A 286,987-nucleotide genomic window follows, 5' to 3' on the forward strand; every position below is an offset into this window, starting at 1 on the left:
GAGTTCTCAGCTGGATTATAAAGCACTGTCTGCCTTTATGTTCTTTCACCCCTAAACATCTCAAGGTGAATTTCAAAAATGAAATGTCATTTTCTTGCATGACCACTATTACAAAATTGATCATATTACTTAATATCATAAATTATGTGATGATTCTAATATTTGATCTATCTTGTTTGTATTAAAACTTTCAAAATTGATATACTTCTAGAAAATACTTTTCTACTATTGGTTTGATTAACTAAAATTTAAATAAGGCTCTTATATTTTCATATATGTCTTGAGTTTCTTATAAAAGTCTCAATATAAAAGACCCTCTCTTCATTAATTTTTTCTGCTAAACTGTTTGAGGAGACTGAGTCCATTTCATGTTTTTCATTTCCCTGTTTCCTTGATATTGTTTCCCTGTCACTTGTAATTACTGTGGAGCCAGAACTAACACTATAATTGCTGGAGTTCATGATCAAGTTTCATCCATGGAGGTGTAGCTTCACCCTACCTTACTTTAGAAGGATCCTATGCCCACAAAGGTGAGGGGACCACATGCTCACAGCTTATTCCTACATTGTACACATTTCCATCCAAAGGTTTTGATGACCGCTGCCTAAAGTAGTTAGTTTCTAGGAGTTGTGAACTGTGATGTTTTCACAGTCCTTCTGTATAGATTATCAGGTTTATACAGAAAAACTCATTCACTGAGGTTATTGGCTCTTTCTACGTAGTTAATGATGCCAAGGTTATGTATGCTTAGTGCTTTGTTTTCATCATCAGCTTTCAGAGAAATTAATTCACAGTTTAGCCAACTCTAGTACCATGGTTTATTTTTATTCTCCTCTTAATATCACATATCAGTCATAATTTTTTATTTTCATTGTCTGAACAATTGTGCTGATCATCTCACAGAAGCTAATACCACATGCTTTGCTGTGGGAGCCCATGTCCTGGGTCTGTGCCTTGACATACCCCTCCCAGAATTTCTTTAAGTTTTGCACCAATACATTTCAGAATCTTCTAGTTCATTTCCTGTAATGCTCCTAGGTTCTTTTTGGAGGTGAATGGTATTTAGAACCACTGGGAATATGTCATTTCAAAGGTCAAAGCTAGAAAATAATCTGTTTCTTGAAGGGAGAAAAAATAAAGATGTTTACTCTGATATTCCCAATTCAAATGTTAGTATCAGAGATTTGTCCTGATTTCTTTATTTTACACTTATATCTCTTACATTTATATTTCTTATGAATAATATTGTGCTTTATAATCACATTACAGTAATTGTGTACTATTTTATTCCTGAATAAATGTTAAATAGTTTCCAAAATGAAATGTAAAATTCATATTAATTCTACAATCATTTATTTATCAATCAGAAGCAATGCCATCATTTTGAAATGACTTCCATTTGTGGGAAGCTTACACTTTTTTCTCTGTGAATGGTTTTGTTTTATATTATTAGTATGTGTTGTTTGAAGCATCTTTCTCTGTGATCATATCCAACACTGAGTGACCTTTTAAGTCTACTTGTTCCTTTACTCCAGTTGATTTTCTCTACTCCTACTGCCATGGTTATTGTTTATGGAGGCACAGTGGTCCTGTAGGATTTGAGGATACCAAAACCACTTTAGTGCCAGCATTCAGAATTTAAGTATGAGAATTCAGAAAATGTGGGAGTCCTCATGAAGACAAATGTTTGAGTTGAAGTATATCTTCTCTGACTAGAAAAAGCGTTATTCTCAGAAAACCTGTGGCTCTTTCATTATGTTGATGAGTCTGATTGCTGGTTCTCTATAGAAAAGAAAAACCACATGAACTGTAGCAACAGTTAACAGCATGTTTTAAATATAAACTTCAGCTGATTGGAAAGAAAAGGGAATATTTGGGAAACAGAAATAAAAAGAAAAAGGAAAGTTAGCCCCCAGGTTCATACAAAAGCACTAACTAGACTTTAGGATTTGGGAATGAAGATGGCCTGGGATTTGGATGTCCAGGAAGCCGGGAACTGAGATCTCTAGGCAATAACTGTGAATTAGGACCAGTTCTTGGTACAGCTCATGCCCCAGTTGGTTAAAATACAAAATTACTCTGTTTACATTGTGTTACAGTTTGATGAATGTTGGCCCAAGATTCATGACACAATTAAGTGTAAAATAATCATAATCCAGCTATTGAAATTCTCATAGGCTAAAAGTCACTTAAATTACTTTTAATTTAAATTTACTTAAAAATATGTGACAAAAAAATTCAGCAACAGAAAGGTCACAAAAAATCATAAATAGAAGACTAAATTCTCGTATTCTTTAAATTAAAATATAAAATGACCATCATAATTAAGCAAAAGAAACAAATTGCTAAATCATAAAGAAGAAGATTGTTGAAATAGAAACCTGTTGCAAAGAAATCATTTAAAGCCGGTGTGATAGTATGTGCCTTTAATATCAGCACTCAGGAAACAAAAGTAGATGGATCTCTGTGAGTTCCAGGCCAGCCTGGTCTACATAAGGAGTTCCAGGCTAGAAAGGGCAAGATAATGAGACACTACTTCAATTAATTAATCAATTAATTAATTAAAATCACATCTCCCAGGAATGAAAATTGAAACTAAAACTAAAATGTGGTGAATGGCTAAATCATAGCAGAGCTTAAGTGGAGAAAGTGAAAAGAGAATGGGTAAGTGGAAGAGTGGGTCTATAATCAGGAGAAAGCTCAAAGAGATGGAGGGGTAGATCTTATCAAAAGATGGGTTGGGGATTTAGCTCAGTGGTACAGTGCTTGCCTAGCAAGCACAAGGCCCTGGGTTCGATCCTCAGCTCAAAAAAAAAAAAAAAAGAAAAGAAAAGAAAAGAAAAGAAAAGAAAAAGAAAAGAAAAAAGAAATTATCAAAAGACTTAAGAAACATGGAACATGCCAGGCAATGGTGGCACACACCTTTAATTCCAGCACTTGGGAGGCAGAGCCAGGCGGATCTCTGTGAGTTCGAGGCCAGCCTGGTCTACAGAGTTACAGGACAGGTTCCAAAGCTACACAGAGAAACCCTATCTCAAAGAAACAAACAAAACAAACAAGAGAAGAAGAAGAAGAAGAAGAAGAAGAAGAAGAAGAAGAAGAAGAAGAAGAAGAAGAAGAAGAGGAAGAAGAAGAAAGAAAAGAAAAAGACACACCTGGTCAGCATATGTGAAACTGTTGCTACCAAAAGGTGTTTTCTGGGAAGAAGAATGTTGAACATAACTGAAGGACTCAAGAACAAACAACAAACAAAACAACAAAACAGTAATGCCTTTAAAATGTCTAAAATGAAATGAATTTGATATTAGAACTATATAAACAAGCAGAGAATGAGAAGAAGGTAAAATATCACCCAAAGGAAACCAAAGATGAAAAGATGGTGAAATTAAATTCCAAAATACAGTAATTTATAAACTAAGATGGAGATTCGGGTGAAAACTTGAAAAGCCTTTCATTATTTGGCACAAGAGCATAAATATTGATAATATCTAGAAATCAAGAATGAATGTTAAATTTCTATGGGTAGCTGCTAGTAAATAGCCTATGAGCTCTAAACTAGGAGACAGAAGAGGGAAATACATGAAGGATAACGCAGTCGTAGACAGTAAGAAAGGAAAGAATGCAAAGAGTGTTGTTAAGTTCCCACCAAAAATGACAAGGGCAATAAGTATATTGGGATTTTCAAATGCTAATCAAATGATTCATTAATAAAATGATATTGTAAATTATATAATATTTGGAATTAGCAATGAGATTATCAGCTGAGTTCAAGGTATAAATACATACAGCTGATGTATTACTTAGAGGACTTTATAGCCATGGATATGGTCCCACAATTCCCACCACTTGGTATTAGAGTCCTTGTGTGATCCTGTCCACCTCAGTATGTGATATAGGGCTCATGACTTGCTTATCACAAATGGAATATGTTAGATGTCATAAAACAGACTGAGTTCCAGGACAGGCTCCAAAGCTACACAGAGAAACCCTGTCTTGAAAAAAACAAACCAAACAAACAAACATAAACAAAACAAAAGGATGTCAACAGTGCTGGAATATTGTGTTTTAACACTGTGTTCTGCTATGTTTTCTTGTGCCTTCTATTGAAGTTACCTGAAAAGCTGCCCAGTGGTAAATATAGGAGGGCAGACTCCAACCAAGAGTCAGAAATGAACCACTGAAGCTTCAACTGAACAATACCAGAACTGAAATCTGTCCACAACCACAGCAATGAAGATGGAGGCAGATCCTTCTGGCCAAGCCTTGCCAAGTCTGCCGTCTGGGCTGGTACATTACCAGCAGCTTCTCTAAAGTTTCAATAAAGCCTGAGGAGCCAACCAAGCCAAGCCCAGACTCCTGGCCACAGGAACTGGGATGCTGTTGCTTTAATCCACTGAGTTTTGTTTTATAATAATTATAAGAAATTTAATTTTTTATTTGAAAAGTATAAGAATTAAACTGAAGAATTTAAAAGCTAGAAAAGGAAAGAAGAGAATAAACTAAATGAAAGTCAAAGAAAGAAAACAACAAAGGAAGGAAACCTTGGGGGAAATAAAATCAAACAACGAACAGGAAAACCCATTATAACAGACGCTAAAGAAATCAGACTATTTTAAGAAAATACTTGAGAAAGCTATACTCCATTAGGTTAGAAAACTTAAAAGAAATGGACAAATTTTTAGGTTCAGCTGAACCACCAATGTTAACCCAGAAGAGATCAACAACATAAAAAGAACCTTAACAAGTAAGAAGGTAGAATAAGTAATAAAAACCCTTGCAGGTAAAAACAGTCCAAGTCCAGACTGATTCCCAGGTGAATTCTATCAGGTTTTCAAAGAACTACAACCAATACATCTCAAATTATTTAAAACAAAACAAAACAAAACAAAACAAAAAAACACCAGAAGCAGAAGTATCACTCTCAAGTCCTTATATGGAGCCAGTGTTACTTTAATATCCAAACCAGAAAACGTCATAACGCCAAGAGTACACTGTAGGCCAGTATCCCCAGTGAACATGAGTGAAAAAATTCTCAGTGAAATACCAGTAAACTGAATACTACAGGCATTTATCAAAAAGGTCATCCACCTTGATTAAGTTACTTTTATTTGAGATTCAGGGATGACTCAACATATTTAGTCAACAAATGTAATAAGTCATCTAAATAGAATTAAAAACAAAATTTACATGATCATCTTAACAGATACAGAAAAGATCTTTGACAAAATTTAACATTCATTCATTAAAATAAATCCTAGAAAAAGTAGGACTGGCAGATAAATGTCTCCACATAGTAAAGGTTATATACATGACAAACCTATAGCCAACATCATCCTAAATGGAGAAAAACTCAAAACAATACCAAGAAAATTAGAAATGAGACAGGACTGTCAAATGTTTTCCTTTTTTATTTATTTTATTTTATGTTCATTGGTGTTTTTGCCTACATGTATGTCTGTGTGAGGGTGTCAGATCCCTTGAACTGGAGTTAAAGACAGGTGTGAGCTGCCATGAGAGTGTTGGGAATCAAACCCAGGGCCTCTGGAAGAACAGATCAGTGCTCTTAATTGCAGAGCCATCTCTCCAGCCTCACTGTTCTCACTTTCAATACAGCGGTTTGGTATAATAGCTAAAGTAACAAGACAAGGGAAGGAGATGAAAGAGATACAAATAGGAAAGGAAGACATCAAATTGTCTCTATTTGCATTGTATATATGAAATCCCCAAACTCCATTTACTTCTAGAAATGATTGACATTTTCTGTAAAGTGGCAGAATAAAAAATTAGCTTACCAAAAAACCAGTAGCCTTTCTATATGCTAATAACAAACAGGCTGAGAATGAGATCGTGGAAACACTTACATTAATTAACATCCTCAAAACAATTAGAAGAAAACACCTAAGAATAAACATAACTAAGAAGGTGAAGGATCTCTACACTGAAAACTAAATATCTGCAAAAGATTTAGACACTAGATGATGGAAATACCTCCCATGCTCATGGTTTGATAGAACTAGTATTGGTCCAAATGACCATCCTACCAAAAGTAATTTAAAGGGTCAAGACAATATCAATCAAAATCCCCATGATATTTTCTACAGAAATAGAAAAAAGTCCTAAAATTAATATAGAACCACCAACTACCCTGAATACCCAAAGCAAGCTTAAGAAAAAAGGCATTGCTGGATGGGTTACTGTACCAGATTTTAAGATATATTAGTGAACTTTATTACTATAAATAACATGGTACTGGCACAAAAACAGATATGTAGACCAACGGGATGTAATGGAAGACTCAAACATAAGTGTACAAAACTACAGACATCTGATACTTGACCAAAATGCCAAAGACAGAATATTTAAGAAATGTGGGGGAAACTGGATGTCCACATGTAGAAGAATTAAAACTATTGTCTATATCTGTTACCCATCTAAAATCAACTCAAAATGAATCAAAGAACTCATTGCAAAACCTATAATGTTTAGACTGCCAGAAGAAAACATGTGCAGTACCCTGCAAGACATGGGTGCAAGAAAGTACTTTCTAACAAAGACTACATGTATTGGAAGTGATCGAGGAGCGGAAGAGGACTATTGTCAGTTATACATTCGTTCGAGGGTTAATACCCTGCATATACAAAGAACTCCAAACCTAAAGAGTTAAGAAAACAGATGACTTTATTTAAAAATAGAGCCATGCATCTGAAAGGGGGTTTTTTAGAAGAAGAAATGAAAATGACTAAGAAATATCTCAGAAAGTGATCAACATCCTTTAGGAGTCATGGAAATTCATTTGAGGTTTCATATTACCCTAGTCAGAATGGCTAACATAAAGAAAACAACTGATGATAAATTCTTTGGGGCATGTGGGGAAAGGCGAACCCACATTCACTGTTCATAGAATTGCAAACTGTGGCAGTCACTCTGGAAATCAGTGTTGAAAATTCTCAATAATCTAAAATGAGATATACCATATTGCCCAGCCACAACACTCTGGAAAATACACAAAGGACTTTATATCCTTGTACAGACACATTGCTCAGCTATGTCTATTGCTGACTTGTAGAGATCCACTCCACAATAGCTAGGAAATGGAAACAACTAAAGTGTCCTCCAAATGATCAATGAATAATAAAAATCTGGTAAAGGGAGTTATGCCACACCAGATGATAAATCTCCCCCTAAGATCTATATACTATCTTACAAAAATGCCAGTACCAGGCAGGGGAAACCTCCCTTCAAGTTGTTGGTCTGGGGTATCAAAGATACCACCAAGACAATATAGATTCTTGCTATTGCTCTTGGTTTCCTCCAAGAATTTGAAGGTGACTCTATTGTAAAGACACTGCATTCTTCAGACACAGCACTTGAAGGACTTGAGCAACTGACTTACAAACCTCCTCCCTGAGAACAAGCTCTCGTAGTATTTGAAGATGCTCTAAAAGCTGAAAAGGGTTAAAAACAATCAATAGTCTTACCCAGTTGTCACAGCTGCAAACCACAATGGCCAGGCTGGCTAGATGTCCCCAGTGATGCAATATTGACATTATTACCTTGGGGGAAACCAACACTATCTAATTGGACTTTAGTCTCATTCAATAGGAAATAATTCATACCTAGTACTGTAAACCTAGCTAACTACCCACAGGTAGAGAGGTCATATAACCTAGAAGAGAACCTGTTACTGCAAATTTCTCAAACAGTATAATCTCTAAATGCATTCTTAATATTTACCATTATATCCATAAATAAGTGTAGCTCTCATCTCTTTCAGAAAAGTTTATTTTGTAATAGATAGAGGCTATTATTAGTATCAACAACTAGTCAAAACACAGAGAATAAGTGATCATGGTATGACCGAGTTGGTACATCTACAGTGCAACTCCTACAACCAAGGTTCCACAAACTTTAAAAAAAGGGGGGAGATCAGAAATATAGTAAGAACCAGAAGACTAGATGCCTGAGATTAGATGGCATATTCTAGATGTGAAAGTGATACTGCACCCATGAAATCTCAACATTGTGTTTTGCACAAACAAGACAGGAATAAAGACCACATCACTTGACATACCAGTGTGGATGGGAAACATTTCACAAGCCCCACCTCTCGATGAAGAACTATAGGAAATTAATTGCTGCTGAAAGAAGAAGAATCAGCTTTTTTCAGGGACAAGCCTACTGATAGGTTTTCAAGTCACAAATAATCAACCCTAAACACATATACGTATGAGCAACAGTACACAGATTCAATAAGTTTTGTATACCTATACATATATATGTATGCATATATCTATGTATCTATGTAACAATTATAATTAAAGAAGAAAAAGTTGTGTATTTAACAGGGAAAGGGGGACATGGAAGAGTTAGAGTGGGAAGTGGGGATAGAAAAATATGTAAATATGGTACTCATGAAATTCTCAAAAACAAAAATTTAATTAAAAATATGTTTTGGCCAGTTCCATTAGTAAATTAACAAAAATAAAAGCATATTATCTTAAAATGGAATATCAGCTTAAAAATGTAGCTATGCAGTAAAGAAATCTCTCTTCATCTCCTCAGTGTGCATATACCTCATCAACCATTTTTTTTTTTTATTTGTTTGTTTGGTTGGTTGGTATAGAACTTTAGACTCCAAAGATAAGATAGGTAATAAAATATTCTCTTTAATTTTGTCAAATATAAATGGGCTGAATATTGTAACTGTAATTCTTACTTAATAACTGTTCTGTTATATATAGTTTTACTATATTAAAAGTTCTTCCTTTTCAATTAGACAAATAGGAGAAATGCTATAATCCTTCTGTACACCGTGAATATGTATTACTCTCATTGGTTAATAAAATGCTGACAGACTGGTAGCCAGGCAGGAAGTATATGCAGAACAGCCATACACAGAGGATTCTGAGAGGAAGGAGGATGGAGTCACAGTTGCCAGAAGATTCATAGCAAACAGGACTTGCTAGAGGACAGGTAAAGGACAAGCCACATGGCACAATGTAGATTAATAGAAATGACTTAATTTAAGTTGTAAGTGCTAGTTTGTAATAAGCCTGAGCTATTGGCCAAGTATTTATAAGTAATATAAGCTTCAATGTGGTAATTTGGAAGCAGCTGCTAGGACAGGAAAACTCCACCCCACCTATAGAGTTGCATTTTTTTAAGGAAATATGAACTCAACATTATTTATAACTTGTAATATAAATAAAAAACTTTTGTCTCTTATTTCATATTTGTTGTAGCTTTAGATGCTCTTACATGTTTTATACTTTACACATTTTAATATGTTTCAGACTGCATAATATTTGTACATTTTTGCATAGAATCATGTAACTGGTTATCTATGCACAAACATTCCAAGTTCTTTCAGTTTCTAGAAATGAAAACCTGTTGTTTTAACCACACAATCTGTAACTGAAGCTGTCATCATTGTTGCTACCAGTTGGTTCAGTGTTGAGCAGCTAAGCCTGGCTTTCCAATACACCAACATGACAATCCTCTTCACATAAGGAGTTCTGGCTCAGATTCTTGTCAGGATGTACTGTTTCTTCCTTTTTATAGTGTGAAGTTTTCAGATATCAACAGAACTCTAAAAGAATCCTGTTTTCATATCCAATTATATAAATCAGAGATGTAGCTTTCCAGGAAAGGTATTAATTATTTAAAATAAGTAATTTTTTTTTAAGAAAAATGAGACTTTACTTGGAATCAGAAGAAAATAAATAACAAAAGTCTTTCAGCATATAAGACATCCTCTTTTCCAATTTGTATCCCTTTGATTTCCTCAGTTGTTTTATTGCTCTAGCTGGAACTTCATGTACTATATTGAATATATAGGAGTGAATGGACAGCATTGTCTTGTTCCTGATTTTGATGACATTGCTTTGAATTTCTCTCCATTTTAGTTGATGTTGGTTATGGGTTTGCTGTAAAATGCCTTAATTATGTTGAAGTGAATCCCTTGTATCTCTAGTTTGTCCAGGACTTTATTATGAAGAGTGTTGGTTTTTTTGTCAAAGACCTTTTCTGCATTTAGTAAAATATCATTTCATTTGATTTTTATCTTTCAGTTTGTTTATGCAGTAGACTACCTTTATCTATTTGCATATGTTAAACCATCCCTGTATGAAGCCTACTTAACCATAGTGGATGATTTTTTTTCCCTTGGTGTGTTCTTGGATTTATTTTTTAAATTACTGTTATTAACATATTCTTTTCATTCTTCGGGAATTTCACATCATGCACTCCAAATCCCACTCATTTTCCAGTCCCTCTGTATCTGCGCTTCACCCTTGTAGTATCCTCCTTAAAGGAAAACTAAAAAAGAAATAATAAAAATAAAATTAAAAATTAAAAATGCAAATAAGAATGTTAATTAAAAGCAAACAAAACAAAAAAGCAAACAAGGGGAAAAAAAACCTCTCTCCACTCCTGTATCTTTTCTGCCTCTCTATCACCTCTTCATTCATTTTGGTGGCATTGGGAGCTGCTGTGCATCATGCAGTATATGTGGTACACCCTTCTGTCTAAACAGCCTTACTTGTAAATGTTCATTGTTTAATGTGTTATTGATCAGGTTCAAGGCCTCTGGCTTCTGGTATACCATCAATACTGGACCTCACCAAAACTCTTCTCAGATATCCTGCAGTTCCCCTGAGTCGTGGAGATCCTTTGGCTATGATTCCATAGGACCACTCCCTTCATGAGCCCCAGCAGGTCATACATAGATGGGATAGATGTTGGGAAGTGCCCACTCAAAGCCCTGCATGTGTGACTGGGTGATACTGGGTTTTTCTGACTTGGTCACTGGAACCAGCACCCACTTCAGATAAGTGGCAGAGCCATCTCTTTCATGCCTATGGTGAGGGGTGGGACCAATTTTCCCAAGTGTGAGGGTTATTAAGAGTCAGGGCCATCTTTCCTGAGCCAGAGTCATCAGGGTCTGTTATTCCATGGCTCAGCTCCTCCCTCATACACGTGGTTCAGTACAAGGTTCACATGGGCCCATGTGGTAACAAAGGCAATTGACATCAACACAAAGGATTTTCACATCTATTTTCATAAAGGAAATCAGTCTGCAATTCTCTTTATTTGTTCCATATTCATGTGGTTTGGGTATCAGGGTAACTGTGACCTCGTAAAATGAATTGAGCAGCATTGCTTCTGTTTTTGTTTTGGGGAATAATTTAAGAAGTATTGACATTAACTCTTCTTTGAAAGTCTGGTATAATTCTGTATTGAAACCATTTGGCCTTGGCTTTCTTTGGTTGGGAGACTTTTAATGACTTTTTCTATTTCACTAGGGGTTATAGTTCTGTTTAAATTGCTTATCTGGTCTTGATTTAACTTCGGTAGGTGGTACCTATTGAAAAAATTTTCCATTTCTTATAGATTTTCCAATTTGATGGAGAACAAGTTTTTAAAGTATGTCCTATGATTCTCTTCATTCATTAATTTAGATATTCTCTCCACCTGTTAGTTAATTTGGATAAGGGTTTGTCAATCTTAATGATTTTCTAAAGAAACCAACTCCTTTATTTCACTGATTCTTTGTATCGTTCTGTTGTTGTTTCTATTTTATTGATTTTTACCCCTGAGATTGATTACTTCTCGTTGTCTATCCACTTTGTGTATAATTTATTCCTTTTGTTTTAGAGTTTTCATACATGCTGTTAAGTTATTAGTATGTGATCTCAATTTTTCTATGTAGACACTTAGTGCTATGAATGTCCCTTTTAGAACTGGCTTCATTGTGTCCCATAGTTCAAGTATGCCTTGTGTTCATTTTCATTCAATTCTTTAATTTCTGTCTTGACCAATTTTTTTTTCATTTAGTGGTGAGTTGTTCAGTTTTCATGAATTTGTAAGCTTTCTGTTGTCTCTTTTGTTAATATCCAGCTTAAATCTGCAGTGGTCAGATAGGATGTAAGATGCTATTTCCATTTTCTTATATCCATTGAGACTTGCTTTGTGACCAAGATTGTAGTATAGTTTGGAGAAAGTTCCATGAGGTGCTGAGAAGAAGATATATTCTTTTGTATTTGTGTGAAATGCTCTCTAAATATTTGTTAGGTCCATTTGGCTTATGAGACCAGTTAGTTCCAGCATTTCTCTGTTTAGATTTTGTCTGGATGATCTGTCTTTTGGCAAGAGTCGGGTATTGAAGTCTCTTCCACTACCAGTATGTAAGGGTCTTTGTGTGGTTTTGGTATCAGAATAATAGCATTTTCATTAAAAGGAATTTTGAAATGTTCCTTCAGTTTCTGCTTTGTGGAATAATTTAAGGATTATTCATGGTAGTTCTCCTTTGAAGGTCCAACAGAATTCTTCATTGAATACACCTAGCCCTGAACATCTTTGGTTGAGAGATTTTTATGTTTGCTTCTGTTTTACTAGTGACTATGTGTCTGTTTAAGTTATTTGTTTTGTCATGACTTTGGTAGGTTTTATATAAGAAATTCATCCATTTCTTCTAGGTTTTCCAGCTTGGTAGAATACAGATTTTTTAAAAGTATATCCTTATGACTCTCTGAATATCCTTGATATCTGTTGTAATGTTTCCCTTTTCATCTCTGATCTTATCAATTTGGATCTTTTTATCATTCTTTTTGTTAATTTGGCTAAAATTTTGTCCATCTCTGTTATAGTGATTCTTTATATTCTTGGCTGTTGTTTCTATTCCATCAATTTCAGTTCTGGGTTTATTTCTTCCCATCATCTCTTTTTGGGTGTTATTTATTCTGGTCTTTCTAGAGCCTTCAAGTATCTTGTTAAGTTATTAATAAGATATCTAAGTTTTTTATTATTATGTAGGCAGTTAGTGCCTTGCCTCTTAGAACTACCTGCATTGTATCCCATAGTTTTGGATATGTTGTATTTTCCTTTTCATTCACTTTTAAAAAGTGTTAATTTTCTTTTTCATTTCAGCCGACTCAGTTTTGGTTCAGTAGTGAGCTGTTCAGCTTCCATGAATTTGTACACTTTCTGTTCTCCCTTGTAACATGCACTTTAAAAGGTCTTATTAAATTAAAAAAAAAAAGAGCCAGATATTGGGGTGAATGCTGAAAGATTTGAGAAGCAGAACAAGCCACATCTAACCTCACCTCGCTAACTCCTCAGCTGATCTTGTTTCCTCAAACTGAAAGCTTCTGAGTCCTCACCCAAATGGATCTTAGCTGAACTGCTACTCAAAAGCCTAAAAGATTAAAAAGCTTCTAGTTCCTGGTCCTCAAGCCTTATATACCTTTCTGCTTCCTTCCATCACTTCCTGGAATTAAAGGTGTGTCTTTCCCAAGCAAGACATGAGACCTAAAGTGCTGGGATTAAAGGTATAGGTCACCATGCCTGGCTTTGTTTCTGGTGTGGCCTTAAACTCGCAGAGATCCAGATGGATTTCTGCCTCTGGAATGCTAGGACTAAAGGTGTGTGCTACCACTGCCTTAGCTCTATGTTTAATATAGTGGCTGTTCTGTTCTCTGACCCCCAGATAAGTTTATTGGGGTGCACAATCTATCAACCACACTCTCTGTTGTGGATATCCAGCTTGCAGATGGCCATTTTCTGTGTCTTGCCATTCCTTTCCTCTGTGCTCATGTATGTCCTCATGCCCTCTTCTATAATGAGCCAGTCACATTGGATTAAGGCTCTGTCCTGTCATCCTATTTTACCTTAATGATCTCATGAAGTCTTGTGCATTAACATAGGTACAATCTATATTGAGCATATATTTGAAGGGAAGAACCAATTCAACCCACAGCAGTTCCCTGTTCAAAAATTTATCTGCCCAGATTTAAACTCCTTCCCATTACTCTCCCTTACACTCATTCATCTCCATCCCCTCAGCCCTTGTGTTTGCCAGAGACACTGAGCTCTTTTCTGCCCTGGCTCTACAGGAATGCTCTGCCTCCTGCTTTGCTTGGCTGCTTACCAGTATTTTTAATCTCAGTATAAGTGCTTCTTCTGCAAAGTTTGGGATCTCAAATTAGCCTCTCCTCTTTCATTGTATTTCAAATTTTCATTTCTTAGTGCATAGGTTTCACTTGCTTATGAGATCATTTAATAATACCTATAAAATATTTACAAAAGATAATTTACTTAATTAGACTCATAGAGATTGTAACTGTAAAAAATATTATTAGCTTTTTATTTTAGTCACATATTTTCCATTTCTAGTTCTCTTCATTCTCTTTAGTAGATCCACATTTCACTCAGTCCTGTTTCTTTCTGCTTGAAGGACTACATATCACATTTTCATTACACTGAAAAGAATGAATTTTCTTGACTTCTGTTATCCACAGAGGCATCAATCATATTAAATTAAAGCAAGGGATTTCTGAATGTATAATTTTATGTTTCTGCTTTGGCTAATTTTAACATCTATAGGATTTATAGTTATTTTTTCTCTCATTTTTAATGCTGGTAATTTTTACTTTCTCTTTCTTTATCTTTACAAGCATGACAGAGATAGGTTCTTTCAGGGAACCAAGTTTTGCTTACAATGATTTTGTTTATTCATTTTCCATTTATTTGAATGGGAGTGTAATTTTCTCCTTTCTTGGAACCTTTTAAAATTGAAACTTAGGCCACAGATTTAATCATCATTCTTCTAAAATAGATTTCTCTCCATAAACACTGTTTTGTGTATATTTTACAAAAGTTGATGAGTTTTCAATTTTTCTGAAAATGTTTTTTTTTTTTTTTTCTGGATTACTTCATTTTTCTTCATTGACCCATGAAGTATGAGTATGTTGCTTACTCTAAATAGTTAAATATTTTCCAGAACTATTTTAAATTTAATTTTGTTTTGTTAATAGAGCATGTTTTATATGCTTTCACTCCTTCAGTATGGCCCAGTAGACAGTCTCTGGGATGAGATGAGCATTTGTGTGCCTTGAAAACAAGCCGAGAATGTGGAGCACAGTCTTGGAATGCCAACGAGATTAAGTTGGTTGTTAATAGCACTATCCAAATTTGATGTATCTTTTATTTCCCACTTTCTGGCTGCTTACACTTTCAAGAGAGGATCAGTAAAATCCCATATATAACTATGGATGTATTTGTTCCATCAGTTCCTATTTTGTGTATTTTAAATCTGAGATTGTTGTACCAATAGAATTCTTCTCTGATGTTCCATGCTTACTCATCAGAGAAAGGCCATTTTTAAAAAATCATAGTAGTTCCCCAATATAAATAAATAGAAAAACATGGGACAAAATGTCATTGCCTCCCTCTCTACCTCTGACTTCCTCACTCCCATTTATCCTGAATGAATCCTGTGTCACCCTTTTGATAAAAACAAAACAAAACAAAACAGAAAAGCAACACAGCTTCTAAAAAAGTATTCTAAAGCTCTGACCCCACCTTCAAGTCATATTTTAACCCAGGGTCATTTTCACATGGAACTGTGTGTCTGTTAAATAATGAAAGTGGCTATTGCTTTTTAAACTATTTTATTAATCTTTTGCTAATTTCATACACTGTATTTTGAACATTTTTGTCTCCCTCCCCCATGGCCTTCCAGATTCACCCCCAATCCATACTCACATTACTTTGTGCTCTCATAAAAAAAAAAAAATAAAAAAAAAAAAAATCTAGTACCATTAACGCTGCCCATCTACTCTGGTGGGTAGCTAGACATCCACTGGAGCATTTTAGATCTATCAGTAGCTACATCTTTAAATAAAATTGCCTCTTCCTCTCTCAGGAATAGCTGGCAGTAACCAATAACTCCTTAGCTGTGGTGGAATTCATGCCCATCTTCTCTCTCCATTCTGGGATTTTTGTCTTGCTTGAATTGTACAGGTCGTATACAGGTGAAATCTACTGTGGGTTCTTATGTATGAATGCTCTGATATTTCCAGAAAATACTGTTTCCCTGTAGCCATCCACCACTTCTGGTTCTTGCAATCTTTCTGCCCACTCTTTTCCACTGACTCCTGAGCTTTAAAGGAGGATGTTGTGATACAGATGTCTCATTTAAGGCTGAGCCCTCCACAGTCACTTATGTTCTGTACCTTAACCAGTTATCAGTCTCTGTGTTAAAAACATCTACCACAAAGAAACTTCTCTGATGAGGTTTAAGAAATGCACCAATCTATGGATATAACAAGAAGTCCTTAGGAGTCAGTACAATATTGTGTCCCATTAACAGAATAATGGTAATAGCTCCTCCCCTAGGGTCACTGGTCCTTAGCCACAATAACTGCACAAGATATAGATTCCATTTTCTAGAGCAAGATTAAATCCAATCAGAAATTGGTTTCCTTCAGGACATTTGTGCCACTATTGAATCAGTGGGCCTATCTTGCCTATCAGGTTATTACTGTAGCTCATAGGGTTCGTGGGATGATAAGATTGATAATTATTTTTCTTCTCTGGTAGCAAGCATAGCACCTACTAGCATTATGCAAGCTATTCAGCAGGGATGAAGCTTCCAGGTCAATACCAGCTTTATTTATCCATGTGTTATGACTCAAGTATGTGATGACTTCAGCAGTAGGGTCTTATCATGACCATTGTACTCTGGAAGAGAAGCCAAGAGCAATTGTAATATCCTGCAGTACCTGGGGATCTATGGGACCTCAAGAGCCAACAGCTTCTCTATAAATAACGCTAAAGTGAGAAATCCATGGGAGTCTGCTTAAGGAGTACTAGAGAATTTATTAGGATAGAAATTGAGGAAGTACACTCACAAATACAGAACCGAGTAGACAGCTGAAATTGTCCTCTGATCTGACCTGGAGCAAGTTCACCTGGCAATTTGATAATACCAGGAAGCAGGGAGAAGGGACCTCATGACCCCTTTCCCTTTCCTTTTAATAGGTCAAGTACAACAGCAAGAAGCACCACCCTCTTCAGGCTGTATAGCCCAAGGTCATGGGTGGAGCAAATGCCACTACATTTCTCCTTTTTGCTTAAATAATAAGGTTCTAAACTTAATGCAAACTGTATACAATAAGAATGATTAGCAAGTATTGTCCAGCAAAAACAAAGGGTAATAATATAAACAAAAATGGAACTACAGCCAACAATAACAGTATCAAACAAGAAACACATGCTAAATGTCCAGAAATGTCCAGATCACAGGTAAATGGCAAATTACCAAAATGACTCTAAAAACTGTCCTATTCTAAAGATTCTAACTTTAGTATCTAAAATGTTCTTAGCTAAGATATGAGAGGATTATAACTGTAACTATCTAGTCTTCAACCCCATAAAAGACCGGAGAAGAAAAATAACATTACCTGAGTAAACAGGAAGTGCAAGTGAACAACTTCTGAAAATTGCAAGAATTGACAGAGACAGCTGGCTGCCTGAACAATCACCTAATGTTTCTCAGCACTGTAGGGTCATCCATTTTTGGCTACATGCCTAGAACATCTGAAAGATACTTTTCAGAAACAGGAATTTTGAAAGACCATTTTCCCCTGTCTTGGCAAAGTCCAGGAGTAACTTTTCCTTATGTCCTGCTCATCTGGAAAGGACAGCATACATACTGTCAGTAGTAGGGGCAAGGACAATTATTTGCCCACCAGGCCATTTTGTGCCAAGAAGAAAACAAACTTCTATATGGAGCATCTTAGAAACCCAACGTTTTCTCGAGTAGATCAGTGCTGCCAGGAGCAATCATGTCTCACATCAACAGAATTCTAAGTTATCAAAACATTTAAATGCCATATTCTCTAGGTCTATAAAGTGTTTGAAGATTACCTATCCATCTGATATAAGTTTCTGTAAATCTGGAAAACCTAACTAGCATCACTATAGATATGACACTCATGGGTGACTATTAATCTGTAAGTCTTATCTTACAGATTAGATAAGGAATAATATAAGGACTAAGGATTCACATTAACAGGGCAAGCAATCTGTAAACTGAGGTACAATATAAGAACAATGACCTCAAAATTGTGAGAAGACACAAAATATCTTAAATGGATGTACAACTGTATAGTGTAATAGGATAACAATATCCTTAATATGTATCAATTTACAAATATCCTAAACAAAGGTAGATCATACATACAATATGACAAATATAATTTTACATTTGTAAATATTTCAAATAGAAGCATGTGTATAATATGACAATTATTATTTTGAATTTGTATCAATATACAAATTATCTTAAATAGGAGTAGAAAATAGTTTACATTTGTGTCAATATACAAGAATCCATATCAGTGCAAATTATCTAAGGCTGATAGTTTGCTAATTTAGTTTATTATTAGTTACAATAATCTACCTTAATATATTATACCTATCCATTCCCCTTTTTTCTTTTCAAAAAAAGAATCCTGAGTCTAAGTATTTGTGAGTGTATTACCTCAATTTATATCCTAATAAATTCCCTCATACTCCTTAAGCAGACACTCATGGATTTATTGTTTTTCTGGTGCCCAATGCGGGGCAAGGTTTTCCACCTAAAACCTGAGAGATCTTACTAAAATGGAGCTAAGAGCAGCTTCCTAGTTCATATGTCTCACAGAGCTGCAATACAGAGATGCTCTGGCATTCGAGCTTGAGCTTGAGCATAGCATTGCAGATTCCCACTGCCAGTACACAGGGGTGTCTCCAGGCTGTGCAATGCACTGCATGGTAGATTTAGATTTTGCTTAGTACAGACTAAAAAAAAAAAAAAAAAAAAAAAAAAAAAAGGTTTCTGGGCCACACACTGCTTGATGAAGACATAGACTCACTGCTTCCCAGAGTCAGTGGTGAGCATGGCACCCAGAGCTGGCCCTAAATGCATCTCACCATGTTAAAAAGCCAAGAGGGGTGGAGTCAGCAGCCAAGGCTTCCACTTTGGTCCTAGCCATGCAACTTAGCAGTTTAAAATCTTTGCTATGGGATGTCTTTCTGTATGTGTGAATATGTGTGGCTCCCATTAGATAATAAATAAAGCTGTTTTGGCCTATGTCAAGAAACAGGCGGGATATCCAAGCACAGATACAGAGAAAAGAAAGGTGGAGTCAGGAGAGACACTAGCCCACTGCCCAACGAGCAACAAGATGTCAGCAGACTGGTAATGCCACAGCCACATGGCAACTTATAGATAGATTAAAATGGGTTAATTTAAGGTGAAAGAGCTAGCTAGGAAGAATCCTGGGCCATAGACCATACAGTTTGTAATTAATATAAGCCTCTGTATGTGTACTTGGGACTGAGTGGCTGCCAGACCAGGCAGGACACAGAAAAACTTCCAGCTACATAACCCAGGACACTTCCCCAGTCACTGAATCCAAACACTACTAAATTATTTTACTGGCATTGTTTGGATAAGATCACTCATATCTTAGAAACCAAAATGATCTTTCAGTTTCTACCTTTTTAATGTTATCTGCCTGGCGAGTGCATACAAACAAACATTGCGTGTACTCAAGTAGAATATCAAATGCAGTCAATTCACTATTGTTTTTGTTGCCTATTTGTTCATTGGCATGGAGAATGGACTCACAGAAGATAAACACAGGCAGAACCATTGAACTCCACCCCCTAGCCCAGCCCAGTATGATTAAGCATATTTAAACTCAAATAAAATTAACAGAAAGACAGATGTTATTGATAATTTAGAAAATAATCATGACACTTCAGGGTAAGGTAATGCCTAGGAATCATTCATTTGGGAGTAACTTTAGTCCCAAAGTCACACTTCAGACCATGCCAGAATAGTCTTACTACAAAAACACTTATTTGGGATACAACTTATAGAAATGTATGTATTTCCATCTCAAAGAGAGATTAGGTTTGGGAGGCTGGTAAAACTGAAGAATACATGCTATTATTTCACTATACTCATCAGTGTTTACTTTTCTGCGAGCAGGAATCTGAGCACAGCCACAGCTGTCTTTTTCTCTTGTGGTTTTACCACTCAGTACATTGGCAGGCCCATGGCACTGAGCAAGCATACAGACAGAGCAGATACGATTTGATATTGCTTTCTTTGTACGTGAAGTCATTTGGAAATCAAATACTGTTTGTAGGAGGCATGGAGGAGAGAGGTGAGGTGGTCACTGGATACAAAGCTATAGTTAGATGAGGAAAAGAAGCAAGGTGAGGACAGTCAATAATCATGTATACTTCAAACAGCCCAAAGATCTTAGTGTTAGCACACAACCTGACAATTATTTGAGATTATGGCGTTTGATCACTCTCCAATATATCCATGTACTGAAATATCATATGGTACCCATAGATATTTCTCATTACTGTTTATTAACTAAAAATAAAAGGTTTTTTTAATATAAGCATACTTTAATCATAGAAGGTTTGTTTTTAGAAAGAGCAAATCATCAATGTAATCAGCAATTCACTGTCTTAGTTAAATAAAAACTTCTTGGCTAAAATTCATGTATTTTACGACAGTCAATATTGGTGGAAGCTTTTCCTAGTGTCTACTATATTCAGTTTGCTTGGTTGTCTAAAACAAAATGAAAATGGTTCAAATAAATGTCAAAAGATCCATGCTTGGTTTCAACCACTTTTATTTAATCCTAATATCTAGATCTAGAAGTCCATATTCTTCCTGCTTCCTGGAACCACTCTTCAATTTCAAAACAAGGGAGTTGCAATATTTCTGTCATGTATTGGATCATGAGTAGTTAGCCTTTCTTGGAATTTTAGAAACTTTCAGAGGGTCTTTAAAAATTCTTGGTATCTCCTGTTCTGAACTTATTTGATTATTTATTTATTCATTCATTCGTTTCTTTGTTTGTTTGTTTTTTGGGGTTTTTTGTTTGTTTGTTTGTTTGTTTGTTTGTTTGTTTGAAACAAGATTTTTCTGTGTAGCTTTGGAGCCTTTCCTAGAACTCACTCTATAGCCCAGGCTGGCCTTGAACTCATAGAGATCCGTCTGCTTCTGCCTCCCCAGTGCTGGGATTAAAGGCATAACCACCGCCAGGCTTGAATTTATATTCTTGATACTCAAAGGTCAATGTCTGGATTGCTGTCTTAAAGTACTCATCCGATCATCTACATCATCTCCCTTCCTTTGTTTTCTCAAAGGACCACTAACGATAATACTGTGCATAACAGTTTAGGCTATCCGAAGCAAATTATGCACAAGAAGGTTAAAATTGACAGCCTTATAAAACTGAATGCTAGGCATCTATGCCTAGGATTCAAAGGTCATCTGTACTGAAGATAATTCTGCAGCAGTCTTACCTCCCTGCTGACTCCAGATGCTTCCTTCTTTCTGAGGGTTCCTCCTCTTAGCCCTAAAGTATTGTTTCCATCCCACTTTTCCTGCCTTCCATATCTGACTGTAAACTTGGAGTTTTTAGCCTTCCATTCAAGGGAAATAATGTCACTTACTTTGTAATATAAAAATATCATTTCCTTACCGGCCTGGACCTCACCTCTTTACAGTGTGCCCTACAGATTTTAGTGCTATGTACATTATTGTGCTGTGCAAAAAGAAAATTGTGCCCTAAGAGGAATCTTTCCTTTCTTCTAGTCCTGCCAGATTAAACTGAAAAGAAAATGAAAGGAAAGAAAAGATGGAAATAGATAAGGAAAGGAAGAGTGAGAGACAGGAAGAAGGAGAGGGGAAAAGGGGAGAGAAACAAAAAGAGAAGAAGAAATTAATCACATCTTTTCAATAAAGTTGCCAGTAAGGAACCTATTTAACACAGATCATCATGGAGAAGGAGCACACACTCTGAAATTCTTTCTAGAATTGAACAGCACTCAGAAGAAATGAAAATTTTACCCAAACTATATAATTTTCTACCCCTGTAGTGTGGCCTTTAAAATCTGCTCTGAAATGCATCAGCACAGACAGCAGGATGAAGATGAATGCATGTGTTAATTTTAATCCACACCATATGGGGGTGTCACTTACCCCAGTCAGGAATTTACTCTAAACATAAGATCAACTAGTATTATATTGGAAAGTACATACCATGAGACTATGAATACTTTTTTTTTATCCTCAAGTAATTATGCTACTAGTTTAGAGTGTTGGAATGGATTTGTGTTGGTGAGATTGTTGGCTTGGTCATTAGTATAGAGAACACTGGAAATGGTAAAAAGTAAGGCAAATTAATCACAAGAGTGGTAAACTGAGCGCAGAACTTTACATATTTCTACATGATCACTGACAAGCCCTCACGCACGCATGGTTTAGTCTTGGATTAAAGAAACCACAGTGGTAGAGTGCCTGTAAGCATGCACAAGCAAGCCGTTGCATTAAAGCCCCTGCTCTGTGAAAAAGAAAGGGGGGCTAACAGTTGTCAGCTGCCAGTTTCCAGGTTAATTATGACTTTACCTTTGGACCATTGCTACAGTTGGCTGTATGAGAAGCTCTATCCAAGGGGTTTGTAGATTCTTTTAAAGAAGTAGGAGAAGAATCTTCTTGGATCTCACAAGTGAGTTGTGTGGTGGTTTATGTGTTTACTTGTTCGTCCTCAGACTTTGTTCTTAGACAGCTTTCTCCAAAATAGATCATACAGAATTAGCTGTGAGCTTTGATTCCAGTACCTATAAATACCTACCAAAAAGAAACTAATAATTGTGCATGAGTCAACAGATTCAAATGGGTAGCCATGCCACAACTATAAAAGTGGCAGCATCTGCTCCCACCAGATGTTGTACAGGACTGGACACAGGACACAAACTTGATAATTATTTGATAAATGAGTAACTAGGGCCTTCTATAAATCTAAGTAGGCTGTTGAGTAAAATGCATTGTGTTTGGTCATTTTGTCACCATGGTGTGTCATAAATAAGTCTGGATATGAACATGATAGAATTGAAATTAGAAAGACTGACAAACCCCAGGACAGGCTTTACCAAGGAACACCTGAATTAGACTCTCTTCAGCAGGCAGGGATGATCACACACAAGAAACAGTTTTGTAAAATGGAATGTCTAAGAACCAAGGCAGAGCTGCCTGTTTTTCCCTTTATAATAAGAAATAAAAATCATATGAACCAAAATTGTGGCTTCTACATGGCCAAGGAAAGTACTAGAAAAAACATAATAGAAAGACATGTTAAAATAAAATATTACTTGAAAACAATAGTTGTTAAGCAAATGAGCACATAAATGTTTAAAAAACATTCTATAAATAGACTAACACCATTTCTTCTATCCATCTCTACATTAGGGCCTCTATTGATAAAGAAGCACCATGTTCATGGCTAATGCTTTAGTTGTAAAGTGTCTCTGTGGATCTGGAGAGGCTAAGAGTACTAGCTGGTCTTCCAGAGGACCCAGGTTCAATTCTCAGCACCTACACAGTGGTTCACAAACATCTGTAATTCCAGTGCCAGGATATTAAATGTCTTTTTCTGTCCTTTGTAGGCATGCAAATGGTACACAGACATACATATAGACAGACACTTATACTCATAATAAAGTATACTGTCTCAAAGTTAAGTAACTAATTAGCTAACTAATTAGTGATGAATCAGCAACTAACTAATGAGTAACTAATTAGTAACTAGTTAGCTAACTAAGTAACAAAAGGCTCATTTTTAACTACAAAGAACATTCAGAGATAAGCTTTTGGAAGACCTTCATCAGTCAGTTCATAAGCTGATGTATTTCCACTGTAAATCCTCTATTAAGAGATGGAACTGTGAAGGGTAGGGCCTAGATGGAGGAAGTAGCTTATTAAGAACAAGTCTTTGAAGGATGTGATGCTCTTGGCTTTCCTTACTGTCCTTTGCTTCCTGAAGGCCACAAGGTAGTCCAAGTCCATCTTGCCACATGTTCCTACTATGATATTCTAACTTACCATGGCCCCAGAACCAAGAAAGCAAGTGGTCATGGACTGAAACTTCTGAACCCAGGGTCTAAAACAAACATTTAATTATTCCACACTGTTTTCTCTAGTGTTTGCTACAGTGATAAGAAAAAAAAAAAAAGACACAATGGTCAAAGATCCCTCTTCAATTTCAGTTCTATTACAGTGATGTATCTCTCTAGAAAAAGTATAATGTAAGCTTTGTTACTATTGAATGTTGCAAGCCCAAGTCTGTCAATTTAATTTATTGTTTTGCATTTCTTTTATAACATTTGTGTGTGTGTGTGTGTGTGTGTGTGTGTGTGTGTGTGTGTGTAACAAATGTAGAGTTCAGAAGACAGTGCGTAAGAGTCAGTTATTTTCTTCCACCACTATGCAGCTGAGATTAAACTCAGGGCCTCAGGCTTGGTTGCCAGCCCCATAACCTGCTGAGCCATCTCTCCAGTCAACTTTTGCATTATTTCCAATATTTCTTATTTGTACACATTTGGCATCCTCAACATTGGAACCCAGATGTTCAAATACTGCCCTTGATTCTCAAGAAGCAAATGCCCATAATAATATCCTTCACAAGCAACCTGCTTCATTTGTCCATACTTCTGATAAACATGAGATTCTGAACTTACAAATCTGAAAGAAGACTTGAAGATAGTCTAAATGGCCTTCTTGCTTAACCATGAATATTGAAGTAATTCTGTTTGGCGTATTTGTTCAATGGTCATTATTATGAACATCTGATGTTGATCCTTATGCTCTATTAAAAAGAGGCATCAAAAGCTTTATACTCAGAAGTCTTTAATGTATTTTGGAAAACTTGATTCAGATATATAATACTAGAGAAGAGTAACTGGAAAATTCTCTAATTGGTGGATAATCTATTTTGGGACTCAAAGATTTCAGTCATTGAAGATTTTATATATGCTACTTTGTTTAAAGAATTATAATCACATAGAAAATTATAAAGGTCATAGTAAGATGGAATAAAGCAAGGGACATCTTGAAGAAAGAGATGTGAGGAAGAGCTGACAAGCTAGTTAGAGTGATGAAGGGTTTGAGAAGGTCATCCTTGACTAGGGATAGCAGAGGATAAAAATTAGCACAGTGAATCAAAACTGTGGGAAAACATGAGACACAGGGAACTGAGCCAGGGACTAACATCCCTGCTCAACATAAGAAACAGTACTTTCAGGCTGTGTATTACTATCATCTGAGGCTTCAAAAGAAGGGATGAATATATTAATATCCACTTTTTACTAAGGAGACCAAGTACACACATAAGCCCTCCAACAGCAGGAAGGAGTGGAAAACCAGAAAACCTCTAGGAGGAAACTTATTACATCATGGAAACAGTCAAGCAGGCTCCCCTGTCATTCGGGACAGGAGACCCCTTGTCACTAAGCAGAGGCCATACACTAGAGAAGCACAAGCTGTATCAACATGCTTTTTTTGGCATGTTTTTTTTTTAATCTCTTTATACTTTGTATTTATCCACATCTAAGCAAAACTAAAGGATCCCTCTTCATCCATGTGTGCATATACATGTGAAACTCAGAAAGCATCCTTGGGTATCATTCTTCTGGCACTGTGAATGTGTTATTTTGAGACCATATTACTGTATTACTGGTCTGACTGATCAGCAATCCCCAAGGATCCCCGGTCTCTGTTTCTTTAGTCCTGAAATTATAAGCACGATGCCTAGGATTGTTAAATAAGATTCTGGGGGTGAAACTCAGTCATGAACTTTATCAGTTGAACTACCTGTCATGGCCATGGCATTTCTAACATAAACACCAATTGCACAGCCACACTACATCTGTATTCCAGTGAAAACCATAGCCCCAAACAAGAGCCATTTCCAGGAAAGCAAGGCCTCTCTACTCATCTCTGTAGCTAAGTCACACCCTCAATTTTGTCAACCACCTGGATTCTGAATATTTGAGTAAAGAAATACTACATTAAAATAACACTTTAAAGGAAAAAGGATACAGAAAGAAAAGAAGAGGTTTTCTCTGTGTTTTTCCAAAGCTCCCCGTCTTAGAAATCTCCTTCCACTGCTCAAAATTCTCACTCTGCAGAAATCAGCCCTAGTATAAAATAATAGTATTAAATCGCCTAGGCCAACATGATCCATTTTCTGCAAAGTTCACCTGAAAAACCTACAATACTAAATGTGATTGCTTATTCTAATAGGATACACAGGAGAATTGAAAGTGCAAAGCCATCTTAAGCTATACGTTTATAGTTAGAGATTTGGCTTAGTTAAGAGCACTTACCACTCTTACTGAGAACCCAGGATTAATTCACAGAACCCACATGGTGCCTCACAACTATCTATAACTCAATTTCCAGGGATCCAACACCCTGTTCTAACCTCTGCAGGTACCAGGCGGGCATGTGATACATGCACAGATGCACAGGCAAAACCTTCATACATATATATAAAAATAAATAAATAAACCAATCTTAAAAAACAATCTGTCACAGGACTGAAGAGATGACTCAATGGTTAGTAGCATCTGCTGCCTAATCGAGAAGACAGGAGATTTGATCTCAGTACTCACACAACAATCTAAACATCATGCATGCTTGTGCCCAACTCCAAGGAAGGTAGGGAATGGAGAATCACTGAGGGTTGCTGGCTTTCAGCCTAGCTGAGAAGACACAAGCCCCAAGTTCAGGGAAAGAGTCTTCAAAGAAAACAGAGAAAGAGTGCTAGAGAGGCACAATGCTTCTTCTGGCACCCAGCACATGCACAGACATGCAAACCCACAGGTATAGCTACACATATGTTCACATAGAGAAACACATACATACACATATGCCAAAAAATTACATAAATAGATAAATCTTTTATCATCACCAGTCACACAACTGCACTCATGAGCTTTTGGCACCAGGGGTGCCTGAACAAGACCTGCCTAAGATTAAACCCATACACATTCTAGTAGGGATAACGAAGGAGATTGAGAGCCTCTACCCATAACTGAGGAGCTACGAATAGTTGATGACTTTGGAGTGAGAGGGTCAGTTTTCTTTAGCAGTTGCCACTGGTAGATGACTCTTCTTCAGTGTATGACCCCAAACCAAGGATTATATTGGCAGCACAAATTAGACTATGCAGACTATCTATAAAAACAAACAAACAAACAAAAACAAAAAAGGAAGAGGGGAAAGAGGAGATGGTGGTAATGGTACCAGGAGACATGTGGCATGCTCCTTTAATCCCAGCACATGGGAGGTAGATGCAGGTGAATTTGAGGCCAGCTTGGTCTACACAGGGAGTTGCAGGACAGCCAGAGATATGTAGAGAAACTTTGTCTCAAAAATCCAAATTAAAAAAAAAAAAAAAGGCACAAACCTGGTGTGGGATAGGGAGGTGGCTTGGATCTGGGAGGAATAGGAAGTGAATATGATCAAATACATTATATGAAATTATCTAGTAATTAATTATAGAATTATAGTCAGAGTGCATAGGACTTTTCTTTAGCATAATAAAAAATTTTGATACAGAAAAAAATTATAGAATTATACACTTTTTAAATTACCTGTCTTAGAAATGGGGGTCGAGCAGATAGTCTTCTGTAAAGACGAGCATTGATAGGCAAACAGGAGCGGTAGGAATTTGTAAACAGACAAGAATGTCATGCTCACAGATGTGCCTATGCAGGGAGGCAGGAAGGCACTGGTGTCAAATCTTACATGCAAAACAACTGGACAGGAATCACAGTTGTGTCATGGAAACAGGAAAATAAGTGCCACAGACCTGACATGTATCTGATCCTGCTGTTGTTTTAATGCCATTTTCAGCCTCTGAACAGAATAGATGCTGATTTTTATTGTGAGATGATACAAAATTGTTCCACAGTGCTTTAAAGTGACTTCAAAAGGCATGAGATGTTGCATTTTATCTCTACAGCAGCTGGTATAAAATGCAGAAATTGTCATATAGAACAATTTCCTAAAAGCTTTGAGCACATGTTCTAGTCAAAAAGACATTTTTGAAAGTATGATCATTAATTTCCTCTTCCTTACTAAAAAGCATGTTTAGCATCTAGTTAAATCTGATGCTGTGCAGTGCATTTTGCAAAGAGAAGTGCTGGTACTAGGAAAGGCAACAGCAAGAACACACCTCTATTCTTACCTCATGAGGATAAAACCATCACTTTTAGTTAACTGTCATCAATCAATTTTGGTTCACACAATTCTAATCCAAGTTTATCAAGTAAGTTATGTGTGTTGAAGATAAAAGAAATCAGTCAATTAATGTGATCTATGTAAAGATCATTCTCTGCTTTGAGGCCCTGGCCACTAAGATAGGTCCAACTTGCCAAGATGGCCTGCTGTGGAATAATCCTTCTGTACACTGTGTGAATTATGCTGTGGTTGGTTTAATAAAGAAGCCGCTTGAAAACAAACAAACAAACAACAACAACAATAACAACAACAACAAAGCCGGGTGGAGGTCGTGTACGCCTTTAATCCTAGCACTTGGGAGGCAGAGGCAGGTGGATCTCCGTGAGTTCGAGGCCAGCCAGGTCTACCAAATGAGTTCCAGGAAAGGCGCAAAGCTACACAGAGAAACCCTGTCTTAAAAAACAAATAAACAAACAAAAAAAGAAGCTGACTGGCCAATAGCTGGACAGGATAAGGTTAGGTAGGAAAACCAGACTAATGACACTGGGAAGAAGAAGGGTAGAATCTGAGGAGTCACCAGGAGATGCAGAGGGAATAAGATGTGATGGAGGACAGGTAAAGCCACAAGCCAGTACATAGATGAATAGAAACAGGAAATTTAATTTGTAAGATCTATTGGCGGAATGTTTATAATTAATGTTAACTCTCCATATCAGTTCTTTGGGAACTGGCAGGTAGGAAAGAAAATTTTGCCTACAAATGGAATACCAGTGTGGTGCAACTACATCACTTAAGACCTGAGAAAGCATAAAAAAGGTTCTAAGCACACAAAATGAAGCCAAACATGGCTTCCAAGACTTGTGTCTCTCACCCCAGACACAGTACAGAAACACATCTCCTGGCAGCTGCCAATACACCGTGAGCTAAGCCACATGGCTTGTTCCTGCAGTCTCTTACATGGGTTACAGTATAGAGAGGTGTTTCCAAGCCATTGCCTGAGGGCTTGAACCACTAGCTCCACCAGCATGCTGCATGGCAGGTTTGGGGTTTTGCTCATTCAGACAGAAAAGGTTACAGATACTAAGTAAAGACAGATTTAAATGGAAAAAAACCTCTAAGCAGGTTACAGTATGTTTAAAAATGTACAAAGGCTTGGGAGAGAAAAGAAAAAGGATATTGATAGTTATAATATATATACATATATAGTCTTAAAATAATAAAGTAAAATCCTTAAAAAGGGAGTAAAGTAATACAAAAGAAAAAAAAAGCCATGTATAGGAAAAAAAAAAAAAAAGAGGGTCTGGATCATGTATGTTACTGTGTTATCTTTAAATGTTTTGGTTGCAAAGAGACACTGGATTATGAAAGCTGTTAGATTAAGCCAACCTATATATGCAAAAAATATCTTGACTTCAAAATGGAAGTCAAAAGGTGTGTTGCTTTCGGGGAGAAGTTTTGCTTTTATTTCCACAGGAGATAAGAGGCTGTAGATAGATTCCAGGTTAAGAAAACCAGGTTTCTGAGAGTTCGAGGCCAGCCTGGTCTACAGAGTGAGATCCAGGACAGGCACCAAAATTGCATGGGAAAACCCTGTCTGGATAAACCAAAAAAAAAAAAAAAAAAAAAAAAGAAAGAAAGAAAAAGAAAAAAGAAAAGAAAGAAAGGAAATCAGGTTTGATTGGGAAGACTCTCTGAAATCCTGGTTACAGACATAAATATATATATAATAAACCTGGAAGAACTAAAAGACACATAACATATATTTTAAAATTATCTTCGGCTAACTTGTGTACAACACACATTCTATAATTGTATTAATACAAAAATATATATTACCTTTAAAAGTTTATGTATTTTCAGATGCCTTGGGGGATAAGATCTCTTGGATAAACTGGGAAGGATGGGGAAGAGGGGACGGGATAGGGGATGAGAACATAGGGAATGGGATGTGGAGTAGGGAGAGGGACCAAGAGGGGGAACAATGAAAGAGATACCTTGGTAGAAGGAGCCATTATGGGGTTAGGGAGAAACCTGGTGCTAGGGAAATTCCCAGGAATCCACAAGAATGACCCCAGCTGAGACTCCTTCACCTAATGGTGAAGAGGGTGCCTAAATGGGCCTTTCTCTGTAATCAGATTGGTGACTACCCCAATTGTCATTATAGAGCCTTCATTCAGCAACTGATGGGAACAGATGTAGGGATCCACAGCTGGTCACTGGGCAGAGCACCTGAAGTCTGGTCCAAGAGAGGGAGGAGGGATTGTATGAGCAAGGAGGGGAGGGTCAAGATCATAATGGGGAAAATCCACAGAGACAACTGATCTGAACTAGTGGGAGCTCACAGACTCTCAGTGGATTGCTAGGGAACCTGCAGGGGACTGAACCAGGCCCTCTGAATGTGAGTGACAGTTGTGTGGCTTGGTCAGCTTGTGGGGCTCCTGGCAGTGGAACCTGGATTTATCTCTGGTGCATGAAATGGCTTTTTGGAGCCCACTCCCTATGGTGGAATACTTTGCTCAGCCTTGATACAGGGGAGAGAGTTTGAGGCCTGCCTTAACTTAATATGCCATACTTTGTTGATGCCTCATGGGAGGCCTTACCCTCTCTGAGGAGTGCATGGGGGGTAGGGGGAGTAGGAGGATCAGGAAGAGGGGAGGAAGGGGGAACTGTGGTTGGTATATAAAATGAAAAAAAAATAATACAGGAAAAAGTTTATGTATTTTCAGAACAAAGGTACAAGACACTAATGAGAATGGATGGCCCAGATGAACCAACATCTCAGCATGCCTGTTGCAGTTTGTGAGTTCTGCATCCAGAACAGCTTCAAAAATGGTCCAGCTCACAAACTACTCTAGCCAAGACCTATCAAGTATCCTGATTTTCTCAAGGTTCTCCCAAAGTACCCACAGACAACAGAAAGTAGTCTAGAGAACATTCCCAAAAGATTGGTTATAAACGTTTATTATCATTTAAGGGGGTGGCTACAAGTTGTTATTGGTAATGGTCAGGAAACAAAACAGAACAAAGGAGATTAGATTCAATGATTTTGTTCTAAAAAGAAAATGGGGAGATACAGAAATAATAGGATAAAAGTGTAGATTAATGAATCTAGTTTTAAACTAAAAAAGCAACTACTAGTCATACACATTTTACATTGGTATGAATTTTGGCTTATTGATACAAATTTAAAGGTTTTTTTTTTACTATATTATTTGTTTCTACTCTTGTTTAAGGTATTGTGTTTATGCAACTCATTTAAAAATGTAGTGAATAATTAAGAAATACAGGTTAATAGTCATCTATAATCATCAAACTTGTAGTCATATCAAGTACATTTTCAACATTAAACAGATATATTTAGATAGATGATCTTCAAACACTTACTTCAAAGACACAGAATATAGCATTTAAAATGTTTTAATTACATAAGGCTTCTCTTGACAGTGAGACACATCTGTTCCTGACAGCACTGTTTACTTCAAAGATGATGGGCATTGCAGAAACTGTGTGGAGTTTACCTTTTTATTACAATCTAGCCATTTAGGGAGGGAAACTACCCTTGCCTCAATTGCTGACAGTACACTGTCACTTCCATTTCCAGCCCAGCTCTGACACTGCTTGTCTGTCTGTCTATACAGACTTCCAGACCTTTATGGTTAACTAGCATTGGAATTTAGGTGTGTGGCTCTGTTCCCAGTGTGGCTTTGAACTCACAGAGATCTAGACAGATCCCCTCCCGAGTGATAGGATTAAAAGCATGTGCTACCATTGCCTGACTTCTATGTTTACTATAGTGGTTGGCTTTTTCCTCTGATCCTCAGATAAACTTTACTGGGGTACACAGGTAAAATATCATCACATTTCTCCTTTTTTGTCTAATATAAAAACATTTTTTAAGTTGTAAGAAAACTATATACAATAAGTACAATAACTATGTACAATATATACAAGCAATAAATACATCAATAATGTCTATTAGTGCTATGAGATGTCTTTCTGTATGCTGTGAATATGTGATTGGTTTATAAATAAAGCTGCATTGGCCTATGGCAAGGCAGTTTAGAGGCAGGTGGGAAATCCAAGCAGATAGACAGGAAGAGGGAAGGAGAGGTAGAAGAGTCACCAGCTGCTGCCAGGAGAAGCAAATATGAAAGTACCAGTAAACCACAGCCATGTGGTAGCTTATAGATGCATAGAAATGAGTTAAGTTACAAGAGCTAGCTATCAAGAAGCCTGCTATATGCCATGCAATTGGTAATTAAATAACTCTCTGGGTAATTATTTTATAAGCAGCTGTGGGACCACAGGCTGGGCAGGACCAGAGAAACCTTCCAACTACATCTTAGTCTTGTTTAGTTTCCCTCTCTAGTCTCTTGTGGGTGTTTATGTTTTTCTTCAGTCTGAGGTATTCCTTCCAGTAATGTTCTGTGTAGTGCTTGCTGGCTTGGTGGTCATGAAATCTTTTAACCTGCATTTGTCATGGAAAATTTAGAAACTTTTTCTTCCTCCATTTTTTATAGATAGTTTTGACTAGCATATTAGGATTGTCAGTTGTGATCTGTCAAAATCTGAAATAAATCTTTTCAAGCCTTCTAGCTTTTTAAAGTTTCCATTGAAAAGTTGAGTCTTCCTTTATATGTGACTTGGCCCTTCTCTCTTGTAGCTTTCAATACTCCTTCTTTGTTCTGTATATTTTATGTTTTAACTGTAATGTAATGTAAGGAGTTTCTTTCCTGGTTCTGTCTATTTGGTATGCTGTGTGCTTCTGGATGGCCTTCTCTTTTCCCAAAAATGCTAAACCAGAGCTAGGGGCACAGGTGTGGACATTTCCCTCATCTCTAAATGGTGAAACTGGAGTTGCTGCATCTATGTGGTACTTTGGCAGTTCTGACAAGCACGTCCTATCTGTTATGGGAGAAACTCCGAAAGATTTTTTTTTCCATTCAATGTTTGCTTTGTTTTCATTGCTGTCTTCTTTCCCCAAATTAACTAGAAATACATTTTCATATTCTCAGGTTTCTCTCCATTATGTTCTGATTGTCATAAATCTAGACAATTTGTGGTATGAGGTCATTGGTCTAAACCAGTATCTTTAAACAATGAGAAAATGGCATGTGTGATTCAGTGAAATATTTTATCTAGGAAAATATATTATAAAGACATACATAGCTATCATTAATTAAACATTTGATATGTGCAAGAACTCAGTTAAAATTCCACATATAAACTGGGAATGGTAGCCCACAGGAAGCTGGGGCAGAGCTAATGTCATTTCAGAGCCAGCCTGGCAAGACAGAAAATCCCAGTCTCAAAAATAAAAGAAAAAAAAGCATTCTCTCTGTGGTCCTGACAGCTCTGGTGGAGGAAGTAGTGTCATATCATATGAAATCCACTAACACCATTTTCACAAGTTCTTTGTTAAGGTGCACTTTCATGGTTATACTACATGACCACACACATTTCTTTGCTAAAGATTGATCTGAGGACCCGGAACTATTTCTCTTCTGGGAATATGAGGACACAGGGAATGAATGACTTTTTTCTAAATATATTTGTTCCTTGGTTAGGCTTGAGAAGCATGGCTTTTGATTGGGCACAGATTCTCCAGATATTGCCCAATGATCCTTAGCTTCTTGTATTCACACTCAGAAATTCCTTTCCTTTGGATGTACAAGAGATTCAATGACTTGATGGTTAAATAGAGTTTGTAGGAAGAGAATGAATGCTCCTTACAGGATTATGTGTGGCATAATACCTCACATACATATTGAATGCTCACTTGCCAAATGAGTAAGGAAATGCATCATAGTGGAGTATCCTCCAGAAAGAGTCAGAGCAGAAGAGGTGAGGGAACCTCTAGCCAACCGCCAGCATGAAACTAAAGCCCTCAATCGAACCCCAGGAGGAACTGAATCCTGGGTCAATCTCCAGAGTGAGTTCAGACATTGTTCTTTTATATCAAATATTCCCTACGACCACACACCAGGTAAGCCCGCACATGAAATCATATAAGAAACTTTAGACTGGAGGATCTTGGAAAATTGATGACCAACAAAAGATAAATGTTAGTTGTGTTAAGCCACCAAGTAATGGAGTAATTTGTTATGTAGCAGTAGACAACTTGAAAAAAGCCTGTCGACAGTAGATAGAGCCTTAAACAATCATAACTCCTTCATTTTCAATACTCATGAGCAGCCCAGAGTTACTTGAAAATCTTCTGGGAGAGATATAGACTAGGGACAAAGGTAAAGTTAAGGACTTTAGGGAAATTTTTTATCTTGGATATCCACTTGGAAATTTCAGCCCCATAGTTCTGGTAATTAGGGGAGGAGAGTCTGAAGGCCAGGAGAAAGAGAGAAATCCTACCCCCAGGAATAGGCAAGTTGGGCTGTTAATTGACAGGAGTCCTTATCTGGAGTCTGTTTGACCTGTGAGAAGTAGATCCAAATCTCACAGCTCCCTGCTTACATGAATTTTTTAAGTTTACAAAAAGAGATAAAAGTTTTAGATACATTAACATTATCACTTGTGGTGGTTTGAGAGAAAATGCCCCCAAAGGGAGTGGCACTAATAGGAGGTGTGTCCCTATTGGAAGAAGTGTTGTTGTCCAGACCCTTAAAGATCATCAAAAGACCAAATCCGATGCAAAAGCAAAGAGTCTTTTCATTGTAAGTTAACTCGGCCCTCTCCATTCATCTGATGCAGCAGCAGAGCAGCAGAGACCCTGAGTAGCAATGGGGCAGGGTTTTTACAAGGGGTAAAGTGTGTGTGTGGGGGGGGGGGGGCTTGGGATCTACAGACTACATAGGAACAGGCAGGATTGATTTATGCGAGTGGCAATCACATTAGTAACTTTTCAATGGCTAGTGTTAGTTGGGGGTTTGTCAGGGCTACAGTTATTCATTTTGGGGCAGGCCTGGACAAGTCCCAGGATTTGTCCTTGAGCTGCTATGGAGGTCGGCTGGCCTAGTACATGCTGACTATGGGGGCTGGCTCAGTACCCCAGGCTTGGTGCATCCTATCTCCTTGCCCCTGCTGACAATGGCATCAATGAATAATTGTCTTTTGATCATGACCCTTCCAGAAACTGCTTCCTCAGTCTCAGGAAACTGAAATTGAGGCCTGATCTCTGAGAGAAGACTGAGCACCTGTTATGGCGTCTGATTGGTCCTTGCAAGTGTGTCACAGTTGGGAGGGGGGTTTGAGGTCTTTTCTCTCAGGCTTTATTCAGTGTGACAGTCAGTCAACTTCCTGTTGCCTCTGAGTCAAGCTGTAGGACTCCCAGCTCCAGCACCACATCTGCCTGCATGCCACCATGCTCCTCATCCTGATGATGATGGACTGAACCTCTGAAACTGTCATGAGCCACATCACTTAAATGTTTTCATTTGTAAGAGTTGCCATGGTCATGGTGTCTCTTCATAGCAATAAAGAAAAAAAAAAACTTAGCTATGACACTGTTGGTCATCTGTACTGAAATTCACATTGAAGAAAAACCAGTAGACACATCTTTCAGTCATAGTTAGGGTTTTTTGGGGACTATCTTAGTTAGGGTTTCTATTGCCATGCAGAGACACCATGACCACAGCAACTCTCGTAAGGAAAACATTTCATTGTGGTGGCTCACTTCCAGTTTCAGAAGCTCAGTCCATTATCATCATGGTGGAGAGCATAACAGTGTGCAGACAGATATAGTTTTGGCTACATCATGGTCAAAAGGCAACAGGAAGTGGACTGTTGCATTAGGAGTAGCTTGAGCATAGGAAAGCTCAAAGCCCACCCCTGTGGTGACACACTTCCTCCAACAAGGCCACACCTACTCCAACAAAACTATACCTCCTAATAGTGTCACTCCCTTTGTGGGGCATTTTCTTTCAAGTCACCACAGGGACCCAAAAATAATTCTGGGTTTAAAGCATGACCACACTTTCCTCTGTCCAGAGGCCTGGATATATAGATTGGACAGAGATTTTTAGGATGATTGACGAGCATTTTTTTGTCTATACTTAGAATACAACCAAAGAAAATCTCAAATTTTGAGCTTGTGACTATGATAATGAAATTTTTTTGTTGTTGTTGATAACCCTCGCCACCAGTGCAGCAATCCAAATCAAACCAAATCAGACTGAATTAGCAAAAGCCCAGGTTTAATGGGTAAAGTGTTCCCAGGTGGTTCTCCAGTCCCCCCCCACCCCCAGGAAACAGGAATGAGAGACCAGAAAACCATGTGTCTGTTTTCCGGATGCAGCTTAAATACCCTGTGGGTGTGGTCTTGAGCCTCTCTGGGGGAGGAGCCATGTTTGGCAGGCTTTGAAAGGCAGATTTGGGGAAAGAGATAGGGGAGGGGAGTTGAGGTGGATCTTCCACCAGAACATTTCAGACTCTTTGGGCATAGGGATCCCAGGGTGCCAAGAGTTGAGGTGGAGCTCCCACCCAAACATTCCAGACTCATTGGGCACTGGTTCAAGTCTGGCTACTTCCTGCCGTCATGGGATGACATGGGGAAATGGGGAGTCTGGAGTTGGTGAGCCCACATTCAGCAGGGGGTAAGCGTGGAAGAGCATCTGGTTAATTGTCATCCTGGAGACCTCAGGCATCTGTTTCTTGAGGAAGCAAAGAAGGCAAGTTTCTAGGGGAAAAAAATAGATTATTAACATCTGCCCCAGTGGTACTGCAAAGATGAATGCACAGGGCAGAAGAACAGATAGGCCGGCCCTTCATTGGGACATCTTGGAAAATGGGAGGGTAGAGAGTCCCAGTTGCTGGATAGACCATGTATCCTGAATAGGTGCCCACTTGAGCCTGGAGAGATGGTACCAGCATGGATGTCCCAGGAGCTTGGCAGCTGAGGGGGTGGTAAGGATCACAGTATAAGGTCCTGTCCATTGGGACTCAAGAGACTTAGGAGCTAGCTGTTTGAGGAATACTCTGTCCCTTGGGGAGAGTGAGGCAGGCTCAGGGGCAGTTGGGTCTGTTGGTGTTGAGGCAAGGAGATAGTTGTCAGCAGGTGAATGGAGAAGGGACCTCAGAAGGGAGAGGTAAGGGAGGTACTTGGCCAGTGGAGGACTTTGGGCCAGGAGGTGGTGATTGAGGAGGAAGGGCCTTCTGTAAAGGAGCTCCAAATGGCTCAGGCCTGTAAGAGATCGTGGGGTGACCTGGAGGCAGGTAAAGTCAATGGGGAGAAGGGAGAGCTAAGATAACCTGAATTCAAGGAGAGCTTGGTGAATTGTTGTTTGATGAGTCCATCTGCCTTCTCAACCTTTCCAGAGGATTGTGGATGACAGGAAATGTGGAACTTCCAGATGTTGAGAGCTTCTGATAGGAGCGCCATGACATTGCCAATCCTCGCTGGGTTGGTGTCCTCAAAGCTGGTGCAGAGGCTAACATATCTGGAGGGCCCCTGTGAATGGACCTGTGAAATACTCAGGAGAGAGTGTGGGGGCCAAGGTGAGTGTGGCCCCAAAGTGGCTGAGAATATTGTGACTAAGCAGAGGTGTAGGGCAAGCAGATATGACCAGAAAAGAGTGTGAGAAAAATCACCCTGCAAGAATGCAGGTAATGTCAGGGTTTTAAGTGGGAAGGAAGGGATCCTGTCCACCTCCATTGTTGCAGTAGCGCCCGTGCTACCACTACCCATTCACCATGTCTGAGTGAGGGGCTGTGGATTGAGAAACAGAGACAAAAGACAGCGGGTCACATGTGCCAGAGGATGCCCAATGCCCTTTATTGAAGAAGGGAAGAAACCTTAAATACAGGCTTACAGCACAATGGAAGAACCCCTGGAGGGCAGAAATTTGCTACTGAATGTTCTACATTCTTGCATCTAAGCTGTTTACACCAAAAGCAGGATACACTCAGGTGAGCATTCAGGAGGGTGGAGACCAGCAGGGAATCAGCATAGGGAGGAAACCTGGTTAAGGTCAGCAAGCAGGGCTGCAGTTACCCAACTTGGGAGGTTCCATGGCCCTACACTCCATGACAGAAATTGGCGAGGGAACTATAGTACCTGAGTGAGATGTCAAAACAGAATAGGTAACTCCTACGTCCTAAAGAAAGTCAATGGACTTACCCCCTACCTGCAGCGTCACCCTAGGCTCAGAGAGGGCAATGGGAGTCACCAGGTCTAGGTTACATCAGTTTTAAAAGCCATTTTCACCAAGTCCTGTAGGGGAGTTTGGGGACCTTCCTTAGCCTTTTAAAATTATTTTCTAATATCTGGCAATGACTGAGAAATGAAGTGAGTGACCAGGACCATGGCTCCCGCTGGGAAGGCCAGGCCAAGGCAAGTATAGGAAGAAACTGGGGAAAATTCGAGGGCATTATGCCAGTGTGTAGAAGAGGACCTGGATGTAAGTTGAGGAATTGGGGGGATGTGGGGGGATGGCAGGAAGGCAGGCGGGTAAGGAGGAGGAATTTATCCCAGGGGGGAAGAAGCGGGAGAGGTGGATAGAGGAGAAGTGGGGGAGGGACCAGTGTCTCCAGTGCCAAGGTGAGGGTGGAATTTTCAGGGTCCCAGTTCCTAGATAGGCAGGAATCTGGAGGCATCACGACCCTAGCCAACAAGACCGGTGCTGTGGGACACTGGCCGCTATAGAGAGGGCAGGAACACAGAACCCCAAAACCATGGATGTAGGGCAGTTTTGTCCGATTATCTCCAAGCTGACAAAAATTTTCAAGATCACAGAGGATGGAAAAATTCTAACGTTTAGCATACTGTGACCAGGCCTTAGTGCTCAGAGAAATCAAGTGTTCAGGACAGATGGTATCAGATAGCCCCAATTTGAATAGATTTTGTAAAAGACCCTGCAAGGGCATTTGGGGATCCAGCTTTGAATTGCAAGTGCCCATTTCATAAGTCTATGCCCAGGACCGGAAGCCTAGCACAATGGGTCCACTGTGGTAGGCCTTGGGTCAAAAATGAGAGTGGGTGGGAAATTCCCTTCAACAGAACATCTTCTGAAGAAAGGGTACCATGGAACAAAAGCAGCCCTTTGCTACAGAACAGGTTGGGGGCCTAGTGCAGCTGTGTCTTTGGCACGACACCCCGAAGAATGAAGAGACCCTGAGACTCTTACACAATGACTTGAAAAGGGTAACTTACCCAGTCAAAAGCAGATCTTAGTCTGGCAGAAAGTAGGTGTGGGGGAGAGGGGTGTTTTTCCATCATGGGGCCCTGACCCAGTAGGGAAAAATTAACCCCCTTGGTGGAACCTCTAGATGAAAGGTTTCCCCCCCCCCCCCCACAGATAAGCCTCTCTGCCAATGCAGCAATCCAAATCAAACCAAATCAGACTGAATTAGAAAAAGCCCTGGTTTAATCTGTAAAGAGTTCCTGGGCAGCTCTCCAGCCCTCCAGATTGGCGACAAGGATGAGAGACTTGAGAACCACAAGTCTATTTTCTGGGTTGCAGCTTAAAGAGTGGGAGTGGTCTTGAGCCTCTCTGGGGGAGGAGCCATGTTTGGCGGGCTTTGAAGAGGCTTTGGGGAAAGAAATGGGGGAGTGGGGTTCAGGTGGATCAGATAATAGTAGCAGTGCTTAACCGGGGCTAAATTAGTATTTTATCAGAATTCCATTGGTTAATATTAAATTTGTGATCTTCAGAACTTTTAATCTAACAATAGCATAGAGAGGGAAAGAAGTCTAAAACAGTTTTTATGTACCTTAAATCACTTCCTTAGATCTTTACAGTGTGTGTGTGTACACACACCTTAAATTACTTTCTTAGACCCTTTTAACTTACTTAAACTTTAAGCCATTTTTTTTCCATGCAGTCATTTACCATGGGACATAAGTGCTTGGTTTTTGAGAACTGTCATTGTAAACCAAGTTCTATTTTTTGTGTTTTGTTGTTGTTGTTGGTGGTGGTGGTGTTTTATAAAGGAATGGTAAAAAGTTACTTTGAAACCTTTCTGTGAGTTTATCTGTTTAAGGAGACCTAGCTGCTCCAGAAAAGCAGTGCCTGAGGCCTGATTTTTACATACGAAATGAACTACCAGAGCAGCTGCAGCCTTGTGGTAGGAGCGGTTTGCTTACTGCCCAGTAAGGCCAAAGGAGCTTCCTGGCACACTGGTGTGGCTTTTGTAGTAATGGTAGACAAAGCAGGCAGTTCCAGGCTGACACTTATCCAGGAGAGGAGAAGGGGAGAGAGAGATGGCCACATAGGCTCAGATTCCCAGATGAGAGTAATGCCTGAGACACGGAGAAAGTAGATGAGGAGAGGCTAATAGTTAGAGCACTTGGAGGGAAGAAGCAACTCTAGACTCTAGAATTTGGAGTCACGTTTGAGTCCCAGAAGCCAGCAGACACAAATGACGCATACATACCTCAGGAGAGTCAAATCAGCAGCTTGGTTTGGAGAGGCTGAGTCTATTGGCAAGGAGCTGACATATGCCAATCCTGTGCCTTTGGCACCAGATGAATGACAACTGAGGACATGATGGCTCCAAGGTATGGTGGAGAAGAGTTGATTGTAAACATAAATGGGGGAGGGAATCCAGAGGCATCTGGAAGGGGTCGCAAGTAACCGGATGAGCCATGAGAGGAGGGGGGATTGAAAGAGAAAGAGGAAAGAGAGAGCAAAGGGAATATCTGGGACTCAGAGGATCAAGGGAATAAGGGACCAAAGGACTGTTAGCCAAAATAGCTGAGGTTATATGGAGATCAGAGGCTGGGGGAAGGGAAGCAAACCGGCCCCCCTACACACACACCCTACACCCAAGTCCCCATGCTGTAGAGTTCAGGGTTGGGGACCAGGGCTTGCCAGGAAGACTCTGGAACAAGTAGGGATTGGGGGAAGACTAGGGGCCAGAGTCTGTTTTGACATGTTAAATAGGTACCTCAGTTAGCCATTGGTGGTGGAATTCAAGGAAATTGAAGCCTCAGCCTTGGAAATGGTGGTTGTGGTCACATCCTTTGATAAGGGAGGATCCCTATTTGTGAGAGCAGATTTGGAAGAATGCTTTTGGTTAGGCAAGCCATTGAAGGCTCTCCCAATTTCAATGCACGTCAAGGCAACACATAACTCAGAATCTCAATTTTAGGCCTTGCACCACTATGTGAATATGTATAGAGATGTGCATCCATGGAGTGCTTCAGGAAGTAGAGGACTCTGGCATGGAGGTACAGTCAGCTAAGTCAATGTAGAGCACCACTCCCACTTCCCTAGTCATGGTTAGACCACAGCTGCTCAAAGTGTGATCCTTTCTCCAGTGCAAATTGCTTATCATGTCTGCAATGAGGTAAGTTCAGAAATCCAGAGTAGGTCTTCAGATACTTTTGTAGTTATTGAACACATGTCTAATGGTACTAGGCACATGTGTAAAGCAAGCACATCACACTCAATATGGTTTCCCACCAAGGAATATTCACCTATAACCAACCAAGGTGGAAATGTGAATACTGGTCAACAGGAAGCTTATTTCATTAATGGTTAATTCTGCTCCTATGCTCCTATCCCAACTCCAATTAAATATAAAACATACATTGCAAGATTTGATGCCAAACCATAAAGGCTAGAGACAAGCCCTGCCACCCAGCAGTAAATATTACGGGAAAGATTTAATGTAAACAGCGGTGTATGGCACTGTTGATGGTTTCTTATAAGCTACATGGACTAATTTAGAAAGAGGGGAAAAGGCAGAGAAGCCTTCAAGGAAGTAATAACCCAGAGGTAAAAAATATTGATTAGGGAAAAATATTATCTTAATCAAAATATGTCTTTTAGCTGGAAGTTGTTTAGACTCCAGAAAGAGAAAACAAAATATGTTTCTAAGATGCACATTTTTTTTCCTTGTGTTATTTGTTGACTAATGACCATGGCTATCACTCAGCTCTTTGCTGTATAAATCAAAATACAGGCTTTAAAAATTCTGTGAGAAACCTTATTTATTAGTGTGATAAACACTAAGCAGAAGTAAGTATTTTCTAAATATCTCCACATATACCTGTGCCTTGTGGTGTTTTAAATTATATGGCCTGATAAATTTTGCTAGTCTGGCCACATGCTGTATTTTCTTCTAATGAGAACTTGTTACCTCTGCTCTTTGTCACCTGCCTTCAGAAACCAATAACTCAAAAGAGCTCTACTTCTACTGTATTTGTGTCATGTGTGAGCAACTCCTTTTGAATCTGCTTCCGGGTGCAAGCTGGACATCTCAAATAATGTGAATAAATGTTATTTCAATGTGCCACACATTCTTAAATTTTTATGTATCAAAGTGCTGTGTGTTTATGGTTTGCCATTTGGACATTGTTTAGCCATAGGAAAGTCTGTCATAGGGATGCATGGTCCCTTGCTTGCACTCCGTAGGTGGAGAAACCAAAACAGGATGTGCTAAGGGGTATGAGAGCAAAGTAACGTTGTCGTGTGCTTTCACTCTGGGCCTGCATTCATAACATGAAAAATTGATATGATAAATTTTACAATGAATCTAGCTTTTGTAGACCAGAAAATTTAGGTGTAATTGATTAGGGACTCAAATTATTCAGGAGACCAAATTCCATTGGAGCCTCTAATTACCATTTTCTGTGTAAATACTGGCTCTCCTTCCAACTTCCTTCAACTGGCCTGTGGATTTCCTTGCTTTGCTCTGAACACATTTGCAAAAACCTTTCTGTGTTTTTGAAGAGGCACAGTCTTTACTTGTGCCTCAAAAATGAGAGAGAGACAGAGACAGAGAGACACACACAGAGAGAGCACTATAATTAATTTTGAATCCATTTCCTCTCATCAAAATATGCAGAGAGCACCCCCTGTTGGCTGCCTAACAGCAGGAGACACACAAAGATGTCAACCTAGAGAGAGAACCCTGGTGATTTGGGTCCTGTACCAAAAGGGGGAGGGGAATCAATATTTGCTTAATGGAAAAAGGCAACATTGATAGGGAAGGAAGTTTTATTCTCTAACTTTCAATAGAATCTTAGAAGCACTGGGGGGAAACACTCTATTTCTTTATTCTTTGTTTTTTAAGCTTAAAATTAGGTTCATTTCTACTATTAAATAATTTTCTGAACAGAACACTGGGGTGGGGCTTCTTAAAATATACTTTTGTTTTGTCTGAGGCCACACTTCGCTTTTCACATTGTGTCTTTAATCTGTTCCAGTCAAAGGCTAAGAAATGTGCCACAAGTTTTACTCACCACCCTATTTTTACCTGGGCAGTGAAGAGACTGGAAACAGGAAAAAGAGACATAAGCTCATATGGTTCTCTTTGCTGTCTTGAACATAAAGTTAATAGAAACGTATTTGCCTTGTGTTTACAGTACATGTACTGTGATCCTAGCCCTTTAGTACTCCTGCTAAAATCTGAGCTTACTTGTCAATAATGAAGCAGAGATTTGATTTTAAAATACTATTTTAAAAGTGCAATGTTATGTTTTTCTTTAAAGAAAAACATTCTTTACCAATCCTGCCAATAGGAAAATAAGAAGCAATATTTTTCTCTAAGAAATCTCTTCTGTTTGAGAAATTTAAATATCCATGCTTTTATTCCCAGGTGTGTCTCCATATATGAAATTTAAATAGCCAATCAGTGTATGATACAGCAAGAACATTACAGTGCCTATGAAAGGACCTGATTTTTTTTAATTTAAATTAATTTATTTATTTTACATCCAACCTTAGTTTCCCTTCCCTCCTCTTTTCCCAGTCCCTCCTCCCACTTCCCATCTGCTCACCCACCTACCTCCATCCTCTCTTCCATTTATATTCAGAAAAGGGCAGGCCTACCACGGATATCAACAAATACCATGAATAAATATGGTGAGAGGGGACAGTCTTGTCATGTTCCTGATTTTAGTGAAATTGCTTTGAGATTCTCTCTTTAATTTGATGTTGGCTATTGGATTGCTGTATATTGCCTTTATCTCGTGTGGTATATCCCTTGTGTCCCTGATCTCTCCAAGACTTTTATCATGAAGGGGTGTTGGATTTTGTCAAAGGTTTTTTCAGCATGTAGTTATATGATTATTTGTTTTTTTTTTCCTTTCACTTTGTTTATATAGTGGATTGCATTGACAGATTTTCATATGTTGAACCATCTCTGTATCTCTGGGATAAAGCCTACTTGATCATGATGAATGATCTTTCTGATGTGTTCTTGGATTCAGTTTGCAAGTATTTTATTGAGTAATTTTGCATCAATGTTCATGAGGGAAATTGGTCTGAAATTCTCTTTCTTTGTTGAGTCTTTGTGTGGTTTGGGTATCAGGGTGACTGTGGCCTCATAGAATGAGTTTGGCAATGTTCCTTCTGTTTCTATTTTGTGGAAAAAATTTGAAGAGTATTGGTGTTAGCTCCTCTTTGAAAGTCCGGTAGAATTCCGTGCTAAAGCCATCTTGCCCTGGGCTTTTTTTTGTTGGGAGACTTTTTTTTCCGAGACAGAGTTTCTCTGTGTAGCTTTGCTCCTTTCCTGGATCTTACTCTGCAGACCAGGCTGCCCTGGAACTTCCGAAGATCCGCCTGCCTCTGCCTCCCAAGTGCTGGGGTTAAAGGCGTGCACCGCCACCACCCAGCAGGTTGGGAGACTTTTAATAACTGCTTCTATTTCCTTAGGGTTATAGTTATATTTAAGTTGTTTATCTGATCTTAATTTAATTTTGGTAAGTAGTATATATCAAGAAATTTGTTCATTTCTTTTAGATTTCTCAATTTTTGGATTACAGGTTTTTGAAGTATGATCTAATGATTGTCTAGATTCCCTCAGTGTCTGTTGTTTGTTATGCCTCCCTTTTCATTTCTGATTTTGTTAATTTGGATAGTCTCTGTCTTTTAGTTTGCATAAGGATTTCTCTATCTTGTTGAATTTCTCAAAGAATCAACTCTGTTTCATTGTTTTTTTTTTTTAATTGTTCTCTGTGTTTCTGTTTTATTGATTTCAGCTATCAGTTTGATTATTTTTTGCCATCTACTCCTCTTAGGTGTGTTTACTTTTCTTTGTTCTAGAGCTTTCAGGTGGGCTGTTAAGTTGCTAGTATCAGATCTCTCCAAGTTTTTTTTTGAAGGCACTTAGTACTATGAGCTTTCCTCTTAGCACTGCTTGCATTATGTCCCACAAGTTTGAGTACATTGTGCATTCATTTTCATTGAATTCTAGGAAGTCTTTAATTTATTTCTTTATTTCTTTGCCCAGTAGTAATTCAGTAGGGAAAATTTCAGTTTCCATGAGTTTGTAGGCTTTCTATTGTTTTTGTTGTTGTTGAAATACAGCTTTAATCCGTGGTGGTCTGATAGGATATAGGGAGTTATTTCAGTTTTCTTGTGTCTGTTGAGACTTGCTTTGTGACCAGGTATATTGTCAATTTTGGAGAATGTTCCATTAGGTACTGAGAAGAAAGTGTATTCCTCTGTGTTTGGGTGAAATGTTCTGTATATATCTGTTAGGTTCATTTGAGTCATAATGTCTGTTAGCTCCATTATTTCTGTTTAGTTTTCATCTGGATGGTCTGCCCATTGGTGAAAGTAGGGTATTGAAGTCTCCCACTATCAATATATGAGGGTCAACATGTGATTTAAGCTTTAGTAGTGTTTCCTTTACAAATGTGGGTGCCATTGTGTTTGAAGCATAGATGTTAACAATTGAGACATCATTTTGATGGATTTTTCCTTTGAGGAGTATGAAGTGTCCTTCCCCATCTCTTTTGGTTAATTTTGGTTTGAAGCCTATTTTATTAGACGCTAGAATTGCTATACCAGCTTGCCTCTTGGAGCCATTTGCTAGGAAAGTCTTTTTTCAACCCTTACTAAGAGGTAATGTCTATCTTTGATGTTGAGGTGTATTTCTTGTATGCAGCAGAAGGATGTGTTGTTGTTTGTTTTTTACTCTTTCTTGGGGGGCCCACCACCCAGCTCCCAAATAAATCACACAGAGGCTTATTATTACTTATGAATGCCTAGCCCTAGCTTGGCTTACTTTCTAGCCAGCGTTCCTTATTTCCTTTTGCCTCTGGGCTTTTCCCATTCTCTAACTTCTGTAAATCTTACTCTTACTCTGTGGCTTGCTGTGTAGCTGTGTGGCTGGCCCCCGGAGTCCTCCTCCTTCTCTGTCTCCTAGATCTTAGCTCTCTCTCCTCTATTTTTCTAGTTTTCTCCTTCTATTTATCTTCTCTGCCTGCCAGCCCCACCTATCCTTTCTCCTGCCTTGCTATTAGCCAGTTCTTTATGAGACCATCAGGTGTTTTAAACAGGAACACTAACACAGCTTCACAGAGTTAAACAAATGCAATGTAAACAAAAGTAACACACCTTAAGATATTCTACTACAAGGATGGATCTTGTTTTCGAATCCATTCTGTTAGTCCATGTATTTTTATTGAGGAATTGAGTCCATTAATATTGAGAAATGTCAATGACCAATGACATTTAATTCTTGTTATTTTGTTATAGTTGTTGATGGTGTGTGTGTGTGTGTGTGTGTGTGTGTGTGTGTGTGTGTGTGTATGTGTGTGTTTTCTGTTCTTGGGATAAGATTTGGGTGCAAGATTATTTATCGCCTGTGTTTTTTCTTGGGTGTAGTTAAACTCCTTGGGCTGGAGTTTCCCTTCTAGTATCTTCTGTAGGGCTGGATTTGTGGATAGATATTGTTTAAATTTGACTTTATTAAGGAATATTGTGTTTTCTCCATTCTATGGTGATTGAAAGTTTTGCTGGGTATAACAGTCTGGGATAGCATCTGTGGTCTCTTAGACTCTGTAGCACATCTCTTCAGGCCCTTCTGGCTTTTAGAGTCTCTGTTGAGAAGTCAGGTGTAATTCTAATATTTCTGTTTTTATATGTTTTTTGGCCTTTTTCTCTTGCAGCTTTCCTTGTTCTGTTTGTTTAGTGTTTGATTAAGATGTGGAAAGTAATCTTTCTTTTTGGGTCAATTTATTTGATGTTCTGCAAACTTCTTGTACCTTTATAGGCTTGACCTTCTCTGGGTTAGAAAATTTTTCTTCTATAAGTTTTTTAAAAATATTTTTGGGGCCTTTGAGCTGAAAATCTTCTTCTATTTCTATTATTCTTAGGTTTGGTCTTTTCATAGTGTCCCAGATTTCCTGGATGTTTTATGTCATGAATTTTTTAGATTTAACATTTTCTTTGATAAATGTTTCTTCTATTGTATCTTCAATGCCCAAATTTTCTCTTCCATCTCTTGTGTTCTGTTGGTCATGCTTGCATCTGTAGTTCCTGTTCACTTACCTAGATTTTCCATTTCTAGAATTCTCTGTTTGTGTTTTCCAGGCAGTGGTGGCACATGCCTGTAATCCCAGCACTCGGAAGGCAGAGGCAGGTGGATCTCTGTGAGTTCGAGACCAGCCTGGTTTACAAAGCTAAACCAGGACACGTTCCAAAGCTACAGAGAAACCCTGTCTCGGAAAAAAGAAAAAGAAAAAGAAATATATTGATTTCCTCCAATTTTTTAATTGTCCTTTTTCTTGATTTTTTAAAGGGTTTTATTCATTACCTCTTAAAGGACCTCTATCATCATCATAAAAGTTGGTTTTAGGTTGTCTTCTTGATCTTCAGCTGTGTTGGAATATTCAGGGCTTGCTGTAGTGGGATGGCTGGGCTCTAGTTGGGACATATTGCTCTGACTGTTGTTGATTGTGTTCTTATACTTACATTTAGGCATCTGGATTTGGAGTGATTTATAGGTCTAGGTGCCAATTTTTGGATTTGACTTTGTTGGACATTTGTTTTCTTCCTTGGGTTCTGTTTCCTCTCTGGTCTTGTGGCTGATGTGACCTGTCATTGAGTAGATGGTCTCTACCTGCATTGGGGGCTGTGTAGCATGAATCTTAAAAGGTCTTATTAATAAAAACAAATTCAGAGCCAGGTATTGGGGTAAACCCTGAAAGATCAGAGAGACAGAACCAGCCACAGCTACCCCACCTTGCCAATTCCTAAGCTGATTCTGTTTCCTCAGACTGGAAGCCTCTGAGTCCTCATCCAGAATGAATCTCAGCTGAACTGCTGCTAAAAGCCTAAAAGCTTAACCAGGCTCTATTTCCTAGTTTTCATGCCTTATATACCTTTCTGCTTTCTGCCATCACTTCTTGGGATTAAAGGCGTGAGTCACCATGCCTGGCTGTTTCCAGATGGATCTCTGCCTTTGGAATGCTAGGATTAAAGGTGCGTGTGCTACCATTGCCTAACCTCTGTGTTTAATATTGTGGCTCTTCTGTTCTCTGACTCCCAGATAAGTTTATTAGGGTGCACTATATTGGGGAACACAATATCACCACAGGGCTGGAATTCTGATGGCCTGACTGGCCTCTGGTCCAGTAGGCTATTGCTGCTCAAGTTTGGGGCTAGAGTTCTGGCTGTGTGTGTGGTCTCTGATCTGGCAATGGATCCTCGGGGATTCAGGATCCTGCCCTGGCTTCTGGTGGGATCGGAGGCTTCTGCCTAGTTTTTGGGGAGTTATATGTTATAGAGTGGTCTCTGGGGATCAGGATGCTGGCCTGGCCTCTGATGGGGTGGCCAGAGGTGTAGGCAGTGATATGGTGATGAGGAAAGGAGAAGCAATTGGAGTTATGCTGGGTGAGCACAGGTGGGGTGGGGAGTAGTCTTACCTGGGGTTCAGGATGCAGGCCTGGATCCTGGTAGAATAAGAGGCTTCTTCCAGAAGTGTGGGCCAGGGTATGCTCAGGACCTGATTTCTTATCCTGAGATTGACATTTTCTGTCTATAACAGTGCAACCCATATAAACTTCCCATGTTCCAACTTCCTCATCTGAAAAAGTCGCAAACTTGATCATTGATTTAAGATGCACGGAATATTGTATGCACAGCCAGGTGCTTGCACAAGATGATGTGTATGAGGGGGACTGGTAATTGTAAATGACTTTCTAATGCATCCCAATTGCTATGAAAATCAGTGAGTTGATTCATGGTGATGCATAAAAGTTCAGTTCTTATGTCTGATGGTCTAGGTCCTGATCCCATTGTGTCATTGACCATGTAGAGATGTTTGTATATTTTACTGATAATGAGCTTCCTTATACAGAAACACTGAGTTGAGTTTTCCAAGTGACATTTCCAAGCAATAACAAATGGGAGAAACAAGACTAGACCACATTCATGCACAAAAGGACCACACACCTGGAAAGAAAATGTATATAAGTTTTTTTTAAAGTAGTGTCATTTGATTTTGTTTCTTCATTTTAATCTCTATACCTTGAACATCCTTGGATGTCAGACTGAAGAATTTAGACTTTATCTTTGTTGTGTGACTTTTTCTGAATTGTCTCTTTCTATCCATCCTAGATGGGAAAACAATAGACTAAAGAAGCAATCCCATTCATATTCAATTTGGTGAACCGGAGTTTTGGGGAAATACATACAGAAGTGTGATGAGGGAATACTTACAAGGATCATGAAACAGATGCATCAGCAGAGAATCTCTTGCACCAGAGTGTATGGTGACTCATGAAGCCTGCATCACTCCCATTCCTCAAGCAGCTACACCACTGAAAGTTTCTTCTTCCCCAGTAGCTCTTTACTGCTTGTGTGACAATATAGAAGGGTGTTCTGAGTCATGTAACTGTCTAATTTCATGAGCTCAGGTGTGATTCCTTCCTCCCTCAAGGGGGGAACATTGCAATGTAGAGGAAACCATTATACAGCATTCTTACAAAGGAAAATTAGTGAAATATTTTACTCAGGGATAAAACATAGCCATGACTAAATTCTCAGGGTGTTAGGAAAACTTAAAGGATTGAAGACATGACTCAGTGGGTTAAGAGTGCTTGCTTCTGTGGAAGAGGACTGGAGTTCTTTCCCAAGCACCCACATAGCTACTCACAATCATCCCTATCTCCAGTTCAAGGGATCTAACACACTCTTCTGCCATACTCAGGCACCAGGTGCATATATAGCACACATATATACATGCAGGTAAGTATTCACAAGGATAAAATAAAGCTAAATATTCTTTTTAAAACCTAAGAAACAACCGTGCATGAAAATTAATACATTTTTCTAGGTTCCTATGATTGTATTTATCACAGGTGATGACCTACACAGCATTTCTGACTTTGATGTTGGATACTTGTGTTCTAATGTGATGTCCTTAGGATATAAAGCAAGGCTATTTTAAGAAAAGTAATAAATTAGAAATCAGAAACAGAAGCTTAATCCATGGCCACAGGTAAACCTTTCATGTTCCCAGTCATCTCCTCTTTTATCTCTTCTTCCTTAGAATTGGTAGAAGGGTTTGAAAACTATATACAGTGTTGAGAAAAAAAGCCATGTGGCAACAAAGTCAGCCAGAGATGGGCAACATGGTCTCTGCCAACAGAGGAGCTGAGCTTTATAATAGTAGAGTATGGCTACAAAGCAATTATAAATCAATAATGACATTTTAAATTTACTTTGTGAAAACTCAGTGTGGAATATTTCCACTCACTGTTGTATTTAATTAATTCATTGTCAATATGTGATAAGGTTATGCTAAACTTTGATTATAATTTCTAGAGCATTATAATTGTTGGTACACAAACTCATCCTTTAACTTTCCTTTTAGAGCTAAGGGCAAAAATGGGAGCGAGCCCTGGTTATTGGTAAAGGTCAGTTGCCATGATCACATAGCTCCTCATTATGAATCATGGAGTCTTAAAGACTTACAAAATCTCTAAATCTATAGGATGAAAAGAATGTAGAAGAATTATTGTTCAAGGGGAGGCTGTATTGGTTATTAAGGTGTATCATTTCCCTTAGAGACTCATGTTGTAATGCAGTTAGCAAACATACTCTCTACTTAAAAGTATGAATTGTCAGGACTGGGGAAATGACTCTGTGATTAAGTGTGCTTGCTGTTCTTGCAGAAAACCAGAGCTCAATTCCCAGCACCCATGCCAAGCAAATCACAGCTACCCGTAACCCCAGTTCCAGGGAATCCAACACTCTCTACTAGCCTCATAAAGCAATTGCATTTATGTGGACTCAGTGGGTATAAGCATGTATATATACATCTAACTAAAAAGAATTCTAAAAATCTTTTCTAATATGTGGATTGCTATGTGATCTTTAAAAACAATGTATGTTCCATCTTTGAAGCATCCATTCCATTCCTATCTTTATTTAGGAGTCCTTTCCCTAACCAGGGCAGACCCCTACACTAGGAGAGTGGTACCCAGTTTCAACTATTCTGGCAGGTGGTGGCCTGGTTTTTAATTTCTTGAAATCTACAAATATACTCTCCACTTTGAAAGAGACTCTTAGCTCAAAATGTATTTTTTTTTAGAAAGACTCACTGAGAAGCCTGAAGAAAAAAAAAAATACTAGCACAAGCCATGTACTTAGGCAGTCTCTTTCAAGCACCACTTAATGGCATTGAGCTGAACCCCGGATCAGGGTTTGAAGTCTGACGTGGCCACTCTCAGCTGTACAATCACAGATGCCCCAGGATAGGAGCATTTATGGCTCTGGGTTAGCCTCTATTATTGAGGAGGCTTGGGAAGGAAGAGAGGAAATAGGAAGGGCAGGCTATTTCTGTGAAGAAGAAGGGATTGAAAGAGGAGTGAGAAAGAAAGTTTAATGAAGGACGCTGCCATCTGGTTGGTCAAGAGGTGTCAGAGAAGGAAAACCCTACACAAGGCAATCTGTTGCCATGGGAAAACAGATGGCATATATCTGCTTGGAATTTTTCAGTGGTGGAGTACATTTTTCAGGGGTAAAGGGAAAGAGTAAAATTTAAAATACACAAAATAGCAATCATCCTTAGTGTCTGTGAAGTTAGTCCAGTATGTTCACACTAGACATCTAGCTGTGTAGCTCCTCTCATACAAGTTCAGCAGAACTGTCCCTTCACCTCTGGTTCATATTTTACATTTACTACAAGGTAATGGTTAAATTCACAATGACTATAGATACATATACAAATACATGTTGTAGAAAACATGCCTTCTGAACTATTGTCTAAACAGATTATATAGTGATGGTGTATTATTAATAATTTGGGGAGGGAAGTCAGGATCTTAGACACATTTAATTCATGAAAGAGTCTGATATAGGGTCTTAGAACTAACTCATGGAAACTCCTGGACAAGTGCTGTATCATATAATCCTTGGCATAACATAAGCCAGATGAAAATTTATGCAGAAATCTCCTGACAGTGAATGGTGACAACAAGCATTTAAACAGACTCAACTAGACACTACTGTATGTCACTGGCATCGGTGTACACGGTCCCATTAGAGCTCAGCTTTTCAGTAAAGTATAGCCTTATGCTATCTTAGTTTAGGTAGCATGAAGCAAGGAGCCAAACAAAAGTCATTTCCTTTGCAAGAATATATATCACATTTAACTGTTTAACCTTGGAGAACTTTGCTGGTTGAAATGCATGCTATCCTTCAGGTAGACCAGACCTTGCAGTTTCTGTTGTCTTGGAAGTTTTGTTGAGGCCTCTCCAAAGAGCAGAACATTCTGCAAATACCAAGGCGCTATCACAGGATGGAATGACTGTAGACACATTAAAGGCATTGACCAGTCAGCAATTTGCAGCATGGTGGGACTCAGAGCACAGCTTAAGGCTGTAACCCAAGTTCCCTCCAAGGGATGATATTATACTAAAATGGCTCCAGGTCTGTGAAGACCATCACTACCAGAGTCTGAATATTTTCTTCCATCCTGAGGCTAGCATCTAAGAGTCTTTGATGATATTTGAAAATTGTGAATCAGAGTATAAACTTGGAAAGATTTTCAGATTGTTGGAAATAGAAAAAAATGTAATTTATTTCAGTTAGTTAGAGGAAAATTTTCCTGTTGTGTGGTATTTTGACTGCCTTCTGATGTTCACGAGACTGACAATAAAGTTTGTTTTAAAACCGAGGGCAAAGCTAGCTACTAGATGACCAAGATTAACCATAGAGGTCTTGGAGGACTGAGGACAGATTGAGAAACAGGAAGTAGTAGGGCAGAGCATAGAGAGGGTCTTGGCTTTTTTGTATGAAACAAAAGAGAGAGAACATCACTGGCCACTTATCTGCTGCTTCTCTGATCACTCAGGTTCTTACCTGGATATCTGATTCCCAAGTTTTTATTCATAAAGAATAATTAGATAAACGCATCATCTGGCATTCAAATCAGGGCATAAAATCATGAGGTAGGCACTTGCCTCTGGCTTTGCAGCCACCAGAGCTGCCAACTCAGCTGGCTTTTTCTCCCTCACCCCAAACCCTCTTCATGGGTCTGGGAATTTTCCATTGCAGCCACTCTACCACAGTCTCCAGCTGCCACCCATTCCCAGCCCCAAACTCCACAGGTGCTTGGGCTCCAAATGCCATAGGAGTTAGCACCCACCACCCGCCAGCTCTGTCCTTCAGGCAACCCTGTGCCCTTACTTCCCACCACATATGCTTCTTCTGCACATTTCCACATCAACTTTTCAGGAGGCTGGCTTTCTGTGGATAACCTTCTCAGGCTGCTGCCATACCAGGTCAACTGCCTAGACACCCTTCTCAGGCTTCTATTGTTGCTGTGACTGCTGCACACTCTCAGCTACCAGGTATGCATGAGTTGTGAATAGCTGCAGCTGCCCTCAGCCAGGCTATACACCACCTGTGTTCTCTGCCCAGCCATGCTATGTAGCCTCATACACAGAAACAGCAGATCTGATGAGACTCCTGAGAATTCTTAAGGGAGGGAAGAATTAGTTTTAAAAAAGTTTCCCCCCCCCACATTAAAAATGGGAAACAATATTATGATGCAGAGAGTTGGGTCTCTATATAGTTCTGCTATGAGTGGTTTGAAAATGGAACAATTAAATGAAGGATAATCAACTTACAATTAAATGAAGGGATAATCAACTTAACTGGGATTGACATAATGTCAATTATAATCATTATCAGTTTGGTAATTCATTTTTTTATCCCTAAAAAAATTGTTTGATATTAGTGGCAAATATAAAAAATTGACTGATAAGGTACAATCATTAGAAAGACATACTAATGAAACTAAGAAAAATATTCACACAGAGAGGTGTTTAGAGAAGAAGCTACCACACCATTGCATTATAAAACTGAGGAGGAGCAGCCCAAGGTTATTAGGAAACCAACCTTAATTTATCCAATTACCATTCAAGAATGACCACCAAATGATGGGCACCTGCAAGGTTGTTCAGAAGTTAACTGGGATCCCATAGAAATGTTAGATTTGAAGAGGTTGAAGGAAACAATAGTTTCATATGATATGCATTCACCTTTTGTTAAGTAGATGTTAAATTCATGGGTCACACTGAACAGAATTACTCCACAAGACTGGAAAGATTTAGTTACAGCATATTGGTAGCTGGTCCTCAGTTCTAATGAAAAAGATGGTGGATAAATGAAGGTAAGGTCATAGAACAATGAGGTAGGGCTAGAGGTTATGAGATTTCCCAAGATAAAATTCTTGGTGAGGACCATTATGCTGATGTGGAAAGACAGAGTGAATTTGATGATCACATCTTGGCCCTATACCACACAAAAGTTATAAATGCTTGGGACAGGATTAAAAAATCAGGAAAATAGACTAACCCATTTACTAAAATTATTCAATGCCCAAAAGAAGCCTTCACTGATTTTTTTTTTTACAAAGATTGATTTCAGCTGTAAATAGAATGATATCAGATGCAGAAGCTAGACAAATATTAATTTAGTCATTGGCTTTTGAAAATTCTAATTCAGAATGCAAAAGGGTGATTAGGTTTTTAAAGGTAGGATCAGCACCCATAGATGAATGGATTAGAAATACAGCTGATACTGGATTTCATGCTTATGATGATACTTGGATTGGAGAAGTGATTTCTAAAATTTTTTAAGAAAAACCAAAAGGTTAGATGTTTTAATTGTGGTAAACTAGGTCATCTGAAAAGGGATTATAGGCAAAACATTCCTAGGAACAATGTTTTTTCTAGAGATAATCTAAACAGAAGGTCCCAGCCTTCTGGAATATGCAGAAGATATGGCAAAGGCTGGCATTGGACTAATGAATATAGATCAAAATGGGACAGGCAAAGTAACCCTCTGCTATCCGGAAATTCCTTAGTGGGCCTCTTGCAGGCCTTTCATGTCAAATTTGGCTCAATCATTCCCTATCAGTATTGGAGAAACTCCTCTACAGAGCAATTAAAGGATTTAATGCCTGTTGTGAAAACCACACTGTTCTGAATGACAGAACAGCTCATTTGATAAAACAAAATTTTCAGAAGAGACCATAAAACAAATATTTTGGCAAACTTCTATAAATGATCAAAGACCAAAGTTGAAAAATATAAATAAATGGCATTGAAATCAATGGTTTAGTAGACATAGGGATGGATGTAATATTAATTGCACTAAAATCTTGGCATCCAAATTGGCCTCTTCAGGAGGTGAAGCTTCTAGGGATTGGAACTTTATCTTAGGTAAAACAAAGTACAAGATGGCTTGAGTGTATAGAGCCAGAAGGACAAGGGGGAAAGTTAAAGCCATATGTGGCTAGCATAACAATGAATTTATGCTATGATTTGTTACAGAAATGGAATAACCAGATTAACATTCCTCCAATCTCAGAAACAAATCATAAACTAGCATATGATTCTAAGAAAAAAATTACAAGATAGTATCAAGAACAGTCTCACTTACCATTCAGGCTGTACATAAACAGGGCACAACAGCTGGTGATCTTTTAAAGGTACCAACATCCCTACCTTTAAAATGGTTAACTGACAGGCCTGTCTAAGTGGAACAATGACCTTTGACAACAGAAAGATTTCAGGTCTTAGAACATCTGGTACGAAAACAGCTAAATACTCAACATATTGAGGAACTGACCAGTTCTTGGAATTCTTCTACAATTGTCATTAAAAAGAAATCTGAAAAGTGGGGAATGGTAAGAGATCTAAGAGCTATTAATAAGATGGTTCAGCCAATGGGCTCTCCACAGCCTGAAATTCTCTTGCCTTCTCTACTACCTAAAGGAGGGTCTATTATAGTGATTAATTTAAAAGACTGCTTTTTTTAGTACACCTTTACAAGAACAGGATAGAGGAAAAGTTTGCCATTGCAGTGCCTACTTACAACAATTCCCAGCTTGTTAAAAGATATCAGTGGAAAATTCTTCCACAGGGATGTTTAACAGCCCTACCTTGTGTCAATATTTTGTAAACAGCCATTGGAAATATTTGTAATCAGTTTCCTCAATCTATAATTTACCATTATATGGATATCTTACTAGTGGATTTAAATGCAGATACCTTAGAGAAAATGTTTGAAGAAGTAAAAAATATTATTTGCCTTGTTGGGGATTGCAAATAGCTTAGAAAATTAAAATATGTACACCATACCATAGATAAATATTCAGGATTTCAATGGGCAACTGCTTTGAGTTCTGAAAAGACTGATTCTGTAATTATGCATTTATTAGAAGTTATGGCCATCATAGGGATACCTGTACAAATTAAGACTGACAATGCTCCAGCATATGTCTCTAGTAAAATGAAACAGTTTTTTGCATATTACAACATAAAGCATATTATAGGTATGTCCACACAATCCTACTGGACAAACAGCTATAGAAAGATCTAAGGTTATTTTGTTATACTGTATATATATATTTCTACTTTTGTTTAAGATATTTTTGTAATTGATACAAATTTAAGGTTATTTTTGTTAGAACATACTGGACATGTTTCTACTTTTGTTTAAGGTATTGTACCTATGCAGCTCATTTAACAATGTAATATAAATTTCTAGTCTTTGAAAGTTATCAAACTATTTAAGATAATTAAGAAATGTAGATTAGTAGTTAGTCATCTATAACAATCAAATTTGTGGCCATATTAGGTATGTTTTCAAGGTCAAGCAGAGATATATTTTAGACAGGGGTCTTCAAACACTTCAGAGATCTACAAAATATGACATTTAAGATGTTTTGATAACATAGATTATTCTTATGACAATATGGCATGTCTGCTCCTGGCAGCACCAATCTACTTCACAGAGGATGATGGATACCAAAGAACCTCTGTATGGAGTTTGCTTCCTTTATGACAAAAGTTACCCACTGGGCAAGAAACTGCTCTTGCCTCAACTGCTGACAGTATGCTGTTCAAATTGGACAAGCAGGACACCAAAGAAAGCTACTGCCAAACTTTGCCAAGACAAGATGGGACAGTCTTTCAAAATTCTTGCTTCACAGAAAAGTCTGTCAGATATTCTAAAACTGTAGGGTGAAGATGCATGTCCCAATGTTACAGAGGAACCTTAGGTGACTATCCAGGCATCGAGCTATTTCTGACATTTCTGTAATTTGGAAGTTGTTTGCTCTGTACTTCCTGTTTACTTAAGTAATATCTTATCTTTCTTGTGTCTCTGATGGAGACTGAAGACTTGACAGTCATAATTTTCCTTGTTACCAAATTCAGTAAAGAAACACACAAAAGAGCTGTAAAGTGTATAAGATTGAGAGTCATAAAGGCTTAAATTGTTTATCTAAGAAAATGTTTGAAGTCTAAAAAAATCATTTTGGGTTAGTAATACAAGTTAGGGTAGAAAGTGAATTAGGCACAAAACTTTGGACTCACCAAGATAGGATAGAAACTGGAGTATTTTCTCTGAATTGGCCTAATGCAAATGGACTGGACATTGTGAATGTAATTCTTACCTGATCATTGTTCTTATTGTATATAATTTTTCTGCATCAGAGTTAAAACCTCCCCATTTATTTAGACAAAAAGGAGGAAATGTTGTGTGATATTTTTATTGCATTATGACACCCCCGAGATTGACAATAAAGTTTGTTTTGAATCAGAAGGCAGAGCTAGCTACTAGATGACCAAAATTTACCATAGAGATTTTGGAGGACTGAGTACAGACAGACAGGAAATAGTGGGGCCAGGCTTAGAGTGGGCCTTGGCTTTTTTATATCAAGGAACAAAAGAGAGAGGGGGTCACTGGTCATTTGTGTCACTTCTCTGATCATTCAGGTTACCCCAATATTTGACTTCCATGTTTTATTGATAAAGAATAATTAGATAAACACATCAATTTTCAACTATTATAAGAGAAGTAAATGAAGGACTCAGTGCTTTGAGAGTAAACTATACTTTATTTAGGGAGCTTTATTTTGCAGAACCACATTGAAGTCTTAGTTGGCTATCTCTTTATGCGCTTTTATAAAATAGCAAAAGACTGCTCACTCAGCCACATGCCACTAAGGAAATAGGAGGAAATGCATTACTTTTATCCCAAGAAGTACTCATTACAATGTTCTTAATGGCAAGATGGCTAGGTTTGAGCATTAGCAATTGTCTGAAGGTGTTGTCCTTTGGAATGATGACTCCAGATCAACCAGAAATGGAAAGTCAAGGTTAGTCTTCTTTTGACCTAATCCCTGAACCACATAGTATAGCCAATGTATTTGAATTACATTTTGTTTTCTTGAACTTAAAAGTGCTTCTAAAATGGCTCTGGCTATTGGTCTGGCTGACTGTTTATCAAAAACCCAGAAAGGAAAGTTTGGTAAAATCAGTTATTGCTAAAATTCAGCTAGTATCAGAATGGTGGTATGTTCAGCATTTATTAGTGCTAGACACAAGTGTAGGAATAAACTAGGAGAAGGTGGGAGTAAGCAGTTATAACCAGCATCCAAAGAGCAGAGAGCACAGCCTGTCTTTATCTGAAGATACTTTCCTTGATCCCTTGCTGCTGGGAACCAAGGTAGTTTCCCCGATTTTAAAAGACCCCTGGTGAGACAACAGAAGGATTGCTAAGAGGGGAAGCAAACTTTGTATGATGTAGGGTTCTTTATCTGCATTGGAGAATGGATTTGAATGTGTTTCAACAAAAAGTTTCCTATGATATCAAGCAGAATATAAATATCAGAAAATAGTGTGGTTTCTTTAATTCTTCATTGCAGCAATCTCAGGAAAAGAATCATGACCAATAGTATGCATTCGGTGAGTGGAGGTATTTGGTGGGGTGTGGGTGTGGACAGGATCTACTCAACACAGAATCTCTCTGTCATTACATTTGTGGCAACAGAAAAGCCAGAACATTCTTATTTGAAGCAGAGTCTATAGAAACAGTGAAAGAAAGGCACTAAAGGAAATGCTTAGAGAAGTCCTTATGAGGGAGTGGGACGGAGAGAACATGGAAGGAAACTTATATGCCATAGAAGCTCAAGATGTACTTGTTGGAGAGGCCCTGCCCTTGGTTTTAGTTATGCCACAGATCTCTCTCTCTCTCTCTCTCCCCCCACCCCTCTCTCTCAAGTAATTGTCAGTTGGTCCAAATGAAAATGTAAATACTACTCAGATCATCCACAGAGAATTAGTTCCAGGAACCTCAGAAATGCCCAGATCTACAGATACTCAAGGCCTTATATAAAATAGCAGTGGCTTATATATAACTGGCACACCCTCCTGTGGAGTAGAAATCATCTTTAGCTTACTTATGACTCCTAAAACAATGTAAATGCTATGAAAATAAATGTAACATAACTTTGTCTTCTCTACAGAATTAAGTGGGCTTTTGTTTGTTTCTTTTCTGTTTTGGAATATTCTCTCTCTGAGTTTGGTTGAATCTACAGGTGCAGACCTCCTGAGCTGTTCCATATGGGAGTCTGATAATGTTTACCTATGGGCACAGGCATAGCTTCATTTCCTGTGTCCTTCCCCAGGTCCTCATTTTCTGAACTTTCCTCTTTTGTTGTTCTCCTTGAGATGTGTACTATTCGAAGGGCTACAGCCTGAGTCATAGTGGTCAAATCAGGTTTTCTCAATCAAAGGTTCATTTTCAATTAAAGCTTAATTGTCATTGGCTGCAATGTAGCCAGCACAAATGACAGCTGAGATTCGTACTGGCCACACTGCAGCCTTGCTAGAGCAATAAATGACAGGGCACAGCAGAAACATTATAAAGTAAAGGAGAAACCCCGTGGTGTTGAATTTTATTTTCATTGTAAACTACTATGTAATCAAGGCCCAAGGTTATTAAACTAGCTTAACAGTGTTTATTCCTTTAATCGCATCAGTAATATGCTGTGTTATAGTCATATCATCTGTGCAGTCAGCTGTATTATGATCAAGTAGCTATCTGACTAAGAATCTTTCTTACTACTGACTTTTCAAATGAGAAATGAACATTAATTTTCAATAACTAACATACTGGTTATGTTAAATTTTAGAGCATAACTGGGGACAATCATTGTTTTTAGTTTGTACAACAAATCCTTCGACTTCCTCCCTTCCTCCTCTTCTTTTACAATTTTGTTAGATTGTTTTTATGTCTGAAGGATTCTATATACATGAAAGAGAAGCTGGTCTCATCTACAAAAATATCTTGACCTTAAATTCTCCCAAAAAGCAGACCCTGGTTTGCAAATAAATTTTGGATTCAGTGGCAGGATGTGTTGAGTATTGTTCAAAATTTTGACTGAAAATGAAGGACTTTATTAAATAATACATTTTCCTGGCACAGTGAAACACCTGGATTTGGGATAGATTGAATTCATGCTTGAAAAAAATTGTTTTGTGCTCTTCTGTCAAAAATATGAAAGAAGTTCAGTAAGTGGGTTATGGACACAGTCTACGTTGTGGTCCCTTAAAACAAGTGGCCCCTGAATATATCAGAAAGAAAGACACACGGTAGGATCCCACCTTTTTAGTGTTCCAAAAGTTATATTCCCTAAAACTTGTTCCATCTAGTATTCTAAGTGTCATTTTAACATGTAGCTTGAGAAGATCTTCTCAAGTACTCCATATCAGTACATGTCAGTGCTTAATGGATCTTTGAAAGGCATTTTGTGCTATTTACAAAAAAAAAAGCTTTTATGATGACTTTAAGGTTGTCAATGACCAGGCTATCCCCTTTCAACATATGTTCTTAAGGAAATAGTTACCAACTGTACAAGTGAAATGCTAATGAGCTATACTCAAAGCATACAACAAAATGAATGTTTATCAAGATTAGCATTTTTTTCATAGAATAAAGCTGCAATAAGCACCACTAAATGAATATTTTAGGACAATATATAATATTATTTCAAAGTGAGCTTGAAATAGGACTAAGTGAAGAAAGCAGATGAAAAATTTGACCCCATATTTTGTTAGAAAACAAATCTTTAAACACAGCAAAAGAGCAGAAAGGAAAAGGGGGATAGTTGAAGGAGAGGAGAATACAAAAATGTTTTCCAGCAATGGTGACCTGAATGAATATCTCACATGTAAGTTATAGCTTTCTAACTACATGTATGAGTATATATTATGTTCACAACTAGAAAAGGATTGTTTTAAAATTCTAATGGGTTTACTGACATCTACGGTATGGATATGAAATCTTTCTTGAAAACCCAGGTGGTGAAGGTTTGATTAGTCCCAAGCCTGGTGCCTTGGGATATCCTGTGACCTTTAAGAATGGAATCTAGTGAGAGGTATTAACGGGGTTTGTAGCAGGAATCTTAAAAAGTTCTTATTAATAAAATCAAACCTGAGTCCTGGTATTGGGGTGAATGCTGGAAGATCAGAGAGACAGAACAAGCCACAGCTTCCTCACCTCGCCAGTTCCTCAGCTGATCCTATTTCCTCAGACTGGAAGCCTCTGTGTCCTCATCTGGAATGAATCTCAACTGAACTGAGATCCTCAGCTGCTCCAAAGCCTAAAAGTTTAACCAGCCAAAATGCTTTTAGTTTCTGGTCTTCACGCCATATATATCTTTTTACTTATGGCCATCACTCCCTGGGATTAAAAGCTTACTTCTTGGGATTAAAGGCGTGTGTCACCACGCCTGGCTGTTTCTAATGTGGCCTTGAACTCACAGAGATCCAGAGGGATTTCTGCCTCTGGAATGCTAGGATTAAAGGCGTGAGTGCCACCATTTTCTAGCTTCTGTATCTAGTGGCTGTTCTGTTCTCTGACCCCAGATAAATTTATTAGGGTGCACAATATTTTGGGGGAATACAATACCACCACAGGGCTTGGGTGTGAGCAGTGGAACTTTGGTCCCCTCTTCCAGGCTTCTGGTTTGGTTTCACACACACCCCCACGCTGTGATCTGCTGCCTCTTCACAGGCTCTAAAGCTGGGGTGGTGGTGGTAGTTTGTTATGGATTAAAATGCCCCCAAATTGTGAGCCATAACAAATCCTTTCTCTTTATGACTTGAGTATTTCAGGATTTTTTTTTTTTTTCTAAACTAGAGGTAGGGAGTTGACACTTGACATTTCTAGCAAGCTATCTATTAAAAAAAAAAAAACCATTTATAGCAGTAGACTATGAAGGTTTCAGATGGTTCCATTTTTAAAAAACGAAGACGTGAAATAAACGGAGGCTTGTTATCACTAAAGATAGCATCAATGTTATTTTCTCTATTTTAGGGAAAAGTTAGTTAAAGAAGGGTGGGAGGGGACTGTTTGAAGCAGGTAACATAACGTGCTGAGAGTTTGCTTGTCATTTCATCCTAAAGATTTTAGTATGAAGAAGGTAACAATCTAATGCCTGATATCATCTTTCCAAATCAGACTGAAGAGAAAAACAAGTCACTTGGAGGAGAAAGCCATGGTAACAAGGCATGGAGGCTCAAGGCTGGGGTGGTTTCTTGAAACTGCTACTTTGTCAGCAAGGCTACAAGGCTGGTGCTTTTCTAAGGTCACCTTCACACTTCGCTGAGTTCTCACTGCTAAACATAGAAGCACTACTTTGTAAGGGTCAACATTGAAGCCATTCATATTGTTTAAAATGAGATAGTTATTATGAATAGAACGGCTATCATAATTTACTGAGATACTACACTGTTTCAAACCTATAGGGATAACTTTTAAGACAGATCTTTAAACTCAGCAAACTACTCTATAATTATAAAGGCTGAGGTCTGGTTGCTCACTCGAAGTAACAAGTTTCAAGTCCTATACAGGAAGAATGAGGAGTTGAACCTAGTCTTTCTCTCTATAGCTTGAAGGGAGAGGGTGAATGGACAATATGCATTAAAAAGGTGAGTGGTCTAATGTACTAGGCCAAACACTTCTCAAGCTTTTACCTATGTATGTATAATCTGGGGTCATTATTGAAAATCAATTATTGTTCAGTAAGTCACTCATTCAGTTCTAATGAGGTCCCAGGTGATCTGTGGGGAGTATTTTGTGTAGCAAGAAGAAGCACTAAGACCTTTCAGATAAGGAAACCTTAAACTCCCGCAGGAGAAAACTTGGGGTTCAGAGGTCACATGTCAATTTCATTCTGCCTGGTAGCCCAGAATGAACCTAGCCCATAGTAGGTTGCAACTTTGCATGCTTGTGCCTCTTTATTTTCCTTGTGCCTGATGGACCCCATGCTCACTGTATTTTATTATAGTGAAGACAGAATATGTGGAGAGCATTATCTTAGGACTCTCTGGGGTTGGGTGAGCAGAGAAGAATCTGCAGCGAACTTCAGCTGCTTTTCCAGTTCATCCCACAACATCCCCTTTGAGAAAGATAAGAGGTCAAACATTCTTCATTACAAAGAGTTGAAAGTGCACCATGGGCCAGAGCTGTTGACTGGCTTCCAGCTTTGCTTGCCTAGACTATCTCAGTGTGTTCACCATGCTGCTGAGCAGAACCTGTGTAGTGGATGAAAGGGATGTGTTCTTCAGAGACTTCTTTGGAAAGAACTCATTTAACATACAAACTTAGAGCTCCAGCTGCTGAAAAACAATCCCCAGAAGACAGACAGACAGACAGACAGGAAAATCAGCAATGAAATCAGAGCTGCAGCCCTGGCTGATTTGGGTTCTCAGAAGACCTTTTATTTCTTATTGTAAAATTATCAGATATTTACTTATTTATTTAGTGTGTATGTGTCTCTGTGTGTATATAAGCATAGAGTATATGCATGTATGTCTGTTTAGGCTGAATCCTAAAGATGGTGATGGCAGGCACTCTTAACCACTGATGCATACTTCCAGCCCTCAGAGGGACCTTTTCAACAAAGACTTTCAACTGCCCCCTGCTCCAATTCTGCCATCAACACAAAGCCAGGATGAGATCTCTTTCTCTCTCTCTCTTTTTTTCTCTCTCTCTTCTACACACACACACACACACACACACACACACATCACAGATATATCTATATCTATAATCTCCATATCTATCTGTGTGTGTATCAGAAGCTATGTGGAGTTAAAAAGAATGCTAGCCTAGAAGGAAAGGACTATGACGTCATCAAAATTTGAGGATTGAATATGGTGATGCATGCCATTAATCCCAGCCCTTGGAAAGCTGTGACTTGTAAGTTCATGGACAGCCTGGTCTACATAGCAAGATTTAAGTCAGCCAGACTTTCATAGTGAGACTTGGTCTCAAAAACAACAACAACAAAACTTAAATTAAAAAACTCCTCAAAATTTGAAGTCAACAGCACAGGGTTGTCTAGAACAAGAACAAAAGCCTTGTTTAGTAATTCAGTGGTGATTTTCCCAGCAGTTAATCACTCCTTTTAGGCAAGACTGATTCTCACCAAAATGATAACAATCCTGCATTTTCCTTCCTCCTTCCTGTAGGTATTTGATCAAAACAGGATTCCGCCAGTCCGAAGAGAAGGCAGTCTTACCAGTGTCTGTGGATGTGGTCCACAATGGGAAAAGGGAAAATGATGGCTTGTGAAGAAAATCAGAGGAGCCAAAGATTAAGGCTTCTTTCTATTTTCCACGGCAACTAAACTTAAGGCTTCCCCTATATCTGCTGTGTGGAAGGCTTGTTGCATAGCATTGACCTCTGATTCCAACAATATCCATCTTTATAAGACTGTCTGTGTCTGCTTGCAAAAGATCATCCAACTGGTTCTGTTAACTGTTGACATTCCTTCACAGAAGGAGGTAGGGAGGTCACTGGACCCTCACTTCAGTATCCAGCCACTCCTCCCAGCCAGTATTATGCCAGTCTGTTCTAATTGCATGTAGTTTCTTGGAGAGGTACATAGGCAATGGGAAAACAAGGAGAAAGGGGCTCCACCTGTTGTTATGGTTAAGCTTCATCCTTGGAGGGTGAGCACTTTTCGGTGCAGCTGCTTTGGGGCCACTTGTGCTCCTGATAGTAGCCCCTCATGCATGCTCTGTAAGTAAGCTCTATAAACTCATTAGTCTCCCAGGGAAACTGTGGTGGATCAGAAGTTTGGTTTGTGTCATTGGGACCTTAAAGGAAAGAGATAGATTACCTAGGCTCCTGCCAAGGAGAAAATTCTCACAAAGTCCTTCTGTGGATTGAAATTCTTCATGAGCACTGTTTGGGCCTGAGCTGCTTACCAACAGGTGTGAGAAACTCTTAGATTAGACCCGACCTTGGTTGCATGTTTGTCTGTAGGTGTCTAACTGAGCTGAGTGAGGAGCAGGCTGGAAGAGGGACCCCAGCAAGGACTGGAGGTTGTTTAGATCCTCAGGAGAATCCAAGTGTCTGAGAAATGACATCATCATAGCTAGTGGGTCACTGAGGAAAACGGGTTGAGAAGGCAACACCTAGAGACCAGTAAAAGCACATAGTACTGAGTGTGTGATTTCCTACTAGGTCAGAGTCAGTGTGTGCCACAGGGAACAAGAAGGACACTGAGGCACCCACCACATGCCACCAATTGTGCTACCTCTGTGAGTTGCCAGCAAATTAAGACACTATAAACAGACAAATGTCTTTGGACAGATGAATGGATTCCCGAGGAAGAGAAAGACAGCTGATTTTGTTCTGAAAAAGGGTAGGATCAAGTTTTCTAAATGATGTTTTTCAGACTTTATAAGTGACAAACATTTTATTTTGAAGATAGTCAATGCAAGTTTAGCAAATAATTAAGCAATAGGGATTTTAAAAATTCACTTTTTATATGTCAGTTGCTATTGCTTCTCTTCCAGGGTTCATAGTCTGATTCAGGATACCTATACAGCAGCTCTCAAATATCTCTGATTCCAGGGAATCTGATACACTCTTCCGGCCTTCGAAGGACACGAGGCTCACAATTGTTCACAGACATACATGCAGGCAAAATATCTATATAAAAACAATTAAGTTAAAAAGAAAGATGCCAATTTAATGTACCAAGATACCAAGTCTTTGTTAGAATATACATTATTTTCTGAATCAACACTGCCGGACATTCTTTTATAGTCACTAGCCTTTTAAAAAGGGAGTGGGCAGGCACAGCAACAGTATTAGCCTGAAGAACATTTGGTATGATAATCTTGGACATCGGGAAGGGACTAATTCTAAACCTAGACGTCTGATGTAAGATTAGTGGGATCTCTGAGGTGCTGTGCTCTTCCCTGCTAGTGCGGACAACGGTAGGGGTTGCTGAGAGGACTAAATGAGATAATCCATAATTTTATTGTAAACCAAGCCTGGAATAGAAAGTGCTTAATAGATACTACAGTAACAATAGAACGTACATCAACAACAAAATAAACTCTAACATTAACTCTATATATTTTGGATTCTTTTAAACGGAACCCTGTCGAGTAAAAATGAGAACTGGGTAAGGAACCAGATTGGTGTGGGAAAAACTACATTTCCCAGTAGGCTGCTGGGCACAAGGGCTTTTTTCTCTTATTTCCGGGTATGTCATGTGACTCTCAGACTGCGCTATGGCGGAAGCAGAGGATCAGGTAAACGCTGGCAGAGGTAGTTGGGGCATCCGGGACATGGAGACCCGAGTGAGGGGTTCTGGGGAGCGGAGGGCCGGGAGCGTGGCTGTCCTAGCCCGGCTAGTTGGGGCGGCCCCTCCCCTCGGGGATAGCGTCATGCACACCTCCACCGACCAAGCCGGCCTAGCTTCGGCTCAGCTCTTCTGGTTTGTGTTAAGTGGAATTTTTCAAAGAAGGCAAGTCGAGACTGGGCTATGCAAGGCTGAAGGGATTATCCCTGTTGCTGGCAAGACTTAGATGGCAACGTCCAGCCTGCAGCTCAGAAGGTAGCACTGAGGTGTTGAGTAGAAATTACTGCTTTATTTTCATACAGCCGTTCTGATAGCCACACATTAGGGCAAAGAACAAAAACTGAATGAAACTGATAAAATAGAAGACTAAGGCCAGACCTTGGAAGAGACCCCTGTAGTTTCCGTTTCTAGTTTCACATCAGTTTGACATATACAATATTTCCCCCTCTTACATTAAATGGCCTGTCCGCCAGTTTCTGTGATGCTCCTTAAGAAGAGATATGGTGATGAGCTGTTTACTGTCATAAGAGACATTGACTTGGAGTAGACTTTTTACCATTCACATCCAGGCTTATTTTATGTATGCCAAAAGTTAAGGAATTTGACTTGGAAGAATATGGGTTTGGCATTGTGTTAGCAAGAGCCTCTCATCCATCATTTGTGCAAACTATCTTTTGCACTGCAGGTCAAAGGGGAACCGAACTTGCCTTCCTAGCAGGCCTTACGCAGTTTGACTACTGTGAGACGGCTTTTCACATTGAGCATTTCCATTTCTGTTGAAACATAGCTGTGGTTTTGTAGAGAAACAAAAGCCCCAGTTGTTAAATTCTTAGATTAGATCCAGTGTGATAGAACACAGTACCCCTTAAATTCCCACTCGTGCAGAAGAGGAGTTTGACAAAGCTGTCTGGTGTTAAAACTAGAAGATCAGGTAGAAGATAATAAGATGTCTCACACTTGTGCAGTGCTTTCAAGCTTCCAAAGCCCTTATCACACGACAGTTGGTGCTTCCAAAAGAATTCTGTGAGGTAAATGTTTTTTTCTGATACAGAAGTCATATAAAGCCTCCATGTCTCAAACCCTGTCTTCCCAAACTGTGGTCAAACAGTGCCCATGTGGTAATTACCGACTAGGACCTTGTGCAGCCACCCCTTCCCCGCAGTGACTTCATTCCAGCCAGTATCTTCCTCTTGTGCCACTCTGTCTCACACTGCCTTTCTTTCTTGTTGTGCTGTAAACAAGCCAGGCGTGTTTCCTCCCCAGAACCTTCGCTCACACTGGCCCTCTTCAGGACTTCTGATATCTACAGGGCGTTCCCCTTAACTTTCCTCATGCCTCCGTGGAATTTTGCTTCCTGATTGAGACCTCATGCTCATTCTTTGGAATCGTCTTCGGATAATATTCTGCATAATATTTATGTCTTAAAGTTTTTATTTTTCTTGTGTATTTTCACTTTTGCATGCTATATGGTAAGAATTTATTCACTACTGATGACCAATATTGGGATATTGCTTGATACTTAATATATTAAATTATTGGATTTTACGGATAAATGGATTGAAAGTCAGTCTATTTGAATTTTCTCATGCTCACATGTAAAAGTTTTAGTCTCATGTTTTCAAAGCTCACATTTTTTTCACCAGACTACTTTGCACTTTGCTTTTTAAAATATGCCGAAGAACCTAAATCTAAATTTCATATATATATATATATATATATATATATATATATATATATATACACACACACACATACATACATATATATATATATGAACTTTAAGAAGTAAAATTAGCCCTTACCATCTTGATGGCTTTCCTTTTAGCCCTTATTCCTCCTGTGGTGTTTCCAATGTACTATTGGAAAGAGCATTCCTTCCCAGTTGGTACCAGTGTACATTCTTAAAATTAGGATTCTTAAATAAATAATTACCTTAATATTATTAGTTCTTTGAAGATTAAACAAGAGTAGGCTTTCTTATTTTCTGGATTGGTGCATTTTGCACTTACAGTAAGAGCCGTTAAAATCTGATAGTAGGCCTTTGTCAACAGTTTTTTGATGACAAAGTTCACAAAAATCAAGTGAGTAAATGTGCTCATATTTTGCCACTTTGCATATTTTTGGAAATCATGGCATCTTTTTTTTCTTCCTCTTGAGTCCTTTGGGAGTTGACACGTGTATTAAATGAACTACCATGACAAATTACAGAGGGAGGCAAAGCATTTCCTTGGTACCCTGTCCTGTAAATGCAAACATCCTTCCAAGATGAATAGCACAAAATTAAACCCATTGGCTTATCTTTCCTGAGTGTTGTGTTCTTTGGTGATTGTCTCCCCTTTAATTTTATGAATAGCCAAAATGGTGACATCTGTACTGAGTTAACATACTATAAAAAATTCACAGTTTAAAGCTGAAATCACTGCTTGAGTATGGGCAAGCAGATGTCTTTAAGTCATAATGGAAGCCTTGATTTTGCTGAATGTAGAAAAAGTACTTTGTAAAAGTAACATTTGTGTTTTACAGTTCATAGAAAGCTAATAGCCACAGCTCTGCCTGGAATTCTTGTAACCAGCAGTTTTGCTTATTTCTGGAATGATTTATAGGTGGCTTTCATCGTCACAGATGCCCAACAGTGTTTGTCCCAACCTCTCATGAATAACACTCTGCTTGAAGGCTGGTGGGTGTATTTGTCTCTTGCAGATTGCTGAGTCCTCAGAACGAGGACTATAGCTTCCTCATGTCTGTATCTCCCCAAGAGCTAGTGGTTTCCAAACCCTAAGTGCTGAAATGAATCTAGTAGGAGGAGAACACTTGTAACTGTCACATGTGAATCCTGTTCAGTAGAGTTTGCGGGAATCATTGTATCATATTTAAAATGTTGGGATGTAACGTGAATCACATTGTACACATTTCTTCCTCTTAGCCTTCACACACTTTCATCCTACCCACCCAGCCACAAAATTAACCATCTGCTCCTTGGCTGTAGGAGAGAGTTTTACATTTTATTTCCACTACTGCATCTTAGAAATTAGAGAGGTTCCATCCTTAGTGCAGGTTATCAGATGGTTCAGTCTGTGCTTATGAATGTCAGTATACGTATAAAAATCAGGTTTGTATATACTTCAGTGCCTCCATTTTCTTGCCTGTTAATTTATTCTCTAAGCTTTGTTATGAAATAAATCCATTAAAGTGGTTAGGGTAAAATAGTTAACTTATAAATTAGACAAAGATTAATCGTCCAGATGAAGGCTTGACCAGGTCAACCAAGGTTGGGCTGTTAAAGAAAGTGAATGTTTAGAAATAGCCAGTGCTTTTCACATTTAAATTTCAGGTTGGTACCATGAACTCAGGGTCATGGCAGTGAAGTTCATGTTGAAGCAGCATGACACCTTCCCCACTGAGTTCCAGAGACACTACTTGAAGCTGGAAAACCATAAGGATCCTTGTGCAATTGAGCCAGGGCTAAGTGGAGGGAATACCCTAAGGAAAATCTCATTGGGGATCACAAACTCAAGGCAGGTGTCCACGACCTATGTGAGGTTGGAAATGGTGTTGAGGGGTAAAATGACCTCCATCCCGGCATTGCTGCTCAGTCCAACTGAAGTTAGGCAGAAATACAGATGCTATGTAGATGTAATGTGATTTTTACATTGGAAATGCAGACTTTTGTAGAGATGTTTCTGAAAACTATCCTCTAGGTTACACAACACATCTGTAGGCCACACCTAAACTCTACCTGTCATTTTACTGCTTCTAGCATGAAGACATGAGCATGTGATGCTCAGTGATAGCTTACTTAGTGTGCCTAAAGTGGCGTAGATTTGTGCAGGAGAGAATAGAAGTCTCCTGGTTTCAGAAATCACTCCCCATCTGCCTTGTTGGGGTTTCAGATCTGGGCTAGTCTCGGCCTGGGAGACCACTGCTGGTTCTTTGAGAATGGCAGTAATCAGTCTGATCTGTTCTTTGGGCAGCTGAGGAATACCTCAGGGCCTACACAGGTCATAGGGGAAGTTCTTCAGATAGATGGTTGGAGTTCAAGAGATTGCTTTGGGAAAGAAAGGTGGATCACTGAATTTATTGTTAAGCTTGCTGCTGAGAATTTGAGTGGCTATACATTTGTGTCAGTGGGTATCTTCTAGCCCAACACCTTTGCCTCAGCCAAACCAGCATGGAGTTTTTATTTGGACATGAAGCTCACTGCTTCTGTCGTTTTTAAGTGTGTGATTGAGTTAGATTAAGTGCATTCCAGTTGCTGTGCAGCCATCACCACCGTGTGCTTCTGGGGGGGTTTACACTCTGAAAGTTTACCCACTGATAACTCCCCGTCCCCACATTGCTCTGATAATCTCAATTTTACTCCTGTCTCATATACATAAACATATACATTACTTGTGGGCTGTTTTGGTGAGTTTGACTTATGTTTGATAGAGGACAAGATAGTTTTAGCTTATATTTTTATGATTCAAATATGAGATTTCTTGAGGCTAAAAATGTTGAAAGTCGTGCAGCCTTTAATAGTAACCTCATGGTTCAGTCTTGTTTCTTGCATTTGCATATTTAGGCCTTTCTGTTTACTTTTTGGTCTCTAGAACATTAAGTAGAAGGATGGGTCAAAGAATGGAGCTAAGCACCCATACTGGGCTAATACCTGAGGTCTATCATGCATTGCTTACATAACGTGGATGGAAGTGTAGCTGTGTTGAGGCCATATCTATGTTCAGGTAGTTTATGCTAATGCTGATGGTAGGTCTTACAGAGTCCTGAAGCACATGTTCTCAACTGGTGCCAACCACTGAAACTTTCAGATTTTGGCACTGCATTCTTTCTGGTGTGGAAAATATGAAATCGTTTTTTGACGTTCTGGGCCAGTTCTATTGGTTGATGATTTATGTTGTTTTAGTGAGGCACCTGAGTGGACACTCCCCCATTTACCAAGCATGTATATTTGAGTGGATTCCACATTAAAAATATCCTTAGGTTCAATATTTTTCTGGAAGAGTAGCCAAGTATGTTTTTAGCACTCTAGATATAGGAAATTGGGATCTTGACAAAGGTTTTTAGTATGGGTGTCATAGCATTGCTTTGCTGGTTCTGTTTAATATTCAGGGAACTCAGACCAGAGATATTTTAGAAACCATTAAATTCAGCCTCTATACCTCATTTTTCTGGCCTAAGGAGTTAGAAATGTTTAAGTTCTGTGTTATAGACATACAGATGTTAAAACATTTAGCATTGTAAGTGGAATATGATAGATGGTCAGTAACAAAGTCAGAGTAGTAACTATAAAAATCTATAAAAATTGGCCGGGCAGTGGTGGCGCATGCCTTTAATCCCAGCACTCTGGAGGCAGAGGTAGGTGGATCTCTGTGAGTTCAAAGCCAGCCTGGTCTACAAATCGAGTTCCAGGAAAGAAGCAAAGCTACACAGAGGAAACCCTGTTTCAAAAAATAAAAACAAAAACAAAAAAGCAAAACAAAAGAAAACAAATCTATAAAAATCAATTTCTACAGTGTTTTTAAGGTATACAGCATGATGTTATGAGATGCATATATGTATATGAATAAAGTGGTTACCATAGTGAAACGTGAAGATACTCATCCCTTTTCAGAATTGCCCATTTTTCCATAATTAATCTGCTCTTTGGCAAAAATCCTTACAATTCATTGAATATACCCTTAATAGCTATGGTCCTTATTTTGTCCCTGAGCTCTTTAGAACACTTATTCCTTCATATTTGCTACTTTGTGTCCTGTGACCTGTATTAACCACTTCTACACACCCTGTTTAGTAGCTACTGCTTTATTATATTTGCCTACTTGACATTTCCTGCTTTTCTATTGCACATATAAGGAGATAATGCAACAGACCCGTCACAGGGTCTCCTCAACCCTTTGTCTTTCTAGTAAAAGCTATCCTACAGTTATCTGAAGTGATAGTGGCTTTGATTAGCATTTCCAAGATTAGAGAGTCTGAGCACCTTTTAATGTGCCAATTGTCCATTTTAAAATGTCTTCTTTGGAGAAATCTTGGTTTAGGACCTGTTTTTAATTAGGTTCTGTGTTTTCTTGCTGTCAGGTTGTGTGGATTCTTTGCAGGTTTGCGAGGTTAGCCCTTTGTGAAGTATATGGCTGACAGATAATTTTCCCAGCCCATAGGCTGCCTTTATCTATCATTTGCTTGGCTATGCAGAAGATTTTTAGTTTGATGCAGTGTCATTTATTTTTACGTCTACAGCTTTAGCTTTTTGTGAGATATACAAGAAAACAATGCTACGGCTACCGTTAGGTGAGGTTTCTCTGTGGAGCTTCAGGGTAGGGTAGCGCAACCTTGGGCGCTTTGTCTCCTGTGAGTCTCTTTCGATCTTCTAAACATGGAGACCTAGTTCTTTCAGCATCATGACATATGACGAGCCCTTTCCCACTGTGTTTTCCTAGGACGCTCGTGGGAGTTAGTTAGTGCTGCTTACTGGGGTTATCTCTGGCCTCTATATTCAGTTGGAATAGTGACTTCATTTTAAAAGTAGAGTGTGTAGAAGAGCTAGGTCAAGATGGTAAGAGGACTAAAGCCAGGAACTGGATGGCTAGTGCAGAGGAGAGATGACTTAGAAGGGTAGGTGGGGTACTTGCCGTTAACTGTCTGGACAACTTCACAGGGTAGGAAAGCTGGATTCTATTCTTTTTTTCTTTGTGTGTGTGTGTGTGTGTGTGTGTGTGTGTGTGTGTGTGTGTGTGTGTGTGTCTTGCAGATGTAAGAACAATTAGTTGTTTTGGAGGACTGCAACTTCAAACTAATGAGTTCTAAGATTCTAAGTCACATTAAATTAAACAAACTGCATGGGCATGCAGAAGGATTCTCTGGTTTATCCCTGTTAATGACACATGTATAGTAAAATTCTTAATTGCATGTAACATCTCTATTTTTCATGTGGTCTTCATGGACAAGGACTATATTTTCCTTAAGACTTAAGCTACCTTTAGAAGTTACCTGTCTCCTTCCAAGCTTCTATTGTTTTTTGACATGTAAAATAAAGCTGTTGTTTTTGAGCATTAGATTTACATTTATCCTGCTATCCATCTTGAATTGATTATAATGTGCATCTGACTTTCTTTAGAATGTTCTTTTTTCCTTAAAAATGTGTTGTATCTAAAATGTTCTCACCCCTCTTCCTTTGCTGCTCCCGTTGTTTACCTCATGGATTGTAAAATGCTTACGTTCAGTGTCAGCGTATTAGCTGTAACTTTTTATTGCTATTGATAACTATAAGTACGTTAAGTAAATCTTCATTTTGCTGACCTCTTTGAGGACGCGTGGCATCAGCAGATTCTCTCTTTCGGTGGACAGGTGAGAGATGAGCGGGATCAAGTCCATTTTTTTCCCTTTTTGCTGTGTTTCCTCCAGAGCAACAAGATTCATTGTGCAGCAAGAAGGGAACTGTGCTCAGTGGAGGAATTTGTCTTAGAGTTACTGGTTTATTACAGGCTTATACCACATTTGATGAGTACCGCTGTAGGGAGATTCTTTTTACAAGAACTGTTCTAGGCTTGGGGGGTGTGGCTTAGCTATAGAGTGCTTGCCTAGCATGCACAGAGCCTTGAGTTCAGTCCCCAGCATGACATAAAAACAGACATGGTGTCACATGCTTGTAATCCCAGCACATAGGATGTAGAGGAAGGAGGATCAGAAGTTCAAGGTCTTCATCAGCTTCATAGAGTGTTCAAGGCTAGCCTGGAATATGAGAACCTGTCTTAAACAAACCCAACTTCCCCCATCCAGAGACACAAATTTCCTCCCTAAAACTTTTATCAAGACAGTAATTTTGACTCATTGACATAGAGATTTCAGTATTAACAACTGGCTCATTTGATGTGGTGGTTTCTTGTTCCACTGTGGTATTTTGCCAGATGGATTTCCATTAGCTGATCTTCAGATTTCACATATCAAGTTCCTGGGGTAATTTGTTCAGAGTTTGAGAGAGGGAAAACAGAAGCGTGGAGCCCCATAATCCTATCCCTTCTACCCCTCCACTCGCACCCCTCACACATCCTAGGCCAGCCATGGTGTGAAGTTGTAAAAGGGGTGTGAGAGTTGAGCATGTGGAATCCTCTAAAATGCAGTTGCAAATGACTTATCCTGAAAAGCAGGTGGGTACAATGATTCTTTCCCATTGCAAATGTTTCTTATTCTCCTGACGCCCTCTCTCCTCTGTGCTTGCAGGAAACTGGGTCTTTTGAAGAGTCTACAGATGAATCAGAGGTAAGATGGAGCCTGCAGATTCATTACACACCTTGATGCTGTCTTGAGCTTGTTGGCAGAGAAGTATGGCATTCCCAGGGCCTGGAAGACTAGAAAAGGGGCCGGAAGAACAGGGCTGTAAAGCAGATATTTAAGGAATAGTGTGCTGGTTGTCTTTAAAACATTAAATGGATTAACTTAAGCATATATAGAGAGAACCAAACAGGAATGTTTCTCTCATCTTTGGAGACAAAGGCATTAGTCATTACACTATGGATTTCTATCTGTTATCTTGAATGGCGTTTTCACTGCAGCTGTGTATGCTGGGAAGACTGACATAACGTTTTAGAAACTAATGCCCACCTACTAAAGCCTGCTTGTTGTCACAGTTTTTGCACTGTGGTTTAATATATATGTAATATATAAATAAATAAATACATATATATATATATATTTTTTTTTTCCCCTCTTCTTACTTTGAACTTACTTCTTACTCTTCCGCCCAGCTCCTCACATTTACTAGACAAGTGCTGCACTGCTGAGCCATGCCCCCAGTCCTGATGTTTATTCATTTTCTTTTTCCATGAACATGAATGATCATATACCCTATGCTCACTGCACCTATCTATATTTCCTGAATCAATGAACTTATAGCTCATTGCTTTCAAAAGAAAACTACTAGGGAGTTTTGTTAAAGATTATTACTCAAAGGAAATAAAATTGTTCTTTTAAAATTGACACTGCTTTGAAAAACTTCTTTTCAAAACTCTGTATAAGAAATAGGATGAGCATAATGCAAATTAATTAGATTACAAATTGTATGGACTAATGGATAATATGCTTTCTTTTAATATATCATTTAGGGAAGGCAAATGAAAATGTATCTTGCTAACCTGCAAGAAATTTCTACCAGTGTGACTGTATCTGATAATCTTATCTTTTGTTGATATATATTGCATATTATATGGATTTTGCTTTTCCTGTGAAACAGTAGGTTTATACATACTTCTTCAGATAGCATCATATAGATTATGACATTTTCTGGTCATGGATCTTAAGATTTCACTGTAGGATTCTTAGTACCATGAGACCCCAGGTGCCTCCTTTCTGAATTTGCTCATAAGTAGAAATGATGTTTGTTAGTATCTGGTAGTGTATGGAAGAACAGTTCCAATTATCTCTGAGGAAGGAACACTGTCTTCTCTTGTGTATGATTTTCATTAATTTTGAAAGTGAAATCAAATAAAAAGAGTTTGACAAGGGTGGGTAGTGTCGATGTAATTGGGAGTTATACTAGGTGACTAAGGACCAGGAATGAAATTTGATGGATTAAAAATGTTTGTTGAAAACCAACACATCTCTCAAAAAAAACCTGAAAACCAACCAACCAAAACCAAAACCAAAAAATACTCCAACACATCAATTTTGTAAAAAAAAAAATTTTAATTTACTTATATATTTTTATGACTGCTCTGCATGTATGATGCAATCCAAAAGAGGGCACCAGATCTCATTACAGATGGTTGTGAGCCACCTTGTGGTTGCTGGGAATTGAACTTAGGTCCTCTGGAAGAGCAGCCAATGCTCTTAACTGATGAGGCATCTCTATAGCCCCCAACACATCAGTTTTAAAAGGAGATTCAAGGAGAGAGAAGAACATCATATGTGGGCTGAAACATTGGGGTCTGCTTTGTAAGAAGGCTGCATTGGCTGTGCATGATTCATACAGCAACTGAAATAGCCAAGTTTTGGTTGATTTTGTCTGTAGTGCATTCTATTGAGGCAAAGATTCAAGTACATACTTTGCATCTCTTAGCCCCTGGCCAAGGTGTGTAATAACAGAATGGCTAATTACTGTCACCTCTATCTTTATAGTTTTTGCTACTGTTATTAAAAAACATACTTTCTAAACATGATGACTTTGAGATGGTTTAGTTTATTCACAGTTCTGATGGCGTGACTATGTTTAATAAGTTAAATAGTTTAATATTAAATATTAAAATTAAAATGAATTGACAGCTGAAGCTATTCAAAATAATATGGTGAGTGAGAAGTTAATCTTCAAATAAAATCAACTTCTAGGCGTTTCAGCCCCATGGAAAGTTCCTTTGCAGTTTTGTTGAGAAGTGAAAACCAGTCATCGTGAGAAATCAGGAGAAGTTATTTTTAAATCAGAAAATGAACCACACAAAATTATTTATCTCACCTGGTAGACAGAGGTTATGGATCATTTATTGAAAATTCAATTGATTTTTTTTTTTACTCATATTAATTGCAATATACAGGTTTCTAGCAACTAGTACCTACAATGGTAATTATCCTGTTCTGAATTGATTGCTGTGGAAAACAGTGTAGACTTCAGGGTTCCATTTTTCTAGGTAGCCCTTGGACTAAAAATCTGTTCTTTTATTTAAGGAGCTATTAATATTAAAATAGGCTCTGCTGATTATTACATCATTCAGGCATGGATAAACGTTCCATTTGAAGCAAATCTTATAAATATCCTTTTAGAAACTTGTAGAACTTTCTGGATGTAAGATTTTCACTCCATGTATCTGTCATTTATTATAGATTGAAAAGATAAACATGGTCTAATAGACCTTTGAATGGAATTTGTAATTTCACTGCTTGGAAGAAAAATTATTTCAGACAGTTCAAGATTGACTTATTGGTCACTCAAATACTCATCGAATACTAGAATACTACAGTGCACTAGTGTTGATCAAGAAGGTGGACAATAAACAAGAATACTTATTAGGATATGTCAGATAATAAATGTAGATTAAAAAACGTTGTGGATGGGGAGGAGAGGAGGATATGAGAGGAGTTGGGGGTAACTGTGATCAGAGTGTATTGTGTAGAGATTATTTTCAGTTAAAAAAGAAACAACATTGATTGAGGGGAATGTGTAGCAGCCTAAGGGGTTGATGGTTTACCTTTCATTGTTAGCGATAGTTTTTCTGATAGGGTGATCTTGTGTCCTTATTTTGGACAGTGTAAAGCTCGGGCCTTGAGAGTAACCTTTATCAGGCAGAAGCAGTGACTGCCTCAACCCCTGACTCAGAATGAGAATTGTTTGATTCTTGGATTGTATTCACAAAGTGAAAATGATTTAAGAAGCATATAAGAACTGTTTAGCTTAGTTTTGGCTCTGGGCATACAACTCCATGCCTACTAATTTTAACCTTCTGCTTTTAATGTTAATATAGTAACAGAAAGAATGTTTCTCCAGAAATCTCTCTCCTTATCTCCAGAACCTGTGAATATGATATATTACAGAACAAAGAGGAGTTAAGGTTAGCAATCAGCTCACTTTGAGATTTGAGTGTCCTTGGAACATGTGGGCAGGACCAGTGAGATCTTAAGGGTCTTTACAGATGGAACAGAAATCTAGAAGAAAGGATGGTCTGGTGTGGTGTGTGTGGTGTGGTATGTGGTGTATGTGGTATGTGGTATGTGGTGTGTTGTATGATATGACATGGTGTGGTATGGTCTGTGGTGTGTTGTGTGGCATGGTGTGGTGTGGGGTATGGTGTGGTGTGTGGTATGTTATGTGGTATGATGTGCAATGTGGTGGTGTGTGGTATGGTATGGTATAGTATGGTGTGGTGTGACATGGTATGTATGTGAATCCTGCCCAGGGCTATTTGCTGTGGATTTCTTACTACAGAATTGTAAGACAGATGTGCATTGTTTAAAGGAACAGTATTTGTTATCATGTTTTATAGTACTGAACTAATGCATTAAATAGTTTGATTGGATTACCTTGTCTCCATAGTTCTTCCACGTGGCTTATTTTATAGTTTAGGGAGTGAAATACATCCAGACAAGGGAAGGCGTATTGGAAGCACATTGTATTTAAACTGTTTATCCTAGGATGTTATGGGGAGCTGTTTGTAAAGATGTGTGTGTCTTTCTGATGACTCTTCTCAAATATTGCTTAATTAATGATTTCATTTGACAGTTGGGGTCCAAATTTGCTTTATAGAGGCTTGAAGGCTTCTCTTTCTGTAGACTAAAAATGCTATAAGGAATCTGCATAGTTCTATAGTTCTTTTCATCCCAGGTTGATATTTTGTTTATAAACGTAGAGATTACCATGTACCTGTTCTGTCATGTTTCTTTACTTCAGAATATGACTGGTTCCTTCAGCAATCTCAGAGGACTAAATTGATCTCCTTGTACAGAGAGATTAGAGAGGGGCAACTGCTGGGAGAGCTTGAGATTTTAGGCTCTTGTCATCATTCTCAGAACCAAGGGACTGGGCAGTTTGGGAGTTTGGCTTTGTGAGAGGCATCTGGAGAGGCTCTTGTTAATCTACAGGGGACAGCAGTACCTCCTCTTTTCTCATTAGCCAGATTCCCACTTAGCTGTGTTTGAAGACTTTGGATTTTCCTCATGGATGTTCAGGATCAAACCCCAGGGCCAGAGTGTGCTAGAGAAGTGCTCTGTCACAGAACTGCATCCTGAGCTGAAGTCAAAGGCAATGAATGTGTCATTGTTATAAGGAGTCAAAGAAATAGCTAGGTTCCAAGTGTTTCTGTTCATTCGATATTATGTTCTAGCAGTGTACTTGGAAGTTAGCAACCGAAGGAGGAGATGAGTTCTGCAATTTAAACTTGTGGTATTACACTTGTTATTTATAATGCTTTAAAAAACTGACATTAACTGGATACTACCAGATACTTTTCTTTATGAACAGTTTTTACATTTAAATTTTCCAAAAAGTCCCCGATATTATCATCCCTTTTAAAAGTAGGGGAACTCGGGTTTTAAGGTACTTGCTCAGTGTATATGGGTTATCTGTGGTACAGCCAGTAGAAGATACATTTCTTTAGGATCTACTGCTTGGTTTGGAAGCAATTGATTAAATTGGGGGAAAAAAATGAGGTAAAGGCTTGCAGCTGTAATCTTGCTTTATGTGCCCCAGTATATTCAGGTTAGCACAGGCTAAGGTACAAGTGTTAACCTTTTGTAGTTTATACTGGTATATTACCTTCCAATGATAGACCCAGTCTCTCTCTGTATATGTTATGTATCATATATATATTTAAACACATGATAGAAGTAAGTTACTTAAAGAAAGTAAAGACAATACTCTTCAATAGGTAATTGAGATTTCATATTCAGAAAATGTTATTGAACTTAAGGAAAGTGTGACTTAATGAATACAGCATCCTTTCCTTTCTGGTCTTTCTGTCCAGTATGTTCTGGGCCCTTGTATGTCTTTGGAACCAGATTAGAAATTTCTTCTAGGGTTCTTTCTCTAGATATGGTGTTTTGGCTTATAGCGAATGATATCTCTAAATGGTATAGGTGACTTTGGCTTCTGAAAGGATTGAAATGTTCAGACTCTCCTTTAGCAGTCATTCTCTTCAAACAATGGCGCAAAAAGACAGATCTTGTCACTCTCCAGGGTGAAGGGGTGAGGCCTGCTAGCCTTGAAGCACCTGGTGCTGCTGGACTCCTGCAGTTCATCTCATGTAGTCACTGGGCTCTTTGGGAAAGAAGCCACTTATTTCCTGAAAGCATTCCTATATTACTGTATTTCCATGTTAAGGGACATTGGGAAACTTGAGGGTTCCTATGCTTTCAAAGTTTTTCATAGAACTTGTAGCTCACACAGTCTGGGCCAGGTGCTTTGCTGAAGGAGAGAGGCAGTCCTTTTAGGCTTTGCTTTACTTCGTTTATTTCATTTATCTTTCAGAAGTACTGTGTCAACATCTATTACTCTGACAAAATACATGAGATAGTCCACTTCAAAGGAGGAAACATTTATTTAGATGTTGATTTCAGAGGGTTTTCATACTATTGGTTGTTTGACTCTGTAGCTTGCACCTGTGGTATTAAAGAATATAATGGTGAGGGCATGTGACAGGAATCCTGTTCACTTGGTGACAGGTGGGAAGGGAAGAGGAGTCGGGAGAGATAGAGAGAATGAGTATGAGAATATGAGAGACAACGACGATGAAACAGTGAGGATCAAGGTCCCAGTCTCTGCAAAGACTTGCCTCCAGTGATCTAAGTTCCTTCCATTAGTCTGTCTGTCACAAGTCCTCTCACCTCAGAGTACCCAGACTGGGGAGTGACCCTAGTGCTTAGGCTTACTACTGTTTTCTGATTTATTTTGCTTTGTCTTTGTTTTCTAGTAAAGTTTTTGTGCTACCAGGATTCTCTTGGTCCTTCAGCACTCAAGGCTGAGACTCTCCTATCGTGTGTCTAGCATGCCGGCCTGCTGAAGAATGACGCAGAAAGATGGTGGCCAGGGCAGAAAGAGGTCAAGGGTAGGAGTAAAGGGGGCTATGATTATAGGCAGAATTAAGTTGTGGGCGCAGAGCATTGGGAGGAGGCTAGAAAGCAATTGCCTACTTTTTCTTCAGGCAGCTTATGACTTCTGAAAAAAAAATAGGCAGTAGGCTTAAAAAAAATCAAGGTATAATTACCTTGATTATGGTAATTGCTTTTATTTTAATGTTATTGTTAGTTGTGACTGGATATAGACATGATTGTGTTGTAAGAACTTTGTGTGGAGCTGGTTACCAGATGCTTCTATACATTTGGAAAAGGAACATGCAATTAGACATGCCTAGGAAGCATTAAGGCTCTGCCAAACCAGCCATTTCAAGGATTTAACATTTGTCCTTGGTCATATAACGGGGTACAAATTTTAAATATAAGGTTTTTTGAAAATTGAATTTACATGGTCTTTGCTTGCTATCTCTGCTAGAAGAGGAGGAGTATCATTTCTATAAATTTATCTAAAACTCTAGTTTACACTGCCTTACTCTGTTTAGAGCTTCCTTTTCCCCTGTTTATATCTGAAGGGTTTCTATGCCACCTGCAGTTGCTTTGGGTTCCTAGTCTCTGATTTTCAGTGTGGAGATCTAAGTGAGGTACCTTAGGGGAGCTGATTGCTAAACTTGGGTCTTCTGCTACTACAGACGTTTGTTTTGACTGGTCTTTATTGGGTACCCACAGTTTTGTTAGGTGAAGTTCAGAACAATGAAAAGGCATAAACCCTGCTTCTAAGGATCTTGTGATCACCAGAGGATATTGGGAAGAAAGGAAAAGAGGGTTATGTTGGCTTTAGTGGCGGAAATTGTCCACCTGAATGGCATATCTTGAAGATTGGTGAGGTTATTCTATATGGCTGGGAGGAAATGAAAGGCTTATTTGCTTTTCTCATTTTCTTTTTCTTCTATATATTCTTATCGCTTTCCCAATATAAAACAAATGATGAGAGTTGATCCTGTTTATGGTGTGTGGCACAGGGCATGGGAACCTTCACCTAATTTCTTTCTCCTTGAATTGAACATGAAATTCTGATCCTACAGGGCAAAGGAGAGAGCAGGGTTTATGAAGACTGCCTGACTTGTGCATCTTAAGCAGTGTTCTTCAATTATTACAGGCTCAACTTTTCCTCCCTTTCCTAGTTAGAGTATTTGAATGAGGGTGAGGCTCCAAAACACTGAGATTTCGGTTCACTTGATATGGTTTGAATGACATTGATTGGTGGCATTTATTTTTATTTTTATAAGAAATGCAGTGCACATTTGTTTTGGAGTGTATTGGCATGATACCAGAGCAACGATCCCCTCCCTCCTCTTTAGCATGATGTAGGTCAAGTTATCACCCCTGTCCCCTAGTTGAAGAGCATGAAGCTTGAGGGTGGTTACTATTTGATGTGTATTCTTCTATTTTTATTCCCACCAAAGACATATACATTCCTGGAGAAAAATTTGCATTGTCCAGAGTGTTTCATGACACTCTGACAAGTATCACCTGACAAGTATCAAGGAGATGCTTCCTGGGAATGATGCTAATGTCTATAAAATATTTTATCAGTGGAATCTTATTAAGTGCTATTTGGCTTTGGTACCATGGGCTTTTTGAATTGAGTGTGCGACAGTCTTATACATTATAGGCTATCTCACTCACACCGACCTCTCTGTGGAAGCAGGGAGCTGCCAGTAGCATCTTCTCGCCACATGCCCAAGTTATGGCCAAAGTATCTTCAGACACTTACTGGAGAACAGAAACTACCTGATTATGAGTAACTTGCCAATGTGTGTTTTATACTTTTATAAGTAATATGTAATAGGAGGGATGAGGGGTGTGTGTATGGGGGGAGAAGGATGGAGGGAGCGAGTACTGGATGAGAAGACTGTAATTGGGGGCTATTTAGGGGTAAGGTAGAAACCACAGGGGTAAGGAAACTCCCTGGAATCTGTGAGGTTGACCCTTGTGAAGACTGTTAGTAATGGAGGATATGGAGCCAGGCAAGGCTTCCATTGGAGGGACTGGGGCACCAACCCAGTCACAAAACCTTCTACCTACAGTTTGTCCTATCTGCAAGATGTGCTGGGGTACAGGTGGCACAGAACTTGTAGGATTGGCCAAACAGTGACTGATCTAATTTGAGACCCACACCATGAGATGGAGCCCATACCTGATACTGACTGGAGGGCCAGGAACCAGAGGCTGGATAGCTTAGAGACCTAGGATAGAACTAAATATGACTGGCCAAAACAACAACACAAATGTCCATGTAATGAGACCTGATGATATTCTGCTATACTCATAGATTGGTGCCTAGCCCTATTGTCATCAGAGAGGCTTCATCCAGCAACGGATGGAAACAGATGCAGAGACCCTCAGCCAAATATTCGGCAGAGCTGGGGGAATTCTATGGAAGAGGGGGAGGAAGGATTATAGGAGCCAGAGGGATTAAGGACACTATAAGAACATGGCCCACGGATCAATTAACCTGGGCTCATAGGGGCTCAAGAGACTGAGCTGACAATAAGGGAGCCTATATGGGTCTGACCTAGTTCCTCTGCATATGTTATGGTTGTGTTCTTGTGGGACACCTTCAGTGGGAGTGGGGGATATCTCTGACTCTTTTGCCTGCTTTTGGGACCCTTTTCCTCCTACTGGGTTGCCTCGTACAGCCTTGATAGGAGGGTACGTGCTCAGTCTTGTATATTGTTATTCTTTGTTCATTTGATATCCATGGAAGGTCTGCTCTTTTCTGAAGAAAAACGGAGGAGGTGTGGATCTAGGGAAGAGGGGAAGTGGGGGACAGGGATTGGGAGGAGGGGAGGAAGGGGAAACTGGTTGGGATGTAATAGATGAGAGAAGAATAAATAAATTAATTTAAAAAAAAGCAAAGGCAGGAAGGGAAATATGACAAGACCGAACAAAAAATTATGCATAGCCATGAAGAATCATGGTGACTTTTCTATACATTTGAAAAAGCAGATCTGAGCCATCTATATTAATTTATCAATTTACATTTTCAGTGTTTTTTATGATTTTTTTCACATTAGCAATAATGCTTAAAAGATAAAAATGTAACACTATTTTCATAATACAACAATGTAGTTGTGTATGTGTCAGCAACCAGGTAGAAAGGCATTCTGGAAGCTGTGACCTCTGTTGTTTTATTACAGGTGGTCGGTTATGTCCATGTCAATTTCGTGAGAAGTATGGTCATTGAGGCAGTTATAATACCTTGTATTATTACTGGAAATCAGGAATTACTCTTTCAGCTTCATTATGTAGTTTTCTTGATCTGTGTTGACACTTCAGAAAGAGCTGTGAAATCATCTTTCTTATCAGGTGCTCATCTTTTTATTTAAATAAAACACTGCTTCTATAATAGAAGTATAGCACACAGTAATTAACAGTGTGAGTTGTCTTTTTAGAGTGATCACATTTATTTTGTACACTTGGGGGAGGGGCGTTAGACAGCTAGCCAAAGGCCTTAGCCCCGACTGACTTTGTGCCTCATCTGCAGTGTCTTTTCATAAATCCCTTTCCTTGGCCTATGACTCCCCTACCCTTTCTGAAGATGGGCTTTTTGTTTGTTTGCTTTTTGGCTTTCTTTCTTTCTTTCTTTCTTTCTTTCTTTCTTTCTTTTTTCTTTGCAGGGGCAGAGGTGGGGGGAGGAGGGGGGGTTGTTCAAGAGAGGGTTTCTCTGCGCAGCCCTGGCTGTCCTGGACCTTGCTTTGTAGACCAGGCTGGCCTTGAACTCATAGAGACTCGCTTGCCTCTGCCTCCTGAATGTTGGAATTAAAGGCATACTCTGTGTACTAAATTTGAAGGAGTCCTGTGTGTGTGCACATTTATGGATAACATAGTTTCAAGTAAATGTGTGTGTCCAGTAATATGTGATTTCCATTTGTTTCTGCTGCTTGTTTATAATACTCTGTGGAAGTGATTAGAGCTGTTCCTTAAAATATTTTTATGTTTTTGAGTTTCAAATTGTGTTTTGTTTGACATTGATTTCAATAATGCCTTTAATAATTTCCTAATTTGTATATGTTCTCTGTTTTGTCTAACAAATTATAATTGATCAGAAATATTAGCATGTCATGGATCTTCTATGGAGTAAATTATTGGTAATGAGAGACTATTTAAAATACAAATATTCTGAAGTTCAAATGTTCTGATATTGGATTTTGATAGTTATTTTTTACATATTGAACTTGTAAGAATGAGTACAATTTTGAGTATTTCAGTTTTCCTCAAGTAATTAGAGTTCTAGACAGAATGTCCTAGAGGAAGCAAACCTTTATTTTAGACTTTCATATCCACGGTTGATTATTGATTTGCTTTTTATTAACACTTGGTTTTTACTGTGGAAATTCAAGCTGCATGAGAGCAGTTTTTTGTTTTTGTTTTTGTTTTTTTAAAACACTGAGAAATTCTTTGAGGATGTTAGTGTCTCCCTATTGTATCCAGCTTTAAAACATTGGGTATTTATTAAAAGGATTTGCCCCTAGTCAGATGTAGCTGATGACAGGAAACTAGGTAAACCATTCATCTGATTAAATTTCCTAATGGTTCAGCTGAGGTGTCCTGGAAGGGGAATGCCATCTGCACACAGTGATGATGGGTTGCCGAGTAGTCATTTCCTGGAGAGGTTTTTACAAGCTTAATCTGGGCTTTATGTGATATCTCACCTCTTTTCTTTAGTATAGCTAATGTTGCCAATTTTGGTTTCTAAAGTTAAAATTGAATTTAATAAGGGAGTGGTATCCAAAAATAAAAATGTAATTTCTGTATAAATAGGAGGAATAGAAAGTGGAATGATTGACATTTGGTGCATGTGAAACTGGGGACTGAACTTATGACCTGTGTATTGTAATCATGTGCTGAGCTATGTCCCAGCCCTTATTTAATGGGCTTATTTTGAGAGGGTCTTGCTAAGTTAACACTGTTGGCTTTGAACTCAAGTGTATTCCAGGTAAGCCTCAAACTTGCAATTCCTAAGTAGCTGGGATTATAGGTCTATACCACCAATCCCAGCTAACATTTTTTTTTTTTCTTTGTAAGTGAAATTCAGGTTTTTATTTGGACCATAGCAGTGATGCATTGTATGAAATATATTAATGTGTGAACAAAGATATCGACAAAAATTACAGTAGGATAAAAATGTAGAATCCATTAGCTAGACTAAGTTTTTCTTATACTTGAATTTTAAATGATGAGAATGATATTACTGTGGTACACAAGACCAGGTGAAGTGCCCTGGACGGGCTGGGATAGTCATCCTCCCAGGAAGGACACACGGTCAAAAGGAAGAGCTGCTGAGCAGGTTCTTACAGAGAAACCTTTAATAACTTTAATTTGTTTTTCCTGAACTGATTTTTCTCTCTTTAAGTTCAAAACTCAGCAAAAGTGACCCTGAAATGACATTTTCTGATAGTGTTCTAGAATTTCATAGGATGGTTCAAGGATTTGTCTTTAATTAAAAGTGCTATACACTTAGTACGGATCCGTGTTTGTTGAGAAATTGATTCTTTTTGAAGGAAAGCTGCAAACTTTTCTTGTATGGGTAAATGTCACTCTATTCATATCTTCACTTAGCTGCAAGTCAGTATGTGTTCTGTTCCACCAGGTTGTCATAGTAACACAGTTAACTGTCATCTCAACTCAGACTGTTGATGGTTTTATTTGTAGGTTTGTAGGATTATTAAAATTTAACAAAATTATTGATTTGCTTTTTATTAACACAGAGTTATTTACCATGAAAGTTCAAGCTGCACGTTTTTTTTCTGTTTAATTTTTTTCAAAATTAAAGTGAAACTAGATATTAAATTCTTGTGATTAAATTTTTTTTTATTTAAAATGTAATATAGAGTCTGCAATAGCAGAATAACCTCTGTGAATTGTAGTTTTGAGTCATTTCCTATTTCCTTTCTTTTGACAAGGAGGCAGAAAAAAAAAAAAAGCTTTAAAATTCACCTTTAGCTTGCTCTTAACTAAACATAAAGGATACCTGTCAGGAAAGCATGAAATGGTACATAAAGTGCCTAATACTGAGTTTTCATTTTATTTATGGTTTTTGAAACCTTGTGGGAATGCTTCACTGAGCTGTGTTGTAAAAGTATTTATTTTGGTATATTTATGTGAGAGAGATTACTTAGTTTTCACTTATAAATAAGGCAGGCAAACCTTATTTACAGTAAGCTTATCTAATGGCCCGTGGATGAGTGCTTTTATGCAAAATAGTTGGGAGGCTAGAATTAACTTTCACATTGAGTGCACATTTGATGTCCACACTTGAGCAACATGTGGCATCTTATTCTAAGGGCTGCTGTTCAGGATTCAATTTGTATTTAACACATTTCCCTCGGAACACACAGCTTACCTGCATGACATCTAATGTTTCCTTTTGAGTGTCTCTTTCTCCTGGGAGATGCAAAAGAGTTTATTGTTTTTATAATCTTCCCTATTTATTTTTTAAAGACTTGTTAATTATCCGTGTCATATTGTTCATCAGAATAGATCAGTCTTGGGATGTTACAGCTTCAGTTGATTATTGTGAAGTATCTGTGTATTGTTCAGTGTATTTTGTTACTCTTAGGTCTTAGTCATGGAAAGCTAACAGTATGTGCACAGTCCCTGGTGGAACACTGTGTTACTCGACAGCTGGTAGCTAGTTTTTGTGCTCTTGAACTTAGGAATGTTCACTAGTGTACATGAAATGTTACCTTTAAAGGTTTTATTAATATTCTTGTAGCTGCATGATGCCCCTCCCCTTGTAGTCCTTACACCCTGTTATTTATGTCCTTGGCTCCTCTGCTCCTACACTGAATCATGGCTGATCCATACAATCAGTAGAATATTGTAGGTGTGAAGTGTGCAGTCTTGCAAGCTAGGCCTCACAAGGCATAAGGCTTTAATTTGTTCTCTCTGGGATGCATTTACCATGGGAGAAGCTGCATGCCTTTGAGGTGCTCAGGCAGCCTGGAAAGCCCCATCCATGAGTTGTAAGGAAATGAATCTTCTCACCAAAGTCAACACTAACAGACCAGCCATTGTGTGAGCTGCTATGGGGGTTGATGCCTTCTTTTTTAGAGTTTCATTCATGAGCATAATGAATTTTCATCATATCCCTCCTCTCTCCCCACTCCAATTCCTTTTCTCATCTCTCTCTCAAATTCATGACCTCTTCATTTATATAACCTATTGAGTCCAGTCATTGTTGCCCATAGTACATGGGTGTAGAGCTGACTTCTTGGGCATGAGCCATTGCAATCCTTGGTTTGTGAACTTTGCTTTGAACTTACAAATGTAAAATTATACTTCCTTTAAATCACAACAATATTATAGCTATCTTGGATTTATTGATTTGTAATTATCATGAGGATGGAGTATATTTTAAATATTGTACCACATAGTAAGGTTGAACATACAGTTATTTACAATACAATAATCATGTATCAAATATCCATGTTTTCAACTTTTGAATTTATTCCACCAGTGAAACTGTATATATAACTGGCAAAAGGAAACAGGAATTTTAACCTATATCTGTAGCTGTAGATTTTGACAATGAATGAAAGGCTGTCTCTTATTACGTTTTAAGTTCATTTTGAGTCATTCAGAACAAAGTCACAATGATTACAGTGTTCCTCTGCTTTTCATACAGGAAGAGAGTGAAGAGGAACCCAAACTGAAGTATGAAAGACTTTCCAATGGGGTCACAGAGATTCTTCAGAAGGATGCAGCAAGCTGTATGACGGTCCATGACAAGGTAATGAGCACTTTAAGAGGATTGCAGATGCCCAACATCTGTGTCCTTGCTCTGGCAAGGGTCTTACTGACATTATGAGACTGCACTAGGTATTGGGTCAGACCCCAGTCTATTCTTGAACCAGAACTATTTATATTATAATGGTGAGGCTATGGTTTCACCGATTCTCTTCTTCTCTGTGAGCCTTAGACCTTTCCCACCTCTGATGCACCCTTTGGCTTTATGCTCTGTTGTTTCATTCTCCAGCTGGCCTCCCACTTAATGCCTTTTGCTTCAGATTTTGTTCCCATGTAAACAGATCCCTGTATTCACTCAACACTTTAGTGATAATGTCTGCTCTTCTGTTTTTTACCATAAACTCCCTCCTGTGAGTCCCCTGCCTTCTTTGGCTGTCACGCCATGGCTGCTGAGCTCTAGCTAAGTCCTTCACTGATGAAGACTGACCTTGCAGTTCTTCAAACTCACTTACTTCCATTGAGCTTCACTTCTTTCTGTTTGTCTTAGTCACCACATTCTAGTGCTGTGAAGAGGCACCATGACCAAGGCACTTCTTATATCAGAAAGCATTTCATTGGAGACTTGCTTACAGTTTCAGAGACTTAGTCCCTTATCATCATGACAAAAAGGCATAGCAGCAGGCAAGTATGGTGCTGGAGAAGTAGCTGAGAGCTACGTCCTGATCTCCAAGCAGGGAGATAGAGCCTGGCCTGGCACAGGCTCTTAAAGCCTCAGAGCCCACCCCGCAGTGACACACTTTCTCCAATAAGACCACACCTCCCAATCCTAATGGTACTTCCTGGTGACTAAACATTCAAATATATGAATCCCTGGGAAGTGGGTATTCTTATTTAAACCACCACAATGGTGCATTCCCCACTGCTTTGGGCACATTATGGATGGTTTCAGTAGCAGGAACCTGGTGATATTTGGCTTGCAGCATACCCTCTTCAAACCTTCCTTTCACACAGATGTCATTCCTGATTATGGTGTCCCAATTTTTGGTCTTTTATTTTCCTTTATTATCTGTCCTGTGAAATTATCCTTAATCTGCCAGTCTTCCTTATCCATCTTTCAGTCATATTCTTAGTTTTGTGTAATCCATTGTATAATGGCCGAAGTAGTCGTGGGCTGTGGCGTTTTGTGCACTCAGGCTTGCTTTTTTACTAAAACTTGTTGTAACCTGTTTTTCCTCGATCCTCTTGTCCCCAGTTCACCTCTCCACCATTGTCCTTTTATTCTCAGATGATGGCATTCTCTTTCCTCTGCCTTCCTCTTCCTGTCTCCTTTTGCTTTCTCTTAAGATTTTTGGCAGTCACCTTAAACACATGATTTTGCTGCCTTCACCTCCTGAATGTTTGTATTACAGGTGTGCACTGTGACCCCATGCAGTGTCATTTCTTTAAGAAACATGAAACAGTGGTGCAAAGTCACCCACACTTACTCATAGAAGATTTTAGTCTTCCAGTTCAAGGGTCTTTTTGTCTACTCCTGTTCTTTATCTCATTTCATCCCTTTCTTATATATGGAGTTGCCAATCCATAGAACATACTTTATGTTAGCATTAGGCAGCCAGCAATCTACTTTGTGTATTTATAGATGTCTTGCCTATTTAGACTACTTCAGATCTTCAGATAAATGCAGTCATAGACTCTTTGTTTTGCCAGACTTATTTTACTTAGTATACTGTTTTGAAGTTCCTCTATGTCATGTCAGGGATCAATACTTTTTTGTTTGTTTGCTTTTGTTTTTCTTTTTTGGTTTTTTGAGACAGGGTTTCTCTGTAGAGCTTTGTGCCTTTCCTGGATCTCACTCTGTAGCCCAGGCTGTCCTCGAACTCAGAGATCCGCCTGGCTCTGCCTCCCGAGTGCTGGGATTAAAGGCCTGCGCCACCACTGCCCGGCTTACTTTACTCTTTTTATTGCCCAAGAATGGTCTGATGTATGGTCATGTCATAATTTCTGTGTCCACTTACTGACCGGTGGACATTTTGCTGATTTTAAGTTGTGTGTTTTTCTTTTTAAAGCTTGTTTACCACAGTTGCCCTTTCCGTACCTTCTTGGTTGTTTCTGGTGTCCCTGCTCTCTCTCCTACTTCTTTACTTCTCTTTTCCCCCATTGGTGAAATTATTAAGGCCGTTCCACGTAGTTAAAAGCGAGGTTTATTTTGTGGGGTAACTTACAAATGAAGGGATAGGTTGTAGGGTCTGGGAAAGGTATAGCGCAGTCCGGCGGTGTTCTCTGGAGAACTCTGCCTGGTCTACCTCCAGCGTCCAGGGTCTCAGAACCAAGAGAGAGCCCTCCTCTCCACCCCGGTCTTCAGCTTCCTCTCTCAGCCCCGCCTTGTGGGCGTGACCACTACTGAAGCCTCAATGGGGGTTGGAACTTCCAGGCCAATGCTGGGATGGCTACCCACTACATTCCCCTGACATTCTAGTTTTCTAAAATTGGCTCCTTTTCTACATTTCCTATTGGTTTGTGTTTTCTTTTTGCCAACATGCTGAGCTCTTTCGGAACAACATGTGTGTTTTCTAGGTGCCTCCCGGCTTTGTTCTATTTATCTGAACCTTAGCACCTACACATTGGGATCATCTTTTCTTCCTAAACTTGTACCTGTTTTGTGCTATGTGATCCCATTTGGTCGCATCACCGGCTCCTGTCACCTAAGCCTGAAGTGGCCCCTTTGCCCTTTCCCCACAGCTGTTCCTCACGCCCTGGTGATTTGGTTTTTCCTAACCTTGAGCTCTGGCTTTCAGCTTCTCCTTCCTGCGCTTGGTAAATGAGGGACTCTTTGTTTTCCTGCCGAAACCCTCTGTCTCCTGGTTGCAGGATGGTTTGTTGAAAACACAGAACCTTTTCGATCCTTGTGTAATTTTCATCATTGACATGGAGGCTGAGCTCTTCAGTGTGTCGTGTAAGGCACGCCAGGGTCTTGCCTGCTGTGTGTGGTTGAGCTCCTGTGGTCTCACCACTTTTGCTGTGGGCGTGGGACTGGCAGCAATGCTTTGTCCTAACTATGCACACTCTGCTCCTGCTTGGGTTCTGCCACCAGCGTATGTGCTAGACTCTTCTCCCGAGCTTCTGTTCACATTCGTCATTTCTCCCCGAGACCGTCGCACCTACTGTGAACTAGTGTGCTTTCTTTCCTATCTGTTCTCTCGCTCCTCTTCCTAGCCCCTGTGCCCGAGTAGACCTCCAGAGATTCGGATCTGATCATTCAGTCTTCTCTCTTGAAACTTGCTGATTCCTGATGTCTTAATGATTTGGACCCGTCCACCCTGCTTTCCCCGCTTCCCACCCTTCATCCTCCGTAATTATTCAGTGCCCCTCGTTAGACAGCTTTCCCAGCTGTACCGCCTGCCTTTCCTCTTGAATTAGATGGATCTCTCGTCTGTGTGAAGTTGCTTATAATTTCCTGTCCCTTGTTACGGAACTTCATGCTGTTGAGCAAGTTGTTTCCACTCTGGCCCTTCTTCTCTGTGTCTGCTTTCTAATTCTTCCTTCCAGGTTTATCCCGAAGCCCTTCCTATTTCCGTGGATCTTAGAGGCACTGCTACTTTAAACACAGTCTTTGCATTTAATTGTAAGACCTATTTTTTATATCTGTCTTCCTCAGGAAGCAAAACTTTATATTACATTTGCTCATTGTTTAAGTACATTATGATTCTTTTTGTGTGCTTATTGAAAGAACATTTGAATGCCATATTTGTCCCTTAGTTAACATCATACATGTCCAGTTGGCCAGAGAGCCTGATAGTTGGGAAAGATTACCACTCCTGACATTTACAACATAGACTGTCAGTTGATACCCATATTTTTATTAAGAGGATTCTGATTGAGTTGATAGCATTTCAGTTTTATTTTTGCTTTGTTTCTGTGGTTGTAGGAACAGAATGCAGGGCATAACAGGCACATGCTCTGTATTCCAACTACTCCTGGGACCTGCATTTCAGTATTTATTTCTGTCCCTGATTGCACTTGGTACCTGTTTCTAATGAAGTCTCATTAGTTTCTGGGACCTAATTCCTCACGTGTCACTGGAGGTTGTCCTAGAGGCGATGCTTTCAATATTATAAAACACTTTGAGGATGGACGGAACAGGCATGCAGTATGCTTCCTTTTCTTGGTGATTCCACAGAGCTGCTCACAAACCCATCTATTTCTCCCACATAAAGTTCAGTTGTGCACAGTGGGTTAAGATGTCTACCTTTTATAAAGCAAGGTTTCTTTAAACATTAAAGAGGACATTGAAGCTATATTTATGATTATATATCCTAGATTCTACATATTTTCAGGCTTAAAAATACAAACCAACCAAAATCTAATACCTAAGAAGCCCAAGGAGCTAAAAAAAAGTATTAGGGTTTTGAGAATTTAATAAAAATATGTTTTAATTATATTCACCCTGCTCCTCCAATTCCCCCCATTCCCAGGTCCTCCTGTTTTCCCCACCCACTCAACTTCATGGTTTTGTTGTTGTTGTTTTACCTGTCAAAGACCAAATTGTGCTGCCCAAATATTCTTTTGTGTGTGGCCTTCCACTGGAGCGTGGTCAGCTTAGCAGGGCTATACTTTAGAGAAAACAGATTTTCTCCCAGCAGCTAACAGTTGCCAGTAGATCCATGACTAGGGGTAGGATCGTGCCCAACTCCTATCTCTGTAATGGGGTGTGGTCTGGCTTGGGCTTGCACAGATTTTCTGCATACCATTGCAACCACTCTGAGTAGAGATGTGCAGCTGTGTCCAGAAGACACTGTTTCCTTAGAGCCATCCACTGCCTTTGGCTCTTACACTCTTTCCTCCCTCACTTCTGCAGGGACACATGAGCCTTGGGAGGAGGGTGGGATACATGTTCCATGTAGGGTGAAGCATTCTGGAGATTCTTGTTTCAGTGTCTTGACCAGGTTTTATTGCATTTATTTGTTTGTTTGCTTATTATCTGTGCATGTGTGTGAGAGAGGGTATATGTGTATATATGGGCATGATTGAGCCATGGTATGTGTATAAAGGTCAGAGGACAACTTGAAGTTGGTTCTCTTCATATGCCACACAGATCTATGGGATGGAATTCAGAAGCTTGTGGATTTTAATGGTTAGAAAGAAAATAAAACTTGAAGGATTTGTTCTTATATTTTGTCACATTGTGGACAATTTTGTATTTTCATTTTTGCTGCATTTTAAGTTAGTCAAAAGCATTAGCAAATGATTACATGAATTATCTAGAATTTCAGTAATTGAAGAAATATGATCAGCAAATTAAACATTATTTGGAAGTGTGTTTAGTTGCTTTCTTCTAAGAGATATTTATTTACTGTTTAAATGTTTAGATGTTTTCCTGAACAAAAGATAACTCATCATACAAATACCTGTAATTTTTTTCATAAATGGTCCAAATTTATTGTTCCTTTAGATTAAAAATATAAAAACAAAATTATATTTTACTACCTATCCTAAATGAATAAAAACTATAATTTTTCCAAAAAGAGATAAGGAATTATATTTAATCTCTGAATTGTTCCTAAAATAAAATGTAATTATTTTTTAAAATGGTCCTTGTAGTGATGCCACAGTGTGACACAATATTACCACATTTTAAGGGTCCAAACTCCCTTAGTTTTCTGACAAACTATATGCAGAATTTATGAGGAGAATCGATACTGTGAGATACTTGGGGTGCAGTGAGCTTTTAAGACCCATTCTTTTCCCGCAGAAAGCTGTCAAGTGGCGGATCGCTTGCCTTTGGTTAGCGTTTTATGTGGCATCTCCTATTCAGATACAGTCAGTGTCACTCTGAAGATACAGTGACAACCACTTGGGTCCTCTAGTTCTGATTAGAATGTTGTTGTGCTTTGGAGAAAACACTCCTGCTTGGTTTAAATATGCAGACTAATTTCCCACCAGGATCCCCTCTTCTCCCTTTCTCTTGCAGCGCCCAAGCCTGTTTGCACCAGGCTTGCTGTCTGCCCCGATGACTAATCGTCATGGCACCTGGTGCATTCAGGCAGTCCTGTGCAGCGGAATCGTCATCCCTAGTTATGTCTGCACACCTGATGTTTTATTAACCAGTATTGATTTTTGTACCCAGGGGACTTTTTTCTTCCTGAAAAAAGGCAACCTTGCAGGAGTGAAAGGCATTGCAGGGATGAATTTCTAATGAACTCCCTTTCCCCTTTTTGTGGCTCCTCTTTAATGTAGCTTTGTATTTTAAGTGCCTGAGTTGAAATTTCATTTTTAGCAATTCTATTTTGATAAATCCTTTCAAATCTTGACTTTCCGTAAGGTTATTTTTTAAAGATTGTGCTGCTTGACTGAAATGCTTAGTAGTGCCTATGAATCTGAGCATTTCATTATAGGCTGCAATGAAGCATGCTCACATGCAGTGAAATACAGAGGACTCTGGACTATTTGAGTAATGCTTAGAAAATGAAAAGGAAGAAAAATCTCATGTCGTATTTCAGGTAGTCCTTAAGTTTCTTCTGGCTTGTTTAGGATCAGTTCAAAAGAATAAAGAAACAGTGGGATGTGTGGACCAGCCTGATATCATAAAATGAATATGTAGCTCAGCTGTTACTTAGTGACAGGAAAGGATTATTTTTGCATTGGAATATAAACATTTATGCTCGGTGTTATGTGGTACCATTTATAGAGCTATCTTGAAGCTGATGATACAAGAACATCTGAGGTTTTTCATCCCTTAATATGGCATGGAATTTCCCATTCAGAAACAATACTTCATTGTTATTGAGCATTTCCCCCATTGGACTGAAATGATGGCCCGTATTTCCACATTTAACTTAAACTAGGGAGTTTCTTAATCATTTCCTCTGACTTTGAGTTCAACTGTAGCATGGTTGAGCTTTTATTGCTGCATTTTTAATTTACTGCCTCAGTCCATCAGGCATTGTGTACAGAATGCATACACCCCATTAGTTGTCAGTAGATGAGGGTCCTCATGAGTCATTTTGACAGCTGGCTTGCACTGTCATGGTAAATAGGCCTGGTTCTGTCATTTCCCCCAAGCTGGAGGTATTCCTTCTCTAAGGAATGCATATCTTTCAAGATATTGCAGATGATTATGCATTAAGTGTTTGCACTTTGAAAAGGTGTATATTAATTGTATACTAATACACTGCATATTCATTAATTGACCTCTCTGTTTTTCTTACAGTTTTTGGCACTGGGTACACATTATGGCAAGGTTTATTTACTTGATGTCCAGGGAAACATCACTCAGAAGTTTGATGTAGTAAGTATGTGGGGTAAAATAATGTACAAGTTGAGTGTCATGCTAAAAATTTGTGATTTTAGCAGTTGAATAGCATAAGAAGCTATTAATTAAATTAGAATGCTAAGAGTACAGTCTAAAATTTATAGTATATTTCTCAAGTTTTAAAGATGAACTAGAGAAAGAGATCTCTGAGATACAAGTATTCATATATTAGTTTGACTGATGTGTTTGTACTTACATAATATTTGTATAAATTTATCATTATAGGCATTGATTTGACTTTGACTGAAGCATTAAAATAATACATATGTGTAGATATACTTAATTGACAATGTAGAATGTCTAGATCAGTGGTTCTCAACCTTCCTAATGCTGTCACCCTTTAATACAGTCCAGCTCCCACCTCTTGAAGGGTTCGTAGGTGGAGGAGAGAGGAATGAGGAAATACCAAGTAGAAAGAGAGACCTAGCCAGTGAGGAGGAGAAAGACAGACAGGATAGCGTAGGGAGGGCCTGGATCAATACCCGGCAACCTCGAAGGTTTATTTAAAGGATTTTTTATAACATGCTAAGGGGAGAAGCAAAAGACACCCCCCACCCCCACTAGATCAAAGCATACTATACAGCCAAGTGTAGACCCTTCCAAACACCTGGTAACTACACCTGTGGCCAAATTATCTCTTTATGCAGCCCTGCTAGGTAAAGCAAGCTCAGATTCTCTGACCCTGAGTTAAGTTCTCACTAGGAAACCTCTGTGGGCTCCCACACAGTTCTTCATATTGTGGTGATCTCCATTGTTACTTCCTAACTGTAATTTTGCTACTGTTATGAATTGTAATGTAAACATGTGATATTCAGGATATCTGATATGTGACCCTCAGAGGGGTTGCAGCCCACAGGTTGAGAACCACTGGTTTAGATGAACTGTTATTAAAATGAAAAGATCCTGTTTTTATTAGTGAATAATGCTAATTTACATGCTTTGAAGTTTGTGGGATCCTTTGTGTGTGAACTTCTTTTTGATGTCTGAATTGTCTTGCCATCTCATTGAGTTGGCAAATGTGATTGAAGCTTGATTGGTTGTGTTAGTGGATCAGTTTATCTCTTCTAGTATGTACAGTTCAGATGTTTTATGTGAATGCTTTTAGGCTTACTTGATTGAGACTTTGGGTATCAAAGATTAAGGAAATGTTACATTTGAAGTTTTATTTTTGTGTTTAATGTACACCTTAAAGATATTGGTAACTTCTGTTTTTTTATGAAAATGTGGGGTAAAAAGATGATTATTTTGTGTGGGGGCAGATGTTAAGTTTTTTTTTTAGATTTATTTATTTTATTTTTGTGTATGAGTATTTTGTCTGCATGTATATATGTCCACTACCTGTGTCCCTGGTACATAAGGAAGTCAGAAGAGGGGCTTTGATCCCCTGGAACTAGAGTTTTTGTAGACTATTATGAGCCACCATGTGCATGCTGGGAACTGAACCCAGGTGCTTTGCAAAAGCCAAAAGTGTTTTTAATTATTTAGCCATCTCCCTAGTGGAGTGAGGGGAGGCATGATGTGCGCGCTTGCGCGCGCACGCGCGCGCGCGCACACACACACACACACACACACACACACACACACACACACACACAAAAGCAGGGTGAAGTGGGGACAGTGGAGCATTACACATGACTTCTCCACTTAAAGAAAAGTTTGTCTGAGCAGTCTCTTAAGTCATTAATATTCATTGTTTAGAACTTGTGTGTTTGCACACAAAGCAGCCTTCGTGTCTACTGGGCACATGCCTTCAGATCTGTCTTCTGTGAATCAGTGACATGTTAGCTTTGTCCTTCGTCCATCGTGTTACAGGGCATTCATGATCTCACCCATAGGACTCTCTGAACTTTTGGCCCTGTCTGACATCTTTAAAAATTAAGCTTCTGAAGTGTTTGTTATTTTGTTCATTTCTTTTTGTTGTTTTTCCTTTCTTTGGTAGATAAAGACGATGATTTGATGGGATTTTATTTGTTTATTCTCTCCAAGAAATTAGATAATTTGCCCTGGAAAAGTTACTTGTGTAAGGTCATGGCTTCTTGATGGTGTTTGTCAGATTAGAATTTTGAGTGTCAGATTCAGATGGTCATTATCTTTTGGAGGAAGTGCTAATATCAGTTTCACATCTGTCATGAGATTTTTATTTCCTTTTCCTGTTTCTGTTTTGGTTGATTTGTAGGACTCAGGGTGCCTCTTCTTTTAAAGACTGCCTTTGATTTTGAAACTACTTGTTAGCACTTGAATTTCTTCAGATGTAATAGTTGCCAATTTTTGCATTGTTCTGCATTATTTTTTTGAGACAGAGTCTTACCCTATAGCCCCCCTCCCCCATTCTGTGTTCTGTGTGTCATAGGAAGGCCAGGGCAAGGACTCTAGCTCCCCCAGAGGTCTGGGGTTGGATATGGCAGTCCAGCCTCTGCCATGGTTGCCATAGCTATTCTAGAACCTTTCTCTTCATTGGGAAGATAATAAGAGAAAAGCAAAGATTTTGAAGAAATTAGTGAATATCTTTGATTTTATTTTTTACCTACAGGTAAAAAATAATGTAAATAAATTAAGATCAGATAAAATAATAATTCATTATATTTGTATAACGTTTTTTAATTTCCTCAAGAAATGTGTTTTCAGTCCATTCATTGCATTGGTACTTTTGATTCCAGCAGTGGGATAATGACACAGTGGTGTTGGCCCTGTTGGCAAAGGACGGAAGTATGAAGGAATCACTTTTAAAAATGTGTCTAAGGTGATTCACATATTTGAGCTGGATAGTGCCATTATGCCAGAAGTTAACTTTCTCTTACCAATGTAATATAAGAGAAAAAAAAAAAAACCTGAACAACTCATTCTGTATTTTAAAAAAGTAATATTGTTTCTGCCACTAATACTTCAAGAGGAATAATGTTGTTGGAGGAATCTGCTAAAGCTGAACAAGGATGCCCGATAACCTGGCAGCTGCACTTTGGAAACTCATTTCCAAGGAGAATGAATGCATGTATAGCACATAGGTCCATAGAACTGTAGGTCCGCACTGGCTTAACTCCTGATGGCCTCCAAATGGAAGCAACTCAAGTGTCCACTGGCAGGAGAAATGGATATCTACATTGTGCTGTGTTCTGAGCAACAAAATGAAGAGATTGTTAGTACGTGCAAACTGTGGCCAATGAAGCCAGCTAACCAGAGTTACTTTTGAATTCCTGTTTGGAATGTATGATTATAAAATACCATTATACTTAAATGACTCATTTTTCTGTAACATATTTATTTAAAATTTGCCATCAAAGTACTTATTTTTTAAAAATGATCATATTATTGTGTTGTTTCTGTGTTAAACATTTTAGAGCATTATGTCACATCAGCTAAGTATTTTTTTTTTTACATGTTAGTAAAAATGCAAAGACTCTATTAGTCAAACCAAACTTCTCGTATACCAAATTTTTGTGTTTTTCTTCCTTTACTAGAGGTAGAAAGAAAGCTACAGGGTTTTACTGTGATGTGTCATGGGAGGAGATGTTAGATTAATACTTTAGAAAACATATGATTATTGAACAAAAGGATAAAAAGTAAACAAGAGCTTTAGGCATTTTTTTTTTTGTTGTTAAGATTGACAACATTTTTGAAGAGGTAAGGATTTTCCTTGAATTCCAGTAGTCTGTTAGTATTTCTAATTGTTTTCATTTGGGGTAAATTAACAGCTTCTGATCCATATTTGCCAATCTTTGGAACTGTTTATGTTCATACACTAATAAAAGCCCATCTTCAAAACTTAACTAGTTTGAAAATTGTGTTTGTTGTTTTTGTTTTTTGTTTGTTTGTTTGTTTGTTTGTTTTTTTGAGAAAGGGTTTCTCTGTGTAGCCCTGGCTGTCATGGGACTCGCTCTGTAGACTAGGCCTCAAATTCAGAGATCAGCCTGCCTCTATCTCCTGAGTGCTGGGATTAAAGGCATGCTGCTGCCCGGCTGAAAATATTCTTATTTTCAGGAAAATGGATGAAAATTATCATATTAAGTGAAATTAGTCAAACTCAGAAAAACAAATATTGAGTATTTTTTCATATTGAAATAGATTTAAAGAAAGAAAGAAAAAAAAACAGGACTTGAAAGCATAAGGGGGTCTATTTGGAAACAGGAAAGTGACCAATGGGGAAGGGTAGAGGAATAAGATAGAAGAACAGTGGGGTTGATTGTATGTAAAGTACATGATCTTCAGACATGAAGCTCAGAGGTTGCCAAGCTGGAACTTTCTGAAAGCCTCCTGGATCTTGAGGATTAGATTTTATGGTACCAATAGTCCTATCTTGCTATGACACCAGCAACCAACATGGCATGATAGCCCTAAGGGTACAGAAGTGGCATGTGTACCCTGGCAATAACCAGCAGCTCTCTAATTGGACTTATGAGCCACTCAACAAGAGGGAAATCACCCTTGGTACTGGAAACCTAGCCAACTGTGTAGGGTAAATGAAGTCATGGATCTTGGAGGAAAACTTACAACGACCACTTTATCAAGCCAACATAATTTGTAACTGCATTCTAAATATTTGTTTGTCCTTATACTCACAGATAAGTATAGTTCTCAACCCTCATTCAGAAAACTTCTCTTTGCAACAGAGAGAGACATTTACAGAAAATCACAACTTACGAAATATAGAGTTATGGATCCCAGTCCCAGTTGATATATATGCAACACAACTTCATTGTGGAAGATGGGACACAAATATTCTAAGAGCTAGATGAACAGGACGTTGCCTTTGAGATTCTGTCTCCTAGAAATGTCAAAACTTTCTCATTTCCCATTCTTGCTCCTGTGGGAAGAGATGGTATAGTAATTTCATCTGAACTGAAACATTCTCTCCAGGAGGGAGGAAGGGGTTCATAAACTCAGAAAGCTAAAGAAACGTATAAGACTCAGGAAACTCATCAATAACAAGATTTGTAAGGCCTCTTCCTACAATAATAAAAAAAATGTACTAACAGTTGCTGGGGAAGATTGATTGTCGCCATCTTAGGAGTCACTCACTAATTGCCTGTTTATAGTTCTTCACTCTGGGGTGGGGCCTTGTGAGATTTCCTCTATCCATGTTGGTATGTCAACTGGTATTGTCATTATTCAGGTCTTGTATAGGATACAAAAATTAATCAAAGACCTCAGTGTGAATCTCAAAACACTAAAACTGCTAGAAGAAAACATGGGCAGAAAACTGCAAGATATAGGCATAGGAAAAAACTTTCTGAATAGGAATCCATTTGTCCAGGAATTAAGGCCAACAATTGACAAGTACGACCTCCTAAAACTAAAACATTTCTGTATAACAAGGGAAACAATCAAATAAAGAGGAAGCCTATAGAGTGGGAGAAAAATCTGCCAGCCATTACTCTGATATAGGATTGATATCCAGAATATATAAAGAACTCCAAAAACAAAGGGCTGAGAAACAAATTAAAAATGGACTATGAATCTGAACAGAGAGTTTAGGTTTATTCTTCAAAAGAAAAAAAAAATGGCCAAAAATCCCTTAAAAAGCATTCAACACCTTTAGCAAATTAGGGAAATATAAATGAAAACTTCTTTGAAATATCCTCTCACCCAGCTGAAAGACATGTGCTGGTGAGCATCTGGAGAAAGGGGAACCTCATCTACCATTGGTAGGATTGCAAACTGTTGTAGGCATTCTGGATATCAGTATAAAATATTCTTGAGAAACTGAAAATAGATGTATAATATGGTTCATCTATACTGCTATCATAATTTGCTCTCAGTTGCTGTAATAAAGATCGTGATCAAAAGTAACATGGGGAGGAAAAGGTTTATGTGTCTTACAAGTTACAGTTCATTGGGGGGTGGGGGGAAGCCAAGACAGGAACTCAAGGCAGGAACCTGAGGGGCGGAATTGAAGCAGAGACCGTCAAACTTATTGGCTCCTTGGTGAGCTCAGCTGCTTACTGGCTTGTTCCTCTTGGGTTGTTTAGCTTACTTGCTTATACCAACCCAGGAGTAACTGCCCAGGGGTGGCATTGACCCAGTAAGCTTGGCCCTCCCACATCAATTATTGATCAAGAAAACCTGCTATAGATCTTCCTATAGGCGACGGAGGCATTTTTCCAGGTGTGGTTCTTCCCAAATAATTTTAGCTTGTGTCAAATTGACAAGCAAACAACCAACCAAATAAGCAACAAAACTAGTTCCTGGCATGTGCCCACAACAGCAATCTACGAAAAACACGTCATGTAGATAATAAAAGTTAATAGAAGAAAGGGAATTTAGATGTAAAGAATATGATGGAAAGCTTAGGAACAAGCATGCACATATAACAATCAGAAGATGACATATGGATCAAAAGAAATACAGAGAAGCAGCTAGAGCTCAGATTGGAAAGGTGCATTCCCGGCCGTGGCCAGGGTCCAAGGCTTTTTCTTCCTCTGAACACATGCATTGTTATCATTTTCCTTGGAATGTGGTCCTTCATCTTGCCTGTTGCAGCTGCATGTCCCTGTATTTCTACATCTTGTTCCCATTCGTCTTCTGGGGCTGTTTGGTGCCAAATAAGCATGTATTGGTTGATGGTACCTTCTTTTGGTTTACACCTCTGAAGCTAGTTAGTTGGCATTGTGTATCCTTTCAGTAGACATCTGGGAATCAGATCTTGCTTGCCTGTGTATCATTCACACCTAGGTTTTTCACTATGTGTATGATTATTTTTTTCCTATTGCAATCTGCTATAGAATGAATTGTATCTCCTCTGCTAATTCATAATTTTGAAGTCCTAACCTCCACTGTGATGGTGTTTGGGAATGAGACATTTGGGAGGTGATTAGATTTAGATAAGGCCATGGGGGAGGGGCATTAGAAACACCAAAGAGGTCCCCTGCCCCAGAACTGGGAAATCTCTGTTGTGCAAGTTGTCCTGACCATAGTGTTTTCCTAGGGTACATCTAGCTGCCTGGTATAAGCTGTGGACCTTAAACCTTGCTGGTTGGTTTTTAGTAACTTGTCACAACCTAGACATACCTGGGATGAGGGTACCTTAATTGAAGAATTACCTCCATCAGAATGGCCTATAAGTCTGTGGGGGCATTTTCTTGACTAGTGATGATGTGGGAAGGCCCACCTCACTGTGGATGGTGCTACCCCTGGGCAGGTGGCCCTGGGTTGTATAAGAAACCAGGTTGAGTAAGCCATGGGAAGCAAGCCAGTGAGCAGTGTCTGTCTATGGCTTCTGCTTCAGTTCCTGCCTTGTGTTTCTGACCTGACTTGTCTCAATGGTGGACTGTAGTATGGAAGTTCTAGTAGCTAACTTCATAGACACACTCTAAAGTGGTACAATCCTGACATTGCCTGGCAGCATCTCACGTAACATTTCATATGACTTTAGTTCAAATCAGAAAAATTCCATATATCAGGACAGTTTTCCAGATGGAGTTTTATAGCTTTCTTCCCACATTAGAATTACTATGCATGCATACATGCATGATTCCCTAGCTATGTTTTACTTGTCATGTAGCATGTGTGATATCAGGGGTGATTATTTATTGGAAGAGTCTTGGGAATCAGGTCTAAGAACCTCAGCTAGCTCTCCTCACTCAGACAAGCCATGCATCATGCTATATGTCCTTTGTTATCTGGTGCCTGTCCTGAAGCAGGTATTGACTGTAGTGTACTATTTTAGCTGTGGCATCATTAATTAGGAAGCAGGGTTTGTATCTGTTGATATGATCAGAATGGTACATTGTTGGCCCAAATGTGCCAGCATCTATAATTCTGTAAGACTGATTGACAGGTCTCAGACTCTCATGTGCTTAGAGAACCTGTTTTCTGTATTTGAGCACAGTGTTTTCAGTGATAAGAGATGTGTCAAATGAATTGTGAATTACTTAAATGGGAAACATTCTAACTTTTGATAAACGATGCTGAGGAAACTCACATTTCCAATTTTCTGCATTAAATATAATCTCAAGTTTGTGGATTAGGCACAGGTACCTTGATAACTTTGTGGCATCCATGCATCTAAGCGAGTAAGAAAACTTATTTGGCATCAAGGCTGCTTGTCTAATTTAGAGTCAAGTGTAGAGTGAAGGATGCTGAAATATCTGACCCTTTTGTGGTCAGTGTGTTTGGGCAGGTAGCTCTTTAGCAGCTAGATTTTAATAGTTCTTCATAGAAGGAAATACCCTGAAACTTTCCTGTTTCAAAGTCCAGGCTGAAGCAATTTTAACTTCCTAAAACATGACTGTGCTGTGAAGATGGTTAGTAGCCTGGAGTTTAGCTGGCTGAAACCTGTGGATTATTTCCTTCTGCATTGATAGCACTCTTGGACTGGGCCTTTCTTTGGGACTCAGCCATTTTTTTCAAAAAAAAAAAAGGTGAGAGAAAGATCATGAGCAAGGTGAGACTCAGGAGCGGCAATCACATTTGCAAAAGGAGACTGAGAAGCTGTGGAAGCTGGAATTGGGAGTTTTGAGCTTTGGATAGCTGGGTTTCAGGTTGTCAATGTGATGGATTCTTCTGAGAAACGGAATCACCAGGCTGAGGAGTGGTTACCAGAAAGTGTTCATATAAACATTTGTGTATCCTTCTGGAGCTTGAGAACAGGGGAGTGAACAGCAAAGGATAGGTAGGCAACAGTTACACAGACTTTTTGCCAGGATTAGCCAGTAGATGTCAAGAAAAGTGCTGGGTTTCTAGAGATTGTTTCTGCAAGGTGATTGGCTTTGAAGTTGATGTATTTGGGAAATGAAACCAGGAGATGAATGGTAGATTGGATGTTATGAACCAGAAGGCTGAGCCTTTGTGTATTCATAAGGTCTGCTTAGATAGTTTAGCAGCATTTTTACCTTGTGTTTGTTTTATTTAAAAGAAACGTTTTAATATTTGGGAATCCTGACAGAGTATGTCTCAAAGTAATTGTATATACTTTCTTCTTAATCTGATTTTCTTATTGAATAGATTTCTTTTTGTTGCACTCCCCACCCCCTTTTTGGAAACTATTTATTTGGCAATAATTCCCAGTTATCTTTTATTTAATTGACTTGTATATTAATTAGAACATATAGACACTTGAAGCATATTTTCCTCCACCTCTCCATAGTATGGAAACTTATATAACATTCTTATCACTTGATGTTTATTTCATACCAATCAGATGGTATCATAACTTCTAGCAATACTATGAATCTGAACTCCAGCTTTCTGTTTCATCAAAAGGAAGAGAAACAACACACTAAAGCTCAGTAAAATGGGATAACATAATTTAGATACCTATTACAATGGCTGCAATTACAAAGAGTAGCCATGTCAAGGGTTAGGGGATGTGGAAGAGCTGAACCTCCTTCCTTCCCCTCTGCTCCTCTCTCCTCTTCCCTTCCCTTGTAGCGTTGGGGATCAAACCCAGGACCCTACACTGTCTGGGAAAGTGCTCTGGCCATAAGCTGTATCCCCCCGACAGATGCAGAACTTGATGGCACTGATGCAGAAATAACAGGCAGTGGGCAAGGTTTTAGGAAATTAAATGTAAAGCCACTGTATGCCCCAGACTTTCTAGACATGGAGATGAAAACAGGTGTGCATAGAAAGACATATATCAAAAGTCATGAGGCTTTTTTATAATACACTCCAGCTGTAGACAACCTTTGTTGTCTGTCTATGGTAAATAGGTAAACAAAATAAAGCTCATCTATATAATTGCATTTCTCATCAGTGCAAAGGAAAGAACTATTTGTGAAAACAACATTGGCAACAGAAATGTACGTGTCCCACATGCACAAAGAAAACAATACAGAAAAAAAGTGGATCCATTTGTTGTTGTCTGGAGTTGTCGATGCTTTGCCCACATATCAAATGGTGCTGAACCCTAGAGTACAGCCGGGGATGAGTATCCTTGGTGGGTAGGAAGCTTTTGAATATGTTCTTTATGGTGAGGGGCCTAGGCCAGAGGCCATCAGGTTTCTGTTACAAGTGTCTGTGTTTCCTTACAATTTGGCATGCCATGTTATACCCACCAGTGTAGTTTAGCAATGTGTTTGTGTTGCTACTTGTGGTCACCAGCATTGGCCATTCTCATGCAAAACCTCATTGCCATTGTTTAGATTTCTAGAAAATGGGAAATATATTGATTTAATCTGTATTTTTCTGTTTTCTAATGAGGCTGTTTACTCTTGAGGGTGGTACATGTACTTTGTTAGTATATATGTAAAGTTCTAAATTGATTTGTACTTAAAAAGTTTATTGTTTACAGGCAAAAAAAAATTGAGAAAGCAACTCTTGATTAGGGTGGGTCATATGACTCAGAATCAGAATTGTCACTAGCAAGTCAAATTTAATGGTTTTCAACAGTAAATGAGGGATATTTCTACTTTTATATTATCTTGGTATTACGAATATGAGCTTTATTGGTTTATTGGCATGTATTTGAATTTTTGGTTTTTCGAGACAGGGTTTCTGTGTGTAGCTTTGTGCCTTTCCTGGATCTCGCTTTGGAGACCAGGCTGGCCTCGCACTCACAAAGATTAAAGGCGTGCACCACCACTGCCCGGCATTTGATTCTTTAAGTTTTAAAAAAGATATGATATATTTGTGCCATGTTTTAACAAGTATATTATTCTGTAAAAATGCTACCTGTATTATGGTTTGTGAAATGGTTCAGTGGTTAAGAGCACTTGCTGCTCTTGTAGAGGAAATGAGTTGGGTTCCCAGCAACCACACGGGAAGTTCACAACTGCCTGTAAGCTCCAGCTCCAGGGAAGCTGACACTCTCTTGTGGCCTCCACAGGTATCTGTATGCACTGGCACACAGGCATGCAAATAAAAATAGTAAGTCTTTAAAAGACTGGCAGATACCTCCTTCTAGTATGTGGCTCATGTTTAAATTTCTCAATTATAGCCATTTCATTTCATAATTTTTTAATAGAGTAAATATGTGTCAGTCTTCTCATTTATAGTTTGTGTTGGGTGTTTCTTTCTTTATCTCTTTCTTTGTTTCTTTTCTTTTTCTTTTTTTAATTTCGTTTTTGAGACAGAGTTTCTCTGTGTAGCCCTGACTGTCCTGAAACTCACTCTGTAGACTAGACTGGCCTCAAACTCACAGAGATCCACCTGCCTCTGCCTCCCAAGTGCTTAAAGGCATGTATTTATTTTCTTCATCTTCAAAAGTGTTCTGTAATCATATCTCAGATTTATATATCAATTTTTGGGTTATTTGAGCTAATGCTTTTAAAGTATATAGTGCAAGACTGGGTAAATGATAAATATCAGAAGATGAACCAAGTGAAGAGTGGCTTTTAACTGCAGGCATTTTTATACTCCTTGAAGAATATATGTTAATTTATTCATGTAGTGGGATTTAATGTTTATTGCATATAAGACTGGGAAAAAGGGAAGGAAGAAGGAAAAAGAAAAGCAGAAGAGGCTTATGTAGTGCCCATACTCTGACATCAACTCTACCGGCTGCTCCATTAGGTCCTTTGTCTGTTTGGGAGGGGGCCTATCTTTATTCTGTGGTGCAAAGAGAACTTAGTAATTAGCTAGGTGAGCTCTGTCCAGGAAGGTCCGGGGAAGTGACTGAAGCAGTTTCTTTCTAACGCAGAGCAGATGCAGCTTGGTCTCTGGCATCCCTCTTCCTGTTGGAAACATCAAGAGGTGTAATCCACTTGAGAAATGACCCACTGGAAGTCTGTGTTTGTACTGAGCTTTATAGCAGTAGTTTTTGTGGGGAAAAGTCCAGCTGAATTTGTGAATTGGGGGGTGGTATTTCTTTACCAGGTATTGGAAAAGTAAATTAGGAAGGATGCACTTTGGTTAATGATTTGGTTATGTAAACTATTTGTATTGTCTTTTTTAGATGAGTGATTTCACTAGCTCTTAAATAGAAGGGTTTTAACCTATTGAAAGTTTGGCATTTTGCATTGCTGCAGCAGAGTTGAAATGATAATGAGAAACAGGAGAACATCTTTATTGCTATTAGGTTGTTTTTTTCTTTGCCCGTGATAGGATCATTGACTTGTGTGGTGGAAAAACAGGAATGTCTGTGGGCCCATAAGATGCTCATGCCATTGTAAAGTGGGTCATGGACAGGCATTTGGGCATTGTTTGGCTTTTGTGTGTGTTTGGGGCTTTCAGGGTCTCATGGACCTCATGTCAACTTTGAACTTGTTTGCACTTCTTGAGCCATTATATAGCAGGTCCTCAGAACAGCAATGCAAGGGTAGCTTTGTTAGGAGCTAATTTTAAAGAAAAGTAGCATGTTCTTTATTCTTTCATATTTATATAGTCTCAAGGATGGCAACTCATTTCTAGTGTTGTATTCTTATTAAAACACATGGCTCCACTGCATTGTTCTTGGGAAAAAAGAGAAAAACTTTGTGCATGGGGTTGTAGTGTTACACATCCTATAATTTAGCTATCATGGGAACATGGTCAGTTCCACAACACTATGTCTACCTTTCTCTATACTCATCTGGACATTAAAACCAATTTCTGTTTCTTTTGTTTTCTTTTTTCTGTTTCCCAGACAGGATTTTTCCATATAGCTTTGGCTGTCTTGGAACTCACTCTGTAGATCAGGCTGGCCTCAAACTCAAAGAGATCTGCTTGCCTCTGCCTCCCAAGTGCTAGAATTAAAGGCGTGTGCCACCACTGCCCACAGATCAGCTGGATTGTGTGTTATGTGCAGATATTGCCACTGCAGGTTACTGTCAGGAGTTGAAGGAACGACACCATGCTTTCTGCACTGAATTCTGGCTCCATAGGCCAGCAACATTGCTGTCAACAGAGGCCTGCCTTTTAATAAGACATCAAATGCTCTTTTTCCTTGGGATCTAGTGGGCCTACAAGGCAAAGTCTCTCATTCTTTTTCATATAATTGCAGAAGGAGAGAACAAAGTCACTCTGCCTCATTGCAAAGAGTAGTCTTTTTTATGCTGGTAAGCATCATCAGAAGGTCCCTCCGTTCTTTTCTATGCCTCAGTGTTTACTTTTCATCTCTGACATTTATCCCTGTCATCTGCTCCATTGTTCTCTGTCTATTCTTCTGATGCTTCCTTTATCTTGTTCTCCCTGCACTAGTTCTGCAGATTGCCACCGCCCTTGTTCAAGCCTTTATTGAATCTCACATGGGTTATTGCAGTAAAGCCCAGCTGATCTCCCTGTCTCGTGTCTCTGCAAATCTACCCTTCACACAGCTGCTCAAGTAATCTTCCCAAAGTGATGCTGGGCTTTCATTCTCCTTTTCACCAGCAAGAGGCTCCCAGATCCCAGTAGAATACAGCTGCCCTTCTGGGTAGCTTGCAGGACTTGCAGTTGACCTTCACAGTGTTCTCCTGAACTGTAGTCCATACCATAGCTGGAGCTAGGTAGAATGTGCTTGCCTGTCTTGCTCATGGAAATGGTGACCCATCTTCTCTGTGACATTGCCCTTGATGTTCACAGGCAGAAGAATATGTATATGATGTTCACTTAATAATGACTTCTAGTTCCTCGTGCAAACGTTCTCAAAATTTGCCTGCAAAGTGATGACAGTTAAACATAGTGCAGCCCCCACTCTGGGTAAGTTGATTTGATGTTATGATCTGGAAATTAATGTGTTAAATTATTTCATAGAAGCTCAAAGACTCCTCAAAGGCAGACCTGGTTTGTCCACCCCCCACCTTACATTCTGCTTATGTCATGTAGGTGTTTAGAATGGTTAAACTTATTTTATTAAACCAAACCATTAACAAATTGGTCTCCTTATAACATATTTGCAACAATTTGGTGACAGCCTTTCTTTTTCTGTTATTTTATGTTTTGGTGGCTTTGTGTATGACCAAGGAAAGTATCTGCTCAATTAAATTTTTTTCACCATACTTTACATATTATATGTCCCCACTGAAAACTGAGTAGTATTTCATTTCACATTATCTATGTTTGGAATAAATGCTTAACTGTTTATCCTTTTAACACAGTGTCATTCTAGTAATAAGGATCACTTCATAATGACCTCAGGACCAATGCAGTATTTGGCTGGTTTTCAGCAATTTTTTATTGGCAGAGTGGCTGCCTGGAAGAAAAGCTTTTATTTGTTCCTTACACAGTTGCCTGAATCACCTTGACTTCTGTAGCAGGGCCTTTTAGTTCTCCTTCTTGTCTCAGATGTAATATTGCAGACAGCCATTTGAGGTACCATGATGAGACTAGCATCAGCTTGTCTAAGATGTTCATCTGAGTTGTTAGGAAATGTAATATTGTCTCAGAGCAGTATGCTGCAGTTGAGGACACTGAAGGCTCTGGGAAGGTAAGTTCCAGGTCTGGACTTGGGTGTCTGCAGGGTTGATCTCAAGCTGAATGGCATGCCAAGCTTTCACAGTTTAATAAGGGCAAGGCCCTTTTGCTTTGTTCATCACTATGGACTTCTTTCCTTGAAGCAATCTGTGTCCAGATGGTGAGTGTCTGTCTAGCATAAGAGTAAAAGAAGGGAAAGAATGCAGTTCTGCAGAATGTATCACTAGAAAACCCAGAATGCATCGGAAAGAACCAGAGACTTCCCTTACAAAGTGGTGTCATAGCCCAGCTGGGAAGCTACAGCAGGAAGTATGTGCAAAGGCTGTGGGAGTAAGGTTACTTCATGTCTGGTGCTGTGTGCAAGGCAGCCTTCTGCTGCTGTTCAGGGGATGCAGCAGACATAAGCAGAAGATGAAGGTTCACAAAACAAGGTCTAGGAATCAGCAGTACATGACTTTCTTAGAGGGCAATCCCTTCCAAATCCCCTCTGTTCTTTTAAAGGTTGTTAGGATTTAGACAAGGAACATCCATCTAATAAGTCTTCTGCAGGCAGAAAGGCTGCTCTGTGCCCAAGCACTGCAGAGGTTGTAGTGTTCTGGCAGTGTGCAGCAGCAAGGTCTGAGCCTTCCAGTCAGGCACACTCACAAAGCTCTTTGTCTTGGACCCTGGGTAGAGACAGTAGCCTAAGGTGTTAGGGGTCAGGAGGAGCTATTAATGGTGGTAGCCTGTGGCCTTCCAAGTTTACAGCACTCACATCAAGTCCTATGTTCTTATAGAGGACGGTGGTTAAAATCTCTTGAGTAGAAGATATTCTTAAATTTAAGAAAAATGGTACTTAAGGATATTTTAGTGCCCATCAAAAACTTTTTAAGCATTCTGATATGTGATAACAATTCAAGGTCAGTAATTAGCTTAAGGATAGCAATGAGGACCAGGAATTTAGTCAGTGGTAGAGCCCTAGTTTTGATCTCAGCACTGGGGAAAAAACAAAACAGAACAATGATCTAATGTCATGAAAGGGTAGAATTACATTCTTTACTATTCAGACAAGAAGACTTCTCCTTAAAGCTTCTTTCCATTCATCTCCTTTCCATATGGGTTTTGTTTTGTCATGTTATATGTAGGATATTCAAGTTCAAGTCATGGACACTTTTTTTTAATAAGGTGATTTGATTTTTAAGTCATTAGAACAGGCTAGTCATATTCAAATGGCTAATTAAAAGTAATACACAAAGGGCTCAGAGATATCACAGAAGATATATGCGGACCTCCCCCCCCACACACACATTGGCCAGTTCCCAAATAACCTTCATGGAGACTATATATTAATTATAAATGCTCAACCAATAGCTCAGGCTTGCTACTAGCCAACTCTTACATTTTAAATTAATTCATATTTCTTATCCATGCTTTGCCTTGTGCCTTGGTACTTTTCCTTAGTACGACATGTCCATTTTACTTCTTTCTGTGTCTGCAGGTGACTCCAGACTTCACCCTTCTTCCTCTCCTTAGTTTGTTTCTCTTGCCTAACTTTATTCTGTTCAGCTATTGGACACTCAGCTTCTTTATTAAACCAATCACAGTGATATATTCACACAGTGTAAAGGAATATTCCACAGAAGGTGCTACACAAGCACTGAGGACCGGAGTTTGGATCCCAGCACCTCTGGAAAAGCTGGGTGTGTAGCAGGGTGTGCCTGTAACCTCAGCTCTGGTAAGCAGGTAGATCCCTCCTGGTTAGTGGCCAGCTTCAGTGAGAGACCCTATCTCGAAACCTAAGATGAGAAGTGATGGAGGCAGACACCTGATGCTGGGGTCTGCCCTTCACATGCAAGGACAAGCGCATCCCTCTGTCTGCACACATGTACATGTCACACACAAAGAAGGGGGAAAAAACGTATTAGATGTCTTCCTTATTAAACAGCATTCTTACCATGGGAAGGAGAAAATATTTAGGGCTGCCTTGAGATTTGTGTGTGAGCAGTGAACTCTATGCATTTTAACTTGTTTGTATTATTTACATTGTTTTTGTAGCATTGAGGGTGGTGATGGTGAACTATTAAACCTAGGAGCCGCTGGGGGAAATACTGCCTACAGTTTAGTGGGTTGTGCTGTTCAGGAGCTCTTGGAGGAGCACAGTTGGAGCACAGCTGATGTCGCCTTCAGGGAGAGGCATGCTGTCACTCATACCTTTAGGGTGGAGGTCTTTATGTTCTTGGCTTGTCACTGCTGTGTAGTTTCTCAGATACTTTCCCATTCAGATTAGCTTTGCTTAAATAAGTAAGAGTGAACTTTTGAAAGTGTAAGTTGCTAGTTGGCAATGACTACTGGGTTGTGAAGTGAAGGAATAATTTAGCCATTATATGAAAATTTAAAATGCAACGTACAATGAACCCTACTACATTTTATCATGTACCTCTTCTGTTTGTTCCAAATAGAAAATAAATTCTAATAAAGTGGGTTGATTTTTTTTTTTTTTTTTTTTTAGGTCATTGGGATGAGTTTGTTACTTTCTTGTTCTCTCTGTTTGGAAGGAATCCTTACTGACAAAGCAGCTTCTGTTTCAGCCCAATTGCCCTAAGCTGCTGGCAGTGTTAGAGAGGTAGATGTCAGAAGCACATTTCTTGCCTAGATGGCCATTTAACTGAGAAGTATAGTTAGTATTATGGGATATGACGGCCCAGTGACTGTCAGCTTTGTCAGCTATTCAAATCCAATTTGAATCGAAACACCTTTGCTTCTGGAAGGGCCACAGCAGGTCAGAGGCTAGATCTTTCCTTTAAAGTTATTTTGAGGTTTTTAACAGTCTCTAAAACTTTTTAAACATTTAGGAAAACAACATTGTAACAAAATTCATTGTTTTCCTCTCTTCTTTAGTTGTTTGTTTATTTTGTAAGGCTTTTGTTTATTTCGTTATTTAGTTGTTTTCACACTTACTGATTTTCATACCTGAGGCTCATTGAGCTTTTTTTTTAATTTATTTTTTTTTTTATTTTAACCATATGGCCTAGCTCTACCACTACTGGGTAAACACCCAAAGGACTGTGTGTCTTAGCACAGAGATACCTGCACATCTATCTGGGTTTATTGCTACTTTATTATAGTAGCGAGGAAATGGAATCAGCATAGATGCCCCTCAACAGATGAACGGGTAATCAAAATGTGATGATAATGATGATAGGTGTATGTTATGGAATTTTATTTAGCCGTAAAGAAAAGGAAGGCATGAAGTTTCGGGAGAGTGACTATAACTGGAAAAGAGCCAGTAATCTAACCTGGGTTCAGGAAAAAAAAAAGCTGCATGTATTTCAGATATTTGAATCCTAGCTCCTAATTTTCTCATGTGTGTCATTATGTAGGAGTTAGTGTGGCTATATATCTTGAAACTAGAAAGGGAACCATGAGAGGGAGAAAAGGAGTTTTAAGGAAGGGGATGAAAAGAGTAATTGAACACATACAACATGGAATGGAAAGGAGCGGACTCAGGGAGGTATGGGTGGGGTGGGGAAGGAGGCTTAACCAAAGAAAGCATGCGTGCAGTTGACAGAAGGAAACTCACTTCTTTGTTTCATTTGGATTAAAGAAGTCTTCCCCTGATGAGGGGATAGTGCTTTGACTCAGAGCAGAGGTTTTCTAGGTGGAAAAACAGGAGGCAGCTGTGCTTGGTGTACTCAAGCCAGAGGTGTGAGTTAAAGAGGACAGTTGAAAATCAAGATTGCCAAAGCTGCCTCGAAGGGAGAGAATGATAGATAGGAATTCATGTCTTGGTCTGTGTGAGGGAACTTTGGGCAGGACTGTCTAAAGGGACAGAGGTCATTTAGTGACACTGAGCATCTAGAAGGGTCTACTTCAGTAGAGCAGTGTGTGAGTATTGGGCTCTGTGATGAGGCCTGAGCTGAAATGAAGTGAATACCGATCATTGAGAGGCAGGTCAGATATCACGGCCCAGAATGGGGCCTGAGAAGCTGTAACTAAAATGGCAGTGAAGAAATGAGGAAACAGGTAAATAGGAGCCAGTGGAGGAGATGTCGGATGGGGAGAGTCATGAGGGCTGAGGGGCAGCAGGGTTTAATGCAAAGCCAGTTTAATGCAATCTTTCCATGAGCAGCTTTGCTGACCACGTTCAAGCAGATCTCTTCTGCATGTCAGTGAATTTCAGGAATGGAAGAGAATGCCACTCATATTCCTTGGAAGACTGGTGCCTTGCATTGTTGAAAACTTAAAATTTTCATAAATATAACATTGTAACATTCACCATTCAATATCACTTAATACTACTAAAGCAGAGTTGGAACAGGATATTTTTAGTTGCTAATATTTATTATGAATGCTAATTTGATATCTTTGCCCCTTCTCCATTTTTCATAATGAGAAGTATATGTACCAAATGTCATTAAGGAATTTTCTCCTGAACAGTATTTAGTGGGTTCATGATTTCATAGCCTGTTGGAAGATGTGGACCTGGTGTGCTTGTAAATAGGTTTGTTTTGTCAGTGGGACCATAAATAACAAAAGGCTATATTGCTTGTTTTTCTTTTATTCAGCATTGTTTAAATTGCTTATTGTCATAAGTTCAAAAGTATATAATGCGATTGTCATTACTGAGGGAGGAGAAGCAGTGGTTAGCAAGGATGTTTGTTACAAAGCAATCAGCCAACTACAGTAGACAGCAAGGGTATTTGTTACAAAGCAGTCAGTCAGCTACAGTGGTTGGCAAGGATGTTTGTTACAAAGCAGTAATCCTAGTACAGTGGTCAGCAAGGGTATTTGTTACAAAGCAGTCAGCCAACTACAGTGGTCAGCAAGGGTATTTGTTACAAAGCAGTAAGCCTACTACAGTGGTCAGCAAAGATGTTTGTTACAAATCAGTCAACCTACGCTAGTACCTGACTGTGGTGGTATTGTGTTCCCCAAAATATTGTGCACCCTAATAAACTTATCTCAGGTCAGAGAACAGGATGGCCACTATATTAAACATAGAGGATAGGCAGTGGTAGCACACGCCTTTAATCCTAGCATTCCAGAGGTAGAGATCCACCTGGATCTCTGTGTGTTCAAGGATATAGCCAAGCATGGTGACTCATGCCTTTAATCCCAGAAAGTGAGCCTTTAATCCCAGGGAGTGATGGCAGAAAGCAGAAAGGTATATAAGGCATGAGGACCAGAAACTAGAAGCATTTGGCTGGTTCAGCTTTTAGGTTTTTGAGCAACAGTTCAGCTGAGATCCATCTGGATGAGGACTCAGAGGCTTCCAGTCTCAGGAAACAGGATCAGCTGAGGAACTGGCTAGGTGAGGAAGCTGTGGCTTGTTCTGCTTCTCTCTGATCTTCCAGCATTCACCCCAATACCCGGCCCCGGGTTTGTTTTTATTAATAAGTACCTTTAAGATTCCTGCTACACCCGACTGTTTCATCCTCTGAGCTTCTTTGGGAGAGCACCTTGTTTTGGAAGCATGGATGGCGGTCAGTTACCCAGGTACTTATGAGGGATTTCAGTGACCAGAGGTTGGGCAGCAGTAAATATGTGGCTTTCCTCAAGAGCCAGCTGGAACTTTACATCTTCTCTTTTGCCTTTACTGAGCCTGTATTTGGAGCTTTTCTGGAGATGTTCACAAAATGCCTCACTTGAAGATTATTTTCTGTTAAACGTATTCCCCATCTTGGAACAAAGAAGGCTTTCCTGCTTGAGATGAAGTCTGATGGCTCCTGAGGTTTGCAGTTGTATCGTTAAAGGTTGGCCAGTGAGAAATGTAGTTTTTGTTCTGTGTCTTGTAGACCACCAATGGCCAGGCATGCTTTCCTTGGCTCATGAAGTCCAGGTAGAGACCTTCTCTTCCTCCAGGATTTATAACCAGTAAAGGATACAGACTATGGAAGCAGGGACATTTGCTTTTCACATGTGGAATGCAAGTGTGACCTTCTCACTAGATGTAACTAAGGGGCAGTAAACTGGCCTGGAAACCATGCCAGTGTTGGGCCCTAGCTAGTGCCTCTCTGAGAGCAGGAGAAGAAGAGCCTGGCTTCTTTTCCTATTCATTCCACTCTGGCTGTATGGATGTAACATTTGTGAAGGGATCAATTATCCATTTGTTAGTCAGAGGAGCCTTACAAATTATACATTAGCAGATTGATTTCTTGGGCTCACTGTTGGGGGACGGATAGCTTAAGGTGGGATGATGAGGAGCATCTGGGGAAACAGAGTTGCCACTAAGAACACCATTAAAAGCAGCTTTTGAAATGACCACGGATTTATTCCTAATTGAAGAACTGGCATAATCCATACTAAGTGTATTCATTTCAAGTATTTTATGTTAGGTAATTGATTGTCCCACGAGGTGTACTTGTTAGTAATTTTGCCTTTCCTTTAAGAACTTGGCACCACATGTAGTGGACTTAGATTTAGAAGGTGTGTGCTGGTCCTTGCCCCCTCCTGTTTACTTGAACTTCTTCCTTTTTTTTTTTTTTTTTTTACTCCATTAAGGAAACATTTTTGTATGTTCTATAGTGTCAGCTTGACATTATTGATTTTTGAACAAACTCACTTATATTGTCCAGAATTCCAAACGTGTCTCCATTAGGAATAAGATTGTAGCTAATGGAAAGCACAGCTGAGCCCATTTCTTTCCAGTCTGTTTTCCTTTGGTCCCTCTTCCTTTTCTATGTCTATTCCAGCATCCCATCTTAGTACATATCCCCAAATATCTCTATAGATATGACTCTTTCCTTTCTTCAGCTCTTGAGTAAAAGGGAAAAAATTATCCCATTCTGGAAAAAATGCAGGGTCTTGTGCCTCCAGGGCTTGGCCTGAGGTTGTGGGCATTGGCAGCCTTTTGGTTTGCTATTTGCACTGTGTAGAAATGGCACAAGAATGCCTGACCTTTGTCCCCCTGTGAGAGGATGATGATGGATGGCAAGACAGGTGCAGGCCATTTACAGACATCTGCAGTTCTCTTATTGTTTGTTGTTTCCTGAATGTTACAGGATTGTTGTGCAAATGGTAATGTGCTAGTGGTCACTAACATAAGCCATGTGTGGTAGTTCCTTCCCTGCATGATATTGGTGAAAGCTAATGATGCTTAGTTTCTTTTGTTTTAAATGAATCAGTTTCCTAGGTAGCCAGGTTTTAAAGATGTTTATCTCTGCATACAAACATAATAATTACTTTTAGAAAACTTGCAAAACATAGAAAGGTGAGACTTAGAAATATCTCTGTATGTAATGTGTGATGTACATGGATGTGTATATGCATGTTTGCATGTGTGTGGGTGCATGCATGTCCCTGCTGCACATGCATGTTTGTGCACAAGCAGTTGGAGGCCCCAGGATGATGTCATAAGTCCTCTTTGATTTCTCCACCTAATTTATTCAGAAGGAGTCTCTTGATTGAAGCTGTAGCTCACTAATAAACTTAGTTTGTCTAGTCAGCTTGCTCAAGAATCATGTCTGCTTTCCTAAGCACTGGGAATTGCAGGTGGGCTGCTATGCCCACACAGTATTTATGTAGGTTCTGGGGATCTAAACTTCGATCGTCAAACAGGTACTTTATTCACAAAGTCATTTTTCTGGCCCCTTACACTTAATGATATCTTTAAAAAACATACATTCAGTGCTACTATTTGGGACTTTCTGCCTCTGATTATGTAAATGATAACCATAAAATATGGTAGCCAGGGATTGAGATTTAAGAGCACATTTCTCCAGATTTATTTGGTGAGTAGATTAGGGCATACTCAGTGTGATTATTTATTACAGGGCATAATGGTTAGTGTTAATTACCAACTTGACAACATTGAGAACCACCTGGGAGATGATGACTTCTGGGAATGCCTGTAGGACATCATTTTGATTGTGTTAATTAAAGTAAGTAGACCTGCCCACCATGGGTGGTACCACTCCCTAGGTAGAATCTTGGTCTATAAAAGGAGCAGAGCAGCAGAATGCTTTTGTTGCTGTCTGCTTCTGACTGTGGCCATAATGTGACCAGCTACTTGAGTCCTATTGTTTTGACCCCCTACCATGAGTAGCTGTACCTTGAGCTGCAAGCTAAAACAAGCCCTTTATTCCCTAAGTTGCCTTTGTCAGTGTTTTATCCCAGCAATGGGGGAAAAATGGAAAACCAAAATCACCAAGACATACAGATGGGGTCCACATCAAAATCAACTAAAGTTCGAAAGCTACAGACCAGGACAGCTGCAGATGTGAAACTTCCATTGTCCTGAGATTGTATGTGATAGCCTCCTGCTATAGATGTCAGCTGATCAGGAAAGTTCCTGGGAGCCTCAGTTGGTTAGAGAGCTCATACCTGTTGGATATGGCAGCACCCCCAGTATCAAGTGAGGCTGTTCTCCTGCTCTGTTAGTCCTTAACAGCTGTGACACACATAGCTTCCCAGAAGCCAGAATAAATGTCAGGTATCTTTTGGATGAAGCCAAATACTTTTTCCATGATACATTAAAATATTTATTTTATCTTAGCGTTTATAGTTTCTTAGATTACTTGCTTCTAGAAATTTAATAATTTCCATTTCTCAATCTCGTGCAAGAGAAAACTGCCATGGAAAGCACATTTTCTTGGTTCAGGTAGAAATATATATTTTCAATAATTTCAATACATATTCTCAAATACCTTTTAGGAATGCTTTCAAATTTGCATTGTGATTTTTAAGTGTCTTTGACCAACTCTGTACTTAAAAATTCGGTGCTGCTTCCATATGTAAACACTCACTGCTTTAGCTCTCAGGTGCAAATTTGTTATTAGTAAGTTTAATAGTCCTTAACAGTATTTCCTTTCGATTGCAGTATTTCCTTTCGATTGTGGTGAATCAAAATTTCACATATCTTCAAAAACATTCTAAAGGAAACTTCAGATGCAATAAGCTACAAACCCGTTTCAATGTGTATCATGAGAGTAAATATCATTAATCTGCAATAAAGTCTTTTATTTTGAAAGTTTTGATATCATAGTAAGAATAGTTCCAGATTCTTGCTTGTAGAGTTTAAGATTGTAGTTTTTACTGGTAGATTTACTAGCTTTTCTCTCCCAGTTTCATTTTAAGTAAACCAAGAACCATCAAATGAGCTGATACTTTTCCATTTGATTTTTCATAGAAACATAATTCATGTGTCATTTAAGGCACTCACTAAGTAACAAGTTAAGTGTTATGAAATAATCTTTTTGTACACTGTGAAGATGTGTCTTTGCCACGGCTCCTTTTGATTGCTTTAATTAACAGCTGAATGGCCAGTAGTTAGGCAGGAAGAAGTTAGGTGGGACTTCCAGGCAGAGAGAGAGAAGAGAGGAAATGAATGCAGGCACGAGAGAGATGCTAGAGGACACAGAGAGGAAACAGGAGATGCAAAATGGAAGAGAGTAAAAAAGGCATGAGGCAAAATGTAGATTAATATAAATAGATTAATTTAAGTTGTAAGAGCTAGTTAGAAACTAGCCTAAGCTATTGACTGAGCTTTCATAATTAATAAGACTCCATGCCATTTGTGTGTGTGTGTGTGTGTGTGTGTGTGAGCTAGAGGCCCAAAGGAAAAGCTCTCTGAGTAGTACTCCATTGTGTATATGTGCCACATTTTATTTATCCATTCTTTGGTTGAAGGGCATCTAGTTTGTTTCCAGGTTCTGGCTATTACAAATAATGCTACTATGAACATTGCTAAGCATGTGCCCTTGTGGTATGATTGAGTATTCCTTGGGAATATGCCCAAGAGTGGTATAGCTGGGTCTTGGGGAGATTGATTCCCAATTTTCTAAGAAAGCGCCATATTGATTTCCAAAGTGGCTGTACAAGCTTGCATTCCCACCAACCATGGAGGAGAGTTCCTCTTGTTCCACATCCTCTCCAGCATAAGCTGTCTTCAGTGTTTTTGATCTTAGCCATTCTGATAGGTGTAAGGTGATACTTCAGAGTCATTTTGATTTGCATTTCCCTGATGATTAGGGATGTTGAGCAATTCCTTAAGTGTCTTTCAGCCATTTGGTCTTCTTCTGTTGAGAATTCTCTGTTTAGCTCTATACCCCATTTCTTAATTGGACTGTTGGGCATTTTGATGTCAAACATGGTATGTACTCACTCATAGGTGGATACTAGATGTAAACCAAAGGATGACTAGACTTCTACTCACAACTCCAGGGAGGCTACCTAGAAAACAGGTCCCTAAGAAAGACACAGGGATCTCCCAACGACAGAGAAATTGATGAGATCTCCATGAACAAACTGGATGTGAGGGGGGTTAATAAAGGGCAAGGGTCGAGGGAAAGAGAGCTTAGGGGAGTGGGAGATCCTAAGCTGGATCAAGAACAGAGAGGGTGAACAAGGAAAAAGAGACCATGATAAATGAAGACCCCATGGGAATAGGAAGAAGCAAAGTGCTAGAGAGGTCCCCAGAAATCCACAAAGATACCTCCACTATAGACTACTGACAATGGTCGAGAGAAAGCCCGAACTGACCTACTCTGGTGATCAGATGGCCAAACACCCTAACTGTTGTGGTAGAACTCTCATCCAGTGACTGATGGAAGCAGATGCAGAGATCCATGGCCATGCCCCAGGTAGAGCTCCAGGAGTCCAATCAGCGAGAAAGAGGAGGGATTGTATGATTGAGAATTGTTGAGTCTATGATTAGACAGGGACAAATAGCCAAACTCATGGAAACAAATGAACTATGAACCAGTAGCTGAGGAGCCCCAACTGGATCAGGCCCTCTAGATAAGTGAGACAGTTGATTAGCTTGAACTGTTTGGGAGGTACCCAGGTAGTGGGACCTGGACCTGTCCTTAGTGCATGAGCTGGCTGTTTGGAACCTGGGACTTACGCAGGGACACTTTGCTCAGCCTGGGAGGAGGGGACTGGACCAGCCTGGAATGAATCTACCAGGTTAAGCTGAATCTCCAGAGGAGTCCTTGCCCTGGAGGAGATGGGAATTGGGGGTGAGCTGGGGAGGGGGCGGGTGGGAGGACAGGGGAATCCATGGGTGATATGTAAAATTAAATTAAATTATAAAATTTTTTAAAAAAAGAAAAAAGTCAGGGTCAGACTCAGCATGAGGACAGCAGAAGCCAACAGACAGTGTAGTGTAAGGTGGAGGACAGACTAATGGACAGCAGAAGCCAACAGACAGTGTAGTGTAAGGTGGAGGACAGACAGTGTAGTGTAAGGTGGAGGACAGATGGTGTAGTGTAAGGTGGAGGACAGACAGTGTAGTGTAAGGTGGAGGACAGATAGTGTAGTGTTTTGATCGAATTTTAAAGTTAAGAGAAGCTGTAACTGTTAAACCCCCTGAAACACCAAATTACAGGAATTTAATGTAAGTACAAATTTATTTTAACTTCAAGGAGAAATGGACAAAACTAGGCTTGTATTGTGAAATGTTGAAACCATTTTAAATCGCTAATGGGTTAATAATAATAAATATGTGTGGATAATAGTTAAATCACATATGTCATTATTAAAACCATGTACTCTGAGCCTTTCCCAAGCTCCTTCCTCACAGCTGTGACAAATCCCTGTTAGAAACAGCTTACTGGAGGACACTGCAGAGTACAGGCCTTCATGCAGGAAAGCATGGGCAGGGCATCTGGAGAGGCAGCTGCTTGTTCTGTGGAGCCAATCAGGAAGCAGCAAAGCTCAGGCAGGAAGCAGAGCAGGGTCTGTAAGCCTCAAGTCCACCTCCAAGACAGTGTATCTGTAGGTCTCCTGTCCAAAAGGTTCCACAGCCTTCCCAGAACAGTGCTACTAGCTGGGGACCGATGCTTAAACACATGAGCATGTGGGGGACATTTCACCATCAAACTACGAGTCTAAAATAGAGAATATGAAATATTTAAAACTGCGATATCATAAGTTACAAAAAGAAATTGTGTAAATACATGAAGTGTATTTTGAAAACAGAGTGTCATCACACCAGGGTTTAATTATTAGGTGAGTCTTCTGTTGTTCTTTGCTCTTCTTTGGTTTAGTTGCCCAGGGCCAACTGTCTAAACTGGTAGTTCTTAACCTCCCTAATGCTGAGACCCTTTAATATAGTTCCTCGTATTGTGGTAAGCCCCAACCATAACTTATTTTCATTGCTACTTCATAGCTGTAATTTTGCCACTGTTATGAATCATAAATACCTATGTTTCCCGATGCTCTTAAGTGACCCTCCCATGAGAGGTGCAACCCACAGATTGAGAACTACTGGTCTAAACATTAAATTGGGAATTCCCAGAAGCAAGTCACAAAATGTAAATTGTGCGCCATTTTGAGCATGATGCCATCTTGTTTCTACCTAGAGCATTAGTCTGCCTTACCATATCTTGTATTTTACTCCCTACTTTTATTTGCTTAGTAGCCATTTTGGCTGTCAGATGAACCCCATCTCCTCCTTGCTTCTATAGAGAGTTCAGTACTGTTAGCACTTTCAGGAATCCGCTGGGCATTTGAAAGCATTCTCTATGGATGAGGGGATCTCTGTGACATCACTGCCATCATGCATTTGAAGCAGAATGAAACTTGACTTTATTTAAAAAAAAAAAAGAGAAAATAATTATCATAATTACTTATTTTTCTGGGTTTTTGATTTGTTGAAAAGGCTAATAAGGAAATACTTTTATATTTAGTGGGTAAATAATTATAATTATTGAGCAATGCAGTAATATGTCAGGAAATTAAGAAAATCAAATTTTTTCCTAAGGCATAAAGTGAAAATTAGTAAAATAGAAAACATTTAAAATCCACATCAAATTGCTGAGAGCATTGTGACTGTTCCTGGGGCATCAACAACAAAGGCACCTTTCCATTACAGTCCAGTTTGGTGAGCCAATGAATTGATGTGGCTACTTACAGGGTCATGGATTACTCAAAGGCAGCCCCATCAAAGAGAAGGCCACTTCTTCCTGGTGAGGACACACAAATGCTGCATCTCTGAAGCCCCTTGTCTAGCTGACAGGCAGCTCAGCCCATGGAAGAAAAACCTTGGAAATCTGGTAACATCTTGAGCTTTCCAATCCTTGATATTTTCATGTTATGAGCCTTCACTGGGAGAAGTGTTGCAATTCAGAGGAAAAGGCAACACAGCAGGAGGATTGCTGCTAGAGAACTGTCAGTACAACTGATAAGCATCTGTCATGGATAACCACAGGAAAAATGGCAGTCAGATGCTCACATTGCAACCTACTACATGTGCATATTTTCATTGTTGCAGATAAATATTTTGGTGCCGAGGATGTAATTAAGTGGTATTGTACATTTATCATATTCAAAGCAGTGGTTTTGTTTTTGAAAATAGAGATGATCGAAGTAGAATAGAACATTTGATTAGTCTGACAATCATGGGGTGGGGTGTGTGTGTGGCAACAATAAACACAAAGGAAAAAGGAAAGACAAACCTTGAAATAACCCACCAAATATGATGATCCCCGACATAGTAAAACAACTTTTAAAATTTAACTAGAAAAATATAATGCTTGGTTTTGAGACTAATGTATGGTAGATGTGTATGCAGATAGCATGATAAAACCCATTACTTTTATTTTAACCTAAAAATTAGAAATAAAAAGAAAAGGATGTGAATTATGTAATGAAATAGTCACAAAGTAAATGTAGCTCCTAGTCCATGGGAATAGGTGATGTGAGACTTCCTCAGAACTTTGTCTTTTTCTCTGCACTGTCTTTTATGGTAGGGGCATTTTAGATCTTCTTTCATTATTCTTACTTACTACAATTTCGCCTATTGTTAACATTTTGTAACTGAGGTTGGATTGTAAATGTTAGGAGTAAAGAAAAGGTGGTTATTACCAAGGCTTCTTCTAGAATAATGCAGAGGACTCTAAGGGAAAACCTAAAGCTTTTCAGAGACTTCTAAATACAGGTAAGTAGAGGAAGGCTTTTTGTGGAGAGATGTTTCATATGGAGACATGTGTCATGTAGAGACACACACTTCTCGTGGAGAGGTGGCTTCTCATGGGGGCATGCTTCATGTGGAGAGACTTCATATGGAGCAGTGTCTCCTATGGTGACGTGCTTTACAGGGAGACGTGCTTCATGTAGAGAGACACTTCTTATGGAAAAATGCATCACGTTTCTGGATTAGGAGAATCAGCATCATGAAGATAACAGGAAGCCTCCGATCATGGTAGTATATACCTGCTAGTCATATGTAATATTCTTTATGAGGCTGAGTTTTCTATGTGCTAAAGCTTTTTATCATGAATGGATGTTGAGTTTTGTTAGATACTTTATGCATTTGTTGAGATGATTCTATAATTTTTATCTTATATAAAATTGTGTTGCATCATCTCTATGTTATACCAGATTTGCATTTTTGGAATATACTTGGCTTTAATGTCCATACTGGCTCTGCTTGTTAGCAGTTACTTCAGGGGTTTCCATTGGGTCCTTGCTTGTACTTCGCCATGATGTTCTTGCTAAAATTTGTTATTGTAGATTTATACAGGCCTAGTAAAGTAAATTGAGAAGCATTTCCTTATTGTGATTTTGAAAGAATGTGTACAATTATAATTTTTATTGTTTAAAGAATCGTGAAATTTACATTTGAGTTAGTGAACTTGCAGCTGATGACTGAATCAAATGAGCATGTTAAGTGCCAAGGAGAGAAGAAAATGGTAGGACAGGTGCTCGAGAAGAGCCAAGGGCAATATGAGAAGTTCTGACTGGATGTCTTACCAAGGTGCCAGAAGAGTTATATGTAGATTTACTCATGAAATCATTGTGGAACTGATAGGAACATGGCTGGGGAGAACTCACTCAAAAGCTCAGAAAGTTGTCTCTTTATATAAATGGTTAAAGTATGGTAAACGCATTTCTCTTTGGGAGTAGAAGGACAAATTATTTCATAAATGGGGCTAGCTCAACTGGCACCTTTCTTGCAGGAAAATAAAATGATTCCTGAAATGACTTAAGGTAATAACATAATGAATAAAGCAATAACCATCCTGGAGAAAAATCACATGTGGGTGCTGGGTGCCAAACCTGGGTCCTCTAAAAGCATAATGACCTCTTAACCCCAAGCCATCACTCATGCTCCAAGAAATATCTTAATAGAGAAAAACATGAAAAGGATTTAAATAAGTATTTTATAAAGATTAAATTAATTGCCCGATAGACTAAAGGAAAAGGCTTAAGTTTATTTGTAGTCAGGGAAATGAATCAATGAATACTAGAAAGTTTAAGGTATCTGTTGCTAATACATCTGAGAGGAAACATTGCCATACCTTGTAGGTATTATTTTTTCCTTGTTGTATTGTTAATGGAATAATGTAGTTTCTGCTAGGTGTGTCATGGTAAATTTGGTTGAACTGCTCTTGAGATACCATTGACTGCTTTAGCCAGTTAGCAGGCCTTGGCTCACATGTAGAAGCTGAAGCTTTATTTTTCCTTATGTGAGATGGAGACATCTCTCCTTAGCTCACCACATTCTTCAAAACTTGACTATCAAATAAAGCATAGACCCCATTTTAGGGGCCAAAAAGTGAAATTCAGGCCATGGCCCTTTTAGTAACAAGAATCTAGGAATAGAGTACACAAAACGTGGCACTGTATGGAGTGAAAATCTAATTCTGATTTATAACTTGCAGTAAAAGGCCTTATAATGGAGTCTTGGCATTAGTTGCCTTCAGCACTTGGATTTAGTTTTGTAGGTGTCGGATACACCGTACCCTGGAATTTTCTGCAATGGGAAGATATTGTGATCTTTGTGCATTTCAGTACAGTCATGTATGGTTTTTCAAATCCTTGATATGTATTACTATGATTTAGGAATTGAATTTTTAATTTTATTTAATTTTCAGTAATATAATCTCAATTGTTTTTATTGTAACCCTTGCCTTTTTAATGGCTGAGCCATCTCTCTGACCTCAAATATTATTTTTATAGTTACTTGTGGACAGTGCTTTATTCATCAGAGGAAGAAAAAGTAGGCCACACCCACCCATGAAGATGTATTTTAAACCAATTATAACAGATGCCAGTTAAAGTACAGTGAGAGGTCTATATAGCTTTTGGCTACATATGGCTTACACTTGCCAAGTGTAAAGTAGATATAAAATATTTGACGGAAGATCAGAGCAGAAGATGACTAACTTGAGGAATTGCTTATCCCTAAAAAGCTGTGGGGCTGACCTTCAGGCTGGTGCTCAGCCCAGTGGCCATGTTCTGCTCAGTGCTTTCCCAGGACTGCCTTTCTTTGTCTCTGCGTTTTCCTTACTGATTCTGCAGTGGTTCTCACCTGCAGTCCTTTCTCATAGCCCTGCACTGAAAGTCTGCTCTTAGTTCTGCTCTGGCCCTTTAGCATGGGCGTCAGTTCGTTCTCCTGTAAAGTGGACTGACCACCCGTCTTCAGTGACCTTTTCCTTGACTAACATGCTAGAAACTTTTCAAGCTAGCTGATTTTTCTTGGACTGCCTATCAGAATGTTGTGCGGTGATTTAGGGATCCAGATGTGAAAGGGTTCCATAGCCAGAATTCTTGGGAACTTGTCTCAGCAATCAGTCAGTGTGTAGCCTTTGTAAAGTGTGAGGGTCTTAGTGTGCCCTGACCTTTCCTTAATGACTATGAGAAACTTTCCTGTTGAAGATTCAGCATTCTGTTTTGTGTATTTCCCTTTATCTCATCAACAAGGCAAATGGGGTAATTTTAAACTCTACATGTGTTCTTTTGTTGTTAACGGCTATGAACTCGATTGCTTTTTCAAGGCTTGCTGCTATGGAGCTTTGTGTCAGGTACTTGGAACCGTTCATTATTTACGAATGAAAGCAAAAGCTATTGTGTGATGCTAACAGTGGTCACTGAGTTTTGACTTTGTTAGAAAACCCTTATATGAATATTTTAGTAAGTAAACAATTGGCTACATAGAGATTTAAAATGCAATTGTTATTTAATTTTTGGAAAATACATCAAAAGTGAAATATTCTTAAATTTGAAATTATTTTAAAGAGGAGGGGATACAAAATTAATTAATGTGATACAAGCTATGGTTTTCCTAAACAAAATATGATGAATAAAGTAAAAATGAAATGTTGATCTGGTTATTCATTAGGGAACAAACGGATTGATGAAACAAACCAAAACAAGCAAAAAATGAATTCATGTGCTGACTTTCCTTTTTACATTTGTTTGCTTGTTTTGTTCTTTTATTAGATTGTGGTTGGGAAAGATAAGTTTAAGGGTATAAAGTAAGTAAAATAGATGAAAAGAAATACAAGATTCTGAGAAGTAATATTTTCACTATGCTTCAGGTATTTGAAAGAAAAGCTGTGGACATTGTAGGTTTCTGAGTTCACACTGATTATAGGAACGAAGCTGTTTGTTTTATGTATTTGAAATGTTAACATTTTCATCTCAGAACAAAGTACACCTTAATTCATGAAGCTGATAAGCAATTCATGTCATATCAGTTTTACAAAGAGCAAAGCTATCAGATTGTTGAAATGTTGTTCTAAAGTTTTCCGTGCCATTTTTTGTTTGTGTTTCGTAGAGTCCTGTGAAGGTAAACCAGATTAGCCTGGATGAAAGTGGAGAACACATGGGCGTGTGTTCGGAGGACGGCAAGGTAGGTGAGAAGTGGTCACAGGGAAGTTACTTGGGCAGTGAGTGCTGGATTTTACCCATGCAAGGGATTGGATGCTTTCTGCTTGCTTTACACCTGTGTGCAGAGAGCCTTGATTATTCTTTTTCAATATTGGACTTGCTTTTGATTGCTCATAATTAAAATAAAATATATTTTGCCCAAATGTGCCTTAGGAAAAGTAATTACAAGAATGTCAATAATCTAACTAGTATTAAGCTGATTAACAGCTGTGGCAGGGTGACGTGCCCCCTTAATCATTACTGCTGTGCCACTTTGACTCCAGTGACTAGTCTGCAGTTCCTGCAAGACAGTAGTTGAATGCTTTTCTGCCATAAATCCACAAAATTGGATTTTGTGGGCATGATTTCTGTGGGCTGGTGGTTTTCATTTTAACACACAAGTTATGAATGTTACTCTTGAATTATAGAATCTTTTGATAAGCAATCATAGTTTATCAGAAGAATAAAGTGTCTTACAATGGCCACATTAAATAAATGTAAAATCAATATATGTACAGTTTTCTAAAAACCTGGCACCTACTTCCTGGACCAAGGACATACATCATTTGTGCAGCATATAGCTAACAACTATCAGTGCTTCTTGCTGATGGTATGCTGTGACATTTAGTGGTTGTGATGATTGATTTTCCACTTGCAAGAATATCTTCTTTGTTTTTAAGTCGATGGAAGTCTTTTGTAATGTTCGCTTGCAGTGATAAAATCCTAATGCAGAGTATTTAAGCCACTTCTCTAAAATACCAGTTTAAGAAGAGAATGCATTAAAAATCATTATATAAGTTTATGCATTCATTAGTGAATAGAGATTTCCTAATCTAATTTTATACATTTTTTAAGTGCTCTGAATTCAATGGGCCATTAAGATGAGTAAATTAAAAACAATATACTCAGTGCAAAAGAGGATATACCCATCCCTGTCTCTCAACAGTGCTACACCCATGTCTGTGTATAAACAGTGCTACAGCCATTGATCTGTTAACAAAGAGCAACACCAAATCCTCTTGACATACACAGATGCATTTTATTTATCTCTGCTTCATCTTGCCCCAAACGTATTTTAAAACACAATTAGAATGCTACTGATTTTCAAAGAGTACTATCAGGGTTTATAATACTTTGTGAAATTCTGAAATGAACATATGTCAAAGAAAGAGTTAAGGGAAGTGTTAGTTTGTGTGGAAATTGCAAAGAATCATCTTCACAGTTGAAACATTGCTGTGCATGTATTTGTAAAGAAAGTTAATGTTAATTTTCTTTAGTTAAAGCCCTAATTATTTCTGAACTTGTAGCAGATAGAAGTTTCTTTAAACTAAGTGGGCAAGTATGAGTATTCAGTTTTTCAATTAGAAACATTCATTAGGGATTCGAGTACTTGCACTGTTGAAGAATCTTTAGTAATGTGTCATAGTGGAATCTTTTAATTACTCCATCTACTATGCAATGTGATGGCCTGAGAGTTCACATTGCATCCTTTTAGCAAACACTATGCTTTCCTAGTTTAGAAAAAAATATATTTCTGTCTTGTTTTTGTGTAGTTTCATATGTTTTGAGGTGTTTTTCCCTCCATCTTTTCTTAGCATGAATAGAACCATAAAGAAATCTTTCAGTGCATGTATTTATGTACGTCAGCCCTGCCCAATAATCAGTATTGTGAAAATTGGGAGGCTGTATAAAATGACGTATGAAGTGGTTAGCTGCCATAAGAACAGAAGGACTTCACCGAGCTCACGTGTGTCTTTCAGTGGCTGTTACAGTTTTTGCTTTCATTGACTTACTGGGACTCATGTTCAAGTACTTATGTTTATTTCACTGCTAATCTTTGATACTTGCATTGGTTTTTAAAGCCATCATTCTGACAGTTGGTTAAAGTTTACTTGTATATTTGCTTTGTGATCAATTCTTTCTCATGGCTTCTCTATGTTTAAGCTCTGCATTTGAGATACACAGGTGTACAAAGTGTTTGTGTCTTTAGTTTCCTTTTGGTGGCATGGATTTATACACAACCTTTAGGATAAGGTTTCAGGATAGGGTATATTTTCTCATCTGTGAAGGATGACTTCATACAGAGCATACTAATTTAACAAAACAAATTCTGGGTTGATAGATTTTCTCCCAGATTTTAGAGATAATGCCTGTTTTATTCTGACACCTTGTAGCATACCTTTGTTCAGCCTACTTTTGCTCTTTAAAAATCTTTAAAACCAACTTTTGTCCTTCATAGTTTGGCTAATAATAATAGTTTAACAGAAACAAAAATAATAAATATCGCCTTTGTAATCCAGTTGCTATCCTATGTCTCATTCTTGCCTATTGTCATTAATTTTGTCTGGAACACAGTAACTCTTTTAATCTATATATTAAAGTATTGTTTTCATTTCAGGAAAGTTTACTTCAGTTATAATTTTCATTATTACTTCAGTTCTATTTGTTTTCATTTCTTCAAAGAAATTCAATAATATGAGGCTGGAGGCAGTATTGCTTAGAGGCAGAGTGTAGCTGTGTTCCAGCTGCCTGAGCTGGCATCTCACTCTGCTGTCTTAATGGTGGTGTACTGCCTGGTTTCCCAGGTCTCTTCTTTGCCTCAGATGGATTATGTGCACAGAGGGAACCCACACAGGAAACCTCTCTGACCCCCACTCTGTTGCATAGTCACTGTCTATCTCCGGGCTTTCATTTCTAGCCCATCACATTCTGGACTCTTCCTTACTTCCATTTTTCTATGTCCACTTTTGCATGTAGCAAGATGAGTGGACACATAGTATCATAAAAATGCATAGGTTGTAAGAAAAATGGGATGATTGAGTTACGCCTGGCATACTGTCATGTTGGTCTTGGCCTTTCGCTTCTCTGAGGTGGGCAGCTCGAATTGTTGTTTTGCTAGTTGGCTTCCCTTCCAACATCAGCTCTGTTTTGTCTCTTTGGATGTGTATTTGTATGCCATTTGGCAGTTTCAGTTTTTCTTTGGGTATCAGGCAGTATGGTCTCGGGATTCGGATTTGAATTACACTACTGTGTTTTACATGTTGTTAAGTAAGCGTATTTGTGTGTGTGTGTGTGTGTGTGCGCGTGCGCGCACACCTCACATTGTCTCCTCCTCTGTAATACCTGCCTACTCCTGACTACTAGGAGGACTCAGTGGATTAATTTTCATCACGTGGGATAGTACCTGGGAGAGAAGATGCGTATGGTAGCTGTTAACCACCTTCTAATGGCAGTCCCCATCACTTTACATCGCTATGCTGTGCTGTGCTTTCAGAGATAGGTTTCTTCTTGTTGAGGTTTCCAAATAGCCTTTGGGTTTTCCTTTGGCTTCTGAGTACTGTTAAGCCACGTCCAAATGCATTGTTTTTTCTCCCTTTGAGTCTTTGGAATGGTGTTCTGCAATTTTTAAGACATCACATCTGTTTGTTTGCTTTTTTATCTCTCCTAGCAAGGACCATGTTAGCAAACAGATTCGGTGCCTGGTTGACTCTTGATGGGCCTGACTTGGTATTTTTGAAGTTGTATTAGTTACTTTCTGTTGCTGTGATAGAAACAGTGGCCAGAGCTACCTTGGAGAGGAGAGGGCTTATTTGGCCGTGTCATCATCTATCATTGAGGGAAATTAGAGCAGGGGGAACAGCAACCTTGCGGTAAGGGCTGAAGCAGAGGCTGTGGGAGAACACTGCTTACTGGCTTGCTTCCCAGATTGCACCTCAAGGCAGATGTTCTGCCTTGATGCACACAATGGACAAAAGTAGTCCCTCCTTTTATTGTCCAAGACAAAAGGCGGCTCACTTGAGTGCCCTGGTCCTGCCTCTTGACCTGATATTACTTGAAGCTGGGAGAATGCTGGAGTACTTTGGCTACCTCAGTTATAGTTCCTGTATATGTGGCTGGCTACCGCCTGGTGTTACAGTTGACAAATGATAGAATCCCATGCTAAAGTTAATCACACACCCTCCTCTTTCATTCATAATGGTAGGCAAAGTATATGTTCCATAGCTCTGTGATACGCATGTGGCTCTCTGGGTGTTTGTTCCTGAGAACTCCTGCAGGACTTTTCAGTATATTGGCTGTAAGATCCATGTAGGGAATTCTTACTCATTCATTCATTCATTTATTCATTCATTCATTCATTCTCAGTCACAGTCTCTCTCTCTCTCTCTGTGTTTGTGTGTGTGAGTGTGTGTGTGTGTGTGTGTGTGTGTGTGTGTGTGTGTGTGTGTCTCCCTCCCTCTCCCTCCACTCTCTTCTCCCTCTGGAAGTTTTTGTGGCAGGTTATTAGAACTTCTGTAGAAGATACCATTTTCAAAAGAATGCTTTCTGTTGTGACCTTTAATTTTATAATCTTTTATCTTAACCTTGATCTTTCTAGAAGTCAAAACTCTGAGCTGTCATTGACCGATTCCCTTTATAGATTAGTATAATCTTCAGTGACCAATAGCCAGATAAATAAAGGGGAATATGGAGAGAGGGAACGAGGGCTGTTTTACTAGCTTTAGTAGTGGAACTTGTGAGCCTGTAGCTTAGGATAGGCCACCACTGAAATGCAGTACAACGTCCAGAGCTTTACCGAGCACCGCTGCTGAGATCTCCATGTGTTCCTGTGTGTTCGTTAAGCTTACTGTTAATAATAGTGGATCTGGGTCTTGTTTTATAGAAAAGGTCTGGAACTTGGGAGTCTCCTGCCTCGGCCTTCCCAGGACTGGTATTACAGATGCGTGCCTAGCTCTACAATCATTCTCGTCTGCTCTGTCACCTGCAGTGGTTCCTCTTTCAGCGTTCTTGAACCATGAGAGGGCACTGCTTCTGAGGAGTTCTCCAGGACAGTGCTGGGGGTCAGGGCCTGGTTCTCTCGGTCCCCTTTGTGTTTGTCAGTTGCCATAGGATACAGTGCTGGCCTTCTTCAGTAGACAGTTGACATCTCACCCTTCAGATGATCACTTCCGCCCATGAGAAAGAGATCTAGTTTGTCTAGCCTGAGACTGCCGTTACTCTTTAGGGATTTAGCCACCTACAGTCAGAGGTAAGGTCTGTTCAAGGGTTAGAGTTGTTAATGAGTTGTGGTAGTATGTGACTGTTGGGTGATATTTTGTTAGTGTTCTGATAAATAAAGCTTGCCTGGAGATCAGAGGGCAGAGCTAGCCACTAGTTAACCATAGTGGCCAGGCGGTGGTGGCTCACACCTTTAATCCCAGCACTTGGGAGACTCATGCCTTTGATCCTAGCATTTGGGAGGCTCATGTCTTTAATCCTAGCACAATTGGGAGGTGGAGACAGGAATATAAGGCGAGTGGAAACAGGATCCCCCCTCATTTGGTCTGAGGATTTTGTACAGGTAAGAAGTCTCTAGTGGCTGCTGCTCTGCTTCTCTGATCTCTCAGCTTATTACCCTGATATCTGATTCCTGGTTTTAATTGATAAGACTAATTAGGATCATACTTCATGGGACCTAGAATTGTGTTGTCAGGATGTTGTGCTGAGAAGGAAAGAGATTGCAGAGGACCAGGTTCAACTCCCAATACCTACATGGCTCCCAACCATCTCTAACTCCAATTCCAGCGAGTCTGACCCCCCTCTCTTCTGACTTCCTCAGGCATCAGGCATGCATGTGATGCATATACATACACTCAGGCAAAACACTCACATACATCTAAAAAAATCTTAAAACAAGTCAGACGAATACTTTTTGTTCATTAAATATAAACATAACCATGATCTAGGACTTATCATTCTCACCTCTCCTTCTGTGGGCCTCATTCACATGTATGAGTTAACGAAGAGATTTGGAAAGAATGCCTACAGAAGCACTGTTGATAAAAGCCCTGCTCCAGCGCCAAAGCAAGTGGTCAGCAGTGGAAGGAGAACATGAATTGCGACGTAGTCGCATATTGCCAACCTCACAGCATCACCAAAGAACCAGCTGCTGCTGTGTGCCCTGGTGTACAGAAAGCTCACAGGGCGGTTTGGGAAGGGGCAGCAGGGGAATGGCACACGCTTCCATTTGTGTGAGACTTGAATGGCAGTGTGACGTGTGCACAGCGATAGGTCCCAGGGTGGCGGTGGGTGTCAGGTGTTGTCAACTGAGAAGTGCGGTGGAGGAGCTCCTTGGACTCTGTTTTGTTTTTCTTCCCCTTTCGGTTTCTTCCTTCCCTTCCTCCTTTGCTCCTTCCCTCCCCTCCGACCTCCATTTCTTTCTTTCGGTTTCTTTGTTTTTCCTTAGGTTGGACTCAGACTCATGACCCTCCAGCCTCAGCCTAGCAGTGTCAGGATTACACTCACATCTGCCTTTCTTGCTCTGCTAAAGCTTGAAGAGTCCAGTTTACATCACAGATGTGTCACACTAAAGTCTGTGATTTTACCCCGTATGTTATGTGTGTTAGACCTAATTTTATTTTTTGTTGTGCTTTCACTGTGACCAATTTAAAAACTGGGGGGAACATAACGGAGTAAAGTGGTCAAAACAGCTTGAAAGTAAACAGCGATGAGGGGCAGCTTCAGTCCTTCACTTACACATGATAGTAATGAGCTCATTTAGTTCATTCTCTTGCCACATCCGTGTGTGTGTGTGTGTGTGTGTGTGTGTGTGTGTGTGTGTGTATGCGTGTGTGTGTGTGCGTGTGTGTGCATGTGTGTATGTCTGTGAACCATGTATATATGTATGACTCAAGAAAGGAAGTTCCTTTCTCCTTATGGGAGGAAAACAGTTCCACTAGCCTGTGGAAAGTTCATAAGAGAATGTTAGTAACCGGCCTATATCTATTTCATTTCTGAAAGTCAATATCCATTTTTTAAATTGGGTGAATAAAGGGAACTCTATCCGTGTGATACATGTAAAAGCGTTTTTATGTTCATTTTTTACATTAAAATATAATTAGACTATTTCCCTTTTCCCCACTCTGTCTCCTCCCTGTACCCCACCCACATGCCAGTCATAGCTTCTAGCCTCTTGTTCTTGAAGATGCTTGTAAAAGCTTCATTGCCACCAAGTGCTCTACACTGATGGGATGGTTTGCACTGAGTACTTGGTAGGGATCATGATGACTTGGAATCATTTGAATGTCTCACTTTTCTTTTCCTTCTATCTTGTTTTCCTCTGCTGATGTGGCTCTTTCTGTTATTGTCATGATGAATTGATGTGATGTGTTCACTTCTCAGGTACAAGTATTTGGACTGTATTCTGGAGAAGAATTTCATGAGACTTTCGACTGTCCCATTAAAGTAAGTACTTAGCAGGTTTTCCCTCATGAAGGGGCTTTCACCACAGATGAGGATGACTGTAGTGATAGATACACTGTCTGTCCTGTTACACCTGTGTCTGCACAGTCCATGGTGTGTTGGTGCACCTTGAATGCTGTGACTGAGGCCAGATGTAGAGTTTGTGGCTGTGGTCTCAATCTGTGTTCTGGGAGCTTTTATTAAAGTGGCTGAATCACACAAACCTTTCTGACTAAAGAGTGACGAGGTAAAAACAATCTTAAAAAATTGTGAGCTAAAAGAAGTCATGTTTAGCTGCTTTTGGTTGGTAGTGTTGTGTCTTGTTTTTGAGTGACAACTTCATAGGTTAAGTGATGTCTGGCTGAGCTTTGATACAGAGATGGGTACAGATGGGAATCAGTCTTCCATGTGGAAGAGCATATTAGAAATTGAGAGGCCAGATAGTTCAAACTGTGTGCAGTAAGGAGCAGAAAGTCTTGCCTAGATGTACATGGACGACTAAAGAGGCAATAAAGGCAGACTAGAGCAGGGTGGGTCTTCAGACTAAGGAATTTGGTTTCCATCTAATAGATTATTAAGTGCCTAAGAACAAGACTGGCATGATGGAGCCTGGCTCTAGAAGGACTAATATGGTGACTGGTCAATAGACATGGCAGGGAGAGCAGCTAGAGATACCAACCATGGTAAAACATCCGGTGTACTCTTCAAGGAGTAATTTTCTTCCGTGTGTTTATTTAAACACTGATTGACCAGTAGTAAAGGATAGATAAGATCTGACATGTGATTTAGAAAGCTGAATTTGCCAGGAAGGAAGAGGATTTAAACAGGAGAGTCCCTGGGAAAGAGACAATTTAGAAGGCTAATGTAGTGTAGGGAACAAAGCACTGTGGAGCTTGGTAAAAGGAGCAGTTCTGAGTGCTCATGATGGAGAAGTGGATTGAGACAGTTTTTAAGAAGTAGACACTGTAGCCTTAGTGACAGCATGGCTGAGTGGAGTCAAAGATGGAGGTGCTGAGGGTAAACCCAGTATCCTGGTTTAGTACTGGCTAGAGGAGACCTCACCAATTATTTCAGTAATAATTTGAGAGAGTGCATTGCTAATTGGCCAGGAATTTAGAGAGCTGGGATGTGTCACATGGTTTTACAGAGGGTTTAGGAACAGGTGTTGGTCTTCTTGGTGGAAACTGTCCCTTAAACAGTTGGTAGCTAGAGGTGAGTAAGAGGAAGCCATTTTTAAGGATATTAGTGTGAAAAGAGAAGGTTGATGTGGAATTTCTGGGGTTTTCAAAAGATTGCAGTGGAAATAAAAATAGCCAATAAGCCAGGCAGAGGTGCCACACCTTTGATCCCAGCACTCAGGAGCCAGAGGAAGGCAGATCTCTGTGAGTTTGAGGCCAGCCTGGTCTGCAGAACAAGTTCCAGGACAGCCAAGGTTACACAGAGAAACCCTGTCTTGAAAAACAAAACAAACAAACAAAAGCCACTAGCCTGAGAAATGAGCAGTTTTTACAAAGACTGGAATGTCAAGAATAGAGGGTTTCTAGAAGGGAGAGGGCAGTAGTGTTAAAGGCAGCCTGGAGATGGAACAGACTTTGTCCAGTGTTTTGAATGGCAACTGTGAGTTTGCTGATGGCCGTAGTGAGGACAGCTGCCAGAGCAAAGGGAGGAAGTTAGAACCGCCAGGAAACTGCCACTCTTCCTTTTAAGACATCTGTTCATCAAAACCATGTCATCTGGCTGGTGGAAAGAATGGGAAGAAAAAAGGGAAAGTGTACAGAGAACATTTCCAGGGACTATGTTTTGGTTAATAGTAAGAGTGAGTAGAGAGAACGAAGACCGAAAGGAAACAGTGCTTGGCAGAGCAGCACTGAGCAATGAGCTTGGCAGTGTGTGTGCCTGCGTGCATGCGTGCGTGCATGTGTAAGGTATTTTTGAGGGGAGATGCTTGTTGCATGTTGTGAGAGAGCCTGCAAGACTCTTTAGAGATTTTTAAGAACTTGGAGAAATGCAATGTGTGTTTCTGTGTTGGAAGATAGGATAGGACAGAGCTGAATCGAACACTAACCTACCAAATAGGAATGTTTGAAAGAATGAAAGAATGTATGCTAAACTCTGGCGATGACAGTGTAGAGAAATCCATTAACCATTGGAGGAGAGAAATGTATTGAATTATATAAGTGTAAAATGTATTCAACTGAAAGTTAGTAAAGTTTCTGATTTTATGGATAGTTGGGGATGAAAAGGTAAGAGGGAAGAAATTTAGATTCAAAGAGGCGAAGCTGACTGCAGCCCGTGGACCTTCCCTGCCTTTCCTCCCTCAGGACAGTGGTGGAGCAGCCTCCGGAGAGTCCTGCACATGGCCAGGTTCTCTGGGTTCTTCTAGGCAGTAGACTTAAGTCACCAATGGTTGAGAAATCACACTTCCATAGTCCCTCAGGCTTCGTGCCTGTAGGGGGTGAGTGTACTCAGAGCACCTCACTCAGCCAGAAGCTAGAACCCCTTTATTCTTGTGTAGCTTGATTTTGCATCAGAGAAGGTAGATTTTTGTTGTTGTTGTTGGAGCTGAGGACCCAACCCAGGACCTTGCACTTGCTAGGCAAGCGCTCTACCACTGAGCTAACTCCCCAGCCTCCCAGAGAAGATAGTTTATCATACAAGAGCAAGACTAAGATGCTAAGATGTCCTCAGCAGTGCACAGCCTTGCCTAAATGTATTGCTCCCTGCAGAGATCCAGTGTTCAGATCGTGCTGCTCATGGTGACCAGAGGGCTCCACTCTGCTCCTGCAACTTGTAAACCGGGCCGGGCTTCTTTTCTTTTGTAGATCATTGCTGTGCACCCACGGTTGGTGAGATCCAGTTGTAAGCAGTTTGTCACAGGAGGGAAAAAGGTAACGCTGGGTGTCTGCTGGGATGTGTGGCCGGTGGCACATGATGGTGGAGTGAAACTGTCAGACTTGGATCTCTAGGGACTTGCAGCCTCAGTTAGCTCCCGACCTTCCTCTGAAGTAGGCAACACCTCAAGTATGAAAAGAATGGCCTGTCCACACACACAAAGAGGCAGCATTTCAAAGTAACAAAAAGCAATTGATTTAGGGATTGTTCCTCCTGTTTGTAACAAACCTCCTGTAGGCTGAGGTGGTGTGGGGAGAGTTACTGCTGCTCTTAATTGGTATGTTCATAGCACATTGTATGATTTCAGTGCTCCTCAAAACAGTGAGCAAGTAAAACTTCCTCAGCATCTTTCTGTTTATAGAATGAATGAATCCTGAAATTAAAGAATCGTGGTGATTGTGTGCCAGTTGTTTCCTGTTTTATTATTGGAGCATTTTTAAAGTCTTTTTTTTTTTTTTTTTTTTTTTTTAAACAACAAACACTATCACATAAGAGAAGTGAAAATACTACTTGGCATGGAGTCCTTGAAAAAAGAGGTAGTCTGAGCGATCTCAGTAGTGATGTAGCCATGAGACGGTGGCTGTGAGACCTGCGCTCCAAAGCATCTAGAATGTCCCATGGTGTGAGTTGCTTGTCCTCTCCCTGTGTTCTTGTAGTATATAGAGTGAGGTGCTAGGAAAGCACACCGTTGTTCCCTCTTTATTCTCAAGGCTCTGTGGCACACCTGGGGCACAGAATCAAGATGACACCAGCTCTGATTTCTCCTCAGGAGTTATCTTTTCCCTTCCCACCTTCTAGACCATCTTCATCTTTCGGTTCTGGTCCCATTTACATTATACAAGATGTTTATGCTGTTAGTAACGGGAGTCATAGGCTTAATCTGACATTCCCCCTTCCAACAGAATTAAATCCTTTCCTTGTCCCTGACAGCTTTGAGGAAGACTAATTTTAAAACTCCTCTTATTTTATTTATTATTGAACAGATTTTGGTTAGGAGATATTGTTTGTATAAATTCACTTCACTTTGACTACAACTCATGCACTCGGCTAGAATTCAGTGAGGATAAAGAGTTAATGATCTGCTGCCGTTTTTTTTTTTTTTCTTTTCTCTCTCTCTCTTTTTTTTTTGGAGCTGAGGATCGAACCCAGAGCCTTGTGCTTGCCAGGCAAGTGCTCTAACACTGAGCTAAGTCCCCAACCCCTCTGCTGCCATTCTTAAACATTGCTTAAAACAGGAGGCTTGTATTAATAGTTTGGAATCTAAGAGCTAGGTAGGTGCTCTTAGATTGGGTGCTGTTGAGGGTCTAGGTAAGCAGTCAACAATGAGTTACATCCCACCACAGGTATTGCTCTTGAAACATTCTTGAACTCTCTTTAGGAGGTCATTATAACGTCTCTAATGTGTTAGGAGTTTTATGAAACATGGATGCATTTTTTATCTGAAGAGTGTGACATGTATATTATTGATTTGTTTCCTTGTATCCATTGAATTTATTATGTAAGTCTGCACTATGAAAATAGTAAAATGTTGCATTTGTTTTCATAAACTCTAATGACGTCTTTAGTTAAATGATATTTTCAAAATTTATTGGCTTGGTGTGGTTGTAGAACTCTCCAGAACGTTTCTTTCTTCTGTGCATGCAGTACAAACGTTTAAAGATTGCCTATGCTACATGCTTTTCACATTATTGTATTTTGTTTAAATTAGTGTATTTAATTGAAGTTATGGTTTTATTATTCATTTATTTACTTACTTACTTTGATACAAGGTGTCTTGGAATTAGTTATGTAGACCAGATTAGTCTTGAACTTACAGAGAGCTGTCTGTCTCTGTCACCCAAGTTCTGGGACTAAAGGCATGTGCCACCGTGTCTAGGCTAAGAAATATAGCTTTTATTTTTTATTTTAAAAACTATTTTATGTGTATAGTGTTTTGCCTGCATGTATTTCTATCTATGTACCACATGCATTCCTGGTGCCCTCAAAGCCTAGAAGATGGCACCTGATTCCTTGGAACTAGAGTTATAGATGGTATGAACCACCATGTGGGTACTGGGATTCAAACTTGGGTTTTCTAGAAGAATAGCCAGCGCTCTTAACCACTGAGCCATCTCTTCAGCACCTTGATTTTTTTTTAAGTAAGAAAAAAGACTTTTATAGATGATATTAAGTATTGACTATTATTAGTGATTAATTTCATTTGGAAAATGTTGGCAAACTTTCAGGACTTACTGAGTTATAGGTGTTTATAAACCTTTAAACATAAGGAAAGCAAAGACTGCATTGGTCCAAAGGCAAAGTCTTATTGTTTTTATTTATATATTTATTTATTACTTATTGTTTTTAATTAAGAAGGTTTTTTTCATTCATTTTACCCACCAATCAAAGATTCCTCCTTTTCCCTTCTTCCACCCCCCTCCCAGCCTCCCCCCAAACCCATTTCCCACTTCCCCCAACAAGAAGGCAAGGCCTCCCATGGGGAGGCATATCTAGTAGGGGCAAGTCCAAGTCCCTTCCCCCTGCCTCAAGGCTGTATGAGGTGTTCCATCATAGGTAGTGGGCTCCAAAAGGCCCGCTCATTCACTGGGGATGGATTCTGATCCTACCGCCAGGGGGCCCCCTAAGCAGATCAAGCTACGCAATTGCTCACCATGCAGAGGGCCTTTTCTAGTCCCATGCAGGCTCCACAGCCATTGATTCAACCAACTATCCATGAATTCCCACTAGTTTGATTTGGTCATCTCTGAGGGTTTCCCCATCATGATCCTGATGCACTTGCTCATAGAATCCCTCTTCTCTCTCTTTGACTGGATTCCTGGAGCTCTGCCTGGTATTTGGCTGTGGATCTCTGCATCTGCTTCTATCAGTCATTGGAGGAAGGCTCTGTGATGACAGTTAGGGTATCACTGATCTGGTCACTAGGGTAAGCCAGTTCAGTTCAGTCACCCTCTCCACTATTTCTAGTAGTCCAAACTGGGGTCATCTTTGGGGATTCCTGGCAACTTCCCTAGCACTGGGTTTCTCTCTATCCCCATGATATCTCCCTCTATGACTAAGAAAATGTGATACATATACACAATGGAGTACTGTTCAGCAGAGAAAAATGACATCATTAAATTTGCAGGCAAATGGATAGAACTAGAAAATATCATTCTGATTGAGGTAACCCAGTACACAAGTAGGTACTAGTTGTAAAGCAAAGGTTAACCAGACAACAACACACAACTCCAGAGAAGGTAGCTAACAAGGAAGACCCAAAGAGGGACACACAGATTGCCTTGGGAAGGGGAAATAGATGAGATCTCCATGAGTAAACTGGGGATGAGGGGTGGGCAATGGAGGGTAGGGGATAGGGGATGACAACATAGGGGAATGGGATGGTTGAGCTGGAACAGGGAGGGAGGGGGAAATTGTTTTAACTGGAGTTTTAAACTAGAACCAGAAATGAACTGAACCAGTTGATGAGTCCAGCATTTAGCAACTATTGATAACCTTACAGTAATCATATGTCATGGGCACTAAGAGTCTGCTGTAAAGAGTGGGAAGCAGATCACATAGAAGAAAAGAAAAATAAAGGCAAATACTGTGTAATTGAGAGACTTGAGTCAGAAATCACTTGACATTCAAAAACTTAGAGAATGCCCAGAAGGAGGTATGATGTGGAACAGAGGTGATTTTATAGGTAAGAACACTAATTACACACTTATCTATTCTATAGTCCTTTACACTATGTACCAACTTCTATAAACAGGATTGAAGTGGCCCATGGGCTGGGGATGGAGAAGGCAAGCAGGAAAGTGAAAGTCTGATGTTAAGATGTGTGGGCTATTCATAAGAATAGTTAGTCATCTTATTTAATACTTTAGTTTTAAAAGTATTTTTAAAGGATTTATTTATTTATGTATTTTATATACATATGGGTGTTTTGTCTGCACAGCAGAAGAGAGCAGCAGGTCCCATGGAACTACATTTACAGATGGTTTTGAGCCACCATGTGGGTGGTAGAAATTGAACTCAGGACCTTTGGAAGAGCAGCCAGTGCTCTTTTTTTTTTTTTTTTTTTTTTAGGTTCTCAAAGTAATATCTTAGTTGTTGAATATTGTAGTTGAGTTTATGGACTTCACTGCTTGACATATGAGCATAAAAGCTTGTTCAAAAGTCTGTTTTGTTTCCATGTTGAAAAAAGAAAGAAAGAAAAGAAGCTCATGTTTTAAAAGTGCCATCAGAGGGAACATTCGCACACAGGAACCAGTGGATTTTTATACAAGAGGGAGAAACCTAATAAGTGAGCATAGCCAGTGAGTTTCCACTGTAGATATAAAGCTGCCAAGTCTGGATGCCTTTTTTTTTTTTTTTTTTTAAATTGTAAGGTTTTCTTTGTCAGCAAGATAAACAGCTGTATACAACCTTTACCTTTGAACTCCAAAATACAGTTATAACTGATTCTACTTCTTTGACAAATTATTAGCTCGTTGTGACGGTGTTTGCAGTGAGGTTCATTTGTAGAAGTGAGGTAGTCACTTGACGTTGCTTGACGTTGTTGTGGGATCAAATAAAAGGACCTGCTGTGGACACAGGTTGCTTTATGTGCTAAAAAACGTCAGTCAGCAAACAGGGAAAGGCCTGTTTGAATGTAACAGGACAGTCACTTCCCTGTTCTTGGCTGGAGGCTTTGTGGTGTTTTTTTTTTTGTTGTTTTTTTGTTTTTTTTGGTTTTGTTTTGGGGGTGATGGTGGTATGGTTGTGTCATACTTTGCCTGTAGGCTTCCATGGGTGATCTGCAAATAAAGTTGCATTTGAGTATTCTAAGGATGATTCATTAAAATAGCTTCCTTAAAATATAATTTTAACAACATTTTCAAGATTATTTTGTTTTTCCAGTTTTATTGAGGTGTGTTTAACACATATAATTCAATATGAGGATTTGATCAAACATACCTGGTTCTCTCATGTAGTTACATTTTCTTATATGTGATGAAAAGACTTAAGATGTAGTCGCAGTAAATTCAGTCATCCACTTATTAACTATGATCCATCCCTATATTGTACATTGGATCCTCAGAACTTACACAGCTTGAGGTGGAAAAATGTCTGCCTTATGCCCAACACCTCCATTCAACCACCCCAGCTGTAAATGTTTTCAGCAGTGAGATTGCCAAGGAGCCTTTCGTCCTGCTGGGATCACTAAACACAGTGTGCAGAGGTGTTTCCTTATGTGCTTATTTACCCTTTGGTCAGAAAGGACCTGGGTATTTTTAGAGTTACAAGGATTTAGACATGAGCTGTGTACAGTGTATGCACAGTCCGAGGATGTGGCTGTGTAGGATAGTTATGAACATTATCCTGAGATGGCCATACGCAGCCTGTACCATCTCACACAGTCCTTCAGCTGAGCATTTGTGAAGAATTAAGAATACATGATTGAAGACTTCCTGTCCAAGTCAGTATCAAGTTACAGGACATCACCAAGTTATATACTGATGATTTATGTTGAACTGCTAAAAAATCTCCTTTTTCTTCTACATACTGTATTCCAAGTTGTTTTCCATCCCTAGAATTTTATGCTGTCAGCAGCTCAACATTGTAGAAACACCAATCAACAGGAAGTAGAACACAAATGTAACCTTCACAAACCATTTTTCTCAATCATATAAAACCAATTTGTAAATTAACTCTATGGCAACATATTTTGGTAGTTTTCTGTATATTCTATACTGGTTGAGTATAAATATAGAAATCAGTTTCTTAAACTAGCAATCACTTAAGTCAAAACATTGACCTTTTATTTTTTCATTTTTGCCAAATGTCAGTTGATTTCCTGGTGTCTATATGCCGGACTCCTAGGTACAGTGGATGTGGAATGTGGGAAGGGTCCATGCCAGCTTCATTTTCTTTTATAAACCCCTTGACACAAGGCCATCAAATGCCCATTGAGAAGACCTTTCTGCAAGGAGTTCAGCTAAAATTTCCATATATAGTAGTTATCTTTTGGTGCACGTGTATATGTGGATTTCCACATGTATGTGTGTATGCATGTAATTGTGTCTGAACATGTAAGTGGAGACCAGCGGACAAACTCAGCTGTAGTCCACTTATTTTTTTTCTCTTTCTTTCTTCTTCCTTTTTTTGTTTTGTTTTAAAAACAAACCTCACTGACCTGAACCTCATTATATAGACTGAAATGACCAGTCATTGAGCCTCAAGCAATCTGCCTTCCTTTGATTTCCCACTACTGGAATTAAAAGCATGTGGTTGGCTTCTTTTGTGTGGGTTCTGGGGATCAAACTCACACCTTTATGCTTAAAAGGCAAGCACTTTGCAGCTGTACTCCAGCCCTTTCCATGTGTGATAACATGTGTTTTGATCATAGCACCTCCCTGAGTCCTTCTCTTCCTGAAGCAATCAAGCCACTGTCCCTTCTCATGTACTGTATTTCTCATTGCATATTTGAGTAGTAGAATTGCCAGTTAGTGGAGAGATGCTCATTATGTTCTCTTGTGGGCCTTAATGCAGATCGACTGTTATTAATATTCCCTCCCTTTCTTTCTAAGTAGGGCTGGATAAAACGGGATTACAGGTACAACTGTTGTTAGTTTGTGTCTCTCGTACAAACTACTCATTTCAAGGGATACTCAGCTCACATCTGTTTCTTGAGCACATCTTTGTTGAGGGTTCCAGGTAATGTTATTGCTTGCACACTGCATGGTGACAGTGGGTGGCGGTAGTAGTGGAATGGCATTGGTAAGATCATTAATTAATCAGAATAATGATCTGGTGAGAAATGAATGTTCTGAATCATTGGAGAAAGAAACATGTACAGGTATTTTTCTTTGTATGTATGTATATATGTAAGGATATAAGTTTTACTTTGGAGAAATCTCATAGTGGTATTTTCTTTGTTTTTAAACTTTCAACCAGTATTCCTCTTTGTTATTTTTAACAGTGAAGATTGGAACATACTAAATACCAAAATGGGCTGTGTGTTCTATATCTGTCGATCATCAGAACTGCCATGGCATATTAGGAAGAGGATGTCAGAAAGATGATCTTTTAAGATGGAGCAATTTTAGGATGTGATTTGGAGGAGGCTTAAGAAGGCAAGTGTTTGTTCTAGAGTGGATGCTGTAAAGAGGCCAGAATAATTGTGTTCTTGAGTATTTAAATAAGCCTTATCTAGGAGAACAGAGGCTAATAAGTATAATAATAAAGAAGCTGGGTCTCTCACTTTCAACAGGATGAAGTGTGTGATAATTTTTTTTGAAAGCATTCATTGAGACATGCTTATGGAGTGATCTTGTCTGTACCAAGATCCTTCATGCTCGCAGAGTGGCCTTGTACACTGCTGGTGCTCTGTGAAGTTGCTTGTTTGTCAGAAGACCAAGGCTTCCCTGTGAGTGACAAGGCAGGTCCTTTACAGAAGTCAGCCTTTCTCTTTGTCAATGGGAGTAAGTAAAGTGTCCTCACCTGATAGAGTGTTTTTGTTGGCACACTTTTCCAAAGTGTATGAAGGGTCCCATGGCATTGGAAATAAAATTATGTATATAGGTACATTCAGGATTGGCTATATTTCAAATCATTGATCATAGTGTGTCTGAGCAGGATTATGAACATACTTTTTGGTCTTCATTGGCATTCATTTAATCTTTTTTGTTAGAAGCATTCTTTTATAATAAAATAGTGAAAGTGCATAAAGTCATCCTAATTTAGGACTTGTTTTTACTTAATATTTTGTAGTATATGAAATTCCCTACATTCTTGAAGTTGTTTAGTATTGTTTAATATCTGCCTGATTGTCCATTCTACAGGTCTGTTTAGTTTTCTTAGCTATTCTTCTGTTACTGAACCTTTAGTTTGTATCTATGTTTGTCAACAATCTACTTGTGGTGAGTGTAAAAAAATGTTTTTTATCATTATTATTATTAATGTATTTTTGAGACAGAGTCTCACATAGCCCAAACTTCTGGCTTCAAACTCCTACCTAGCTAAGAGTAACCATAAACTTTTGGTCCATCTCCCTCCATATCATGAATGGTAGGGATATAGGAGTGGATAATCACACCTGATTTATTTTGTCCTGGGGATGGAGCCCAGGACCTCATGCTTGTTAGGCAAGCGCTCTACCAACTGAGCTCCAGTCCACTAATGCATATTAGTTGTACAAATTAATAGGTTTCACTGTGACATTTCCATAATGCATGCATTGTGTTTTGATTTTTATCTACCCTTCTTACAGCCCGTTCTTTTCTTCATTCCTATTTCTCTTTGCTAGTCTCTCTCTTCCTCTGCCCTTCCTAATGGTTTCTCTTCTACTTACAGGTTGTATTTTTAAAATCTGTCTGGATTATTACACTTATCATACTCTCCATTTTCATTCATTGTTCTGCGTGTGATACATCATTCTTTGTGATTGACTAGTATTCTACTATGCATTTATGCTGTATTTTCTTTATGCTTCCATCTGCTGGTAGGCACCTAGGTTTATTTCATAATTTAATTATTAAGAATAATATTGTAGAAAACATGGATGGACAAACGTCTCTGTAGTATGATTAGATTTCTTGGGTTATATATTTAGGAGTGGCATAGTAGAATCATATGGTAGTTCTATTTTGTTTTTTTGAGGAACTAACACACTGACTCCTAGGAATCTTTGGGCATGAACTTTTGTCTGTTGGTTGAACTATTTTCCTAGCATTGATTCCTTTGATTAGAATTTTTAAGTCAAAGGTTGTGACTAGGTTTTATGTATTTGAACACATTGCTGAGTAAACTTCCATTTCAAACAACATACATTTGTTTATACCAGCTATGTGCAGATAGCTTACTTCATTGTGTTCTCTGCCAAATGTTATTTTGCAGTGTCTTTTAACTATTAGAAATTTTGAACATTCATATTATTCACATCCATTTCTACCTTTGTAATATGTCTGGTGACATTCTTTGCTCAGGGCAGCTTTTAATATTATAATGGGAGCCAGGGCATTGAAGACTGTCCACTTGATATTTATTGTCAGTCTGAAAACAAATTATTGCTGCCTACTGAATAGCCTGAAGCCTTTTTATCAATATTGTCTAAATCTGGGATAATTATTCCTGTTCCTAGGGAGATACTATATAGGAGTCTAAATAAGACTTACAGTAGAAATTGAAGTATGTAAGGAGTGGTTGCACGTGCCGATTGCATATTGCATATGTAAATCATATCCCATAGATGTGAGTCTGCTCGAAACCCACTTTTATAGACCTACCTGTGACTGCCTGTGTGCCTAGTCTTTCATGAAGCAACTGCCTGTGTGCCCAGTTAATGTCTGCCTTTTGTAATGATGATAGGGAAGGTAATTATAACAAATTAAGATGGATTCATTTAACTTGTTTTTTCTGTTGAAGGAGGTCATGATCTTAAGGTTTTTCTCCCTTTTGTGAAGGGTTTATTCAAATATGCAAATAAGATAGCTTTTATGTTATGCAAATGTATCAATTTTGTATTTCTTTTTGATACCCTTCTTGCCATGATTCCCTTCCAGTGGTCCATCTACAGTTGAGGTACTATACAGGTAAAATTAGAGATTTTTGTTCCTGACACAGGACATGAGTTCAGATGTGGACAGCTTTTAGACTTTCTTTTCTCTGCTGCTGAAGTCTGACCTGAGTCTAGGCCTCGAGATACATCCTGAAGTGGCCACAATCAGAACTATAAGCCCATCTCTGTTAAGTCTGGTGATATGGATCTGTGTAGAAGATTTTCCTATAGTAGCAGAATTATTAGTAAATGGTACAATCATTTCTCAGGCATTTATAGTCAGGAACTTGCATCTGTAAGTATTACAGATGACAGGGTCAAATGGTCTACTCTATATATTTTAGTCTCTAGGGGTAGATAGGTTGATGTACAGAGATCTGTCCTCTGTTTTACAACTTCTTTTCATATGGACTTTACCTTACAATGACTCCGTTTTGTTTTGTTTTCAACTATCAATATGACCCCATAGTTTTCACAAGGATTAGCCAGTTTCCAGTGCCTATATCATGTTTCCTGTATTTCCTATAAAGCGCATAGCGGGTCAAGCAGGCTGTAAGATTCCTGTATGCATAGGCACTTCCTGTAGCAGCAGTATTTGGTCTGCATTTGACTTCTTTTAAGCACATGAAGTTGCCTTTAGAAAAAGACATTTGAAGGGATATAACATATCCAGAAAGCAATTTAAAGCAAGAAGATACTGCAGGTTGTCCCCCTTCCTTGCCATGTTTTATGATCTTTCTTGCAGGAGATTAAAACAAAACAAACCAAAAACTGTGTTTTAAACCTTGATCCTGAGCCTAGAAGCAAGATGAAGGTTCCCACTTGCTCCTCTGGCTACTTGGCCACTCCTGGCTCTGTCCAAAGTATAGGCTCCTCTTTGCTGTGCACAACCAGTACCTTCTCCATACTGGCTGATGTTTCATTCAGTTTCATTACATTTGCAAGAAAGACTTATTTCAGTTTTAGTTATGGGAGGATATGCGTGCTCTGTGTGTACCTTGTATGTGTGGGTGCCCATAGAGGCCAGTTAGCCCTGATGTAGGAGCTGAGAACTAAGTTCTGATCCTCTCGGGGAGCAGCAAGCACTCTTAACCACTGATCCATCGCTCCAGTCCTGTGTTTCTGCTTTTAGAATTTACCTTGATCTTTCTCAAGTCTTTAATCCTGTAATATGACTTCCTACCTTTATGTCTTTGTCTTGTTTTACTGAGATTTCCTTGTTAGGTTCTGATTTGCTGAAATTTATCTTTTTAAAAGATTCCCACATTACTATTATTATTATTATTATTATTATTATTATTATTATTATTGATTTTTCAAGACAAGGTTTCTCTGTATAGCCCTGGCCATCCTGAAACTTGCTTTATAGACTATCCTTTTGAGGCTCTCCCCTAACTCAGCTTCACCTGCCTCTGCCTCCTGAGTGCTGGGATTAAAGGTGTGCACCATCATCCCGCTATTCCCACCATATTGTTATCTTTTCATTGTCTAGTATCTCATCTGACTTAGCAGAAGTTATCTTTTATGGAATTGTTTTTCTTGAGACCCTTGATCCTTCCTATAGGACCATATCTGGTGTCTTTCACATCTGTTTCCCTTGGCATGATCCCACTGCCCCAGTCTTTGCTATTTTTTTGTCTGCCTCAAAGCAAGCAGCATTGCATGCTTTGAGGAAGGCTAAAAAGCTATGTTGTCCATAAAGGTGGAAGATCCTGAGCTGACGATTGAAACATGCACCTTACCCCTATCTAGGGATTTGGGTGATTGGTAATGATAGCACTGGGGCCAGAACCAGAGGCTTTATCGCAGCTGTTAGGGAGCTTGGCGCAGGTGTGGGAGATTCTGGGATGTGCATCCTCACCATTCTGTAATGTAGAAAAGTGTTAGATACATCTATCAGCACAAAACACAGAAGAATAAAGTATATTGCTGGTATGTGAAGGCTCCTATTGAAATATAAGTACTGAGAGTGCTGACTGCCAGGATGTGGATTTATGGGAAATAAAGCTCTAAAATACTTTCTCCAACCACAACAAAAATATAGACCTCTTGGAAACAGCTTTTCCTCTCCATGTACTTAGCTCCCATTGAGCTTAAATTGCTCTCAGTATTGGGATAATGACAATTCGATAATACAGGATGTGGAAGACAAACCAAATAAATTAACCAGCTGCTTTTAAGGCTAGTTCGCTCAATGACTTACCCCTAAAATGCTTTGTAGAACATTCATGCTCAGTAGGTCTCTAGGCAGTTTTATGACTTGAAGAAAGAAATGGATTTTATTAAATGTCAGTGAAATAGGGGCAGATAGCTTTGTGGTACTTAAATTAGTGCGGAATGTGTGTAAAAAAAAGTAGTTTATCTTTCTCTAAATCATCAGTACAGAACCTTCCTTGGCATTCCTGCTAGAAAATGTGTTCCTCCTCAAAATTCCCATAGATTAGGGTAAAACAGTAAATGTAAGTGCACTATTTGGTGCTGATCTCCTGTGTGGAGCCCTGTGTATCTTGGAGTAAATCCCACAGAAGGCCAGTGATTAAAAAAACAACAACAAAAACAAAAACAAAAAGCAAAACCTCAGCAACCACTAGCAGACACATGAAGTTGAGTACCATATGAGGCTTTGAAGCTAGAACTTGGGAGTGAGGAATATGGACAGAGGAACTGATGAGGAGCCAGGGACTTGATGCAAGGGGAAGAGCTGCTTAGGCACAGAAAGCCTGAGGGGTGAATGCCATCCAGGTCCAGAGCCTTCTGCAGGGCCCAGGAGAACATCACTGTGCAGGCCAAACATAAAGGACACATCTGTGTCCTTTAATGAAAAGAGATCAGCAGCTACTTAAATGGAGCATGAGAAAACTGACATTAAAAGTAGTTTTCAATTTTGTATAAGTTACATACTTTCTACCCTTGAGGAATGGGCATTAGCCTGTCATTGCAGGAACTGGGCGTGAGCTCAATAGAATAAGTCCCTTCTCTTATGTGTTAATTGTGTGAATAAGCTTGGAGGTCTTTTCATTTTAGAGATGGCAGATTCCCATGTATTGGATGCAGTTTTTGAACTATCAGAAGTTACAGATCCGTTGTATAGCTGGAAAGAGGCTCTGGGCCATTACACAGCTCCACAAAAGTGGCAGATACATCGTGAATTGACAATGAGGGAGGATTAAGAATAGCCCTCAGAAAGCCTGCTTGCTGTCTACTGTCCATCATACCCATGTGTCTAGCAAAGAGAAAGGCATGCTCCTTTCCCCAGCATGGAGAGGCAGGGAAGCTCAGATGATACCCAGATCCAGGGAAGAGGAAGCCTTAACTGGACAGTGGTGCTATGACTGGATCAGCATGATTATAAAGCACATGACAGGACCAAGCAATTGGAGAGACATGACTTACAGCAGATGCTTGCTTATTTACAGGTAATTCATTTTTATCCACAAAAGACAATAGTGATGTGATAAAAACTATTACATTTTGAGAAACAGCCAAAAATCAGACAAATCACATTTAACTTGTAATGATAAATAGTTTAAAATGTCTCATTTGTTTAGAGAAGTTAGCATGTTTCCTCTTTTTGGTTTGGGGGTTTGTTTTGTTTTTCCAACATGTGACTTTTGCATACATGTCCTTGGCCTTTATGAAGCCTTCACTGAAAGTGTAGGGGGAGCTTTGCTCTTCCCATTATGTCAAAAGAGTTTATAGAGTTTGTCTGAACCGAACCTGACATGGACTGACTTCCGAATTCTGTCTCCTTCTTTTTCTTCCTTTCCCCTCCTAGAAGTTTACCCCAGAGCTAGGACAAGACAAAGGGAAGACAGGGGACAGCTGGCCTCAGTTTCCCCTGCTAACCCAAGCACACTGATTGTAACAGAGGGGACTTGGTGGAGTGAATTTGAAAAAAAAAAAAAAAAAAGAAGAAGATAAAAATGTAACAAACTGAGACCATTATCCTTGGAGGTGTTGGAGGGTAGAGGTGGGATGGGTGGAAGTGGAGTGTGTTGGGGGTGGGGGGGAGAGTCATCAAACATCTTTCTGGAAGACTCTATAGCACTATGGACCCAAAGCTCTGTTTTAGACCTGGTTATTTTAACCTAGAAATTGGGTTCTTCTAAGATCCATGATCTGTTGAGCCCTAGATGGTAGTTAAGTTTCTATTACCAGACCTGATTTCCCTCCTACTCAACATGCCTTAACTCCAGTTAGACAGCAGTAGTTGGTTACTGCCAAGATATAAATCTCATCATTACCTTTAGGGATATTTTGCCATATTGTATGTTGTGGTGCAGAGACATTCCAGCTGGATTTCTTCAGATGTAAGTATATAACATGAAGTGACTAACTGCAGGAACCAGGAAGACTTCATAGGGTTCCCAAATAACTGACTCAGGCTGAATATAAATTATAAATGATTGGCAGATAGCTCTGGCTTATTACTAGCTAACTCTTACATTTAAATGAACTCATATTCCTGTTTACGCTCTGCCACGTGGTGGTACCTTTATTAGCATGGCATGTTCATCTCCAGCTCCCTATGCTTCTGGCCAGTGACTCCTGACTGCACTAACAAGTGAGAGTAATACATATTCATAGCGTAGAAAAGGATTGTTCCACAGCACATATCTGAGCTGTTTCCCTTTTCTCATTTTGATTGGTCCCCTGAAGGTTAGTTGGCTTTGTGATATGGCTATCCTCATACTTAGTACTCTAGGTATAATATGATTTTCTCTTTTATAAAGTTGGAAAATATTTTTAGTCTTTTATTGTCCTTTATTAACTTCTTATTTTTGTTATCCCTGAAGAGTGGTGATATGAAGAATTAAATCTAACTTTTAAAGCTTCTGTCTGTTCTGTGGGATATCTTAGGCCTTTGGAGTCCCAAAGAAGAGATATCCTATTCCTTGGCTAATATCAATTCTTCTCAGATACCAAGCCTTCTGTAGCAATCCCAGTGTGGCTGCATTCTTTCATGGTGACAGCAGGAGTGGGAACAGTTTGGCCTGTACAGCCTGAGCCTTTGTGCTTCAGCTGTGGGTTCCCAAGACTAGCCTCCTATCTACCCTTGTCACACTGAGCATGCAGGCTGCTTTGCAGAGAATGTGAAATCACAGCCTTTACTGGGTTCTCGCTTTTTACAAATTTTATAGAATTTTTAATTTAAACTTTGGCTTGGGTTTACTTTTTTAAACACAGTGCATATTGTTTATCTTTCCTCTCAATTCTGAGTTGGTTCTGAGGTGGGAATTGATGGTGGAAGTAACATGTTACCACTCTACCAGGCTTCTTTCCTGTCCACCTCTCCAGCCATTCTTCTTAGCAGATAGTGATCAGCACTCACTGTGCCCTGCCCATATCTCACAATCCCCTCCAGACCAAGGCCACAGGTAGAGGAGAGATTCTATGATCTTTACCAATTTCTCCTGGTTAAAACAGTTATTAACTGTTTATTTTTAGTGGATTAGGAATCCTTTTTTGTTGCCAAAAATATACTCTTAATTTTTTTTTTCTTTTCCAAACTTCAGACCTTATAGCAAATTCATCATTCTGCTCACTTGGTTGGGCAGTGTCCTGTTAGGTCCTTTCCCTGTGTGACAAGAAGGGAAGAAGAGTCTGAATCTCAGTGCAAGGCCACCCCTGTGGATTTCTAGCTAGATAGCTAAGGATGAGATGAGTTACAAGATCCATGAAACTGGGTGCAATATTTCTGATGGAAGATGGATGGTGAGGCCAGTTTACTTTTGTACAAGTAACAGAGAACTTCAAGCATTTATAGCACATTGACATGAATATATTCAGCTTACTTGTGAGAATGCACATTTTCTTTTTTATATCAATTCTAATTATGGATATGTAAATGAGAAAGATATGTAGGAAATATAATTAAAATATAAATTTATTCTTAATGTGTCTTCTTTCCTCCCCAGTGCTTTGCACATGGTTGGAGATACATAAAACACTGAGGTGAACTGAAACAGGAGTTTCAAAAGTTCTCTTGTCTGGTTTGGTGGCATCTGCCAGTACTCCTAGAATCTGGGGCCAGAGAGATCGTAGGCCCACAATTCTACAAGACTCTGGGGCAACAATAGTGAAGCTTTTCTCTTCAGGACCCTCGGTTCTGTCACGGTGTCTATTCTCAGCACTAGGATACAGTGGTGAAACACGTACTCCTGGATGATGTGCTTTTAGTGACACGTGGTAAAAATGTCATTGCTTAAAGAATTGAAGTTGAGTATATCACGAAAAATATTTTACAAATATATGAAGTATCAGAACTATATCTTCTTCAGGATTTGGGAGTTTTGACCAGTTATATTTTATATTAAAGTTTCCAGTAGGATTTCACAGTAGCTTCTACTCTATACAGTGTCTAGCTACTGTGGACTATTTAGAGACCCTAAATCCTAAAGCAAATAAATGATCCGTACTTTGTAATTTGATTTACTGTTCAAAAGATACTGTCAAATTATTTGCTTTGGATTAAATGAAAGAAAAGCTGACCATTTTAAACTAAAGTATTTAATCTGTGATGACTTTCTTGTCAGCGAGAAACTTAAGAGGTTCTGATTTTCCAGTTTACACAATGAATTGATTCTTAGTTCCTTATTTGAAAAGCTTTCTTGAAACTACTACTCACTAAGGCATTGTTTGCCCAGAGTCTTGGTGTTTTGGTGCCATCTTGTGGCTGGGGTATGTCATAACCTCAATGCTTGACTGATTTAAATAGAGATCCTGGAAGTTTAAGATAAGTAGGGGATTATTTCCAAAAGCAAGTTATCTACTAAAAATCATACACACACACACACACACACACACACACACACACACACAATTTAGAGTGGCTTATTTGTCACTTGGTAACACTGACAGGCAGAAAAGGAGATCTTTGTGATTCTGAGTGTCTGAAAGCCTGTGTTTTGCTGTGTCCTCAGTTGCTGCTGTTTGAACGGACATGGATGAACAGATGGAAATCTTCAGTCCTGCATGAAGGGGAAGGGAACATAAGGAGTGTGAAATGGAAAGGCCATCTGATTGCTTGGGCCAATAACATGGTAAAGGCACCTGTCTGTCTCTCTAACCCTGGGCAGTGGCAGAAGGTTGACCAGATTGAAAGATCTGGGACAGAGAAGATGATAACACACAATGGGATGATGATTCTAATAGTCACAAGTGACACTGATCCCACACCTCGGAACCTAAGGAAGGCAGAGCACTTTGGGTTGTCGTAGTTCAGTAATTCCCAACACACTGTACACTGTGTTTTACAGTAGGAATCCTGAGGTACAGAGTAGCCAAGAGAATGAAAAGCCATTTTAATAATTGAAGGGCTGCTTCAGGAATGAGTTCTGGGACTGCCATTTACCCGTTGCCCAGGGGCCACTGACAGGAGAGACTAGTTTTGATTTCTCCTTTCCTTCCAATATACTTATAGGCCCAAACATAGGCCTGCCATTTAAAAAATGTATTGTACTTTCAGTTTTGCACTTATTTAAAGTGGGTCCTGGAGAAAGTTTTAAAAATGGTCTTTTTTCGTATCTGTCATACTATCTGCAATTTTGGTACATAGTTGAGAAAATCAGTCCATTTGGTTAGAAACCTTCTCAGTTCAACCTTACTGTTTGGGGTTTTCCCTACTTCTCTTGGTTCCCAAAGAAATTAAACAACCATGGTCTCGAGGCTCATTTTAAGCCAGCAGTATGCTTGATGTTTCCATTTGAGCACTTTGAAATGTAGTTTTCTTTGAGTGGATGTGTTTTCAGAACCAACACATTTCTGAAAAAAACAAAACTCATTCCTGTGCAGAAAGTTCCATTAGAAGTGCCTATCTACTGTCAGGTTACAAGCAAATGGTGTATCTGTGCAGTGAATGTTTGTGTTGGATTTACATCACCCATGCTATCCACTAATAATGCAGCCTCTGTCCAGAAAGAAGTATGTTGGTTTGCGGTTTGGGTTCTCATAGGGTTTGTGTAATGTATGATGCATGATTGTGCCTTTGTGTGGCTTCTTGCCATGCCCAGTAAATACCATCATTGTTTTGATATAGCATACCTGTTGACATGTTCCCCCTCCAGAATGCAGGATGCCTAACATTGTTTTGTTTTATAGGGTGTGAAGATTTTTGACATCACGTCAAAGCAAAGAATCACCAATGTTCCCAGAGATGATATAAGTCTTCGCCCAGATATGTATCCCTGCAGCCTCTGCTGGAAGGACGCTGTGACACTCATTATTGGCTGGGGAGCTTCCATCAAGGTGGTTTACCTGGTCTTTTTATATTAAACCCAAATCATTATAGATTCATTGAGAATGGCCTAAAGAAATACATATTCCATTCATGAATGATTTCTAGGAAACCTAATATTTTCACCTGAATGCTGTGGTAATAGGACAGTTTACTTCACAAGTACAGATTTTAAGATGTTCTCTTTCTTTTCTATGATGTACAAAGCAATTACCCTTTTCTGTTCTCAGGATGATGCTGTATTTGTTGCGTTCTGTTCCCACAACCCTGCTGCTGCCTCTTAGCTGTTTATGGATCAGGTGATTTGTTTTGGTGGTTTAGTCAGGTGCTATCTTCATTTTACCCTTCCTTTGTCTTCAGCTATAACCATTTGTTTCATTTGGGTTAATGATGGTAATGAGATAAGATTAAAACTAAATCGTCCTGCATGTTTCTTAATTTAATGACATAGAGACCCTGGCTCATTATCTATAATTTGATTTAAGAGCATTTTTCTTAATATTTGATTATCTCACCCATATGTGCCTTGGTAAAGTAAAGTTGCTCTCCAGAAGGGAGCCCAGACCCCAGTCACCTTTATTTCTTGCTTACCAGTGCCTCTGCTAGAGTAGATACTTGAATCTCAGAAGTTATTCCTTCCATTTAAAGGTGAAATACATAGTTAAAAAAAAAAAACAACTAAGATTTAGCTAAAGGGAAAAAATGTATAAGAAAGTATCTCAGTAACAGTTTAATATTTAGAGTCAGACAGACTTGAGATTGAGTCCATCCTTTCCATGCACATCTTAGATGGATGTGGGAGGGCATGGAACTTGGCATATTGTAATAGCCTATCCATGTTACCTATTAAAACATGAATCAACAAGGGAAATGAGACACACGAATAGAAAGGAAAAGTGTGGCAGTGACTGTGTGGTGCCTTGCTGCCCAGTCCAGCACCATTGCCTCTATGATGTTGCCCTTCTGTCCTTACAGTGCTGCGATGCAGGGTCTCTTCTTTTCAGATTGGACTTGAAGTGCTTAGTTATATGAACACAATATAAGTGATTAAGTGTAGGATGGAGAGATTGCCCTGAGTTGTGCACCTGGTTCTAAATGCAGTCCCAATGTCTCAGTTACTTTTCATTGTTGTGACAAAACTCCATGACCAAGGCAATTTACAAGGGAAAATGTTTAATTGGGCTTATGATTTCAGAGAGTTAGACTCCATAATGGCAGGGCAGTGTGGCAGTGTGGCAGCAAGCAACAGACATGTGGCTGGAGCAGCCAAGAGCTCACATCATGATCTACAAGTAGGAGGTACAAAGGAGGCACACTGGAAATGATGCAAGTCTTTTAAAATCCTAACGCCCACCCCAGTGACACATCTCTTTCAACAAGCTACCCCTCCGAATCCTTTCCAGATAGTTCTACTAACTGGAGACCAAGTATCCAAGCACATGAGCCTATGGGGGCCATTCTTTTTCAGACCACCTCATTATATTCCCTGGCCCTTTATATTCATGACCATATCATAATGCAAAATTCATTTAGTTGAAATTCAAAAGTTCTCATTGTCTTTCAGTCTCAAAACTATTTAAATTTCCAGAGTTCCAAGCTTTTTCTTTTCAAGGCAGTTTCTTAATTGTAAACCCCTATAAAATCAAAAAGTAATTGCATACTTCCAACATACAATAGCACAGAATATACATTACCATTCCAAAAGAGAGGAATAGGGTAACCTATTAGTCCAGAAAATACTGGACCAAGAAAGACCAAGTAGGGCAAACTACAAGTCCAATATCTAGTCCCCATGTCCAAGTCAAAGGGCTTAGATGGCTCTGTCTTTCTAGCTTTCTGCTGGCAATATACTTTTCTCTCTTGGGCTGGTTTCACCGTGCAACCCTCTTTGGCTCTGGCATCTCCAACATATTGGGGTTTCTACTGCAATCCAGGGTTCACTTTCACAGCTTTACAAAATGGCCACTCAAGGGCCCTTGCCATCTCAGGGCCTTCACCCAGGGACTGCTCTGTTACACATTCTCTGATCTCAGCAACTCTCCTTAACCGTGGAAGAAGATTTCACAACTCCTTTACTAGTGTATCCTTCATGACTCTAAAGCCAGAACCACTTGGACAACAGGTCCAAGTTAGGCTGATGGCTTGAGGTAGAGCCTGGCCACTGACAATTGCAGCCACCTTCATTCCCTGGTGCTTTTTAAAAGCAGAAAATTTCTTTGGGCTGTTTACGTGTACAGGTTGGAAGCCTAGCCTAAGGGTATTCCTTCCTTTATTCCACTTTGGATTAGCCCCTTCTTCATCTTCTTATCTCCTTCAGCATACTCCTTAGATCCAGCATTACATTTTCTGGTGCTATTTTTTTCTCTTTAAGCTGTACATTTTATATGTATTTTTCCCTGTGTCACTTCTTCATTATAGACCTAAGAGTGATTGCTAATAATCATGTGATAGAGTCAATATTAGATTTCCTTGAAGTCTAGTTCCAGTGAAATTAGGCCATGACTTTTCAATTTCCCTTCATGCAAATTCTTACAATGGCAGAAAGCAACTTGTTCTTTGCCAAACTATCACAAGAGTAGTCTCTATTCCAGTTGCTAATATTGTTTCCCTCCGAAACATCTTGAGCTAGGCCTCCACAGTCTACATAGCTCTCAGCACTATTACCTTCCAAGCTCTTACTAGGACAAGCTCCTGGTTAACCCTGCTTACAGCATCCAATCACTTTCCTACCCCCCAACCCAAAGTCTTCCACATTCCTCCAAAAAGAACACAGTCAGGTTCTTCATCGAATTAGCCTACTCCTTGATACCAACTTCTGCTTTATTGTTTTTCTATTGCTGTGATAAAACACTGACTAGGGCAACTCATGAAAGAGCTTTTCATTGGGCTTATGATTTGAGAGTATTAAGAGCCTATCAAAGCATGGCAGTAAGCACAGACATGTTGGCTGGAGCATCTGAGAACTCACAATTTGATCCATGAATAGGTGGCAGAGAAAAGACACACTGGGAATTGTGAATGCAAATCTTTTGAAACTTTAAAGCCCACCCTTAGTGACAAACTTCCCCAACAGGGCCACGCCTTCTGATCCTTCCCAAACAGTTCACAGAGTAGGAACAAAGCATCCAAACCCATGAGCCTGTGGGGCCATTCTCATTTAGACTAGCCATTCCAGCAATACCAATGAGGGAGATAGAGAAGGAAGGGGTTGTTATACAAGAGGACAGTATGTTGCTTCTGAAGTAGAGCAAGCTGGCTAGGCTTAGGTTCTCTCTCAGAGCCTTCAAGGAAGTGCTGCGCTGCCATACCTCATGTCACCTGATTAGTGAAACTGATTGGACTTGTAGCTGTAGAGCTATAAAGTGGTTGCATTTCTGTATAAAACTGCCAGATTTGGGGTTATGTGTTAGAACAGTCATAGATAATACACATTCTCTATGTAACAGCCTACAAATTTATGTCAAGTATGTCCCTTGATATTTTTCTTCAGACTAAGTCATGTTTTGAGCATTTCTCAATTCAGAAATCTTGGTGAGCAATCTTGATTGAGAGAAACAACTAGAAATGGCATAATAAAGCGTGTAGTTAGAGATATATTCTATTTATGGCCACCAAACATGAAGCACCTGTAGGCAGTGGTTGCTGCAGATACAACAGTAGGCAAGTTAGTTCATTCCTTTACTAGACAGTTTCTGTTCTGATGAAGGAAGACGGTCAGAAGTCAAAGAGCAAGTAAACACATGTTGGTGATGGGAAATAGCAAGGAGGACATTCAGACAGGATAAAAGTAAAGGGGGCTCTCTGAAAGCTACTGTGTAATTCATGTAGAGCTCTGAGAGGGTCAAGTCAGGCAGCTCTGAGGAAGTGCTGAGATGGAGCACTAGTCAAGAGTGGAGCAGGGGTGGAGCAGAGGGTAGATGAAGATAACGGGAGAGAGGGCTGTGTGGGGTGGGGTAACAGAGTGGGTAGTATCCCGGCTTCTGGGCCCCTGGAAAATCTCTGGCCTATCGTTGAGTGGGGTGGGAAGCCGGCAGAGGATGCTGCAGTAGAGTTAGTTAAATGACCCGACTTGTACTGTTGAAGGGTCACTATGGTTGTGCAGAGATATACAGCAAAGGCACAGCAGAGGAGTGAACACACAGGAGGCCACTGCAGTTGAAGAGTAATGTAATGTCTTCTTGAACCCGTGTTGTGGAGCTGGTGAGGAAGATCAACTGTGGGGAAATCCTGAAAGTCATGGTTGAAAAAGGCTGTAATCAAAGAGAAAAAGTCAGTGTTTCTTAAGGAACTAGAAGGTGAAACTTTACCGCTCATGGGGTTTGCTTAAAGGAAAAAGATGCCCATGTGGAAGAGATAGTTAAAGGAAGCAGATTGGTGCTCAGGGGTAAAAGGTTGCCTGTAAGAGGAGAGGGCTTTCACGTCATTGATGTGCTCTCATGTGGGCCGAAAGCTTACTGAAGCATTTGCCTGTGCACCCTCCAAACCTGCTGCTTCAGACCACAGAGCTGAGGAGCAGTGAGATAGAGTGGTCCAGCAGCCGGGGAATGGCCCCTGATTCTTGTCTCCAGAGAGACTGGTGCATGGATCAGGGATATGCCCTTTAAACTCCAGCCCTGTGGTTTTGAGTAACTTTTAAAGTCTCAGGTTTCTCATCTTAGATTAAACATGGTGGCATTGCCTTTCATGGATACTGTGTGTCAGAAAGTCCAGTCAGTCCACAAGTTCAATGAGCATCCCTCAAGTTTCTCCACTTCTTTCTCCCTGGCTCTGGCTTTGCCTCTCAACTCTGTCCTCCACAGTGCAGCTAGAAGAGTATATACAGAATGCCGGTCAGAGGTCAGCCTCTCTGTAAAGCAGTTGAGATGTCCTCATTAGCATATGAGGACTGATCTTCAGCATAACCCCTCCGGTTGTATAGGGTCCAACCTCTTTGTTCTTTTTTGGGCTCAACTTTGCCCCCACCCTATGTTTTCAGTTTCTGTCCGACCGTCCAGCTGAAGGCCTAGACTGCTCACTTTTGCTCCTGCTGGTTCCTCTTCCGTGTTCCTTCTTCTTCCAGAAAGCCTTCCGGCTTGCAGTGCATGCCTCTACTTCCCAGCCACACTTTGGTCGAGTGCCGTATTGCATGTCTCCCTGCTGCACTATCATTTTAACAAAATAGCTCTAACTCGGGATTGGTGTTCAGTCATTACTCAGAAAGTGCTGGCTAATATCGACATTATATTTTCTTTATTGCTGTACTCTAAACCATCTCCTTGGCCACTTTTATCAACACATCAAAATGACTGTCCATTTGGCATTGTGAAATGTTCCCCTTAGATGATTGAATAGTTTCCTTAATAAGTGGGGGGTGGGGGGAGAGTTGGTCTCTTCTAAACTCAGAAGTCTACCAGAAAGAGAAGGAAACTGGGGGAAATGGACAGGAGATAAATGTTGAAAAGTAATTAAGGAGAAAAGCAGCTGGTTACACATTTGTGGATGCTCACACATGTCTGCAGCCATGAGATCCTATCCTACATTAGGGAAAGCATTCTCTGAGGCCCTCACTAAGTTGCTGCACTGCCGGAGAACGGTTTAGACATGTGCGTTTAAAAAAGGAACAGACAAAATATGCAAAGGATTTCTAACCACTGATCTGGCAGCTTTATATCTAGTAATTTATCCTAAGTAAAGTCCTTAACATTTTATACTTAAGTATATTGAGCATGCTATTATTGTTTATGGTATTGATGAATAGAAATAAAAAAATGGGAAATTGATCAAATAAGTCATACTTGTTTCTTGTGCTACATTATAATGACACCAAAGATTTATATGGTAGAAGAATATTTAAATGCTACATATTATTTATAGTAATACTTTATATGAATAGTGATAGCTCTGGAGTAGACAACTACTAAAGGTGTTGTCCTTGGACTGATACTTTGTTCATACATTTCACTATTTGTTTGTCTACTGTAGAAACTAATGTTCCATAGTGTAGTGATACTTAGGCTAGTGGTTATAAAATATCACTGTCTACCAGTAAAGGAAGAAGCCTGATCACTGAACTGTGGGATCAGTACCTAATTTCTAGTTCAGTCTTATAGAGAGGGCCAGACCTATAAAAATGCTTGTCTCTCATTATAAAGTTGAATGTTTTCACTTTTGAAAGGACATTTATTTAGAAAGAGGTAAGAAAATATCCAGAGTCTTACCAACCAATAAAAAAATTTAACTCACAATGTGTGTTATCTGGTGTTTGTGTGGGTGTCGAGGGGAGTAAGAGATTAAGGGATAGATTGATATAAAAAAATAATGTATTTCTATATCAACTTTACATGTGTGATTTAAAAAAAAGATAAACTTTTTTTGAGACAGTGCTAATAGTAGAAACGGTAAACTTTATAGGCCACATACTTGCTGCTCTTTTTCTGTCTTCCCTCACACAGTGGAAGCTACTCTTAACTTCCAGGCTACACACATGTGTGATCTCAATAGGGTGTATGTAGACAGCAGACTCTGTAGGTGAGCCATAGTATCTCTGTTCTACCAAAAATACCTGCAGCATGTGTCTACAGCCCTTAACTAGAGCTTCAGAGAATAGACTATAGGAACAGCAAATTTATATTAGTGTGCTCTTTGCCATAGAGTGTAACTTTATTGGACTAACGTTGGGGAATTTAAATAATGGTTGCCATAGGTTTTCAAACAAATTGCTTAATTTACTTTTTATTTTATGTGTATGGGTGTTTTGCCTGCATCTATGTCTGGGCAACTCATGCATGCAGTGCCTACAGAGGCCAGAACAGATCTTTTGGAACTTGTTACAGAAAGTTGTGAGCCACCATGTCAGTGTTGGGAACTGAAGCCAGGTCCTCAGAAAGAGCAGCCAGTGCTCATAACTGCTGAGCCATCTCTTCAGCCTCTCAAACTGATTTCTGTCTTTTACATCTTAGAGTAGATTTTATGTACTCCATCTTTGGGTGACATGATTACCTTAAAAAATATACTACATTGAGTAAAATGCTTAGAGAATTTCCTATCAAACCTAGAAAATAACCTGTGAATTTCTTTTCTAGATATGTTCAGTGAAGGAACGTCATGCCAGTGAGATGAGGGATCTGCCAAGTCGATACGTTGAAATAGGTATGGATCCTTCCCATGTCTTCTGTGATGGTAAAACTTCTAAAGAACACCTGATTTTATATCAAGTGGCAGTTGAAGACCACATCCTCCACCAGAGCTTATCTCTTTGTGCTTTGGTAAAATGGATCCAGAAAGCCTTCAAGATTTGGTATCTCACTATGGAAAGATTCCCCTCCCCATTTCTCCAAATAAACAAAAACTTATATTTTTCATAATAATTTTATAGTTGTCTTTGAAGTCAGATAATCATGTATTTTGGATCCCAGTTGTGATATTTGCCTCTAGGACCTCAGATAGATTTCTGCTGTTTTAAAATTCTTCAGTGTAAAATGTGAGAAAGAATATTTTTAAGGTGGTTGTAAGAATTGTGAGTTAGTATGTACATGCACCTAGTACAGTACTGATCATTGGTCTTGTTGACTTGAAGCTTCTCAATACTCATTTTGTCATAACCGGTCTGGCCCCAATTGCACCATCTTTTATTTGGAGCACCATGGCTAGCTGCCTCCTCAGTTTTATCTGCTCCACTGTGACTCTAATCTAGTCTCTTTATCACAGTAAAAATTCAGACCATATCATGTAACTGTCCTTCAGTCTTTCCCCATTGTTCTGAACAGAAAGAATAGACTACATGGGTTCATATTGCCCATCCCTGCCTGTCTAGCTACAGCTCCCTCCCACCAATCCTCTTTCTGGTCTATGGGCTACAGCCACAGGGACTTTCCTACACAGGCCCAGGCTCTTACTTTCCCTCTTCTAGCCTCTTTTCTCTTCACCAACTTTAAATCATACCTTGTGTCAAGCATTGTCCTCCTGGGAAAACCCACTGGTTCTGCCAGACCAGGCCAAGCCTACCCATTCAAGTATGGATTCTATCTGCCCCTGGCAGTACACATGGTTGCAGCAGTCCTGAGTTCTTGATTATTGGTACATTTCTGGGTAGCACGAGACTGTCACTTCAATGCAAGCATACTCTAGTTTAGTTTTGTCTACTTTGTATCTTGAAGGCCTGGAACATTATAGTGTGCACTGCATAATACTGTGTTGAATGATTCAGCGCCTCCTGGAAACAGCTACTTAGGAAAAGTGTGCCGAGTATGATATGCAATTTTATGTTCATGATGGAAAAAAAGTTTTGCCATATTAAATTTGGCTGTAAATTCTCTTGTGCCTTTGGATGGTGGCTACTGTAGAAGTGTGGTACTTCTCTGTTTCTCTGTGATGCTGCAAACATTGTTTGCTGCTGGGGATGTCTATCTGTATGCTGTGAATGTGTTGCTTTGATTGATTGATAAATAAAATGCTGATTGGCCAGTAGCCAGGCAGGAAGTATAATATAGGCGGGACAAGCAGAGAAGAGAATTCTGGGGACAGGAAGACTGAGTCAGGAGATGCTGCCAGCTGCCGCTGCCATGAGAAGTAAGATGTAAAGTACTGATAAGTCACAAGCCACGTGGCAACTTACAGATTAATAGAAATGGGTTAATTTAAGATATTAGAACTAGATAGCAAGAAGCCTGCCACGGTCATACAGTTTATAAGTAATATAAGTCTCTGTGTGTTTACTTGGGTCTGACAGGCTGCAGGAGCCCAGTGGACACAGAAAAACTCCAACTACAGTTTGCTCTCCATTATCCACTTGTCTAGTGTGGTGAGAGCATTCCAATTTGGGTTGTTTTGCACTTGGAGTCAGAAGTTGTGGTGTGTAGAGTTTTAATCCTTTTTTTTTTTAATATCAGAGAAGTAGTAGTTCAGATTCTGAGTATGAACAGAATGCACATGTAGAGTGTATTAGTACTGAGAAAAGCCAAGGAACAAGAGGATAGAGTAGACTTCTACCTAGAGGATGTTTGTTTGAATGTCTCTCACTTTCTTCCCACTTCTCCTTTGCCTATCAGGGATATCCTCTGAAAATCTTGATGCATAGTATCTTAAGAGTTGTTATTGAATAGTTAAGAGGCAAAACAAAAAGCTCTGATAATTTTTATGGCTATGAAAATTTCCAGGGAAGTACAAGAATGTAGCTTTGTTATTTGTGTGAGTACATTACTGATATTTGACTACTGTAGTTTGTAGTTCAGTACCATAATCCATTTCCATGGCAGGTGGCACAGCTTTTGTTTAAGAGACCTTGAATGTGATGAAGGAAAGGGAAGTGTTAGGAAGTCGGGAATGGAATTTACTTTATCCCTGAACAGTGAGCCACTCTTCTTCAATGGCATGATGACTGCATTGAGATTAAAGAAATATATGTAGAGTGAATTTGTCTGAAGCCAGATTTTTTTAAAGTTAGAATCATAAAGACAAGCAAAAGTTTCTACTCCAGTGTTCTTACAAATGAAAAATAATAATGACTGTAGCAGGAATCTTAAATGGTCATATTAATAAAAACAAACTCAGAGCCAGATATTGGGGTGAATGCTGGAAGATTAGAGAAGCAGAACAAGCCACAGCCACCCCACCTTGCCAATTCCTCAGCTGATCCTGTTTCCTCAGACTGGAAGCCTCTGAGTCCTTATCCAAATGGATCTCAGCTGAACTGCTTCTCAAAAGCCTGAAAGCTTAACCAGCCTCTAGTTCCCTGATTTTCATACCTTATATACCTTTCTGCTTTCTTCTGTCACTTCCTGGGCTTAAAAGGCATGAGTCACCATGCCTGGCTGTTTCCAGTGTGGCCTTGAACTCACAGAGATCTAGGTGGATCTCTGCCTCTGAAATGCTAGGATTAAAGGCGTGTATGCCACCATTTTCTGGCCTCTATATCTAGTGGCTGTTCTGTTCTCTGACCCCAGATAAGTTTATTAGGGTGCACAATATTTTGGGGAATACAATATCACCACAAATGACAAAAAAAAAAAAAAGGCCATGCAGCAGGCTTTTGAATGGCCTTGTCTCTTCCAGGTTACAGTGCTGAAAAGTACACTCCATGCCTACACTGCTCACTTTAACCTAACTTGGATCTCCTTTATGCTCACAGGATTCCCTAACACCAAAGTCTTTACTGCATGGCAGTTGGAGAGGTGGTGCTTCTTTGAGAAGTGAAGTCAGTGTTTTAATCATCTTCTGACGTCTACTGCCAGCAACAGATGACTTACAGACATGAAATTCATGACTGATTTCCTTGTGTTGATTGCATATAGAAGTTTAGTAAGACAGTTGAGATAAGGAACTACATGAAGATCTACACAGACTTGTCAGAGAACCCAGGATAAAGAGGAAGGGAAGAAAAGAGAATGCACGTTGTTCTCCCTATTATAAAGCATCTCCAGCTGGTCATGCACTGTGAACTTAAAACTTAGCATGTCATCCTGTTTTCAGCCTCTTGATTGATTTGGAACACAATGATCTGGAAATTGAAGGTCTATTTACATGGTTCAGAAGAGCTGTGGAATAATTCACTTTTAGATCTAAGTGTCTCTCTTCATGTGCTTGCTATCATATCTTGATGTTCAGACTATAGCAGTGAGATAATTCTCTTTGCACACAAGTGACTTAGTTTCTCTTTCTAGTAAAAGTCTCAGTAGAAACCATGTCAGGTGGAAGTATCTTGCCAGGTGTTTGAATTTGAGGGTCTGGCTTTTGAATAGTTTTCTGTTCAGTTTACTTTCCTGTTTTTGCATTGGATTTTCTCTAGTACTTCATTATTAAAAGAATTTAAATATGAGAAAGCATTTTACAGTGAACACCATAACCCTCACTAGATGCCGTTATGTGTGACTGCATTTGCTTTGTTAGGAATTGTTCTTTATTCATCCTTCCGTTGGTATGATAGACTTACATATGATGCCATGAACTCAGATATTTGTTAGATCATAAAAAATATCAATAGTTAGATCATAAAAAATCTGAAACATGAGGCTAGGAAAATAGCAAAATTGGCAAGATACTTGCTGTGCAAGCAGAAAGATCTGAGTTTACATCACCAGAACTTATGTAGAAATGTGGAGTTGGCCATGTCATGCCAAAGCCCCAGTGGTTTCAGGAGTGGAGACAGGAGGATATCTGAGTTTTTCTGGCTGCTAGCTTAACTCTAGTTTTATTGAGAGGTTCTTATTTTAGGAGCATAAGGCAGAAAGTTGTGGAACAGAAACTGGACATCTTCCTATGGCACACACACACAAACACACACACACACACACACACACACACACACACACACACACATATAACACCTATAGTAATATATTTGTTTCTTTCATAACATTAGTCACTAGGCAGAATGCTAAATACATCACAAACAGAACGTTATTCAGTCTATATAGTATTCCATGGGTAGGTGGTATTATTTCCATTTTATAGGTAAAAAAGTTGATCAGAGGGGCTCATGTAACCTACTCAAGATGGTCCTGTTCCTAAGCAAAAGCACTTTAACGCAGACATTCCTGTTTGTAAGCATTCTGTAGCCACATTGGCTTGCACCTGCGATCTCAACACTTGGAGCCTGAGGCAGGAGTATTGACACAAGTTTGAGGTCACCCTGGGTTACCCTTAGTGATCTGAAGGCTAACTTGGCTATAGAGTAAGGCACTGTCTCAAAACATAAAGCAGAAAAGGAACATCAGAAGGATCCAGCATCTTCTGCAAACAAGCTGTTGTCCCATCATTGACTTCTCGGTCTTCTGTAGTCCCACTTCACAGCCAAAGGGACCTGGGGAAGGACCACCTAGTTCTGACATGTAGGTCCAAACCACGGGGTGGGAATTTCCTAACATCCACAGACCCCTGCACAGGTCAGTGGCGATGCTATGTGCCTCTTCTCTAAACAACTGAATGTGATGGAAATGCAGGAAGTTTTTGAGATTCTGGTTCAGAGAAGTACCTCATTTAGAGAAATGGGAATTGTATGTTTCCTTATTCTGTTCTTAGATCAGCAGCCTACCATTGTGTGTGCTCCATGTTAGTGAATCTCTGCAGCACACTTGCCTTGGGTAGTTTGCAGAGTACTTTCTAAGGACTGGGAGTCAGAACAGACTGTGACTCTGTCCTCCTTTCAGGAGGTGGAGAGCCCCTGTCATTTGGTGCTTGACTTGGGTTGAGCTGATGCACTGAGGTAATTTTAGACTTAGAACACAAAGAATAGCCATTTGGTTTAGACGTTTTTCCATAGCATACCTTGACCATTTCTTTTTCTCTTATCTAAGCTTGAATACTCTCACTAATGAATTATCCTCATCACTGGCTTCATGGGGGGTGGGGTGGGGTTGAAGTTTAAAAACATGAAAGATTAATGTACCAGATAGCAATTAAAGGATATGGGGTTAAATTGAAACCAAAGTTGCCTTAAATGGTTTCTGACCTGTGTGTAGACTTATTGGCTCGGTTTATTTTAATGCTTTCTTATTTTGTCTATTAGCTAATCCTTCAATTTTTATTCCATGTATCAGGCCTATAATTTGCTGATGTGAAGCATCACGTCACTTTTTACTTCAGTCTGTCTGCTTTAGAGCAATTCCTGAGGCTATGGAAGTGTTGATTCCAAAAGTATTTTTACTGGCCCCCTGGCATAGCAACCAAATGTCCAAACTTATTGAAAGTTCTTTGGGCATGACTGCTCCTGCTTTTACCTGCTGGCTAAGGGCAGGAGTCCTTTGCTAAAAGCCCACTGTAAAGAGTCTAGAATGGGAGGTGAGAGAGTTGCAGATAGCTGCTCTTCCTTATTGATTGGCATTTGGGAAGGGCAAAGGGATAAAGAGGGACCAGAAAAGACAGTGGAGGTTCTGTGCCCTGCGGTGTGTTTGTCCTTAGAGCAGCATAGAAAGTTCCCGAGAAGGGCAGGACACTCTGATCACAAAGATCTCAAGTCTTAAACTGTTGTTCTTGGTGGTGTAGTATACATGTAGCCTGCACTTCTCTGTGTTCTCATTTACATTGTCCAATGTGCCATCTGTCTATCTTGGAAACGTAAGGCATTGTATCCTGACATCTGCTTTCTTCTGAAGAAATTTTAGTCCTCTTGCTGACCTTCTGTGAGTTTCAGTGCACTGATTCTTACAGCATGTCTCTAGATGCTGCTTTCTGAGCACACTAGACTGTGGAAGCCTTTGCAACTGTGTCAGGATGGGAAGGCCACGCCACAACTACCATTCCCACCAGAACTGGTGTTCTGCAGGAAACAGTGTGTGGAAACACAGCACCCTGCCTCAGGGCCCCAGAAACTTCTCTTCACTTCCTAGATATCTTTGATCTCCAGGGTAGGTTCTGTCTTCTGTGACTCCTGGAAACTAGTTTTCTCTCAGCCTCTACTTCCCAGCCTTTTGGTTTCTCTTTTGGGGACTATAATCCAATAGTTTGCTTCTGTGTCTTTGTGATGTATCTTTTCCTGATAATCCATTTAAATAGGAGCTTATGTCTAATTAGGTTTGTTAATCTACCTGTTTCAAACTAGCTTTCCCTTAGGAAAAGACAAGACTTATTAAAATTATTAATATCATTGTGCTGTGGTGTAGAAGGGCATATCAGGAAAGGTAAACTTCATTGGCTGCTGTTATTTTGAAATGCAAAACCAATAATTGCTAGAAGACATTTTACAAAGTTAGTCTATAAATGTTTTATATTTTATGTATGTTCCTTAGAAGAATAATATAGCAATTCAACATTTTTTAAATTTATGTCAGTAGAGATAACTTTTAAATCTTTATACATACATACATTCTGATGTCATGGTTTCTAGCCATCTCTTTGTTATCTTAGCATAAATATGAAAAATAAATAGCAGGTTTCAGATCTGAAAGCACTCTTGTTTCATTGCTTTGGAGGAGAATAATGGAAAAGCAAGGATCTTTCCGTGGTGTTCTAAGGCACAGTAGCTGCAGGCACCTCCACACACTAACAAGTCAGATTAGGAAGTGAGGCTCTTTTGTTCTTTATTTTTGACATATCTCTCTTCATGGGTGTTATGGAGAGGAACTGCTGGATGGCAGAGTAGCCACCGCTAAGGGAATAGAGTTAGAACTCTTCATTGTGGGTCATACTGAGTGTTGCTATTACTGCAGTTTTGTCTCTCCACGAAGGGTACGCATGGTGTAAGGGAACGATTCAACACAGAGACTGTTTTAGTTTTGTCTAGATGTTGGTAACTCATGCATTTCCAAAGCCTCGACTATTAGTTTTAGTAGCACACTTCTTCCTTACTACTCTGTCAAAATGATCATCAACTCACAGTTGGTCATCTGATAGCTTAGTGTCTATAACTGCACATTTACTGCCTGAAACTCAGATGCACGTCTGAAGTCTTCTCTTGTTTTCTCAGGAACATATTACTGTTTCCATCCATGATCTCAAAGGCCATGAAATCTCCATGTTATCTATGTAAACATTGTAGACCAAGGGAATCAGGATGTGGAGTGAAGATTTCCACAGGATGTTGTCCTAATTTCTCTCTTCTGTGTTAGTAACTCATTCTTAAAAAACCAGGCCTTGCTGGGCAGCAGTGGTGCGCGCCTTTAATCCCAGCACTTGGGAGGCAGAGCCAGGCAGATCTCTGTGAATTTGATGCCAGCCTGGTCTACAGAGAGAGAGATCCAGGACAGGCACCAAGACTACACAGAGACACCCTGTCTCTAAAAACAAAACAAACAAACAAACAAACAAACAAACAAACAAACAGGCCTTGATGTAAATTTGGGTACTATTAGGAGACATTGCCTCATACTACCTTTCAGTTAATCCGGGCAGGCCAGGTGATCTCCAGAGGGGACAGTACCTCATACTTTATTATTCACCACTGCTTTGGGATTAACTGCTGTTTTCCCTTGGATATGGTTAGCATACCTCTGACTCTAAAGTAACTAGTTGAAGTCCAGTTCAGCAGAAGTTATGATGCAGATTTCCATAGTACACAAACATTCAATATCTCTTTCAGCATGACACACCGAGTTCTCCAACTCAGGAAAAGAAAGTAAGGTTCATCATAGATGTTAACAGGAAGTGCAGCAAATAGCCAGGACATTGGAGACTGTCTGAATTAAGAAACTCTTGGATAATGGGATAAGTCCAAATGAGAGTTTACTCACAAGTGAGCCCCACCACAAAACTCTAAATGCTCTAAAGTCTCTAACTGCTGCCGACTTGTAGTTTGCATCCTGGAGTCATCAGGATCAGGCCATAGAAATACATGTATTTCTCCTGTGTAATAAGTGCACACACACCTTTCCCCCAGTACGGGGGATTAGACACAGTCCCTCTCATGCTTGGTAGACAAGCAGTCTACCACTGAGCTGTGACCTTAGCCCTCTTTTTATGCTTTACCTCAAAACAAACTCTCACTAAGGCTACTTAGACTGGCCTTGAATTCATGCTGTAAGCATAGCAGTCTTTGAACTTATGATCTTTTCTTCAGCCTGTGGAGAGTTGGGAATATGGAACGCCACCACCAGGCCTGCCTCTAATTTGTGTGTATGTGGTGGTTGCCTTTGATTGTGCCTGTGTTGGAACCCGGGGAACCAGAAGAGGATGTCTTCCTCTGTCACTACCTTGCTCTGAGACAGGGTCTCTACCGAGCCAGAAGCTGCCATTTCAGCCAAGCTGATTGGCCAGTGAGCCATTCTGACTGTCCTCCCCCACCCCAGTCCCCCAAGTGCTGAGACTGTAGGCAAATGTGCCCATGCCTGTCTTTTTATGTAGGTGCTGGGGATTCAGACTCCACTCCTCATGCTTGCAGAGTCCAGTCTGACCATGCTGAGCCATCTCCTTAGTGTGCATGCTTCTTAACTTACATTATTTCTTTTTAAGCACAGTAATACTTCTTAATAATATTTATACTAATAGTATTTCTTCTTACATTTTAAGTACACTATTTTGAAAGTTTATTATTGTTCTCTGTATATAAGATATATAAGTAAGTACGCAAAGTAAAGCCAAAAACATAAAATGTCTAAAGCCAAAAACAAAGTAATGTTTTCTATTAACCAAAGCATAATTTGTACTGTTTGCACCACTGCACTTCACCTCGAAGAAAGAAAGACTTAAACTCAGCCAGTTGTTAACAATTAATGTTGCTATTAACAATAGTTCTATTATTAAAGATAGTTGATGTTAGGTTTCATTGTTTCGAAGAGTCTTCATGTGATCTAACAACATTATTAAGTTACCTGGCACAGCAGAGCGCTCACGCTTGCTATTGGGAGGTTCATTTTTGTCTGTGATGTCAACTTTCAAGTCTGCATTTCTGCATGTCTTTGAGTGCTATGTGGGGAGAGTACTTTAACTGGAGACACACTATGGCACATATTTAGTATAGTGTCGTAATTTAGCACATACACAGTGTGTAATAATCACATCAGGGGATTGAGCATTTATTTCCATTTTAAACAACGTTTAAGTGCATTGTAGCATTCACAGTTGGTGTGTCTTTGCCATCATGTGCCCCTTTTTGCTCCTTTTAATGGTGAATCCTTTCTGCCTTTTGTTTGCAGTGTCTCAGTTTGAAACTGAATTCTACATTAGTGGACTTGCACCTCTCTGTGACCAGCTTGTTGTACTTTCCTACGTAAAGGAGGTTTCAGAAAAAACGGTAATTATCTTCTCCCCAGGTACAGAGGGATATAGAGGAGTTGGCTTTTAGTATCACACCCAGGTCAGGCTGCCTGTCAGAGGAGATTGCTATAATCCGAACAGAACTTTCTGACCTGTGGAATAAGCCTAGCAGAAATTACCCTGCAGACTAGCATATTTACCTTCAGAAGCCATGCTCATTGCCTGCCTTTGTTCCTTCTGCTTCTTCTTCACAAAGAAGTGAGCCCCTTTTTTCCCTTGCTTCTTCTTTTTCTTTTTTATCAGTCACTTGCTATTTCAGTTGAAAGAAATGAAGGATTCCTCATGCTGAAAGCCAGAGAAAGTAAGCTGACATTGCATTAGCAGAGGTGACAGCCTGGAAGCTGGTCACTGCTACAGCAGGGGTCCCAGTGGTCAGAGGGAATTACTGAAAGGGCAGCTCCTTCTTTCCTGGAGTCCAAACATATTTGTCTACCTCCCAGTGGCCTGATGATTCTAAGTAGCTGGCTTCCTGCTTTGAAAGGGATTGTTGCTCACTCACTTGTCAGTGCAGACTATAGACATTGAAATGTGTTACACACAGAAAACAGCAGAAAAACCGAATTTTGTTTTCATGGCATTGGAATGAAGTTCTCAGCTGGGATTTAATGACACCCAGACTCCCTAGAAAGCCCAGAGCAGTGCCATTCCCATTGTTAGAGTTCAGGGCCCTGTCTGGAACAAGAGAGGGTAGCTTCAAGGCCTGAGTAAGGAGAGCTTTTGTAAAGGATTTCCTTTTGGGTGCTGTATATAAAAGAAATTGCGATTGATTCTCTAGCCCTTCACGCTAAGTAGGTAGGTGGATTGTGCTCTCCCTGTTTGTATCCTCCCCTCTCTCTCTGTCTCTGTCTCTCTGTCTCTGTCTCTCTGTCTGTCTCTCCCTCCCTCCCTCCCTCCCTCCCTTCCTCCCTCTCTCTTTCTTTTTCTCTCTCAAATGGCAAGGAATAAGATGGGGAGAAAAGCCCAGGGAGCCCTTGTTGTGAAGTGGCGGCTGCACTTGAGCTCTTCTCTGAGAGAACACTGCATTAGGAAGCCATCACTATAGTAACTGAAGCTCTGGGTGCCCATGTTGCTAGGCAATGAAATGCTGTAGACTTAAGTGAACCCTCAAACCTCCTAAAATCAATAGGGTTAGCTTCTAGCCCTATTGCAGGACATCAGTTTATTATTATTTTATTTATTTTTTGAAAATACAGAAAAGCAGAAGCTCCTGGGGGAGTAAGAACAGTGCTTTTTGATGAGAAATGTGGGGCAGATTGAGGATGTGATTGAACAAAACAAGAGAAGAAGCAATAAAATTGGAAAAGGGAAAGGCTAATAAACTGATCAAAAAAAGTAAAAAGGGAAAAGAAAAGGGGAAGCCTGTGTTAATAAAGAGTGTAGGGAAGGAGAAAACCAAAGGAAGGCCATCCTCACAGGGCAGATCAGAGAAGGGGTGGCAAATTTTCAGAAGAAAAAGTAAGAGCTTAGGAGACAACAGTGTGCTGGTGTTTGGAGACTCACTTTATTTAACATCAGTGTGTACTTTCACTTCTTAAATACCGAGTAAAATTGGGGCCAAAGAATGGCAGTCAGCTTTGGGCACGCCATTACCCAATTTCTATTTTTATACTGAAAATCTGTTTCTATTAGGTTTTCATTGGCTATTTCCATTGGCTTTTCATTAATACCCTCAACTGTTTCCCATGTGATGCCTTTCACAGGTACACATGTCTCCACTCTGGACCATGTGACCCAGGAGCAAGGACTGTAAAGTGACAAGGATCACATGGTTACATACCTCTTAACACATATAAAAGAATTTCCCTTCTTTCCTAATCCCAGTGCTAAGGATTGAACCACAGGGTTCCCCACATACTTAGCAGGTGCCCTGTCACTGAGCTACATCCCTAGCCCTCAAAGCTTCATTTTTGATCTAGTAAGGTTCAAATGTTTTTCATCTTGTCATGATTTTGATTTTTTAAAATCATTTTCTTTGCAGCCATTTTAAAAAAATCCTGTCTTTAAGTTTACCCTCCATTTTTTTTTTTTTTGTGGTTAAAAGTTGAGATTTTTTTTTCTTCCATTTTTTTCCAAAGCTCTGATAAATTATGGTGTATATTCTCCATGCTTTCTTCTTGTAGTTGTCAGTAGCTGTAACCCCATCTTGAGATATAAAGCTGGTATAATGACTTCTCGGTTAACAAAAGTGCTCAGAGAAATCCACATTCCATTATTTGGGGTTTTGTTGTTTTTTTGCTTTGGTCCTCTAATCTGCCCACTCCATACCAGAACCCAAGTGTGTTCTGTTGCTCCTTTGTACTTTGATGGCATGTGGGCTTCACACCTGCCGTGACCGTGTCCCCAAAGCACAAAATCTGAAGCAGAACCCATCTGATCCAGAGGCCCAATGCTGACCGAAAGTCTCAGTTGCTCCAGATACCCCAGCCCTACCATTGACCTATTTAATTTTAATCTTTTTTTTAAACCATCAATTTATATAATTGAGAATAATAATGCTTAATTACTTTCCAGGTTTCATTTGAGAACCCAGTGAGTGATCTGTGTACCATCACCCTCAGTCCTCAGAAATGTCAGCTCATCTTCACTCTACCATGGACTAGAGCTTTACTTTCAGAAACTGTAGTCATTGGCTATTTATGCTTTTTAAACTTAAGCTAATTATAGTCAAATAAAATTCAAAATTTAGTTCCCTGGTCGTATTAGCCGCATGCCTATGTTCAGCAGCCATGTAAGCGATGCAAGCGTAGGCAATTCCACAGGCTCCACGAAACCTGGTGTAGAGATGGATTTTAATCCATGCCTTTTGACACTACTATTAAGTTTCCTCATATTAGCAGTGATTTGGATCATGAAGTCGTTTGTAATACTGTATTGCTTCCTTCGTACTCATGTCGACGAGCTGTAATGAAGCTGTTTTTTGGTGTTAGGCCATAGATTCATTGCTTTTCTCACTCCTGTGATGAAATACCAGTTAAAAGAACTTAAGGAAGGAGGGGTTTATTTTGTCTTACAGTTTGACAGTACAGCTTATGTTGGTAGGGGCCTCCTGGCGGCAGCCTATCCCAGCACATCCACAGTCCAGAAGCAGAGGGAGAATGCTGATGCTTGGTTTGCCTTCTCCTTTTAGCCCAGGACCCTGACCGTGGGTGGGGTGGGGCTGCTCACGTCGGAGTCGGAGGGGGGCTCCTCCTTGCTCACTTTAACTTGTTTGGACACATCTTTATACATATGTCCAGAAACATGCTTCTGTGGTGATTCTGAATGCTGCCAGTGATGGAGATTCTCATTAGCCACCACTGCTTTAGGACTGGATTCTGTGATAGTACAGTTCACAAATGTCACAATTCTGCATATTTCACCAAAAAAAAAAAAAAAAAAAAAAAGATCACAAAGTAAGACAGAATTAGGTGGCTGTTTATGGTGAGTATTTAGAAGGACTTGTTTGTGCTGAAATGATGAATTCAAAGCAAGTATGGATAGCTTGTTCATTTATATAACCTACAGAAACCTAAGTAAAATGATCCTTTTCTATCATTTCCCCCATAGGAAAGAGAATACTGTGCCAGGCCTAGACTGGACATCATCCAGCCACTTCCTGAGACTTGCGAAGAGATTTCATCGGATGCTCTGACAGTCAGGGGCTTTCAGGAGAATGAATGCAGGGATTATCACTTAGGTGAGACAGCAGAGATCTGCTTGTGTGCTTTCTTATTACTCTGTTGCCATTCTGTCCAGCTCACCCAAAGGGGAACTGAAATAGAGCTGCTGGCAGGACCTTAGAGACCTGTGCATTCAGGCTGGCCCCTGCCAGTAAAAACTGGAGTTCTAGACTCAGAAATACTGCAGATCTTGCCTGAAAGCACAGAAAAAAAAATGAATGTTAGAGATGGGACAGGAACCAAGGTGAGAAGTGCATTATTTTTTGTTGTGTTTTTGTAGTTAGAGTTTTCCTGCCTGGCCCAGTCAGGACAAATCTCTCTTACCCGCCAGTCCCACAGTTGCTCAGACCCAACCAAGAAAGCACACAGAAACTTACATTGTTTAGAAACTGTATGGCCGTGGCAAGCTTCTTGTTATCTACTTCTTCTATCTTAAATTAACCCATTTCTGTTAGTCTATACTTTGCCACATGACTTGTGGCTTACCAGTGTCTTTACATGTTGCTTTTCATGGTGGCGGCTGGCAGTGTCTCTCTCCAGCCTTCTGCTTCCCAGAATGCTCTTCTCTCTTGTCCCACCTATACTTCCTGCCTGGCCGCTGGCCAATCAGAACTTTATTTATTTTAACCCATCAGAGCAACAAATTTGACATACAGAACATCCCACAGCACTTCCCCTTTTCTTTTTTTTTTTTTTTTTAAAGCAAGGTTTTAACTTTTATATAGTAAAATTTCAGATAACAAAACAATTATCAAGCAAGAATTACAGTTACAGTATTAAAGAAGATATCCTATCTATCTTATATTTGTGAGTCTGTTTTATATCTAACTTATCTTTTGTCATAACTGAGGAAATTATAACTATCTAGTCTTCAACCACATCAAAGACCTCAGAAGGATATATTATTACCTGAGAACTGGGAGAAGGATGTCAGCATTTTTTGGGACTCTTGCAAGAGTAGATAGAGACAGCTGGCAGCCTGGACAGTCATCTAATGTTCCTTTGTAAAGTTGGGGCATTTGTCTTCAGCACACAGGGCTAGAGTCTCTCGGTCACTTCTCTCAGTGTTCTGTAGAATGTCTGGCAGTTTCCTCTGCGAAGCAGGAACCTGAAGGACCATTTTGTCAAGCAAAGTTTAGTGGTCACCTTTCTATGGGTCCTGCATGTCCAGTCGATCAAGCAGTCCAGGCAAGAACAGTTTCTTGCCCAAATGGCTATTTTTGCCAAGGTGAAGATGAACTCCATATGAAGTGTCTTCAATGCCCATCCTCCTCTCTGAAGTAAATCAGTGCTGCCAGGAGCAGACATATCTCACTGTCCAGAAAGTCTAAAATTTAAAAATATTTTAAATGCCATATTCTGTAGACCTTTGAAGTGTTTGAAGATTACCTGTCTATCTGAAATATCTCTGTGTATATCTAGAAGACTTAACTAACATGGCTATGAGTATGATTATCCTAGATGACTAATTATTAATCTATTTTTAATTATCCATTACAAATTTAAATGAGCTGTACAAACATAATATCTTAAACAAGAGTAGAAATATATACATAACAAAATTAACTTTAAGTTTATATCAATAGACTTAAAATCTATACCAGTGTAAAACATTTTATACAAGTTGTTGCTCCTTAGAAGTAAGTTCCTTAATCTACCCTTTCAGACTGTTATATCTATATCATATCCCCTTTTCTTCTTTAGAAAGAGATCGCATTTATAATCAACCTGCTTTAAATAAAAATATTGTTTTTTCTCTGTCCCACACCAGAGGGCTCTTCTGATTTGGGACACAAGAATCTTTTAACCTTTTCTTTTAACAATATGCCTGGGTTTAGAGAAGGAGTGAGCCAATTCCATCTCCAAAGCCAGCTGGGAATTTGAGTGTAGTTTCTCTTACTACTTCCTGCTGGAGGGGGGCGCTGTATCTTATGGGGACACAAAGAAAATTTTAGGATTATGGAGTAGTCCATGAGGGTAAACCTCTGAGCCAGTTGCCTTGAAACCATTTTGGATGTTGGATAATCTGGGCCATGGTGTCATCGGAGACCTTTCAGGTGGTCTTGGCTGATCAAACCTGATGTATCTTAATCTGGAACAAATCCACAGCCTCTGGCTTTCTGTGGAAACAAAAGCAGAGACTCTTTTCCAAAGCAACATATCCTTATATCCAAATTTTGAAGTCAAGGTACCTTTAAAATTTACATATTTATTTAACTCAACAGCTTTTACAATCAAATCTTTTTCTGCAGTTAAAAATCCCCAAAACAAGACAAACCAGATTCTCAGTGTAATATCCATCTTTGTAAGACTGAAACACTGCTCCGCCCACCTCAGGTTTCCAACATGTCGGTGGTACCGTTTACCGCCAGCTCTGGGTCTGGAGCCATGTGTATCATCAACTATCAGAAGCAGTTCTATCAAAGCAGTGCATAGCCCAGAAACTTTTTTTTTTTTTTAATTAGCAAAGGCTAAATCTACCACGCAGCAGAGTAAAGTGCCGCTTGTAGACTCCTCATTCCCGCCGCACTGCAGATCAGACGCACACACCAGGAACCCGCCATAGTAGCTCAAACCGGCAGGCTGCCGCTACCTTGAGAGAGACAACTAGGAAGCTGTTTTTAGCTCTGTTTTAGAATATTTTTTTCTCAGGTTTTAGGTGGAAATTCTTGCCAACAAGTTGGGCGCCATTTGTAGTTAGAGTTTCCCTGCCTGGCCCAGTTGGGACAAATCTCTCTTACTCGCAAGTCCCACATTTGCTCAATCCCGACCAAGAAAGCACACAGAAACTTACATTGTTTAGAAACTGTATGGCTGTGGCAGGCTTCTTGTTATCTACTTCTTCTATCTTAAATTAACCCATTTCTGTTAGTCTATACTTTGCCACATGGCTTGTGGCTTACCAGTGTCTTTACATGTTGCTGCTTTTCATGGCGGCGGCTGGCAGTGTCTCTCTCCAGCCTTCTGCTTCCCAGAATGCTCTTCTCTCTTGTCCCACCTATACTTCCTGCCTGGCCACTGGCCAATCAGAACTTTATTTATTTTAACCAATCAGAGCAACCATATTTGACATACAGAACATCCCACAGCATGTTTTCCCCTGTTGTTCCATCAAACCAGCTAGTTGGCTACCTGTGTTTCCTGTGGTGGGAATCAAGCCCTTGGCTTTAAAGATGCTAGGCAAGCATGTTGTCACTCAGCACATCCCAGCCCTGTCCTGTTTAAGTGACATTTAATTTGATATCAAGCAGCAAGACTCATAGTTGTCCTCTCTTCCTGGAAGGTTTGCTGTGGGTGGCAGCAAAGTCCTTGTGTGTGGAACTGAGTACTGAGCAATAGAAAGAGTCCCACCCCATCACTAGGGACTGGAGTATTTGCAGAGTTTGGTGGGTGGATGTGGGTGAATACACTTAATCACTCACTGCTCAGGAGCAAAAGGAGAACTGTGACTCTTTAGTCCTGCCCAGGAAGTGTGTCATCATATCCTTGTAAAATACATTGAAGAAAAGGAAATACTTAAGCTCTTGAGAAATTCTTTCCTGCTTTATAAACAACAGACATGAAAATAGTTTTACTTTTCATTTGGACAAAGAAATGATGCAAAAGTGTACATGCATCTGACCCTTCTTTTATGAACTCTCTAATTAGTTAAAAACTGTAAGAGTATTATATTTTGGACTTTGCAAGAAACAATTATGATTCAGAACTGAAAATGTGCAGTCTGGGTATTTTGCTTAGAGGAAACTCAGTTGTATGCTTAGAAACTCTTCAGAGCAGGTTTTACCATTGAATTCTGTAGGAAACCCTCAGGATTCACATCATAGGCAATGTGCTAAAATGATAGATTATGTCCCCAGGGCTTGGGCATCTGTTGTCTATGCATTAAATGGCCTTGACCCTAGTGGAGAGGAAACATTTATCGTTGATGGGGATGTAATAATGTAAGAATAGAACAGTACTGGAAGTGTCCAGAAATAAAGATTATACACAGTAGATGAAGCCCAACACACACTAGCTCACTCAGTGGAGTTCTGTTTGTTCATCTGAAGCCAGAGAATTCATGAGTTAAACTTAGAATTTTAAAGCTACCTTAGTTGTGTTTGTTAGTTTGTTTACAGTCTTTTCTTCTAGCTCTTTTTCTTTCCTTCCTTTTGAATAGTTTTACACTGTGGTGCATTAAGGAGGAGTACATGCTGCCATTCTCTCCCTCCTTGACTTTCCAGAGAGTCAAGCACACTTGGCTGCAGAGGTAGATAATTGACTGTTGAGTCTGAAATCGTAGGCTAATTACATCCCCTGAAACTATTGCCACTTTGTAATATTGAGTCACCCAAGCTGTCCTCTCTCTCCTCCTTTCTAGAATACTCTGAAGGGGAATCACTTTTCTACATTGTGAGTCCAAGAGACGTTGTTGTAGCCAAGGAACGAGACCAGGATGACCATATCGACTGGCTCCTTGAGAAGAAGAAATATGAAGTAGTTTTGATTTTACTTTCTTGAAAGTATTGACTTGTCTGAACATAGAAAAAAGAAAAGATTTTTATAGTAAATCTTTCATATTGAGTTAGTGTGCTCCAAACCAAAAATATGTTACAATCTCTCAGAAAACAGAGAAAGAAGAGCACGCAGTTCGGGTGGTCAGCTTTTCTGTTGAGGGGGTGGGTTGGGGAAGCACAATTGAAGTAGAGAAGAGGGAGTCAAACAGCTAATGTACTGAAGCTTTTGTGATTATTTTCCTATTAAAGTAGAATACATTTTGTATATAAGGGAAAAATTCCAGATTTGTTCTTACTTAGAATGGTTTGAATTAATTTGGGTGGAATGATGCAGTCTACTTTGCTGAGCCCTAGTTTAAATAAGTTTAAGTAGACTGTGTACCAACATGACTGACTTTAGGACTGAAACAACATTTTATACAACTGTAATAACTGCCAAGATATTTTGTTTATTAGAATGACTCTGGATGTTTTTGTGTGCTCATCAGCAAAAAACAACAGTATCTAGTTTATGTGGAAGGACTGGGGGATTTTGTTTTTAATTTGTAAAATGTAGTCCAGTCATATATTAATACCTAGTGTATAATCCAACTATTACCATATTGTGTTAGATTAAGTAATGTTTTAGTGTTTCTTATATTTATTTAGTTAATTCCTTATTTGTATATGTGTATATATCTGTATGTATGTATGTATGTATGTATCTACATGTATGCATGGGTGCTTATACTTGCTTATCTGCACAGAGGTCAGAAGATGGTATGGTATGTCCTCTCCCACTCTTCACCTATTCCTTTCAAGGCACTGCCTTTTCACTGAATCCATTGCTCAAGTTTTCTCTGGTAGGCTGGACCACAAGTCTAGTTCTCCTCTATCACCACCCTCCGAGCTGGGGTTAAAGGCATTTGGAGAGACAGGACTTGTTGCTGGGTGTTGGGATCTGAACTCTGCTCCTTATGATTGTAAAAACAAGCACTTTAGTTGCTAAACCATCTCTCCAGCCCCTAGATTAAGTAACATTTTATGAAATTAGTTTATGTGTTAAATATTTATGTTAAACTAATACTGGTAAGTGTTCTGAAATAAAAACATAATGTGATTTCTATAAGCTTAATTGTAGACATGAAGACATATGTATGTTGTTTACCTTTATTGAAACATAAATGAAAAATGTCCTTTGTCAGTCTGGATCATACAGATTTAGAATGACAGGTATCCTTTTTTGCTTGAAGTCTAAGAGTCTTTTTTACTTTGGTTTGTGTATGAAATGTGATTCCAGGATCTTAATGTGGTAATGAATTCAAGTGAAAATGAAAAAAAAAAAAGTCTTCATTTTGGTTGAATATCTTCAGTTTGAATTCAGTGAGGTTTATTCAACCAATAACATTAAAAATTCTAGTGCCTTAAGCAAAAGTCATAGGAAAATGGGTTTTATTTGAGTAGTTCACATGTTAAAATGTATTACACAGTTTATGACTGCAATTGCATTCTCTCCCATTCACCCCCATTTTCTCTTTTCTTTTTTTAATGGCTCTTATCACAATGCTTGTGTAAACATAGGAAGCTTTGATGGCAGCTGAAATTAGCCAAAGGAACATTAAAAGACATAAGATTCTGGTAAGTGCAGCATCATTATTTGAAACCTAACTGTTCTTACTAACTCTTAAGGAAACCAAGTGATTTGAAGAGAACAAGAACAGGTCCTTCGTATCTGTTCATAATTGGTTTTGAACTAATTCTTTTACCCGGGAGGGCATTGGACTGAGTCAGTTTCTACTTGTAAACAAGAGACTTGAGCACCTGCTAGGATGTAGCTGTAGGAAATTTCCAAACTGCATTTGGGCAATGCACTTTCAATACAAAGCTCTCCTGTTGAATGTGTGGAAGCCTCTTTAAATCATGTGTAAAATCACATTATCACAAAATGTATCAAGACTGGTCTCTTCAAACTGGATTGCTTTGGTTTGGCCTTGATAACAAATTCAATTGCATTTGTTATGGAGACTATTTTAGGAAATCAAATACATTTTTATTACATTTTGGACTCTGGAAAAGTACAATGGCTAGAAACCCATTTCTCTGCTAAATGTGACAGTGAATTTTTCAGGCAGAGGCCTGACATGAAATCATATCCTCAATATATGAAGAGTCCTGTCCTTCCACAGCATGGAGTCCATTTACTCTTGGTTACAAATGAATACTAGAAATTTGGCCTTTTATGGCTTGTTGCGTTTCAGCACAAATTTCTTGTATTATTTTGTTCATCCTAAAATTCTCTGTAAAACTCCATATACAAGTCATTAATTCCAAAAGAATGTATAAGAAAACAATAAACAAAAAAAAGGGGAAGAAAAAAAGCTAGAGATCTTTCATTTTCATGCACGGTTGAGGAGAATAGTAATTCTTAGAACTGAAGAGGGCTTTGCAGCCGTTCGTGTCGTGTGTTGAAGGCACAGAGACTGAAGGAGTTTGGGCTGCCTGCTTATGTGGGCCTGTTTAATGAACTAACTACATGGGTAGTTTAAAAAAATTACTTTTTAGGTAAAGCTAGACTTGATTCTTAAGGGACATACATACTTAAAACTTAGTTCTGTTTTTGAAACGTGCAGAAGACAATTGAACCTCATGTTGCTAAGCACAAGGTTAGTCTGACCATGGCAGACTAGTGGAGAGAGGATCAGAGGGAGGCCAGCGGGATAAGGACCACTCAGGAGGAGTCTTGATGTAGTTGTGTAGGGAGATGAGCCTGCACAGGGCTGTGGAAATAGAGTCTTGCTGGCGGGGTCAAAACGAGCAGAGTGCTATCAGCAGCAAACCCGTCAGGCGTCCCTTGAGTTTGGAGAAGGCCATCCATGGCAGGTGTGTAGTGTTGGGAAAGAGAGGACCAGCAGTGCAGGCACTTACGGAGTGATGCATACCGGACAAATTGAGAGGAAGCAACTGAGGCTGTGTGCTGGGAGCGGAGAGAATGCATTCAGAAGAAAGGGAGTTAAAGACTTGCATAGTTGACTGAGCAGGTCAAAAGGCCAGACAAGCTCAGCTGGTGATAATACCCTGGATTTGATAATATGAAAGAACTTTGTGTTTATGTTATTTATTCTCATTGTGACATAGGGAGTGAACTTGAGCAGGCAGCTGTAAAGTAGAGTTGTGCAAAGACTGGACAGAGGACTCAACAAAAAGCAGTATGCTCCAGTATCCGTTGATGCTTGTAGTATTCTGCGAGAGAGGCATTTTACTTTATTTTTGTTGTTGTTGTTTATTTGCTTCTCAAGACAAAGTTTCTTTGTGTAGCCTTGTCTGTCCTGGAATTTGCTCTGTAGCCGAGGCTGACCCCAAACTCACAATGATCTGCCTACTTCTGCCTCCCGAGTGCTGGGATTAAAACCATGCACTACTACTGCCCAGTAAGAGAGACATTTAAAAGTGCTGCTGCTGGGGTGGGGGGGACAAATAGAGTTGGCATTAATAGAGGAAGAAGGAGTGTACGGAATGAGTGACAAGATGCAGACCTTAGGATTAGAGGTGTTGGCTCTGAAAACTAGCAAAAGAGCCGGTAAGATGGCTCAGCGCGTAAATGTGCTTGTCACCAAGGCTAATGACTTGAGTTCAGTCTCTGGGACTCACATGGTAAAAGGAAAGAAACAATTTGCACAAAATGTTCTCTGACCTCTACTATGTTACATAGGCCCCCACACATGCACATATATACACCCACACATAAACAGATACATACATGCACACACAAAAAATAAAAATATAATATTAAAAACACTGATAAGAAAATCTCTTGGATACTAAGATCAGTGGTCTGCTTTTAGAAAAATTCTGTAGGTGAGAAATATAATTTCCCACATAGTTGTCATTAAAGAAGACATTTAATAGTCTAAAAACAGGGTATTTCCCTGTTTGCTTAAAATGATTGTGTCCTGCCGGGCGGTGGTGGTACACGCCTTTAATCCAGCACTCGGGAGGCAGAGCCAGGCAGATCTCTGTGAGTTCGAGGCCAGCCTGGGCTACCAAGTGAGTTCCAGGAAAGGCCCAAAGCTACACAGAGAAACCCTGTCTCAAAAAACAAACAAAAAAATAAAAACAAAACAAAAAATGATTGTGTCCTGTGCATTAATTATGCATAGAAAATTTCCCCCAACACAGTGAAACTCCTTCCAAGACAAACAGAGATAAAGCTAGTGTCCAAGAGAAGTGCTGAATACGCCCAGGGGTAGAAGGTAGCACGTGAGTTTTGTTCTATATACTGAGCTTTAAGCTTCTGGTGAAATGAGAGCCATGTAGAGGGTGAGAGCTGTCCTCTCATGCCATGGTCACATACAATGGCAGGACACCACTGTAGATTGAAGGGTTGGTAGCTGTTTGGGGGTATACATGTCTCCTTTGGTAGTGTGCAGTTGCCTTCTGGTACCAAGAACACTAGCCAGTAGGGGTGAAGGCTCTAGGTGGGCACCAGCTCCACTTCTCCATGTTCAATGAGTTGTGTATGCGTTGTCTTCAGCCAGAATGTGTGACATTCTGCACGTGCACAGCGTCCTTCTCTCCATCATCTGTAGCCTCGGGTTGGCTTCCTTGCCCTTCTGAACTCATTTTCACTGTTGTTGTTAAGCTGGCATCTCCCATTTCCTTTTAGTATGATTTTTTCCAGTTGAGCTAATTTTATTGCTTTATTTCATTTTTTATAGAAAAATTTTTATTCATATACTACATTGTTATTATGGTTTCTTCTCCATCTCCTACTCCTACCCAGATCCACCCCTTTTCTGTCTCTGCTTAGAAAACAAACAGACATCTAAGGATAATGATAAAATAAAATATAATATAAAAAGATTAAACAGTAACAAATAGGAATAGGACAAAACAAACATACAGAAGGAAAAGAACACAAGAAATAAATAAATATAGATGAAGAGACTCATTCATTCATACATTCGGGAATCCCACTAAAGCACAAATCTGGAAGCCATAATATGTATGTTAAGGACCTTAAGGGAAAACTAGAAAGGAAAAAAAAAAAGCCCTGACATGACATTATGAGAAAAGGAACCTTCAAAGATACTACTGAGTTTGTTTTCTACTGGCCATCTCCTGCTTGTAGGCTGCTTACCCATGAGAAGAGTTTGTTTCCCTAGTTATACACCCCTGGAGAGAACAAAATTTTCATTTGCAAATGGTCATCAATTGGAGATATCTTCTGGGTTAGGGATGGGACATGTATTCACTTCTCCTTTCTGCTCTAGGATCCCAACTGGTGCAGACCAGTGCAGTCCCTGTGCATTCTGCCTCAGTGTCTGTGAGTTGACAATAGAGTCAATCCTGCCGTGTTTAGGTTTTATTTCCTAGGTGTCTTCCATTCCCTCTGGTTCTTACACTCATTTTTCCTCCTCTTCTGAAGGGTTCCCTGTGCCCTGAGGAGAGGGGTTTGATGGAGATATCCCATGTCAGACTGAATGTTCCAAGGTCTCTCACTTTCTGCATATTGTCTATCTGTGGGTCTCTGTATTTGTTCCCATCTGCTGTAGGAAGAAGCTTCTCTAGTAATGTTGAGCGAGGCACTGATTTATGTGTGTAGCAGGATGTCATTAGGAATCATTTCATTGCTACATTCTTTTAATTTACATTGCTTTTACCCCATGTCCCTGGACTATCTAGTCTTAGGTTCTTAGTCACTTGAGCAGTGTCAGGTATGGGTTCCATCTCATGGAGTGGATCTTTATTCAAATCAGACATTGGTTCGTTATTCTCACAGGCTTTGTGCCATCACTGTACTAGCACATCTTGCAGGCAAGACATCACTGTAGATTGAAGGTTTGGTAGCTGCTTTGGGGTATACATGTCTCCTTTGGTAGTGTGCAGAGTACCAAGAACACTAGCCAGTAGGGGTGAAGGCTCTAGGTGGACACCAGCTCCACTTCTCCATGTTCAATGAGTTGTGTAGGCGTTGTCTTCAGGCAGCTTGTGGAGAGCAGCTTACAGCCTTAGCAACAGTCTGGGTTGTTTGAGGTTCCCATGAGACCCTTTTGGCCAAGAACTCAATTAGATGTAACCCATTCCTTGTACTGGAAACCTCATTCGGTAATGAGAGATGTCCAGTTGGGTCTCTGTCTCCCCTATTATTTGAAATTTTATTTATATCACCTTCATATATGTATATATCTTAGGAAGTTTCTACTGTGTTAGGTTTCCATACTACCATTCAAAAAGCCCTTGATTTTAGCTGTCTGTCTCCATATCCCCTTTAGTATGAGAGCCTGCCACTTCATTTTCCTTGCATGTCTCTAGACTTCCTGTGGAAGAAGTCACATTTAACAGAAGACATTGGGAAAACAGACCTTTATATCTGGTGACAACTTTAGGCTGTGTTTCTAGTACCAGAACCTTCCTCTACAGAGCATATCTGAAGGGGATAGGTTAGAAGATTTTCACATGGAAACAAGGTTCAAGTTTTCAAAGTTTGATTATTCAAATTTATATAAAACAAATATAAGTGCATTAAATCTAGTGTGCTGAAGTATAATATCACCCAAACTATGACACAGATAGGCTTGGGCCATGGTTCTCACAGGCCCCTCAAGTCCTGTCTGCTCAGAAACTGACACACAGCTCTTCAGTTGTTTGGGTTGCATTATTAACTTACTTTATTTGCCTTTCTATAGGATATTGGGTTGGCATATGTCAACCACCTGGTGGAGAGAGGAGAATACGACATGGCTGCACGGTAATAATGACATCCTCACAGTTATTCCTGGCTGATGGTAACAAGTATAAGTAATTCTTTCCAATTGACTTTTGTCATAGGAAAAGGTCTCCTGTAAGACAGGAGCTTTCTGCACAGAATTAGACTGTCCAGATTAACAGGAATGTAGGTCAGCCTGTCCTGCACAACCCCAGTTCTGCTTCCCACAGCACAGCACACATTGGTCAGGCAGACTCTGCCTATCGGACTGCCCTCTCCAGCACTCTGTAGAAAGTAAGCAGACTTGCCCACAGCTCTCACTTTCTGTGCCTTCCAGTTTCTAGAGTCAATTGTATTACACATGCCTTTGGAAGAAATCTAGAACAAAGTACATCTGCATTTGGCTCAAGAACAATGGCTCTTCACAAAAGTATGGTAACTAAATGGAAATGATAAAGCCTGTGAGACCACCTTCAGACCTTTAGTGCCCTGAGATTGAGACTCAGCCCTGTAAATTATGTGGTAGGCTGGGAACCTGATTTTCTGAAGTCTGTTTTTTTTTACCTCCTTATTTAAAGCTGACCTAGAAGGTGTTGGCATTTGGGGTACAGTGAGTTTCCCTATAGAAAGTCCAAACCAGCCATGCTTTCTGGATAAATAGGAAGGTCAGGGGAACCTCTAGTCTTCTGAAGGTGACCTATATTTTTCTGTGAATTTTGTATAGTTATCATAATTTCTGTCAACTCCATGTACAGTCAGATGAGTAATGTTCATTGACATTTCATGAACATGACTTTTCATGTTCATTGACAATAGAGATGGAACCCTGTCAAAGCTCTGGGGAGAGGTTCACCTAGATCACGGGGAAAATGTCCACTTACTATATCTCTTTATTTTTATTTACATTTTATTTCTCCCTGGGATGCTTTTGCTGCCAGAAAATGCCAGAAAATTCTTGGGAAAAATGCAGCTCTCTGGGAATATGAAGTTTACAAATTTAAAGAAATTGGACAGCTTAAAGTAAGTTATTTTATCTTAATCCTTAATTTTTCCTTGTATTTTATTAAAATGGGAATAAAATTGACACAAAGCAGTTCTTGGTTGGGAAGTATGTACTATCTTGAAAGAAGAACAGTTTAGTTCTTCTTTCAATAAAGTTTATTATGTTTTGTGTGTACCAAGTGCCTACATATCTGCCATGTTACATATGTCGTTCAGGGGCTGTGTTTAGTCGTGTTCATCTTCCTCTTAGTGACTTGAGAACAGTTGTAGTTTATCTAATAGATTTTACAGCATAGAACATTTTAAATTTACTCAAGAAGTAATTTATTCCTCATTTTTATTTTTTCTTTTGTTGTGTTCTTCTGGAACCAAGAGCTTCACAAATGTTAGGTAAAGGCTGTCCCACTTAGCTCATCCTTGGTGCTTAGATAATCTGTCACCTGCAGGAAGGACAGATGAAGATGCTTGACTATAGCTCTGATGAGAAATTTTACCACTGTATTTTAATCTTTTCCTCTGGGGTACAACATATAAACCCATCAGTCATCTTTATATTCCTTTAAAGAGTTTTCAAATTTTCATCATCTGTATGCCTTTGGAATACTCTATTGAAATTGAGAATATACTATTAAAATTTATATTATTTTTTAAAGTTACTTTATTAAGCAACGGGCTTGATTGTGGCATTGTCGTACATTTGTGGCAAGCTTGCTTCATAAAATGATTGAATTTTTAAAGTATTAATTGATGTATTACATCCAGTATAAGGAAAGTTAAAAGGAATATAAAATAGCAGTTATTCTTTTGTTGTGCGCGCGCGCGTGTGCGCGCACGCACACACACACACACACACACACACACACACACACACACACCTTTAAAAATGCTTTGTAGCTTCCTATTAGGTGGCAGAGTTTGTTTGAGTCTTTTCTGAACGTTCCAGTATGCCCTGACTCCTTACATTTTTAAAGTTAGAACTATGCTTTTGTGTTGTCTGCACTATGGGGGTGCAGTTGTCATATCACTCCTGAAAGGACTCTTTCTCTTCTTCCCTAGGCAATTAGTCCTTATTTACCAAGGGGGGACCCAGTCCTGAAACCACTCATCTATGAAATGATCTTACATGAATTTTTGGAAAGTGATTATGAGGTAAAAAATTCTTACACAATCATGGCTTGTTCTCCGTGTGTGTTACAAAATCTAGAAATTTGACTTTTTTGTCCTTTCACATTGATGTCATGAGGATTTGATGTAAATGTGATTTAAATTGTGTCATCAAAATTATCCTACCATCCATGTCCTCTCTAGAAAACTTCTGATTGTGGCTGAAGGAAGTCAACCTACCTTGACACTGGGGTTTGGAGACTGACTTTCTCCTGTGTTATTGTCATGTCTCCCTCATCAATGCTATTGAAAAAATTAGAAATACTTTTTTTATTGTCATTAAACCATATAAATCATCTTAATATTATTTTCCATTTTTATCATCTTAAGGCTTTATTTCAAATTACCATGTAATGAATCAAGTAGCAGTGTTCCCTAGCAACTGTTTGCCAAAAATATATCCTTGAAAAACTCTGTGCTACTAACAGAACACTAAAGATCAGGTTGCAAAAAACCAAAAACAAATGAAAACCCCTAAGTCTAGTAGTGTGCACTTGTAATCCTAGCTACTCAGAAAGCTGAGGCAGGAGTTTGTGGGTTTGAGTCAACCTGAGTAACATAATGAGACTTATCCCCACCTGCCTTCAGGGGTCAGGAACTGTTTACTTGGAGTGCTAACTTCTCAATTTTCCTTTTTTTCATTTTGCTAATCAGGAAGCTTTCTGAACCTTGGCATGTTGGGCATTTATGGAAACATCATTGTATAGGCATGATGGCCAATATGTGGAAAAAGCCAGAGGCCAGTCTGGTGTGGTTGCTTAGCATTCCTTCCTCATGGTCGGAGGACTGGACCCCTCTTAAGGAGCTCTTAGGACCCATTAAGTTTCTGTGTTCTGCATTGGGGAAGGGGTAAAGGGCAGGAGACTGTGGATTAAAACCCCAAAGCAATCATCGCAGTGTCACCCTATGCAGTGTCTGTTTCTGCTCTTCTCCTTTGGTTAGGGCTTTGCCACATTGATCAGAGAGTGGCCTGGAGACCTGTATAACAATTCTGTGATAGTTCAAGCAGTTCGAGACCACCTGAAGAAGGACAGTCAGAACAAGACTTTATTAAAAACACTGGCAGAATTGTGAGTATATTTGAGTTCTTACAATCTTAGAATGGGGAGGATGCCTTTTCATCTTCCTATATCACTCTTCATTGGAAACCTTTTTCTAAGTCTCAAATGAGTAACTAGAAGATGAATGTGTGAAGCTGCATTATAATGTGATGTAACATAGTGAAGTTACAGTATGGGTCCTGTTGAGGAGATGGAAGGGTACCAGATTCCCTTAGGCTCTCCCAGAGAGTCAGGCTCTGGATTCTGTTATTCTTAAGTCTGCAAGTCTGTTGCTTTTTCTGAATCAGAATCTTTATCGGTACAATTACAGGTCACACTTTGTTAACGGGATACTTTCAAACTTGAAAGTTGGGCTCAGCAAGAGAAGTTTGATGAATATTTTCCTTTTACTGGGCATTTCCATCTGGCTTTCTGCCATGTCTGAGACACAGAGATAAGCTAGACCCTCAAGAGCCTCAGTATAGGGAACCAAATGGTATACCACAGACCAGTCCAAGAAAGAAGGCCTGCTGCATCCATTCCTCGGCACCCACAAACCTCAGATTTCTCTCACTCACCATTTTTGTTGAAGTCTGATGAAAGGACCTATGATGGCCTGGACATCAGGACCACGTTAGGCTTGGCTCAGAGGAAGTCCTGACTGAGACTTTCTGAATTAGAGCACTCATTGTTTTCTACCAGAAGCACCTTTCTGGGTGTCCCTTGGACTTCGTAGCACTGCTAACAGTGAACAGCAGGATGGTTTCGGTCAACTGGCTTTGCTCAACTGGATGAGGGACTCAGCGTGAAAACATTGTTTCAATGGAAAAATACATTTCAGCTTTATACAGCCCCCTACAAATGAGCTGGAATATAACTCATTTGCCAGCTGAACACTGCTTACAGGAATTCAGACTGATTCCTCTGTTACTTAAAAGGTGTATCTCTTTCATTCTGGACAATAAGGTTAATGTCTAGAATATAGATTCCTATAATGAAGGAACATTTATTACTTGAATATTATGCATTTTTGCAAATTTATTGAGATAAAAGGCAGGATTCTAAAAAAGAGTACATAGGGACCATGTGTTTTTAAATCTCAGCAAATACTTCCTATAGTAAAATTAACTCTTCTCTTTGAACAACAATTTCAGTCTTTTTTTTTTTTTTTTTTTTTTTTTTGGTTTTTCGAGACAGGGTTTCTCTGTGTAGCTTTGCACCTTTCCTGGAACTCTCTTTGTAGACCAGGCTGACCTTGAACTCACAGAGACGCCTCTGCCTCCCGAGTGCTGGGATTAAAGGCGTACGCCACCACTGCCCAGTGTATTTCAGTCTTTAATATTATGAAACATAATCTCTGTGCATTTTAATTGTAACTGTTAATGGGTATTAATTTTTTTATTGCCAGGTACACCTATGACAAAAATTATGGCAATGCTCTGGAAATATACTTAACGTTAAGACATAAAGATGTTTTCCAACTGATACACAAGCATAATCTTTTCAGCTCCATCAAGGATAAAATAGTTTTACTAATGGATTTTGATTCAGAGGTAATATGTTTCTTACTTCTACATATTAACTACTAACTGTTCAAAGGTTTAACCACTGGCCACTTGTCCAAGTGAATCACATACCTGACCATATACTGTCTATGCTTAGAACCCATAATGCACATTATTTTAGTAGTTGGCATTCTAAAAGCCTATTTTGAGAAAGCTATTGTAGCTTAACATCAAGTACTTTTCTTGTGCTGGTGGTGGGAGAGGGCCGGGGATCAAACCCATGGCCTTATACATAGTAACCCAATTCTTCCCCTGAGCTGTGTCCCAGATACTGATGGAGTTCTTCACAAGAGGCATTTGTGCTTTTTGTTTTGTTTTGGTTTTTTGAGACAGGGTTTCTCTGTGTAGCTTTGCGCCTTTCCTGGATCTCACTTGGTAGACCAGGCTGGCCTCAAACTCACAGAGATCTGCCTGGCTCTACCTCCCGAGTGCTGGGATTCAAGGCGTGTGCCACCATCGCCCAGCGCTATTTTGTTTTAATAGTTCATATAATTCATAAGAAAGAAAGAAACGAAGAACAACCCCGAGGCCTATACTTTGGCTTATTGAACTACCTAATCTATTTTAACATGAAATTTTAAATGAATTTCTGTTTAGACCCTGTGGTAGTTTGTTTTTTATTTGTAGTGATAAAGACTATGACCAAAAGCAACTTGGGAAGAAAAGCTTGACATGGCTTACATATCCTCTGTCTCACTCCGTTGAGGGAAACAAAGCAGGAACTCAAGGTGTGAGTCTGGAATTAAGGAGATGAAGCGGAAACCACGGAGGGGTGCTGCCTACTGCCATGCTCCCCCTGGCTTGCTCAGTTTACTTTCCTTTACACCTCCACAGCTCACAAGAAGGTTCACAAAGTGAAGCAGTTAATCTTTCTCTATTTCTATCCAAGCCTGCGTATGTACAAGTCCCAACACAGAAACACAAGAAATGTGAAAACCCAGACAAGTAATTTAAAACAAAGAAGACACAAACTTCTGAATTAATTTGGAGAGGATACAAATGAACAGTTGAACAAAGTAACAACCAACACAGAATATGAAGGAGAAATCCATTAAAGAGCTAGAAATACTGAAAAACTCAAAATGGAATTTTGGATATAAAATGACTCATAAATCAAACCAAAAAATGCAATGAAAAGTCTCACAACATGGATCAAGTAGATGACAGAATAGGGTTTGAAAACAAGATAGATGGACTAAGGCATTCAGACAAAAACAAAGGTAAAATAGTGAATTTTGAGCAGAATAAGGGAGATCTATGGCACACCATTTAATGAATAAAATCATGAACATATGAGAAGAATGACTTCAGGCTAAATCTTATATTAATAAGATCATGCATAACATTTTCCAAAGTAGGGGAAAAGATGGCCTTAGGAATACCAAAGTTACTTAAAATGCTAAACCAATAAGACTAGAGGAGATTTTGTTTTCTATATTATGTTATACAGTTAGAACACTAATTATGTGGAATAAGTAAATAACATTTAGAAACTGCACAACAGAAAGGCATCAGATGTAAAGGCAGACCATCAGAATGACAACAGATTTCTCACGGGAACTCTTATGTAGTCCAAATTCAGAAAGGGAAGAACTGCTAAAGCTGTCACTCACAATTGAAAGAGAAAGAAAAGCTTTTCATGGTAAAGACAAACTAAAGGGATTTGTGACCACTAAGTTAGCCCTGCAAAAGACTCTTGAGGAAAATGGACATATTGAAGAGTAAGATGAGTAAGTCCTGAGTTCACAGGGGAGACTAAAGTGCACTAGAACAACAGAGTAGCAAATGGGATGCCCTGAATACTAGACAGTACAGAACAACCAAATGACAGCCATTGATAAGCACCTTCAGTAGTGGCTTGGTATTAATGGCCATAACTATCCAGTCAAAAGACATAGACTAAGGCTGATCCCAGGTCTGATCTCTGGGACCCACATGGTGGAAGGAGAGGACCAATTCCTGAAAGTTATCCTCTGACCTTCACACACATACACATCCATATGCATGAATACATACTCTTGAAAATAAAACTCAATAACAAAAATTAATTTTTTAAAGGCACAAACTGGTGTAATGAATTCAAACAGTACCCATCTACTTATTGTCTGTTAAAATATATATATATATATATATATATATATATATATATATATATATATATATATACACACACACACACACCCTTAGGTACAAAGATAATTAGAGCCTTAGGGTGAAAAGATAGAAAAAGGTATTCCAAACAAATAGGACTTAGAAAACAGATAGGTGATGCTAATCTAATGTCTAACAAAATAAACTTCAAACAAAAATTAGAGGAAATAAAATTGCTTCCCTTTCAGGGAAGCCCATCAGGAGGATCTAACAGTTTGGAACATCTGAACATTGCTGCATGAAACAGTACTGGATCCAGAGGCAGTTTGTCAGGCACAGTAATAGTGGGGGACTTCAGTGTCTCACTCTTATCAATAAACAGGCCATCCTGATCTAATATTTTTAAAGAAACCGAGGCAAGAGATAAGTGACATTGAGCAAAGGAGCCTCTCAAAAATCTACAGAATTTCTACTCGAGTACTATAGAATATACATTCTCAGCAATCGTGGAACTTTTTAAAGCAAATCACACTTTATGGCATAAAGCAAGTCTTAAGATACAAGGAAATTGAAACAATTTATTCTATCTGATCACAGTGGAATAAAACTAGACATCAATAAAAATATAGAAACTATACAAGCTTGTGAAGATTAAATAGCGCATTATTGAATAATGAGTAGAATAGAATATCACAGAAATCAGGAGGGAAAAGGAATGCCCTAGAATCAAATGAAAATAAAAACATAGCATATCAGAACATGGGGATACAATGAAAACAGTTCTAAGAGGGAAATTTATATGAGTAGGTTCTTACGTTAAAGATACCAGAGATCTCAAGTGAATAGCTTAATGATTCATTCCAGGGTCCTAGAAAAAATAAGTATAAGCCAAACTCCAAAGCAGTAGATGGAAAAAGAATAAAGACTGCAGGAGAATGCAACTGGAGACAGGTTAGTGGTCAGTAGTATTTTCTACCCTTAACCAGATACCATAACCAGATAAAGATGCACTTACATACAAAAGACAGTTGCAGGCCAGTCTCCCTGATGTATGTAAAAGCCAAAGATCTCAGCATAATACTTGCAAATTGAATTCAGCACAATAGAAAAATCTTTCACTAGAATCAAGTTGACTTCATTCCTGGAATACAAGAATGGTTCAATGATGTAACATTATGTGTTCCCGGACTCTAAGACAGAAATCACAGCCTCACCAGAGGAGGTGGAGAAAGTTACCCCAGAAAGGCATCTAGGAAAGCTCAGCAATCACTCACAATAAACTAAAAGTAGAAGTAGAAGAAACATAGCTTACCACAATAAAGACTAGATACAGCAGACCCATGACCAACACACTACAAAGGGAAACAGATCTAAAGAAAAGTTGAGTACAAGAAAAAGATCTCTAAGTTCTCTAGTAGCTAGAGTCTTAGCTGGAACAACAAGATGAGAAGGAAATAGAAGAGAGTAGAATAAAGGAAAAGAGCAAAGCATCCTTCTTTGCAGGCATGTGCCTGTATGTAAGAGATCCTGAAGATGCCACCAGAAAACTCTCAGGTCAACACTTTCAGTAAAATAGCAAGAGCCAAAATCAACATGTAAAACTCAGTTGTCTCCCTACATACCAATAACAAGCATGCTGAGAAATAAACGAGTTTTTTAAAATGAAAAAATAATATCTCCCTTCCCCCCCACACACACAAAGTACTTTGGAATAAATCTAATGAAGAGTGTGAAGGGTCTCTTGTCTTAGTGAATGTTCTGTTGCTGGGAAGAGACACCATGGCCATGCAACTCTGATAAAAAGAAGCATTTAACTGGGACTTGCTTACAGTTTTAGAGGTTCAGTTCATTATCCTCCAGGCAGGAAGCATGGCAGTGTGCAGTCAGATATGGTAACCTAGAGTTCTACATCTCGGTCCACTGCCAGCAGGAAGAGAGAGACCCAGGGCCTGGTTTGGGCCCTTGAAGCCCTAAAGCCCATACCCGGTGAGGTCAGTGACACACTTTCTCCAGTAAGTCCACACCTACTCCAACAAGGCCACACTTGCAATCCCTCTCTGTTAGTGCCACTCCCTGGAGCATTCAAATCTGTGAGCCTCTGGGGCCATTCTTATTCAAAGCACCACACCTCCAGAAGGAGAACTTTAAAGCACTGAAGAAAAGAGTAGACAGTGGGGAGACCTTGCCTGCTCTCTTGAATCTGAAGAACTACTGCTGTGGAAGGTCCTGTGTTGCTGTGATGGTTGGTTTGATTGTCGGCTCCACAGGATCTAGAGTCACCTGGCAGATAAGCCTCTGGACAAGACTGGGAGGACATTTCTGTATAACTGAGGTGGGAAGACCCACTATAAAAATGGGTGGCACTGCCGGGCGGTGGTGGCGCACGCCTTTGATCCCAGCACTCGGGAGGCAGAGGCAGGCGGATCTCTGTGAGTTCGAGGCCAGCCTGGTCTCCAAAGCGAATTCCAGGAAAGGCACAAAGCTACACAGAGAAACCCTATCTCAAAAAACCAAAAATAAATAAATAAATAAATAAATAAAATAAAATAAATAATTAAAAAAAATGGGTGGCACCATTCTGAGGACCAGAGTTCTGGACTAACGTAAACCAGGAACTGAGCAAAGGCATTCTTTTCTATTTCCTTGCTCCAAATGCAGCATGACTAATTGCCTCAACCAGAAGGCCCTGCTGGCAAGACTTCCTGCCATAATGTGCTGTAATCTCAAACTATGAGCCAAAAGAACCCTACCTGCCCGTCTGCCTGCCTTAATTTGCTGTTATCAGACACTTTGTCATAAGAAAAGTAATTAGGGTAGTCCCCCCAAACAATGATAGATTCAATACAATCCCATCAAAATTCTATTGCCAGTCTTCACAGAACCAGAAAAACAAATCTTAAGATCTGAATGAAAGCACAAAAGACTCTGAATAGCTAAAGCAATCTTGAAGAAAAGAACAATGTTTGGGAAACCATTGTACTCAATAGTTTACCCTGGAGAGCCATAGTAACAAAAACTTGACTATTCTGGTACCAGATCATATGTATGGAGCAGTGCAATAGAGAAAAGCCACAGAGCTGCAGCCACCTGAATTTTAGCATACATGCCATGAACATACGTCAGAAGACAGCATCTTCAACAAATGGTGCTGGGAAACTGGGCATCTACATGAAGAAGACAGAACTGACCCCCATCCCCATCTCACCCTGTACAGAAAGAAGGTAGTTCAATGTGGGTCAAGCAAAGCCTGAAACTTTGAAATTGATAGAGGGAAGCAGAAGGTAAACATTTTGAGTTCAGCATAGGAAGGACTTTCTGAAAAGGCATCTTTTTCTAGTCAGATTTCTCCTATCTTTATATGGATTCCAGGGATCAAACTCAGGTAATCAGGATTGTCCAGCTTATGCCTTCATCCCTTAAACCATCTTGATGGCCATGCAGTTTAATTCAGAATGAAAAAGTATTGGTTTTGTGCTGTAAAAAGTAAGGCTGCAAACTAAAACTGATATCCCTAAATCCTATTGTATTCTTGTTCAATGACAAATAATTAGGGGAAAGGCTGCAGCCTTCAATTTTACCACCTAAATCTCACCATGGGGGTGTATACAGTAGTTCTGGTGACATTGTAGACCTGTAAAGGACTCAGTAGTTGAGAAAATTTGTAGATGACCCAGCTCTCTCACTCCTGCAAATATACCTGAAGGGCTCTATGTCAACATTCTACCGAAATACTTACAAGTCTTTTGTTTCTTGCTGTACTATATACAGTAGTCACATTAAGAGAATCCATTTAGTTCTCTGTCAACAGATGAATGGATAAAGATATGGTATATATGCACAATGGAGTTTTATTCCACCATAAAAAAAAAACTATCATTTGCAAGGAAATGAATGGAACTGGAGATCATGTTAAGCAAAATAAAACACAGAAAGGCGAATCATATTTTCTTTTGTGTGAATCTTAGGTTTTATATAGAAATATTTAGTCATAAAGTAGAAATAAAACTGAGAGCATCTGGTGTGGAGGTACAGACCTTTAATCCCAGCATTTAACAATGTACAAAACACACAGACCTCACAGAGACACATTTGAATTGTATTCCTCAAGTAAGTGGCATTTTACATAAGGACCATTGGTGAAGCTGTATCAAGTCTTTCTCTGTCCTGCCAGCCAGCTCCCAAATAACCACATGGAGACTTATTATTAGTTATGAAAGCTCAGCTGATAACTTAGGCTTGTCCCACTAGCTCTTATAACTTATAGTAATTAACCCATTTCTATTTATGTGTTGCCACATGACTTGTGGCATTTACCTGTCCTCCTGCATGTCTTGCTCCCTCTCCTTCAGACCGGTGACTCCTTTCTTCTTCCCAGCATTCTCTCTGCCCCAAAAATTCTGCCTAGCTAGTGGCCGTTCATCTTTTTATTAAACCAGTCAGAGCGACACATATTCACAGTGTACAAAAAGATTATTCTATAACATGAAACTCAGTCCTTTTTTTTTTTTTAATGTGGAGCTGAGGATCGAACCCAGGGCCTTGCGCTTGCTAGGCATGCATTCTACCACTGAACTAAATCCCCAACCCTGGACAGATTTTTTTGTTTTTGTTTTTTGGTTTTTTGTTTGTTTGTTTGTTTTCCGAGACAGGGTCTCTCTGTGTAGCTTTGCACCTTTCTTGGAACTCACTTGGTAGACCAGGCTGACCTCGAACTCATGGAGATCCACCTGGCTGTGCCTTCTGAGTGCTGGGATTAAAGACGTGCGACACCACTGCTCAGTGCTTCTTAAGTGTAAGGAATAAACCCTTCAACCTGTAACAGTGGTACTGCATTTTGTTTAGTGTTCTTGTGTCGCAGACAAGTGACTATGACTGTGTTTGTATTTCAGAAAGCTGTTGACATGCTTTTGGACAACGAAGATAAAATTTCAGTGAGTCTTTTTATACATAACAGACCCATTCTCTGTTGCTAATAACACACCACAGACTAGGCATGCTTTAGAGGAAAGAGGTTACTCTGGCTTATGACCTGATCCAAGATCAAGAGGCTGCATTTGATAATGGCCTTCTTGCTGGCAGAGTGGCAAGTCAGTGTTGTGTGTTGTACAGCAGGAAACAGGATGGGCCATGTGGGAGGTCAGGTGTGCACCCTGGAAAAAGAAGGCAGATGCAAGGTATCTGGAAGTGTCCAGGCTCCTTGCTCTTTTATAACTATCTGCTCTCATGTAACCTAACCCTCTAAGAATCCAGTTTAATCCCTTTATATGGTAATCAGTCACCTCCCATGAAACCCTTCCTCTTAAAGAGTCCCACTACCTTTTAGTGATCACATTAGGAATCAAGCATGGACTCAGGTTTTGGTGGGGAGCAAGGCACATTCAAACTATAGCATGTATTACTAGATGAGTGTCTGCAATAGTGTGCCCACAATAAAGTGGTAATTTGTCAACATGATTATCTCCTCATGATTGCATTTTAATTTTTTCTTTTTCCACAGATTAAAAAAGTGGTAGAAGAATTAGAAGACAGACCAGAACTGCAGCATGTGGTGAGCATCGGTCTCCTTTGCCCTTTGAATTCAACAGCAGACAGAGCACCTGAGTGTTGGTGGGGAGTGTCCATGCAGAGAACGCTTCTTAGAGAACACTGCTCAGCTTTGAGTTTTGACCACAAACAGTGTACAGAAATTACTAGACTGTAACACACACTGTGACTTTGTGGCTTGGAATTAGTCATAACATAGGTGGTTGGAGTTTGATTTGCAATGGGGACTTTAGAAAAATGTATTCTGTCTTGCTATTCTCTATCATTCTATGCCTGGGAGTAAGTGCTTTCCTCTACAGTTGCTATTCTATATAATCAGGTCATAAGTCACAGCACAAGCCAGTAGTACATTATAGATACGAAGTCCTGTTATTCTGTGTGCAGGACCATAGAGTGGCCAAAGAACAGATTGATAGTTTTTTTGCCCCTCACCCACATTGTAGCTAAGGCTACCTCTTCTGTATAGGTTTGGTGGCTGTATTCTGAAGGGTGTTAGTCTAGATTTCCTTGGAGGCTCCCTTGATTCCATATGTCATCTAGAGAGTAAAGCAGGAGTAATGTCTTTGTTTGCTTTCTATTACTGTGACCAAACACCGCGACCAAAAACAACTCGGTGAGGAGAGGGCTAGTTTATCTTACAACTTTCACATCCCATTCCATCACGGAAGAAAGTCAAGGCAGGAATTCTAGCAGGAACTCTGAAGCAAAAGCCATGGAAGAGCACAGCTTACTGGCTTGCCCCTCATCATTTGTTCAGTCTGCTTTCTTATACACTTCAGGACCAACTGGAGGGGTTGGGGATGGCACAGTGGATGGGACCCTTTAATCATTAATCAAGAAAATGTCCTGCAGACCTGCCTACAGACCAATCTTATGGTTGTGTTTTTGTTTTCCAATTAAAATTCCCTATTCCCAGATATGGCTAGGTTGTGTCAAGTTGACAAAAAAGAACCAGCACAAGACTATATGCTTTAAAAACATGTATAAAACTACACAGAGAAACCCTGTCTCGAACCCTCCCCCCCAAAAAAAACCCCATATATTAGAAAAGGCTTGAGTGGCCAAGGGGATTATCCCAGTAGTTGCTGGAGTCCAGCTCCAGATGAGGGCAGGGTCTGAAGATGGCTGGATGCAAGAGCAGCGAGGGAGGAACCAGACACAGGACACTTCGTAGTTTCCTTTTAGAAGAGATGGGCAGAGAGGAAGCACATCCGGTATGGCTTGTCCTTTTCTGACGACCTGTATGTCTCACAGGCCTTATCTATGCACAGAATCATTGCCTCACAGACTTTCATCACTGATTGCAAAGTCTTCCTGGGCCATACTTTTTCTGAAGTCTTCTATAATTACATAAGCACATCAAAGTAAAAAAGCAAAATGAGCAAACAGCAAATGTCATGAGAATAAAAATCTCACATTATGATAAAATCACTTCTTTTTAACTCGATATCCTCTTCTTTAACATTGGGGTTGTAAAGCCTTGTGGTTACAGAAAAACTAGACAGGATGCCTCTATTTAAGTTTGACTTAAGTTAATAGATCAGAAGTTATTTACGACTACTACTTGTTATTCTATTAATATACTGTAAGGATATTTGATCTTTCTACAGAAATCTAATTCCTTGGTCCCTTGTTCAAATTCATTCTTTTATGTCTGACATAAGACCACCATCCTTTCCTTTAACTTCTGAAATACCGTGTTCTGCTCTTTATTCTTTGTATAATCAGTGGAGTCCTGATCTGACAGGTCTGCTCAGGAAGCAGTTCACAGGCAGTTCACTGAGCCAAGATGGTTCTCTCTGTGTCTCTGTCATAAACTCTTGTTTCAATATGGTCTCTATCTTTATTACAATCCTGCAAAGAGTAAAAGAACATCAAGATTCCTAAAACTGCTTATTTTGTATCTGGGAGGGTACCAAGGCCTGTTGTTAATTTTATAATAAAAAAAAAAAATCTTTTCCTTGTCTGTACTAGATCTGTGTTTCTGGGCAAGGAATGAAAACCTAATGATTCAATTATAATTTGTTGGCTTCTAAAATTTCCCAAAGTTTTTCTTCTTAAATGATTTGTTCCAGATCCTATATCTCATGCTTATCAATACCAGTATAAGTTCTATAGAAGAGTCAATTTCTTGCATAGCAAATTCACCCAGGGAATCACCATAAGTTTTATACTTAGCATCAGCTTTCATAAGAATTGTTACATTGTCCTAGTTATAGCCATCGGTGAGGGACCTTAACAGCAAGGAATTCAAACATTAAACATGTCAAAGACATAGCAAGAGTTGTGCAGCAAATTCCACCAAGGACAAGAAGGATCAGTTCAAGTCTTTGTGATCTTGGTCAAGCAGCAGTTCCAGGATGCTTGGCATTTCCGCTGGAAGTGTGGTATTCTATTCAAAAGCCAACTTCTATGCTGAAGCTTGTGGGATCTCACAATGGGAGTGTAATCTGGATATTTTTAAAGAAAAATTTTTAAAGATTTATTTATTTATTATGTATACAGTATTCTGCCTGCACTTGTCCCTGCAGGCCAGAAGAGGGCACCAGATCTCATTACAAGTGGTTGTAAGCCACCATATGGTTGCTGGGAATTGAACTCAGGACCTCTGCTTTTAATTACTGAGCCATCTCTCCAGCCCCAGGATTTTTTTTTTTAATTGCTCAGCATTTAATGCAGATACTGTTACCATAGTTTTCATGACCAGAAAATCTCAAGATTATCTGCTTGCACAAGCAAGGCTCCACTTTGCTGTCATCTTAAAAGTTTGCAGAGTGCTGGAAAGGTCCCCTTAAATCCACAATGATACATCCTCTGTAGACTGCTGGCAATGGTCGAGAGAAAGCTTGATCTGACCTAATCTGGTGATCAGATGGCCAAACACCAGTCCAGCTGGAACTCTCATCCAATAACTGATGGAAGTGGATGCAGAGATCCTCAGCCAGGCCCCAGGTGGAGCTCCAGGTGTCCAATTGTTGAGAAAGAGGAGGGACAATAAGTGTGAATTGTTGAGACCAAGATTGGAAAAAGCACAGGGACAAATAGCCAAACGAATGGAAGCACATGAATTATGAACCAACAGCTGTGGAGCCCCCAGCTGGATCAGGCCCTCTAGATAAGTGAGACCATTGAATAGCTTGAACTGCTTGGGAGGCACCCAGGCTGTGGGACTGGGACCTGTCCTTAGTGCATGAGCTGGCTGTTTGGAACCTTGAGCTTATACAGGGACACTTTGCTCAGCCTGGAAGGAGGGGACTGGACCTGCCTGGACTGAATCCACCAGTTTTAAATGAATCCCCAGGGGAGTCTTGGCCCTGAAGGAGATGGGAATAGAGAGGAGGGGCTGGGGGGAAGGTGGGAATGGGGGCGGGAGTGGGGAGGACAGGGGAACCCATGGCTGATGTGTAAAATTAAAACACAGATATAATAATAAAAAAATGCAAAAAAGAAAAAAAGAAAAAAGTTTGCTTATAGAGCAACAGTTTCTGACCTGCTTAAGATATGTCAGAGCTACGGGCAGCATTGCTCTGCAGCAGTGTAACCAATGGAAGGGGATCAGATGTCCCACTAAAATAGTCGTGTAATGTCTGTAGTCTGTGACAGGAACCCACCTCTTCAGGGAAGGTGCCATGCCCTGGCCATATCCAGATCCCATTGCAAGCTGCCTGTCGGCACTCCTTATCAGACTTAGCCCAGCAAATGAGCTTAGTTTGACTGTTCCATGTCCTCTAATTGCCCCAGAGAACTGTGAACAGCCCAAGGATGACTCTTGAGGTACATATGTTGTCTTGGCATGATATACAGTAGCAGTTAACTCACAGCTCTGGGAGAACTGGGGTTCTTTGTCTGTTATGAACCCATTACAAACACTCATGGTCTACATGGACTTTGTGTAGCTAGTGTGAGTGTGTCTTCTCCCTCTGGTGGGTTGTGGGTTTGTGTTTGTATTTAGCATTAGCACTGAGTATCCTTTTGGGAGTATTACATAATGAACTCAATCCTTTCAGTAAGTAGATAGTGAAAAATATTCCCTTTAGAGTCTAACTGTATGAAACAGCTGTTCTCTTTTTATTACTTATTTTTGTTTTCTGATACCATCAGTATAGATATCACTTAATTGCAAACGGATTAATTCTCTAAAAGTAGATATATAGAGTGTGTAAGGATTAATTTAGTTCCTGTTATTGAGTGTTTTTGGAACAGTCATGTCATGACCCTGTGCCTTTTCATGTAAAAGAAGAAAAATTTGTAAAGATTTATTTTAATTTTATGTGTAAGAGTATTTGGCACACATGTGTGTAAGTGCACTATGGGCTTGTTGGTGTGCATGGAGACCAGAGGAAGATGGCAGATGCCCTGTAACTGGAGTTATGGACAGGTGTAAGCTGCCATGTGGATGTTAGTAAACCAACCTGGGTCTTCTACAAGAGTAACAATACTCTTAAGCACTGAGCCATCTGCCCAGCCCCAAGAATAGAATTGTTAACTAAGACTGCTACCCAGGCATTTGATGTCTGCAGCAAGGAGATGATGACATCAAGATTTACCATCACTAATGCTTGTGCAGTGCTTAGCATACACGGGATTGGTTCTGGGTGATGCACAGATGGCAATTGCTTTGACACAGTGAAGCTTTCTGCAGGTGAAGATCCCAAGTCACAGAGTGAGTAGGGACTTATCTAAGTTCACATAGTTGCCAGTGGCAGCCTGTCCAGCCAGGAACCTTCTAGGAGAATTTTAGAGTCTGCTCCCCAAATGGTATTCTCCTCCCCACTCCTCATCGCATAGAAGTTACCGCTGCTGAAAACCATGTCTCCTAGCCTCCGCGGAAATGGCTAACGACTGAAGCAGTGACGTTCACTTTGTTCTGATAGCATGGCATATCTTGTTCCTCTCAGTATTTACATAAGCTCTTCAAAAGGGACCACCATAAGGGACAGCGCTACCATGGAAAACAGATCAGCCTGTATGCTGAGTATGACCGTCCAAGCCTCCTTCCCTTTCTGCGAGACAGTACCCATTGCCCACTTGAAAAGGTAAGCCACTGACTCACTGTTGGGACACGTCAGAAATAGCTGTCGCTTTTTGTAAGTCATTTGTTGATCTGCTCTCCCTGCTGTGCTCATCCCTGTTCAAGGGAAGGCTGCTGTTGAGTCCAGTGGGTCCTGCCAGCCCGTTGTGGTGAGATCGGGTCCTTTGGGTTAGACCTTGGGGCAGAGCACAGGCATTCTGAGACAGGCTTATTTGGAACAAATATTTAATCCACGGCAACAAATACCAATGAAGTGTTATCAAGAGTCTGAGTCTTTTTCTCAGAATTATAGTAACTCAGAAATCAATCATAAATTTTTTAAGGAATTGTTCATTTCAAGGGAACTATAGACTTTGTAAGAATTTCTAACAACTCCTGCTCTTTGAAAGAACAGTCCGTTCCTTCATACATCTGTCATGCCTTCCGCCATGCACTGTGCTTTCACTTGCTTGGTATTACTTCCTCTCCACAAAAGTGCCTTTAGGTGGATGGAGGCATCTGGTACCTGGCAAGCTGAGACTGTGGGTGTGAATGGAGTACTTGTAGGCTAGGCAGGAATCCTTGTTTAATTACAGCTGGCAGTGTTGCTCTAGCTACCCTGAAATTCCTGTTTCTCCTTTATGCTGAGTCAAGAAAAAGAAAGTTAGAATGCTAATTTTGCATCTTTTCACTCAATTTCTGTCAGTTATCTTACTTTTTCACCTTTGTTTACCCTAAAACTAACTAATTCTCTCTCCCTCCCTCTCCCTCCCCCCCTCTCTCTATCTCTCTCCCTCACTCCCTCACTCCCCCCCTCTCTCTGTGTCTCCTCTCTGTCTCTCTCAGTTCATCTAAAGTCTTTCTTCTAGAGGGATCATAGTGTTCAAATATTTGAGAATCTAAAATAATTGTGTGCTTTAAAATCCCAAATCCATACTTTGCCACAACCCTGATAGTAGTACATCAGAAACCCTGTGAGGATCCCAGCTACATTTGTGTCAATAAAAGTAGAATTCTGTGTCCTGTAAATACTTTATTTTTATATTTCACTCAAAACTCCTACATATTTCTAGACTTTCATCATTTTTAATGAGAAAAAATCTGAGGTACTGTTAGAATCCACTTATAAATTATTTTAATAATCTAGGAAAAGATTTGCTATTGTAGAGAGCTGTCCTCCAGTACAGTGTAATCTGTTGAACTCTTGGCAACTGAGATTCCTGGTTGGTGACCCGTATGAGATTGGGGATATATAACCAGTAACAGTGTCCTGGTAGTGTGCTCCGTAAGTCCGGACCATCCTTGTGGGTGCATAGTCAGTTAACACATTGACACTGGGTATCCAAAACATGATAAATCAGTATAAATTAAATAGCCACTTAGAGTAAGTGCTTTCTGTAATGGACCATTCAAGGGAGGCTCATTTCTGTCTTAAATGGTATGTGTGACTTAAAACACTGCCCTGGCTTCATCCCTATTCTAGACTAAGGTGATGATCTTTTCCCTGTTTACTTATTAGTTAAATACATTGCTCTTTGTGATCAACCCTCATCCCCATTTTTTAGCTGGTTCAAATATATAGCCTACAGGAAAATTTAAGTAAAAAATCAAAATATCAAGACTACTGCTGTTGTTTCCAAAGATAGATCACAGAACAGAAAAAGATGATTAACTCAAGCTGTTCTTTCTGACTTTGATTCTTATTTTCAAAACTGCCTAGTTGGCTGGTAGTGTCTAAATAACTACTTTAAATATGCAACCCAGTTAACTTGTTCTGAAACCTTTATTGTCTCATTTGAGAAAATACTCATTACAGACCTACTGTGAGCCCAGCATTGTGCTAAGCATAGGATTTAACAAGCACATGGTCCCTGCAGGGTGAAAGTGAATGACTAATATTGTGAATAGTTAGTTATCCTACTGATAAAGAATTGTGAAGCCACATGCAGGGTGAAAATGGAGGAATCCCTAGAATCTGGTCCAGTGTGACGTCCTCTACTTTCTAGAGTAGGGAGTAAGGAGTGAGGAGAAATTTCAGAGGGGACAGAGGTGGTCAGGGAGAGTAAAGCTCCACTGGACAAGGCTGCGGGTCACCACACAAGTACACAGGAGAGTGGTCTGTGAGATGTGGTTTCCCCGGGGAATGGTACCGATCTCAGGCGTCACCTCTCTGAATTCAGTGTTGCAACTCCATGCACATAGTCCTCCCTCTGCACTGGGCCAGTCATGGACAGACATGTGGTCATGTCTTTGTCATCCTTCCTGTGCCCCTGAGCCTGGGGTAGACTTGCTGTCTCTTCTCCTGCTTCTTTGTCTCTGGAGTGTCGTCAGTGCATGTTACTATCCCTCACCTTTGCTCCTGTGGTTCAACCTGATCCGTCAGCACAGCAGGGAGGGTACAGTAAGTATGTGCTACTTGACCTCAGTGACTGTGCAATTTGTCAGTACACAGTGCATCCTTACACTGTGAGAGGAGGCAGTGTACACAGTGACTGCAGATGAGGATGGAAGAAACTTCAAGCATCTGGAAGAGAGAAAGCTTAAGAGGAAAGCACATTCCAACACTGCTCTCTGTGTCTGCCTGTAGAGCGCTCTGTTGCTTGGTGTGCTCTTGGTTCAGTTACATAGATCCAGTGACTCTGAAAGGTGAACGAAAACAAAGAGCCACAGAGATGTGTTGTGTTTGGGTCTATTTTTTAGAGGAAAACAACGAAAAATTCTTCCGAGTTTGTAAGTGGCTTTAAGTGTCTCTCTTAATATTCTTTGCCTGTTTGGTAGTCCATAGTAACATTTTTCCCTACTTTAATTAAAGGCTCTTGAGATCTGTCAACAAAGAAACTTTGTAGAAGAGACAGTTTACCTTCTGAGTAAGTAGCATTTGTTCATTTTAGTCCCATCAACATAGAAATGGGGTGAAGATTTGACATCAAGTGTGTAAGAATGGTCGCAGATTTGAGAACAAAGTGACAGACATTCAGGCCTAGTGTGTATAAAAATGTAACACGTGGAAAAAGAGAGTCCAGAGCACAATAGCATAGGAAGAATTACTGGAGCCCTGCTTCTAAAAGAACATATAGCAAGTCTGTAATAAAAAGGCAACAAAACAAACATATCATATTTCATAATACAGATTACAATTGTAGATGGTCTGACAGATTTCATTTTTTGGCTTTTAGGGTTTTTTCCCCCTGTAGTTTATAATTGGCTTATATTACCACACAATGATATGAAACAATTCCTATTTTCAAAACTCACATCCTTAATGTGAGTTTTGGAGCAAGAGGAACATTCCATGATGTATTGTAGCTCTCAGTGCTCCCGTGCCCTCTGGTGCCCACCTCCAGACATGGCAGAGCTTGTGTGCAATCTATACCACAAAACTAGACTTCTTCCAGAATGCATGAGCGCCATGCAGCTTTACTGGGGATTTCAGGAGGAAGCTTTGCAGGTGCTGGTGACATACAGCATAGACCACATGTGAGGATGGATCTCTGGCATCATTTCCCTACTATGTTTCTCACACCACAGCTTTCTTCCACACACCACTCACTGTTGTTGGCTCCTTTAGGCTTTGATGAAAATTAACCCAAGTCTCCTAATCTTATGTATGGAGTAGCAAATTCATGGATGTTTAGCGTCAGCCCTAGAACTGTCCAGTCATGGGATCTGCTTTCCTTAGGAGAAATATTTGAGGCTATATTTTCTACTTGAGCATGGTTTGGGGCTTCAAGTATGTTATCAATTTACTTCTTCCAACTGTGATCTTCCAGGAAGTATCTATTAGAATTCATCTTTATCATAATGTCTTAGGAACAGTAGATGACTTAATTTATGACTCTCTACTGGTCTCTACATGGAACAAAGGACAACGGTAAATGTAATAAGCCTCAGTCAGACATGGCCCTCTACTACGTAAGGCCTTCTACATGAACTCTAATACAGCTTGGGAAAACTAGGAAGTGCTAAGAGATTAATGAGCAGAAGAGGCAGAATGTTTTCCAAGAGTTATAAGTCTTAACTGTGTCAGCATTTGAAATCCAAAAGAAATTACAGGCCTGTGAGAAGGAAGGCAGATTGCAGCAGACCCAGCTCAAACTCCAGCTATACAGTTCAGTGGCTACATAATCTTGCCAAGTTACAAATATTGTATTTCCTCTTCTATTAAAAGAAAGTAATAAGTAATACTAAGTCCAGGCATGGTGGTACATGCCTTTAACCCTAGCACTCAAGTGGCAGAGGCAAGCAGATCTCTGGGGTCAAGGCCAACTTGGTCTACATAATGCATTTCAGGCTAGCTAGAGCTACATAGTGAGGCTGTTTCAAAAAAGAGGGGTGGTGTTGTAAATATTCAGTATGTTAGGCTGGAGAGATGACTTAGCAGTTAAGAGCATTTTGTGTTCTTCCAGAGGTTCCAGGCTCAATCCCTAGCTATCACATGGCACATGAGGGCTCATTTCAATTTTGAAACTCTGGTTCTAGGGGACACAGTGCCCTCTTCTGGTCTCCATAGGCACTAGCTATGCATATGGTACACATACATACATGCAACCAAGACACCTATGCACATAAAGTTAAATAATAAAATTAATTAAAAATAAAAAAATAAAGTAGGGACTTAGGTAAAGTCTCGCCTAGAATCATTGTAGATTAAATGTTGTCATTCACATAACATCATTCAATGAACATTCCACACAACATGAGCACTCAATAAATAGGAAGTATGTATTTGGCTGTCAGAGATAGAAAATGCTAGTGTTCTGGAAGAAAGTCAGCTTTAGTCTTTTCTTTCAGGCTTTATAAAGCAACTAAGAACTATGCTGTTTCCTTTTTAAATGAATCAAGTATTCCATATTTCCTTACCTGATCTAGGCCGAATGGGAAACAGTCGGAGTGCCCTCAAGATGATTATGGAGGAGTTACATGATGTCGATAAAGCAATTGAGTTTGCCAAGGAACAAGATGATGGAGAGCTCTGGGAAGACCTGATTCTGTATTCCATCGACAAACCACGTAAGCAGAGAGGCCATTTGATTTTAGAGCTTCTGGTCAGTGTATATTATAACTCATGATGCAAGGAGGAATTATCTCAAGGTACATTGGGCTGAAATTATGGCCAAGTGGAAAAGTTTAATCCCTAAGTCCCACACAGTGGAAGGAAACCACTCCCTTCAGTTGTCCTCTAACCTCCGCACACACGCACCTTTCTCTCTCTCTCTCTCTCTCTCTCTCTCTCTCTCTCTCTCTCTCTCACACACACACACGCACACACACACACACACACACACACACAAAGTATAAATCAATATAAGTGAATAAATAGATGAATGTAATAAACTTTTTATGGTAAAGCATCCACAAAGAATCCAGCAGTGAAAGTTCTGGGGATTCTTACCCTTCCAGTGCAGGAAAGCCAGAACCTGACTCTGTAAGCCTGAGGGTGAGGAAGAGCAGGTGGTTACAGTTTACCATCCCTTCTGCAGCTCCACTTATAAATGCCTTGTGGCTTGGTTTGGGTTTGAGTTTGTATACAGAGGGGCCACTCGGTGTGAAATCTCAGAGCTCTTTCCAGACTATGTATGAAAGCATGTTACTTACTGGACGGTAGCCATGGGTGAAGTTTTGAATTGTAGTAGTGCCCTTTCCGGCCTCATGTTATTAATACAGCTCTGGGAGTTCTTGTAGCATGAATCCTAAAGGGTTTTATTAATAAAAACAAACCCAGAACCAGGTTTTGAGGTGAACACTGAATGATCAGAGAAACAGAACAAGCCACAGCCACTTCACCTTGCCAGTTCCTCAGCTGATCCTGTTTCCTCAGACTAGAAGCCTCTGAGTCCTTATCCAAATGGATCTCAGCTGAACTGCTTCTCGAAAGCCTGAAAGCTTAACCAGCTCTAGTTCCCTGGTTTTCACACCTTATATACCTTTCTGCTTTCTTCTGTCACTTCCTGGGCTTAAAGGCATGAGTCACCACGCCTGGCTGTTTCCAGTGTGGCTTTGAACTCACAGAGATCTGGTTGGATTTCTGCCTTCGGAATGCTAGGATTAAAGGCATGTGCGCTACCATTTTCTGGCCTCTGTATCTAGTGGCTGTTCTGTTCTCTGACCCCAGATAAGTTTATTAGGGTGCACAATATTTTGGAGAACATACTATCACCACAAGTTCTTAAGTGTTGCTGCTCAGCTTGGCCATGTGCACAGACTCTCTCATCTCCCTACGTAGTGCTTTGTGATTTAGGTGGTGGTGGTTGGTTTTGTTGTTGCTGTAAGTTAGGGAGCTTTATTCTCATGTAAGTAGCTTACAGTTAAAATGGACCTTGAGGACTTCTCTCCTGAAACTACAAGGAATCTAACATAGTTGGAATTTAAGTTCATTGCTTATGAGCTTCATGACCCTGAATAAATTAAATACCCACTTCCTCTGTCTGTAATAGGAAAACACAATATATGCTCACTTTGAAAAATATTAAAAGTATTGGTGTTGCACTTTGACAATAAAAATTATTTTGAAGAGGTATGAATAAAGGTAACCATTTAACTTTTCTTAAAATGTTCTCAGTTTCTCTTTTAGATCTTAGAGCAGTGGTTCTCAGCCTTCCTAATGCTGTGACCCTTTAATACAGTTTAATACATGTTGTGGTGACCCCCAACCATAAAATTATTTTTGTTGCTACTTCATAACTATAGTTTTGCCACTATGAATCATAATGTAAATATCTGATATGCAGAATATCTGATATGTGATCCCCAAAGGGGCCAAGAACTACAAGTTGAGAAACACTTAGGGGAAATTAGTCATTAAGAGTGTAATTTAAATTTAAAGAGGATGGGTTCTTGAGAATTTAGAAAGTCACATTTTTAATATTTACCTTGAAGGAAATAAGTTGTTACTTTTGACTGAAGTTGATGTGAACAAATAAAGTATATTCTAATATTGCTCATGTAGGTTTTCGTTTGTTGTTTGAGGGTTTTTTGTTGTTGTTGTTCTTGTTGTTCGTGTGCGTGTGTGTGTGTGTGTGTGTGTGTGTGTGTGTGTGTGTGTGTGTGTTTTGGGTCTTGTTTTTCTAGACAGGTTTCTCTGTGTAACAGGCCTAACTCTCAAGAACTCGCTTTGTAGACTAGGCTAGCTTGGTCACAGAGATCTGTGTGCCTCTGACTCCCAAGTGACTCGTGTGTTATTTTTATGTGGTGTTTTGTAGCATTTATTACTGGCTTGTTAAACAACATTGGCACACACGTGGACCCAATCCTACTAATCCACCGTATAAAGGAAGGAATGGAGATTCCCAATTTGAGAGATTCCTTGGTTAAAATTCTGCAAGATTATAACTTGCAGGTAAGTATGGGCAAGTTCATCCATTTCTAGATAAGTATTTCTAAACCGCTTAGAAGTCTGCTAGACTTTGCAGTTCGATGTTGGAAACCTGTTCAAATAGAGAAATTGAAACCATCTCGGCTAAGAAAGCTATTTGATTCCTCAGTCACCTCCAGATTTTCTCTTGAGAAGATGTTTTTTTCTCTTGTGTGGTAAATACAGCATAGCTTTAAAGAGGGCATGAGAATACTTACAAAGGCTATTTCAACAGGCCACAAAATGTTTTCTGAGAAAATAAATATTGTGTGCAATTTGGGAGAATAAGATATATCTTTAAACACTCCAATAATTTTCCTTGCAGCCATTGAAGGACTTCATTGTCTGAAACATGCTTAAACACAGGACCTAATGAGCCTTTGACTGACTGCTACAAGGATGCCACTTTATTTGCCCTTTAGTTCAAAATTTGTGCTAAGAAAAAATGGAACCCATTATTTTCATGTAAATAATAATACACTAGTTACTAAGTATCCTAACCTTTCTCTTTGAAAGGTTGAACAATGAATATATTTTAGAATCCTGGTAGCTTTCTTAGGACTCAACTGCTTAAAATACATCTACTTTTAAAATGCAGGCCGTCCTTTCTACACTCATTTGAAAATGGTTTTGTCCTAATAGATGAACTTGCTTTCCTGGAAACAGTATACACTTTCAGGTTGTAAGAAGAAGATATTGACGCAGATGGGTCGGATCACTGGTCAGGTGTGAGGGGACAAAGCAGAGGACTGTCTGCTAAACTCAGGGAGATGGCACCAAGTATCAGTGTGACAGTGTGCAGGAGTGGAGACCGGGAGGGACAACAGTTGTTGCCCTGAGTATGATTCTGTCACTTTAACATTTCCACAGTTGTAGAGAAGGTGTCCAGAAGTGGGGTGGGTGGGGTAAGAGCAGTCAGAGTAGACTTAGGTGAGAAATTGAGAAGCTAGGGCCTTATGGAATCAACTAAATGGACTGAGAAATGGCTGGTGCAGGCAATGGGAACACAAGGGAAATCCCAGCACCCTTGTGGTCCTCAGAGTAGTATGCCTGGAAGGAACAGCATGAAAGGAGGGTTTATTCTATAGATGGAGGTGGACAGTCCAGAACTTTCCTCTGGAGCACTGCGTAGGGGAGGAGGTTAGTGAAGAAGTGTGTGTTATGTTGAGGTGAAGAGACTGGGAGCTGGACAGTGGCTGTGGAGGTTTTCAGATAACCCTGGAGAGATTATCTGAGGGAGAAAGAAAACGAGGAACAGAGTGAGAATCTAGGAACCAGCTAGTAGGGAGAAGCAGGAACAGAGAAACGCCTACTTTTTTGCAGTTCCCCAGGAATGCACATCAGTGATCCAGACAAGGAAGCTGCCATCTCAGGCTTGTAAGTGGGCTTTGAGGGAAATGGTGCCAACAGTCAACCTTCTAATGCCCTGTGAGTAAGACTGATAGGATCCTGCACTTTGGTGGGCCCTCCTTCCTGAGGAGCAGGATATGACTGAGGCCTCATATCTAGATGTAGGAAAAGTGTTTTTAGACCTGTGAGACCTTTATGTGATGGTGGATTCTTAAACTAGTGCTTGGAGCTGGGCCTCTGGGGTGAAACCATGCCTCCTTTACCAGCCCCCTGTGATGCCAACAAAAGCATATGGCAGACCCTCCCTGTGCTCTCCTTGACGCTCACACACACTGCTGTAGTCTCACTATGCACCCACTTTCTGGGAACACGTTTGCACGGTTCTGAGCCAGCTGAAAACACAGTCTTAGATGTAAAATAAACATTTAACATAGGAAGGATCCTCTAGCCAGGCGGCGGCGGTGGTGCACTAGGGAGGCAGAGCCAGGCGGATCTTTGTGAGTTAAAGGCCAGCCTGGGCTACCAAGTGAGTTCCAGGAAAGGCGCAAATCTACACAGAGAAACTCTGTCTCGAAAAACCAAACCAAAACAAAACAAAACAAAACAAATCCTCTAAAACAGCTGGTAAATCAGTATCTTGTCCTCTTAATTATAAATGCATCATTTAAAAGCTTTCTTCATGCTATGTAAATATGCAGTTGAGTAGTGATTTAAGGAGACCCAGAATTTTAACAATTGATCCAGAGAGCCATTGCTATCCATGAGTCCCTGGATGGAACAACTACACGAGGAAGAGAAAGGAGCAGGGAGGGCAGACCCATGGGAACTATCAAACTATCACACTAATCCTGCCTCACTGGAGCTCAGAGGCTCTGGTGGAAGATGCCAGAAAAAGCTCCAGAGTTCCAAAGAGTGCTTCCTCTTCTTTGAAGAAGGCTTTATCTCTCTCTCCCTCCCTCCCTCCCTGCTTCCTTCCCTCCTTCCCTCCTTTTCCATGGGAAGAGCTGTTCATTTTATTAGTGGCCATTTGTTTATCTTCTTCATTTAAGCAACCTATTGGGATCATCATAAAAATATCCCAGTCTCTGTGGAGCCTTTGGCAGTTCCCAGAAGGTTTTCACAGACATACTTTTATTTCATTGTATTGATCTTCATTTTTTGTTTCATAAAACTATAATTCATGTTTTCATTTATAATGAAAGCGTGCAACTCCCCATAAGTCTCCCAAATTTGAGGCAGTATTACAGACCCATTAGTTTTCAAGAGTCCCATGTATAAGGTAAGACAGTGACCCTAGTACATATGAAGACCCTTCAGACATAAAGGTCCAGAGGCACATGTCACAGGTGTGCTGCCATACACCTTCTCAATGCCCTTTTTAAATAGACAATGCACTGAGGACATAGAGGTCTAACACAGATTTTAATAGGTCTTATTAATAAAAAAAAATGGAGCCAGATATTGGGGTGAAAGCTGAAAGAGCAGAGAAGCAGAACAAGCCAGAGCCAACCTCTCCTCACAAATTCCTCAGCCGATCCTGTTTTCACAAATCCTCAAACTGAAAGCCTCTGAGTTCTCTCCCTTGAGGGTCTCAGTTGAACTGCTACTTAGTTCCTGTCTCCTCACACCTTATACACCGTTCTCCACCCAGCCTTGTCACTTCTGGGATTAAAGGCATGTGTGCTTTCCAAGCAAAGGCATGAGATCTCAAGTGCTGGGATTATAGGCATGTGCCACCACTACCTGACTCTGTTCTCAGTGTTGCCTTGAACTCACAGAGATCCAGATGGATCTCTGCCTCCCAAGTGATAGAATTAAGGGTGTATGCCACCACTGTCAGGCCTCTATGTGTAATCTAGTGGCTGACTCTGTCCTCTGATCCCCAGTAAGTTTATTAGGGTACACAATATATCACCACATAGGGGAGGCTTACAGTATAGTGTAGAATTGTGGACACTGGAAAGCGCTGGTCAGCTGTTAATTGAAATGAGAAGGAGGTTGCTGTGAGGAAACTTGAAGAACTCTTCTGATACCATTTCATACTTTCAAACATACCAGCTCTCTTCAACTGAAAATTAGCAGAGTTGAGAATGTTCACTGCCTCAGATACAGGTGAAGTTAGGGAAATGGAAATCAGCACTGAGGCTCCAAAAGGTTAATGACTTGCTGGTAGGTGAAGATACTGAATTTTAAATTCAGGCCCTGAAAGGGAGTGCCATGCCATTTTCATCCAGGACTGCATTAGCTCTAACAGGTAATCTATAAACATCTGCCAGTTAGGATCACTTCTTAGCTTTGCTATGGTAACAGCTCTGGAGGAAGACCACAAACTTGTTAAAACTTGTTCCTGAGGAGGCAGGCGTGGGGACTGAGTCCTTGTTGAGAGCAGAGGCCTGAGCCTGTCCAGGTCATCATGTGATGTGCAGTGAATCATTTGACACCTGAGGCCTCTTTTCCCAGATGCATTCTAGTCATCTCCAGGGCCACAGACATATTTTCCTGTATTTACATTGCTACTTAAAATTGAAGGCACAGTCAGTTTAAAGAAATCAACAACTTCTTTCTTTCTTGCCCTTTTTTGGGGAGGAGGGCACAAATTTCACTCTTATTATCTAACCTTCCTTTGTTTTTGCTGAGATGGTCTTTAAACTTAAAATAAGCTTCTGAAACCAAGTGGATTTTCCCTTTACAGAGTACTCCAGTTTGATCTTACCACCACATTGAAGTGACTCAGGTGGCCTGCTCCCACCAGCCATCGCTTCCTGGATCCATTCAGTTCATCTATACCTTGTGTTACTATGAGTTAAATACAGTCATGATTTTAATGTCTTCTTAAACTGGAAAGTAGACCTTCACGTTTAGCTTTCCCATTTTTTTCTCTCTACACTTAGTCATCTTTGGCAGTAATCCAACAGGAGCAGAGAGTTCCAAGTGCAACTGAAGTCCCATGACACCAATGACCTAAAGACGAGGCTGGAAGTGAGGAAGCTCATGGAGCTTGGAAGCCAGCTAGCTGGCAGCCATTTACATCCCAAGGACAAGCAAGCACCTGTAAAGTGAATAAGGCAAAGCCAGCAAAATCCCAGTGTTCAGAGCCTTTTCAACTAAAAACTGCAGAAACTTGGCAGTTTTTCTGGCACATTCCTCAGAGCAGCTGTTTCTAAGGAACCATAGTGATTTCTCTGATGTGCAGTTCTTCATTGCTTTGTGAAATATCTGTGAGAGTGCAGTTTTTCCCTTTTGCTTGGGATCATTATCCATGGTGGTGTGCTATAGAGGAATCAGAAAAAAATGTGGAGCAAACCTAAGGTCTCGTGTTGGTTGTCAGCACCTTAAGGTTATTCTCACTTAATTTGCCATAGAATATGGATGCACCATTGATTGTACAGTTACAGCTTGTTTCTTTGAAACAAATGGTGAAGGGGAAGTGGAAAGGAGCAAGAGTGGTTGAAAGAATGAGGGAAGACATTGGTTCTTAGGTATGGGTAATCTGGGAAAAATAGAAATACCTTTCATTCGGAAGAAGAAATTCTGAAAAGGTAATATTGTTCCTTCTGAGAAATGTCATTAAATATTTTTTTGAGATAGAAACTAGTGGTATGAAGTTGAGAGAAGGCAGTAGTCTATCTTGATGGAGTTCTTAGAACCAGAAGCATCACTAAGCAGAATTGATAATAGTGTGTCCCTGTTCCCCAGGTGCTGGGGTTTCATTAGGACAAAGCTGTTTCAGTTAGATCATAGGCCTGTCCCTTTAATACGATGGTCACTCTGAGAAGCCGGATCCCACTGCCTGAAAGCTCTCCCTTGGGCAGTTAAGTCTACTGTGCTATGACTTTACAGCTCCTAATTTACCTGTGCTGTCCTGGTACCTGGCTCCTTCGTGTTCCTGTCAAGTAGGCCAGTCCAGACTAAATCATGTGGTGGAGAACTTCCACCACTTCCTGAGTGGCAACAAGAGTCAGATGTTTTCCCTTGTTTGGGGATTTTTCATGGCTTTCCTCTGCCCCCAACCCCGTCTCATGCATTAAAGGGAAACCACTTCTTCCCCTCAAGACTCCATTCATGTCATTGTTCCTAATGTAATGAATTGTCCTTTCTACTATTGTTTGCATCATAGCTCGTGCGGTCAGAATGCCCTTTTCCTTGACGAAGTCCGTTTCTGTGTCAGCGCCACACATGCCTTACCCCTTCTCGTTCCTCTGTTCAACAGTTCAAACTGATGTTCATTTCTGAAAGTGACATCAGAGGGAAACCAGCACAGAAAGGAGGATGCTCGCACAGCAGTGTGCTGTTTGACTTCCTTTGCTGGCCTCCCGTGGTGGCCCGAAACTATTGCAGATGTTGACTCAAAGAGACCGCTGTTGTCAGTGGACTCTCATTTTCTGATAGCACCATGTCAGTGACACTTAGAATTGTTTCATATTTTTCTGGTTTGGAGCTTTGGGCTTTGATTGAATTAGGCAGAAAGCATCACTGTAGTTTTCCTCCTCCTGGGTTCTTGACTCTTGACCACTGAAAATGTGCCGAGCAGATTCTTTCTGTGAGCAGGCTGTTTAGAAAATGCAGTCCTGGAGGAAGAGTCCTTAGGCCTTAGGCTTTGCTGTCTTCTCCGTGACCTGTGGCTGTGCCGATGCCAGGGCCTGTGCCCTCGAGTGAGTGTGTCACTGTGCTTCCTGAGCCCTACACCAGAGGAGCTGAAGCTGAGTTTGTTACTTTGATGTTGGAGGCCATCAGCCTCACGGAATTGCTAAACAATTTTCAGAAAGTTTGCCAGCATCAATATTATGTAGATAACTTTCTTGGTGTATTATTTTTCTTTTTCCTGTATGCCATGTGATTTCTGTTAAAAAAAAAATAATGTAACTTTTTAATAAAAAAAAAAAAAAGCTACATTTCTAATAGAATCTGACAGGGAAGTTAAATCTAAGCAGTGTGGTGCACACCTAAAACCTAGCATTTGGAGTTTTGGTCAAGAGGTTTCCTGTATAGCAAGACACATTTTCATAAAAACAATGAAAAAGGAGGAGAGGCCCTCCACAAGTTGTATGAAAGTGAACACAAGAATATTAAAACCATGCAGTCTTGATTGTCACAGCTAAACACTTGAAGCCATACAGACAGAACTGTAATCATCAGTCCTGAATGTGCCCCATCATGTAACCGGGGGCAGCCTCTACCTAGATGTTCTAGTACTTTGCCATTGTGTGTGGTTGCCATGAAGGACTGTGGTTGCTTACCCCCACTCCCACTCCCAGTGGTGTGAATTTACACTTGTGGAAGAAAATCACATGTCTAGATTTAGAACTGAGAGTGACGTCACTGTGAAGAAGGCCAAGGGGCACCAGAGCACTTACGGTGACCCACAAGCACAGGTAGTCACAGGCTTCTCTGCACACTTCTCGTCTACTCCTGCTGCCCTGCTCATGATGGACCCAGTGCATTTGTCAGAGAATAGATGGGTTTATTAAATGAGTAGATGGCTTTGGAATGACAAGTTTTCCATCCTGTGCAGTGATCTGAAGGTTGGACTCCATGAGTCATTCAAGAACCAAAATGCCAAGAAACAACCACGCACAGAGTGCAAAAGCCTGTGAGATAACAGTAGAATTTTAGTGCAGGATCTTTTCAAGACTTTGGGATTTACTTGATTTTACTAATGCCACAGTGTGATCATAAAAACAAATAAATTGCCAAGAATAATGCCTGGCTCACTTGACAATGTTTGCCAGGCAAGAGGACCAATAAGTGCCTCTGACATTTTCTGATTCCTCAGTCAGACAGTCCTGATACTTAAGTTTGTAAATGATCTTTCCTTTGTAACCATGTACATTAGATTCTGCTTCGGGAAGGCTGCAAGAAAATCCTCGTAGCTGACTCTTTGTCCTTACTGAAGAAAATGCACCGAACCCAAATGAAAGGCGTTCTGGTTGATGGTGGGTAAAGCTGACAGAACATTCAAAACCGTGTACTATGTTTTCCAGAGAGGCCAAGCAAACGGAAATGTGCTTAACCTGTAGTGTGTGTGTTTTCTTACAGAAGAGAATATCTGTGAATCATGCCTCTCTCCCATCCTCCCAACAGGTAAGATGCTTACAGGGGAAATCATTTCCCAAACCTGTTCATGATGGGTGGGATTAAGATTTTGAAATTAGCTAATTATAGTGTCTAAAATTATGTGACTTTATAGTTGAGGAAGGATTTCAGCCCCTTCCCTGCTTCTGTGAGTGCTGATGCTTCTGACAGCTGAGCAAGGATGTGTCAGCATCTGGGACTTTTGCAGGAACCCACAGTGCTGACCATGCCACAGGGCTCAGAGTTCCAGGGAGTGTGGGCCTGAATGCCAGTACTTCCAACAAGGTGATGCTGCTGAATCTGGTTAGGGCCCCTGCTTTGAGATTCCTCAAAAGGAAAGAAAAGCCAAGTGAAAACCTAACTGTCTACATTTTCATTTCTATGGGCAAAGACTCTCATGGGTATCTGGGAAACAGTTGATGAGTGGCTGCATCTTCACTGGAGTTCTAGGCACCCCAACCTTAGCCCACCTTGGTGGAAACAGTACTCAGCATCAAATTTGACCGACTCACTGAAAAGTAAAAGTTCCTGTCCCTGTTTCTTGGTAGATCTTCAGACATTTGAAAATGTTCATTAAAGAATCATTCCAGCATGAGAAAAGGGAACTCATAGTTTGAAAGTGGAAATCAAAACATAGTTGTGAGAATACTTTTATATACAAATTCAGCATGGAAAAGCACAGAGGTGTCACTGCTCAGTTACCTGGTATTAGGAAGTATTCCGTAGCACAGGAGCATGGAAATCATTTTACACAAGCATGGTTCCCCAGGGAGCAGATCTGGGTTTTAAGTGCTTCTGTAAACCATGGTGTTTTAGGTGGCATTCCAATGGAAAGGGCCATGGGTGCCTCTGTAAAAGTTACATCCTCAGCTTCTCCTGTGGAGAGCACTAGGTCTTATCAGAACTAATCTGGCCACACCACAGAAGGAGATGAGAGGACCAGACCAGACAGAAGTGTAGTAAAATACAGGGAGCCTGGGGTCCTGACCCAGTTCAGTCTCAGACCTCAGTGAGAGGGCTAAGGTAAGGTGAACTGAAACATTTTATCAAGCTGCACACTTGATTTCAATATATGGCAGTTGGAATTGTGGTCAGGACACACACAGGGACACATACATTCTAGTTTTTCAAATAAACATCACCATATTTGCTGTGAAATTGTCCTGCACTGATCATTTTATTAACTGGTGCTGAGGCCAAGCAAGTAACCTGTAAACTGTAGTTCATTCATAGCAAGGGCTCCTCACTCCTCAAGATGCTTTTGCAAGGAAGCCTCCTCAAATGCATCCTATTAGTGGGAAACCCATTCAGGGCTGGCTGAACCATTTCCTGGTCTGTCTATTACACTGAATTCTTCTCCTTCTGTTCCCAACCCCTTGCAGATGCAGCTAAGCCCTTCAGTGTGGTGGTCTTCCATTGTCGACACATGTTCCACAAGGAGTGCCTACCCATGCCAAGCATGGTAAGCTGTCAGCCCAACACCTGTCAGCTGAAAAGAAACAGATCAAATCAAAGTAATCACAACTAGAATCCATCATCTTTAAAGCTCTGGCTTTCTTAATTCTAGTACACAAGACAGTTGGTCCTGTATCTCTTACTGAATCCATGGGTTCTACATCCATGGATTGAACCAACCTTGCATCAGCAATATTGGAGAAAGGCTACATTGTACTAAATGTGTAGACTTTTCCCTTCTTGTATTTATTCCTTAAACAAAACAGTATAACTGTTTATACAGCATTACACTGTGTTCAGTATCATAAATAACTGGAGATGTTTTAAATATATAGGGAATATGTAGAGGTTATGTGCCTTTGTATATAAAGGTGCTCTATTTCTTTTCTGTTACTTTCATAAAACACTAACAAAGCCCTAGTTGGTCAGGAAAGGGTTTATTTGCCTACAAGTAACAGTCCATCATGGAGAGATGCCAAGGCAGGAATGTAGAGGCAAGAACTAGAACCGAGACCCTGGAAGAACATGGATACTTTTTGGTCAGCCTGCTTTCTTATATAACCTAGGACCACCTGCCTAGGGGTGCTACTGCCTGCAGGGCTTAACCCTCCCACATCAATGATTAGTGAAGAAAATGCCCCACAGACTTGCCTGCAGGCCAGTGTAATAGCAACAGTTCCTCCACCGAGGTTCCATCTTCTTTTGTGACTATATCTTGTGTCAAGCTGAGGGGGAAAACATTAAGAACCTAACCAGAACAGAAGCGGTTGTGGATTCTGGTATCTGAAAGGGGTCCTGGCATCCTCTTGGGTTGGCTTTCCTTTTTCTGTCATATAGGTATATTGTTTACTTTTCAAATGAAGTATGCAGTATACTGTAGCTAACATAAAAGTATACTCCCTGGAGTGAATTCATCTAGTGACTTGATGACTACTGGCTGTGGCCTGGGTAGTGGAAAACACTTTCAAACTAGTAGAGTTTTCTCAGCTTGCTTTGTATGGCGCGGTGCTGTTACCCCAAGCTTCACAAGGCTGGTTCTGCTGTGGAGTCCTTTTTTTTTTTTTTTTTTTTTTTTTTGCATTTGTATGTGCAAGTACCTGGCATGGGTTTGTACATTCATGAAGAGGCCAGATGACTACCTCAGATGTCATTTCTCAGGAGCTGTCCTCTTTATAACAGGGTCTTCCTACCAAGTCGTCCTGGCTGGCTGACCATTGAGTCCAGGGACCCACTTGTCCACATGTGCCAGCACTAGGTTATAAGCACATCTAGTTTGGGTTTTAACATAGGTTCTGGGGCTTGAACTCAAGTCCTTGTTCTTGCTCTTTACCAACTGAGCCATCTCCCCAGCTCTCTGGTATCCTTTGAGTTGCAGAGTAACAGTAGAGTAAGTCCTATCCAAGCTAAAAAGTCTTCTCTGGAGCAAGGAATGATACTTAACCACTTCAAAGCCCTCCACCCCTTAAATGAGGCTATCTATAATCATGGTTCTGGATGTGAAAGGAGACAGTGTTTTAACCCTTGCTTTTTTTTTTTTTTCAGAACGCTCCTGCACAATACTGTAACATCTGCAGTGCTAAGAACCGTGGACCTGGAAGTGCCATCCTGGAGATGAAGAAGTAGCCCTGCATGCTTGCCAGCCTGCCCTTTGCTGCTTTGCTCCAGGCAGCTGTTGGGCCACAGTGGCAGTGTTGACACCAGTGCTGTTCAGGGCTAACCTGTGCTCTGCATCAGTTGCCTCTCTAGACCTACCTTCCAGTAACTTCTTCCTGTCACTGATGGAGAAGTCAAGGCTATTCCCATGCTGTGAAATATTTGGATTCATAATCAGTGATTCATGATATGTTCATTTGATTCATTTAGTTAGCAAACGAAAGCCTAGTTCTCAGAGTCGGAAATGACTTTGTGGCTGAGTCACACCACCAGGCCTGAGGTGCACTACTAAGAGCTGCCCCAGCTGTCTGGGAACATCACTAGCTGCAGTCAGCCAAAAGCTCTGCTGAAAACAATCTGGCATTCCTGGCTTCATTGTCTATATATCATCAACTGTGGTTCGCTTCCTAATACACATTTAGTAAAGCATTGAACACTCCCACTCATTCAGTGACAAAGGAGAATACCATTACCTGATGTCCTGCACCTTTATGTTTGCTACTTACATGCCGTATGTCCTGACTAGTAGAGTGTCTGGTCCTCTCAGGCACTTAATGTTTGTTGAATGAATAAATGTTGCTCTTCTCTTTGTGAAACCTTCAATGCATTGCAAGCAAACTGGTGCCCTGTAAGGAAGGGAGGTGAGTTTTGTCACCGTAGTACCTGAGGGACTGTGGTTGATAAGTCAGGAGGAAGCCAGTGACCCTGGCAGAGCTAAGTGAGACTCACCAGAGTGGTGGGGGCGGGGCGGGGAGATTCAAATGCCGAGGACAGGCTCGGAATGTGTCTCACTGCCTCTGAGAATGGACTAGGGACGTGCCTCATGCCTCGACTTTTTGTTGTTCTTAACATTTCCAATGTAATGTAAAGATTCTGTCTATCAAATGTCACCACTTCCTTTGCTGTTTGGAGCAGGTGCATGTCCAGAAAACTTCTCATAGAACTTATTAACAGGAGGAACTAATTCCAACACTTTCTACTTCCGAGGTCAATTATACTAAATTACTAAAGCAGCTTTGGACAATAATCCCTAAGTACAAAAAAAGAGGTAGTAAGATTTTTTTCATTTTAAGTAACTGATCTGAGATGCAAGTAATAAAGGGTGTTTATTCCCTTCTTCAAAAATAACCTTTAAAATCTCCAAAACAAGATTGTGTTGTAAACAGAAAACAACCCTGCTTCCCTGGATGACTTTTCCTATTGAACAAATTGTGGTGGATAGTTGTACTAAAGGATAATCAATCCTTTGCATTATCTTTTACTTTATAAAGATTTAAATATAGCAAAATAGTCAAAATGGTAGTCAACTCACCTTTGTAATATGTAAGCAGCCCATTCAAAACAGATCTGAAGGGCTGAGGAAACATTTCAGATGGTAAGAGCATTGGCTGCTCTTCCAGAGGACCTGCATTCAATTCTCAACACCCACCTGGCAGCTCACAAGTGTCTGTACCTTTAGTTCCAGGGGGTCTGACTCCCTCTTCCAACCTTTGTAGGTGACAGACATGTGTAGTACACAGACATATATCCAGCCAAAACACAAATACAGATAAAAATAATTTAAAATATTTTAAATAAATAAAACATGTCTGAAGCAAGTTTGGCCCACTTGTACCTAAGATAAGCACACTTGCTTGTCCTTGAGGAAAACTGTCCTCTGCCTGTGAATCAGCCAAATTGAAAGTTATTTAGTGACAACACTTTTGTTTTTAACCAGAATTTCCTACTAGTTGGTATTCATCCTTGAAAAGCTTTTCAGACACTCTCAGTGAATTGTGTTTGGTTGTTACAATGCTTTAATACTATAAAACAATGCTTTGTAGAGTCACTTCTTTCTGTCAGGCTGTTGTGAGCCCTTCCATATGACCCTTAACCAGCCTGTGGCCATATAGAAAGGCTTCTTACTAGATTGCCTGTTTGCTCATGAAGAAACAGAGGCTCAGCAGCTCATCACAGGTCAAGGTGGGAGTCAGTATAACAGCTGGATCCAGACTCAGAGTTCCTGCTCTTAACCACTCCAGATCTTTTTTATGAATGTATCCACTTGACATGGTCAGTTTTTAAGAAGCTAAACTCACTTTTGGAAGAGAAAGCTATTGATTATAAGGTGTCAATAGATGACAGAATCACTGGTGGATCTGAAGAGCAAGCCATAGGAAGATTCTAGAAGCATTAAGGAGCCACACAGCCTGGCTGCTGTGGCTGCCCTGAAACCACTGCCCATTTCCACCAGAGGGCGGCTGCACCCAGCAGTAAGAGTCATATTGTGTAAATAAAATGTTACCTGCTTCCCAGTTCCACATAAAATTCCTAATAACTTTACAGAATACTTGATAGGCACATACATTACAGGGAAGATGTTTCTATATGTTAAATACTGAGTTGATTTGTTGTGGTCTGTTATTAAGACCTAGGCTGTTAACACTACATTTCATAGGATACTGAGTTTCACTTCCTATGCTTGGATTCTGCAAAAGGCTGGTTTCTACATTATGAGAAAGGGTATTTTCTTTGTGTGGCACAGAGTTGAGTATACTTAGGAACAATGATGTGATACTAGGAAAAATGAGAGAATGAATGTCAGCCTGTATCAGTTCTACTAGAATCAGCCACTGTCCAAGCTCTTACTGTGTACCCAGTCTAGGGGTTCTAAAAGCAAACATCATGCCATCGTCTATCCAGCCCCTTGGGAATCCTCATACCTTGTGCGTGCAAGGATTTTCAGGCTTCGGCTTGATCTGCATAACCCATGCAGGTAGCTACAGCCTGCTGTCTATCACTCCTGCATGGTAGCTACATGAGTTTCCTTCTGTGACTTTTGCCCTTACACTGTTGTTGTCCTCTACCACACAGTCTTCTTAGACAGTCCTCATTCACCCTGACCTTAGAACACTGGCTGTCATTGCTCTTGTCCTACATAGTGCCAAATGTCTGCCTTTGTCAGCTTTGTGGTTGTGGAGCAAATGTAGTCTCAGCTCATAAACTCGGGAGCACAAAAGGTAAGTATTTTCTTGTGCATAATTCTGATTAGTGCCGTGTTCAGTTTCTTACGATGATAAATTTGAATAAATAAGGATTTTGATAGGTTCAGCAACCTCATCTAGGTTGCCTCAGTTTCAAGGTTTGCAATAGAGATGGTCTTGTTGAACCCAATTATCCACAAGAAGAAATGTACAGGCCTGAGTAGCTCCTGTCTGTTGCCATTAGCAAAGCACCATCTTTCCAACACAGGCATCTGCTGCCAACTTCTCAGAATTCTCCAGCCCCAACTGGCTGGAGCCATCAGTCCTTGTGATATCCCTGGGAAATACAGACTTAGTAACCTGGTTGACCTTTATCTATCACCACCTAAGAATGTGTGGAGATGGGCAGAAGAAGATGGACATTTGGTTTCAAGGGCTTCTCAGAGGAAGCAAAAGTGTGATGGCTTCTGTTAGCTCTTCATCTGTCTGGTGGATCTGTATCCTTTCCCCCACTGACAAGCTGGGTCCTAGAGGTCAGAGCATCCACCCTCAAGCCCTTAGTCCTGCAGCCTGACTTCTCCCACTCTGCCCCAGTCCATTTGAGCTCTTGGGTCCTTAGGAAAGTAGGAACTGGCTCTGACATTATTATTATTAATATTATTATTATTATTTTATATTATTTTTGATTTGGGGTTTTCAAAAGCTGGCTCTCCTGGCAACTGCTGACTACATTTTTAAGAATATTTTGGAACTTCATTGCTTTTCCTTTCCTGCTGTGGCATCCCTGTCCTTGTTTCTGTCTTACCAAAAACAAGGGAGCTGTAACTCACCTTGATTGTAACAGATACCACCATGCCAGTTCTATTTATGTGTCCCACTCCATTCTCTGCCCCTTGTCACTGTCGCTGTGGACTGTGGGCTCAGTAAGGACAGGAAACATCTTGTTCATCTTAGTGTCTAGAGTGCATGCTGAAATGACTTGGGACACTTGGAATGTGCTGAGTGAGTGTGTTTACAGCAGGGGAGGGAAGGAGGGAGAGGGTTTTGTTTTGTTACTTAGTAGAATTCTGTGTGAATGTTGTGACTTGTCAACATGGCCCTCTCCTGATGATTTTCTCACCCACACATGATGCATCACTCTCACCTCATCCCTTCCTCTCTTGATTGAATTAAAAGAAAAGAAGTCTTCACTGGTCTGCTTTCTTTCTCTAAGAATTGGCTCAATGTAGTGTCAAGTTCAGGATAGCTGACGCCTCACACCTGCTTTCCCCTCTGCCTCCCCATCTAGCCTTTCACTGTCTTTTACACCACCACATTATCCTTCCCTTCCTCTGTGCTACTATCTTGAACCCAGATTCTCATTACCTAACAACTGAGTGGGTTATAACCTTTTCCTCCCATTACTTTGCCTCCAATGTCTACATTTGTCTGGGTTTTTCTGCATACATTCTCCATTCTATAACTTGAAGGGCTGTTTGATGCAACACCATGCTCAATGAAGTGAGAAAACAATGAGGTTAAGTCTGAAACTCCCTTCTGCCTTCTAAGAGAAACTATGTCATACTTGAAAAGGCGCCCCTGATTCCACATTGTTGATAGGTCATAGGGATGGGAGCTGAGGGAGGAAGGAAAGGCAGGCACATGGAAACGACTGAGGTTGGGAGTGCTATTGTGGATCTGTGGCTGCAGTACTCAGGAGATTGAAACAGGAAGACTACGACTTCCAGACTACAATGGCAAGATGCTGCCTCTACAGCAAGATGCTGTCTCAAAAACTAACACCCTTTCAGATTCCTCACTACTAAGCAGAGCAAATTGAACCTTTGGCTAAGTGGGCGTTGAACAGAGCTGTGTAAGATGAAGAGTCATTGAGTGCTCTGCTTTGAAAGATGAGAATGGAGACATGAAGGTTTTGGGAAAGAACCAACCAATGTGGGTGATAAAAGGGGTGTTTTTATAAGAAAATATGAATAGTCAGTTTTTTCTTATACTGATGTACTTCTATCTCCCCCAAATATTAAGTCAAGTTGGTCTAAAAGAAGTAGTCATCTCTCTAAGTAAGTTTCCACAACCTGAGCCCTGAAAAGCACGAGGAAGCGACTAGCAGCAGGAGATAGGATCTGGAATTGAGTGTGGACAGGTGCCCAGTTGCACAGTTACAGCAAAAGATGCTAAAGGGGAGGAGGGTTCAGCAATTCTGAAATGTCTTTGTAAAGAGCAACAGATTAAAATACTTGAATCAATTCTTTATAAACATGGAAGATCTGGGTGGTTGTAGGTATGTCCAATTGCATATTCATATCTTCATGGACAGAGAAAAAACTGAGCTTTTTATTTTTAAACAATCCTAGTTACAAATATATATATATATATATATATATATATATATATATATATAGTCACAAAAATTATTCTAATTTTAGTGTGTGTCTTGTTTTAGACACATCTGTAAATTCTGAGTTCTTAGTGACTGTGTCCTGTCCACAAATAGAAGATTTGCTGATGCCATTAGTATGAATGAAAGGAGGTCACACACAATGAAGCAAAATGACAGACGTCTAATCATGCTTCATAACAGGTCAGAAGTAAAGTGAAAACTTCTGTAATTATGGTCAATAAATGATTGGGAAGGGTGATTTGTCCAGATGTGGAAAGGGTAATAAGGCAGAACCATTTTCTTTTAGAGTCAAAATTTTCTTTGCTCGTCACACACCAGTGATTTGCCTTAAAGTTAGAATGAAGGTTTAGTATCAACGTGGGAAGATTGCAACATCATTAAGTAAGATGATGCATGGAAATGGTTGGCTGGTACCGTCAGCACAGACAGCAGCATGGGGCCAGTGCTTAATTACTTTCCACATCTGGAGGTTGTGGATGTGGCTCAGAGGCAGTGTTACCTTAGCATGTGGGACACTCGGGGTTTGATTCCCAATACTAAAATAAAAACAAATGAATACCTCTGAAATGATCGAAATGATCCCTGCCTCTAGAGCTGGTCTGTGTGACTAGTGAAATGTGGCAAAAGTATAATCTATGGAACTCTCAGAACTGGGTAATGAAGGAAACCAGACCACACAGAAAGAGGTTCAATTCCTGTCTCCTGCCTTCAGCTCGATGTGTGAGCTGAGAAGCTATTGTCTGGTTCCCATCAAATCTTCAAGCTCTAGAGTCCCAACTGACAGGCTAACTTACAGATGACAATGAGCAACCCACCCAAATCACTCCTAGATCAGAAAGCTGTGATGATAAGCATTTAAGTTGCTAAGTTTGGGGTCATTTGTTATACAACAGTAGGTTGCTGTCACCTGACCATAACTATGGACCATCGTCTGCTGGAAAAAAAAAAGAAAAGAAAACTGTGATAATTTTAATAGATTATTTGTCCTATTTACAGAGAGAAGCACTCCTGATTTAGCAGGTGAGAATACTTACTAGGTGTTGTAAAAATAGATCTGACACAATAGATGTAGCTTTGAGGAGGCTAGAATGTGAAAATTATGCCATTTAAGAAAACAAGTAAAGAAATTGAGCAATACGATACTTTAAATCACAAAATCTGAGATGAATGCTGAATTTCAAAATTTAGAAATTTGTTATATAAAAGAGGAGGGGGAAAAAGATGCTTGCGGGTGACTTCAGATCAACTGCTGCAATGAACGAGTCAGAATTATAGCAAAAGAGATTCTGGCTCAGCCTAAGATGGCTTGTGCTGGCAGTACCCACCTAAATATGAGGGTGCTTTGGGGGGTAGAGACCCTGAAGGAAGAGACAGCTCAAGCTAAGCTTGGAAACCATCTGTCAGACTGCTGAAACTGACATTGAGATGCTCCCAAAAGAAGTTGGTCTCCCAGACCCCATTTCATTCTAAGCAGGTCTAAATCCCCAGAGAACCAGCAAATTCAATCAGAAACAGCAAAATTAATCAGCTACTCTTATTTTTGTCCCCAGATCCTCGCCCATCTGGTGTGTGTCTGAATACTCACATCTTTGGCCAGCTTATCCATCCACCATTTCTCCAGGCCTCTTCCTTTCATCCTTCTGTTAGGGAGCGGCCATGTGCTCCTCCCATAGGACTTCTTTTTTGGTTGTAATAATGTGCATTTCTTTAACAGGAGTATGGTTATATATATATGGTTTCTTTAAAGAAAAATGAATGTGAATGTTTGCATTAATAGGGGTAGTACAAGATTTGAATTTTGCAGGCCTAACTCCACCCCTTCAAAATGTGGCTGTAGTTGAGACATAGCCTTGCTATATAGTCTGACCTTGCAACACCAGGTGCCACCTAAGCCCACTCCATCTTGGATCTCTCTTTCCAAAATATTGTATGTCTTTCTCCTCCATCTATAACCAATATTTTCTCTCTGCATCAGTTTTGTTTCCTCATTAAAACGTGTAGTTGAGAGTGTATCTTGAAATGTCTCTCTACTTAAACATTAAAAGCTCAAGAAAGCTGGGTGGTAGTGGTGCACGCCTTTAATTCCAGCAGAGCCAGGCAGATCTCTGTGAGTTCGAGGCCAACCTGATCTACAGAGCCAGATACAGGAAGTAACCAAAACTACACTGAGAAAGCCTTTCTCGAAAAACTTACTAAAGAAAAAAAAAAAAAAAAAAAAGCTCAAAAAGACAAATTTCTAATCTTCAAATTCTGGAATTATTGTTAACAAGTTGGTATTTTGTAGAGAATGTCATCCTAATTTGAAATTCTTTTTTAACATAAATAACTTCTATAACAATCTTTTAATTACTTAAAACAAAATACTAAGATTTTTTGTTCAAAATATGTACTGTACAAATGTAGGCATTTGTTCAGTTGTGTGATGGTAAATAGCAACATTGGGAGTTGAATCCTAGGTAGAGAGGGCTAGTGGCTCTGTGATTTGATCAGATGTGAGCAGTTTGTGACCTCACCAGAGGATTGCACTTGTATGAGTGCTCAGTCTTGACAGGTAAGCCTCTAGAAGCATAAGACACGACAAATCTCTCTCTCTCTCTCTCTCTCTCTCTCTCTCTCTCTCTCTGTGTGTGTGTGTGTGTGTGTGTGTGTTTGTGTGTGTCTCTCTGTGTCTCAGTCTCTGTCTCCCTCTGTGTGTGTGTGTGTGTGTGTGTGTGTGTGTGTGTGTATTTCTGAGAGACCTGTGTCAGATATTTCATAGTGACACAAAGTTGAGTAACATGATAAGTTTGTGCCCCAGGTTTTCCTAGGGCTCTGTGTAGCAGAAAAGGACCCTTGCACAGCCTGAAGAGAGAAGATAACTTCCTGGGGAAGCTGTCACCCAACCACCTGCTTTCTGCATTCCATAGAATTCATTGCTGCCATGAGGTCTACGGAGGGGCTGAGCAATTTGTCAGTATTTGTGTCCTCAGCTAGGGTCTCAAGAAGTACTCCCTAACTATAAATGGTCTGAGCTAAGGAGCAGGGCTACACCTCACTTGCTGATTATTAGGGGAAGAAGTGGTGGCAAGTGAAATAGGAGCAATATTCTTTTTGCCCTCCCGCACATCCTCCAGCAGCTTTCCACATATGCCCAGCTGCCCTGTTAAGGGTTTTTATTACAACTTGGACCTTGAAGATTTTAGAGCACTGGCATAATTTATTTAGTTTACTTCCTATGATATTTGTTATTTGAGTGGTTATTTTTAACCCTGTCTATTCCCAGTGCCTACAGAATGGATATAAAGATACTCAGATGTGCCCACTGAGTAAAGGATTAATGTAGAGCTAACTCTGCTAAAGCTCCATTCCATGGAGGCCCAAGTCTAGCAGCTAAAAGCAAGGGGGAAAAGTCCCCGGAAGCCCAGACCCTGGGCCAGTCTTCATGCCTTTCCCCTTCCTCTCTGTTCACTTGTCCAGCCTGTTGCTACTGTCATTGCAGACTGTCAAAAGAAAAGGTCATGGGAGGACCTGGGGCATTGTCACAGTTGGTCAAGCACTTGCTGTAGCAGCATGTGGATCCAAGTGTAAAGCTGAGCACAGCAGCTCACATCTGCAACCCCAGCACAGCAGGCGTGGAAAACATGTAGATGCCAGCATCTTCCGGGCCAGAGAATCAAGCCCAATGATGAGCTCCAGGTTCAGTGAGAGATTCTGTCTCCATGTTGATCTCTGACTTCTTTGTGTGCCAGGCATGGGTACACACACACACACACACACACACACACACACACACACACACACACAGAGAGAGAGACACAGAGACAGAGACACAGAGAGATAGAGACAGAGACACACACACAGAGACAGAGAAACACAGAGAGAGAGGTGGCAGGATATGGTGGGAAGGAAAAAATCCTGATCTTCCAACCAGGAGGTAAGGAACTCTGTACATACTCAAGAAAACAGCGTTCTTTGCACTGTGAATCTGGTAATGAAGAACTTAAGTAGAGGAACTTCCTGAATTTAAAATGTCCATTTTCAAGAGCTTTGGGTTTTTCTGGGTTTATAATTTCATGGTTTTTCTCCTTCCTTTTCTGAGCCCCCAATTCCATTTGAACAGCTTGCACATGTCTAGGGCACAGCATATCCTAGTTTACAATGGATCTGCTCAGGTGGGCTGTGTGCATGTTCACCTATTGCTCAGGATGCAAGGAAAGGGCTTGCCATGTTTTTAATATTTATGAGACACTCTGATGACAAGAGACGTCAACGATGAACAAGAGCTTTCATGAAGACAGTGGTAACAGTCAGAAGGGTTGCTCAGCGGGTTGTTGATTGGCCGTGTTCAAGGTTCTGTTCTTACTATAGATCTGGGATGCTCCTTTACAGACACCCCTGTCTTCTAGGCCCATGTGCTGTCTCTCCTGTGACAGTTATTATGACCTTCAAAGATTAGTTCTATTACTCTCATTTAGCAAAGCCATAAGCTGAGACTCAAAGAAGTCAAATGACTTGTTAACAGTCAGGAGTCCCAAGCACATCAGTGTGGCTTTTTACTCCCTCATGTCCTACATGTGCAAACTGCATTTTATTTCCACTACACTGACATTCCACCCCACCACAGGATGAAAATGGTGAATAAAAGCTGAGGGGCATTTGGTGCAGCAGCCTCTGACCAAGTTCTCTGTACACAGTGGGCTCCTGGCATTGATTTATTTAAAGCATAGACATAATTTTGCCAATGGCTGGCCCTTCTCTAGCCCTCCGACTTTGCTAACCAAAATGAAAATGAAGCCAGAAAGTAGAAGAAAGACTCAGTGCTGTGCCATGTCCATCCATACAGTGCTCACAACATTGGCAGTCTTCCAAAGGCTGCCATTTTGTCTGATGCGCAGAGTAGAATATCCACAAAGGGACTAAAAAATTGCTTGATTTGGGGCTTCATTTCTTTCTTACCCCTCAGTAGTGCTTCAGTCCTATCTAAAATATCTCTGATTCTCTGCTGTATAACCTTTAGATGACCCTATATTCAAGGTTGCACCCTCAATACATAGTTAGGATACTCCTTCAAGACCCCGGTGGGGGGGCATATTAGATTTGTAGTTTCCATCCTGAAGTACCTAAAATTTCTTATGTTCATTTAATATAAAAAATGACTTTAATAACCCCAGCAGCCTGGCCACTGGCAGCATCCATGGCCAAGATTTTATGAATATAATTTGTCTTTGTGGTCACAAATACAATGGAACCCTTTTCAGTAACAAATACTGGAGCTCTTAAAGGAAAGACAGACTGGCCTCAAGAGACATTAGCTAACACTTTTTCCTAGGAACTCATTTACAGCCCATCTGAGACAGAGTTCAGAGGGACAAGAGCCCCTTTTCTGTGATTTCAGAAAATTTCTCACATCAACTGTTGAGTGCACAAGATGGTTCATATGTATATATGTAGAGCCTGAGGTTGAGAACTAGTCCCTTCCAAACCATACAGACAGAGAGAGTGGGGAGGCTAGAATAGAGAAGGGAATTAAGGTGAATGCATTTTAAATGCTTTTAATCCACTTAGACCTATTTGCTAAAACAAAACACCAAAAGCCTCCCAGGAACTTTGTTCTGTAACTCCAAATCCTCACATCTCCATGACTACTGTGTTTCATGTACCACAATGTGAAGTCAGATTAAAAGATGAAAAAGGCATTCCAGATCTTGAGGAAATGAAATGGTTTCTCTCAGATGGGGACTTGTAAAGAGAAAGCCCCATACCATACTTCAAACAGGGGAAGGAAGTACTATAGAGAAGTCTGTCAATGATCCTCTCAAGGCTAATGGAGCAAAGGGAAAGTGAAGGAGACGTCTCTGGTACCTGTGCCTTCCTCGTATTATCAAAGAAGAGAAACAAGGAGTGTGAGACCCGAGTGCAGCCAGTGCAGCTGGAACAGGGGCCCTGAGTCAGCTGAACTACCTGAAGGTGCCAGATATCCTGGATATGCTGGTGCCCCTGGTCCCTGTTACTCCAGCCTAATCTCACTGTAACCTCACAGGCAGCCCCAATAACAGCAGCTGTCTACAATTGCCATAATGTTTAGAGAGGAACATTAGAAGAATTTTCTCCTCTAGATGTCTTCTGATCTCCCAAGAATATTTTCATTGGCAGGATGTAATAAGAACCTGGCTGCCAAGGGATTCTGAGAAATGTAGTTTGTAGGCTCCTGGACCCAATAGAATGAACCATAGGATGGCAAATATGGAGTTGAGTTATGATGTGTAACTAATGAGCACCATAATGTGAACAGATTGTTGTAAAATAACATAATGCTAGAGGATCATGAAAACAACTCCTCTGACCCAGATGTGGGCTGAGGGAAGAGCTTCCTAAGTCACTTCAGAAGAGATATATACATACCAATCAGTTAAGTCCTTGCTTCTTTTTAGCAAGTATTCTATCAGACTAGGCTAGATAAAATGAAGGACAAGAGGCAGCTCAAGTTAGAGATGATGTTTATCACACCATGGAAGTGCAAGATATATAATGCGGGACAGAGAAGAAGAGTTAAATCATATGTAGCCAGGCACGGTGGCTCACAGCTATAATCTTTGAGCTCAAGAGGCTGATGCAAGAGGAAGGACCCACTTGTGCTGCCATGGACAAAGGACTTTAGAGTGACTAACCAAATCTGGCTCCCTAATCATGAAGTAACTGTTAGCCACATAGGTGTGCTACAGACCTTTAGGACTTTGATTTTCCTGTATGAGGATACCCTGAATGGGGGACTGCCCACCATACCCATGAATTGAACTTCACTTAGAAGGAGCTATGGCTCTGAAAAATTAAGGATGGACATTTCTGAGGAAGAAGAAAAAGGAGAGGTCTATGGCACAGGGAAAGAGTGATTGCAGCATGGAAAAGACTGGTACAACAGATTGCTGCATTACAGCAGTCTCCAAGGAACAAGGCAGTAAGAAAGACCTTCCAAAAGTGTCTGGGTCCGATATTGCCAGCTGAAACAACAGCTATTATGCATCTGCTTCACCACAATGGCGTTTCTACAGATTAGCCTTGCAGAATTGAACATCCCTACCATGATCTGATGTCATGACACGTCCAGACCCCATGGGACAGAAAGAGGATAAACCCCCCCCACCTTAGCTCTACTCTGAGAATGCTTGCACTCACCATTTGATAGGGCACTTTTGCTTTGTACTAATTTTTTTTTTCACTGTGTCCCAGGTTTTTTTGTTTTATGTTTTTTTGGGTTTTTTTTTTTTTTTTTTTTTTTCCTGATGGCGTAAGAGACTGACCACGCTGGTTTGAGGGCTCCTTGTCTTGTCTGAATGTCCCTGAGACATACAGAACTCCCACACTGTAATCAGTAGTCAGCCTTGTTCTTTTATATCATCGCTTGGTCAACATTATCATGAAATGTAAGAGCAAATCTGATGTGCCTTTCTGATAAGCTTTAAGTGTATGTCATGAAAAAGATGACATATAGAACAATCTCATTACATTACTGAAAATTAATAATTATTTAACATTCAATGGTCACATGAACATGATTATCTCAACAGCTTTTTTATGCTTCAGGTGTCCAAATAAGAAGCCCAACTCTTCATATTATTTAATACTTTTTAAATTTATTAATTCTTTCCTTCTTGCCTCTCACCTTAAATTTTTTTGATGGTGGGTTTTTTGTTGTTGTTGTTGTTGTTGTTGTTGTTGTTGTTGTTGTTGTTGAGGTGGTGGTTATTTCTGGTTTTTCAAGACAGGGTTTCTCTGTGAAACAGTCTTTGCTGTCCTGGAACTCACTCTATCAGACCAGGCTGGCCTCAAACTCACAGAGATCCACCTGCCTCTGCCTCCCGAGTGCTGGGATTAAAAGCATGTGCCACCACTGCCCAGCTTTGATGGTGATTTTAAAGCAATTTTCCTAATTATAAAATCAATTTCATGTTTTTATTGAATAAAAATAGAAAACTACTGAACTGCACAGTATGATTTTTTTTTTCTCAAAATCATCTAGTACCTGGCATCTAAGATATGAACATATTGGTTCCTCACTAACAGAGTTCAAGACACATATCAGACACACACCCACAAGAAAACTTCTGTATTAGTTAATTTTCTATTACACTCTGACTAAAAAATACCTTATTGAAAAAGGAGTTTATTTGGCATTATGGTTCCTAGGATGGGGGGACAGCTTCATAATGATGGGGACAGCATGGTAGAAGGAAGCAGACTTAGTGGCTGGAGTTCGGATCTGAGAGTTGAGAGCTCATGTATTGAAGCACCCGCATGAAATAGAGCAAACTGGAAATAGTGCATGGCTGTGAAACCCCAAAGCCCGCCTCCAGTGACATGCTTACTCTAGCAAAGCCACACCTCCTAAACCTTCCCAAACAGTACCAGCAACTGCAAAGACCAAGCATTCAAACAGCTGAGCCTATGGGGAACATTCTCATCCAAACCATCAAAAGTACCTTGTAGAGGGACCTATCATCATCTCAGGCTACCCAGTGTCCCTATACTAGCTTTTGCAGGTAGAACTTCATCGCATCATATCATTACTGCATCTCAGCTAACACGATATTCTCATTATTAAGAGTTTTAAAGTATGTTGCCAAAGCATACTCCAGAGAGTCCCCAAAGCTGTGACCTAAACAAACAGGTACACAGCGTGGGAGACTTTGCTATAACAGCAGAAAAGGGATCATACAGAACTATTTTTTAATGTATACCTGCCAGAAATGAAGGAAGGCATTAGAAATGATAAATTACAAAAAATGTCTTCAGTGCAGCTGGAGGATGGGGAGCAGTGGCTTGTTCTGAGGAGTAGAATCTGGTCCTAGCTTCGAATCAGACACCAATAGTCTCCTGAGTAAGGAAGCATTCACAGTAAAATGGGAACTGTTACAAGCACCGGCATGAGGACTATTAGACACCTCTGCTGCTGTAGTCTGTTGGAACTTAACTATCTTGACAACTGATAATGAGAGCTTTCATCCAAGAGCTTGACAGCATGTTCATCCTAGAACACAGCTTGAACATCAGGAATGTTTTCTCTGTTCTGACAAGTATTTCTAACTAACTAAAAAAAAAAAAAAAAAAAAGGATGTACCAGTTTCCTAATAACATAGTCAGCAACCTCTCCTTTCTTAACTCCATATTTTCACTTACTGCTACTTCTTGGCAGAGCATCAGTTTTTCAGTAGTCATGATGTTATTATGTCTACTTTGTATGTCAGTTTGTAGTCTCACTTGTAGCTGAGACTTTACCAATTGTGGCCTTTAATTTTTGGAAATGTCACAAAAATGTTAGCAGTGTATAGTCCAAAGGAACATGAACAAAGGTTAAGATATGGTACCTACCTCCCATAAGTTCAGACATTTCTCTAAATAAGTAGAGCATATAGGCAACTAAGGTCAGTCTTACTTAATAAAAAGGGGGGGTAGGAAAGCTTGAGAGTTTAACTTCTGAGATGAGCAAAAACAGGAAAAGATAATTCATGTGGAAGCAGAATTAAATGACAAGCAGGAAGAAGCCCTATCTCCTAATACTTAGGGAAATGTGACGAGATTCACAGAGGATATAGGCAGGAAAACACAAAGTAGATATATGTCTTCACTGAAGGTTGGAGGTATAAATTGGCCAGTTTTTGGAACATAATTTGACATTGCTAATTAAATTTTTAAAATGCACATGGCCTCATCCCAGTGATCCTCCTTGTAGATGTCTAGAGATTGTCTTACACTGTCTTGTGCATAAAGATCTAACCAGAGGTGGTCATGATAAGTGCTAACAAAATCCTTAAAAGCCTAAGTTCATGCCATATAATTCTAAACAACAACTCAAGTACTAAAATGATACATTACACAATGTAAACAAAGCACGTTATGAACCAGTGCACAGAAAATAACCCCATTTGCAAACAACAAAACAAAGCATTGTATTCCTGAGACATATACAAAAAGAGGAAAACTCACAGGTGTCTATGCAGTGCTTGCAAACAAGAGACTTCAGTTTGTGGGAAGAGTCAATGGAAGGGGATATGTCTACACTGATTCGATAATATTACTTTATAAGATCATATGCTTAGGATGATTTTAGAAAATACTATAACATTTTGAAAAAGAGCATCAGCTGCAGAAATATTTCTTGGAGTTATATCAGTGTCTTTCTACCCAATACTTATCTGGTTCTTTGCTTAACTAAAAAGTAAAACTGTCCTACAATCCTTGCAGCCACTCAGTTCCAAGTTCATCCTATCCTGGACACTATGTTCAGTGCCACTGGTTAGTGCCTTTCATAAAGACATCAAAGGTGAACATTCACATCAGCTATGATGTTGATGTCCTTAGAGGCAACTTGACTTTGTAGTCTTGATTAAAACAGTGCAGTACATCTTCAGAATGAGTCCTCTAGACATTCTCTCAGAGGATCTCAAAATGCACACATTTGCTAGAACCTCAGCCTTGTGTTTGATGCACTGTTTTGTTGTCTGTTTTTTTGTTTGTTTGTTTGTTTTTAAGAAAAAAGCAAAGCCTGGATTACTTTCTTTTGAAAGGAGTAGTTTGATTTTTCTTAAATTTTGTTCTTAGCATGTGGAAAGATTGAGACAACTTGTGATGTAGGAAAACTCTATACTCTCTACTTTCTTCCAACACTTCATGAGAAGAACTTAAGGACAGTAGAGGAGGATTTATCTGTCAATGGCCATCATAACATGTCACATAGTTCTCTTAAAGTATAATTGCTTCAAAGCTGAAAGCATGAAGGTGACAAACTCTGGGATGACCGTGTCCTCCCAGCTTGTTCTAGTTCATTTTTAGAACCCACATACCACTCACCAGGCATGCATCTTCAGGAACTGAGTTGTCCAGCCCACAGCTCATCTTAAGTTCTAACAGCCAGCTGGCTACAACTATCAGACGTGTGAGTGGCCTGGGATGGGCAGGTCTGGGGTTCAAATTCAGGAGCTGAGCATTCTGTTCTCCCCTGGAGGGATAAAAAGGAGCCCTGGGTGGAGCAGAGACGCCTAGAGGGGAACATTGAAGCTGGGGTGGAAATACTGCTTGTCTTGCCAGGACAAGGCAGACCTGGACAAGATCATGGTTGTCCTAGCACCTGGGTTTCTCCCTACTGCTCCATGGGGACACTCTGAGGGGGATAGAAGTAATATCACTAACTCTCTGCATATGACAGAGACATACATATGTCTTGATACAGGACACTTTAATCATTTTTAAGTCTGACTATCTCATCACTACTGTGGTCAGCTCTCATCACCATCGAATTCCAGAACCTAAACTCATACCAAACTCTGAGTCTGTCCATCAGCACTCGGTGCTCCTCCTCAGCCACTTGTAACCTCTGCTTTCTGTCTCTGTGAGTTTGACTACTCTAGGTACATTGTGGAGGTGGAATCATACATGCTTTAGCCTTCAGTCCTTTGTGACTTCCTTATTTTACTTAGCATTTGTCTGATGGAAGACTCGACCATGTGGTATCATGTTTCACAATTTCCTTCATTTTTAAAGCCAACTACTATTCTCTCTCTCTCTCTCTCTCTCTCTCTCTCTCTCTCTCTCTCTCTCTCTCTCTCACACACACACACACACACACACACACACACACACACACACACACGCTCTCATGCACATGAATGCGCACACATACAGTCCATATTTTGTTTACTCATTTACCCCTTGGATATTAGTTTGTTCTTGTATTTGGGCTATTCTGAACAATGGTGCTGAGGACATCAGTGCACAAATACCTACTCAAGACTCTGTTTTACTCTTTGGAGTGTATATCTAAATGTGGAATAGTTAGATCAGGAATAATCCTATTTTTATCAAGTGCCATATTAGTAGCATTATTTTACAGTTCCATGCCAATAAATAAGTATTCCATTTTTTCATATCCGTATCAATACATACTATTTCTGAGAGGTTTTAACTGTTTATTTTGTTTTACAGTAGACACCTAGTGGAGATGATTTATTATCTCTCTATGGCTTTGACTCTCACTTTCCTAAGAAAGCAGTGTAGTTTAGGATGATTAGTGGCACAGGAATAGATAACCTGAATATCAATTAACATAACCTGAATATCAATCAGTCACACTTCTCATGATTGCAGCCTGGAATAGACAGCTAGATTTCAATGGACAGAGCTGTTTCTTACCTGGCCAGTCTGGCGTAAGTCCATCTCTTTTAACTTTTCCCATCACTGGAAAGTTTCTATATCCTCTTGATTCCACCCCCAAAGGAATGCTCACACACACTTTCTGTCTAACCTTGTGCTCCAGCCCTGTCTACACTGTCCTATTTCAGTTTCACTGTGGATTTAAAATCCCTATTTATGGATTATTCCCATGCAGAATGTTTTAAAGATTTGATTGCAGAAATTATGATTATGAGTCATTCCCATAAAAATATGGAGAAGATGGGAGAAAGCACCATTATATTTTGATGCTGGATGGATGTTTAAAAGAAATATAGGAAATTTTGAGGAAAGCCCTTGGTATAAAGAACAGGAGACCCTGCCATGGAGTTGAAGCCAGTGGAGGTCAACTTCATCAAGAATGGAGGCTAGAGTGTGAAGACGAAAATCACCATCTGGTCACAGCTTTATTGTGTGTGGTCACCTTGTGTTCATAGGGTCTGTCTGCTGCCAACAGTGCCAAATAAAATTATTGCAAATAAGATAAACATTAAGAAACATACATACCTGGGCTATTGTAAGTGTTCCCCAATGGCTCATGAGTGAAATGATGGCAAATCTTCTGTGCTATTGAGAGGTGGCAGAACCTTTAGGAGATAGGGATTACTGAAAGGAAGTGAGGTCCTTGTTGGTGAACCTTTAAAGGGGGTTTGAGAACCTGGCCCCTCTTCTCTTTCTCTTTGCTTTCTTGTTGAGATCATAGCATGAAGGTCTGTGTGGCAGAATCTCCAGAGAAACCAGGAATGTTAATCACACAGGGTTGTCTTTCCAATGGAAAAAATGGAAAAAGCCATTCTTCCAATAAATATAACCCACCATCTAAACAAACAAAAAACAAGCCACAAGATATCTCATTAGATGCAGAAAAGGCCCTTGACAAAAATCCAGCATTCCTTCATTATAAAAAGTCCTGGAGAGATTAGAGATAAAAGGGACATACCTAGACATAATAAAGGCAGTTTACAGCAAGCTGATTGCCAACACCAAATTAAATGGACAGAAACTCAAAGCAGTTCTACTAAGATTAGGAATAAGACCAAGTTGCCCACTCTCTCCATATCTATTTAATTTTAGTTAGTTTGAATAAAGTTTTGTCTATCTTGTTGATATTTTTCAAAGAACCAACTCTTTGTTTCATTGATTCTTTGTATTGTTCTCTTTATTGCTATTTTATTGATTTCATCTTCAGTTTAATTATTTCTTGCCGTCTATTCCTCTTGGGTGTGATGACTTCTTTTTGTGCTTTCAGGTGTGCTGTTAAGTTGCTACCATGAAATCTCATCTTTTGTTGTTGCTTTTGTTTGTTTGTTTGTTAGATAGGCACTTGTGCTATGAACTTTCCTCTTAGCATTGCTTTTATCATTTCCCTTAAGTTTGGGAATGCTGTGTATTCATTTTTATTGAATTCTAGAAAACCTTTTATTTTTTTCTTTATTTCTGTCTTGACTCATTTTTCATTCAGTAGAAAATATTCAGTTTCCATGAGTGGTTAAGCTTTCTGTTGATTCTGTCATTGTTGGTAGCCAGCTTTAATCTGTGGTGGTCTGATAGGACTCTAGAAGTTATTTCAATTTTCTTGTATCTATTAAGATTTGCTTTGTGTCTGTGTATGTGGTCAATTTTTGAGAAAGTTCCATGAGGTGCAGAGAAGAAGGTATATTCTTTTGTGGTTTGGGTGAAATGTTCTGTAAATATATGTTAGGTCCATTTGGTTTGTAATATCTTTTAGCTCATATTTATTTGTTTAATTTGTTTAATGTGGATGACCTGATCATTGTTGAGAGTAGGGTAGTGAAGTCTCCCACTATCAGTGTATGTGTGTCAATATGAGGTTTAAGCAATTGTAGTGTTTCTTCCACAAACTTGGGTGCCCTTGTGTTTGGGGTACAAATTTAAGAATTGAAATGTCATCTTGGTGAATTTTTCCTTTGATGAATATGCATTGTCATCCCTTATCTCTTTTCATTAGTTTTGGTTTGAAGTTTATTTTGTTCAACGTTAAAATGGCTACATTAGCATGTTTCTTAGGTCCATTTGCCTGGAATATCTTTTTTTTTTTTTTAACACTTTACCCTGAGGTAATGTTTATTCTTGATGTTGAGGTGTATTTCTTGGGTGCAGCAGGATGGATCCTGTTTTTGCATCCATTCTGCTATTCTGTGTCATTTTATTGGGGAATTGAGACCACTGATACTGAGAGATATCAATGATCAGTGACTATTGATTCCTGTTATTTTGGTGTTGGTGTTGGTGGTATTTGTGTGTGTGTGTGTGTGTGTGTGTGTGTGTGCGCGCGCGCGCGCGCTCGCGCGCGTGCATGCGCACACATGCGTGCTGATTTTGCTTGTCTGAGATTATTTATTCCCTGTACTTTCATGATTGTAGTTGACCTCCTTAGGTCAAGCTTTACTTTTTGCATATTCTATGGGACTAGGCTTGCAGAAAGATGTTAAATTTGGCTTTATTATGGAATATCTTATTTTCTCCATCTATGGTGATTTAAAGTTTCGCTAGGTATAGTGATCTATGCTGGCATCTGTGGTCTCTTAGAGTCTGCAGTACATCTGTCCAGGGCCCATGGCTTTGAGAGTCCCTATTTAGAAGTCAGATGCAATTCTAAGAGGCCTGCCTTTGTATGTTGCTTAGTCGTTTCCCCATGTAGCTTTTAATATTCTTTCTTTGTTCTGTATGTTTAGAGATTTATTTATTATGTGCTGAGGGGACTTTCTTTTCTGGTCCAATCTATTTGGTGTTCCGTATGCTTCTTGCATCTTTATAGACATCTCCTTCTTTAGGTTAGTTTTTCTTCTACAATTTTGTTGAAAATATTTTCTGGGCCTTTGAACTAGGATTTTCTAGTTCCTCTATTCCTATTATTCTTAGGTTTGTTCTTTTCCTAGTGTGCCAGATTTCCTGAGTGTTTTGTGTTAGTAGGTGTTTAGATTTAACATTTTCCTTGACTGATGTATCCATTTTTTTTCTATTGTATCTTCAATGCCTAAGATTCTCTCTTTCATCTCTTGTATTCTGTTGGTGAAACTTTTCTCTTTAGTTCCTGCTCAAATTTCTAAAGTTTTCATTTCTAGAATTCCCTCAGTTTATGTTTTCTTTTCTTTTTTTTTTAAATTATATTTTTGTTTTAATTTTACATATCAGCCATGGGTTCCTCTGTCCTCCCCCCTCCATTCCCATCTCCTCCAGGACCAAGACTCCCTTAGAGATTCAATTCAACCTGGTGGATTCAGTACAGGCAGGTCCAGTCCCCTCCTTCCAGGCTGAGCATGTGTCCCTGTGTAAGCCCCAGGTTCCAAACAGCCAGCTCATACACTAAGGACAGGTCTGGGTCCCACTGCCTGGATGCCTCCCAAACAGTTCAAGCTATTCAATTGGCTCATTTATCCAGAGGGCCTGATCCAGCTGGGGGCTCCACAGCTTTTGGTTCATAATTCATGTGTTTCCATTAGTTTGGCTATTTGTCCCTGTGCTTTTTTCAATCTTGGTCTCAACAATTCATACTCTTACAGTCCCTCCTCTTTCTCGACAATTGGACTCCTGGAGCTCCACCTGGGGCCTGGCCGAGGATCTCTGCATCCACTTCCATCAATTATTGGATGAGAGTTCCAGCATGACAGTTAGGGTGTTTGGCCATCTGATCACCAGACTAGGCCAGTTTAGGCTTTCTCTCGACCATTGCTAGTAGTCTACAGTGGATGTATCATTGTGGATTTCTGGGGACCTCTCTAGCACTTTGCTTCTTCCTGTTCTCATGTGGTCTTCATTTATCATGTTCTGTTATTCCTTGTTCTCCCTTTCTGTTCTTGATCCAGCTGGGCATTTGTTCAGCTATGTTCATATCAGCATTGTTTGTCAACTGAAGAATGGATAAAGAAAATATGGTACATATACACAATGGAGTACTACTCAGCAGAGAAAAACAATGACATCATGATGTTTGTAGGCAAATGGATGGATCTAGAAAAAATCATCCTGAGTGAGGTAACCCAGACTCAGAAAGACGAACATGGTATGTACTCACTTATAGTAGGATACTAGATGTAAAACAAAGATGACTAGACTGCTACACAACTCCAGGGAGGCTACCTAGAAAACGGGACTCTAGGAAAGACCCAGGTATCACCCAATGACAGAGAAATGGATGAGATCTACATGAACAACCTGGATGACAGTGGGAGTAATGAAGGGCAAGTTTCGAGGGAAAGAGAGCTTAGGGGAGCAGGAGATCTCAGTTTATGATTTCTTTACTGCTTCTATTTCAATTTTCAATTCTTGAACAGATTTATTCATTTCCTCTTTAAGGACTTCTATCATCCTCACACAGGCATGTTTTTCTTGTGCTTCAGCTATGTTGGAATATTCAGGTAGGATAGTTGGGCTCTAGTGGAGATATATTGCCCTGGCTAACTAAAGTGGCAATTTGGGGCAATTCCACAGAGTTTATCTGATAACCAAAGGTGTTTATTTTGGATTAACTTACAACAAACAAAAGAGAGTTGGTCATGGGGTCCAGTAGGGGTGAGTCGCGAGTGCAACATGGTTCTCTGGAGAACTATAACTTAGTCCACAGTACCAGCATCCAGTATCCAAGACCATGGGGTAGCCAAGAGAGAGAGCACATATGCATTTCAGGTCTTAAGGGGTCCCCCCTAGAGGGGCAGGTACCCAGCAGTTACCTACTGCCTACTAGGGGTGGTGCTTCAGGGGTAAAAGCACAGAAAACCACCCCTACAGCTAACCATCGTGTTTTTGTGCTGGCATCTAGACATCTGAAATTGAGATGATTACAGGTCTCACCAGCCCTGCTGGGTTCTTTATAAATACTTTGATAGAAGAAATACAAGAAACAGGAAATATACACATTGGGAAATGTTGTATAAAGTTAGAAATGTATCAAAAGTCTCACCAAAGTAATACAAATTATTTCAACATCAAAACCAAAATAAGTACAATGATTAAAATATTTCCATTGGTATAAAGGAATAAACTTATGAGAACAGCAGTCATCCAATGCCCAAGTCTAAGATACTTTGGGGTGTGTTCAATTAATGTGCTTGGGAAGAAATTGCTAGGCTTGGGTATTTGTCATGTAACAAAATCAAAGCTCTTAAGGCATTGGTGTCAGACCAATTTAAAGTTTTAACAATGAATAACATTTACATACTAAATAGGATGTTTTGTTTTAAAATTATTTTAGTTGACATTTGTTTCACATTGGTATCATATGTGTATCATATCAGATTTTTACATACCACTTAATCTTGTAATAATATAGTGGTAGATAATTTTTAAAACTGCATTTATATTATACATTTTAGCAGAAATTAAAATTTTAAGTATATAATCACCACAGAAAAATTATTTAAAATTTATTATGTTTATTCATTACTTAAAAAGCACATAGTAAGAATGTTTTAAAAAATAACGCATAGGGACAAATAACCAAATTAATGGAAACACATGAATTATGAACCAAAAGCTGAGGGGCCCCCAACTGGATCAGGCCCTCTGGATAAGTGAGCCAATTGAATAGCTTGAACTGTTTGGGAGGCACCCAGGCAGTGGGACCCAGACCTGTCCTTAGTGCATGAGCTGGCTGGAACCTGGGGCTTATGCAGGGACACTTTGCTCAGCCTGGGAGGAGGGGATTGGATCTGCCTGTACTGAAGCTACCAGGTTGAGCTAAATCTCCAGGGGAGTCTTTGCCCTGGAGGAGATGGGATTGGGGGTTTGGCTGGAGGGAAGGCAGGGGCAGGGGTGGGAGAGGGCAGGACAGGGGAACCCATGGCTGATATGTAATATTAAATTAAATTATAAAATAAAAAAATGAATAATAAAAAAAACACATATTTTTTGCTGGTCATAAGCAGGAGGATGAGAGGTTTGAGGACAGCCTGAGTTTCATAGTTAATTCTAGGCTAGACTGAGCTTTGTAGCAAGTCTTTGTCTAACAAAACAAACCAAAATGAATAAATAATAGTCCATCATTTGAGAATTTCATAAAACTTCCTGGGAATTTTATTATAGAAAATTCCCAATGATATTCTATTGAGAACTCGATAAATCACTTGCTTTGCAGAACCCTTCCTCAATGGCAGTGCCTGCCCTCCATATCCTGGTCACTCCTGCATGTAAGAGCCCCGCTTTTGCATGGCCCCTCCTATGTGGTAGGGCCCCTCCTTAAATGCCGAGTTCCCCTCCATTGCAGAGCCCCATCCCTCCATTGCAGAGGCCCACCCCTCCATTGCAGGCCCCATCCCTCCATTGCAGGGCCCCTTTGTAGATGTAACCATCTTGTTAAATAAGAAACATAGAACCAACTGCAGAGTTAAAAACCACGAGGGCAGAGCAAGAGCGGAAAACCTTACCCTTCACTGCTTCTGCTTGTCCTTCCTCTCCGCAAAAGACCTTCTGCTGTGTGTCCTATCTTTTTTATAGACTTTCTGTTCTGTTTTCTCATTGGTTGTAAACCCAGCCACATGACCTCCTCGTCACTGCCTGTTTGTACAGACCTCCAGGTCTTCTATGGTTGGTATTGAGATTAAAGGTGTGTGTCTGCCATGCTGGCTGTGTCCTTGAACGCACAGAGATCTACCTAGCTCTGCCTCCCAAGTGCTGGGATTAAAGGCGTGCCCTACTACCGCTCAGCTTCTGCTCTGGCTTGCTCTGACCTCAAGGCAACTTTATTAACATACAAATAAAATCACATTTCGATACAAATAAAATATCACTATACCCCTTCAACACTGAAGAGCCTCATCCTTCCATTGCAGGACCCCTTTGGCATTGCAGAGCCTTTTCTGCAGACCTGGCTTCATTTTTTGCCACACTTTGTCTTTGCTCCACTTAATGGTCAGAAAGATCCATCTGCAAAATAAATTTGGGCATTTTATTTTCTATGTTAAAACACCCCAGTGGCTTCCTACATTTTTGATCCCAAAATAGAATGCTACTTGCTTACAAATTTTATAATCTCCCACATATGTATTTTTATTTGTAGCTTGAATAAATGTACTATAAAAAATCTTAAGGCATACAAATGTAAACATATTAAAAAATGAATTTTTCAAATACAGAAGTTCTCCTCTTTTTTTCAGTAAACCAGGTAGTCATTCTGAGGTAGAATCCCATGGGAAGTGTGTGGGTGTCCCCAAGTCTACAAATGTTGTGGCATTTTAGAGGTTTCTCCACTCGGGGCCTCATTCTTCTCTGCACCTCATCCTCAGACAATCATCTTCACAGTGATCATCTTTCGTTTCTCAGTTGTTCTACATTCCATGTCTTAACTCTGTACCTTCATCGCAGATAGCTCTCCAGAGTCACATCCAAATGCCTACTAAATGCACCCGCTTTGACCTTCCCTGATCTCTTCAAACTCACAGCACTGAAAAGGTTGAAAAATAGGTCAAGGACAGAAGTTGGTGATAACTGCAAGAGGTGTGGACTCAGACATCTGCTTTAGATGGGAGAGGCTAGAGCATCTTTGATGCTTGCTGAGGAAAGCCAGGGTAGGGGTAGCCAGACACACCAGCAAGAGAAGGCGGGGAACTGGGTTAGAGTGAGGGCAGACCACAAAATGGCCAGAGCAGTTACTGAGATGTCCCCAGTACTCTGGTCACCATGGGGGAGAGCGATCAATAACGATGCAGGATGGTGAGTGTGTTCTGCCTGGTGACTGCTAGTTTTTCTCAGGAAGAATATGCTGCTTGCTTAAAAAAAAAAAAAATAGAGGATGGGAAATAAGAGGTAATGGTACTTTTCAAGTTGGGAGGATTTCAAACAGCTGCTTACGGATAGAAAATGAGCCACCCCACCAGGCAGTGTGAGGTCCTCATGAGGTCGAAGAACACAAAACTATTTTTCATTCTTATGTGAGGCAGTATGTCAGTCTCTACAGGGCTCATTGGCTGAAGCCTAGGAACCTTTAAGCAGAGAGGTGAGCTATTTTTGGATCCAGTGTTAAGTAGATGGCTGTGACTGCAGCCCCGCTGACCAGAAGGAAGCCCAAACATGTAGTCATAGGGGAGCTAAGGAAAGAGGACAAGGTGAAAGTGTGTGTATGGGGGAGCACACTGGAATAGAGAGTTGCTCTTTTCTAAGGTGGGAATTCCAGATAACCAGGGCATGTATAGTGTAATTTTGGCTATGAATAGTGGAAGGGGAATGTTTTGACAGGTGCACGCGAGGAGCCAGGAAAGTGTATCACTTTGGCCACTTATCAAGGCTGCAGGAGGGCATGAAGGAAGCCTGTGGTAGGATCAGGGTTTCACCACCATGGCTTGAAACACGATGTTAAAAACTAGATATAGTGGGGTTGGGGATTTAGCTCAGTGGTAGAGCGCTTGTCTAGCAAGCGCAAGGCCCTGGGTTTGGTCCTCAGGTCTGGCCAAAAAAAAAAAAACAAAACAAAAACAAAAAAACTAGACATAGTGAAGTAGATTTGCATAGACTAGACAATGAATGGATTGCTAGAAATTCATATGACAGTGTCAGTTTGTCTCGCAGTTCCAGAGCACAGTCCATCATAGTGGAGCCATCACAGGGAGGAGGAGCTGCTCGCCTTTCTTCCACCGTTAGAGGCAGAGGAAGATGGATGTTGGTGTTCAGTGTGATTTTTCCTTTTTAATTGGAGAAAGTAGCATGGCATCACCCACACTTAAGGCTGTCTTCTCATCCCAGTTAAACTGATCTAGATAATTCCTCACAGACAGGCCCAGAGGCTTGCCTTTTCAATGATTCTAGATCCTGTCAGCCTGGCTAAAACAAAACAAAACAAAACCAAAACCAAAACAAAACAAAACAAATCCCAGTGATAGAGCACCGTTTGTTATCAACATGAGAATTGGATGCATGGCAAACCATTTGGGAAAATCAGTTTATTTTCTACCCCAGTTAAAACCCAACTGAAATTCAAAATGGAATAAAAAGTTGAATTTTAGAAGATGTAATACATAAATAATTCATAAATATACTACACATCATACATTATATAGGTGTGTGTTTACATGTACACTATCTTATCATGATTTCTTATCCTGTGGCTACCTTGTGGATCTTTTTTCTTAAGATTTATTCATTTATGTATGAGTGTTCTACCTGTATATGTATCTGCACACCAGAAGAGGGCATCAGATCCTATTGCCGACAGTTGTGAGCCACCATGTGGGTGGTGGGAATTGAATCCAGGACCTCTAGAAGAGCAACCAGTGCTCTTAACCACTAAGCCTTCTCTCCAGCCCTCTTGTGGTTTTTTTACATTTTTATCTAGGATTTAGTCTACTCTAGTTTTATAATAATTTATTCTTGTTATTATAGATTTATAATGCTGGGGAAAGTTCACCTACATTATTGTTCCTTCTTTTTTTTTTTTTTTTTTTTGTAGCTGAGTACCAAACCCAGGGCCTTGCACTTGCTAGGCAAGCGCTCTACCACTGAGCTAAATCCCCAACCCCACCCACATTATTGTTAAACACCATCTTAATCTTATAGTTTAATCATTTTTCTCTCACAAGTTTATTCTTACATATTACTTTTTTTATTAAAAATAGACTCTAATATTAATTTTTAAATTAATTTTTATTTAGTTTCATTAGTAGTCCTTTGCAATTTCAAATGGAATTATATATGCAGATTTATATACAAAGGATGGGTACTACTATAATTCTACCTAGAAACCAGCAATGCTTCTCTAATTTGTCAATTATTCTTGTATTTTTGTAAGGTTAGTTGCTTCATTCACATTTTTCTTTATTTTTATAATTGCTTCTAATCTTATAATTTAGACGTCTGTACTACTTTCTGTCTCCCATGGAGCTTGGTTGCAGAGGTTGCAGTTAGCCATGTTCCTCAGCTGTATGGGGTGTGGGGGGGTCTTCCTTCATTTCTTTCTTTTCTATTTCTTTTCCTCAGGATCTTTTTGACAACATCTCCAGCTTCTTCTATAGCCTGCAATCGTCTAGTGAAACGGGGTCACTGTCTAGTCCAGATGCACTCTGTCATCCACACCAGTCCTAACTGCTTGTGCTGTTCTCTGCTACCTCCAAACAGTTTTGCTTGTTTTTGATGGAGAGGTGTAGGATGTTGATATTTTCTAGCTTTTATGATGAGTTAATCATGTGTCAGTGCCTTTGCCATAGCAAGAGTCATTATTTTTATAGCTTTTGTTATTTCATTCAACTATTTGTTTTTTTTTCTCGATATGAATAAATGACTAAAGATCATGAAAACACAAAAGTTGAATTAAATAATGGTAATCATCCAAAATATGGAAATACAATTTAATAAAGAGATAGAATCTCTGAAGAAAAGCAAAAATTAAATAAAACTTAAAATGAAAAATTCAGGAATTCAAACAAAAATTTCAGAGGAGAGCTTCACCAATAGATTAAATGAAGGAGAAGAGAGAATATCAGGTCTTGAAGATGAGGTGGAGGAATTGGATCACTTAGTCAAAGAAAATGTCAGATCAAAAAAGCCCCCTGGATGAAATGTGCAAAACCCCTGGGACTCTATGAAAGCTAAAACCTATGAATAATAGGTATACTCTTGAGACCCAGATCAAAGGCACATAAAATATTTTCAACAAAAAGAAGAAAACTTCCCTAACCTTAGGAAAAGAGAGGCCTATCAAGGTCCAAAAAGAATGAAAACACCAAATAGACATGGCTAGAAAAGAAACCCTCATGTCATGTAATAGTCAAAACAGTAAATATACAGAATGAAGAAAGGATATTAAAAGAAAGGTCAAGTCACAGACAAAAGAAGGCTCATCAGAATGCCCGCTGATTAGTCAATGGAGACCATGAACACAAGGACAGATTAGACCCGTGTTGTGAAAGATGTTAAACCAGACTACTATAACCAGCAAACCTGCCAGTCAGAATAAAAGGAGAAAGAAAAACTTTCCATGATAAAAGCAAATTTATGAGTACTAAGTCAATTTTATAGAAGACACTGAAAGGAATACTTATGTCTGAAGAGAGGACCAAACACCCCCAAGAAGATATAGGGATAAATGAACAATTTCAGAGCACTGAGTCAGAATAGGCCCTGATAGAACACCACAAAAGTAACAAAAAGACAAGAATCAGTACACAATTTTTCAATAATAACTCATATTTATTTTTTTGTCTCAAGTCCCTAGTAAAGAAACAAAAATTAACAGATTAGACTAGGAAATAGGATCTGTCTTTTTTGATTCCTCCAGGAAATGTATCCATGACCAATGATAGACATCATGTTAGTGTGAAAGAATGAACAAAATATGGATAAAGCAAATAAAACATAGAATCAACAGGTATAACTGTTCCAACATTTAACAAATAGACTTCAAACCAAAACAACCATACACATTAAAGGAAAAATACACCAGGAATTACAATTCTGAACACACATGAACCAAACACAGGAGAACACAGTTTTAGAAAAGAAAGGGAAACAATAATGTTTACAACCACCTCAAAAAATCTTGGATAAATCTAATCAAGAGAGCGAAGACTCATGCAACGAAACCTTTTAAGACAGTGAAAAAAGAAATGAAAGAAGATACTAGAAGATGGAAAGACCTCAAAGCCCCTGGATGTTAGGATTAATATTGTAAAAATGTCCATCTCACCCAAAGTAATGTATAGAATTAATGCAATTACCATCAAAATTCTGATGCTATTCTAAGTATTTTTTTAAAAGCCAATCTTTAATGTTGAAATACAGAAGACTCCTGTTAGAATAAACAATCCTAAGGAACAAGAATCCTGCTGAAATTACCATCCCAGATCTCGGTTTATACTGAAAAATAAAGCTATACTATAGTATTTATATTACAGTAGTAAAACCAGCATGATACTAGCATAAAAATGGACTCATTGATCAATAGAATAGAACTGAGGACCCAAATATAAGCCGACACTCCAGCAGCCATCTGATTTTTGACAAAGAAGCCAATTATACACATGGTAGAAAATACAGCAAATAGTCAAATTGGTAGCTACATGGTCCATTTACTAAAAGGTTAAAGATAAAAACTTTTGCTTTCTAATCTAGTTGTCTCTAAGTGCTACTAAGAACAGATCAATATTTTAAAACCTTCATATTGACAGAAAATCAGGCATTGATTTTATCTCAGAGTATTGGATTTTGACTTTAGTAATTTTAGTAATAGTTAATTATAGCTAAACTTAGCTTAGATACCATGTGTTATGTCTTTTTTCACATTTTAATTGTCATGAACCCTATTACAACATACTTTAACCTTCTAGTTTTGTTTGGCTTTTTCCATTTTGGAAGAATCATTTACCCTGGACCAACTGTCCACACAACACCATTCCTATTTTAAAATATTTCTCATAACACTGAAGATCACTGACCTCCATTTATTAAGAGTAGCATGCCAGCTAAGCATTTTCATTCTCACAATCCTATTCAAGCTAGAGTACTACCTACTTCTTAGGAGTGGCTCTGTGCAACATTTTTTTGCCTCCTGAAATTCGTTTAGCCCCCTTTGAAGATACCTTAAAATTTGTGAGTCTGAATGTAGCCATTATGAGACCATTAGTTCTGCTCCTTGTGAGCTGCCTGTTTTTTCTTTATGGTTCTTAGTTGTTCTTTTGCAGAGCTGCCAGCTTAAGTCATGCTGGGATCAAGAATAATGGGCCTTGGCGGTTCGTGTTCCTGGAGTTGCGTCCATGCCAATGGATACCCACATGCTCAGAAGAGAATTTGACATCGCTGCGACTGTTGTTGCTGTTATAACAGCGGTGACCACTGCTACTACTGTTTCTGGGATTGCCATTTCATAATTGGTTACTACAGCTAGCACAGTGGAAACCCTGGCAGCAAAAGTAGCTACCACAGTTAATTAATATTTCATTCTATTGGGCATGACAAATTAAAATCAATAAGTTATATACATTTCAATTGGCTTTGAAAGTTATAAATTTACAAACTCAAGTTCCATTTGCTCTCGGGATACCATCTTACAAGGTCTCCAAATTGCAGTAAGGCTCATTAAGGAAGGGAATGGCTCAGTTGCCTTTAGCCTACCAGCTATGGGTGGGTTAAGACTTCTTTTGGTCTTTTCTGTATCAAATACACAGATTGCAAGCACAGCACCACTTAGAGATCTTTGTCAGCAGTTAACTCTGCAGCTCTCACAAGATTGAGCCTGTATGATAATGAGTATTCAGAGATGGGTAATTCCTGGGGGGCACTCACCAACCTAAGACAGAACACCTGTGTGGCCTGGACAGGTGTCTCCATGACTGACAAGGTGACCTGCTGACATCCATGCAAGCTAAGTCAGAAGCTCATTTTTTTAGTAAAAGGGGGTGGGCATATAGGTCCCTCGCCCCCGTTTTGGGTAACTGTTGCATTGCTTGCTGACCTTGACCTTGATATCCTACCTATGCTAATTTCCTGTGAGATTCCACCCTCCTGAATGCTCAAAGGACGCTCCTTGTCTGTGTATCCAGCATACTGGATGTTAACAGCTTAGATGCAAGATTGTAAAACATCAGAAGCAGGGTTGGGGACTTAACTCAGTGGTAGAGTGCTTGCCTAGCAAGCACAAGGCCTGGGGTTCAATCCTCAGCTCCAAAAAACAAATAGACAAACAAACAAACTAACTAACTAACTAACTAACTAACTAACTAACTAACTAAAAAAAACATCAGAAGCGAACTTCTGCCCTCTGGGGTTCTCCCATTGTGCTATAAGTCTGTGTTTAAGACCTCCTCCCTCCTTCAATAAACGGCATTCGGCATTCAAAAGAAGAAGAAGGAGGAGGAGGAGGAGGAGAAGGAGGAGGAGGAGGAGAAGGAGGAGGAGGAGGAGGAGGAAAACAAGGAGAACAAGGAGAAGAAGAAGAAAAGGGGATCAAGATCATGATGGGGAAACCCACAGAGACAGCTGACCAGTGCTAGTTGGAGCTCACTGACTCTGGACTGACAGCTCGGGAACCTGCATGGGACTGAACTAGGCCCGCTGATTGTGGGTGACAGTTGTGTGGCTTGATCTGTTTGTGGGGTCCCTGGCAGCAGGACCAGGACTTATTCCAGGTACATGAACTGGCTTTTTGGAGCCCATTCCCTGTGGGGGGATACCTTGCTAGGCTCTCCTTCAACTTGGTATGCCAGACTTTGTTGACTACCATGGGAGGCCTTTCCCACTCTGAGGAGTGGGTGGAGCTAGAGTGGGAGGGAAGTGAGGAGGCAGGAGAAGGGGAGGGAGAGGGAACTGGGGTTGGTATGTAAAATGGAAAAGAATTTTAAAAATAAATATATTTTTAAAAAAGAAAAATATTTCTCTTTTTTTAGCCAATTTTATTTAAAAAACATTTTATATCTCTGTAACTTTTATTTCTCTGTTTTCTACTTAATTCTTTCTCTTTATTTTCTTATAAAATTTTAACAACTCCCCTTGTCCATAAAAGCAGCTATATTTTAAACGAAAACACAGAAAAATATATCATAAACACACACACACACACACACACACACACACACACACACACACGTACTATGTATATTGAAGAATTAAAAATCATAACCTTCTGAAAATGTACTAAATGATTTGATGTAAGCATTCCCCCAGATGTATCATCTTTCCTTTTTGAACTTTATGCTAAGAAATATACATCTTAAACTGAACATGTTCACAAATATGCCCATCCTTAATGTGCAAATGAATGTGCATGGATTCTCTGAATCAAAAGGACACTACTTACAGAATAATCTAGTGGGTATCTGATATTTACCTGCTGCAAGTAATAAATCCTTCTCCATTGTCTTACATGCTTGCCATTCTTACAGTCTGCATTTACTAAGAAAAAGGACACATTGTGGACATCCATGTTAAAGACTTAGACCCATGGAATGTTGGCAGAGCTTCCCCCTGGGTCAGACTCGGACAGACGGCCAAGTCTTCCCCTGGTCTGAGTGTGAATGTTGGCAGTGTGTGCAAAAACTAGCCAGTGCAGCTTCTTCCTCCCAAATGTATACAGCCTTAGACAGCTCAACTACAGAAACCTCCTGCCAAGACCGGCTAGACCCTCTCTCTGTGCTGTACATAACAAACATGCAAATTGTTGCCTAGTTGATGCAGCTCTATCAAGGAGCATGCAGCCCACCAGACCTCTGCTGTTCTGCATGTGTGTCTGCCCTTTCTTCTCCCTGTCCCAGTGAACTTTCTAGGACCAAGCCACATGAGACACGGTAGCTCCTGGACCTCTATTTTTCTGCCATTGCTAGGAGAGGAGTAAACAAAGAGTGCACTTCAGAAATGAATCTCCTGCACTTCTAGAAATGAATCCTGAGCTGATAATTGGTGCTTTTTCGTAGTCCCCAACTCACTGCCTTACACTATCATGTGGTAACAGGGACATGTGTGATCATTTCAAGCCTTTGTGTTAACATTTCTTCAGACTGGTGATGCTGGTCCCTAGAGCTGCGTGGGAAAGTTCTGGTAACAGAGAAGAAGGACTAGGTGAGTTAGAAAAGCACACAAGAGTCAGTTTCAGGCTGGGTAATGGATCTCTCAGGTCTGAGGATTTAAGAAAGAAACTCTGTCTAGGCTGATGTCCAGAGCTCTAGGAGATGAAAGGGTCTCTACCTGAAAGGGGAGACTGTTTGGGATGCTTGGACATAAATGTAATTCTGAGGTATTGCAAGAAAGCACTATCCAGCTACCCTATGGAATGAATGATTTCTGTGTAAACCCTTCAGCTACTCCATCCTAATGTTGGGCACTTCTGAAGTAGAGAATTAGAGTTTAATCTGTTCATAGGCCATAGAACCTCTGCCAAAGCTATTGCAGAATAATAAAGATCTCCACATGAAGATCTGCCAGAGCATGACCATGGTCTCCACTTGCTAATTTTCTTCTTCTGAGTTTTGTCCCAATTTTATGGGAAAATCAGTTCACATGTAGGTTCTGAACTGTAAGAGTCTGGGAAATATAGGGTAATTTTGTTGCTGTTTTATTTGTTTGTTTGCTTTTTAGATTTCTAGCTTCTATAGAACAAAAAGGAAATAAAAGCTGTTAGAATTTGTGTTGAGTGGGCCAATCTATAGTAGTTGCTATAATCTACCTAAATAACACCTGTTGACAGATTGGAAAGAGTAACTACAACACATGTACAAAAACATAAACATCCACATGGTATAGAAGAGGTAATAGATTAAAGTCTACTAGACAATGCTCTTTCATTCTCTCTTCTTGTATTAGTTACCTATTGCTGTGTAACAAATTCTCCCACCCCTGAACAGTGACTTAACACGACAAGTGTTGGTGCACTCACAGTTTCTATGGAGTCCAGGCACTGCTGAGCTGATTGTCTCTGCCTCAGTCTCCCCTTTACACCCATCTGTGGGAGGGGGCTCTCTCAGCTTCACTCTCTTGTTAGCATGATTTAGTTTCTCACAGACTTCCTGGATGCCTTGCCACTTGGGCCTCTACAAAATGCAACGTACAACATAGCAAATGACTTGCTTCTGTGTGAGCAGATGGTAGAAGAGGCAAGAGAAGACATCCAAGGAAGAAGCAACAGTCCTCCAGAGCTGAATCTTGGAAGTGGTATCCATCACTTTTAGTGAGGCAAATCCGTGACTCCAGCTGATGCAGGAGAGCATGGAATTACAGAAGTGAGGATACCAGGACGTGTGGGCGTGCCTTTAGAGGCTGCATGCCCCACCTCCTTGCCTTCCATGTCCCTCTCATCTAAAGTTACCGCCGTTGTTACTTACTATTCTTTTCAAAGAGTAAAAAGGAAAGAATTATATTTAAATCAATTTTCTAAGACAGAGGCATTCCAACAGTTACTGTTAAAATTGAAATGTCATACATTTCTGAGCGGCATAAATGTCATCTTCTCAGCCAAATAGACCAGATGAGCATTGAAACTCACAGCTTTTATTCAAGTAAAAAAAGGTAAACAGTAGAGCAATGGTAACACAGCGATGGGCCCAAATGTGTGTTTACATTTCCACAAGTGAAAAAAAAAAATCCATCGCGGAACACATGGGCGATGTCTCAGAAGGAGTTTCTGAACAGGATTGCTCAGAAAAACAAGAGCTGAGAGAGAATCGTGCTTGCTGCTCCATGATGACAGTGTGATGTTAGCCTGATGTGCAGTTGTGAACCATTGGTTTCTGCTCACCTCACCCTCTTAGGAATCAAAACCAGCTCCAACAAGACACTGCTGTTCACTCCCTTTCCAGAATGAAGACACCACAGCTCTCAGGAGAGAGTGACCTGTCCATATTTCAAGACACAGGTTTTGGTTTCAGAGCCTCCATTCTTCTCATTTCATTTCCCAACGCCAAGTGCCCCTCCAAGCCCCTCCCTGTCTTTACTGTTCCAAATCACTGTGCAGCTTGAGAAGGAAGCATTAAGGCAGAGAAGATTGATGGCCCCCTTCCTTAGCTCATTCAGTAGGATAGCTTTCAGAAGTTGCCTGACGACCTTCTTCCTTGTGAAGGACTCTGAAAACAAAGACATGTGCTTCTCACCTGTTTGTGCTCTGCCCAGTCATGTAACCCACCATAGAGTCATTTTATTTTACAAAAGCTGGAAAATGCTTAGCAACCATTCTTCATCTGTGTATATAGCAGCTGGGCTTATGACACTGACTTAGGTTCTATACACATTTAAGTTAAGAAAACAACTAAATATAGAAGACTCAGCTACTTGAGAAAGAAATTGCCACAATAAATATTTGTAGACAACATTCAAAACATAGCTGGTAAGCCATGCAATTTAGTCACAAAGACTGCTAGGAATTAGAAGCTACCGGTGGCTACCTTCATTTAGAAATTTGAGCTATCACTATCTAAAAAATTTGTGTTTTAACCCCTCCCCTCCCTACACTGCAACCTGCCTGTGTTAGTTACATTTCCTTTGCTGTGTTACAACACGATGTCTAAGTCAACTAATAGAAAAAAAGATTTCATTTTGGCTTCTGGTTCTAGAGGTTTAGAGTCCCTAGCATCTGAGGAAGTGTGGCAGTGCATGTAAGGCATGTCAATATAAGTAATATACTGTGAGCTCATACCTGGAACAGGAAGCAGGAAGCAGAGAGAGCAAACTGAAAGATTTCATCTCAAAGCCTGCCCACACTGTTACACTTTCTGCAGCAGGGCTTGACTACCTAACCCTCCCCGCAAATAATGCCACCAACCGGGGTCTGCATTTTCAAATGTGTATGGGCACATTTTTATCCAAATGAGCATGTTCCATGCCTTGGCTCCTATAGTCCTGTGGCCATAATGTAATACAAAATGCATTTAGTCCAACTTTAAAAGTCCCTAGTCTTTCAAAAGCCAAAATCTCTTACAGCACTCAATGAACTCTCTTGATTTTAAGCCCTTGTAAAATCCAAGAGTAAATTACATGCTTCCAACATATAACAGCACTTGATATACATTAGCATTCCAAAAGATGGGAATGGGGATATAGTGAAGAAATACTGGACCAAAGCAAGAGAGGAACTCAGCAGGGAAAACATCAAGTCTGATAGCTCCATACCTAGTGTCAAAAACTTAGATAACTCCTCCAATTTTGTTGCTTGAGGCACACATCTCTCTCTTGGGATTTTTCTACTCAGCATATGCAGTTCTCCTTGACAAATATTTCTCAAGGATCTGCTGTCTCTAACATTGTGAAGTATCCAATTTAACTAGGATTCACTTTTGTAGCTTCATGCAGTGACTTTTCACAGCCTTTTGGCCTCTCACAGCCTACACACTGGTAGTCATTTGCCACATACTGCCTGGTCTTAGAAGTTCTTTGAAACCATGAAGGAAGACTCCATAACCCTTCAATTATTACATCCTTCATTCTTCTAATGCCACATGGAGGTCATTGCCAAGTTCTGCTGTCAGCTTGGGATGGACCCTTCTCTGCTTTACCTTGTTAGCTTCACCTTTTGTTTGCTGTTGCTTCCTAAGTAGAAAAATCCTTAGGCCTTTTCCTTTCCTGGGTCGGAAGCTTAGCTGGGTGGAACCTTTTCCTGTGGTCCAGCCCAGAGCAGGAGGTCTCATCCTAATGGCACCAATCTCCTTTTTTCTTTCAGCACAGGCCTTGGTTGTATCATAAAGTTAGCAGTACTGCTTTTCTCTTCAAATTGCCCTTATTAAATTCTTTCTGCCCTACTTGTCCCTTTTCATTGTTAGCCTAAGTAGCAGTCATTATCATTAACCTTGGTACAGAGTAAATATTGTGATTGCTTGAAATTGCCTCCAGCAAGGAATTAGTTCATTGTTTTTAAATTTAGCCTGAGGAAAGTTGTCAGGACAAAAGCAGAAATCAGCCAGGTGGTTTTCGTTTTTGTTTTTTGTTTTTTGTTTTTTTTGTTTTTTGTTTTTGTTTTTTTGTTTTGTTTTTTTTTACCACAATACTATGGGAATGGCTTTCTAGTTAGTAATGTTGTTCTCCTCTGAAACCTCTTGATCTGGACCTTCACATTCCACTTTTCTCTCATGGCTAGAATTTCGTATGCTCCTGAACCATTAAGCATTCAACCACTTTTCTAGTCCAAGGAGCTAAATTTCTCTATATTCATTTAAAAATACAACATGGTTAGGTTTTTTAGAGCAACTTGTTTTTTAAAGCAATTGGTACCACTTACCAACTTTTATATTAGTTACTTTTTTGTTATTGTGATAAAAAAAAATCATGTCCAAGGCAACTCATAAAATAAAGTCTTTATTTTGGCTTACAGTTCCAGAGCTCGGAGTCAATAATGACAGAGACAGCATGGCAGCAAGTGGCAGGCATGACAGCAGGAATAGGCAGCCAAGAGATGACACTATGAACAATAGTGCACCCTAAACAAACTTATCTGGGGTCAGAAAACAGAATAGCCACTAGATAAATGGTGGCGCACATGTCTTTAATCCTATCACTTGGGAGGCAGAGATTCACCTGGATCTCTGTGAGTTTAAAGCCACACTGGAAAAGGCCACGCATGGTGACTCATGCCTTTAATCCCAGGAAGTGATCCTTTAATCCCAGGAAGTGATGGCAGAAAGCAGAAAGTTATATAAGGTGTGAGGAACTAGAGCTGGTTAAGCTTTTAGGCTTTTGAGCAGCACATTTCAGCTGAGATCCATTTGGATGAGGACTCAGAAGCTTCCAGTCTTAGGAAACAGGATCAGCTGAGGAATTGGCAAGGTGAGGAAGCTGTGGCTTGTTCTGCTTCTCTGATCTTCCAGCATTCACCCCAATACCTGGTTCTGGGTTTGTTTTTATTAATAAGACTCTTTAAGACTCATGCTACACAACATTGGGAAGCAAAGAAAACCAAAGTGGAAGCAGGAAAGACATTGAATACCAAGGCCTGTCTCTAGTGATGCACTTCTTTCAGCAAGGCTGCACCACTTAAACTCCCACAAAGAGCACCACTGACATGTCCCATTCAGTGCTCCATACTGCCCCACTTCCAGCATGCCCTCTTCAGGTAGGAACCCCAGACTTTCATCATTAACCTCATTTACCCCCACTGAACATCCTTGTCACCCCATTTCTAGCCAGGGAACATAGATTCCTACCACTAGCTCTAGGTATCATCAAGAACCAAGGGCCAGCACCCTTCAGACAGGTGTACCATACCCTAGGAGCTGGCGTTACAGGGTTCATGAGTTGTCTGATGTGGGTTCTGAAAACCAAACTCTAATCCTCTAAAAGAGCAGCAAGCACTTTTAACTTTTGGGGCATCTCTCTGGCCCCAACATATTCTTTTCTAATTTGTGTTTCTTTTTTATTTTTCATTTGCTTAATTGATCTTGCTGAGACTACAATTACTGTATTAAATAAAAGGGATGAAAAATCTCTCTTTGTCATAGTCCCAGTCTTTGAAACATTTTCAACTTTCCCCCATTGCATGTGTTATTGGCTGTAGAATATTCATGTGCAGCCCTTGAAATTTTGAGGTATTTGCCCTTGCCCTCTTGTATTGAATTTGCTGAGAATTTTTATCATGAAGGGAAGTTGTATTTTATAGAATTCCTGTTCTGTACAGAGATTCCATTCTCATTGTGTTAAAATACTCAATCATGTTTACCAACTTGTATATACTAGCCCATCCACCCCATTAATTAATTTACACACACACACACACACACACACACACACACACACACACACACGGTTTTCATATGGTGGTAATAGGAGCTTCATAAAGAGATTGGTAGAACTCATTACATTTGTGGGGTTTTTTTGAGTATTAAGACTTAGAGAAAATGAATTAGAATTATCTTTTTAATATTTTCTAGAATTCAACAATAAACTATCAAGTGTTGTAGAATATTATTTTAAGGTGTGTTACTTTTGTTTATGTTGTATTCATTTAACTCTGTGAAGCTGTGTTACTATGCCTGTCTAAAACACATAGTGGTCTAATATAGCACTGAATGGCCAATAGTGAGGCAGGAGAAAGGATAGGTGGGGCTGACAGGTAGAGAGAATAAATAAAAGGAGAAATCTGGGAGGAAAGAAAGAAGTAGACAGAGAAGGAGGAGGACATCAGGGCCCAGCCACCCAGTTACACAGTCAGCCACAGAGTAAGAAATAATAAAAGGTATACAGAAATAGAGAAAGGTAAAAGCCCAAAGGCAAAAGGTAGACAGGATAATTTAAGTTAAGAAAAGCTGACAAGGAAATAAGCCAAGCAAAGGGTGGGCATTTATAATTAAGAATAAGCTTCCATGTGTGATTTACTTGGGAACTGGGTGGATGGCCCCCCAAAAGAGTAAAAACAAATGATAACATTCAAGCATGGTCATTTTGGGAGGGAGATTTTGTTGCTGCTTCAATGTAACTACTTATAACTGGTCTACTTTCCAGCTTTTTTGATCAGATTTTGTTAAGTTGTATATTTGGGGGGGGGTTTATTTCATCTAGGTCAAGCTCAGCAGTTTATTTCTCACACATCATTGTCCATAGAATTTTCTTGTAGTCTTTTATGTTCCTGTGGTATCCATCTGAATGTCTCTCATTTCCTCTTGAATTTTATTCCATTTTATATTATTTCTTCTTTTTCTTTGTTAGGCTAACTAAAAGCTTATCCTTTTTGTTTAGTCTTTCATAAAACCAGTGTTTTGTTTAAGTAATCATTTATGTTATCTGTAGTGGGGATATTACTTTTGATATGGATTTTTTCCCTTTTAATAATTTTCAGTTTAGTTTTTTTCAAGTTCTCAGGTATATATTTAGGCTGTTTATTTTAGACATCTCTTTTTATGCATGCATTTAATGTTATAAATGTTCCTCTCTCTAATTTTTTTTTTAGTTGTTGTATGCCACAGGTTTTTGATACATTGTGCTGTAATTTTCAATTGTTTCTAGGATGTTTTAAAATTCCTTTTTAATTATATCCATTGGTTATTTTTGAGTATTGGCTATTTTGTTTGCTTTGTACCTCTTTGATTATTTCTGACTTTATCCTACTGTGGCATGAGTATTCATTATATGTTTTATTTTTAATTTATTTCTTTGTTTTTGAGATTATATGGCTTAAATTTTTAAAAATTTATTGATACTTGTTTTATGACCTGACATGTGAAAGAATGCTGGAAAGTGTTCTATACGTTGACTAGAAACACGTATATTGATGCTGTTGAATAAAATATGTGAACATTTGTCAGATACATTTACTCTATTATATGGTACAACTCAGATATTTGCCTGGATATTCTGCTCCTAGAGAAAGTGGAATTCAAAGTCACTAACCACCCTTATGTCAGTATTTTCTACATTTCTCTTTAAATATAACAATATTGCTTTATGCATTTGGATGGTTCTAAGGTGAGGTGAGTTGCATACACATAGCTTTAATTTATTGGTGAAATTATTAAGGCCACTCCACGTAGTTAAAAGGGAGGTTTATTTTGTGGGGTAACTTACAAATGAAGGGATAGGTTGCAGGGTCTGGGAAAGGTATGGCGCAGTCCGGCGGTGTTCTCTGGAGAACTCTGCTTGGTCTACCTCCAGTGTCCAGGGTCCCTGGACCAAGAGAGGCCTCTCCTCTCTATCCTGGGTCTTCAGCGTCCTCTCTCAGCCCCGCCTTGTGGGCGTGACCATTTCCGAAGCCTCAATGGGGGTTGGAACTTCGAGGCCAAGGCTGGGATGGCTACCCATTACATTAATTCTTATATATTCTTGCTGAATTGATCTTTTTATCAGTAATGCAATGGCCTTGTCTCTGGATTTTTTTTTGTGTGTGTTGTTGTTGTTAGTGATAGTTTTATATGATCTAAGTATGGCAGCTACTTTGGCCTAATTTCATGACACATCTTTTCCCAACTCTTCACATTCAGTCTGTATCTTTTGTGTCTATGCATGTACATATGTCTGTGGAGGTGTCCATACTCATGTGAGTGTACGTGTATGTATAGGATATGCACAGTGTGCATATCCATGAAGAGGCCAGAGATCTGGTAGTGTTCTTCATAAGCCATCTTACCTTGTGTTTTGAAAGAGTCCTTCTCATTGTCCTGGGTGCATTAGTTAGGCTAGGCTGGCTTGGCAGAATGCTCTAGAATGTGTCTATCTCTACTGCCTATCTCTTTCCAGCCCTTGAATTAGATGTGTGCACCACCATTTCCATCTTTTTTATACATGGATTCTGGGGATAAAATTTATGTCCTCATGATTGCATGATAAACATTTTACTGACTAAACTATCACCTATGACTCTGTGTTTTTATGGGTGAAATGAGTTTCCCATGGCAAAATATATGTGATCCTTGATAGTTTATCTAGTTAGCTAGTTGTGTCATTTTTCCATTGATTTATTTGTTGGCTTTTGGACCAATGTATTTAACCCATTTATAATAAAAAAGGCCAAGAAATAATTCAAAGTCTTGCTTTTTAAGATGATTTATGAGTATATAGGAAACTCAAACTATCAGAAGCACAAACTAAGACAATGAATTCAAGACACCAACATGACAGTCTCCTCAATGAACAAAACAGTAAACTGGAGATGAAAGTCTAAAATATGTAGCCAAAACTCATCAGGGTAATTTATACATTGAAAAATAATCAAATAGAAATACCAGAAATGGTCAGTCAAATAAAACCTACATCAGAAGGCATTGGTAGCATATAAGACCATGCAGAAGGATCAATTTCAGGTATGGATGGGAGACAAAGATGAGACAACTATACACTCAGGAATACATAAGGAAAAAATAATGAACATGATTAGCATTTCTTTTTTTTAAAGAAATATTAGGGAAATTTATTAGGGTAAAATAAGAAAATACATTCACAAATACAGAACAGAGTAGACAACTGAAGTCATCCTCTAATTTGACCAGAAGCAAATCCACCTAGCAGTTCGATCACACCAGGAAGCAGGCAGCAGGGAGAAGAGGCTTGTGACCCTTCTCTCTTACCTTTTAAGAGGTCACATACAACAGCAAGAAGCACGAAATCCTTCTGGCCCTATAGCCCAGGGTTATGGGTGTAGCAAATACCACAACATTTCCCATGAGTAGCATTTCTAAGATGTCCTTGTTGGCTTCAGTTATCAACTTGACATAGCCCAGAGTCATCTGAAGGAGTCTTGAATTTGGGATGGATCTAAGCTGTACAGAAAACTATCTAAGCAGTGAGACAGTGTCAATTCAAGCCAGTAAGCAAGGTTCCTCCATGGATTTTTGCTCTGGGTTCTTGCCTTGAGTTTCTGCTCCAGTTTCCTTCAGATATGGACTGTTACTTGGAAGCATAAACCAAATAAACGCTTTTCTTCTCATGTTGGTTGTGTTTATCACAGCAACAAAAGAAAAAAATAGAACCCAAGAAGTCTGTGGTGCATTCAAGAGGTCAAATCTCAGCACTCATGCATTAGAATAAGCTGAGATAAAGTTGAAAGGAATAGATAAATTATTCATTTAAATAGTACCAGAAAACTTCTAAAACCTAGAGAAAGAAGTAGCATCCAAACACAAGAGACATTTAGAATTTCAAATAGACATGGCTAGAGAACCTTTCAATGACATTTCACAGGAAAGATATCAAACATACAAAGCACACACACACACACACACACACACACACACACACACACAAACACACACACTATAAGTGTTATGAGAAAAATGCCAACTCACAAAGGCATGGATAGATGAATAACCTCACACCTTTCATAAGCAAGACTAAAAGCCAGGACAGCATGAAGCAGTACATTTCAAGCTCTGAAAGTAAGTGACTGTCAACCAAAAATACTATACCCAGCAATGTTACCTTTGGAAATTGATCATGGTAAAAGGATATTTCGAGAGGAACACAAATTAAAGCAATTCATAACAATCAAGCCAAAACTGCAGAAAAACTTAAAGCAATATTGTACGGGAGGAATAAGAATTCACAATTGTGTCAATAGATGCAGAAAAGGCATTTGACAAGGTTCAACATGGCTTCATGTCACTGCTCTAGATGTGGTGGGACATGGGAGAATGGAGCCAATAAATGAAGTGGACTAAAGTCTCCTGCAATAGCCAACTTTATTCAGAGTCTCCAACACTGTATACTCTGAGGGTTAAGAAGGGACACATGAGTAAAGTTCTCATGAGGTTAAGTTGTATCCAATCACAAGGACAAGCTGCACATGGCAAAATCATGTTTTTCATAGTGGCATACAAAGGATAGTTTAAACTTTTAATTAAATAACATCAGCAAGCAACAATGAGTAACCTGAAGTAAACTCATTCCTAATTGCTACACCTGGGGGAAACACAAAGGAATTCTAAGTACAATTCCATGTTTTGATAAAACTGAGAGCACAAGACTCTTGTCTTAGAGTGTTCTCACAAGCACTCAAAATTCTCCTCACATAACTCCATTCCTGGACTATGTTCTGCCACCTTTGTGATGGAAGTACTTGAGACAATTTTAGTATATGGAACACATTTCAAAATAATAAATATTATTATCAATCCATGTGAGTCTATTTAATGGATAATAGGGATTTATTAAGACACAAATTGAGGAAATACACTCACAAATACAAAACAGAGTAGACAGCTGAAATGGTCCTCTGATCTGACCAGGAGCAAATCGTCCTCACAAGCAGAAGTAGGGAGAAGGGGCATGTGACATTTCTCCCTCTTCCTTTCAGAGGTCACATACAATGGCAGGAACCACTGCCTTCTTCAGGCCCTATAGTCCAAGGTCATGAGTGGAGCAAATACAAATAAAGGCCATATACAACAAACCTATAATCAATGTTATGCTAAAGGGGATGCAGATAATTTTCTTAAGATCAGGAATGGCCAAGGTGGCCACTCCCACTTCTATATTTAATATAGTACACAAAGTTTTAAAGCAGTTAAGACAACTAAAAGACATAAAAGGTATAAAAAATGGAGTAAAACTTCCTATTTGCAGATGACATAATTTTATACTTAAAAAACCATGTAGACTCCATCAGAATACTCTAATATCTAATAAGCACTTACAATAGTAAGTTACACAATATGAAAGCAATATACAAAAATAAGTAGCTTTCCAATATACCAACACTGACCTCACAGAGGAAGAAGTTAAGAACAATATCCCATCCATAACACATCCTAAACAATGATATCTGTAGGAATAAACCTAAGAAGGAAGTGAAAGACCTCCATAATAAAAAAAAAAAAAACAACTTCAAGACAATGAAAAGGGAAATCAATGAAGATACTGGATTGTGGAAGGATATTCTGTTAGCAGAATTAATATGAAAATTGCGCCATTACCAAAAGTAATTTATAGATTCAATGCAATTGCCATCAAAATTGAAATGTTATTCTTTACAGAACTAAAAAAATTTACTCAAAATTTCATACGGAAACACAAAAGACCACAAATAGCCAAAGAAATCCGAGGGAGAAATGGCACAGCTGGAGATAGCACAGTTTCTGACCTTAAAAGCCACTTGTCACTAAGTATAGTGACAAAGACAGCCTGGTACGAGCATAAAAACAGACAGGTATCCAATGGGGCAAAACAGAAGATCCAGAAATAAACCATAGCTACTCCCTCCTGATTTTCAACAAAGGTGTCAAAAACATGAAACGGAAGAAAGCTTATTCAACTAATTTCACTGGCTAAACTGTATATCAGCTTGAAGAAGACTGAAATCAAACTATATCTTTCACCCTTACAAAAACAATCCAGAGTGGGTTAAAGATCTTGATTTAAAACCTAAAATTGGGCTGGAGAGGTGTTTCAGTGGTTAAGAGTACTTGCAGTTCTTCAAGAGCTCAGCTAACAAAACCCATGTCAGGCAGCTCACAATCTTGTTCTTGACTTTGGAAAAGAACCATTCAGCCTTCAGCAGATGGCTGCACATGAAGGACACTGCTATATGACTATTGGAAGGTGACACCAAGTATTTGGAGTAAGCTCCTCAGCCAGGCTCCCCATAACCAAACCAGTTAGTGAAAAATGAGGAGGGGCCACATAAGATTCTGTCAACTTCGGCCAAATAGCTTGTTTATTAATTCTTTGCAGCTGAGTCTACAATAACTGCTGTATTTGTCCTTATAAAAGAAGAAGTGTTAGCAAACCCATAGATAGCTTCTCTATCACCTCATAAGCAATCTAGCATCCAAAAGACAAATGAAACCAGGAGTAAGGACAAGTGCCTAAAAGGTTTTAGGAATTCACTTTCACAAAGGCAGTGAACAATTTGAACACACTATTGCACTAAGGCCACTACTAAAGTTAGCCACTGTGCATCAATGATGCTTCAGTTACATAAAGATTCAAGCTTAGTATGAAAGGCTAACACCTGCAAACACTTTTTTTAAACTTTAAAATTTATTTAAAATTTTTTTAAATTTATTATATTTGTGTTTTAATTTTACACATCAGCCATGGGTTCCCCTGTCCTCCCCAGCCCCTCTCCTCCATTCACATCTCCTCCAGGGCCAAGACTCCCCTGGGGATTCATTTAAACCTGGTGGATTCAGTACAGGCAGGTCCAGTCACCTCCTTCCAGGCTGAGCAAAGTGTCCCTATGTAAGCCCAAGGTTCCAAACAGTCAGCTCATGCACTAAGGACAGGTCTGGGTCCTACTGCCTGGGTGCCTCCCAAACAGATTAAGCTATTTGATTGTCTTACTTATCCAGAGGGCCTGATCCAGCTGGGGGCTCCATAGCCTTTGGTTCATAATTCATGTGCTTCCATTCCTTTGGCTACTTGTCCCTGTGCTTTTCCAATCTTGGTCTCAACAATTCATGCTCTTACAGTCCCTCCTCTTCCTCGACAATTGGACTCCTGGAGCTCCACCTAGGGCCTGGCTGAGGATCTCTGCATCCACTTCCATCAGTTATTGGATGAGAGTTCCAGCACGACTGTTAGGGTGTTTGGCCATCTGATCACCAGACTAGGTCAGATCAGGCTTTCTCTCGACCATTTCCAGCAGTCTACAGTGAATGTATCATTGTGGATTTCTGGGGATCTCTCCAGCACTCTGCCTATTCCTGTTCTCATGTGGTCATCATTTATCATGGTCTGTTATTCCTTGTTCTCCCTTTCTGTTCTTGATCCAGCTGGGATCTTCTGTTCCCCTAAGCTTTCTTTCCCTCGAAACTTGCCCTTTATTACTCCCACTGTCGTCCAGGTTGTTCATGTAGATCTCATCCATTTCTCTGTCAATGGGTGATAACTGTGTCTTTCCTAGGCTCCCATTTTCTAGGTAGCTTCCCTGGAGTTGTGTAGCAGTCTAGTCATCTTTGTTTTACATCTAGTATCCTACTATGAGTTAGTACATACCATGTTTGTCCTTCTGAGTCTGGGTTACCTCACTCAGGATGATTTTTTTCTAGATGTATCCATTTGCCTGAAAACCTCATGATGTCTTTGTTTTTCTCTGCTGAGTAGGTTAAGAGCACAGACTACTCTTCCAGAGGTCCTGAGTTCAATTCCCAGCAACCACATGGTGGCTCACAACCATCTGTAAAAATTTCTTTGAGATTATAATATAATTACATAATTGCTCCTCATTGCTGTTTCAAATTTGTGGCCTCTTTTTCACTAATTGTGTGTGTGTGTGTGTGTGTGTGTGTGTTGTTGTTGTTGTTGTTGTTGTTGTTGTTGTTGTTAAACACAAACATAACCTGCTGTGCCTGTATAATGTTACTTACATACATATGCTCTGACAGCAGACCAATAAGCATTGGATAACCAGTTGATGTGCTTTCCCTGGGGACGAATGCAATTGATCCTGTATTTTTGAGACCATCATGCTTGTTTTCTTGCTGTTCCTGGGCACATGGCTGAGCTTTGCTTCAGGTCCTGGTGACTGTTCCACAACAGTTAAAAGAAAAATTCCTTAGGCCAAATACAGTTATATTTTATTAGAGCAAAGAAAAGCTGATTTGAGAATATGGCATTCCCAGGGCCAAAGTATGCTCTACAGACTGCTCAAATGAATTCACATAAAAGGAAGGCATAGAAAAGCCACTTAACTGGCCACAGCCTAGTCACCCAATAGACAGTGGGCTACAGCCTAGTTCACTAACTGGCTCCAGGTCCTCCTGTTGAAACCAAAGCTCAGATATTGTGACTGAACTCCATATTGGTTGCTCACTGGTCCCAGTGCAGGAGCTGAGATCAAATCCGTGGGCTCTTATAGTTCTTAGCACACACCTTGCCTTTGGCATTCCTTCTACCTCTCAGCTGTCCTTTCTTAATTACTTTATGGACTTATCTCTCACTAAGCTATTACACTTGCAGCTCATCAAAGCCCATATATTTTTTTTATGCAACTGCATCCGAGATTATTATTTTTAACTGCTAGGTAGAAGTGTATATAGCTACAGTTATAGAGTTAATGCAGACATTTCCTTTGGCCCCAGATGCATTTATCCAGACACCTATTTGTCCCAGAGGCACTCCAGACAACTCATGCCCAAGACCAATGCACAACATCTCTCTACAAACCTGCCTTCTGTGCCTAGTTGCTGCGTCCATCTCACTGACCTTTTTCTCATACATTATGGAGTTTTTCATGTTCAGACTTGGCTTCAAGGAGTGCTTTTTCATTTCTTTCCTTAGATGAGCTCTAGACATTGTTACACATTAAATGTTTTTCTCAGAGAGATTACCCATGGCCTACAAACCTAGGGCAGGGTTCTATATTACATTACTTTACACTGATGTACTCACCTAAGTGTGAACGTTTAATTTATTAACTAGTATAATTATTTAACAAACCTTTGTGGCTTCTATTGTCCAGTCTGTCTTAGATGTTTCCACACAAAAGAAACCTTATCTGTTATTGATCTCATAGTTCTCTGGTGCTCAGATTGAACAGGCTATCAATAATACTTGTTAATTCATTAAACAGTCATAAATTAATTTAGGATTAGCACGTAGTGAGATATTACTTACTATCTCTGTGAAATTTAAGTATTTCTAGTCTTTCTGTGAATGCCAAAATCCAAAGATGCTGAAGTCCCTTACATCAAATGACAAAGTATTTTGCAAACCACCTGTGCATCTCTCTCTCTCTCTCTCTCTCTCTCTCTCCTGTGATTATTTATTTATTTTAGTCAACTTGACATGAGTTGGGGTCATCTTGGAAGAAAGAAGCCCAATTTAGAGAATTATTCTATCAGGTAGGTTTGTAAGCAAGTCTGTGGGAGCATTTTCTTGATTAATTAATAATATGGGAGGATCCATTGCATGCAGGGGCAATGCCACCCTTGGGCATATAGTCCTGAGTTATATAAAGAAGGCAGGATGAGCAAGTCATGGTGATCATGTCAGTAAGAATTGTTCTTCCATGGGCTTTGCATCTAGGTTCCTGCCTTGAGTTCCTGCCCTGAATTCTTCTTCTGATGGACTGTAACCCATATGCTAAATAAACCCTTTCCTCTTCAAATTGCTTTTGATTGTGGCATTTTATGACACAACAGAAAGTAAGCTAGAACACTCCTTTATTCTTCAAACCATCTCTACATTATTTATAACACATTAATCAGTGTTAAAAGTTGTTCGAGTATTAGAGAATAATAAGAAAACATGTATGTGTTCAGTACAGTTTCATTTTTTTCTGAGTATTTTCAATATTTGCTTGTTTAATCCACAGTTTCTTTGGAAAGAGAGAGCTAACTGTATTTTGGACGCCTTTCTATGTAGGAGTGCAGATTCATTCATTTTGATGTGTAGTTAATGCCAGGTAAGTCTTTGATTTCAGTGGCTTATAGTATACACAGTCACATCTGGGATTGTCATAATATTTGAAAACAGGTGCTGAAGAACAAACACTAGTCAATCACATTGAGAAGATTAATAAAACCAATCCTTAACAGGAGATAGATACCCCTGCTGCTTTCCTTTCTTGTCAATGTCCAGATAGCTGAAAGCTGAGAGTGTATTATGATATGTGAATAATTCAACAATAATAATAACAATAATGACAATGTTAGTCTGTGTGAACTTGAGACTGCAGTGTTCCTCCCAGATAACCTTCCCATGCTGCATTGTTATCTCTTTTAATGTGAAGGGACTCCTGGGGACCAGTAGAGTGTTCTAAGTTTCAACAATTAAACTGATCTGTAATTAAAGTGTTTGTAGTAAGAGAGACACGATATTCTCATAAGAACTGGAAAAAGAAAGTGGAACCCTGTAGCATAGGGTGACCAACACAGATTTTCTGTGGGAACTTAACATGTGGAAAATATATTTTAACTAACCAGTGTTTGGTCATTATGATACTGGAAAAATATTGTTCTGCACTGGGAAGAAATGAGCTTAGCTTCTGTCTTCTGTATTCAAAGATGCTTCAGATGTGTTAACTACTTACATGTAAGAGAAAAGAATATAAAATCTTAAAAGAAAATGTGGTATACCACATTGTACATTAGAGGTCAGTGAGGCAGGAACTCTATGAACCATTACAGACTTTAGCCAAAACTAGTTTTATAAATAGTAAGACATTTTAAGAAGCAAAATATAGCAAATAAATATGTGAAAAATGTGGACTGTCAAACAACTGCAATGGGTATAATAGCTGAAGAGCGTATTAAGTACAGAGAACTATATGACTATGCCCAAAGCACATGGCTCAATGGAAAAATGAACAGAGTTGTAAACAGACAATGACAGAAGTACAAAACCAAACAGTCTCGGGAACAAAACCCTTCAGGTGTTTCAGCAGTAGAGAAAACCAGACCAAAGCATCAGTGAGTCCTCTCTGTGTGCCAGTGATAGGACTCTGGGTCAGTGTTGCTGGCTTTCCCCACTCTTCAACAGACTTCCAGGAACCTTCCAGCGCTATGAAAACTAACTAAAAGGGAAGAAGCTCCCAGTTAATTTCCAGAATGATTCTCTTTGACACTCTGCATGTATGATGTCTTCAGCAATAGGGCACTGACATTTAGCTCTGTCTGGCACTTGAGAGCCATGGCAGTAGCCTGTATTGCTCTGAGGACCTGTGGGGTCTCTGACCAATAGGGAGGTATTTTTGTTAAATAAGCTATGGCTTCTGCACACAGCATTATCCACCTATGCAGGTTACTTCCATCTAAATTCTTTAAAAAAAAGAAAAAGCAACAAGATTTTATATGTAGAAGTGTTTGGCCTCCATGTATATCTGTGTACTACACACATGCCTGGTGCCCAGGTTATCTAGAAGAGAATACTCAATCCCATGCAACTGGAGTTTCAGATGATTGTGTACCACCATGTGAGTGCTGGGAAACTGAATCTGGGTACCCTGGAAGAGCAGCCAGTGCTTTAAAGAAATGACTCATCTCTATAGCCCCAAACTTTTTTCTTTTATGTTTTTTGATTAGCTTACAAAGTAGTAGGTTTCCACATGCCTTTTGCCTATATCCTTGGTTCTGGTTATCCCTCTTCCCACATCATTCTCTCCATCAAGTCTTCCCACCCCAGGACTTCCTCTACTTCTACCTTACATGTGTTCTCCTTCCTACACCTCCTTTCTAGTTGCCCAGGCTTTACACTCAATTTAAACATACAAATATAAAAATTCAAAGCTATGACAAAGAACAGCTTTTTTCTTTCTGAGTTTGGGTCACCCCTCTCAGTATAAAGTTGTCCAGTTTCACCTATATTCTTACAGATTTCATTTTTCTCTATAGCTGAATAAAATTCCGTTGGCATATGAACATTTTCACTATCCACCCACCAATTGATGGTGATCTAACTGATTCTACTTTTCTAGCTGTTGTAAATAGAGCAGCACAAACATATGTGCGAGTATCAATGTGGTAGGATATTGAGTCTTTTTGTTATAGAACCAGAATTGATATAGCTGGTGTGTGCTAGTTTTAGGGTTTTGAGCCCCATTAATTTTTGTATTGTCTACCCTACTTTACATTCTCTATAGCAGTTAATAAGAATTCCCTTCTCAACAACATTATCAGTTTTTGCTGTATTTTTCTTGGTGCTAGTTATTCTGGCTGGTGTGAAATTGAATTTCAAAATACTTTCATTTTTTTTTATTAGTTCCCTGAGAATTTTGTAGAAATGTTTTGATCATTTTCATCCTCCTCCCCAAACTCCTCCCAGATCCACCCCTCTTGCCTACCCACCCAATGTAGTGTCTTCATAACCCATCAAGTCCAATTTGTGTTGCCCACTTATTCTTGAATGTGTGGTCTTCCACTGAAGTGTGGTTGGGTTCATAACCACTCTTGGAGAAAATTGACTTTCTCCCTCCCAATAACTGTTAACAGCCAGAAGCTCCTTAGCTAGGGGTGGTACTTCATTCCCAACTCCCCTATGTATGTTGGGATTTAGTCTTGCTTGAGTTTGTACTGGTCTTATGCATGTTGCCATAACCTGTGAGCTCATATTGCAGCTTCCCTGTTGTGTTCAGAAGACATTGTTTCCTTGTAATCAATCATAAACTATTAGACTCTTTCTGCTCCCTCTTCTGCAATGATCCCTGAGCCTTGAGAAGAAGGAATGTGGTATAGATATCCATTAAAGGCTGAGCATTCAGCAGTCTCTTTTTCTCTGCACCTTGGTGAATTGTGGGTATCTATGTTAACTGCCATCTACTGGAAATAGGAGCTTCTTGTATGATTATTGAGAGATGCATTGATCCATATGTATAACAATAAGTCATTAAGAATCAGCTCAATACTATATCAATTTAGCAGAATAATAGAATCAGGTTTTCTCCTAGGACCAATAACCTGTCTAGCCATACATAAGTTCTGGGAACGGTGATGGTGCCAGATATGGGTTTCATCTGGTAGAATGTGACTATATAATTTATTCAGAAAGTTGTTGGTCATTCTCATGATGTTCATACCACTATTGAACTAGTGGGAATTTATTTCCAGGCTAGTCATTATTGTAGCTACCAGAGTTCACAGGTGGGTAAGATTGAGGAATTCTTTTCTCCTCCAATAGTATGCACAGTACCTCCAAGAACAATGAAAGCTAGCAAGTAGGGATAAAGCTTCACAGTCAATAACAGCTTCACTTTCCATGTTCTATGACTGAAGTTTGAGGCATCTGGAAGATACCAAGAGTATTGGCAATAGACTGTAATGTCTTGGGAGTCTATGAGACCCCACTGGGTAACAACTACACAATAAGGCAACCTAGTCCTAGCACTTTTTATTTCTTATCCTGTGTCTAGTAAAGTAACTCCATTTTAACTCTCTCGCTCTGCATGTATCTGTGTATAGAAGTTTCTACAGCAGTTGGTTTCCATATGACCTTTTTTCAAAATGCCTTTAGTAATTTTGATTTTGAGTTTCTTTATAGCTAAGGAATTTAAATGATCTTAAATGTTTATTGTCCATTTATATTCCTTCTTTTGAAAATGTTCTATTTAGTTCCACAGCCCATTTGCTTAAAAAAAATTGGTTTGTTTTCCTGATATTTAATCTTTCAATTTTTGTATATTCTAGATATCAGTTCTCTGTCTGATGTATGGCTGGCAAATACTTTCTCCTGTTGTGTAGGATGCCTCTTCACTTTTGTCTCCATTTGATACAAAATATTTAGTTTTATGAAGTCCCACTTTTTATTCTCCTTATTACAATCAGAGTCCTATTCAGAAAGTCTCTACCTATGAGTGCATCTAAGTAAAGTTTCTACATTTCTCTGGAAGTTTCACTTTCTAGATTTAAATTAAGGTATTTGATCCATTTGGAGGTTTTTTGTTGTTGTTGTTGTTGTTGTTGTTGTTTGTTTTGGTTTGGTTTTTTGAGATGGGGTTTCTCTGTGTAGGTTTAAGCCTTTCCTGGAACTCACTTTGGATACCAGGTTGGCCTCGAACTCACAGAGATCCGCCTGGCTCTGCCTCCGGAGTGCTGGGATTAAAGGCGTGCGCCACCACCGCCTGGCCTGTAGTTGATTTTTTTAAGGATTTATTTTCATTGCATGTGTTTGTATGGGTCTGTGTGAGTGTATACACATAGGTGTGTGGATGCACACAGAGGCCAGAAGAGGGCATCAAATGTCTTCTATCCTCTGTCACTCTTCCTATTCCTTTGAGTGAAGATAACTTCCTGAACCTGGCGATAGCATTTTCTTGGAAAGAATGGAAACTAGCAAGCCCCAGTAACCCTCCCGTCTCCACTCCTCTTACAGATGGGAGCACTGACGTGCAAAGGATGACCAGATTGCAGGACTGGCCCCTTTATGTGCTCCAGCAGATCACAGATGGGGTGGATGTTGGGGTGGGCCAACTCATAGCCTTTGTTCTGGGCCAGGGTGGTTGCAGAGCTAGACAGCCCACCAGCTGTCCCCCATCCTCACCAATTGGATGAGCAGTCCAGGACTGATCCAGGTAGCTTACCCCATGCATTAAGCAGCAAGGGGCTGGACCAGTTCTCCTGCTCTCCTGCAATTGGGTCCTATTTACCCACACCTACACCACAGGGCCAGCTCCACTGTGTTGCCCAGGTGAGGTGCAGGGGCCACTCTCCCAAGTGCTGCAGTTGGTGAGCAGCAGGGCCAGCTCTCTCACTCTCATGACCTCAGGGCCAGCTCTCCCATCTACCACAGGTGGTGAGAGGTGAGGGTAGGGGAGTCTCTCCTTTGCCCATGCCACTTTATGGCAGATCAGGGGTGGGACCAGATCTCCTACACTCATGTTCTCAGGGCTGGCTCACCCGAATGCCCCTGTCAATCAAAAGGGTCAGCTTTACTGTGTTGCCCAAGCAAGGTGGAGGGCCAGCTTTCCCAAGTGCCACTGCTGGTGAGGGGCAGGATCAGCTCTCTCACCTGAAAGACCCCCGGAGAGGTCTCCCCTCAGGAGAGACCCCCGGCTCAAGGAGCACGCAGCGACCACGGATCAGATGCAACAGCACGAGGTTTATTTAAACACAGGTACCTGGGGCAACCAAGTCTCTCGGAAAACTTGCGCGCCTCTGGGTTGGTAAGATGGGTTTTTATAGCAAGAAGCGCGGGAAAGCATTAGTCAAAGGGTTCTGATTGGATAATTTAAACAAGGCGCGAATGGTTACAAAGCTCTGATTGGACAATTCAAGTGAGGCGCGAATAGTCAAAGGGTTCTAATTGGACAAAGCTCTGTCAAAGTGAGGCGCGAATAGTCAAAGGGTACTAATTGGGCAAAGCTCTGATTGGACAATTCAAAGTGAGGCGCGAATAGTCAAAGGGTTCTAATTGGACAAAGCTCTGTCAAAGTGAGGCGCGAATATATGAGCATAAATCAAATGGGGCGTGAACTCAGGCTCAGGGCGGTTTGTGGGTTTTTCCCTTGGTAACCAGATATGTGTGTTGGCTCAACCCCTATCTAGAATTCCAGCTGCTCTGGCCCTCCCGCACTGACGCCAGGCAGTCTGCCCCTGACATCCTGCTTATCTATCGGCTATCTGGGCTGCCGTGGGGCCATTCTATTTCCTGGAACTGTCTTTTGTTCCCTTATAAGCCTTGCAAACATAGCATTACTATAGGGGTGCGGGGGGGGGGGGGTGTCTTTCACACCTACTGCAGGTGGTGAGAGGCAGCAAGAACTCTTAAACTGAGTCATTTCCTCAGGCCCTGTAGTTTACTTACTTACTTACTTACTTACTTACTTACTTACTTACTTACTTATTTTTGACAGGATAAAAGACACAGATCTAAGTTTATTCTTCTACATGTAGATTTTCAGTTTTCCCAATATAATTTATGAAGGAGGCTGCATTCTTGCCAATAAGTGTTTTTGGTATTTTCCCCAAATGTCAGGTGGCTGTAGCTGCATGGATTTATATACAGATTTTCTATTAAGTTAAATTTATCTTCATGTCTGTTTTCATGTCAATGCTGTGCTGCTTCTGCTGCTAAGGATCAGTAAGGTATCTTGATTTGGTATCCTGTTTTTATGTTTATTAATTATTAAACATTATTATCATCATCATTATTATTATATTTGGCTCAAGATTGCTTTTCCTATCCAAGGTCTTTTGTGCTTCCAGATCAACTTACGTTATTTTAAATTCTGTGAAGAATACCATTGGAATTTTGATTCAGATTAAATTTACTCTGTAGATTACTTTTGATAAGATAGCTATTTTATTTATTTATTTGTTTGCTTGTTTGCTTGTTTGTTTATTTTTTGGTTTTTTGAGACAGGGTTTCTCTGTGTAGTTTTGCGCCTTTCCTGGAACTTGCTTTGGAGACCAGGCTGACCTTGAACTCACAGAGATCTGCCTGGCTCTGCCTCCCGAGTGCTGGGATTAAAGGCACCACCTGGCTAGATAGCTATTTTTTATAACATTGAATTTTCCAAACTACTATCATTGGAGGCCTTTCCATCTTTCTTTATCTACTTCAATTTTTCTCCCAAGTCTTTTAAAGGTTTTTTATTGTAGAGGTCTTTCACTTCTATTATGAGGTTTATTTCAAGTATTTTCCCCCTTATTTCTTCAGTGTGTTTGTTAATGATTTTTAGGAAGGTTATTGAGTTTAAGATGTTGTTTGTAGTGTGTCACTTTTCTGAAAGTGTTAGTGAGCTCTGACAGTGTTCTCTTGGAGATGTTATCATCTCTTATCTATAGGTCATATCATGAGCAAATAAAGATGCTTTGACTTCTTCTTTTCATTTATTGCTTTTTTGGTTTCTATTGTCTTATTGCTCTAGTTAAGATTTCTAGGACTAGACTGAATAAGACTGGTGAAAGGGAACACCTTGTCTTGTTCCAAATTTTAGTGGAAATGCTTTGAGTTTTCCTGCACTTAGATACTGTTGGCTATATGCTTGCTATATGTACATTTATTATGTTGATATATGTTCCTTAGGGTATCTGTTTCTTTAGGACTTTTATCATGAAAGGATGTTGTATTTTATCAAAATATTTTTCTGCACTTATTGAGACGATTGTGTCTTTGGGTAAATTTATGTGATATATTACACTTCCTCATGTTCATATGTTGAAATATTTCTATATCTGTGGAATCAGGACAATTTGATTATTCTAAATGATCTTGATATGTTTCTGTGTTTGCTTTGTGAAGATTTTGTTGAGGATATTTACACATATGTTTACTAGGGAGATTGCTCTACGGTTTTTGTTTTTGTGTTTCTAGTTTTAGCATTGGAGTGATCTTAGCTTCCTCAACTGTTCTGATACTATTATTTCTTTTCCTGTCTCCTAGGATAGTTTGAGAAGCATTGGCGTTACTTCTGTGTATATTTGTTTAAATTCACTAGTGATTACATTTGGTTCTGAATATTTCTTGGTAGGAAAAAAATTTTTCTATTACTATTACCAATTCACTTCTTGCTACAGATCTGCATAAATTACTTATTTCATCTTGCTTTGGTATTTCATATAAACCTAAAATATATCATTTCATCCATTTATTTTAGATTTTCTAATTTAGTTGAGTAAATATTTTATGGCAGTCTTAGAATTTCATGATTTCATTGGTGTCTGTTACAATGGATCCACTTTCATCTCCAACTTTATTAACTTGAGTCTTTTTCTTTTGGATCCTATCTTTAGTTTGGCTATGGATTTAATGATAGTATTTATTTTTTCAAAACAACCAACATTGTATAGTTTCATTCAATATTGTGGTTTTTTTGTTTGTTTTTATTCAATTAACTTCTGCCATAATCTTACTATTTCTTTTTGTCTCTTGATTTGGGGAATGATTTGTTCTTATATACCAACTCTTTAAGGTATGTCACTAAGTTATTTTATTTGTTACTTCTCTGATATATTGTGGAATGTTTTTCATTCCCTCTCAATCATGAAATATTTTCGATGGATATGATAGTTGAAGTTGACAGTTGTGGTCCTTCAGAAATTGACATATATCATCCAAACCCTCTTGCACTAAGTTTCTGCTAAATAGTAAGCTGGTGTTCTGTTTGGCTTGTTGATAATCTTGATTTTTCTCTCTTGCATCTATCAATCCACCATACCAGGTAGATGAGCTCTAGCTAAGTCCATACCCAGATTCCTGGGAAATGGCCCAGAGTCAAATATGGCAAGGGCTTAATAAGGAAAATCCATAATTCATTGCATTTATCATCAGGTCCAATCAGGGACAAGCATACCTCCTGACATATTTCCTACCTACATATCTCCCACCCACATGTGATTAAGCACATCCAGTGCAGATGGGTCAAACAAACTTATTTAGAGGAATGAGAACATGTGGCTTGTATCTGCTATAAACAATAGCCTCCAGCATTTTAGGAACTATCTGAGCTTGGGCAAGGGGCTTGCAGATCAGAGGTGGTTTTGTTTCATAGATATTTAAGGCATAATAATTAAAACTTAAAATGTAACTTTGGCTTTCACACAGTGTCTGGGTCTGCGTCTGGGTCTGGCTGCACCCAGCTCAGGACCTCAATCTTGTTCAGGCTCTGGCTCTGAATCTGATGGTGGTGGGTGCTATTTTAGCTTCAAATCAGGCCCTACTTTGGACTTTGGCTCTGGCATCCACAAGTAGCTCTGCAAGTGGGTGCCTACGTTTTCAATGAGTTTCTGGCACTTCTGAGCTGAATAAGCATTTGCATCTGTAGTGTTCTGCAGCCTCGTGGGCCTTTGCTTGGGTATGTGCTGTGTGAACTGTGGTAGAGACAATCAGTGCTGGTTCATAGGCAGGGTATCTGAAGTGATTCTGGCTCTGCCAGGTGCTGCCTTTGTCTCTGATCTCATGGTCCTGTCTTAAGGGTATGTGAAGTTGTGGTGGCCTGGGCAGGATAGACAAGCAGCTTTGATCTTATTTGAGGGAATTCCGAGTGGTGAGAGCAGGGGGCAAGTGGGTGTGAGGTCTCTGACCTCACAAAGCTCTTCTGAGGGCACCCTTTTTGGAGTTTTAATTGGGTTATTTTGTTGTTGAGTTTTAAGAATTGTCTATATATTGTATTATTATTCTTTCATCATACAATAATTCTTTTCTTATACAATAAGTAAATACATCTCAGATTCAGTTCCTTTTAACTATGCTGATAAAATTCTTTGCTGCACCAAGCATTTCAAATTTAATAAAACTCTAATTACCTTTCTTTGCTGAACTCAGCACCACGAAGCTCTCCACTTACATTTTTTTCTAAGTGCTTAACAGTTTTAGGTCTTATGTCTTAATGATCTCTAATCCACTTTAGTTTAACTTTTATGTGTCTTACAGGGTAAGAGCCCAACCTATTTCACTTCCATGTGAGTATCCAGTTTTCCTAGCACTATTTGTCCTTTCAATGTTGAATAGCCTTGGCTCTTTTGTTGACGATCAATTGATCACATTGTTGGGTGTTTATTTTGGGACTCTTTATTCTGTTCCATTGCTTTATATATATACATATATATATGTCTTTTATTCCAGAACTCCAAGTAAGGTTTGAAAGAACTTCTTTGATTTCAGTCTAAAATAAAAGTGCAGCCCAATTCAGAGCTCTTCTTGGTCGGCTTTTGGGTTGTAGTGATATAAATATTCTGAACCTATTTTGTGGGTGTTGTGGAACTGAGAAAATGAGTGACATTAGTGAGATTGTTCCACTCATGGATAACAGCTGACAGGACATTTAAGTATTGAATAGGAAGTCCAGCAAGAAAATTGAATGGATTTAAACCAGAAATCTCAGTACAAATTTACTATTTAACACACACACATACATATATTCCATCTACTTGAGGGCCTCTAGGCAATGGCATTCAATAGCAATAAACAGACCTAGAGCTATAGACCTATCATGTTTTTTGATAATAACGTTATACTACATCAGAAGAAATTAGGGACCTATAAAGGATTACAGGCCACAGGTAGGGGAAGGCAAGATGAGGCTGGGGTACCTTGTTCTTTTAGAACAAAAAGGAAAAACTCAAAAGAAAAAGTGAGGATATATATTTTTGAAATTTAAAAATCATTCTCACTGGCAATATTGGGAAAAATTTGAGCATCAAGGTAAACAAAAATTAATAGATTAAAAAATAAGAATCCAAGACTCCGTGTGGACAGTAAGGAGATAATACGCTAAATAAATAAGAAGGGGAAACATTTCAAATAGTAGGGTACTTACTATTAACATCACAGCATTAAGGGATTAGAAAATCACCCTTATGGTGAAAAACGGGTGTCATCAAAACATTTTACTTGCTTGATTGGAATACAGAGTATTAGACAAGAAATATATTTAGAAAGTATATTTCTAAAGATTTCTTATAAATGGGTAATCCTACATAGTAGAGAAGTTTTGGGGGCACCTCCGGAATATCTCTCATAGGGCAGGAACAAAGAAATGGTTCATGTTCAGATGTAAAAAGTCTGGATGCTCAAAGTATGACCAAGTCAGGATTAAGGTACCTTCAGAAACATCTTGGTGTGGGTAGAAAGCATCAAAATATGGCACAAAGAAGAGACAGCAGATAGTATTTTGGAGAGAACTGTAAAGCACATGCCTCCTCCTTGCTGTGAGCACTACATCTTAGCTGTATAGAGAAGGGGGCAGACCTCCAATGAGATGTCTCTGCCCTCGTCAGCATCCTCTTCCTCTTGTCCTCACCCTGAACACTGAAAGTCTCTGCAGTACATAGTTACCTGGTGTGGACCACATAGCGACCATTGATGCTTGACAAAGGTCCACCATTTTGACTTTGTGGATCACAATTCTTCAGAATCCTTTTACTTCTATTTTTAATGATTCTCACTGTTTTGCCTTTCCCTTTGGAAAATGTTGTGAGGACTTTGAAGGATGAAAATGTATAAAATGAGTCTTTTAAAACAAAATAATTCTTTGGCAAAAAAAATCCCCACCACCATGGAACCATACAGCACGATAACTCTGCCTACTCCCACACAAGTTAACACCAAGCTGCTAGAAAATTTAGATGAGTAACATATGCTTGATAAATAAAGTATATTTGATTACCAAGATTTATAAATCCTGAAGGTCTACTCAGGTTCACAGTAGTATTTGTCTAGCTTCATCTTTGCTCATCTTTAAGCTTTAGCTATTTGGATAAACCAAGCTATTCAAGAAACTGCAATATTTATAATGGAATGTCTGCTCCCCACAAACTGTCCTTTTCTCAAAGTCAGGCATTTAGACAAAAGTCCCCATTCATCCTCAGGAGCTTGAAGAAAGTTCCTGCTTGTTAAATAGGGAGTCATTATCTCTGGCGAGAGGAACTAGTGACCCTTCCATTAACAAAGGACTGGTGCCTATTAACTTGTCAAGGTCAATGTTAGCTTCCTCAACCCCTCATCTCAAGCCACATCCCAACTCACTTGCCCCTTTTTCCCATTTAATCCTATGTGCAACTATGGAGTATAGGAGTATAAAAGATGGCTTCTTTTTCTAATAAATGTGGAGGCAGCCATCCCGATTCACCCTCAAATCGTGTCAGGTATGCCCCCTCCTCTGACTCCACACATCCGCTTTGGGACCTGAATCCCTCCAGAGCCGGTCTCTGGCAGTTACCCAAACTATGTGAATACTCAGCAGAGGGCCAGATGCTTCTGGATCCCATTGTTGCATTGTGGGCAGTGCTAGGCAGTACTCCCTTTGGCACACCAGCCTACCTCCTCCACTTGCTCTATTTAATAAATACTCTGCCTTTCCTTTCACTGACTCATTGCTCTCTCATCAACGTGTCCCGAAAGTCCACCTCAGACTCTTCCAGAGAACCTACCTGGCAACTGGCTCTCTCCAGAGCTACTGTTTTTTTTCCATTTAGTTAAGGACAATAGGGTCAATTGACATACTTCAAAAAAAAAAAAATACACTGAAAAGAAAGCAACAGAGGAACATAGATTCTTCTCTCTACTGGTGATCTTATTCTAGAAATCCAATAACAGTTTTTTGGACTGAGGGTAAATTTTCAGATCTACTGTTTTGAGGAAAATACTTGGATGGTGTATAGGGTTTTTTGAGGCTGCCATATCAAAATACCACATACTGGGTGGGTTTAAAAATAAAAGTTGGTTCTCCCACAGTTCTGTGGGTTAGCCATGCAACACTGACTTGTCAGTGAGGCTAGTGACACTCAGCCTCTGTGGTGACTGACAATCCATAGAGTTCTTCAGGAAGCAGTCCGACTCCAGCCCTGTCTTCTGCCCTTATGGCACCTTTTCCACTCTGCCTATCTCCTCAGTGTGCCTGTCTATATAGCTTTTCTTATATGGACATCAATCACATTGGTTGGAGGGTCACCTTCCTCTATTATGAACTCATTTAAATTTATATCTTACTTATGTGTGTAAGGATTGTATTTTCAAATAATTTTGCCTGCCCAAGTGTCATGAGTAAAGACTTAATTTTTCCTATTTAGGAAACATGAATTTATTTACAACAGATTCTGTTTTAGATAGGCTCCCAAAGGCTCTGGAAGGCTGAACTTAAAGGCTAGGCCATCAACAAAAATGAATAGCATCAACGGAATGGATTCCTGTTTCCCCACCTGATTCCATTGACTGCCATGGTGCTAACACCAAACCACAAACAGGTCCTGGGGCTTCAAGAGAAGGGGATGAGGTATAAATATGCAGGAGAAGCTGGTACATAATGGGGTCTCTGGAACAGGAAGCAGCATTCCAAAAGGAAAGAAAGCATGGCTTTCTGATAATAAAGGACAAGAAAACAGTGATTAGATCTGAGTCAGCAGTGACATGGCCTTATCAGCTTGGGCTGAAGTGAGAGCTCAGAATGAGGGACACCGTGTGAGGGATCCCGTGATGAAAGGCAAAGTTTCTGTTATACCACTAGCCACAGCTCCAAGAGCTCCATGGGTGGCTTTGGAAGGGTCCTGGTATTGGAAAAGGGGGTGGATGGCAGAAGTGAGCAGGTTAGGGGGCAATCATGAAGTCAAAGATGGGTACATGTTTGATTATATTCCTCCAAAAATATAGACATGGGTAAGTTTGATCAAAAATAGTTTCCCAAATCAAAGTCTTTGGCAAAATGGATAGAACTTGATTTACAAAGTTTTGACTTAATGAGTGAGTTTTGACTTAAAGATGGTGTGAAATATGCATTAAGTAGGAACTGTAGTTAGAATTTGGAATTTGGATCTTTTCCCAGAGTAATGATACATGGTATGAGTCTCTCTGGAGATATGGGTATTGGCAGTGAGTTGGCTCCCATTCAATCCATTTGAGGGGAAAGAACCAACCCTCTTCAGTTAATGTGGCACTAAGCTGTGGTGTTTGGTAGGTTAGCTGTATGAAATGCATCCTGACTTGTGATATATTTAACTTTGAGTTTATTAGTATCTAACTCCAGTCTAAGTTAAGGAGCATCTGTGTCTGGAAAAGTAAATATTTTAAAGATGTTTAAATATATCACTGTTAAAAAGCTAAGACTTGCTCAAGCTGGAAAATGATTCCTGATAAAATAGTCAGCTATCAAAACAAGTCAGACGGGGCTCTCAGTAGCACAAATGTGCTGATTCCCACACTGTACATGAGATTTTTATAGCTTTTTTTTGTGGATAGAAAGTAGCATAAAATACTTAAAAGAGCTCACCTTCCCTCAGAAAGGCTAATTAGAATTTTGATTTCATTTTACTCCCTGACCTGTCATTTGGCTTACAAGATATTAAGTGATATTCAAGTAATTTGTCTGAGGTAGAGGAGTTTTTTGCATATGCTTTGCATAAACACATCAAGCACAGTAACAAAGTACATTAAAGTTATTAGGCAGTTTAATAGAGTGTTCCCTTTGTGGCCAATGGCTATCTATAAAATGCAAATCTTGGCTCTTGCTTAGTACTTGTTCATAAGTGATGAATTATCAATGTAGCTAAGAAGTGATTTTGAGACCTAGTAAAATTAGAAAAAGAAAAGTGTAGTGATGCAGGCAAAATTTAGTTTAAATATTACATGAACTAAATTATAGGTAGTTGGCCTAATTTGAAGACTAATGTGAGTCTATGCTTGATCACTTATACCTGGAATGTGCAGAATAATCAATAAAAATATTTTTTCAGGACATCCTAAATTTCCTTCCATTTTCATTTAATATTTGTGACAGAAAATTAGTTTTTATTTAATCTTTCAAACAAGGAAGCCAGTATAAGAGATTAGCATAACTTGAATGAGATCAAAATTCCCATTAGGCTTATCTGGAGGACTAGATAGAATATCATTTTAACTACCTGTAAAAGGACACGAACTCAGTAATTAGAAGTAACTAATCAAGTCACAACTATAGTCACAATTATGTACAGCATTATGACACCTATGTGTATTGCCAAACAGCCAGATGTATGTAAAGCACATCTAGGAATTTCTTTCCCTAAAGGTCTTGGTTGAACTGATGAAACATAAAAACAGGAGCAGACAAATGTCCAAGCTATTAGAACATAGGTGGAATGAGTTATGGCAACTGTAATTCTGGGTCTATTTCAGCCATTATCAAAGGGTCTATTTCAGCCATTATCAAAACCTATCATAATCTACAGTTTGAGTCATTGACCAATTTAGAAGGGAGAAACATATCAAAAATAAAGATTGGTTATAGAATTTTGTCTTCTATGGATTTGAAGTTGTTATGTCTTTTGCAAACTTTGTGTAAATGTTAAAACTGTTTTATTTTCTCAAATTCAAGATAGTTTGATATTAAGATAACTATACATGTAGGTTCACTTCAGAAATTCGAAGGAGTTGTGGTTAACTTTTCATAAACACTAAAATATAATGGGTTAGGTAGGTCACAGTTTTCCTTGACTGATCAAGATGGAAAATGGTTAGCCAATATGAGGAAAAGTATTAAATAGTTTGGAAATTGTGGGCATTCCCAGTGAAAATGAAGAGGGTGTGCATAAAAGCACAATCTTATCACTTGAATAGTGGATGAAACCACCAAAACACTCTTGTGCTATTGACTTCCATCTGCTGTGGGAGTTCTCTGTGGCTCCGGGGAAGACACTGGGGGCATCTGTGAGGGGTAAAAGGGTGGCCTCATGGCTGGTTCTGGGCATCCAACATCCAGTACAAGATGCCCATGTCATTAAAATATGTAAGTCTTAAGATCATGAAAGAAAAGGTACCACTACAAATCATAAAATTCTCGGCGACACTGTAGTTGGCCTACCTGCTCTTCTATGTTCCAATAGTATTATGGGAAAATCTACCATACTGTACCTTTGTACATATTTTGAAAGTTGCTTTTGCCTGCATTATAGTATTTGGTAAAACAGATCCACCTATCTGTTAACCTCTATGCACCTCTTGTATGCCAGGGTTAAAGATTTTATTGTTTTGTTTTATTTTTACAGAAATTGACTTTTATTTGTTGTACAAAAGTCCTTTGACTTTTGAGACCAAGTAATATTTTCATGTACAATATCTTATCTGTCAGATCTGTACCTACAAGCTTGTTGCCTGTCAAAGCCCAGCTGGGCTTATGACCTAGGAAACCACCTCTCCTCTCCCCCATAGCCTCCAGAGTGACCTATAGTTTTCTCTGTTGTCTGAGATAGAAAACTGGTACCTGTAAAGCAGAGAACAGCCATGAAGG

At 39.7% G+C, this 286,987-nt stretch overlaps 1 protein-coding gene across 1 annotated transcript; it reads left to right on the forward strand.

Annotated features, from left to right (window-relative positions):
* Nucleotides 1-66,380: 66,380 nt before the first annotated feature.
* On the forward strand, nt 66,381-223,122 carry Vps41 (VPS41 subunit of HOPS complex). The gene is made up of 29 exons (XM_036189157.1): nt 66,381-66,440; nt 74,705-74,743; nt 88,665-88,769; nt 95,934-96,011; nt 127,762-127,836; nt 135,012-135,074; nt 137,894-137,959; nt 154,407-154,526; nt 155,584-155,730; nt 162,781-162,847; nt 172,261-172,358; nt 175,928-176,057; nt 180,401-180,516; nt 182,097-182,153; nt 187,202-187,263; nt 188,160-188,241; nt 189,280-189,372; nt 190,330-190,457; nt 191,836-191,980; nt 198,973-199,014; nt 199,581-199,631; nt 204,526-204,663; nt 207,451-207,505; nt 209,508-209,648; nt 211,838-211,974; nt 219,173-219,272; nt 219,376-219,420; nt 220,794-220,873; nt 222,409-223,122. The coding sequence occupies exons 1-29, from the start codon at nt 66,420-66,422 to the stop codon at nt 222,487-222,489; spliced, it is 2,562 nt and encodes an 853-aa protein (XP_036045050.1). The 5' UTR covers nt 66,381-66,419; the 3' UTR covers nt 222,490-223,122.
* Nucleotides 223,123-286,987: the final 63,865 nt, after the last annotated feature.

This window comes from Onychomys torridus, chromosome 5 (assembly GCF_903995425.1).
Source record: "Onychomys torridus chromosome 5, mOncTor1.1, whole genome shotgun sequence".
Classification (NCBI taxonomy): Eukaryota; Metazoa; Chordata; class Mammalia; order Rodentia; family Cricetidae; genus Onychomys; species Onychomys torridus.

What these genes read in the sequence shown, in the direction of transcription:
- Vps41 (XM_036189157.1), top strand. Translation starts at nt 66,420, where the DNA reads ATGGCGGAAGCAGAGGATCAG. An exon ending in GCTGGGGAGCTTCCATCAAG is followed by an intron (nt 155,731 to 162,780) that starts GTGGTTTACCTG and finishes TTTCTTTTCTAG; the next exon opens with ATATGTTCAGTGAAGGAACG. An exon ending in CTCTCCCATCCTCCCAACAG is followed by an intron (nt 219,421 to 220,793) that starts GTAAGATGCTTA and finishes AACCCCTTGCAG; the next exon opens with ATGCAGCTAAGCCCTTCAGT.